The sequence below is a fragment of the Bolinopsis microptera genome, chromosome 1 (genome assembly GCF_026151205.1).
Source record: "Bolinopsis microptera isolate Bmic1 chromosome 1, MBARI_Bmic_1.0, whole genome shotgun sequence".
NCBI lineage: Eukaryota > Metazoa > Ctenophora > Tentaculata > Lobata > Bolinopsidae > Bolinopsis > Bolinopsis microptera.
Genome location: NC_087072.1, coordinates 3,132,894 through 3,340,208, shown reverse-complemented (window position 1 = coordinate 3,340,208; position 207,315 = coordinate 3,132,894). Strand labels below are relative to the sequence as shown.

Below are 207,315 nucleotides of genomic sequence, written 5' to 3'. Positions count from 1 at the left end.
AGCTTGTTCCATGGTAATTCTAAACGGAAATGGGGTTACAATCAGGATGTAAAATCTGGTTCGAGGGACCATTTTGTTTGTTGGCCGGTGTTTGAGACCCAAAGGGAGCTTGTTCTGTGGCTTTTTGTTCGGTGATTTCGTCGGGCATTCCTTTTCTGTTTATGGCTTTGATTTTCCTAATGTAATGATAAATTAGAAGATTTGAATGCTTTACTCAGTCTGCAAGTTTTTGAAGTAAACCATTAAAACTTAATATTTATTTTGACACATCTGCAGCAAAATTAATTTGAGTGAAACCAATTGTTTGATTGAGATTTATTAAAAGGAATGTTTTAATAGGTTTAAAACAACGTATGGGCATGTTTACAGAAATCTGGTTCGAGGGAAAATTTTGTAACGTTAGTAATCTGTCTCTAATTAGTTGAATGGCTAACAGAGCGACTAGAAGACTTATAACATAATAGAGTAAGAGTGGCCTAGATGATCCCCTTAGATCACCTGAGGTTAATACCCAGTTCTATGCTAAGTATACTCTACGCAAAAGACTGTAAAACTAAAAGAGCGATGACCGAGAGTAAGCTCGAAATGATCTCAAAGCAAAGTTCAAGGTTGACAAGTGAAACTCGAAGATAAACTTTAAAAATATTAGAAGGATGATAAGCAACACTACTTTCCAATTAAAATTACCCCTTTCTAGGGAACTAGACTAATTTATCACGAGAGGCTGTCCTTTTAAAATAAAACTATGCTTCTCCCCGGAGGGAGAGTCAACAAATCTTAGAACAAGTAGAGAAGTAGAACTATTAGTTAATACTTTCTATTAGTCAATACTTTCTCAACCCCGACTGGACACTTCTGAACTCAAAATCGCTTCTTTAAATAGCAACTCCTTGACTCGCTTGACTCTCGATCCCAGTAAACCTTGGAGTATAAGCTCCTGGTGTCAGGTTACTGTAGGCGATTAAACATCTGGTACATGGTAGCCATGCTAACATGAAGAGGGGCTGAATCAGAATAGCGTGGTTATTGGTTTATAGTGAGAATTGCTTCTTACAAACTCCCTATGAACTCAAATCACTTATTTATATAACAACGTTGATTCACGATGTCAATCCTTGACAGCTCGGCGAGGCCCAGTGGTGCATCTCGCCGATCTGCGATCTAGCGAGAAGCATTATTGGCTGCGCGGCCCAGTAGTGCATTGCGCTACAAATAACTTTAACAACGATGACTCTCCTAGCTCTGGTTGTAATTCTTTGCGATTCTTGGATGTACGCGCTCCCGATATCAAATTACCATAAGTGTTTAACTCGCAATGCTGAGATGCCTTTCTCCATTTTCGGTTGTCATGGTATTGGTAACTAAAAATGTGGATTTTAATGGAGAATGGTAATAAACACTTTTTACATGCAGGGGACCTTGTATCACGTCGTGACCCCCATTGTTGTTTTATAGTCGTTTAACTAGTATCGTGGCGAAAGCCACGATACAACCGCGTTACTTGTAGCGCGATGCGTTACTGTGACGCGCCGCGCATCCAATAATGCCTCTCGCAATGCTTCGTTAGATCGGCGCGGCGAAATGCGCTCCTGGACCTCGCCAAGCTGCAAAGAATTGACATTGTCAATTAAACTCGTGCGCGGCAGGATTAATTAACGATGTCAATCCTTTTATTAGGGTTGTAATTACTGGGCCGCGCTCAGCCTGTCATTCCGCCGAATCTCTATTTATAATAGCCTGAGGTCCCCAGGTAAGGTTGTAATTGTATCACGTCGTGGCCCCCATTTGCCATTGTCGTTTCATTAAGTGGCTAGTACGTAGTATCGTGGCCACAATACAGCCACGCACTCGCCTCGATCGTGTGTGGCAGGTCTACAACGTATGAACTGCAAGCGAGAGGGCTCAGGGCTCTCGTTAGAGCAAGGTTACGGTTAGGAAATCAAAATAACGGGTGTTATTTGAAGTGGGATAGATCGACATGGGCTCGCTATAATATACAATATAATCTTTAATAGTGGCGCCTTAACTATAACATTGCAATGAAACGCGTACATTGCGATGAAAACTGCGATGAAATGCTGCGCCTATATAAACGTACGCCTGTATAAATGCGCGTGCGCGGCATTTCATCGCAATGCATAGGTTTCATTGCGCGCAATCAGCAATGTTATATGTATGTACTAAGCTACGACTTAACGGGTGATACTCGTAACATATTCAATATTTGTTCCAAATGTTTTCAAGCACCTAGACCATTGACGAGTCCAACTCGGCGCACTTCTTGGTAAGTTAAAAACCTACAAATTAAAAATATTACTTGTAGCGCGCGCAAGGCACTATTTAATTGGACTTGTTAATCGACTAAGGGGTCGTTCACATATTACTTAATCATTTTTGGAACATTTTTACCCCCGGCATCAGTTTTACACATAGCTATTGTGTCAAAATCACATTAGCGTAATTATTTGGAACCCACCTCAGTTGTAGCGCGATGCGTTACTGGGCCGCGCCGCGCACTCAATTATGCTTATCGCAACCATCTTGCATCTGCGAGATGCGCTACTGGGCCTCGCCGAGCTGCGAAGAATTCACATTGTTAATTAACCCCCTGGCCCCTCAGCTGATTACGTAATATGTGAACGACCCCTAACCCGGCGCGCGCTACTTTGTACTTCGAAGAAATTTATACGAGTACAGAGTACCATCCGTAAATAATTTGATTAATCCTAGTCCTGCATCAAGTTCGAAGTTGACGTGCACCGAATCGTTTAAGACCACTTTAGAGACACATAGACAAAACCTAATGACGGTATTGTGCTTTCACGGAGAAATTGGACAATTGTGTTTTTGAGCTTATTATTCTCTTTCAAAATTATTCTTGTCATTGTCATACGTTGTATGACCCGCCGCGCACGAGTGCGCGGCTCCCCTGTATCGTAGAATCTCTAGAAACTTCCACCATAGTGAAACGACGTGATACAATTTTGTCATACGCGTTGTATTATGGAAGCGCATGTGTGTCAAAAAAATAATGATACACATGCGCTTCCTAGGTAGCGTATGTGTGTCAAAAAAATTTTTGATACACATGCGCTAGCAGGTTTATCATGTATATCATTAGGTGGCCCATGTGTGTCATTTTTGTAAAATTGCTGTAAAATCTCTATTTAATATTCTAATCGCTATCTTTATCTATTTATAATTATATATGTATTTTATCCTTATCTCTATTTTATCTTTAAACTCCTCTCCGCTCGCCTCCCGTGTGAAACGAGCGCGCCTGCACGCTGCAGTGGCGCGAAAGCACATGGTTAGGTTAAAGCGCGTGTACTGTTGCTGCACAGGCTATAATATATGTTAATTGACGATGTCAATTCATCGCAGCTCGGCGATGCCAATGCACAGTAGCGCATTTCGCCGATTTAGCGTTGCAAGAAGCATAATCAATAATTGAATGCACGGCGCGGCACAGTAACGCATCGTGCTACATGCAAGCTATAATATTTATAAACATACTCATTGGAGATTACCTGAGGACCCCAGGCTATTATGTTCATTAAATAAAGATTTGGCGGAATGACAGGCTGAGCGCGGCCCAGTAAATTGGAGAATGGAGCTATGGAGGAATGAAGCTGCCTGCTGCGCGTGCGGTAGAACGACAGGCTGAGCGCCGCCAAGTATTGCAGGCGAGCTCCTGTGTCCTGGGATCGTGCGCGAAGATCAAAATGCAATTCGTGTATCAAGCCAACTGCCAAGTGCCAACAATGTGTTTATTGTTATAAATGATAATGGACTAACCAGTTTCGGGATACTTCGTAGCAACTATAAGCAAGCTTGCCGCGCATTGATCCAATAATGCTTCTCGTCGTAAGGCCACCTTGTTTGTCGTTAGATATAGGCAAAATGCACCCGGCACCCGACCCTGCGGACCTCGCTGAGCTGCTATGCAAAGCAAAAAAGCCGTACCGTAATGGGTGCCACATGCCTAGCATGAAATATTTACTTACTTACTTGCACTTAATTTGTATATTATATGTTCATAATCATATAAATTTTGTAGGTTTATAACCTACCAGGACGCGCGCCGAGTTGGACTCGTCAACGGTCCAATATATGGAAAAGATATTTTACGAGTATCACCCGTTAATAGTAATATAAATTCGGCGGAATGACAGGCTTGAGGCTGAGCGCGGCCCAGTAAACTTCGCATCGAAAAATTTAAACGAGTAACATCCGTCAACTAATAGTTATATGTAATAATTAAAAACAAACTTTGCTTGTTTACCTGAAATTAGAATTTTATACAATTAATGTAAGATTGAAGTCGTGTTTTTACCAATTTCCCTGCACCATCCGGTAAATTTATTACCCTCAGCCTTAATATATAACGGGTCGACGAGTCCAACTCGGCGCGCGTCCTGGTAGGTTGTAAACCTACAACCTCAGCCCTTCGTTGTGGACTGCGCGGTCGTATCGTGGCTTTCGCCACGGTATAGCGAAGGCGAAATAAAATACAAATGAGGTTCGCGACGCGTGACTTGTAAGTTTAATATAACCTACCAGGACGCGCGCTGAGTTGGACTCGTCGACGGTCCTGATTAATATTTGAAGCAAATATTTTACGACTACAAGTATCACCTGTTAAAGAAAGGATTGGAAATTGAACTCGCCGGTACGTCGACGGATGATGCTTGTCTAAATTTGTTCGAAGTTCAAGTAACACGCGCAACTTTCTTTTCGAAGCGAAATGTCTGTGTTACTGGGCGGCGCTCAGCCTGTGCCTTTTCAATGTCATTCCGCAACCGTTTATCATTTACGAACGAATAAAAACAACGTCAATATTTTACATGTCACAGTTAGCTGGCAGTACGGCCCAGTTAATAAAATAATTACAGCACATTTACAAAATAAGAATAATGAAAAAGTAAACGTGTTTTCTCGGTTATAATTCATAATTATTTTTAGAATAACGCTTTATTGTTAATGCAATCATAGTGGTCAGCTTGTGACATGGCTATGACGCCTTTTTCTTACATGGTTATGACATGGTTATGACATGGTTATGACATGGTTATGACATGGTTATGACTTGGTTATGACATGGTTATGACATGGTTATGACATGGTTATGACATGGTTATGACATGGTTATGACATGGTTATGATATTGTTATGACATGGTTATGACATGGTTATAACATGGTTATGACATGGTTATGACATGGTTATGACATTGTTATGACATGGTTATGACATGGTTATGACATGGTTATGACATGGTTATGACATGGTTATGACATGGTTACAACCAAAACTCCTTCAGACCAATTTTTAACCATTATGACCACTTTCAGGATACAATTCATTTCCGTTCATTTCCGTTCATTCTATGAACCTGGGTCATTTTGTGCGACTTACGATGACCTCTAGGCCTAGCTTATGACACTATCTATCATAGAAAACCGAATTGGGGGTTCCCAGCCCTTACGTAATAAATCTCAAATTGAAATGACACACATGCGCCACCTATTGATTTACATGATAAACCTGCTAGCGCATGTGTGTCAAAAACAAAAGTGACAGACATGCGCTAGCAGGTTTATCATGTAAATCAATAGGTGGCGCATGTGTGTCATTTAAATTTGAGACTTAATACGTAAGGGCTGGGAACCCCCAATTCGGTTTTCTATGATAGATAGTGTCATAAGCTAGGCCTAGAGGTCATCGAAAGTCGCACAAAATGACCCAGGTTCATAGAATGAACGGAAATGAACAGAAATGAACGGAAATGAATTGTATCCCAAAATTGCTCATAATGGTTCAAAATTGGTTATGACATGGTTATGACATGGTTATGACATGGTTATGACATGGTTATGACATGGTTATGACATGGTTATGACATGGTTATGACATGGTTACAACCAAAACTCCTTCAGACCAATTTTGAACCATTATGAGCACTTTCAGGATACAATTCATTTCCGTTCATTTCCGTTCATTCTATGAACCTGGGTCATTTTGTGCGACTTTCGATGGTCTTTAGGCCTAGCTTATGACACTATCTATCATATAAAACCGAATTGGGGGTTCCCAGCCCTTACGTAATAAGTCTCAAATTGAAATGACACACATGCACCACCTATTGATTTACATGATAAACCTGCTAGCGCATGTGTGTCAAAAACAAAAGTTACAGACATGCGCTAGCAGGTTTATCATGTAAATCAATAGGTGGCGCATGTGTGTCATTTAAATTTGAGACTTAATACGTAAGGGCTGGGAACCCCCAATTCGGTTTTCTATGATAGATAGTGTCATAAGCTAGGCCTAGAGGTCATCGAAAGTCGCACAAAATGACCCAGGTTCATAGAATGAACGGAAATGAACAGAAATGAACGGAAATGAATTGTATCCCAAAATTGCTCATAATGGTTCAAAATTGGTTATGACATGGTTATGACATGGTTATGACATGGTTATGACATGGTTATGACATGGTTATGACATGGTTATGACATGGTTATGACATGGTTACAACCAAAACTCCTTCAGACCAATTTTGAACCATTATGAGCACTTTCAGGATACAATTCATTTCCGTTCATTTCCGTTCATTCTATGAACCTGGGTCATTTTGTGCGACTTTCGATGGTCTTTAGGCCTAGCTTATGACACTATCTATCATATAAAACCGAATTGGGGGTTCCCAGCCCTTACGTAATAAGTCTCAAATTGAAATGACACACATGCGCCACCTATTGATTTACACGATAAACCTGCTAGCGCATGTGTGTCAAAAAAAATAATGATACACATGCGCTTCCTAGGTAGCGCATGTGTGTCAAAAAAAATAATGATACACATGCGCTAGCAGGTTTATCATGTAAATCAATAGGTGGCGCATGTGTGTCATTTCAATTTGAGACTTATTACGTAAGGGCTGGGAACCCCCAATTCGGTTTTCTATGATAGATAGTGTCATAAGCTAGGCCTAAAGACCATCGAAAGTCGCACAAAATGACCCAGGTTCATAGAATGAACGGAAATGAACGGAAATGAATTGTATCCTGAAAGTGCTCATAATGGTTCAAAATTGGTCTGAAGGAGTTTTGGTTGGTCCTACGACCACTCCAGCAAATTTTGGGGACGAAGGGATCCATAATGCTATAATAATAGCCTCATTATACATTATATATGGCCATGGGGACCCAGGACATCGAAGTATAATGTATAAGCTGTATTTGAGCGCTGGGAAGAAAACCGAATTAATGCTTCCCAGCACTCGAATACAGTGAATACTACGATGTCCTCATGTCTTCGAAATGGTACCAAAAATCTAAATAGTAATTCCCAAAATTTGCTAGGGTGGTCCTAGGACCAACCAAACTCTTCAGACCAATTTTGAACCATTATGAGCAATTTTGGGATACAATTCATTTCCGTTCATTTCCGTTCATTCTCTGAACCTGGGTCATTTTGTGCGACTTTCGATGACCTCTAGGCCTAGCTTATGACACTATCTATCATAGAAAACCGAATTGGGGGTTCCCAGCCCTTACGTTATAAGTCTCATATTGAAATGACACACATGCGCCACCTATTGATTTACATGATAAACCTGCTAGCGCATGTGTATCATTATTTTTTTTGACACACATGCGCTACCTAGGAAGCGCATGTGTATCATTATTTTTTTTTGACACACATGCGCTAGCAGGTTTATCGTGTAAATCAATAGGTGGCGCATGTGTGTCATTTCAATTTGAGACTTATTACGTAAGGGCTGGGAACCCCCAATTCGGTTTTATATGATAGATAGTGTCATAAGCTAGGCCTAAAGACCATCGAAAGTCGCACAAAATGACCCAGGTTCATAGAATGAACGGAAATGAACGGAAATGAATTGTATCCTGAAAGTGCTCATAATGGTTCAAAATTGGTCTGAAGGAGTTTTGGTTGTAACCATGTCATAACCATGTCATAACCATGTCATAACCATGTCATAACCATGTCATAACCATGTCATAACCATGTCATAACCATGTCATAACCATGTCATAACCATGTCATAACCATGTCATAACCATGTCATAACCATGTCATAACCATGTCATAACCATGTCATAACCATGTAAGAAAAAGGCGTCATAGCCATGTCACAAGCTGACCACTATGATTGCATTAACAATAAAGCGTTATTCTAAAAATAATTATGAATTATAACCGAGAAAACACGTTTACTTTTTCATTATTCTTATTTTGTAAATATGCTGTAATTATTTTGTAATCCTCACGCAGTACAGGCAATTACGGACAAAAGAAACAATGTTTTATATTATTAGTCTTAGAAGACTGATCAGCGCATCAAATAATGTTTTTTGCTAGATCGGCGCGATGCACAATTTATTAACTGGGCCGTACTGCCAGCTAACTGTGACATGTAAAATATTGACGTTGTTTTTATTCGTTCGTAAATGATAAACGGTTGCGGAATGACATTGAAAAGGCACAGGCTGAGCGCCGCCCAGTAACACAGACATTTCGCTTCGAAAAGAAAGTTGCGCGTGTTACTTCGAACAAATTTAGACAAGCATCATCCGTCGACGTACTATACCGGCGAGTTCAATTTCCAATCCTTTCTTTAACGGGTGATACTTGTAGTCGTAAAATATTTGCTTCAAATATTAATCAGGACCGTCGACGAGTCCAACTCGGCGCGCGTCCTGGTAGGTTATAAACCTACAAGTCACGCGTCGCGATCCTCATTTGTATTTCATTTCGCCCCCGCTATACCGCGCGTGGCGAAAGCCACGATACGACCGCGCAGCCCACAACGAAGGGCTGAGGCGGTAATAAATTTACCGGATGGTGCAGGGAAACTGGTAAAAACACGACTTTAATCTTACATTAATTGTATAAAATTCTAATTTCAGGTAAACAAGCAAAGTTTGTTTTTAATTATTACATATAACTATTACTATTAGTTGACGGATGTTACTCGTTTAAATTTTTCGATTCGAAGTTTACTGGGCCGCGCTCAGCCTCAAGCCTGTCATTCCGCCGAATTTATATGATTATGAACATATAATACACAAATTAAGTGCACAAGTAAGTAAGTAAATAATTCGTGCTAGGCATGTAGCACCCATTACGGTACGGGTAACCACTAACCATCCATTGAGTTTTTGCTTTTTCGCTTTGCATAGCAGCTCAGCGAGGTCCGCAGGGGTGCCGGGTGCATTTTGCCTATATCTAACGACAAACAAGGTGGCCTTACCACTTACGACGAGAAGCATTATTGGATCGATGCGCGGCAAGCTTGCTAGCTTTGCTACGAAGTATCCCGAAACGGGTTAGTCCATTATCATTTATAACAATAAACACATTGTTGTTGGCACTTGGCAGTTGGCTTGATACATGAATTGCATTTCGATCTTCGCGCATGATCCCAGGACACAGAAGCTCGCCTGTCATGCGTCGGCGTACACGCTTCAATATGCAATACTTGGCGGCGCTCAGCCTGTCATTCTACCGCACGCGCAGCAGGCAGCTTCATTCCTCCATAGCTCCATTCTCCAATGAGTATGTTTATAAATATTATAGCTTGTAGCACGATGCGTTACTGTGCCGCGCCGCGCATTCAATTATTGATTATGCTTCTTGCAACGCTAAATCGGTGAAATGCGCTACTGTGCCTCGCCGAGCTGCGATGAATTGACATCGTCAATTAACATTATAGCCTGTGCAGCACCAGTACACGCGCTTTAACCTAACCATGTGCTTTCGCGCCACTGCAGCGTGCAGGCGCGCTCGTTTCACACGGGAGGCGAGCGGAGATGAGTTTAAAGATAAAATAGAGATAAGGATAAAATACATATATAAATAGACAAAGATAGCGATTAGAATATTAAATAGAGATTTTACAGCATGCAATTTTACAAAATGACACACATGGGCCACCTAATGATATACATGATAAACCTGCTAGCGCATGTGTATCAAAAAATTTTTTGACACACATACGCTACCTAGGAAGCGCATGTGTATCATTATTTTTTTTGACACACATGCGCTTCCATAGTTGTATACCTGCTGTTGCTCTAACCAGAGCCCTCTCGCTTGCGGTAGCGCACGACCGCCGAAACATAACGGGTGATACTCGTATAATATCTGTTCCATCTGACCGTCGACGAGTCCAACTCGGCGCGCGTCCTGGTAGGTTGTAAACCTACAAGCCGAAACAAGCGCGACCGCCGAAACAAGCGCGTCACGCAGTACGCGTATACACATGGCTATGTGAATACCTGCTGCGCACGAGTGCGTGGCTGTATTGTTGATTGTGACCGGCACTATAGTATCATTGTAGGTTTATAACCTACCAGAACGCGCGCCGAGTTGGACTCGTCGACGGTCCTGAAACAAATATTTTACGAGTATCACCCGTTAATATCATGGCCACTTAGTGGAACGACAATTGGGGTCACGACTTGATTTGTATAATTAAGTGCATTTATTGATTCTGAATATATTAAAAATTTGATCTCGATTCATGAAGTTTTTGATATACGTTGCATGCCACTTTTCGCGCGCGAAGCCGAAGGATACGCAACATGTATCATTAATTGACGATGTCAATCCTTCGCATCTCGCCGATCTGCTGCTGTGGTTGCGAGAAGCATTATTTGATGCGCGCGCGACCCAGTAGTGCATCGCGCTACAACATGTATCAATGAAGTTTAAAAGAAGTTACTGCAACGCGCGCAATTTGGGGAGTCTGCTTTCTGTTGGGATATAACCTGCTATGACGGATGATACTCGTCTAAATTTCTTCGAAGTAGCGCGCGCCGGTCTAGTCCATTATGAAACTGAATGGTACAAACTAGATTAGCAAGCTAGATAAACAATAAACTTTCTACGCTTAAGCTTAGTCACTCACTTAATTTATTGCTACTTACTGGTCCGCGCTCAGCCTGTCATTCCGCCTAATCTCTATTATTTATGAACATGATAGCCTGAGGTCCCTTGTAGCGCGGTGCGTTACTGTGCCGCGCCGAGCTGGACTCGTCGACGGTCCCAATATATGGAACAGATATTTTACGAGTATCACCCGTTAACGCGCACTCAATGAGGCTTCTCACAGCGCTAGATCGGCGAGATGCGCTACTGTGCCTCGCCGAGCTGCGATGAATTGACAGCGTCAATTAAGAGGTCCCTTGTATCACATCGTGACCCCCACTGCCCACGGTCGTTTCCACTATAGTAAAGTTTCAACGATACAGGGGGAGCCGCGCACTCGTGCGCGGCGGGTCATACAACGTATGACAAGAGGTCCCCAGGTAAATTGCTACACGTTGTATACTGTATAGGGGTCGTTCACATAATTATTACGTAATCACATTTTGAACAATTTCAAAAAGTGATTACGTGGGGGGGGGGGGGGGTAAAAATTGTCTAGATTGTTAATGGACTGACCCGGTCGGCCGGTCGCGATCAAAAGGGGTTGCAGCGTCTGTCAATAAATCTGGCCTCCAGCTCATTTCTACTGTGTTTTCCGTGTAGATAATGATATAAACCTTGTCTATTGTTTATGGGCTGACCCGGTGAGCGCTACTTCGTAGTACTTTATGGTGCTGAATCACTTAAGGGTGATACTCGGAAGATATTTGTTCCAAATATTACCGTCGACGAGTCCAACTCTGTAATTTTCATACCGAAACCGTATTTTAGGGACCGGGGTTTTTTTACGGATTTACTGATAACACTCAACACAAAACGAGTAATACCAGTTTCTGATTTTGAAGACATAACCAAATACTCCAAATTACAACACAAATTTCAAATAAGTCTGTATCTAGTATGGTCTCTAAACTATACTGTTACAGCTAAATCAATTTGGTGTAGCAAGCATGTATTCGTATCAAACATTAGAAAAATAGAACTTAACGAATCTTTGCATAATATCAATGTCTAAATATAGGACACGGAACTGGTGCCTGATTCTCGTTGTTAGGAGTATGTTCAATCTCAAATTAATAATATAATGGCATCAATATACATCGTTAGGTTATCTTCGGCCGGAAAACAATTCAAAGCTGTCGCTACCATTTTATCAATAGCACAGAGATCATAAAGAATTGGTTCAGTACGTTCAGATCAGCATCAGACCCAGAAATGATTTAGAGAATTTGGGGGAAATTTTAAATTGTCCTTTTCAGTAAAGCGGTATTTGCATTTCAAAAATTTTCAAAAGCTGGGACAAATTAGGCATGGGGCAAAGGAGGCTAGCTCATAGAACAAATGAACAGGTAGGAGTGGTCATTATGGCATGCAACCCATTGCAATTGGTAAAAATAGTATCTGACAAACCAACTGCTGATCTAATACTTGAGAACACAATTTATATTTCAACAGAGCAGTGTACAATTACCCAAATTATATTTCGAAATTATCCTCGGTAATTAATTTGACAGCTTTAAGTGATAATCACCCCCTTTTCTTGGTGTCTTCAGCAAACAGAATAGAATTAAAAGTTGGTTTTGTCAGTAAATCTAAATGGAAATTACACTAGATTAAAAGAAAATCCTAAGACCGAAAGGACGGTTAAGATAACTCGATAAGATTAAAAAACTAAACTTTTGAAAATCAATAAATATTTCAAATTCAAGCGAACCCAAATTTAGACCCAAATAATCACATAACATTAGGCAGAACTTACTTTTTGTTTTAGAAAAAAGATAAGACTATCCCTAGATTTCGGCCTTCACTCAGCAGTGAAACGATAACAATCACAGTGTCATGCATCATGTAAAAATATTGAAATGCGAACATTTCTGATCCTGATTTTCCATACTATAAGACCATCAGATTCTGATACAAGAAAAAAAGAAATCAATGTAAATTTTAAGAGCATTTGTGTATTCAAACGTGAGCTTGAACTAAACACGTTGATAACATGATAATTGATTAATTATAAGGGTAATTTTTTGGAAACAACCATAACAAATTTAAACACAAAATTTCATAAGCTTTCCTCCTAAAACGAGTAATGTCATGCAGTGACCTGGCATGCGCTAAGAGCCACGTCTAATTCTAAAAATGGAAACATAATATCCACTGACTGATCATGAAAACATGTCAAAAAATCTCCTGACCCCCTTGTAAACAAAACATAAATATATATATATCGTATCAATTCGGCGGGCACGCTGGGGGGAAAGATCTTCACCCAATGTATCCTACAATCAAAGCATATTTGTTATGTACAAAATATATATCATCACCAGACTCGCTGCAGTGAAAAGAAGATTATCAGAAATTAACTTGTTAGTAATAACTAATTACTCTCCGAGGGCTATTCGGGCTTATCTTTCTCGAGCAAAAATAACATCATCAAAATAGTTAAGGGACCCAATATTCGATGCGAGAAGTCTTGTGGAACATGCCTTCCTATATCGAAAGTCGGGCGTTTGAGTCCCCAGCTTATACACCAATTATATATCCTATGCTGTACAATATTTAAAATTACCAATAGTTTATAGAAGTAACTGCTTCAACATGATGTCCAAAACCAGACAAGTTGCTTAGTAGTAGCGGCAAAAAGAATGATCAATTGAACTTGAAAAGAGCTCCACAATTGCTGCACAGAATATTGGAGCAGGTGGAATGGGAGAGATGGTAGCACTTAGTGCAGAAGAGCATGGGAGCGGTGGAACACACGCACTCCCCTGGGCTGCCCTTCACTACGTAGCAGCAGTGGTTTCCGCTACTCAGATTAGGGTATTGGGAGGGCGGGGATGGCATGTCCGTGTACCGCCGCTGGTTTATCTTGGCTTTCAGCGCACTCCTTATACTCTCACTGCTGTCGGACCGAGAGTAGGGGGGTGGTTGTCGTGATGAACTTGACGGCTTTGCAGATTTCAAACTAGGGTCCTTAACAACAGGTATAGACTTGTGAGCTGGCGTCCTTTGAGAACCACTGTCTAACACTATCATGGGTTGGTGTTCCAAGGGAGCCTTCGTCAGTTTTGGAAGAGCTTGGGTTTGCTGTTTTTCTCTCATGTTTTTTACCAGGTTCTGTGTTTGCTCGACAGGTATGGAGCTTGTTTTGATCCCCTTTTCAGCAAGAAGTTGCTGTTGGAGCGATATTCTCCGTAGATCCGTTTCCTCTTCGCTGTACATTCCGTACAAATCCGGACTGTACCCGCCACCTAAATATGGTGGTATTTGACTGCTGGGACCTCCTTGATCCGCGTAGTAATAATTGTTTTTCGATTTACGCTTCTTAGACTTTTGCTTCTTTGAGAGAAGAACATTTTCTGGAGGTAAAACGATGTCCTTCTTAGGAATTCTCAGGGTAAGTTTTTCTCTTCGCTCCGTGTCGGTTCTAGGGGAGGAGGAGGTTGACGAGCTAGCACTCGGTGAATTGTAAATATTCAGAGGATTGGAAACATCTAAACCGTTTTGTCGGGCAGGTGGTGCTGGTGTTGGTGGTGGATCCACTTTCTTGGCTTTCGGTTCCGGGATTTTCAAATCAACTTTGATCTCGTTCATGATATTAAGAGAGATATCGTCAGAAACAGCAAGTTTTGTCACTGTCTCGAAGGGCATCTCGTCAGATGGTTTGACCGAAAAAACTGGTTCCTCAGGGTGCTTCTCGATCTTGATATCACAGGACTTTTCATTGATAAAGTCGCAATTCAGTTCAGGATCATCTAAATCACCTAGGGAATGGCGCTTCTTTTCGACACCATAATCACTCATAATCGAATGGTCCAGATCTAACTCCAGATCCAAGTCTCCAAGATATTTAGAAGGCGGACTTTTGATAGGTGAAATTGGAGTTTCAGAAACTTCATGCTTCATATAAGAAGCTTTGATTGGTGAAACAGGAGTTTGGGAAACTTCAGGCTTAACATACGTATCATTCCGATTAATGATATGTGGCACAACCACTGCTTCAGTTTCCACAGTTTCTTTCTGGCCGCCCATTGTGATAACCAGTTTTATTTTACCAACGCTTGAACCCTGCTCAGAACTATTTTGATGTTCCATTCGAACTTTCTTGGGTGATTCTGGAGGGGTTATTTCTTCTCGAAAATCAAGATTTAACGATGCCTCCACCAACTCAGAGTTCGTTTCAGATGATATAGGACGATCAAGATGTTCAGGATCAGCTGTAGCAATATCACTTACTGAAGGGACTTCTTTTGAATCTTCTTTTTCGAGTGTTAAAGATTGATTTGATTCCTGAGGTGGGTCAGAAGTCTCTCCACAAAAATTATCATTTGTTTGTGTCCTCGCTTCCTCTTCAAAAAGAATGCCAATCCCGGCTTCTATCATAGAATTTTCAGGACTCTCGGGTTCCTCTAGCACATCTGAATCGAAACCACCAACTGAATGAGTCTGATGGACCTTTTCTTCTAACTCGAGCTTTTCGGGACCCTGATCGATTTCATGATCTGGGGTGAGAATGTGGAGATCCTTATCAGTAATATCGGGGTTTAACGAGTGTGACCGGTCGTGTTCTGAGCCGTCTGATGTTGGAGGAGTTAGAGTTTCTTGTAAGGGGTCTGGAGTCGGAGCGATGAAAAAAGTGGTGGGAACTAGAGCCAGAGCTTCTTTGATGCTGTCCTCAAAAGGTTCGTGCCACTGCCGCAACCTTGACTTGCTGCTCCGTACTTCTTCCGTTCGCCTAAAATAACCATATTATCAATATTTAAACACTATACCAGGATTGTAATACCGGAAACGGAAATCCTAATCCTTACCGCAGACGTTATGAAAAAACGTAATACTTGATTAGTTATTGATTAGTTAACAATACTTACGAGAATCCCCAGACATCCTCGAAGAAGGTTTCCTTCCAAGGGTCTCTAGAAACCTGTTTATCAGCTTCAGCTTTAATCTTGGCAGCGAATTCAACCGACAACTCTCCTAAATGGTATAATCTAATGGAAAACTGAAAGATAGAAAAGCACCTCTTTGGTTCATTATAATTGATTATGTTTGAAAATATTTCGCATCATGACTGAGGCGTGGTCAATGAGAAAATAATCACACCTTAGTCACCAAGTCTAGGAAAGCATTGGCAATTTAATCAATCAATGATTTAATGTAATCTACCGATCATTGACCTTGGTTCATTATAAAATATACAATACAGTTACAATAATATGAACTTCATAGAAATCGGTGAGTGACTGGTGATCAAATAACAAAATGACCGTGTCGAAGGTTTGAATAAAGTTGAAGCTGCACTGCTTACCTTTGCCGAGTTTGTCCTGCCACTCACGGAAGTAGGAAACAAAGAAGGAGTTGGTGAGAGCAGTCGGTGCCAGTCTGGAGAATAGACTTATCAACCATCACAATACAAGAGTGTCAGGGAATACATATTAACGATTCCGAGTTTAGGGCCGTGTATAAGAACAACATGGGCTTCGTCCTGGTCTAGTATACATAAAATGGCTTTATTATTACAAATCATTGTCCGAGATTACGTCAACATGGCCCCAGATCACCGCTAAGGACACGAAAATACACCTACTTCAGATTGTTACGTTCTTTTCTGACGTCCGAGGAGGGCAGTAAAGAGGCGAGGTAACGCTGCTGGCACTTGGACAGGTTCATGAACTCTTCCATGTTCAGACACTTCTGAAAATCACATTTGTAAACTATCTTCGTCACTAAATATAGTCAAACGTTTCGTACAAGGGCGGGAAAAGAAAACGTTTCCTAAGAGTTCTAAAGTGCGACTAACCTTGGCGATGCCGTCATATTTCATGATGTCGCTGTTTCCATTGAGCATTTCCTGCACAACAGCTCTGGTTTCCGAGGAGGGTTGTACTGTGGAGTTAACAGCTTCCTTCAGGAGAATAGATGATTTTACAGAGGACCTCGAAACTGAAACAGCCGGCTTTGTTCGCATCCTTTTGTTCTTGCGGGCATGGTCAAACTGAAAGAGTCAAAACTTAGTAAGACTGCGGGTAAAGAGCCCGAAATTCGGGAAATTTCCGGCACCGGTCTGATTTGCTAGCTTTGAGAGTCAAATTCTTAGCAACCTTTACACAGAAAACGCTGAAGGGCCCAGAAAATAATTGGAAGTGCAAATAATTATCATAAGGAAATGTAACTGACGCTATGTGACGAGTAAGGAGAGTAGCTGACTTTCTCCTCTTTTGCATGGATCAACGAATCTGAGTCCACGAAGTCGTCAGATATTGCTTTTGCTTTCTTTCTTTGAGGTAGCTGCCTTTTGTTCGCACAGATGTTGTCTGCAATCACAATTAAATTTACCCAAATTTAATCGGAGTTCGATAATAATACAATCGATATTTAATTAATTCTGGAGATACAAATCGTGGGTATATTTAAAGCGAATCTGAACAGCTTACCGTGGGTAAATATAGACGCCTTGTGGTTGTCCTGGAAGAATAAAATTATTGGGATAATTTTTAGTGGTGTTTCAGTTGTCTCAATACACTATACTACGTCATGGTTGATGGTAACATCTAAGGAACACTTATTGTAGGTTGCGTAATGATCTAAGAGGATATATAGGGTGCTAATCTTGGGTTGGAGTGAAGTAATAACAGGTAATGTCATTCATGATTCAACCGCTCATAAAATTGAGGAAATTCTGCAAGAGCGACGGGATATCACATCTTGGATCAGCGTCAAGAAAATTTTTATGTCATTATAATTATTTTGAGACACAGAAAATGCTGAAAGCAGTGCAGTTTGTTTACGAGTGACTAGGATCGATGCTGAAATTATTTGGTCTACGCGCACGCGCGCGTACAAGATTTGGACAGGCCTCTGAAGGACCGCTATGGGGATATCGACAAACCACAAAAGGCTGGAGGCTGAGCAAGCAAATTGAATAATATAGTCATTTCCATCAACAACTGATGGCATGGTGTACAACTAATAAAACAAATATTTAATAAAACAAATATTTATTTTTACGGCACAATCAAACAATATCAATAATAAATAAATCAGGGGAGGTTTGAAGAGGTTTCAAGTGCCGAAGGCCACTGCTTATCTTTAGGATTTGAGAGTGACCTGTGCTTGAAACCCCCTCAACCATCCACTACGTCAATATAATACTTATTATACAAATATAGAAAAATATAATTATCTAAGCTAAAATTGCTTATTGGTCTAGTTTGGTGACATAGGAGAGCCCAGTTGAGTTTTAGTTTAGGTTTATGTTTTAAATCATAGTTTGAAAGGTTAGCCATGTTTCATGGCAGAGAGAGATATCATGTGTGCAGAGCCGTACCAGATGTAGAATTTGAGATATAATATAGATTAGTTACCATATATTAGGGTCACCTCGATTTTGGAGGGATAGCAAGTGCTTTTTAAGGTTAGATTTAATAATACCTGACGAGGCTGATAAGTCTGAATTTTTGGAAGAACCCGGGATTATTATCCCATCTACATTAGCATCACATATTTCGAATACATAGGGGATGAGATCATTCCATATTTTCGTAGAGGTGTACAAGAAGTTCTGTTGGGAGATATCTAACCTCAGTAATGGGACAATCAGACGAAGTTTTTCATTTCTAGGACAGAACTTGAAAAGATCTTTAATCGACTGGGGGACATCAAATTTAAGAATTTTGAATAGCTCCATAAATGTATGGTACATGTGCAGATTCTCCAGGTTCATAATTTTCTGCTCAGTAAATAGCGGTTTAGTGTGTTCAAGACAGTAGTTCTTTTTAGCCATATGTTCGTTATAAGTTCTTGAACGTGCACAGGTTAAGTAGTATTCTTTATGATCAAAATTGGGAATGTTACCAAATAGCAGTCGTATACATCGTTTTTGAATAGCAAAGATTTTATTCAGCTTATGCATGTTTAGGGATCCCACCCCAGCAACTTATACAATAGCTAAGATGTGACATAAAAAGAGCATTGTATAGTTTCAAATATTCAGATTTGGGAATGAATTTGCAAATTCTCTTAATCGATACAATACTGGAGTTCAGCTTTAAAGATAAATGATTAAGATGTGGTTCCCAACATAGCTGTTCGTCTATTATCACCCCAAGAAATTTTGTACATTGAACTTTTTCTAGCTTTTTGCCATCTATTGAAATCGTTAGATTCCTGTTAAAGGGCCGTGTTCTAGCACAGGTCTGTGTTGCTCTTGACAAACCTGGCTGAAAATGCATAAAAACAACTTTTCCCTGCATTTATATGTAACTTGTTAGACTCCATATAGTTACTGACCTGTTTCATTACATGATTAGCTTTTCAAAAGCTTCATGTGCTGAACGACCTATCACAAAAATATTTGTATCATCAGCAAACAGGACAAATTCAGCCAAACTTGAGGAGCTCACAATATCATTTATATAAATCAGAAATAGTAGAGGTCCTAACACTGACCCCTGGGGTACACCATACTCAACTGAACACTTGTCCGATTTTTCAGTTTGAAAAGAAGTTACTTGGCTACGGTTTGTTAGATAGCTAGCAAGAGTTTTTAGTGCAATAACCTCTTACTCCATAGTGTTCAAGTTTATGCAGGAGTTTATCGTGCTCAATTGTGTCAAATGCTTTACTTAGATCAATAAATATTCCAATTACATGATTTTTTCTGTTCAATCTCATTAAGTATTTTATTGACAGAATAGTTTACGGCATGAGATGTTGAGTGTTGTTTCTAAAACCAAATTGTCGATCATAAATCACGTTCATAGCACTGAGGTAATTATATAACCTATTATAAATTATTTTTTCAAGTATTTTGCCAAATATCGGTAATGTAGAAACAGGTCGATAGTTATCAAGGCATCGTGAGTCTCCTTTTTTTATAAATTGGTGTAATAGAGCCCGTTTTAAGCTTGTTTGGAAAGACCCCATTGTCCAAGAACCAATTAAGAATCTAGAGATATGACCAGACAGATAATTTACACTCTTTTTCAAGACTTTAACAGAGATATCACTTGCCTTCCCATTTTCAAGGCTACCAATAATTTTACTTATCTCTTCCTCGTCACAGGGGCTGAGAAAAAAAGAGTTCACTATTCTTTCTCTGCCCTTGAGGTATTGTTTAAACTTCGTTTTATTGAAATTGCCATCAGATGGTACAGAAGATTGAACTTTTGAATTAAGATTACGAGCAATAGACGAGAAGTAGATGTTAAATCCGTTGGCAATCTCACGGCGTTCAGTTACAATTCTACCATCAATTAAGAATGATGCTTTTATATCTTTTTTAGATTTACCCCTGAGTTCGTTGATCAATTCCCAGGTTTTTTAAATATTTCCTTTAGCAAGTTCAAATTTTTTCCCATAGTGGGCTTTTTTCGCAGATTATATAAGTCTCTCACTACTGCGAGGTGAGAGACTTACTGCCTTTCAGCATGATCCAGAAGAGAAAAGATTCAATAACATTGACTTCCCTTCATTCACAGGTAAGTTTGACTAATAATCTGATGCCGTTTATCTACATTCTACACAGTATTGAAGATTGTCATACTGAACCAGGCCATCTTCTATTTTGGAGATTCCTTGTAATCTTCTAGAAAAAGCTTGTAGTAAAACGACAATATTCTCCTAACTAATAAGGAAATCCCGGAACATAACCTGCCCAGACGAAAATGGCACCCCAACCAAAGAAGGGTCTTCTAGTATGCTGCTGCTATTTCACGAGTATTCGTTCACAAGAAACATCTAATATAGATTAACATTAACTTCAAGTCTTATCAAACCGAAAAGTGGAAAGTAACTAAAGGGGTTCGAAAGGGCGGCTAAAATTAGGGCATTACAAGAGAAGCAATGAGCTATAATGGTAGTAAAACAATTGTGGAGGGGAAAAAGGGAGCAAGAAGATACTGTGTAATACAGCCACTAGAGAGGGAGCATGTTGTTTCCCCAACATACCCCTCTTAATGGCACTAGTGTAACTTAACGTAAACTGATGTTAAGTTCTCATCTTTCTATTACATTTGATAAGAACACTTTAAACAGGCCTACAGCCTCATGATACCTTGCTTTATAAATAGTTCTTATTATATACTGGGGGGGGGGGGGGGGGGGGGGGGGATCATGAGTAATCCCCCCCCCCCCCCCCCATATACTAGATTTACTTCCATTAAGTGTGGTACAAGGCTGGAGATATTGTTTTGGACCACTTTTTGACGGGAATGGTTGCCCTTCTCTAAGACATCTCTATTAGGGAATGTACAAATAGTTGTGATGTCATGACGTTTTATTCGAAGCAATAACTGCACTGTTACAATAAGTGACGACTTTCACGGCCTCCTATGTGCAAAGATTGCGAAACGCATCGGGTGTGCCTTGCAGGATATCTTTATCCTTATATAAAGGAAATTAGGGAGACCAAACCATCACTAAATGTTAAAGTAGGATTTATGCCTCAAACTTATGATGGTGAAAAAAGGGGAAAAAACCCGATTAAATTTTCATGGTTAAATGCCATGAGAAAAGGGTAGCTTTTAAATCGGTTTGGGGCACAGGGTTTTTAAATTGCGACGAAGTAATAAAAATTGGAAACACTTGTTTTTAATGGTCTTTTAATAATGTATAAGAGATTGAAAATTAATTTTGCTTCTCGCAATTTTAAATGAAACGAAGTATAAAAGGGAAAAGGGAAATCTTGGGGGAAATCTGACAAAACAAAATCTATTGGGCTTTCGCCCCCGGGGGGTTTTTTTCAGTAGCTATAAAAAAAAAATTTTGGAAGAAAGATCAACTTTACTAAAAATTTTTGAAAATTTATTTGAAAAATAATGGGGACTTCTTTATTTCCTAAGATGCGAATAAAATTGAGGATTGTTGCAATATTCCCAAAATTATAAAAAAGATTTAAACTAATTGTTCGCAATTTTTTTAAATTTTTTTTTATCGTTGGGGCCCGGGTTTTTAAAAAAGTCCCCCAAAGTCAAAAACCTTGGAATGGAGAAATTTAAAAACCCCTGGAGGCATCAAAAAGGACATTATTTTTTTTTGGGGTGTTTTTCGGGCTATTTTGGCCCCCAGATGTTTTATGGTTTTACAGGTTTTTTTAACAATTTCTGGTGGTGGGATAAACAATATCCTCAAGTCTTTTTAAAATTTTTATTTTTTCATTGATAAACGTGGTATTTTTAATAAAAAGGGTTTTTAAAACTAAATTTAATAACAAATTTTTTTTGTCCTAAAATTTCTATCACGGGATTTTTACCAGTTGAGTTAGCTAGCAACGCTTCATCACCATCTCTGCTTTTGGGGAACCCCTGCAAAAAATTTCAAATTCTTTAACCATGTTTTTACATTCAATTCTTTTTTTTGACGGGACAATTCTTAGAATTTTTAGGGGTTGATAAATTTAATTTTTGGGTTACAGACATTTTTTTCTGACAGTTTGAAACCTATCTAAAATGTTTAGTTTTGGTTTTTTAAAACCGTCTAACCTTTCGGGAAGGCTTTTTCTGGGAAAATTCTTTAGGGTTTGGGTAAAAAATTTCAGAAAAATTTTTAACATTTTCAAAATTTTGGAAAGTGAAATCAAATTATAATTAAAATTTGAGGGAGAGGGTTTGGGGTTTAATTTGAAAACTTTTTTTTAAATTTACCTTGATCTTTGACCCCGGGGTGGGATATTTTCTGTAGGATTTGATTTCGAAACATGGCCCCCTCAGATTTACTTATTCCTGAAGGGGGGTTTTAATTTTGTTAAACCAATAAACATTTAAGATCCGAAGGGTAAAATTTTTGAAAATTTAAAAAACGACGCGTTGTAAAAATAAATTTTAACTCCGCAAAAATCTCACTTTTGGAATAAATTGATAGGTAAAATTCAAAACGCTGTCAGTTGGGGACGTCTTTCCAAAAAGGCATAAATGGCATCTTTTTAGGGGGAAAATTTAAAAAAAACCTGAATTTTTCATGCCAGGGATTTTGAACACGAATTACAGGGGGACACCTAAATTGGGCGCCCCTAAAATTTTTATTGTTTTTTTTAACCTAATCCAGGCTACTGAGGCTCATACAAGCCACCACTGCTAGAGGCATAAACTGAAAGGACTTGGCATGATACTAATTTAAGGGTTTTAAAAAATTTTTAGTATTTTTGGCTGGTTTTAAATGCGCATTGCACCTGGGGTTTTGCCCCCGCTCTGGGGTCCAACTTTTGCCCAAAGAACCCAACAGTCAAAAAGTCCCCCCCTTCTAGAGCCCCCCCGCTTTACAGTCCTGCTCCCAAATGCCCCTTTATTGAAATTTTTTTTTTGGTAAAGGGAGAAAAATGTGGGGTTTTTTAAAGGGGAAATATTTCCCAAACCGTTTTTAAATTTGGCGGGAGCAAATGACCCCCATTAGGAAAATAAAAAACCACAAACAATGTATTTTGGCCCCTTTTTAAGGGGGGGGGGGGGTGGGGGGGGGGGTTTCACCCTGTTTTTTTTTGTGAAACTTTTTTAATCGAGATACCCATTTTGCCCAACAAACTGGCCCGGGAAACCAAACCCTTTTGAGGGGGCCCCGGACCCCAACCCCCAAAAAGGTGTTTGCGGGGCAGCCACGCCCATATTCTGTCCAAATTTTAGGCCCTTTTTTAAACCCAAATTTCCCCTTTAACTTGCCCAAACCCCAAAATTTTTAGGGGCCGGGGTTTTTACTTGTAGCTGGGGTCCCTAAACCCGTTTTGAATTTTTTTTTAAATTTGGAAAAAAAAGGGCTGGGGTTATGACCCAAAAACCTTTAAACCATATTTGGGCATACGCCCCAAATTTTCGACGATTTTGGCCCAAAAATTTGAAAAAAAAATCAATTTTTTAAATTTAAACTAATTTTAAAGGGAAAAGGAACCCTTAAAACACATTTCTATGAATTTTCAGCTCAATATTTTCCTAATTGTGGAGGTTGGGTTCAAATAATCGCAAAAAATGAAAAAAATTGCCCAAAATCTCAGTTTGGGGATTTTTTTGCAAAACTGATTTCCCCAAAAAACCAATAAAAACCCCAATAGGGTTTCAATATTTTTACAGGGAAATTTTCAATTCCCCCTAGAATTGCATTTCGACCTTAAATTTTTTGGGACAAAATTTTGATTTTGGCCTTTTAAAAAATTTGGGCGGCGAATTCAAAAAAATGCCCGGAAAATTTTGGGGAAAATTTGGCAGCCAAAATTTTTTTTTAAAAGGGCCCAAACCAAAAAATTTTTCCCCCAAAATTTAAAGGTCGAAATGCATTCTAGTTGTTTAAAAAAAATTTCATGTAAAAAAAAGAAACCTATTAAATTTCTATTTTTTGAGGGGGAAGTCGTTTTTCCCAAAATTTCGCGAATGAAAAATTAGGGGGAAATTTTTGTTCTTTTTTTTGGATTTTTACAACAAAAATCCACATTTATGTAGATTTTGGGCTGTTTTCATAAAGAGTGGTTTAGGCTTCCCTTTCCCAAAGTAAATTTTAATTTCATTCAAAAATATTGATTTTTAAATTTTTTTTATGGGCCAAAAACGATCAAATTTTAATTTGGGTGCGTACCCCAAATATGGTCCATAGGGTTTTTTGGGCCCAATAACCCCGCCTTTTTTTTAAAATCTTGAGAAAATTCATTTTTTGGGGCCCAAGGGGTTCAGGGCCCCATTGCTACAAGTAGCCCACCTAAAACGGGGGTTTGGGGCATTTTCAGGGTTTTTGGGTTTAAATTGGGCCAAATTTTGGACAGAAAATGGGCTTTGGCTGAAACCGCGGGCACCGTTTGGTGGTTGGGGCCCGGTCCCCCCTCAACATTTTGGGGCCCCGGTCCTAGTTTGTTGGTCAACTGCTATCTCGAAAACAATTTTCACAAAAAAATCAGGGTGAACCCCCCCCCCCCCCCCCCCCCCCCCCCCCCCCCCCCCCCCCCCCCCCCCCCCCCCCCCCCCCACCACCCACCCCCCCCCCCCCCCCCCCCCCCCCCCCCCCCCCCCCCCCCCCCCCCCCCCCCCCCCCCCCCCCCCCCCCCCCCCCCCCCCCCCCCCCCCCCCCCCCCCCCCCCCCTTAAAGTATTCGCACTTTCGAAAATATTCGAAAAGTACTCGAAAAGCTTTTTTAAATGTTTTTGGTTAAGTCACATCGGTTGCTATATTTAGTCGGTTTTATTTTCAGGTATCGAGCCAATTCGTAAACCCTTCACTTTAATTCCTACGAGAACCTTTTCAAATTAATATTTGATTGAAACAATAGATGACTAAGTTTACAAGCTGAATAAAGCTGAGTGCACAGAAGAATTAACGATTTTTTCCCTTAACACACAGTACTTTAGATATATCGTTCCACAAATTCTTGTGAGTGTACTGAAGAGGGGGGGGGGATCATACACTTAGTACCGTACGTGACGTTAGGGGGGGGGGGGGGGGGAGGGTGGGTCATATTTTTTTCCAAAAAACCCCGTTAGAAATTTTTTGTACAAAAGTGGTGGGTCTGTGCTCTTTTTCCCAGAAAACTTTTTAATACTTTGGTACAAAGGGGGGCACTTTCCAAAAACCCCAAAAAAAAAACCCTTTTTCCCTTTAAATTTTTAAATTTTGGAAGGGTTTTTTTGTTTTTTTTTTCCTTTTTTTTGGGTTTTTTTTTTTTTTTTTTTTTCCCCCTTTTTTTTTTTTTTATCTAATTCGACTAAAATTGAAAACAAAAACCCCTTTCAAATTTTAGCGGGTATAATTTGCCTTTTAAAATTGTTTAAGGGAGTTTTTTAAAGCAAGGGGGGGGGGTGGGGGGGGGGGGGGGGGGGGGGGGGGGGGGGGGGGGGGGGGGGGGGGGGGTCCAACCCGATTTTTCCGATAAATTCCCGACCCCGTTTTTGGGGGCCTCATCAACCCTCATATGGGAAAAAATTGGGAAAAATTTAAATCTTCCCCCTGAGGTTCTAGGCGATATAGGTAGCTATTTCTGTACTTAAATATGACAAGAAATCGATTGGTGGTGGTCCCAGAACCCCAAAATGGTATCTTGTTCCAAACAAGAATCGTTTCGTCCGAAAAAAACAACACACTGTCGTATCAACTCTGTTTGACAGAAACATCCACCCCGGTCCACAATTGAAAGAGGTACGGTTGGTAATAACAATCGTAACAAATAGCGAACGCTTTAGTAACTTTTGATTTAAATTGTCTCCACAATTTGTAACAGGCTATCTGCAGAAATGGGTAGCACGGTTAATGACCATGGTCTCTTTCTCAAACTTCCAATCCTCAGTTAGATACAAAGAATAGTCTACACAATTTTTGATAACATTAAAAGGGATGAAAATCACTTTATTTATCAAATCTTTATTTATCATGTAACAACTTTTCCATAGTACTGGAGAGTAAAACTCTGTTAAACAAAAATATTCTCGAGTCAGTAACAGTAACATGTCAATATGTTACAGACTCAAATGTGTTTAAAAACATTTTAGTAACAATAAATTGTGTTAACTGATGAGGAGGAGTAGGAGGACTGAGGAGAAGGAGGACTGAGGTCTGAGGAGGACAGAGGAGGAAGACTGAGGAGGACCAGGACGAGGACTAGGAGGATGAGGACGAGGACTAAGGACGAGGACTAAGGCCAAGGACGATGAGGATGAGGACGAGGACTAAGGACGAGGAGGAGGACTGAGGAGGAGGAGAAGGAAGAGAAGAAGGAGGAGGAGGATGAGGATGAGAACTGAGGAGGAGGAGGAGAAGGAGGAAGACTGAGGAGAAAGAGGAGGACCGAGGAGGACTGAGGAGGAGGAGGACTGAAGAGGAGAGGGAGAACTGAAGAAGAGGAGCAGGATTGTTGTGGAGGAAGACGAGAAGGAGGAGAGGGAGGAGGACGAGAGCGAGGACGAGGAGGAAGACTGAGGAGGAGGACTGTTAAAAAGGAGAAGAACGAGGACTGAGGAGGAGGACTGAGGATGAGGAAAAGGAGGACTGGGGGAGGACTAAGGACGAGGAGGACTGAGGAGGAGGACTGAGGATGAGGAGGAGGACTGAGGATGAGGAGGACTCCAGAGGAGGAGGACTCAGGAGGAGGAGGAGGAGGAGGAGGAGGAGGACTGAGGACGGGGAGGAGGAGGAGGAGGACTAAGAGGACGCGAGGACTAAGGACGAGGAGGACTGAAGAGGAGGACTGAGGATGAGGAGAAGGAGAAGGAGGACTGGGGGAGGAGGACTGAGGAAGAGGAGGACTTGGGGAGGACTGAGGAAGAGGAGGACTTGGGGAGGACTGAGGAGGAGAGGAGGAGGAGAAGGAGGACTGGGAAGGACTGAGGAAGAGGAGGACTTGGGGAGGACTGAGGAAGAGGAGGACTGGGGTAGGACTGAGGAGGATGATGAGGATCAGGAGGAGGACTGATGATGAGGAGGAGAAGGAGGACTGGGGAGGACTAATGAGGAGGAGGACTGGGGGAGGACTGAGGAGGAGGAGGACTTAGGAGTAGGAGGAGAAGGAGGAAAAGGAGGAGAAGGAGGAGAAGGAGGAGAAGGAGGACTGAGGAGGAGGAGGAGGATGAGGACTAAGGAGGAGGACTGAGGAGGAGGAGGAGGAGAAGGAGGACTGGGAAGGACTGAGGAAGAGGAGGACTTGGGGAGGACTGAGGAAGAGGAGGACTGGGGTAGGACTGAGGAGGATGATGAGGATCAGGAGGAGGACTGATGATGAGGAGGAGAAGGAGGACTGGGGAGGACTAATGAGGAGGAGGACTGGGGGAGGACTGAGGAGGAGGAGGACTTAGGAGTAGGAGGAGAAGGAGGAAAAGGAGGAGAAGGAGGAGAAGGAGGAGAAGGAGGACTGAGGAGGAGGAGGAGGATGAGGACTAAGGAGGAGGATGAGGAGGAGGCTGAGGAGGAGGAGGACTGATGAGAAGAAGAAGGAGGAGGAGGACTGAGGAGGAAGACTGAGGAGGAGAAGGAGGAGGACTTAGGAGTAGGAGAAGGAGGAGGAGGACTGAGGAGGACTGAGGAGGAGGAGGACTGACGATGAGGAGAAGGACTGAGGAGGAGGAGAAGGACTGACGAGGAGACCTGACGAGGAGGATGAGGACTAAGGAGGAGGACGAGGAGGAGGAGGCTGAGGAGGAGGAGGACTGATGAGAAGGAGAAGGAGGCGGAGGACTGAGGAGGAAGACTGAGGAGAAGAAGGAGGAGGAGGAGGACTGTTGAGGAGGATGATGAAGATGAGGACTGATGAGGTCTGAGGAGGAATACTGAGGAGGACGAGGACTAAGGACGAGGAGGAGGAGGACGACTGAGGAGGAGGAATGATTAGGAGGAGAAGAAAGAGGAGAAGGAGGAGGAGGAGGATCAGGAGGAGGAGAAGGAGGAGGATGATGAGGAGGACTGGGGGAGGACTAAGGAGGAGGATAAGGAGGACGAGGACTAAGGACGAGGATGAGGACGAGGACGATCATGAGGAGGACAGAGGATGAGGACTGATGAGGAGGAGAAGGAGGAGGAGGATGAGGGGGAGGAGAAGGAGAAGGAGGACTGGGGGAGGACTGAGGAGGAAGAGGAGGATGACTGAGGAGGAGGATGAGGATCAGGAGGAGGACTCAGGAGGTGGAGGAGGATGAGGAGGAGGACTCAGGAGGAGGAGGACGACTATGAGGAGGACTGAGGAGGACGGATGGGGAGGAGAAGGAGGATCAGGAGGAGGATGAGGAGGAGAAATGAGGATGAGGAGGAGGAGAACTGAGAAGGAGAAGGAGAAGGAGGAGGACTGGGAGTAGGACTGAGGAGGAGAAGGGGATAGAGGAGGAGGGTGAGGAGGACTGAGGAGAAGGAGGAGGACGAGGACGAGGAGTCAGGAAGAGGACTGAAGAGGACTGAGGAGGAGAAGGACTCAGGAGGAGGAAGACTTAAGAGGAGGAGGAGGAGGACATCTAAATGTTTTGTCTGTTTTTGTCCGTTTTTGTCCGCCCTACTTTTTGTCCGTTTTGAAAATACAGGGTACCGAACGGACACAAAACATGATCCCCCAGCCAAGCATGTGTTACGATACAAATGTACTTGACTATACATTTAAGGTGCAGTGTACTAGTGATTTTATGGTTTGTTTAAAGACCGGACCACAAAATATAACCCGGTACCTAGTGTTGTACTAATACATAATAACAAGTAACAGGGATAAAATTAATGAGCAGAAACAATCGATCTCACGTCAAGAGGCCAAAGCACTCGGGTCTGGGAGTACATGACAACTCCAACTAGTAGTGAGCATACTAGCCCCTGCAGTGGAAAAACACATAAAACATACTATTGGAATGTCCAATTGGTTTGTTTTCTCATAACAATATAGCATTATATGTAGGGGTTCTGGTTGAATTATATCACTTCTGAGAGGTTTTAGAATTTAGAGATCGATTCTGTAAATTTCTCAATTTTCCGATTTTTCGATTTTTCCGATTCCGATTTTGGCCTCATCAACCCTCATATCGGACATCGGGTTGGACCCCCCCCCCCCCCCCCCCCCAAGCAATTTATGGGTGGGTATCTTATTTTATATACCAAGACACAGTTAGTACCGTGATTTCTCAACAGTTAGTACCGCAAAAGCCGGCAAAAAGGGTGGGTGTCTTAATTATTATCCTAAAAAACAGTTAGTACCGCAAAGGGGGTGGGTGGGTGACGAAATCACTGATTAAGTGCCGAAATCACGTATCTGCGAGATCTTAAAAGAGTCATAACTCGGTTAAATTGTGAACAACCAACTTGAAATTTTGGGAAAGCACTTCAATTATCAAACCAAATGTGTCTAGAAACTTTGGAGTTCCTAGCTGAATGGGAATGGCGTGCCACACCCTCTCTCATCAATGAAATTTTACGAAACCTTTAGGAAATTTAAGTTTGACCCATATCTATATGCTCTAAAACTTTTGTGCAATTTTGATACGAATTACGTGAGTTATTGAAGGGTTGCGTGTGGGCAGTTACTGTACAATCAGCTTGAATTTATATTATAGAAAACTTATACGTGTTCAAGCTAGAAAATCAAGTTTAAGGTCGAAATCGATTGAAAAGGGCAAAAACTGTCATTTCTCCGTTAAAAATAATTTCTAGATAAATATTGAAATTAATTTACATCGTTCTCTAAGGTTGAAACTTTGTAAAATATTGGTTTTTCTAAAGTACCAATATGGCATTATAAAATGGCATAAATTTATATGGAGAAAATTTGAATTTATGCCAATTTCCTGGCGGGATCAGGGTTACAGACAGCGTTTATTGAAATAACTTACAAATTTGGTCGCATCTAGCCAGGAGAAGTTGTTTCTTCTTTTCATGCCTGACCATTACTGCAGGAGGTAGATGGCATCCTTCACATGGCTCACATCGCTATAGTAGTTTGTTTGTTAGTTATTGAATTGTGTGGTTAAAATGTGTAGTAGTAATGGTAGAATAAAAGGGTTTTTTTCAGAGAATAGGGCATGATCAATTAAAATTCTAGCCATTTCTTTGTCCATGCAGAAATTGGTCCAGCATAATAATTTAACCAAGCTTGTCATGAGATTTGACAGCGATCAAACAATCAACTTAAAATATTGGTACACAACTTTCACTGCTGTAAATTAAATAAATCACATGTCCAATTGTTTTAAAAAAAATTGATCAGTACCCAAAAAGCCCGACCACTAAGGGTAGACAGAAGGATAGACACAAGGGTAAAGTTATTACTAAAGACTGTTCGATATCTACCGTAAGTGCTCAGCCTACTTGGATACTGAATAGGTTTAAATTACCAAACCATGTTTTCGTTAGTATAGTTCTAACAACTTCATACAAACTTAATCCATTAATTTATGTTTGAAATCTGTAAAATACTGCGAGAAAATAGCCACATTATCGGTCTCAGCGCTGCAAATAAAAACCTCAGAGTATGAGCTTGACTATAGGATGGAATGAAAGTAAAACAAACAAATTCTTGTTGCACTTTGATAAGAGCTAAATGAGTTAAAAACCTTTATTAAAAAATCAAATAAATACCCTTGTAAGTTAAGAAGTTAAAAATTTCAAGTCAGGTTTTAGCAATAAACTTCTTCTGAAACCTGACAGCATCTTTATGCCTCTTCTTGTATTCTGCAGTAAGCTGTTGTCTCTGGGATATCCAATCTTGCTCAATTTCTTCCATAGTTTTAGTTCTCTTGAACTGAGAAATGGGACCCTTTCTAAATAAGGGGTTTATGCTGTAAAAGAAATAGTTGTCTTGTTGACGTTTTACAGATTCTTTATTAAAAGTTTTAGTGTCAATTGTTTCTTCTTCATCGGAAGAATCACGTTGAAGTTCTTTAATTGAGAAGTCCTGTGCTTGGGCCTGATTTGTATCACTCTCTTGGACATTAGTTTGTGAACTCTCAATAGCAAAATCAAATTTGAAACTAAAACCGTTGGAATTGCTTGTGTTATCAGCAATAGTCTTATTAAAATCAGTTTTTACTTCAAAGAATGTACTTTCATCAACTATTGGCATGTGATCAATCTTATCTTTTGCTTTTGTTTCATCTTCTTTGTTATTTGAATCATGCCCCAGAATTGTCTCCTCAACAGGACCATCAGCTTCTAGTGGAGCTTTGTGAGAAACTAAAAATTTCTCATGGTTGACATCAGTTGGATCAAACCTTACATACTGATCAACGACGTGCTGGTTTTCTGCCGCTGTTATTGGTTTAGCAGTTATACCAAGGCCACCCAACACAGAATCCATTGTGTTGTACAAAGTTTGTCTTTCATTATTCATTTCTCTTGTTTCATCATCTTCAGAATCAGTGTTACTGTCTGAGCCAGACTCAAACCGAGTATCGAGCTGGAATCTATCATCTGAACCTATTTTACTTTGCATTGTCATAAGTTTTACACCCTTTTTACCCAAGAATTGTGGCTTGACAGCAAAGCAAACATCTTCTTCCTCATCAACATCATGAAGAATGTCAGTCATTTTTTGGTCGTCTTGTGTGTCATCATCGTCAGAATCACTGAACTTGGTAATCTTGCTGACAGCTTTGTCAGACAATGCATTACGAACAAGTTCATTTTGGGAGGACTGAGTCAGCTTTCTATTTTGTAATGCTGCAAGCCGCTTTTCATTGGAGTTCTTTTGGGTCATAATTGCTTTACAATAATACTGTAAATATTGGATTTCAATTGAAAAGTACTTAGTATTCTTGAATGTAAAAGATTTGTCTATTAAATATTTAAATGTAAAATTAAACAGCCAACAGGTCTGGTCCACTTTAACTTACAGAAGTGCCTCACATGATGAGGATCAGATGTTGCCCTTATTGTTAAAAGTCAAACCTTATCTGCCTTTTTAGATGAAGTAATTGGAACAATCTCATATATCAACTTAGCTTCAAGTGTGCATATCAACACTGATGTCAAATTAAGTGTGTAAATATTTTTACCACTGGTTTGCGTAACGTTTAGAATCCAGAGATCCCAGAGTCCTGAATCACTAAGAACATGGAAAAACATAGCTTTATTCTTAGTAAGGGGAAAAGTGGCATTCCGTTGGATTCGAATGTTCACAAGGATTTCTCAACGGAATATGGTAGTTAGGACCCCTACGAACATAATTAGACTTGTTGCCAATTTTGTATCTCAACGGAAACACCACTTTTACCACTTTTTACCACCTTTGTACCACTTTTCTGGTTTGCCAAATATCTTTAGTTGTGAACGTCGTAGAAGGCTGAAAATTAACCTAGAATGTTTATCTTATCAAGGAGTAAAACTTTTGTATCTAAATTTTTACATTGGACAATCAGCTAATTGGATAATTACCAATTAGTTAATCACCAAAAAAAGTGAAAATTTTTTATTGGCTCAAAATGATTGAAATCGTTTGAAACACGGAGAAATGTAGTTTTTAGAAAAACTTCAAAAATTTTTGACTTAAAAATTTTTTTCGAGACTTCAAAAAAAAGTTTGAAAATTTGAAAATATTTTTTCCGCCAAAAGTGATCGAATTGCATGAAACGTGGATAAAAATGCTTTGCAGAAAAACTTCGAAGATTTTTAGATTGGGGAATACTAAAATCATCAATATTTGAAGTTGGAGTTCAGTAAATTTCGACATATTTTAGTAATTAGGAATAGCTTAGCGGAAAGGGCTGGACCTGAAAAAGGTTAACCACACAATATTAGAGTTTCATAACTAATTACAATACAGCTTTATCAAATTCCACATAAAGAAGCAGCACAAAAGGACCATTTAAGATCGAACCGATTTTACCTGCTGTTCTATCATTTTATTGATTTCAATGATCAAAACCTCTGTCAATCTTGCCAATCTATACCGGGTATCTGAATGTACCGGACCTCTTATTTACCTCTATAATTAGACCCAGTTGTGCAAGAAATGCGATTTCTCACAGGGGTTTCTTTAAACTGTGCACTTTTTGTCACTCTCGCAACTCGCAAGAGGCCTGGTATTATAGGGGGTATAGATGTGGATACTGGCGGGGAGGTGATAATTGTTTGTTTACATTAATAGTGAGCACATGTTAAGCAGGCTGAGGAGGTGATAATTGTTTGTTTACATTTTAGGTCGAGCACATGTTAAGCAGGCTGAGGAGGTGATACATATCTTGTATTATAGAAGGTTTGTAACACTTGTAACGCCTTCTTGTTGCCCCCTTTGAGGACCCCGAATTATTTTCTGAACGAAAGCTCAAAAATAACCGAGAAATCGACCTTCTTATTAACTCATTTTGATGACTGTTTCTGACCTAAAATTGCACGAAAAATCGATTTAGCTAGGTTTCAGAACCTATAAACACTTCCTTATCCCTCAAAATTGATGTTTTATAGTTAATACGACCAACAAGCAACACATATTTTGATCCTTCGGTTCTACTCATGACCTAGACAGTTAAGCTGAACCCGACAGATTGAGGCAATCCTCACCTTAACTGATCAAACTGGTACTAACACAATTTTCAGATATATATGTTCTTTGCGATACGTTTATTGCAGCTTTGCAACTTGAGTGAAGACCAGAGTACGAAAACACACAGCAGGTAAGCAACTCACTTTTGGTGACTGTTCCTCACGAACATTCTGATCCTGTAACATATGAACAGGGAGATCGTCTCCTTAACAAATCGAACAGGTACTATCACAATTTCCAGAGCACAGCATGATAACAAAGTCAAAAGAAACACAATGAAGGTAGGTTACCAACATGAACACCACAATATAACAATCATACTGACAACTGAATTAAATGTATTCTGACGACGGGCAGCCCTGATGTGCTCCGTGGTCCTCAACGAGCGACCACTTGTAATAGAGGTGTTATGTCATGTGACACCGATCCGTCCAATCACAAACAGGAAAAGTGAGCAGATCGATATCGTGTGTTTACTTTCCTTATCTTTATTTGACCCTCTGTTCACATTGTTATCTCTACCACATCTTGACTCGGCAAGGTCCGCGTGCAATATCTGCACCGCGGTAAACACGCCATGATTACGTCATGAACTTGAAATAGTGTTATTGTTGTACACTTATATAACCGTGCCCATCGCCCACGTACATTACAAACTGTTGGGGGGGTGGGGGCGGGGATGGGGTTTAAGATAAACAACCGATCTTGATAGTGTGTTGGTCGCTCCTCCAACTGACTGTGATGCTTATCGTCCAGTCAGGAACAGAATAATAACATAATTTTTTAGTATTTTTTAATAACATAATTTTTTAGTTATAGTATGTCTCATATTAGAGTAAATGTTTTTAATAATACTAATCTCCGCAATTGAACAATGAAACCGAAACATGCTATAACTAAAGAATGTTAATGTTCCGTTCATGACTGGACGGTTAGCATCACAGTCAGTTGGAGGAGCGACCAACACACTATCAAGATCGGTTGTTTATCTTAAACCCCATCCCCCGCCCCCACCCCCCCCCCCCCCCAACAGTTTGTAATATACGTGGGCGATGGGCACGGTTATATAAGTGTACAACAATCACACTATTTCAAGTTCATGACGTAATCATGGCGTGTTTACCGCGGTGCAGATATTGCACGCGGACCTTGCCGAGTCAAGATGTGGTAGAGATAACAATGTGAACAGAGGGTCAAATAAAGATAAGGAAAGTAAACACACGATATCGATCTGCTCACTTTTCCTGTTTGTGATTGGACGGATCGGTGTCACATGACATAACACCTCTATTACAAGTGGTCGCTCGTTGAGGACCACGGAGCACATCAGGGCTGCCCGTCGTCAGAATACATTTAATTCAGTTGTCAGTATGATTGTTATATTGTGGTGTTCATGTTGGTAACCTACCTTCATTGTGTTTCTTTTGACTTTGTTATCATGCTGTGCTCTGGAAATTGTGATAGTACCTGTTCGATTTGTTAAGGAGACGATCTCCCTGTTCATATGTTACAGGATCAGAATGTTCGTGAGGAACAGTCACCAAAAGTGAGTTGCTTACCTGCTGTGTGTTTTCGTACTCTGGTCTTCACTCAAGTTGCAAAGCTGCAATAAACGTATCGCAAAGAGCATTTATATCTGAAAATTGTGTTAGTACCAGTTTGATCAGTTAAGGTGAGGATTGCCTCAATCTGTCGGGTTTAGCTTAACTGTCTAGGTCATGAGTAGAACCGAAGGATCAAAATATATGTTGCTTGTTGGTCGTATTAACTATAAAACATCAATTTTGAGGGATAAGGAAGTGTTTATAGGTTCTGAAACCTAGCTAAATCGATTTTTCGTGCAATTTTAGGTCAGAAACAGTCATCAAAATGAGTTAATAAGAAGGTCGATTTCTCGGTTATTTTTGAGCTTTCGTTCAGAAAATAATTCGGGGTCCTCAAAGGGGGGTAACAAGAAGGCGTTACAAGTGTTACAAACCTTCTATAATACAAAATATGTATCACCTCCTCAGCCTGCTTAACATGTGCTCGACCTAAAATGTAAACAAACAATTATCACCTCCTCAGCCTGCTTAACATGTGCTCACTATTAATGTAAACAAAAAATTATCACCTCCCCGCCAGTATCCACATCTATAGGAAGCGAGTGTAAATATACCTTCCATCATCCATTGTGGCTTTTTTGTATTGTGAATGCGCATGCCGCTTCGTTTGCTATGCCATATACCTCGAATAACCCCCATATGTCATTGCCAGGGTCGGGATAGAGCTGGAGATAGCATTGAAAAGTTGCTAGAAAACGCTAGATTTAGAGTAAACTGGTGGTAGCTGGGTGGTGCTAGCATGGATGTAGCAGAACGTAGCTACACGGGGTTTCATTGGAGTTGGTTATTTTAATGGCCAAAGAGTGCCGGAACTAAAGTTACTAAAGATTGCAGTTGAGGGGCAGTGTAAACCACGGTGTAGTCAGGGACACAGAGCTACAGTGCAGGAGTACTGCAAAAGAACAGTGCAAGTGATACAGTCTGCAACAGTAAAACTCCGAAGAAGGAGATAAGATTGTGGATGCAGAGGAGGAGAGTAGCTGGAACCTGATTGTGTTTGTGTTGAAAGAAGAGGAGGAAGAAGAGTTTCCTGCTCTGGTAACTGCATTTTTGGAAGAGGTGGGGTGAGAACTTATTTTCAAGCGACAAGGGTGGGCTGGAAGCAACCAGATACAGCTATCCGACCTATTAAGATCACCGTCCTGAGCTTAACAGCATTTCATCAGAATCTGATGAAAACAGAGAGACTGACCCACCCTTTTTAGATCCAACGAAACCCTTTATATAAATCGACTTTTCCGCATGAATTACGTCATGGTATCTTCTTATCAAGGCTACAGACCTTGCCGTACCGGATTTATTGATCAAAGTGAGTCTCTTTAGCCCTCTTCTTCTTTAGAGCTTTAGGTTGGTGATCAAACTCTTCGCTACTCGCTCTTCACTGGATCTATCAGGACAGATTCACATCTTTTTAGGTCTCAACCAGCCTTAGTTTTCCTGTTTTCATCATGTAGTACGTTCTGCTACCTCCATTTTAGCACCACCCAGCTTCCATCAGTTCACTCTAAGTCTAGCTATTTCTAGCAACTTTTCAATGCTATCTCCAGCTCTATCCCGACCCTGGCAATGACATATGGGGGTTATTCGAGGTATATGGCATAGCAAACGAAGCGGCATGCGCATTCACAATACAAAAAAGCCACAATGGATGATGGAAGGTATATTTACACTCGCTTCCTATACCCCCTATAATACCAGGCCTCTTGCGAGTTGCGAGAGTGACAAAAAGTGCACAGTTTAAAGAAACCCCTGTGAGAAATCGCATTTCTTGCACAACTGGGTCTAATTATAGAGGTAAATAAGAGGTCCGGTACATTCAGATACCCGGTATAGATTGGCAAGATTGACAGAGGTTTTGATCATTGAAATCAATAAAATGATAGAACAGCAGGTAAAATCGGTTCGATCTTAAATGGTCCTTTTGTGCTGCTTCTTTATGTGGAATTTGATAAAGCTGTATTGTAATTAGTTATGAAACTCTAATATTGTGTGGTTAACCTTTTTCAGGTCCAGCCCTTTCCGCTAAGCTATTCCTAATTACTAAAATATGTCGAGATTTACTGAACTCCAGTTTCAAATATTGATGATTTTAGTATTCCTCAATCTAAAAATCTTCGAAGTTTTTCTGCAAGGCATTTTTATCCACGTTTCATGCAATTCGATCACTTTTGGCGGAAAAAATATTTTCAAATTTTCAAACTTTTTTTTGAAGTCTCGAAAAAAATTTTTAAGTCAAAAATTTTTGAAGTTTTTCTAAAAACTACATTTCTCCGTGTTTCAAACGATTTCAATCATTTTGAGCCAATAAAAAATTTTCACTTTTTTTGGTGATTAACTAATTGGTAATTATCCAATTAGCTGATTGTCCAATGTAAAAATTTTGGATACAAAAGTTTTACTCCTTGATAAGATAAACATTCTAGGTTAATTTTCAGCCTTCTACGACGTTCACAACTAAAGATATTTGGCAAACCAGAAAAGTGGTACAAAGGTGGTAAAAAGTGGTAAAAGTGGTGTTTCTGTTGAGATACAAAATTGGCAACAAGTCTAATTATGTTCGTAGGGGTCCTAACTACCATATTCCGTTGAAAAATCCTTGTGAACATTCAAATCCAACGGAACCCTTAAATCGACCACTTTTCCCCTTACTATCTGTTTTAGATACTACTGTTTTAAAAAGGGAACTTGATGATGTAAAGAATTGGACAGTGATCACACTTCAAAGGCACTGGAGGGGGATGTTAAGACACAAATGAAGTTCGTTAGTGATTTTGAAGATAATACGATTTGGAAGACATTTAAGTTTTATCTATTTAATCTTTTAAGGCCAGAGGGGGGGGGGGGGGGGGGTAAGGGGTCAAAAACATCGACCAAAATATTATTTTCTAAATCAATATAATTTTTAATGACAAAAACATTGCTGCTATTCACATATTTGTAGCTGCTCAACTTTTTTTAATAATTGAGGTTGACCGATTTTCACAAAATTGACTATACAACATTGAGGTTAATAAAATTGAGGTTAATATTTTATTACACTCCATAATCTTTTTTAAATTTCGGTCAGCAAATGTTAACTCTAAATTTTAGGTTCATAATTATCAGAAAAAGTAATTTCCAAACGTGATTAAATGAGGTTAACCTCTTTTTTTAGTTATAGCGAGAATAGATCAAATGATAGAGCTATTATTTTCATCGTTAGTTTACGGTATACACATTTCTAAATAGATGACGTGTTGATTGACTTTCTTTTATCTTGGAAAAATGAAAAAATGAGGTTAACCATCACATGTTGGTACTGTAGGGAATATACATACGATTCTTACTTATGTAATGTACCACAATATCGCAGTGAGGTATCTATTGGTATCACAATGCCTACAACTATAATCACGCGACAAAGGTGATTTGAACTGACCACATTTTAGTAGAAGATTTTATCCGTAAATGGCTAAAAAATGAGATTAACCTCTCATTTTTGGAATATCTGACCAGTCAAATACATGTTAACCTCAAAAACTTAATCGTTACACTGTGCAAATGTTTTACTACATATATAATAAGATATTAATAAACTAATCCCAGTGTTATATGGTCTAAAGCGAGGTTAACAACCAATTTTTTCCTACTTTTAAGTAGTAAGTGTTTACAGGAAGTCTTGGTTAACCTCATTTTTTACAATACAAGGACATTAACTACTAAAGGTGGCTAAAATCATTTAGGGGATGGCTAGGTCTGATCAAGGAAACGTTGTTAAGTGTATAGAAAGTCTTACTGACAAGTCTTACTGACAAGTTTATAGCAGCATAAATTGGAAAAATTTTCATGCTCTCACAGCAGTTCTTGCATTAACCCGTGCATTAGTAAAATCACAGTTTCATACCATGCCAAAAAGCTTGCAGTGGGACATTGCAACATGCAGGGAGGACTAACAGGTATGCCAAAATGTCTTGAAATCCAAGATCTAATCTGGAAAGAGAAATTAGATGTTTTATGCCTGAATGAAACAAATCTTAAGTCGGATATTGACTCAGCCAGTCTAAACCTACCCAAGAATTTTACTTTTATCCGCAAAGACCGTCCTAACGACAATGGTCATGGGGGATGTGGCATTCTCATCAGTGAGCACATAAAGTTTAAAATGATTCAACTAAACTTAGTTTTGCAATATGACCAAATCGAGGCTATTTGGATCCATCTTACAGATTGCAATATTTTCATCTGCTATTTCTACAGATCTGAGTTGTTTAGTCCTCTTGACAAATTTTTAGATTATATGACAGACTGCATGATGAGTATAGGAAGTAAGAATGTTATTTGGCTGGGTGATGTAAATGTAGACCAAAACAACATCAGCAGTATGAACTATAAGAAATTAGACATTACAATGAAAATGTTTGGAATGGTACAGGTAGTTCAGGATATTACCCGCATTGCTAAACTAGGAAACAGAATCACAAAGACCACAATCGATGTTGTCATAACAAACACTTACTCCAAGTTTCTTGACTGCAAAGTCCTTGATGATTGTATAGGAGATCATCAGGTCGTAAAGTTCATTGTCGATTTCAATGTGCATAAGGCCTCAAAATTCAAGAAGTTACTAATAAGAGATCACAGCAAAATGAATGTTACTGCTCTTAAAGAATTTTTGGAAACTTGTGATTATAGACCAATAATAGATTCAACTAGTCTGAATGATGCAGTTGATGGTTTAAACGAACATATTGATCACTACTATGATCACTTCTGTCCAATTAAACAAATTAAGTGCCATAGTGATTACATCCATAAGCCATCTCCAGAATTTTTAGAAAGTAAGAAATTGAAAGGGAAACTTTACCGTAAATTTTTAACACACAACAAGAACAGACGTATACATCCAAATGGTCTTATACACTGTAATAAATGTGACTCATTATGGATGGCATATAAACGGCAGAGAAACTATTCAACCTATTTGTCTAGAATTAATAGGAAGACTAACTTAGCAACAGAACTGAAAGCCAAGTGTGCCATGAATGATCTAAAGGGTGTATGGGAAACGATAAAGACAGCATCAAATCTGCCTGTTAAAGCTAACAATATCAATAACAATCTTGATGCTGAAACCACCAATAAATATTTTGCTGAAATAGGTCCAAAGATCCAAGCAGAAGTGCAGCTGGAAAATGAAAATTAATTTCTATCTTATCTACAAAATGAGCAGATTGACAACGAGACCAGCTTGAATAGCTTTACTGAAATAACTGAGTCCAATATCTTAGACTATGTGGCAAGTATCCCTTGTAGCAAATCCACTAATGATCATATACCATTGAGAGTGTTTAGACAAATTTTACCTGCATTTATTGCTCCATTAACACATCTTGTAAATTTGAGTTTATCCAGTGGCATCATGCCAAACAGCTGCAAGGTTGCAAAAGTCACCCCAATCCATAAGGATGGTGATACTGAGAATCCTAGTAATTATCGACCAATCTCAATTTTACCGATTCTTGGAAAGTGCATCGAATTTTGTGTGAACTCCCAACTGACTCAATATCTTGATGAAAAGGGAATACTTTCAGAGCATCAGTATGGTTTCCGTAAAGATCACTCTACAACTTATCTCATGTTAGATCTGTTTGATCGTATATTTACTGCTAAGAACAGCGCCAAGCATCCTGCAATTATCTTCGTCTGGACATCAGAAAGACATTTGATACTGTTAACCATGATATTCTCATTCAAAAGCTGAAGCATTATGGAATAAAAGATACTGCATTGAGCTGGTTTAGGAGCTTCCTCACAGATAGATTACAGCAAACTAGAGTTGGGAGTAGGATAAGCAGTTTACATTCATTGAACTCTGGAGTGCCTCAAGGAAGTATATTAGGACCAATTCTATTCAGCATTTTTATCAATGACCTGCCTAATGCATGCCTATTTTCTAAACCTTATCTATTTGCTGATGACGGTGCATTATATTTTGACAATATATTGCAAGACCATACAGTGAACACATCGCAAAAAGGAGCTTTGCTTTGGAAAACACTAAGCCAATATTCAATACCGAGAAAATCATGTCAATTCACAACCTGTACATCCAACATATATCCACTGAACTGTTTAAAATCTTGAAACTGCATCAACCCATCTCTCTGACAAGTTCCAGAACATGTAGCCAAACTATGCGGGTCCCCCGACACAAACTTGACATTTCTAAACACAATTTTGTCGTCAAAGGTACGACTATATGGAACAGTTTGATTGATAAAATATTCGACAAATGCACTCTTAATGAAAACAATGTCATGGTCCCTGGCTCTAGTAAATTTTCCGACCTTTCCTCCCCCATCTCAATTATCAAGAGCCGTATCAAAAAGCTGTTACTGGAAACCCAGCAATTGACAACACCTGGGCGTGAAATTGAGTGGCTCCCCCTAAATAGCTGGGGCATTGAACCAGCTTAGTTGATCAGCATCCCAATTCCCATCCCTTGCATACAATTAATTACAAAAGCGCTAATTATACCTGTTTCAAAAGCATTCTGTCTGGAAGTTCCCTGACTGCCGTGTGAATCTTTGGATCTATTTTTGGATCTATTTTTATATTGATATGATTTTTATATACCTATATATTCATCGCATAATTTCCATGTCCGCCTGAACAAACCTGGCACCATCAAATCTTACCTCAGCTCTAGAAACCCCAGAACAAATCAAGCCTAGTCTAAATTCAAAACTAGTTGACCAGTACGTACAGTTTCCCGGACAACTGGAACCTTTTCGGGCCATGCACAAGCCAATAGCATGTATGGTCCTGCAGTGGGGTCTCCTTGTCCTTGGATCTGTGTTTTGATCCGTCTTTTCTTAAAATTTTCCATTTGTGTCACTTAGACTCACCTATTAAATGTTAATCGACACCACTGGTCCTAGTTAGATTTAGCCAAGGCACGACTACTCAAACGTAACAGTTAAATAGGTGTGACATACTATTATATTCTTATAATTATATCATATGAATTGATTGCACTGCTAATAAATAAAATACTTTGTTTTACTAAAAAATACTTTGTTTTACTATCTAGAGGAAACTATGGTAACATCAAACAAGAGTTGAAATTAGTTATCAGATGGCTTCAGGCTAATAAACTATCCCTGAATAATGAAAAAACAAAACTAATGATCCTTGACTCTAAGCCTAACCTTGATGCCATCCTTGTTGAAATTTGTGATGACCTTACTTTGGTAATCTGTGAAACTAAATCCCATAAGTACCTTGGACTTATAGTTGACAGCAGATTGACATTTAATGAACATATTGATAACATTAAGAAAAAGATATCCAAAAGAATTGGTGCTATGTATAGATCAAAAAAACTTCTCCCTCTTAAGTTCAGGAAGATGTTTGCTAATGCACTTATGTTGCCACATTTTGACTACTTAGACACCATCTGGTCAAGAACATATAAAAAACGACTAGGAGAGTTAGATATCATGTACAAAAAGGTTGCTAAAATAGCCCTAGATGTAAACATCGGAGAGAGGTCGGTTAATGTATACAAAAATATGGGATGGCTTCCTCTCCATTTGAGACGACAGGTTCATCTTAGCTCATATATGTACCGTATAATCAATGAAACATGTCCAAAGCATTTTATCGGGAAATTCTCGTATATTTCTGGTGGATCACGTGAGGCAGAAAACTGCAATCTTTATACTCCTAAATCAAGATCTCACAAGGAGTTTAACTATCTAGGAACTAAGGCCTGGAACATATTACCAAAGTCCCTTAGAGAGTGTGATGACGTTAAGAAATTTTCTAAGTTATACAAAGAAACTCTTATGAATATGGTGCTAACTGATGAGAATTACCAAGGGGATAACTCTTACGATAAATTCATGATCCCACCCAACACTAGCCAATGTATCTAGGCAGTTATGTTATTTCGGTTAAGTTATCTCAGTGAATAAGTGAATCCAATCTATCCCCTGCAATCAAGGTATTTCCATGCCTATTAAGCTATTACAGGAAATTAGGAACATCAGTGGAAAGGTGCACTGTCAATCATTATTGCTCCATACCTCCAGTCCTCCTGTTATGTGCAATTCTCACTGCTATGTATGCTCCTCATTTGTATCAATTATATTGATGCTACATTGTTATTGAATATGAAATAATTTTCAACCGTATTAATTTATTAACTTATTGTAAATAGCAAGTTTGACAAAGGGATTACGTTTATTTTACCCGGAGTTCGTTTAAGTTTAGTATTGTAAATAGTTAATTTGACGAAGGGAATACGTCTATTTTACCCTGAGTTATGTTTTAGTTCAATCTTGACACAATTTTAAAATTATAATTTAATTATTTTATATATATGTATTGTCCATAACTAGGGTGGCCTGCTAACAGAACCATGATCTGCCTTGATTCATCCTTCAGCACAGAGAAAAGCTCCTTTTTTTATACATTATGATTACAGAGGATCTGATATTTAGATATATATTGCTGTGCTGTAAAAATTGACTTTATTTATTTATTTATTTATTTAACTAACGAACTGTGATACATTCCAGTGAATATTCAAAATTTTGAAAACACTAAATTGCATCTATCTCAAAACACACTTTTGTGGTTTTCAATTCCTTAGTTGAGAAAACCAGCCACCCCCTGATATTGAGATTTGGTACAGTGGTTCCTTGGACAACTATCTAGATATCTGGTGCAGCGATTTTTTTTATTTGACTCAGTTCTCGAATTATGAGGTTAACCAATTAAAGTTTTCGAATTTTTGACCTGGTTAACCTCATAATTTGAGAACAGAGTCAAATAAAAAAAATCGCTGCACCAGATGTGAGGATAATTGTCCAAGGAACCACTGTACCAAACCTCAAGATCAGGGATTGGCCGGTTTTCTCAACTAAGGAATCGAAAGGTCAAAAAAGTTACAGCCGTTTAAAGTTCCAGTTTAACATGTAATTACAGGTAAACCTCAAAATTGAGCGCGCGATATCTCAGAAGCGCAAGGTCAGATTTTGATCCGGTTTTTTTCTTTTTGTTCGTCTCCAGTAGCTATTATCAAATATGCAAAAACTACAAAAGTGCCATTCCCCCCCCCCCCACCTCTGGCCTTAAAAACACCAGTTTAATTTACACCACAACATGGAATCACCTAGCTTAGCGGACCTTATATACTCTTGTAAAGATAGTACATTTAAAAAATCAAGCCTCTTACAAGTATAGGATGGGTGCTATGCCGTTGAGTCTACGAATGATCTACGAATTTAGATCTGTGATCCAGCGTTAACTGTAGATGTACCCCAAGAAGATGCTTGATACATTACACAAATGTGTATTGTGTAACTTCGCATAGATCTACCTACATGTGAAACAAATTTCATTATGGATATCTTCTTGTTAGGTGTATCTGCCTTATTAGTCAGGATTTAATTTGCAGCTATAAACTTCTGTTTTCACTCCCGTCCAAGGCGGGATGCACTATCTCTACTGTCATTTAGGTATCATTTACAGCTGAGCATAAAATTATTTAACCTTTTGAATTTGGTTTTGTATAAAATTAAATTAATTTATTATCATTATTATTATACCCCTTGACTAGGTGACACTGGAATTCGAACCCTGGACCTTCATCGCAGAAGGGAGACACTCTAACCACTAGGCCACCTTGAGGCTTCAGGGTCCCAGTTAATTGTAAACAATAACACCACACTGAGCTCTCATCTGTAACAATAACACATATATTTAATTGTTTTAACTTTGGTTGATCGAATGTTTTATATCAGATGTTGATTTCTTAAAGATAGGTGTATATTTTTGCTATTATTTCTATGAAAGGGGAGGTACGGATAAAGTACCAAACCTTATTGTGTATATTTGGTTGCAACTCCGGTAAATGATGAAACATGTCTCTTGTGAGAGTGATACCGTGAGTTACTTCCTTTTTTTTTTTTTTAAATATTTATATTGCTACATAATTATTAGGGGGCCTTAATAGGGGGCCTTGTTAAAATATCATAGATCTTGTAAGTGCATCATTCAGTACATGTCAGTACAGATTTAAAGGGAGCATTAATCCAATGTTTATTTTAAAAGTTACAGGAAATGTAGTGAAACATCAATTGGATGATGAATTATGAGTTATAATTTGAAACAAGTATGGCCCCTAGTTGTAGGCAAATTATGATGTCAATGGAAATAAATATAAAAAGAAGCTCCTTGTTGAAGTGTACTGGTATGAAACGTATCTAAATGCATCAAAATAATTTAAGAAAATTACGAAGAATAACCTCAAAACTGTAAGACTGTACATCACATTGATGTACGGACTACACATGAACAACAAATTTCACGAAAACAAAGTATTTGCATTAGACAATGACAATCTTAATTTACAAAAATGGACTAAAGACCCTGTCCAATTAGTAATGATAGCATCAGCATTGGGCAAACGTTTCAGGGTTAATCTGCACTATATCGATAGGTAAAATACTCACAATGGAGAGACATTAGCAAGTTGGCACCGATTCCTTTCTGCAGAAACAAACAAGTTGTCAGCTTTGAAACATGTTAGTGACATTGAAAATTGACAACTTAAAAATGAAATTTGTGAAAAAAAAAGTGTATTCCTTTAATATTTTCATGCTTCATCATCAGCCAGAGTCTCAACTTCAAGTTTATAAAGAAAATCTAGCAAAACTAACAAAGGAGAAAGACACCTCCAAACTTTCAGACAGCCAATCTACAAAAGTTCCACCCAGCCTTTCATAATCAATACATTATAGGTGTGCTTGTATTGCGATTCCCACTAGCTTTAAGGAGCATATCCATTGTGAGGAGATCGAGAGGGGACATCATTTATGTCCCCTCTTTGTAGCGTGATGCGTTACTGTGCCGCGCCGCGCACTTTTGGAGCATCGGAGCGACAGTCTTAAAAATAACGAATTTTAAGATTTGAACGACAAAAAATTATAGCGCTATGCACTACTGGGCCGCGCCGCGCATCTTCTCACAACCACATGCACGTATGCAAATCCGCGAGATGCGAAAATTAAGGATTGACATCGTGAATCAAGACAAAAAGGTACAAAAAATGTACAATATCTTGATCAAACGTTCCGACAAAGCAAAAACATATTTGGATTACAAAAAATACCAAAACTGGAAACGTCAAAAAGCTTAGCTGTAAGAGAGCGCCCAAATTCAGTGAGAGCGGCAAATTATAATGTTAAGCTACTAGCTGAGAAAAGACAATATGTAAAAAAGACAAGTTTTAATTTTCTTGACTGCGCGCGCGGTCATGATCAGCAGCTTAGCGATTTAAAAATACATATTCTAAAAAATTAATAAGTGGTTGTTCACATATTACCAATTACATAATCACTTTTTGATAAATTGTTACCCTCTTCGAAATCAGTTTTACACATAGTTGTAGGTTTATAACCTACTAAAACGTTGTCATACGTTGTATGACCCGCCTCGCACGAGTGCGCGGCTCAACTGTATCGTAGAAACTCTACCATAGTGAAACGACCGTGGGGGTCACGACGTGATAAACTAAAATGCGCACCAAGTTGAACTCTTCGACGGTCTTGAAACAATTATTTTACGAGTATCACCCGTTAATACACATAGCTATTGTATTTCACATAATAATACATAATAATAATATAACCATGTGTCTACGCGTACTGCGTGACGCGCTTGTTTCACAAGTAGAATATACATCTTTGCCGCCCTCGGCGGTCACGGCCTACTGCAAGCGAAAGGGCTCTGGTTAGAGCAAATGCGGGCGTATTTTGGCGATTTTACAATTAAATCCAATAATCAGATTTTACAATCTTCTTCAGTGCGTGGCTCTTGTGGCGTATACTTCGTTTTTTCCCGATTGGTAGTTAGCGTGTAAGTTTATAACCTACCAGGACGCGCGCCGAGTTGGACTCGTCGAAATGAAAAATCCAGTTTTTGGTTTTTTTGCAATATGTGAACGAACTGGACCTAAATCTTGCACACACCACCAACGATGAAGACAGGGGTGATGATGTTGATGATGAAGATAATGAAGTTCAGGATGAGGCTGAGAATGTAGAGGAAGAGGTTTCAGAAGAGTGAGCTGAAAAGAAGACAAGTTTCTATTCTAATTTATTGATTATTATATTTATTGAAATAAAAATGTGAACGACCCCAAATTTTGTTTTCCTCAATAGTTTTAACAGTGATGCTCGTAAAATATTTGTTTCAAATAGACCGTCGACGAGTCCAACCCGGCGTGCGTCTTGGTAGGTTATAAACCTACAATTAATGGTACTGTTGTGTTTTTGAAAACACAGTTTTATAGACCACGGTTAATATAAATGACTCAGGGTTCGAGCTAACCTCATCAATACGCTAGGGAGGGAGCCTTATACTTATTATATTAGGATAATTGATACTGGATGCTCATACGTAGTGCGATTAGTAATGCTCAGTCTATATACTTATTGATTAATATTTACTTAGAACTGTAACCTTGAGGTTAGTTAGTATTTGTGACATCATTTTATTACATTACATGATAAGAACGGCCATTCCTAATGCTAAGGGTTACAAAATGATGACAAAAAATTGTTGGTTAAAGTAACCCGTAAGATAAATACGGTAGACACTCTTAGATACAGAGAGAGTGAACTATAATGAATAATATATATCAATCCCTTTCCTAACTTAGGTTATGACAGTCAATCATATGAGAGCTGGCAATTCACATCGTGATTGTGCTGATGAAACTTTGCTGCTAAACTATTCTTGAAATTCAGTCGCTTTAAATAGTCACGTGAGTGATCATGTGACACACGTGCTTGAGTGATCATGTGACAGTGATTTTTTGACAATGTAACTGAAGCAGGTATACAAGGTACTCACTACGCGATGATTTGAAAGTGTTAATATCTTGCATCTCTCCGCATCGAAGAGGCTTTGCCTGTACCGGGGCTGTCACAGTCAATGTCACGTGAGGTGGAAGACCAGCTTCAGGTGTGGATAAAAGTAGACCGTAAAAATTTGGAAAATGATCCTTTCCTAAATAACAGCTGTTACCAGCTGTCATATCATGGGAGACTTATAGGTCTTCCTAAGTGGGGCACAGGGTGAATTTGTAGGGTGCTATTGTCAGCAAGAAGCTATATATGTATCAAGTTCACTTGTCACGCCGTTCCTCAACAATGCGTCCCATCCATGTTGCTTTTAAAGAGCTTGACAGCCCGCCCCATTGGAAGAGACTGATAGGCGAGCCAGAGATAAAGACCCAGATGGTGGATTGATTATCTTGAGGCAGTCCTATTGACTATGAATGAATCCGTGCGGCATGTAATGGTTGATACTGTATACTAATACAGCAGAGAGGTAAACTTGTACTAATAGTAAATAAAGAATATAAATGACAGTCCCTAAGTCGACTCGACTCAGTGAATATCATCTATGACACTACAAATGGTGAATAAAGAATATTTATATTTAAATGAAATTTAATGGAATTGTTTAAGATCATTAAGTCACGAGTACCAATTTCGTTATACTACCTATTCGGCTTATCAAATAGGAAAGATAATTTGTTAATCACGCCCTCTCCAACTAATCAATTTATGTACAAATCTGCATGGCTGTGGAACGAATTTCGTAAAGTTGGGCCGATGAATTTCACCTCCCCTTGCAGCTCTGTCAAGAATTTGCTTAAACAGTCACTTCTAAGAGCTCAAAACAGGTATGGAACTGATTGGTGTGACAAAAATTTCACTGAATTCTGAGTGAGAAGTGATACTTGCCTGTTATTCCTACTTACTGACTGATAATCTTATCTATGGATACCATGCTTGAATTTAGGTAAACAACATAGCACTTCCTCACCAGTCACGTTGAACGCGATCGCCGAATGATAAAACAATATGGGAACGCGCACAGCATTGCGCGCTGATACTCTAAATACTGTGCGCGTTTCATCCGGAACCTGGGGAGGTTCCCGCTCTAATATTTCTGACGACAGTGATCACTCATTATGAGAACTAATCCCGACCACTTTCCCGGTCGAACCGTACCCAAATCAAACTAATTTATGAACCACGCGTATAGCCAACGTCCTTGCGGTGCTGAGCCGATGTAAAACTCTTCTGTCTCTTGTTAATATTTTAGTTGTACTGTGCATAAAAGTGTGTAGTGACAAGTGTGTAGTGGTAATTGGTAATGTATATTATTTATTATGACGACGCGATATTTATAATGCAGAATTAAAAGCTGCTTTCGATATGACTGGTGGTGGGCTCTCTCCGGCGGGACATAGATCTATATAGGGGGTACCCGGGGTACGAGTTAACGAACAGTGTTCGTGTCCTTCCACAACCCCCTATTACCTGTGTTTCTGTCGGGGGAGCCCAATTCATCCGTTAGAATCGCAGAGTTAGCGGAGCTCATCATATCTCGCGACGTATGCTGCATGAACGGTGCAAGACTTGCGCCGTTTGTTTTAGCATCCAGTTGCGAGTGCTTGCCCATCGAAAACATGATTAGTGATTGTGGATTTTATTGATATTACTGATTATCCATCATATTCAGTATTAATATTATCCATTATTTATTTATTTATTGACATCCTTCAGTCTCCAAAACGAGGTGTGAAGGTAAATTAACATTGAGCCTTGTTTTGGCGACTGCTTAATCGATGGGCAAGTAGGTATTTGTTTTTTTAGCAGTGTTGAACATTGAAACAATTATAAAATGTTTATTTTTATCTTATATAACGTACAATATGAATGACATATGTTATAGTGACGTAACATATATAGTGCAAACAATTAGTAACTTGCTAGATGTGATTTAATAATCATCGACGTTAATATTTTGCAGTTTACAGTTGCACGATGTTAACGTCGATTGTTGCTAACATTTATCTGAATTTAATACAAGTACATGTCACATATAAATTGGGTAGCTGAATGAAATTCGTGCCTCAGAATTGTCCGTTATTAGCATTGCAGTGTCCACGCCCTGTACTGCGTTAACGACCGAAATTTTCCCAATATGCAACTATTATTTTGCTGCTAAAATTCTCTGATAATTAATAATATATCGTGACATGTAATTGTAAGATAACAAACCTCGCGCGCGCGGCGCTTACATCTGCACCTGAGAATCTCTCAGAAATGTGTGGCTGTCTGCGCGGCGGGCTGTGTATTGTGTATATAGCTCAATTTAATAGATTTATTTGTAAATGTATAATAATATTAAATATGTATTGATTGTTTTGTGGTAAATAAAAATTTTGTTTTACTAAAAAAAAAAAATTTTGTTTTACTCACAATGTTCGCCTTGACACATTGAAACTCATCCATAACACACAGTGCAGTATTCATTAGTTTGTAATTATTTTGTACATACATAAAAACATACAGCTTAGGTTATTAGCTTGGCACGTCAATCCCTATTTTTTCCAAGGTTCTTCTTTGTGGAAAAGTGAAACAAATTTTTTAGTGAAACAAATTTAAAATTTTATCCTTTATTTTACAATCATAATATAATAATATTTATAAGCCTCCGTTTTGAAAGTTTTAAATTTTAATATATTCACATTTCTATTTAAAATTCAATTTAATGTATAAGTCAATAACTGGCCGCCAAAGCCGCGCATTCTTAAAAACATGATTAAATTGTTTATGATTATACGACAAATAGAAATACATTTAAAATTATCCGTGGTTTTTTTAAAAATAAATTATAATCTTACCTAAATCCAAAGCCAGCTTTGTAAAATTTACTTTTAGATCAAAATATATCGTCAATTCTAAATATTTACAATGCAACATTTCATTAATTTACATACAAGCGTACTCCAGCCCCTGCACGCATCCGTTCTTATGCGGCGCGGCTCAAGCCGCGCACGCACGTATTATTTTATACTTTTTGCTTTCTAATAAATATCGTGTCAATGTGTACGTCTAAATGTTCATGCTTTGTGTAAACCGAATCCAATTGAGATTAGTGACAAGGATAAGGACCCAAGTGCCTGTACGGCTTTTTCGGACCCCTGTGGACCACTACTCTTGAAGTCGCTCTACAACTATTGAACATTTATAACTGTTATATAATATATAACGACATTTGACAATTATTATCATTAATCTATAATCTAGCTGTCTTGCTGAGGGGGAGGAGTAAACGCTTCACAAACTAAAGTGCTTACAACATACAAAATTTAAAACCATCAACACGGTTATAGTTCATATCAAGGGCCAATTTGGTATACCTCTATTTCGTTGTAATATCTAGTATATCTTCACATCTTAATACTATAATGAAATACAATAGGATGCATGTTTCGAGAAAGAAAGGTTAGTCCGATTATTAACAAAAGTAAACAAAAGTCCATCAGGGACTCCACGGAGTCGAAAAAGGTACACGGCTGCTGTCTGGTGCTGCTAGGCATTTATTGATCAAGATGTTTTATTGTATTGGTTTTTGATGATTCTATTGTTCGTGACTAATCAAGTTCTAAGTGGGGGTATAAAGTGCTGCTTAAGATACTTCGTCATCTCATGTCCAGTATAATGAATAAGATAGTAAACAATATAGTTTCAGTAGTTGACCCATACAGTTAAGTCCGTCATAACTCACAATTGTTTAGTCATCTGTCAAATGTCAAAGTCGTTGTGTGTTTAGTCGCTGAGTTAGCAGTAAGATAAGTTGTTACGCGCGCGCGCGTTTAATCCCGTCGACGTGAAATGTGACAATGAAAACGCTACAGAATTATTGTTTTCGCGCGTTACGTAGAATTTACTAGTGTGTAATACTGGTTAACACTGGGTGTACACTGAGTGTAAGTCGCTAAGTTTCATATACGAGCCGAATATTTCTAATTTTGAGTGTATCGTGAGCATGTTTTACAGTGCAATTGTTCGGTACTAGTGTGTTTGTGTGTATATATAAATATATCATCTGTGGAGTATGGTGTGTGGACTGTGGTAAATAATGTGTTTAGTTGGAGTGCAGTGGTTGCATGTATGAGGAAAGATAAGTGGTTATTTTAGTAACTCACATTAATCAAAACTTGAGCTTATTCGTGGCAAAATTAAGCTCACACCAATCAAGTGTATCATGCTTGAATTGCAATTCTTGTAAAGCAATTTTCAATGTATTCTTAAACCCGTTTGTCGGAGTATTAAAACTTATCTTACTTGATGTTTGTCGACAGCTGTTCCACATGTAGGATGATTGGTAGATGAATTGTGAGGATGGTTGTGATGTGATGAAATAATCCTCTCGTCGTGGTGACCTGTTAAATGATGAGTACAGTGATAATGGTTCCTCTAACTTATTAATTTTGAATAGTTCTAAGAGACAAGTGTACTTATACAGGTTGTGAACAGTTAACAATTTCTGATTCTTAAACAAGGGTTTAGAGTGTTCTTTTTTGTAAAAGTCCACACCTAGTCTTTGCTCACCAAATGGTCGTGTCCGGGCACAAGTTCTAAATTTTTCTAAGTAAGCTTCTTTATCCCCAAATAGAATTCTTATACACTTTTTCTGTGTTTTAAAGAGAGGTTCGAGTCGGTTGTTGCTAATACCACCCCATACAGATATTCCAAATCCCAAATGTGATTCGAATAAAGTATGGTATAAATCCTTATAATACTGTTTAGGGACAATGTGTCGTATTCTGCATAACTTACCTACTTCACATTTAAGTTTTGAGTTAAGTGACCGTGTGTGAGTTTTCCAATTAAGTTGATCATCGATAATGACACCTAGAAATTTAGCTTCTTGGACTTTTTTAATGACAACATTGTTCAAAGTTAATATGTTCTCGTCATTTTCTACTTCCTCTTTGGCACGTGACGGTCTAAAGTGGATAAAACAGCATTTCTTAATGTTAATATGTAATAAGTTTAGTTTCATATACTTATAAACAGATGCTAAAACTTCATTTCCCTTTTCGTACAGTCTTCTGACACATGTTTCTTCAATAAATATGTTAGTGTCATCGGCAAATAGTATAAACGTTCCTATAATTGATGAGTTTCGGATGTCATTTATGTAGATGATAAACAGCAGGGGACCTAAACAGGACCCTTGGGGCACTCCGTAGACAACGGGCAGTTTCTCAGAGTCTTCACCTAATACTGAGACATACTGGTATCTATTCGACAGGTAACTTGCTATAAGGTTGTTTGCATTTCCACGGATCCCATAATTTTCTAACTTATGCAGTAACTTTTCATGTGAGATTGTATCAAAAGCTTTGCTAAGATCAATAAATATTCCAAGTACGTGTTGTTTTTTCTTGAGACGTGATTCTATGTGGTTAACTGAGTAATTTAAAGCATAACTAGTCGAATGATTTTTACGGAATCCGTACTGGTTTTCATACAAGGAATTCTGTGAATGAAAGAAGCTATATAATCTGTTGAATATAATTTTTTCAAATATTTTACCAAATACTGCAAGTGTCGACACAGGTCTATAATTTTCAAGGAGTTCCTGGTTATCTTTCTTGTAAATTGGACTAATCCTTCCAATCTTAAGGTCATCAGGGAATATGCCATCTTTCATACATTCATTGTACAGTACAGTAAGTAGAGGAGTGACTATTTTTGAGGACTGTTTTACAACATGAATAGGAATATCACTTGCCTTACCGTTCTTAAGTTCAGATATGATTTTGCTAACCTCGTCTGTTGTGCAGTCATGCATGTAAATGCTGGAGGTGTTTGAGAGCGGTAAATAGTCATAGAAACTAGGTAGATTGTTTATGTTCATTTGACCAAGTTCATTGTAAGCAGTATTTAGGTCAGAGGCCAATGATACGAAATACTTATTGAATTCGTTTGCTATGATCCTCCTGTTCGTTATCTTAACGTTGTCTATGGTGAACAGCGGCTTTATTTCACGCCGCCGTTTTCCTCTTATACTATTAATTAGTTCCCAGGTCTTTTTACTATTCCCGCTATTTTCTGCAAATTTACCAGAGAAGTAATCTGTTTTCACTGTTTGACGTGTTTTCTTTAGGACTTTTCTGTATTCTTTGTAGATAAGGTAGCGACTACGTTTTAGTGAGCATTCAGGGCACTGGCAAATCCCGCCCTTGTTATCAGTTTCCCCGAGTTTACATTTTCTATTTCTTATCTCAACCCAATTTTCGTACAGTTTATGCTGATTATTAATTGAGCAAATGAGACCGGGAGTTATCCAAGGGTTAACCTTAACAGTTCTCTTAGAGGTTTTCGGGGTTTCTAGTTTAAACGATTTTTCGATGCAGTTTTTGTAAGTGTCATGGAATTCAGTAAAGTTATGGATTATTTTAGTTTTAAGCTCATCTTCAAGATCCACTAGGAAGCCGTTAACATTTGATTGACAGAAATCGTAATACTGTTTAATAGAAGTTTTTCCAGAGTTGACTTCAACATTCCAGTTAAATATGTTAAAAATAGGCGAGTGGTGAGTTATTCGTTCTTTTAGGGTGCCTGAAGTAATAACATTCTCAATGTCGTTGGTAATTATGTTGTCTATGCAAGATGCTTTACAGCCTGGTTTTTCGTGAGTAGCAATAGATATTAACGGACAAAATCCTTTACTGAACAATATTTCTTCATATTTTTGTACATTTTTGTTATCTTTATCATGAAGATCGATATTAAAGTCTCCAGCTAGATAACTAAACTTCGGCATGTGATCAAGAAGGTTAGAAAGTTCAACTAGAGCTTGGGAAATACAGCCACTTGGTGGACGATACAAAACACCTACATTAACAGGTTGATCTTCGTTACTTAATGATAAGACAAGTATTTCTAGATTTTCTGTGACTTGTGATATATTTTCAATTACTGTAGCATTTAATCTATCGTCAACATAAAGGGCTACTCCAGTGCCCTTTTGTTTGTTAGGTGCTGTGTCCTGATAGTAACTATTATAACCGTCGAGCTGAAATAGGTTGCTTAATTCTTTCCCAGTGTTGGTTTCAGCTAGGCCTATTACGGAGAATTTTGTTTTGTACCTACAGGTTTCAATGGCAAGGTTGTCAAAATTTGATTTATTTCCATCAATATTTTGAAAGAGAATAGATGATTGTTTCTTTACTTGGTTGCAGAGAATATTGGTAAGGTCAGATGCAGTGTATGAGTTACAATTATTTAAAGTATTCGAGATTTTGGTTGTGTATTCGTCTAGGTTGTTGTCGTCGTTGTCATTGTCAGTGAGTAGTTTAAATGGGTTGTATTTAACCTTGTCTAAATGGATACAACGAGTACAGTAAAACCCATTAGATTGGCTATTTGTATTGGATTTGCGATAGCATTTATGGTGCATTATGCAGTCACAGTGGAAACATTCAACTATTGTTTGGCCGATGACTATGTTCTTAGAACAGACAAGACATACCTCCTTAATGAGGGGAGTCATGTGGTTGGTAGCCATCCACGTGACCCTGACTAGCAGCAGCAGGAACAACAGGACCAGTTTCTCTTCCAGCAGTCACATCCCTGAAGGATCTACTGTCTACCTTTGTGGACCTCCTCTTCCTTTTGTCGATACCACCGTTAATCCTGAGAAGAACAGTGTTACGAATAAATTGACCTAACTTTGCTAGTCCCCTCCAGTTGAGGTGAAGGAAGTCTGGTTTTTGGTGTTTGTTGAGGTCGCGAGAGAGAGAGCGGTCAAGTAAGACCATCTCTATCACAGAACTCATCAAATCCATCCACATAACTGACACCAAAATTGGACGGGAGCAGCCTACGTCGAATCAAACTGTTAAAATATATAAGTTTTCTATTTAGTCAGCACGTTTAGAGGGAATTGCTGGACAAACAAAAACATGTATACACGGATTGACAGATTGTATCTGTGCAATCTTTGAAGCTAATGCGTTATAAATAATTTCAATGTCATGTTGGTTCTTGACGTCTTCGTTTTTGAGGTCGTTGACCCCGCACAATATTACACAGTTTCTATACCCCAACGTGACATAAGGATCTATATTATCAATGACCGGAGCGAAGATGCGTTTGCCAGGTAACCACTTGCCGAATGACTTAGCAGGATCAGTACCAAATTTCAAGCCTCCAGTGTTTGAATCCCCGATGATGCATGTGGCATTTCTGTTCAACGAATTCACGGATCTAAGTGTGATGCTGTAACGTAGCCCTTCTATATCACCTGCATCAATACGATGGTCGAACAGTGCTTGGCTATGACGTGTCATAACATACAAGGACCGTGGGTCACATTGCTGCTTGTGCTTATCAGTGCCTGTGTGAGAGTCAGAGAAAGAAACCTGACATGCAGAACCAAGCGAGACAGTAAATATTTTAGACTCTGGATGGATGGTAGCCTCGTCATCAGAGTGTCTAGGTAGCTTGCTGTCTGTTCCTTCAAACCGATTTACTAAGCAGCTGTTGATCTGAGGTAGATCACCCTGGCAGAACTCATTATTGATTTTGTCAATGAGTTCCTTGAGAACCGATGGTATTGCCTGTGGCTTTTCAGATGACTTGGAACCTGGGTAATCATACCTTTCCCCATATGTTAGGCAGGAGCGGTCGTTCTCAACTTTGAAGTGACTGCTGTCCTTAACAAAAAGTTCTCCTAAATCATTTGCTGTTTGCTGATCAATGTAGTCATCTTTGAACATTTCCACAGGTTTCTGCTCATGATTGGATAGCTGCACAGGGACTGTAGGGACTGGAGAACGAAGGTGCTGAGTAGGAGGTCCTGGATGCAATGGGGTGGGAGGAATGCAGGGGCCAGGATTATGCAATGGCTGTAATGAGTCTAAGGATTGTTTCAATTCACTTATGCCTGCAGCTGCAGTGTGCTCATTGGCACAGAGTACAGTGAGCTGTTCAGAGATGTCCTTCAGAAACTGCTCAGATGAAGCTGAGGGTGAGGATGGTTCTGTAGATGGTCTGGATGACAGAAGTTTCAGGTCCTTCTGAAGTTCGGCAATATTAGTATTGATTGATTCTAATGATTTGTCCCTGAAGCTTTATTTCATTATTTAGCCCATTAAGGGAGTTCTCTTTAAGAAGCAGGTGTTGAAGGTGAACGTCGAACTGGGAGAGAGTGTCAAGGTTCCTAGAGAACTGTTCGAAGTCAAATTTTTCAAGAGCTGAGCCTGCTGAGCTTGCTGATGCCACGAGTGCACTGACAGTTTCGAGATTCTTAACAGCTGTAGATGCTTCAAAATCTGAGTTGGCCTGTTGCAAAGCCCTTGTGTTCCTGCAGCTGTAACAAATTCACCTCTCTGTTTCTTCAGTGTTGATACTGGTGCCACGAAGCAGTATGGGCACAGCCATTCTACCATGGAGTTGATAGCTGACCTCGTTATACCCTTCATAGACAAGCAGTCCACATGCCACTCTTGATGACACTTAGAACAGTCAATGAGGTAAACTTTACCGTTAAAAGAGCGTTGACATGGACATTTCTTCTTGTCCCTATGTTTCCTGTTTTCCTGATCTTCATTGTCCACTGTAGATTCAGCTAAAATGTTGCGAGACAAGCTATTAGATGTTTTAGGAGTACCTGAATTCTTCCTATTTGTCGCCATTCTCAAATCAAATATAAGTAATACTGACCAAATAGATCCGACTTGGGGTCGGCTCCCGTTAAGTGTTTTGTTTTGGAGGGGATTAGGACTTCAGAGTTGATGACCCTAGTAAAGTGTAGATGACCCTAATAGAGTGTAGATGACCCTTAGCTTAGTACGCCCCTTCGGGGGAGTTGTAACATACCATTCCTGAACACTCAAATTATTTGTTATATAGTAGTGTTGAAAGTATTAAAAAAATCGAATATTAATCTAGCAAGCTAGTCAAGGTTTAATATATGTTATAAGATAAGATGTTATAAAATAAAACATGCATGTTACATGTGGATAGAAGGATAGAAGGATACAAGGATACAAGGATACAAAAGTGATAATTATTTTATTGAATTCACAATAGTTATAATTCTGAAATAATTTAAGGTTACACAATTCTAGTTATTTACAAATGTGTAGGGATAAAATAGAAATGTTTTATAATACTATTTTTGAGGTCCTATAGCATTATGCATTGGCCAGTATTTGAGTGGAAATCTGGGCTCTTATAGTAGGCTGTAAAATTTTCGTTCACAGAGAGAATTGAATGGATTGCTCTTGCTGTGGCAGTAAATTTTGTAGGGTCTAGAGTTTTATCTGATAGCAAACCGGCTAGGTCAGTAATATTTTTGGGATGGAAGTTAAATTTTTCTCTAACTGAGGAGTAGAGTAAACAGTCAGTTAGAACATGAATTTTGTCCTCAATAGGCTTAAGCCCCTTGCTGAAAAAGCAAAAAGTGCACCATCGATGTTCTCTTGGTACTAGGGGGGTTTCGTAACGGCCCCTCTCAATGTAAAGATTGTGGCAGCTAATACGAAACCTTGTAAGCTTTTCCGAGCATCGGGGATCTTAACCACTCCTAAGTATGTTTCTGGTTGAAAATCATGTTTAATTTGATTGTAGAATTCTAATTTAGGTGAGGATGCCTTGGCAGATTTCCAGGTATCCACAAATTCTTCCCTCATGTTGTGACTGATTTGGGTAGAGAGCTTGGATTTTGAAGAGGATGAGTGGGGGAAGTTATATTTGGTGAGAAGATTAGAGATGTTGGTGTACCAAGGAAGGCCCAGCATAATCTGCTCGTGAAATGCAGCGGAGAGAAGTTCATTTTCAGTGCTTTCAAGGCGACTATAGAAATCTACTGCAAGTTTGCAGGCTTCAAAGAAGAGGGGGTGGCGCCCACTTTCGCCCCAGCAGCCTATATTTGATGCTTTTGAATGGACAGACAAGGACCACTTGATAAACTTAAGGTGGAATCTTTCATAGTGGTCTTGTGAGATGTACCTGAGAGTATGCTGGGGGTTGGCTTTGCTATCTGTTTTGGAGAGGTATCTCATGGTTTAATTAATTTATGTAATTTGACAGATTGACATAACTTCGACATATAGCCTCGAACAGAAACCATAAGAAAAACTTGTTTAGTTTTGGATACTTTAATTTTTTTGGGTTAAATATTTAAATTTGTTTTCAGAGTTCTTCACGTAGACTTATCAGATCCCTAGAATGTTTTTATATTATATTTGTGTAAAGTTTGATCAATGAAACAAGAAATTTCAATGAAACAAGAAATTTAATTTTAGCACATTTTACAGAGTAAAAAGATGTAAAACAATTCATAAAATATAATGCCCATTTGGTGTATGACTTTTTGTCCTTGACTGCTTGTTTGGTTTTGGAAGGACAGGTAACTAACGGGGCAAGGAATGCGCGTGCCTGGGAGCTTTTGCACACACCAAAACGCTAGTTCAGTTAAGTTTTTAGAGACAAGGCTCACATTAGGACTGTACGAAAAATTGTTAGCAGACATTAGGGGTTCTGTTTAAAGTTTTTACTATCTAGGTTGCAGTCTTGTTGTGACAAAAAGTCTACACTAAAACATGCTTGATTTTATATTGTGTAGTTCAAGGATTAAAAATGCACCTTCAAGGTGGATATTGGAGAGCAGGCGAAAGATTATGGCTTAAATTTATCAATGGTTATAATAAGCTATAAATATTTTAAACTATACAATGCTAATTAAAAATTTCTTTATACTTCATTCTCAAATTAAAATTTTAAAATTCAAAAATATACATTCATTTTATTAAAACTTTCTCACACGTACTTTACGCACAGGACAAGACTTGGAAAACAGTAGCCTAGGGTAATTTAAATTTAGATGTGTGTCGTGTGACCAGCCAGTTATAATGTTTGGAAAATAATATTTGTGCAGTCAAAGTCTTTTACGGTCCAATCAAGCAGGGCGTGGTTATGTTGATTAGCTAGTAGCGCACGTTTTAGCTTTCCTCGCAAGCACATTACACTAGTAGTAAAATCAGTCATTCTGAACTTTGGGGTTAAGATGTTAAAAATTTTGGTTGATCTAGTGTTGTGATTGTCAGGTGGGTCTGCCTGACAGATTAGAAGGCAGGGTTTCCTTGATGAACATGTGTAACCCTCATGTAAGGATATTTTAGCACGGAATTTCATTATCTTGTAGAGCTCGAGGTAACTGTGGTATGTATATAGATTTTGTATAGCTAGAATATTATTATGCTTAAATATCGGTTTGGTGTGCTCTTTTATGAAGAATTTTTGGTCTAGTTTCTGGTGTCCTATAGGCCTAGTACGTGCACAAGTCTTAAAACTTATCAAGGTACGCCAGTCTATCACCAAATAGTACTCTGAGACAGTACTTCTGAGCAGTAAATAATGAGCTTATACGTTGCTTCGCTGCCCCACCCCATACAGATATACAGTAGGAAAGATGTGATTCGAACAGGGTATAATATAATTGTTGGTGTAGAAATTCTGGAAGGGAGCAGCGGAGTCTACATAAAGTGGATGTGGAATGATTTAGATAATAAAAAAAATTTAATTTTGAAGTGTAGAAATTGTTAAAATTTTTAACTTTGTACTCAATTACTGATGTCTTATAACGTTTTAACGGGGTGTAATTTTGTTAGGTAGGTATTTAAAATTATTAGTCTTTTGGAAATTGAAGTTTTGAACTTTACTATTTATTGTTAATAAAATGCTCATTGTAGCCAGTTATTTTAAGATTTTCATCATCAATTGTAATATGGAGATGAGGACTTACAAACTATTTAACTAGCATTCTTGAGTCGTATCGACTAGATCTTGTAAGGTCAATCAATTTTGTAAGGTCAAAGGTATTTGAAGTCTTTTTGTAAAACAAGTATCTATCCCAGTGGCGTAACGAAAGGCCCTGCTGACCCCGCTGTGCAGGGGGGCGCCGTCTTAGGGGGCGCCAAATCGTCGTTTGAATGTGGGACAATTTCGAAACCTTAACTAAAGTACTAGCAAAACTGCGCGTTTTGCTCTAGATACAAACTTTTTTAGAGATTTTACCGGCGTATTCTCTAAAATCACCTAATTTGTTCAATTTTAGGGAGGGGCACCAAAAGGGGAGGAGGCGCCAACAGGGGGGCGCTTTTTTCGGCAGGGGGCGCCAACAGGCAACGTTACGCCACTGATCTATCCCGACCAAAAATATTTACAATTTATAACTGATAGTAATTAGCTGATTCACGATGCAAATGTCAATTCTTCTGTCTTCGCAACTTAGCGCTGCCATGCCCAGTGCAGTGTGCATTGTGATAAATGTAATTCAATAATAACTTTTGGGCATACATCTTTGCTTAATCACAGAGTCCCGATAAACAGAGAGTGGCTAAATTGGTGGTTTTACTTATAATAGCACAGAAAATATAGAAAATTCTTTAGTCTTAAGTAGTGAAGAAACGAGAGATTGATCTTCTGATCCTTACACTTCTAATATCGCTGGACATACATGTCACCAACTTCAAATATCACATGCATGTCAAAACTTCAAATATAACTGGACATACATGTCACAAACTTCAAATATCACATACATGCCAGGTGTTTAAGTGCTGTGTAAGGCATGTAAGCCAATATCTTTCTTTTCTATTACTCTAGATGCCAGTCTAAAGATAAAACCTACTCTGCAGAGCCGTGACTGGTGACAGAGCTTAACTTTTTATGCTCAGTTTCAAACTATTGTTCACTCGATTAAAATGTCTACCCTTCCACTTTGGATTCATTCTTGATTTAATGTGGCTTTGTCTATTAAGATTTTATTTCTAAGATACCATTTTTTGAAGGACACATGGCAAAGGGGAAAGGGAAAGCCATTAAAACACCACACGGTGCTTTAAAGCGCTCAGGAAAGCCGTTAGATGATTATGAACCAGAACCTCTGTTTTACGATAAAGAAGAAAAGATGTTGGCTTCATTGGTGAGTTTTATTAACTTAGGAACAATTTAGAGCTGATTATTTGTTTAAATTGATTATTTGTTTAAATTGAGAGCCAAACTAAGGGTCTTGCCTCACCATCTCGATTAAATATAAACACACTAAGATTGACTACAAATTACTGAATAAGTCTTCACTTCCAGGTGTTTTTGGGGTCAGCATCCCTCTACATCTTCACTATGTATCCAGGCTTACAAGGAGGTGACTCAGGGGAGCTGATGTCCACTGCTAAAGACTTTGGAGTTTCCCATCCACCTGGTTACCCTTTGTTTACCACTATGGCTGCTATCATGATCAATCTCTTTCCCATTGGTAGCTGTGCTTGGAAGCTCAATCTAATGTCGTCTACAATTGCTGGAATAACAAATATGATGATGTTCATCAACGTTAAGAGGTTTAGTGGTTCAGATGCTGCTGGGGTGCTAGCTGCAGGCTGGTGTGGTTTTAGCAGAGTTTTCTGGATGTGGAGCATTCAGGGAGAAGTTTTCAGTTTGGTAAGTCTGCTGTCGTGTTCATTACACTTACAGTTCAAGCCTTTTGCTAGAATTCTTGTCTTAGCCTTTTGCTAGAAATCTTGTTTTCATATTGTCGATGTTAATTTAGGTAATTGTCACTGTTGCACTGAATCATGAAGCTGAATCAAATTTTTTTTCAGAGCAACTTATTTATCATGGTCATAATGTACGCTGCTTGGAGGTTTACAAATGCCGAGGGAAGAAATGGAAAATATTACGAAGCAAAACTTGGTGCTTTTCTATGTGGTTTATCGCTAACTAACCAACATACATCAGTATTATATATTTTTCCTACTGCATTATGGGTAAATTAAAATTTATTTTTTGTAATGCTTTTGGACACTTTTTAATGCTCTTGGACTCTTTTTTTTGATTTCACACTTCTTGAAAGTCGTATTAGTGACTAGAGTTTGAGAGAAACGCCATAATTTTATCTTAATTAGTTGAACTTTGAACTGTGACTTAAACTTTTATTGTTATCTAATGTCTACATGACTTTTTTCACTCAGGTCTTGTATACAATGTTTAAATACGACCTAGCAAAAACACATACACTCTTCCGAGTGGGACTCCGAGGACTAGCTGGACTCTCGCCCTACCTCCAACTTCCCATATCTTCCATCTTCTTTAATGCTAGAGTCACATGGGGCGACCACCGCTCGTTCTCTGACTTCAAGAAACATATCCTGAGAGAAGATTTCGGAACATTCCGATTGGTTAGCAGCACTGAGCAGTCCACACTGATTGATAACTTAATGGTTTACTTCAATGACTCCAGGAATGAGCTCACTATAGCTGCGTAAGTCTTTTTGTAACATTTTTATCGGTGCAAATAACACGATTATGATAGTAGACCATTCCCAACCCTTACCTTTCTATTAATAATCAAATAATTAGATTATTTTCTTTCCCTGTCGTTGTCTATCAGCTCTTTCAACTTATATGTTATATATCCAGATGGATATTGTTTGTAGTTGGAATGACAATAGCTCTGATTTGGGGTTCAAGTAAACAAAAGGAGACGATGTTAGTTTACATGGCTATGTTCGGCACATACCATATTGTTTTCGATTCACTCGCCAATATCAAGAACCCATCAGGTTAGAAAGGAGAATATTTAAAATGTTTAATTTAAAACGATAAAAATAGCCCTTGAAACAATGTTCACTTATCCGGTATCCAATTTATATATGCCTTAATGTCAATTGATTGAAGTTTAAACCAATTTTCCAGTACTATAAGTAAAGACTCATAGTCATACGTGCTAAATGCTGATTATAGACCTTTACCAAATTTATATCAGGAATATCCCACGGTGTATTGGAGAGGTTCTGGTTGCAGCCCAGTCTGGCACTGTGTTGTATTGCTGGATGTGGGGTTGGGATGGTTATTGAGTTCCTAAAGAGTAAAGCTCAGTGTCCTGCCCTGAAGTATCTGTTCCTATCCCTGGCTGTGCTTGCTATTGGTTACCAGGTTAGTTAAGTTATTATTATAGGCTACAATCATTTTTTTAATGTGATTTATGTAATTTATGTAATTTATGTAATTTATGTAATTTATGTAATTTATGTAATTTGTCTAATTTATGTAATTTATGTAATTTATGTAATTTATGTAATTTATGTAATTTATGTAATTTATGTAATTTATGTAATTTATGTAATTTATGTAATTTATTCAATTCATTTAATTTATGTAATTTATGTAATTCATGTAATTTATGTTAATTCAGTTATTATTATTAGGTTAAATTGAGATCATAAAATATCATTAATTTTATGATCTCAAAAATGTTATTACGTAAATGACGAGCTGGATTTTCAGGTGCAACACAATTATGAGGATTGCAACGAAAATGACAATCACTATTTCTGGCACTATTCTCGTCACATCCTGGACGAGTTGCCAAAACAAAGCATTCTCCTGACCTCTGGGGACTTCAGTACCAACACATTCAGATACCACACTATTGGTAACTGCTTTATTAACTATTGTAGACTGTGTACAACTCTCTAAATTATTGCAAATATCGAATAGTGATTTATCAGACTTACGAATTATTGATATGTCTTGCCTACTACCATCCAGTAACCTATGATACGTGTCAATACCAATGTAGTTGTTATTTGATAAGGTAGTTAGATGCTGTGTGTTTTGTCCTGAATAAGTGTTAAATCAATGCTGCTACCAGGTGAAGAGTACCGGACAGATGTGATGGTAATGGACATGCAGTTCATGCAAACCGACTGGTTTTACAAAATGCTCATGCCAGTAACCTTCCCTGATGTTTCATTCCCTGGTCTTTACTTGAAGCCCGGATTAGACTCCACATATCCTTTCTATAACCTCAAAACGTTCCTGGACGAAAACCTAACCAAGTGAGTGGAGAGAGCTCTTAATTTAGTTTAAATCACCTGTTACTTGTCCATCTGTGAGAAAAGCAAGACAACACGTGACTCTATTGTGACAACACGTGTTTAAAACACTCAACACGTGACTCTATTATCCGCACCAGGTATCCTGTCTACATGTGTGTAGCAGTACCAGAGGCAGAGAACAGTATTGCGGGTCACTACGAGGGATGGCCCTTTGGTATGTGTCAGAAGTTCATCAGAGTATCAGACAACGTGGACCCTCTGGAGTATGTCACTACTATTCCTGTGGTGAGCATTAAGGGGGCCGGGGGTCTTCATCAAAATATCTCGAAATCGACTTTATAGTTGTTTCTGATAGAGGGGAATAATATCTATCAGCTGCTTCTAATCCCATGGAAAAATACTGTTCCTAGCCGAAATTATCGCCTGTCAAAGGTCAGCGCTTGTGTGTAATTACGTATTGCGCGAGCGATTCTCAATCGCGTGTTCTGAAAATCGAGTCTAAAAATCTATCTTCTCCTACATTTTTTGAGCAATCACCCTCAAACTTTCAGGATATGTTCTTAGGATCAGTTAGAATAGATCTGTAGATTCAGAATTTTTAGATAGGCCTTTAAAGATTTTTAATTCGATTTTGAAAATCTTGGACCTCGATTTTTTAAAAATGTAGGAGAAAATAGATTTTTAGACTCGATTTTCAGAACACGCGATCGAAAATCGCTCGCGCAATACAATTACACATAAGCGCTGACCTCTGACCGGCGATAATTTCGGCTAGGAACAATATTTTTCCATTGGACCAAAAGCAGCTGATAGATATCACTCCCCACTATCAGAAACAACTATAAAGTCGATTTCGAGAGAATTTTGATGAAGACCCCCCCGGCCCCCTTAAAAATACAATGATATATTGAATGTTGATATACCTTACGCCTTACCTAGGCTATCCACTCCGATAATCGTTACCGATAATTATTTCCGATAATTCGTTAAAAAGGGTTATCTGTTTATCTAGATAAAACATATTTTTATCGGTATAAAAATTCACTAGAAATTACCGAAAAAACTGCCACAATACCGTAAAATTTTAAAGAAATATTAATGTTTTTTTTTAATAGTATGATAGAAGAGGTAGTTTACGTAAATGTGAGCTACACAAATGTTTATTTACATTTGTATACCTATGGAACTGTAGAACTGTAGAACTGTAGAACTGTAGAACTGTAGAAGTCTAGAGAAAGTTATTGACATTGTTATCTTGAGGCTAGGGTGCTGGCGTTCTACCTTATAACCATTCTGGAGACAGGAACGAGCATGTTACTGTTAACAAGAGTCAAAAATACCGGCAGGGCACTCAATTAAATTCCGTAAGTGTTCTAGGCGTGAAACATTGTCTTCAGGAGAAGGAATCTGTTGCTCCAAGTTATCCACAGGATAAGGAAACGGTTCACTGAATCACTTTAAATGTTTTACTGTTTCGAGGAGAATTGGTATTTGTTGCACTACTGTTCTCAGGAGAAGGAAACCGGTGGTCTACTGTTTTGAAGAGAACTGGTGCACTACTGTTCTCAGGAGAAGGAAACCGTTGGTCTACTGTTTTGAAGAGAACCAGTGCGGTACTACTTACTGTTCTCAGGAGAAGGAAACCCTTGGTCTACTGTTTTGTAGAGAACTGGTACACTACTGTTTTTAGGAGAAGGAAACCGGTGATCTACTGTTTTGAAGAGAACTGGTACACTACTGTTCTTAGGAGAAGACAAACCGTTGGTCTACTGTTTTGAAGAGAACTGGTACACTATTGTTCCCCGGAGAAGAAAACTGATGCTCTAATATTTTCAAAAGAAAGGAAGTTGTACTTTAGCAAGATTGCTGGTAAACAGTAATAAAAGTCGACAATCAGTTTTTGTGAAATTTGGAAAACATTTTGGCTTTGGCCTTCAGCAGAAAAATTATCGGTTTTATCGGTTTTATCGGTTTTTATAGATAAAACCTAAATTTTTATCTGTTTATCCAGATAAAAGATTTCATACCGATAATGGATAGCCTAGGCCCTTACCTATACTATCTCAAGCAGGGGTTTTCAGTCACGTGGATCGGAAATTGAAAACACTTTTATTTTCGCTTGAACATGTATCTTCCGCTTTGAAATGATATATCATTTCAAAGTGTATATATATACTTTGAAATTATAATTTGAAGTAATTTTCAATAATTTTCAGATAAATCTGGAACAGTATCCTCTGCCTGATCTGGACAGATACGAGTCTGAAACTTGGGAGTACCTTATGGCTAGGGTTATGTTGGAGACTTACACTAAACCTTCTGTCTGGCTCTGGAAAAAAGCCAACTCTATAAAGTAAGTATATTTGCTGTTCGAAATTCTTGGACTATATTTATTATATTATAATTGTGGGTGGCGTCGTCTGCTTACAGTGCTCAATCGGCAAGCCGAGAGCTAGATACAAAATGAAACGACCGGTTGAGTCAGACAAATGTTTCAATCATGATACAAAACCATGATATCATCAGTGACAACTGAGGTATAGGAACTAAAATCAAAATTACAAAGCTAAAATTTAACATAAACAATCACTCGTGAAACAATACTAGGGGTTAGATGTATGAGTCATTATATTATAAAAGGAATTTCCGTTTATGGCGGCATTTTGTGAGGATTTCCGTCCATGAGTTAAGTAAGTGTGGGTCAGAGGATCGAAGTAAGATTTCTAATTTCTCAGACGTGCACAGATCGCAGCTGTTCTGGCCGGCTCTGTATCCGTGTCCACGTCTGATTATTTTCCATTCGATCCTGAATTCTAACCCACGGTCTTTGAAGGACCAGATCTTCTCCGACAGTTTGGTTCTATTTCGGTACCGCTCCAGGCGAAATGATGACGTGTGCCCGTTGTACCGGTCCTTGAATGTGCCCTCCGTCATTCCGATGTAGTGGTGCTTCTCATTTTCCGTACGGAGGGTCGCCATGTATACCACAGACTTCGATAGGCACTTTCCGTCTAGTGGGCAGGAGTTCCTGGAGCGGCAGTTGCACTGCCGTGTGGTGGGTTCCTGGGTTTCCTGGTGCTGACGAAGCAACTGCTTGTTCCGGGATTTTATGAGGCATTCCATGTTTTTCATACAGCTGTATGAGACTTTTACACTGTTCCGGTTCAAGATCTTGTGTAGTGGATTGTCCTGAGGGAAGTGTTTCTCCAACAGATTGAAGAATTTCCTTCCAACATTGGTCTCCACAGTGACAGAGAAGGGGGGATTGAACCAAAGGACCCTGCGTTTCCTCCTTCTATTACGTGGTGGTTTTGCCTCGCCTGCCTGGGTGTTGTAGGTCATGCACGAGTCCATATAGCCGCTTGACTTCAAAGCATCCTCGTAGTAAGGCTTGGCGTCATCGAACACCTCCTTACAGGAAGATATGCTGTTGATTCGGTCAGCGATCATCTCCGGGATGTTGCGGATGATGGACGGTGGGTGATTTGACTGGCGGTGTACATATTTCGTTACCTTCTCCGCTTTGCGGAATGGCCGGAAGGAGCCATCCGATCGGAAGGTGACGTCGAGGAAGTCAACAGATGTGGATGGTGGGGACACAGTGATCTTCAAGCCCTCTCTCCGGAATGTAGCAAACAAATCCTTCCGAATCCGCTCCATTCTGGGGCCGGGTGTGTCTGTCAGCATCACGAGTCCATCGTCCCTATAAAGGCCGTGGGATTGTTGTGGGAGTATATCTCCGATCTGGGATAGTAGGTACACACCAACCAGCTCGCATACTTCTGCGCCGTCGGGGGCACCCATTGTTACATCGAACAGGGAGTCCTTTCTCTGCCAGGTTTCCCCTCGCGGACAGAACAAGAGGGAGAGTCGGCTGTGTTTGATGGTGTCGATGTCTTCCTCTGAGATGTTGATGTGTTCTTGTGCAAACTGGAGGGCCCTGTCTAGAAGATTCTCACTGATGGAAGGATAGAACGACTCAATGTCGAACTGGAGAAATTGGACATAGCCGGGTGTACAGTTGGTCTCGAACCAAGAAATAACCTCTCCGGTGCTCCGCCACTGGTTGACAGAGGAAGAAGTACGGAGTTGGGCGGTGAATTTCTCGAGGATTTTTTTGCTAACTCGTCCAACATCTGACTTGGCTGGATTTATCAGGCGACAAGGAAGGTTAGTAGCGAAATTTGGCTTATGGTCCTTGAGCAGTACGAATGCCTGGGACGTTTCGAAGCGTTGCATCCGTCCCTTCAGGTCTAAGCGGGCGGCGATGGAGGCTGCCTTATTCTCAATATGCTCTGCGGTGCCTGCGGGGCCTTACGATATTCTGCTGTGATGCTGGACTCAATGAGTCGTTGAGTCATTGAGTCCAGCATCACAGCAGAATATCGTAAGGCCCCCGCAGGCACCGCAGAGCATATTGAGAATAAGGCAGCCTCCATCGCCGCCCGCTTAGACCTGAAGGGACGGATGCAACGCTTCGAAACGTCCCAGGCATTCGTACTGCTCAAGGACCATAAGCCAAATTTCGCTACTAACCTTCCTTGTCGCCTGATAAATCCAGCCAAGTCAGATGTTGGACGAGTTAGCAAAAAAATCCTCGAGAAATTCACCGCCCAACTCCGTACTTCTTCCTCTGTCAACCAGTGGCGGAGCACCGGAGAGGTTATTTCTTGGTTCGAGACCAACTGTACACCCGGGCATGTCCAGTTTCTCCAGTTCGACATTGAGTCGTTCTATCCTTCCATCAGTGAGAATCTTCTAGACAGGGCCCTCCAGTTTGCACAAGAACACATCAACATCTCAGAGGAAGACATCGACACCATCAAACACAGCCGACTCTCCCTCTTGTTCTGTCCGCGAGGGGAAACCTGGCAGAGAAAGGACTCCCTGTTCGATGTAACAATGGGTGCCCCCGACGGCGCAGAAGTATGCGAGCTGGTTGGTGTGTACCTACTATCCCAGATCGGAGATATACTCCCACAACAATCCCACGGCCTTTATAGGGACGATGGACTCGTGATGCTGACAGACACACCCGGCCCCAGAATGGAGCGGATTCGGAAGGATTTGTTTGCTACATTCCGGAGAGAGGGCTTGAAGATCACTGTGTCCCCACCATCCACATCTGTTGACTTCCTCGACGTCACCTTCCGATCGGATGGCTCCTCCGGCCATTCCGCAAAGCGGAGAAGGTAACGAAATATGTACACCGCCAGTCAAATCACCCACCGTCCATCATCCGCAACATCCCGGAGATGATCGCTGACCGAATCAACAGCATATCTTCCTGTAAGGAGGTGTTCGACGACGCCAAGCCTTACTACGAGGATGCTTTGAAGTCAAGCGGCTATATGGACTCGTGCATGACCTACAACACCCAGGCAGGCGAGGCAAAACCACCACGTAATAGAAGGAGGAAACGCAGGGTCCTTTGGTTCAATCCCCCCTTCTCTGTCACTGTGGAGACCAATGTTGGAAGGAAATTCTTCAATCTGTTGGAGAAACACTTCCCTCAGGACAATCCACTACACAAGATCTTGAACCGGAACAGTGTAAAAGTCTCATACAGCTGTATGAAAAACATGGAATGCCTCATAAAATCCCGGAACAAGCAGTTGCTTCGTCAGCACCAGGAAACCCAGGAACCCACCACACGGCAGTGCAACTGCCGCTCCAGGAACTCCTGCCCACTAGACGGAAAGTGCCTATCGAAGTCTGTGGTATACATGGCGACCCTCCGTACGGAAAATGAGAAGCACCACTACATCGGAATGACGGAGGGCACATTCAAGGACCGGTACAACGGGCACACGTCATCATTTCGCCTGGAGCGGTACCGAAATAGAACCAAACTGTCGGAGAAGATCTGGTCCTTCAAAGACCGTGGGTTAGAATTCAGGATCGAATGGAAAATAATCAGACGTGGACACGGATACAGAGCCGGCCAGAACAGCTGCGATCTGTGCACGTCTGAGAAATTAGAAATCTTACTTCGATCCTCTGACCCACACTTACTTAACTCATGGACGGAAATCCTCACAAAATGCCGCCATAAACGGAAATTCCTTTTATAATATAATGACTCATACATCTAACCCCTAGTATTGTTTCACGAGTGATTGTTTATGTTAAATTTTAGCTTTGTAATTTTGATTTTAGTTCCTATACCTCAGTTGTCACTGATGATATCATGGTTTTGTATCATGATTGAAACATTTGTCTGACTCAACCGGTCGTTTCATTTTGTTTTTTATTATATTATATATATTTACAAGCCCGCGGTAACGGCATGATACAGACATACAAAGATAATTTGTTTCCCTACTCTTGCCAAGGGCAAAAAGATCATAGGGAATAAGTAATCGGGTTTGGATGACGACAAAAGTCTGCTCCTTCGCAATATAGACCACTCCCCTATAATTAAGTGTATAGGAAGCGTCTGTTATGCTGCGCGCGACGCTAGCCAGGTGTTAATTAATTGCATCGAAATTCCTCCTTCGCAAAGTTATTTTCCGCAATTTTCTGGATTCATTTATTGTTGATGCGCGGCGCTGCATTGGTCAAATAAATCGTCAATTTATACCATGCACGAACCCACTTATTTATAAAAACATAGTATGTAAATATGGTGCACTTTTTTTTCCAGTCACACTTTTCACTCAAAAGAATTAATGGTACATGGTAGGGAAAATTGATCGTGCGTGGTTTAACCGCGGCGAAATTCTTGTTAGAATTATAAAACAGATTCTATTACCTTAGTTCCCAAAAATTTGTGTGCCATTATATTGAGCACAATTTATTTGAGCCCGAAAAATTTGGGCAGAAAATTTGAACTCATTTGGGCGACCGAAAATTTGGGCACAAATTCTTCGAAAAATGAACGATTTTCCACTAAAATTTCAGTTAGATATTTGCCTTAGTTCATTATTATTCTTTATTATTCCAGTCATTTTGCTTTCAATTTTAAGCATGTAGGTGGTAGTCTGAGTTGTTTCACATTATGAAATTTACGATCTGCCCAGTATTATTAAGAAACTGTTTACACCATTAAAATATTCAAAACCCCTAAAAGAAATCAAGTCATCCTAAAATGGTGATCAGTACAGATCAAGACAGCTAGAGTTAAAATTTGTTTCTCCAAGCAACTCTATCATCGGCTAATATCTTAAGCTTATTAAGATCATTCAAAGAGTTAAGTTTTAAACCTCTACGGGTCAAATCATTCACAATAATCTTGAACAAATTCTTACGATGCGCACCGACGCGCCCTTTACAGTTTGTTGTGACAGCAAACTTTAACTAATGCAGCGGGGGAGTCATCAGCACTACGCAAGATATGACCTAGGAGCTTCCACCTTGCTTTATAAGGGACACGATCTGATAGCTTTACTGAGTTACATCTTAGGTATAAGTTTGCATTGGATATTGTTCCATGAGGCCAATAAATGTTCAGTAATGATCTAAGGTGTTTTCTATGGAAAATGTCTAGTTTTTCTAGTGACTTTGCAGTAGGACACCAACTACTGCAATTGTACATGATGATTGATACAATTTGGGCTTCGTATACTGCCCAGTAACACTAAAAAATACAGTGATGATGGCACAGTACAAAATGATAGATATGCATTAATACACTGGACTTACCAGGGAGAAGAGGAAGACCCCAAAGCAATCTATTCTCGCTGATTGTGCATGATTTATGTAAAAGAAATCTTTATTTAAATAATATCTTTGACCTGCATTATCTCCGTAATTTGAGTTATGACAAGAGATATTGGCGGAAATTACAATGAAGTTTTTAATTTTTAGTTTTTGTTTTAGGGAAAGATTAGACTTGGGCGTTGTTTTTTAAACTATCCCTTGTTTAGAACTTTGATTTAATAATATGCATTATACAATAGTGATATTTAGTCTCTCAATCAGATAGTTTAGTCTACTTACACTCAGCATATCTTATCATACCCCTTTCACATACAATTATCATTATGACGCCTCACCAGATGGTCGAAAGGTTTGGAAGAAAATTAGAAGGTTTACATCATGATCTATCAAACTAAGCGGCACATACGCTTAGCTTTGAGGTATCCGTACCTCTAGCCATTTGTTTTATTAGTAGCTGTTAGCTATTCCAGTTATTTCTATTCATTTAAAATATAAGCCTTTTTACTTGGTCAAGCCATGAATGACGGATTAGAAAACTAAAATTTCAAATATTATTTCACTTGGATATGAAGAAAAAGCCATCTTTCTATAGATTTCAGGGCCACAGGCCAAATGCCAAAAGTTTGGTTAGCAAAAAATTTAGCAGACGGAAAAGATTTATGCAATTAATTTGGTCTGCAAAAAATTTGGGCGAGAGGCCCGCTCAAATTTTTTGTCGCCCAAATTTTTGGGAATTAAGGTATGTTAAATAAGTTTTAATTTTTTTTTCATTCTGTTGTATTATTTTAAAATCATTTTAGTGGAGATGATGGTTAAGAACAGGAAACACGTGTTTGACATGATGGAAAAGGGACTTGTCTCTCAGAACATTGTAAGTATTATATACCACTGCCGTGAATAACTGGCCTATAAATTTGTAATTATCTCGTGATTTAAAGCTTTTAGCGATTAGAAGTCTGTGGTTGCAGCATAAAGAAAATTTGTGAAATAAAGAAAATTTGTGGAATGATAAATGAACTTTAATTTAGATTATTTATAGTCGTAATCCCGTTCTTGTATATTGTAAGAAAACTGTACGGTTACAGAATTGAACTTGTGTATTTTCATATGCACTACACTTACATACATACATACATGTTACATACATACATGTTACATAGTAAGGTCTCCTCCTAGTCGTTGGAGTGGCCTGCATCACACACATCGCGTTGACGGCGTAACATATGTCTCCACTATACTCGGTTGGTAGCCAAAGCTTCTGTTGTGTTGTTGTCGATGTTTTCAACACCTGTAAACTTAGCAGCATTTTCGAGTACGCAGGTCTTCCAGTCCCTTGACCTCTTTCCATAATTTGGCTTCCAGTTCAACAGAAACCTCGGTAGTCTAGAGTCTGGCATTCTAACTACATGTCCATACCAACGTAGCCTGGCAGCACTGATGAAAGTCTCAACTGACTTGATGCCAGCCCTCCTAAGAACTTCTTCGTTGGACACATGAAAGAACTGCACTTACACTGTTACTATTATACAGTATGCGTGTGTACTTGCGATATACGATCTGAATCGTCGAATTCTAAAATTTATAACGTGCTCAATTCACAATGGAACATATTGGCAGATCTTGAATGCTAAATTGACATTGTCATGCAAAATGAAAATATGAATTATATCTGGCTTCAGTTTTATATAATAACGTGCAGCTGTTTCCCTTGTTAATCTGGTATTTGAAAAAAAAACAAAAACACAAAATCAAAATATCTCGTAAAATATGCTTGTGACCATTTTTAACCCTATCTTTTCAGATATACTATATCTCACCCATGGAGAAGAATTTAGGTCACCTAGCTCTGATCCTGTACAGGTTAACGAATGGTGCTGACAAAGAAAAGGGCACATACTGGCAAGAAGAATGCAAGAAGTACTGGAGTAACTACGTGAAATGGCACAGGGACTCTGTAAACGGTAAAGACAGCATGTGGGGCACAATCACCTCCGTTATTGACATGAAAGACTTCTCTTCTCTCTAGCTGATCAAGTAACTGTACATGGGTGGATGATATTGTTAAGTTATTTTAGTTAGTATTATGTTATCTAGGAATATCAAGCCTTTCCTTTATTTCTACTATAGTTGTTTTGATGCGCATGAATTATTTCCCCTACAATAATGTTGATATAATATGACTAATAATGACTTATAACCTGGCGAATGTAATTTGTAACGTTTCCATCTTCATGCATGAGTGATTATTCCTGACGAACAGTAAGTTTGCAAGGGCTTTAATATTTCTAATAAAAGGCTGTATAAAGTGATCAAATGAATATTAATGATACAGAAATACCAAGCTAAGAAATTTTGGATTATTTATATTGATATTATAGATAACTAGAAAAGCCGTGGTCACAGGGAGGAAGCTAGTCAGCTTTTATCGCATTAAAAAACATCCGTCACAACCGAAGATACAGCCGATTAAAATGTAGTTCGCACTGAACACAACGTAATTACATCAAAACGGATCAAAATGTCGCTCGCCAATCTTTGCACGTGCACGTGCGTGTAGCAATCCTTGTTACCATGGTTACTATGCAATTACTTATTTTCATATAATTTGCACGTGGGCGGTTGTACAGACAGACAGACAGCATTAATAATTCTTTGAATTATAATATAGAGACTAGAAAGCCCGTGGTCACAGGGAGGAAGCTAATAGTATTCTTTGATAGTCAGTTTTTATAGCATCAACAAATATCCATCACAACCGAAGATACAGCCAATTAAAGTCCTGGAGTGTGGCTAGCAGGAGTCACACTCTGTGGGCACGGCGAGAAGGCCTCCCTCTTCACTAGGAGGCCAGAAACCGTTGACCAAACCAGAGAGAGAGAGACAGCCAATTAAAATATAGCTCGCACTGAACACCACGTAATAACAAAAAAACGATCAAAATGCCCCTCTCAAATCCTTGCACGTGCAAGTGCACTTTTAACACCGTTACCATAGTTAGTATGCAGCTTCCTATTTCTCGTCTAATTTGCACGTGGGCGGTCGTACAGACAGACAGCAGAAATAATTCTTTGAATTATAATAATGACTAGAAAGCCCGTGGTAACAGGGATGAAGCTAGTAGTTTTCTATTTCTTTGGCAGTCAGATTTTATCGAATCAAAAAATATCCATCACAACCGAAGTTACAACCGATTAAGATGTAGCTCGCGCTGTGTGTGTAATAACCCTCGTTACCATGGTTACTATGCAACTTCTATTTGTTTACAGAATTTGAAACCGATAAAAATGCCGTTTTAACAATCTTTGCAAGTGCACGTGCGTGTAACAACCCCTGTTACCATGGTTACTTTGCAACCTTTTGCTTTTTACCTAATTTGCACGTGGGCGGTCGTACATCATCATCAGCAGGAATAATTCTCTGAATTATAAGTAAGACTAGAAAGCCCGTGGTAACAGGGACGAAGCTAGTAGTATTCTTTAAAAGAAAATTTTAATCGCATCAAAAAATATCCATCTCAACCGAAGGAAGATACAGCCGATTTAAATATAAAACACTTTAAACACAACGTAATTACCACAAAACCGATCAAAATGACGTTAAAACAATCTTTGCACGTGCATGTGTGCATTAAAACACCGTCGCTATGGAACCTTTTGGTTGTTACCTAAATTCCTATTTTTTATCTAATTTGCACGTGGGCGGTCGTACAACATCAGAAATAATTCTCTGAATTATAGTAGAGATATTTTCATTCCTTGTATTTCAGTAATTAGCAATGTTTTGCATACTATTCATGATATATGGAACTACAATTAATGAATTTCAGAAAACTGTTAACCTTGTAACCGTTCAGAAGATAATAATTGAGAATATTTTACTTATTTTAGCGTTGACTGGGTCAGCTTAGATCTTATTTTAGATTTTAAGTACATTATCAAACGTGCGGCAATTCAAATTTGAGATTGCTGAACTGAATCAACAAATGGCCGATTCATAAAAATACCCTGGTATCAAATGTATTTTATTGTGGGAAGATAATTTTTTTTTTTTATCAAGACACTTATTTTACTTCGGTGTATTCCAACAGCCACATTGTTACACAAGTGCAACCAGCCAATTACAGGAAGCCGAAGGATTTGTTTGGCCAGTGACGGTTAAGGTAGTGTGTACCATATTTTCTTCGCCCGAGACTTTGCTGCAATGTGCAGCTCCTCATTTAACCCTCACACCCGATTTCTCGAGTATTCGGCTGAGAAGACCGGGGGACTGCATAGACCACTCAGGATCCTTAGCTGAACGTCAACGACGCTCACCCCACGACCAGGCAAATAATTAAGATAAATGCTGTAAATTCACACAGTCGAATTTAATAATATAGTTAATAATTACATAATTACATTAAACAAATAAAAATGACGTGGTGTCGGCAAAAACAATAAACATAAAAGTGCTTACCAGATGTTTTGGGGCTCAAACCTCGTAGACTTGTCTAAACTGGCTTTTGTGTGGGAGTGAGTGAGTGAGTGTGTGTGTGTGTGTGTGAGTGAGTGTGCATGTTTGTGTGTGTGTGTGAGTGAGTGTGGATGTTTGTGTGGGGGGGGATGCAACGTCAATTAATGTCAGTATTCCATAAAAACCCCAAACTGACATTGACATTAATTGACATTAATTGACATTAATTGACATTAATTGACATTAATTGACATTAATTGACATTAATTTGTCTTGAAATTTGAGATTATCATTATTCGATAAATATTCAAGATATTCACGTCTATGTAAGTTAGACCGGTTCAAAAAAACAAAATGTCCTTGAATAATTATGAGTATGTTCTTATCTGTTGATCCTTAGGTTCAAAGACCACCACAAAAATTTCAGCTTCCAACTCTTCCATCTTCGGTCCCCACCGGCCACGCCCATATTTTATTGGTTTCTTATACAGGTAAAATATCTAGAATCGGCTTTTTTAGTATGAAGGAGTAATGTTAGCTGTTTCAGATTCGTTATTCAAATATAAATGTCATGAAGGCATTTCGTTTAATGTGGGTTTTAAGTTCTGATGATGTTGAGAACCACGCCCTTGGATGGCCACGCCCATTTAAGAAAATTAAATTTCGGAAAACCGTATTATTTTAGTTTTATTGTTTAATGATCTGAATTTTTTCACATTTCACATTTCCATATGTGATAGTAGTGAATAAATTGATGATATAAACGTTCTAAAGTGCTAAAAATATGGTAGAACTACATAATCTCTGGTCGAAAAATATCGTGTCAATTAATGTCAGTATTCCAAAATTTTGCAAAACTGACATTGATATTAATTGACATTAATTGACATTAATTGACATTAATTGACATTAATTGATATTAATTGACGTTGCATCCCCCCCTTTGTGTGTGAGTGAGTGTGTTTGTGTGAGTGTTTGTGTAAGGGTTTATTAGTTTAAAAGACGCCCTAATCGAGTGATGAAATATGGCTGATATCTGATTAGAAATTATATGTTGTTTGTTTGTTGTTTGTTTGTTGTTTGTTTGTAGTACCCGTCCCAATCTCGTATCGGAAACTGACAAAACTCATTTTTGAGTGTGAATACGGGTGGTACCTGCAAGTGTGTTTATTAAGCATTTAGAGTTCTGTAAAACTGCAGTTACAATTGTGCTAGATTATTTTTAGTATATATACGGTCGATATCAGGTCTAAATCCCTACATGCTTCCAAAATCTCCAACTTTCTGCACAATGTACAGGAATGTTTTGGAAAAGAAAAGGAAAATGATATGAAATCAACGATTTAATGTTATGAAGGTAAATTTAATTCCCTGGTTTCTTAAGTCAGCTTTAAAGTCGGAAAATCAAAGTATGTATAAGGGTCGATACCAAACCGATTATTGAGCGATGATAGCTAAATAGTTGGTTCCTGGGATACAGAGTCCTCCTGATTCCTCAGTCTTCGAGTGTGGTTGTTGCTCTTGTTCAGTTCTGTCCATATTTCCTCGTGTTATGTTCAAAGTTTTCGAGTGTCATGTTGTCCTGGCACTGAGTTCTGTCCATATGTTATGATCAAAGTTTTGGGGTTCATGTTGTCCTGTAATGATAATTTCTAAAGCGTGTAATATATGGGCTAGTGTGTTTTAGCGAGTATAGAGTAGCATATCATAAAGAAGGGGAGAACAGGAGGTTGCCCACGTGATTATTCAGATGATACAGGAAGGTGAGAGATTGCAGGAGGGGGGACGATAATAAAATAAATAATTGGAGTTGTTTTGTTAGATAGAAATAGATGAAGGAATAATTAAAGGGCTAAACGGTGGAGCTAAGCTGTGCAAGGGTTGATGTTTAACTGCCGCGATTGTAATAAGTTCTCCTTGGTGAGTAATTAAATGTTTAAATGATTCAGGCCGTAGGAAATCTGTGAGTTAAATTCCCAAGTAGAAATCAATTATTAATATAAACGCTATGATCAGGTTGTGTGGCAGGTAAAAATTTGGGTGATGATGATGGAGGCAGTTAAACAAAATTGTAGGCTCTGGTGCAATGAAACGGTGGGCATGAATATGTGAAACAGGAATATCCGCAGTATAAGTTATATAAATTGGTGCTGGAAGGTGAGCAATACGGCTAATGAAAAACTTATATAGCTTTGTAAAAGATGTAAATGGATCGAAAGAATATATGAAATGAAAGGACGCTGTGAGAATGAATGCAGCTCTTAAGATAGAACAGTGTGAATCTGCACAATAAATTACAAATACGTACCTGTATTCCCAAAAAGAGTCTTGATAGATGTTTTATGGATAATAAGAATGCTGTGTGAAAATATGAATAGACAGGTATGAATAATTCCAAAAAGTTATGCAAAATCATTACTAATTATGATAATGTAATAACATGATGAAGCCGCAATACTGGAACTTAAAATTGTGAGCGAAAGAGTTGTTTTAAAACAATGCTGGAATATTGAACAAATATATGAATGTGTTACAATGTGCCTTTAATATAGCACAGATTGAATCTGCATGAGTAAATCTGCGTGTGTAAGAAGATACATAACTGTATTCCCAGAGCGGGTTCCCAGAAAAGGTGGTTCAGAGATATTTAAAATAAATGTGTTAAAATGTGTAAATAAAGATATGAATTATGATATCTAAGCAGCAGTTTGTGGTGTTGGAGGATAGGTTACCAAAATAATCAGGAGTAACATCATATAGTGATTGATATGAACTGACACATAAGTGAAATGTCTGGATGACTCGTACCTAATATGGTTTTGTAATGTTATGATGAAGCCGCAAGATTGAATTTTAAAGTTGTGAGTGATAGAGTTGTCTTAAAACAACAGATATTTGATTATGTTACCAAATATTCAACGGGGTCTTTGTTGTCTCTGTCGTAGTAGTTCCATCATGATGTCTGGTAGGACTCTTTCTTCGTTTTATTACGTCATGTTACCATCCAAGATACTATCTAAGGTTGCCTCAAAACATAGTGCTAATACTTAGCCAAAATCGCTCTCCAGTAAGGAAGTTACCATTTTTCTCATTTTTTCCTTGTCCAGATGCAATGCATCATAACATCACTACTAAGTAGTGGCGAATATGTAATGACACATAGGTAAATTACAACACGTCAAGGGTAAACACATCAAAGAGAGAACAATCTGACTACACACTGCATGCCACAATCTGACCTAATCACACCTCACCCTATGTAAACCCCTCACTTCCTGCCCCCGGGGTCACAGCCCGTGTGTGTGTAGTGACCACTTTGAGAAATCTCCACACTCAAACATGCACGTTATTTTCATTAGACCTGACATGTATTATATTATAGAGAAACATCAATCCAACTTACATTATATATGTGAAGTTGAGATGGTGGAACAGGGTGGCCAGATAACGTTTACAAAATGGATAAGTGAGCGGTAAGTGGGTGATTTAAGTGGTAAGTGGGTGATTTGAGTGGTAAGTGGGTGATTTACAAGCAAGTGAAGCTGTTACACTGCATGGTAATGTGTTGACTGGCATGATGTTTGATTAATAAAGTAGTCACTAGTGAAGCATCATGATGTTATAACGTTGAGTATTCTCAACCAGCAGATGTGGGAAGGACCGAAACAGATCTAAAGAGACAATTAAAGGGGTCTGTTAATAATTAACTGAATTATTAGCTATTTTGGATTTAATAATAATAATGTACCTATGGTCGTATGAATATACACATTCCAATTCTGTTACTGGTTACTGACAATCAAAAAAGTTATGAATTATTGATTATGTCAATCGGAACCACACCTTCACAGTTTGTGTCTTCGATTCGATTACTTGGCTGGACAGCGTCAGCAGTCAGCCTCTTTCCACCAAATAAGATACCCTACGAGATACATTAATGTTCGAAACAATTGAGGGCATCAAAAATTATTCAAACAATATACACATAATTGTCACAATGACCCTATATAAAAACAACCCTTCAAAAAATCAATATATGCCCTATCTCAAATATTGGGAGAAACATTTGAAAATCAGCCTTGGCCTTGTGGCTCCAAATTCAAATATAAACTGTTTATATCAATTAAGTTATTTCTCGCACCTCTGTCTCCTCGTAGAGAAATCACTGTTGTTCTTAGGATTTCGAAACGAAGGCGCTTCTATATGAAGGGAAAAATAATACTTTACGTAACGCGCGATTTACGTCTTGGTAGCTAAATCACTCAAGCGCTACTATACTAGCCATGCGCGCAGATCGACACATGACACAATTAAATTTAATGCGCGAGCGCTTGCGCGGCTCACTTATCCACCACTTATATATATTTACATCGTATGTCGTATCAGGCAATAGTTCACTTTAATTAGGGGTCGTTCACATATTACGTAATCAGCCGAGGGGGTTTTCAAATGCTTACGGTTGATTACGGGGGGGGGGGGGGTTTGGTCGTTGATTACGTAATCAAAATTTGAATTTTTACCGATTTTCGAAATACCAATTGGACAATTTTCGTTAATTATGTAATCAAAATTTTCGTTTTTAAAACCAATTTTCGTTTAGTAAATGCTTTCCGAGGAGGGGGTTGGGTCTTAATTACGGGGGGGTCAAACCTTGATTACGTAATAGGGGGTGCGGTCTTGATTGTAACTTGACATACGTTGAATGCCACTTTTCGCGCGCGAAGCGCGCGCCGCCGAAGGGATACGAAACATGTATTAAATTGTAGCGCAATGCGTTACTGTGCCGCGCCGCGCACTCAATGAGGCTTCTCACAGCTAGATCGGCGAAATGCGCTACTGTGCCGCGCCGAGCTGCGATAAATTGACATCGTCAATTAAGGTCTTGATTACAGTTTATTACGGAGTAGATAGAGGGGGGGGGGGGGGTAAAAATTGCCAAAATATTAATTACGTAATATGTGAACGAAGCTTTTTTACTTAACGGGTGATACTCGTAAAATATTTGTTCCAAATATTAGAACCGACGTCGACGAGTCCAACTCGGCGCGCGTCCTGGTAGGTTATAAACCTACAAAAATGGAGGACTTCGAAGCGCGCAAACTGGTATTCTTCATTCTTGCTTCGCAGCAACTAGATCGTTGCTTTGCTGTATTATGTCAAATTGCTATTATTCTAGAGGGGAAAAAACGAAAATTTTGATTACGTAATCAATGACCAACCCCCCGTAATCAACCGTAAGCATTTGGAAACCCCCCTCCCCCTCGGCTGATTACGTAATATGTGAACGACCCCAAAGTTGACGGTCTTCGCAGACCATTGACGGATGTTACTCGTCTAAATTTCTTCGAAGATGGCAAGTGCTACGAAGTAGCGCGCGCCGGGCCAGACCATTAACAATGGTCAACGCAGACCATAGTGTTGATTCACGATGTCAATCCTTCGCAGCTCGGCGAGGCCCAGTGGTGCATCTCGCCGATCTACCGAGAAGAATTATTTGATGCGCGGCGCGGCCCAGTAGTGCATTGCTTTTCATGGATAATTAAGACAGTCGCGTTTTTAGTTTTTGATTCTCCTTTAAAAGTATTCCAATTGCTCATAGTTTGTTTGCAACATTTGAGCATATTTCTTTGCTTAATCACAGAGTCCTGGTCAACAGAGGGTGGTTAAATTGGTGGTTTTAATTATCCTTAGTAATTGCACAGTAATATCACAGCAGCAGGTCTATCTGAAATTTATCGCTCCTACTAAATCGCTTGCCCAAATTTTAAGAAAATTCTTGTGAAAAGGCCCTTTGGGGTGTGAAATTGATCTGAATCGGTGTATTTTTTGACGCTGATTCCGAATCACTCCACATGACGTAGTGTAACAATGTTTCCACGGAGAGTTATGGGCAAAAAACCGTACTGCGCCGTGACGTAATAGGACAAAAAGTACCTGCCACCAATGGTCAACACCAAAAGCGCGGCGTACTGCGCGCGACCAACTATTTCGCCCGTACAATATATGGAACAGATATTTTACGAGTATCACCCGTTAAGATTTAGCTTGAGAGCCATTCAACTAAAATGTCTTTAAACTAGATTTACATCGCATTTTTATCTCAAATATAGTACAAAGTTTATCATCCAATAATCATCGCACAATTACCCTTCACAGTCTCACAAATAAATTAATTGAGTTCTACTCCGCAGTTGTACTCCACTTGTGAAACAGAGAGGCGGTGACTTAGGCTTTAGCAGTGTTAGTAGAGAGTGGAGATTGTACAGGGGCCTTCCTCCAAAGGAATTTGGCTGTCGGTTCCTTCTTGTCGTGCTCCTTCAGAATAGCCTGAAATGAAATCAAACATTAGATAGTGATCTTTGAATTCGTTTAGAAATTAACAAATACAACGAAGCACTTCCAACTTCATTGAATTGAAGTGAGTTTCCGCGTTTATCTAAATTCAACCTCCGTTAGCTGTTATCTCCCTGACTACGATATTTCCGCTCATGTCTACACACTATCATGCTTGTCTTTAATTTTAATGTAATTACATGTTGTGATTATTCATATTCGTAATCAATGAAAATAAAAGTGCTGTATAAAATCATTAGAATATTTCTTATGCGATCAACTAAAATTATTGGTTCAAAACTTTACCACGTTTATAATCTCTCTCTTTATCTTATCTATCCAATCCAATTTTAAAAGTTTATTGAAGCATCATTTGCAAATGAGCACCTTCATAACATCCATCTGAATAAAAACAAACATTTATACTTAAACAGATGGTTTCTGATTAGAAACTGTATCTTCTTCTTCAACACTGATTTCAGATTCAGCTCGCTCCACTAATGAATCTGGAGGGTTTTCTAATATAACATTGTCCTCAGTATCTGCTGCAGGATTCTCTACCACGTCAATCTCATTGAAACTATTCTCAGCATTTTCCTGTGTGTCAGTGTCCTTTTGTTTGTCTTTGAGACCACCAGTTTTAAAGAGCCAGCCTAAGTAAAGTATACAACTCCCAATACACGCTACACAAGATATAATGATCAAAATGTCAAACTGATTGGGGTCCGAGAGAAATACAGTCAGTAAGATGTAGGTGAAGTCAAAGAAACTGTTGAAAGATGTCTGAACTCCACCTACAGTGGTTCGCTGGTGCTCTGAAACGGATAGTTGGAAGGACTGGGAGATAGCCAGGTCGAAGACCCACAACCCGAACCTGATGGTGGTGATCCCTACTAAGACCAGGATAGTGGGGAATACTATCGGTCCTGATACTTCAAGCGGATCCTTCGTTTCATCTCCACAACTCCCGTCTATAATATCAGGAACTGGTATAGAATCGAGATGGTCTTTGGGAAAGCCGACACTTGCTAAACAAACTCCATAACTGATGGCCAGAGTAACGGCCCCTAGACCTCCTGCTGCGGAAACTCCAAACTTCTTCGTAAAGGGAGTATAGCACATGGTACCCAGCAAACCAAAACACGCTCCAGCAGCCATGGAGATAGCAATATACAAATCCTTCACGTTATTCAGACGGAGATATCCAACAGTGATGGAACCGAAACCAAGAACAGTTAGATAGACGAGAGACAAGCAGATTCCAATGATAGCGACATCCTGCGAGAAGAATATCTTGACATTTCCAAAGTAGGTTGTTATCGCGTGTTTGATTTTCTGAGAGGTTGTGAGCGCAGTCTCCCGCTCCGCTTTAGGAGTCACCTTGTGAGCTAGGTCCGGGACTCTAGAGTACACAGCACGGAGTAGCGTATACTCGAAGAAGAACGACACAATATTCCAGACAGCTATCAAACCAGCCGCCCACGTGGTGTTGAGTGCGGTCATGAAGGCTCCAGCTACAATGGGGGCCAACAACAAACACACCTGATCAATCCTCCGCATCATGGCGTTGATAGCACTGAGCAGGTTAGTGTCATGTTTGGAGAGGACGACTATCCAATCCCGCTCAATAATCATCTTAGTAGCAGAGCTGGAGAGAGTGCTGACAACGCCTAGTAGGGTTACAAGAGTCATGAACACGAAGAAGAGAGTCTCGTTGCAGTAGAAAGTGATCTGAAGTTGGAACGCAACCATTATCAGTATAGCAGCAGCTGCAACTGAACTGTTCTGAATAATCAGGGCTGTTCTCATGGTGTTGAGGCGGGGGAGATTGTCCACCTTACGGCCGATTGATCCTGCGAGGCAGGCCTCAAAACTCTTTACTACTAGACTGTAGACAGCAGTGAGCATAAAGGATTGTGGGTGAAGGTAGATCAGGAATATTCCGATAGCAAAACTCCACATTCTGTCTCCCCAGCGCGAGAGAGCGTGCGAGGTGTAGAGCAGGACATTTGTTGGGGTTGTTACCATGGCTACCACATCTGCTAAAAAGAGGAATTCTGTGAGAATGGCTCATCATCAAAGGTACCAGTCTTACTTACACAACAAGAAGCACAATGTAGGAACAGTGAATAGTGTGCAGCACCACAAGTGTAATGTGCAGCACAACAAGTGCTGAGGGCATGCCAGCACTGCTTATCTGAACAATAGTCTAAAATTAACAATATATACTCTCTAGGTCGCGGCTTAAATGATGGGTACACGTACTCGACAAGTATCCTAGTTCGACACGTACTGCAGTTCGGCAATCCGTATCCCTCGTGGATGACGTTCAGTGAGCCAGAATGTGATCCGATAGCGTGTAGCAACTGTTATATGAGTTCCATCATTGCCTGCCATAGGATCACGAAACAACACAAAAATCGTGTACGTGTCAAACTAGAGTACGTGAATAAAAACATTCAGCTGTAAGACTGTTAAAAGTTAAAACCCATTACATCTTAAGCAGCTATCAATAATGTAAAAAGTACAATCTAAAGAATGCTACAGACATATCAGCAAATCTGCTACAAATACTAACTGCACACAAAACTTGAGGAAGAGTTGCTGATTGGTAACTAGTATGTGTAATGTGTACTTTTTATATTTACTGTGTGTGGTACACAATACACATCCACAGTAAATACTAACTAAGGAAACAAGCCTCAGGCACAACAGAACCGCAAACACAGCAGAAATATAGGTTCTTAGAGATTTTAATTGTGAAGTGTTAGAACTTCAGCTCATTTAGTTGTTAGGTAGGAAGTACAATTTATAGAGTAATTTTGGGGGAGCTGGAGGAGGATAAGAAAAGACATTTGAAAGTTCTGGAACAACAATGGAACAATGTCAAAAGTTCCAACGAATAATCAATGATATTGAAGTTCTAGATGCATAATAATTAGGACATTTTTCATCCTAGTTTTGATATTATGTTAAATATAAAATCACCGACAATATGGGTCCAATGTCCATAGCCTTCTAAACTTGAAACAGATTTTTATTTTTATTCCTCGGCTTTTTATTACTTCTAATTATGAGACGATTGTAGTCTTACCTAAGTCATTGTAGAAATGTAGAACTATGACTAGCTAATCCCGAGAAGAAGGATCGAAACAGGTCGAGTAAAAACTTATTCGTGCGAATTGAATTAACGATACTAGCGGTTTGCCGTACGGACTATCAGTCTTGCTTTGGAAATAAATTTCCGTTTTGAAACAATAAAAATAATCCAAACCACTCAGCCGAGGCTTGAAAACTTTTTTCACGCCAGCCATGAAGTTGATCGCGGATATAGGAAGCGGATATAGATACAGCGACAACACGGTGCATTATAACGGTGTATTAATATGATAAGGAGTAAGATGTGAAATGAAACCTTTGAAAACACAAAATCTTGGGCTCCGTGAAACTGCGATTCAAGGTTCCTAATTAAATCTAATTTCAGGGACCTAAATTGTGGAATGCGATATATATACCCTACCATATGATTTATATTCAAGATCTCGAGCATTTCGTTTTATCAGCCCCGATTTATATAATTAGTTCATAAAACTCTCAGAAAACTCGCAAGATTTCCTCTAGATGCACTAAATTACACTAAAGATCTTTATACCTCAATGCTCCCAATATTTTTTTAGAGTCGGCATGAAGGCGGCATGAAGCAGTGTCCAAGAAGGCGACCACTAAAGGTGAAGAACGATATGTAGAGCAGTTACAAATTATTCATCGGTTTATAAGGTCAATTATGGGAGGATGGTTTAACCAAATTCATTACTGCCACTAAAACAAGAAATGCTGATTGGAAACAGTTAGACAGGAAGAGTGAGTGGAAAATTAAATTAATAACATATGAGATGAAACATTTATACAATTTAAACTATGCTGTAATTTAAAACCAGTTTTAGACAATTTAAATTGGGTAAGTTCTGGGTTGATTTCAGAGTGATAAAGCTGGTTATCTTTAAACAGCTAAGCGACACGGTCTTCAGGGTTACAGTTCATCTATAATACCAAATTCTCCTACCATATTCTCTTTCACACATTTTTGGAACGAGGGCCTTATAAAAAGACAAATAACATTATCGGTTATTTATAAAACTGTGCAACTAAATTGTCATTGTAATTTATGATTAATAATTTTCAGTAATACTCATTAAATATATATTACCTGAATTTTATCTTTCTTCATTTTGATCTCCTTATCTCGTGTGATCACCTTCATTGGATCCGGCCACTCAAACTTGAGAGAATCTGACGTTTTCTCTCGTTTCGGCAAAGACTCACGTGACCTCACTTCCCCACGTGTATTTCCACGAGTCACAGATACTTTTGAGCCGCGCGACTTCAAACTGAAACATCAGGCGTAAACGTAATTGTAAGTTAGGCCGAAACTTGACTCTTGAATATGCTCGTTTAAAATAAATCAGACTGATATTAATTCTGAGAATTTTTTATTAGAAGGTTACGTACCGTTAAGACTTAAAATCAATATTTGCAATAGATTGCCACATTGACATACCCCAATTCGGCGTTTTCGCAAGAATAGCAGTCGTTATTTGATTGGGAATCTGAGTTTATGATAGATGATAAAATCGCTTCTTTTGATCCTGAAAATATAAAATCAGTTAACGATCTTCATCCCTTGAATTATCTAATTTCAAATGTGTAATATGCTTTCTTAAAGCGGACGTTATAATAGTGGAAGATTTAGTCCAGATGAAATATAACCTTAGTTACTTATTTCATTTGTATCATTTTTTGTTCGGGCCATGGCAAAAGCGCCTAATTTCTTAACGTGCAAGCTAAAAGTCGATGATTAACAAATTGTAATCTCTCAGATGTTGGAAAAATATATAGCAACTTTTTGTTGAATATATCACAGGGTCTATATCTTGGTATTTTACTATTTCAATCCGGTAAGTAACGTATTTCCCCTCTTCGAGTGTATCTAAACTTCTAAACGTGTATCGAAATTTTTCGGAAAATTGACTTGAAATTATCAGCCCTCTTTAATTTTGGCGCCTATATTCAAATTGTTCTGAACAACAAATAGTTCTGGAGTCGCATGTTGATATTAACTGGTTTTTTGGAGTTTGTTTTTGGAAAACATGGTCCACATTTATTTGTGGTTGTGCTATAATAATGGTATTATATATAATGTGTAACAAAAGGGTACCAATTAGCTCTTTAGATAGACACATTAGAGCAAATGTCACCACTGGTAAAAGTTTATTTTATGAACACAGAGGATACATCGGGATGTACAGATAGTTTTCGTCGCTGGATAACCCTTCAATAGTGAGGAACCGACTACTGGAACAACAACAAAACCAGGGATTTCCTGACAGCAGATGGTTTATATAGCATGCCCAATACCTTGTATTGCTTGACTTTTAAATTACGATAAATGTTAATGGCGTGGATATTGACAGGTCATTTACGTGTAATGACGAGCACATTGTTAAAGTAGTCCGGCACCATTCAACAGTTATGCTGTAATTTTAAACTATTTTTCGTACCACAAATTAGCTACTCAGTATACAGATTAGTATCATTTTTCCACCCAAATCGTGTAGGATGCGCTTTTCTTTAACTATATACTATATAGTATATCGCTGGTTCTGATTATGGGATGTAAAAGAGCATAATTATAGAAAACCGAGTTCCTAGGGTTAAGTGTATGCTAATCTAGCTTTAGTCACGTAACACGGCAGGGCGTATCAAATGATAGAAATAAAACGAGGTTATGAAAGAGGAGAACTATCAAATGGAAAAGAAATACAAAGTGAACTCCAACAGATAAAACTTTTTTAGTTTGCGCAAACCGGTTGACGTGAATATAGACACCCGGCGAGTCTACTCACAGAGGATAGTGCTCAGTCAAACTGGCTATTGACAATCGGATCCCTTAAAATGATTAAGGGGCAACTAAAAAGTGGGCTCTTCACTTCCGCTCTCCGTATATATACTCCCAAACACTGTCACGCCATGATGCGTGACGGCACAACGCATCTGCTTGCACCACGTGACTTGCCAATGGGCACTCCACTAGCAGTCACCCTGTGGCCGCGAGGACCAACCACAGGCCTGGCTGTAAGTCAGGTGCAAATGAGCGGACGGCTCATCTCTGACAGTTGGTCTGCCAGCCAACCGACTTACACTCAAAATGTGTAACTCCCGAATACGAACAAATAAAAGCATTGGTTATTATATACCCGGAGATATATACTAAATTCTACGTTCCTTAATAATAAACGTTATGCTAAAACTAAGATATCCTAAAAGATATCTCAAAATACCATATTACAAAATAATTATTACACGGTAGGATTTATAAGGTCAAAGAATCCTGTCTGGCGATTATAGCACACCTTATCTGCCAGTACTCTAGCTTTTGGCTACCGGGTTTCTAGTGTTAGATACTTTACGTAATAATTATAATCTTATACATTGGAAAATCAGAACCAGCGATAATCGATATAGTTGAGGAAAGAGCGCTCACTACACGATTTGGGTGGAAAATATTACCATCTGTATTTGTACACTGAGTAGTGAGCAGCTATGTTGTGGTATGAAATATAACAGTATCGTGTATACATTTGATTTTCAACGAACGGTGGCCCTGATTTCTGATTTCTGATTTGTGTGCAATGTTCCTAACATAAGTGTTTTGTGATGAAATGTTTTCTTGCGTTAGTATTGCTTCTGTCATTCCAAGCTGTTAGAAGTTGTGAAAAGGTATGTAAGTTCCTCTACAACAATCCAGACGAAGACTGGGAAGATCTCGATGACGAATCTCTGACATCTTTCGAAGAACCTGTTGCGCAAGGAACAGTTACAGGTTTCATAACCATAAGATTAGAAACCTCCGCTCCGGCTGAAAAGTATGACTTCCTACGGTTTATTAGTACTGCAGATAGACAAAGTCAACCCCTCATCTTATTACTGGCAAACAACGGACTAAAAGTCGGAATAAATGAAAAATTAAAAATAGATGGAAAGAAGCAACCCAGTGTATGGGTACCTAAGAACCTATCAAATAAGATCAGATATATTCAAATATCTGATCTAGATCCTGGTTTTTACAATGTAACCATTGGAGACCCTGAACGTAGCGCTGAACTGAAATGGAATTACCAACGTCAACTGACTACTCTTAAACTTAAAGACACGGTAGCAATAGCGAATATTGGTCGATGCAGTTGTACTGTTTACAAGTACATATCAGCTTGCTCTGACGCCATTCCAAGACTTTGTGAGGAAGAGAGTAATGTAATAGAGACTGTGAACCTCGGTTCCTCCTCCACTCTCTCCTGCACTGGCTCTGGAGCTCCTTATCTTGATGTGAAGTGGACCAAAGATGGTGAACCTACAGATCTAGTGCCGAACAACATCCGCTCAACCACTGAAGCTGATCACATAATTGAGTCTTCACTCACTCTAGATATCGTCACAACTGAGCACCTCGGAATTTGGACCTGCACAATCTTTAACAAAAACTCCGGATACAGTGTAACTAAAAGATACACATTAAGTTACACTAACCGTGTGTCTCTGCTCAGCTCGCCTTCAGATTACTACACAGGTGAAAACACAGAGTTCCAGTGGGAAGTAGAAGGCTGGCCGTTAGACCAGGTTACACTTGATTGTGGACGTGAGCGTGCCATCACAACAGATAACAGTGGATACAACTCCTTCACTCCTCCGAGGATCGTTTTGACGCTGACCTTACAGAACCAGAACGTGGTGACCTGTTTTCTGAAGAATGGACAGACAGTCCTGGAAACCCGTCAGATCACTAGAGTTGGGTACAACTGTGAAGTAGGAGAACGTGGAGTTGGTAAAGACTGTGAGCCGTGTCCAACAGGACAAACTAGTGTTGCTGGTTCAGAAGTGTGCTTCCCCGATGTGAGTGATTGCTCTGAAGGACAGTACGGTTATGGAACTGACTGCAACCAATGTACAAACGGAAAAACTAGCCGTGCGAAAACAAAGAAAGTGAATGGATGCTTTCCTGATATAAGTGATTGCTCTGAAGGCAAGTACGGTTATGGATCTAACTGCACCCAATGCCCAGATGAAAAGACAAGCTTTGAAAGGACAAAGAAAGTGAATGGATGCTTTCCTGATACAAGTGATTGCTCTGAAGGCAAGTACGGTTATGGATCTAACTGCACCCAATGCCCAGAAGAAAAGACAAGCTTTGAAAGGACAAAGAAAGTGAATAGATGCTTTGCTGATACAAGTGAGTGCTCTGAAGGCAAGTACGGTTATGGATCTAACTGCACCCAATGCCCAGAAGAAAAGACAAGCTTTGAAAGGACAAAGAAAATGGCTGGATGTTTTCCTGATATAAGTGAGTGCTCTGAAGGCAAGTACGGTTATGGATTTAACTGCACCCAATGCCCAGAAGAAAAGACAAGCTTTGAAAGGACAAAGAAAATGGCTGGATGTTTTCCTGATACAAGTGATTGCTCTGAAGGCAAGTACGGTTATGGATCTAACTGCACCCAATGCCCAGAAGAAAAGACAAGCTTTGAAAGGACAAAGAAAGTGAATAGATGCTTTGCTGATACAAGTGAGTGCTCTGAAGGCAAGTACGGTTATGGATTTAACTGCACCCAATGCCCAGAAGAAAAGACAAGCTTTGAAAGGACAAAGAAAGTGAATGGATGCTTTGCGGACGTCAGTTATTGCAAAGAAGGACAGTTTGGTTATGGAAATGACTGCAATAAATGTCCACATAAAAAGACAAGCATTGAAAGGACAAAGAAAATGGCTGGATGCTTTCCTGATGCAAGTGATTGCTTTGAAGGCAAGTACGGTTATGGATCTAACTGCACCCAATGCCCAGATGAAAAGACAAGCTTTGAAAGGACAAAGAAAGTGAATGGATGCTTTGCTGATACAAGTGAGTGCTCTGGAGGCAAGTACGGTTATGGATTTAACTGCACCCAATGCCCAGAAGAAAATACAAGCTTTGAAAGGACAAAGAAAGTGAATGGATGCTTTGCTGACGTCAGTTATTGCAAAGAAGGACAGTACGGTTATGGAAATGACTGCAATGAATGTCCATATAAAAAGACAAGCTTTGCATTGACAAAGAAAGTGAACGGATGTTTCCTTAATATAAGTAGTTGTAAAGAAGGAGAGTTTGGCTACGGAAGTAACTGCGGCCCATGTCCTGAAGGGACAACCAGTTCGGCTTCAACAAAACTAGTCGGCGGTTGTGAAAAAGTCAAACCAAACTTCTACATACCTTTAGGAGCAGGGGTGTCTGTCTTTATCATTCTTATAGCAGTTATACTCACAACTTTCATAATCATCCGAAAAAGAAGGTCAGCAAGGACAAGTTATGAATTGGTATCAAGATTCAAGCCTTCAACAGTTCCTGCAGTTGAGGTTCATCGTAATGCAGACATCTCTAAACAAGGAGAATCAGGCTCACAGCGTGATAACCATGGAACCGGCAGCACTCCTACCATGCTGGACAACTTTATCGTTGATAACAGATACAAGTCTGTGGGAGAGAAAAGTAAGAATCGTGAAATCTTGAGAGGATTAACACTGGATTCGCTGATAAATTCATCCACTGTCCGCCAAGAAAAAGAGGAAGACCATTATGCTAATATCTCAGATAGGTAAGATACATTGAGAAGGAAATTTAAATCTTTAGCAGCATAAATTGAAAAATATCTAAACGTATGCTGGAAAATGTTTCGTTATGATAAGTTGGTTATCCTACAATCTACAGGCAATTACTGCAACAAGGCAACCCCGACGAGGAAGAGGAGGTACTTTACATCAACAATGATAATCTGAGATCTTCTTCAAATACAAGGTCAGTAAACCTTGCAAACCCTGTAAACCTTGATACTCCTAGCTGAAGACGATTTACACAAGTATTTTGAAAGCTCCTGCTAATAAAATCCTTTCGTATCACTTATATGTTTTAAATATCCTCCTCCAAGCTTGATACTCCTAGCTTATCATATTATTCTACTCTTGATATTGAACGAATTTCTATGCTCTATGTATTGTATTGTAGTAGGATCTGTTGGAATTACAATTCCCACCCAAGATAATTTAGTAATGATATTACCCACAGAAGGACTGATGAAAGAGAGGATGACACGTACGCGACTGTGGAACTAGTGCAGGGATCCAGACTGAGAAACAGAAAGACAGTGCCACTGGTGAAGAGACCGGATGTTCAGTATTGTACTATTACTGAGCTAAGAGAAAAAACTACTCCTGACAGTCATTACATTAACATGGACAGCAAATAGACGAGTTTTGTTTCTTAGTGATTCTAATTATTTGTGGTTCTTTTTTTGGTGCTTTAGAGATTTAAATTTTTTGTGACTCTTTTTTTGCGACTCTTTGTTATTTGTGGCATAATGCCGTCTATGTCGTAATGGCATCACTTTTCAGAGTACAGTGTATTCGAGACTACTTTTGTTAGGGGCGATATCTATTATCACCAGTTGCAGTATTGATATTCGAACAGTCGGTTGATCTGGTAAACTTTTAAAATCAAACGAAGATTCCGACATTAAAGTTTCGTGTTTAATTTTTATATCACTCCTATCCGTATTCGAACATTTAAACTGTACAAATATTGTAAATTTATTCTGTATGTTTTGTACTAGAAAGCTCACATCAATTTGTTAGGTTGTTTTCGTAAAATTGTAAATAAAACAAACCTAGTTTTTTTACTGCTTCTTTAATGGCGAGTATAAGGGAAGCGTCCTTTTCAGGCTTCAACCCTAACATCTGTAGAGCCTGTGTTGATGCTCTGAAAATGTTAATTAAAGATTCAAATATTTAAGTGTAAGTATGTGAAAGAGCATGAGCAGTATCGTGTAACATGATACTGCTCTTTCACATACTTACACTAAAATACCAGTAAGCCGGGAACAATTTTATTTGTCAACATGACTATAACCACCAAAGGAATAATTCTGATAACCTAAAATACTGAAAATAGGCCCTACTTCTTGACGGAGTTGTCGGCGTCAGCAGTGAGCCTGTCTCTAAGGACGTTGACCACGTCCTCCCGGTCCACCTTGAGGATGGCGAGGACGAGACACGCCGCGCTGCGCACCAACCCCTCCTGCTGGTACTGCGCAGACCACACCAGTTGAGATATTATCTTGTCGTTCACTACCCCTATATCTGCTAGTGCTGACGGGTGGAGTGATTGTTACAATTCCTTCTCTAGGTTTGATAAAAACGGATTAAAGTTAAACGAAGCTGAGGATATTATATTATTCCTCGTGAGATCCACAAATCCCTCTCAAACCTTCGATAGCAGCAGCTTTGACCTTGTGAGAATGGTCCTCAGAGATCAGAGTTAATAAACCCTCGATTACATCCTCGTCAGAAAACTGTAACTCGCCTGCTCCCTGCAACAGAGAATGTATAAAATAGTTGAATATGAAGTAGTAAGTTTCCCATAATTCGTAACATTCGGTTTTGTAGTCAGATTAAAGTAGCAGCACTCTTATTATCATACCTTAGCTGCATTGTGTCTGACAGAGACGTGGTCGTCAGTGAAACACTTTAGAAACACAGACTTCATCCGGCCTGTCATCATCCGGAGATGAACCACTCTGTTGAGAGCGTCAACTCTCTCTGCTTCGTTCCCTTTCCTGAGCCTACAGCACAGCTCGTCGTGCAGTACCTGGGATAGAGCAGAGTTATTGGTATCTGCTTTGTAGACTTATCCTTATTGCCTTTAATAAGAGCAATTGTTTCTTTTGGACCCGGGTGGATATTATTGTCAATACAATTGTCTGGAGGGGATTATTTAAAACATATAAGTGATACGAAAATAATCACTCACAATACAATTGTGAGTGTGACTGCACTGTCCAGCTGTACCATCTATATCAAACCCAGACGGCCAACAGTATACAGGCATTTGACAATATCACTACAATTGTGCACACTAACACACACACACAGTATTAGGTCTAATTTTCATATCCTGAGATTCCTGGAGAAACACAGCGACTTAATGCACGTGGTATCTAATACTCCAATCTGATCGGTCAGGCCCTGATCACGTGGGCGCTACGATTAATCGTGGTTGGTTTGACTGAGTGTATTTTAATTTTGTGCTATTGTAATCCATAATGAAGGGTGACTACAGTAATGACACGTGGAACTTGTGCCATTGTTCGGTACAATGCAGCAGTGCGAGAGGATCCAGTCTCCACACCTTACTATTGCTAAACTAGTTGCTTGTGTTTACCAGGCCTCCTACTTGTACATACTGCGTGCTTGACTGCTTGTGTCCGGTACACTGTGTGCCTGTGTTCAGCACCTTGCGTGCTTGTGTTCAGCACACTGCTTGCTTGTGTTCAGCACACTGAGTGCTTGTGTTGTATTGTTTTGACTTTTTATTAAAGATTTAAACGTTTTCAATAAAAATGTTCTGCTGAATTGTGTAATCGTAACGATAATACCTCAATACAGCAAGCTTAAATTTGACGACAACTTATTTGACTGATAATTTATTTCGCATGATCAGAGAATTAACAATCACTTCAAGTGGTCTGACGGAGGGTGCCGACTGCCGAACTGAACTTATCTTACTATTGAAAAGTAGGTGACGATACTTTACAACTGAAATTTCAAGAGACTTGACACAATGCATTTTCCAGCAAAAGTTTCAGACTTTAGATAATCAATACATGAGATGCAAGTATAAACATTGCTATCAACTATCAAGATAGTCAATATGATTACTGTTAAGTACAAGATTTAATTGACAGTTCCTTGAACAACCAGTAAAATACACACATTTCAGATGAGAGAGAACGTGACATGCGAGGTACTTGACCACTACCCCACCTTCACTGAAGCCTTCATAGAATGTCCCAGTATCTGCTACATTATCTTCACCTCAATAGATGCTGCTCTGGTTGTCTTCCAAATAGTTGTGTTTATCCATCTTCTTTACGCGGTTCACGTGGAGAGAAAGAGAGAAGTCCCCTATCTCGTGTCCCTGGCTCCAATCTGCTCCATCATCAGTGTTCTAGAACTAATTAACTTATCGACCGTAGAGCTCCTTTCAGCCTTCAGGTATGTCTACCTGGTGTTCTGCATTCTCCAGTTTTACCAGTACATATCCAGTTATTACGGTGACTGGGATGATCTGGTCAGACTCCTCCCTGGATTTGTTTACGAAGCTAAAGTGCTGTGTTTGTGCTGCTCGTACCAGAAGGAGATTGCCATAACCAAAGGAAGGCTCCGAACGAATAAAGTTCTGGTTTATACGGGTGTTATCACCTACATGGTGGTGATAATGGTCACAGTGGCATTTGAAGTGAGTGAGATTTTAGAGGACATTTTACAAGTGCTTGGGGTGACACTGTTTATCATGGGGATCAGGTCAATGAGGCGGTTCCTATCCATCACCCAGCAGTTCTACCCGGAAGTGTCCAGTTCAATAAGGAGAAAGTGGGTGGCAGTGAGGATCTGTTTCCTGGTGGTAGGGTTGCAGGGCTTCATACTCAAACTCTTCTCTGCCATGCATCTCATCCCTCCGATAGACTTGTTCAACAAGCGCGTCATGGTGGATGTTATCCACAACCTACTGGTCCCAGCGCAGCTGTGTTTCGCTGTTGTGCTCGCGCACAGGGCCTTCCACGGCGATGACCCCTGCACGATGGAGACGACCCCTCTGCTCCCCAAACAGCAGCGCGGAAACACCGGCTCCCAGACGGAGGACATGCGGGACCTGATGTCGGACACGTTGGTGCGGGTGGACAGTGGGGTGGACAGTCCCGAGTTTGAGTACGTACCGGGCTACGGCTCACTGAGCGCCGAGATGATGAACCACGTGGAGGAGGCGCTGGAGGACAACTGGAGGAGGTCTCACCCGGACCTACTCCAGGGAGTTGAGCCAGATCTGTACCAGGGCCAGGTACTGGGACATAGAGTCACCTCCCAGGTCAGGGGTGACAGGTTCTCAACAATGGGAGGCATTAATCGCCGGTATCAGGAAATGGACGAGTACTCGGGGTCTACAACTTTGTGAGAATAAACTGATTTTATGAGACTCTTCTGACACTATCTGTTTCTTTCAATTTCGCTGTGGTTTTACTTTCTCCGGATTAGGTATTTTTCACAAGATTTTTACTTGATCTGTGTAAGGGTTTAAATTATAAAATTTAGGACGAAAAACAGTTTTTGTTTTGAAAAAAAAAAAACAAACTAATTTACTATCATTAGCCTAATATAATCAAATAACTTATAAACAATAAGATGGACTCACATGACCATATCCTTTAACCCCAATCGTTTCACCAGCAACTGACTTGATGTTCTCACTGTAGTCCGACCACATCAGTGTCAGTAACTTGTGTAAAATGTCTTTATTCAACGCTGAAATTATAAAATTTTACATTTAAGCGTTTTTAGCCAACAGAAACCTCTGACAGTAACAATCTGGGAGCAAGAAAACTCAAAGACTCAGAATATCTTACTTTTTAAATTTTTTTGTTATTTAAATTTTTTGTCACGCCACAGACTCTTACTATGCACAATTTTGTGGCTGTATAAAAACTATGCGAAATCATACGGGAAATTTCTGATTGTACGAAATTATGCGGTAGGATCAAAATTAATGGAAAGGTGTGGAAAACGTTAAATTATGAGATTCATACAACAAGGAGAATAACAGATGAATTGCTCTCATATTACAGTCTGTTAGCATGGGTAATGCAATGGGTATATTAGTCCTAGTAAATATAATCCGTTTATTATCATTCGCCAGTTGAAGATTTTGGATAACTGCCAACATCCTTGATAGATTTATTTATTATTGGTAGATAAGCATTGACAAGATTTTGATTCATAGGATATGAAGTCAGTAAATATAAATCTTCCTCTTTTAAACCTAGCAGTTTGTAAATAAACAGTGGAGTCACCCGGCTAATGGTACTGGTAATTATCAATAGAAATCTAATTAGTAGAATAAGATAAGGAGATTACCGCGCCCTGGCTGGGTTATAACCCCGTAACTCAACACCTTATACACATAAGTCAACCCTTTTTGTTGATCGGCCCATTTGTAAACGATGTTACTTTGTTTTGCTTTAGCTTTACTCCGCTTTAATGGGGTACAGGCGGACGAACAATTTGCGCACTTCAAGACGATTTTGAGGGCAAAGCATAAGGAGAGAATCAAGCCATGGATAGCACACATCGGTAGGCAAGCAGACCCCTGCAGGATTGCAGCTATATCTGGACGATCTGGTCAGAACAGCGTGCTAAATAGTGCCGAGAAAGTACTAATGAAGATGAAAAACGATGCTGACAATGTTAGAATTAGAAAATTAGCTCCTGAGACGAAAGCTGATGCTTGTAAAGAAGCTCTCAAGCATTGCAAGAACAGAGATATGAACCGTGAGATCTGCGCTGAAGCATTAGCTCACTACATGAAACGCAAGGAGACCACTCAGAGATCAGTAGGACGATCCAGTGCGAGTGCTTGGGACGAGCTTTATGGAGAGCTGACAGAGTCTCTGACTACGGATGAGATCATTGAACAGTTGGATTTGTATAATTCTGCTTCTCTGGGTTTATTAATAGATAACACCGGCTCTATGGCTGACGATATCGACCAGGTACTTTCAATGTGTTTATTATATTAGGTTGGGGGGGGGGGGCCAATGGCATAAAATGGCATAAAATGGCATAAAATGGAGACTTTTTCTATGGAGAAAATGGAAAAACCCATGAGTAATTCTCCATTTTCTCCATTTTATGCCATGAATTTTGTCTTCGAAATTTCATCTTTAACACCATTTAACACCTAAATTGGACATCCTAACATGTTTATTTACGCTTACTAGGGGCGTAACAAGCTTATGAAAGCTCATAGTAGGCTACTAGATGCTTATACTAGGTTAGTAGAGGCACACTTCAGGCAAACTCATAATTACTCAAGCCTAGTGTAAAGTTATTTCTACAGGCTACAGCAGGAGTGAGTAATAGGGGAGAGTAATAGGCACTGAGAAGTGAGACCTACATCCTCGACAGTCGAAACAAGCTCGCACTGCAAAGGGGAGCCCTGCCTTCCGAGATCGCATTACCAGGGGGAAGCCTCGAGTCCAAATTTGTGTATCGAGGGGTAGGTGCAGACTTCGATAAACCGAAAAACCAAAAAAAATATTTTCGGCTTATAATGAAGAGGGTAGCATAGAAAAACTTTGAAAAATTTTGACTTAGAAAATTTTCGGCCCGAGTCATTATCGATACGTACCTCTCGTATCGAGAGCTCCCGATTCCGAGCTCGTGTTGCAAAGGGGAGGCCTGCCTTCCGAGATCGCATTACCAGGGGGAAGCCTCGAGTCCAAAATTGTGTACCGAGCGAGGGGTAATTTTCTAAGTCAAAATTTTTCAAATTTTTTCTGAAAACCGCTTTTCTCCACGTTTCATGCTACTCTGTTCATTATTTGCCGAAAATATTTTTTCGGTTTTTCGAAGTCCACACCTTCCCCTCGATACACAATTTTGGACTCGAAGTAATGCGATCTCGGAAGGCAGGCCTCCCCTTTGCAACACGAGCTCGGAATCGGGAGCTCTCGATACGGGAGGTACGTATCGAAAATGACTCGGACCGAACATTTTCTAAGTCAACATTTTTCAAAGTTTTTCTGAAAACCACTTTTCTCCATGTTTCATGATACTCTGTTCATTATTGGCCGAAAATATTTTTTCGGTTTTTCCAAGTCCACACCTTCCCCTCGATACACAATTTTGGACTCGAGGTAATGCGATCTCGGAAGGCAGGCCTCCCCTTTGCAACACGAGCTCGGAATCGGGAGCTCTCGATACGGGAGGTACGTATCGAAAATGACTCGGACCGAAAATTTTCTAAGTCAACATTTTTCAAAGTTTTTCTGAAAACCACTTTTCTCCATGTTTCATGATACTCTGTTCATTATTGGCCGAAAATATCTTTTTTTAAAATAATTTTTCTCGAAATTCTAAATTTTTCAGGTTTTCCATGGCATAAAATGGCATAAAATGGAGACTATTTCTATGGAGAAAATGGAAAAACCCATGAGTAATTCTCCATTTTCTCCATTTATGCCATTGGCCCCCCCCATTAGGTTTTTTTAAATTCTCAGGCCTAAAATAATCTATTTTATGTTATGCCCAATAATCTCAAGTTTCTTCTCAAGTTATTTGTGTAGCTAGGTAGAAAATTAGCTTGGATTCCTATGTTACACAACTACACTATGTACTAATGTTTTTCCCAGTATCCAAGAGTCTAATTTGAAACATTCCAGGTAACCAGAATCACGGAGAGCTTCCTTGAAACAGAGCTTTATTATGACGATATAATTTACAACTTTGTAATCATGACTTTCGGAGATCCTGACTATGAACAGCCAACCGCCTATTGGGAGCCCACTCAAGCAGTAAATCACGTGAATAGTAAAATAGTGGCGTCCATGGGAGGGGACTGTCCAGAGATGACATGTCAGGCGATCGAACAGATGTTATTGTACAGTGACATGTTCAGCCAATCTCCCATCTTCGTGTTCACGGACGCTTCCAGCAAGGACTGCAGTGAAGATCTTGTGACTAGCGTGGAGGATTGGGCCAAGGATTTCTCACAAACTTTGAATTTTGTCCTGACAGGGATCTGTGGAGACGAGGTTGACGGCAACTTCACCAGACTGGCCGCTTCTACTGGGGGCAGCATCTACAGGCTCGAGGATGAAGAGCTGTACAGAATGACAGATATAGTGGCCGAGGGGACAGAAGGGGGTTCATATCTTGCTTACGACGATTGGGACGAAGACGATTGGGACGAAGACGAGGACTGGAAAAGAAAGAAGAGAGATATGAGCAATGAGCTGAGCGCGCACTTCCTCCTCAGGAGGAGAAGACAAGCAGATTTCTCCACTTTCGTTTTCTACGTGGATGAAACAGTTGGTCGGCTGGCGATGCAGGTGACGTTCAAGAACCGTGCAGACAGACGGCTGCTAGACGGTATCACCATGACACCCCAAGAAAACTGTAACACCCACAACCAGGAAACCGGAAGCAGGTTTGGAAACATTGTCCACTACGCAGTTCACTGTCCTTGTGTCGGTGTTTGGAAGATTAAGGTCCCTAGCTCCTTTGACAACCCCTGGACTTTCTCTGCCAAAACGTTTGGAGATTTCAGTATTGGGTTTGATGTGGGCTTCGAGCAAGCAGCGTCCAATGGGAATGTGGAGCGGACAAAGGAACCCTGTGCAGGCGACACAGCTAAAATGATTATAACACTCACTCAGAGAGACTCTATTGATGCAACAAGCAGGATCCACGTTTTATTGAATGGTGAATCTTACGATGAAATCTTCAGACTAAACACAAGTGACGAAAGCAAGTGGTATGTGGAAATCAGAGTTCCAAAAATTCCGTTCAAGGTAGCAGTTCGAGGTACCACAGTGGCTGGAAACACATTCCTCAGGATCCAAAACACGGAAATAAAACCGACCACAACCTGCCTGAAGACTGAACACATTCAGCCCAGTGCGTGGACCATAAAGGCGGGAAGAGTAACAACCATCATAATGTCCCTGGAGAACAAGTACCAAATGGGCGAGTATAAGCTCTTCTGTTTCAACGACCGTCAAAAGGACGGGTTCGAGACGAAGATAGAACGGCCGAGGAACAGAGTGCACAGGGTTATTGATCCGGACAGATTATACTACATTTTCATCAAGGTTAGAGCTCCACAAGTCATCGAAGTCGGGTTGGTGGTAAATGTATGGTGCGTCGTACGTTCAGATAATGACAGGGCAATCAAATCTTACCGACTTATGACCTCTCTCTACGACTAATCATCTGCACGGACAATCTATTTTCTAATGATCGAGAAGGAATGAGGAACTTCGCCAGTATCGATGAACACAATCCTTAGAAAATGAACTGTAAATAATCGACTACTTGAACTATTTTACTATAACATTAACATAAGTATGCTAGGAATGATATTATACATTTATCCCACGCATATTATATATAGATATATTTCTTACGGGTGTGAATCTTTTGTATGACTTTGCATGCCATGTATCTGTTGATCCACAGCCTATTGTTGAGTTCATCAGCCACCATAAACAAGATAACATCCTGGGAAATTTAACATAAACAAGATAATTTGAGCTAAAAAAGAACACAGGTTATTATGCGAATTTTCAGTGCATAAAACCACTGTGGAAACAAACGAGTACCCTGCCTAATTGTCCGGTATAATACAGGGTCGGTGGTTATTCTCATTATATTTATGTTCACAGTACATTATTACTCTGGGGACTAGGCCACCCTGTATACTTTTAATTCGATCCTGTGGCGAGTTGCTCCCTAAACCAAAAACTTAACGTTCGACATATTAAAAGATGGCTAACCGAATGGTGACTAAGTCGGACTAGAAGTTTGGTAGCCGTAACTCGGATGAGAGTGTCAAGGGACTGAGTCATGGTGATGAGTTTATCAACAACAATCCTCTCTGTCACATTCTCCATCGCCAAACACTGTACAGCCGCCCACGTGTCTGCTACCATAGAGTTCACTCTGTGTAATGCTCGTAATAGCACCTGTTTAGCCTGACAAAACGATAAACTTGATAAGAGGTGTTAAATTTTACCGAAGAAATCTTTTGAAAGCGTTATTGAAGCAACTGGGAGCTAAGCTCAATGTGCAGGTGACAAGTTTCCATATTTTTTCCGGCAAAATTTTAAATAGAGGGTATTATGAAATCGTACTGCGGCGTCGTGACAGGCTCAGTTCAAATGATAGCCAACATAGTTGAATATGCGCCGGTTTTAGAGTTGCATGACAATTATAATAAGGTTTGCGATGTGCAGGAGAGCACTGCATGCAGCTCAGCTGCATGGCTTTGCGTTTCCCAATTTAATTCAGCAGAATTGATAACGCCGCGCATGTCGCTTAGCAACGCGCGCACTTAAAATTAAAAGATATTTATCGCGTGCGCTGTTTTCTTTAGGAAGTAGACCCTTTAGCATTGTTTAGATTGGGTACGTGGGTTGGCGTGCAAAATCATAACTTCATAACATACTGGGTACACCTCGTGGCTCGTTTATAACCACAGTTTGAGGTTTTTCATGTCAGCCAGTTGCTTTTTTATGCTAGTAGTCTATGTTTCTGCTACGTTTTTAGCTACATGAAACTGATTAGAAGTTTAATAGTGTTTAGCTGGCGATGACTGAACGAATAGTTTCTACTAATTGATGTGCAGCTATTTTGAGTTTAACCGGTTGTCAGTATTCAATTGTAGTGGGTGATAATGGCAAAGAAAATAGTAATAGTATCATATTATTATAACACCTACAAACCTGAAAATTTACTCATTTTAATGAGATTTTCCGAAACGAAAATTTATAGTTTTTTAATCTTTTATTTCGGGACGATGTGATAAAATAAAATAACTTAGATATGAGTCTCTAGTAGCAAAGATTTGTATTCTTAACGTTTCAAATATTTTTGTGTTTCGTACTTTGGTATGATAAGTGAATCAGATTTTGAAAATTCGGGTTTCTATTTCCAATTCTAACAAGCAATTTTTTAATTGCACGAATTTGTGGCTTTAAGGGGGCCGGGGGGGTCTTCATCAAAATTCTCTCGAAATCGACTTTATAGTTGTTTCTGATAGAGGGGAGTGATATCTATCAGCTGCTTTTGGTCCCATGGAAAAATATTGTTCCTAGCCGAAATTATCGCTGGTCAAAGGTCAGCGCTTATGTGTAATTGTATTGCGCGAGCGATTTTCAATCGCGCGTTCTGAAAATCGAGTCTAAAAATCTATCTTCTCCTACATTTTTTGAGCAATCCCCCTTAAACTTTCAGGATATGTTCTTTGGATCAGTAAGAAGAGAACTCTAGAGCCAGAATTTTGAGATAGGCCTTTAAAGATTTTTAATCCGATTTTGAAATTCTTGGACCTCTAAAAATTAAGGTCCAAGAATTTCAAAATCGAATTAAAAATCTTTAAAGGCCTATCTCAAAATTCTGGCTCTAGAGTTCTCTTCTTACTGATCCTAAGAACATATCCTGAAAGTTTGAGGGTGATTGCTCAAAAAATGTAGGAGAAGATAGATTTTTAGACTCGATTTTCAGAACGCGCGATTGAAAATCGCTCACGCAATACAATTACACATAAGCGCTGACCTTTGACCAGCTATAATTTCGGCTAGGAACAATATTTTTCCATGGGACCAAAAGCAGCTGAAAGATATCACTCCCCTCTATCAGAAACAACTATAAAGTCGATTTCGAGAGAATTTTGATGAAGACCCCCCCCCCCCCCCCGGCCCCCTTAAGAATACCACAGTATGAAATAAAGTGAGGAACTAACCCGTTCGTTAGAAGCACCGATAGCGAGAAGAGTAACAGCAGAGGAGCACTGCACTCTGTCACTCTTATCAAACAACAACTTCTGCAGATTATCAACAACCACGTGGCCCGTCGACCTAGGATATCATTTGTTATCAGACTGCAACATATTCACGAGTATAGTTGTGGAGAACCAATAGTGGTTTAAATAATACTACATGGGGGCCAAAAGTCAGTACCCATACGTTGGCCTTAATAGCTCAGTCACTGAGTGCCCAATTGAAATAATTCTTTCTGGTATGACTTACTACCACCACTGGTTCGAGGAATTTGTCAAATCGAAAAATATTCGTGTTCATTTTTTTCAAATGAAGGTTCATTTTCGCATTTATTTGATAGTTTGGATAGTCGGATCGAGCCAAATTTTATTGAATTTTTTTTGGTCATTTAAATTACGTTTGTCCTGAAACAATGAGAGTTCTAGCTTCTTAGATGACCGAGATATGAAGCATAACGAGTTTGTTCATTACGTGTGATCAGGTGACTGGGTTAAAGCTAGAATCTAGATCTGCATTATGGGAATCGTGCAGAGAGCCCAATTACGGTGTAGTAATTGGGTAATCATTGATTACCCAAACAATTTTGATAACGAGATAAACAAATTGCTTGATAAACTTCGTCATTTTAAATCCGTTTCGCACCATCTTTTCAGATTATATTCCGGATTAAATGACCTATAATATGTTACAACGGAGTCTCTAACATGTTCACAAACACGAGTTTAAGCAATTCAATGTTAATTGGGTGTGGCCCCCAAAAATAGAATTTTCAAATTTTGGTGACGGAATCCTCGAACAAGTGGATACAGTATTCCATCTGCAAAGCAACAACTCTCAAATATAAAACACTGCGGTGGTATAAGACCCAACGTATGGGTACTGACTTTAGGCTCCCCCGCCCTCCCCCCCCCCCCCTGTAATATCATTTATTTGAAGGTAACCTCTCTGGAGAATCAATAGTAGTTTACAATAATACTATGAAAATTAATTTGAAGGTAACCTCTCAGTGGAGGAAGCAGCAATGGAAGGGCTGTAAGTTCTGTAACCACTTATTGGAACATCATCACCGTCCTCAACATCGCTCTTCAACTCCGGCTCCTCATCTGTAATGTAACAGGTAAATGTAACAGGTAATGTAACAGGTAATGTAACAGGTAATGTAACAGTTAATGTAACAGGTAATGTAACAGGTAATGTAACAGGTAATGTAACAGGTAATGTAACAGGTAATGTAACAGGTAATGTAACAGGTAATGTAACAGGTAATGTAACAGGTAATGTAACAGGTAATGTAACAGATAAAAACAGATCTTAAATCATCTGTCATGTTATATTGTTATGATAGCGGAACCGAGTGAAGTTTATCTTGTGGTAAGATAAACTTTAAACACACAAAGTTCGCGTAGCTAAATGCCAGTTAACAGAGTAGCATGTTTTACAAAGCCACTCACCCAGGTCCCAGTCTGACCGGAATCCCAGAGCAGCTCCACAAGCTATAGCTGCCGTGTAATGCAACAGGTAATGTAACAGGTAATGTAACAGGTAATGTAACATGTAACACTCACCCAGGTCCCAGTCTGACCGGAATCCCAGAGCAGCTCCACAAGCTATAGCTGCCGTGTAATGCAACAGGTAATGTAACAGGTAATGTAACAGGTAATGTAACATGTAACACTCACCCAGGTCCCAGTCTGCCCGGAATTCCAGAGCAGCTCCACAAGCTATAGCTGCTGTGTTATGCAACAGGTAATGTAACAGGTAACGTAACAGGTAATGTAACAGGTAACACTCACCCAGGTCCCAGTCTGATCGGAACCCCAGAGCAGCTCCACAAGCTATAGCTGCGGTGATCCTCACATGTTCACTAATATCTTTCATATCCTGACAGTAGTTTACAAAGTTAAAAACAGTAAGTACTAAAACAGTAAATTGGTAATCTTTCTTCGCTCTTTTGAGTAGGTCGATCATATAGTTTGATAGTTGGTGACGTAGTGTCTATGACAAAGGCGTGTTGCTGAAACGTCGACAACTAATTATTTGAAACAGTGAGTGGAGACTCTCACTTCGTCACCAACTATCAAAGTATAAAAGAGTAAATATTAAGAGAGTAAGTATTAAAAGAGTAAACTTTAAAACATTGAATCTAGATAAGTTGGGTGCACTTTAATTTTTAAAATGATAATATTATTCCAAATAAATTTACCACAATAAGATTCTCCAGACTACTATCTCTCCACTTGTTATCCAGATACCACGTGGTACGCCAGGTAGACAGCGCACCCAGGAGCAAGTCGTGTGTCAGCTCGTCACTGTCCAGCAAGTTGTCGGAGAGGCCGGGTGTAGTGCGCTCGTCTGACTCTGACGTCATGTCGTTCAGAACTTGACATTGATAGGTCGTCTTGCAAATTATTAGGGACAATTAGTATAAGGTATAATCTGGTGATTTCAAATTATTAGGGACAATTAGTATAAGGTATAATCTGGTGATTGCAAATTATTAGGGACAATTAGTATAAGGTATAATCTGGTGATTGTAGGTCGTCTTGCAAATTATTAGGGACAATTAGTATAAGGTATAATCTGGTGATTGAAATCAGTAAACAATATTGTTGCATTATTCACTGTAGGGAGAACTGAACAACACACAAAAAGAGAAGTGCAATAAGACCATACTATGATAAGATGTGGGTAGTTTTTCCAAGGTCTGGCTCCCTTGATGGGGACGTTGAGACGTTTGTGTAGTTGTTTAGGGGGACCCCACGTGGTGGGTTGTTGGGGATACAGCGGGATCAGATCCCGTTTGTATTGGGTCTGTGTGTCGAATATAATCTTGCTTCTGTTGCCGGGATGGTGTATAGATAACTTACCTGGAGCAAAGTGTCATGATTTCATTAAGGACCCGGCTTTCTTTTCTGTTTTCCATGGATATGGAAAGGTAAACAAAAACATACTGATTCAGTAATTTTTGAAGTATAAAGATTAAAGAACTGAGACCTACCTTGAAGTATATCTTCAGTGAACGGCTCTATGTCGTTCAGTATCTTATGCCTGTTATAGTTGCTACTAATATATCTATCATCTGCCGGCTGGTGCTCCCTTTTCCTCTGAGCTTTTGTCATGAACTTCTCCATGTAGTTTCTTTGCAGAGGCTTACCTGAGTCTAAGTTGTCAACTTTAGATTTCGAGGAGTGGAAAACATTGCTTTGCAATCCTTGTTTGTGGTACAATGTATTCCCAATGAATATTCATACAATTGATAACATGATACTTTGTGAATTTGTGGTAACAGTTATTTTCAGATTTATATGACAAACTAGACATTGTACCTAAGTAAGCAGGATAGTGCTCCTCCTCCATTACGCTAGGTTTCTCCTCTTTAGTCTTGGTAACAACTGTTTCCTTGTCTGACTCTGACAATACAAAACTGGAGAGCGACACCTTGCTAGAGTCAGCTTCTATACCGTGCTTCCTGGTACATACTTCAGTTATAAACCATGTGTGGTCTGTGCAGTTGATATGTAAACAATATGTGCAAATATGATTGCATGATATGCTTTTCATCGAGTATATTTTAAATGTGACTACAAATACCTCTCAACAAGTATTGGTTCGACCTCCATGAACTGGGTCTCCTGGAAAATAATGCTATCTACCTCATCTTTAGCATCACTTAGTACCTGTAGAGTGTAGAGGAGCTTGTTAATTAGCAGTATCTTCATACTAAATAAAGAGACTGATGATTTTGATTCATTTTAAGGAAAAAATTTGTTTCTCTGATATCAAAACTATAAAGAAATTCGTGCCCAAAGATTAAGATCTGTTTTAACAATACAGTACATATTAAAAAAAAAACCAAACACGTGTAAAACACGTGTAAAAAAACGAGACCTTCTGCTGAAGCCTCTCCCTCTGAAGACCATGAGAATGTCGATTCACAATGATGTCTGCTGTGTCAAAACTCAGTTTATTGAGGACATACTCGTCCCATTGAGTAGTTGATGCTGCAACGCTTGTCTGCGCTGCTATGCTCTCCTCCTCTTGTACCTGCTCAATTTTAACATAGAACTAGAAGAAAACATATAGCTGAACACCAACAAATGTAACTGATAGTGATGTTCAGAGTATCATAATAGCTATTTTGTTTCTTTTAAATTTGTGATGGCAATTATTCAGTTAAACAAAAATTTGTTTATAAGATATTTACCAATACCTCCCGTTCATCTCTAGGGAACCTCCATTATATAATTTACCTCGAGCCAATTAGGATCTTAAGAACTGCTAACTAATTCCATTGCCTGAATTACATGCTTAACAAATTGAAACACATCAAACTCACAACTTTTTTGAGGTAAGGCTTAACAGGGTATGCTTTGGTTCTTCTCAAGTCGACATTTTCAGCAGGAACTGAAAATATTTAACCCTAAATAAGGTGATGATCTCACTTTACAAAATGTTATTATAACCATTCGAGATTAAAATAGATTATTAAATCTTATGATCAGTTATAATTCGAACATTTTATCTCATTTAAAAAATCATTTATGGTTACATTACCAGTCAATGCACAAGGTAAATGTGGTATTGGGTCTCCAATAGCATTGTGTCTTCCTTGTATTCCTTTGTTGACGACACTTTTCTTTGATGACAGCAAAGTCTTGGGTGCACTGTATATATCTCTAGCCCTAATCTGTTCAAATCTCAAAGCAGAAGGAGCACTTTCAGAAACGACATCTCTTGAAAAGTTCAAACCAATGTTCAGGACGTCGGATGTAATCATCAGAAGCTCTCTGGGGTATTGTCACTGATTCCGAAGACCTTCTGGATGAAGGGGCGAACTTCACCGTATTAGTAGATGTGGCTGGCCTGAATGATTCATATGTTCAGACCTACTGTAAATTGAAGCTAGATTTACATCCAGAGTTGAATAAATTTTAGTCGTTTGATTGATTGCCTTAAAAGTTACCCACGAAAATAAACGTCAGCAACCTAAGTGAGACAAACATGAGATTAAAAGTTCAAAATATGATTTTTCAAGTTAGACTTTAAGTGAACTTTATGGAATGGGAGACTTTGTTAAAACAGTATCCATTCTAACCTGGATTTTTTGAGCTGAGTTTTTCTACTGGCACTGAAGGCAGTTAAAGGGGGAGGAAGACCCACATGCATCATTAGTTTCCCTTCTGGGCTCATCATACCTTCTGCATGCATGATTTACTTCACAGGAACTGAGTGTCGTTCCCATGAAATATTCTTTACATCTTCCTACATTAATAGTCAAACAGTAGATCAAAGTTTGTCACACTGATGGAACAGGGGGTCCCGTGCAAGGTGTGAAAAAAGGTGTGTCATGCACAACTGTGAATGATTTTGAACTTCTTAATCAATAAACGATAATCAAAACTGTAATCGATAATTGACAAATTAAATGTAAAGCATGACATACTATACTATTGGACATTAGAATATGTCCTTCCGGTAGGAAGAGATTCGAATTTCGGATCTCTGCGACCCAAATTTCAATGAAACAATAAGTTTTCAATGAAACAATAAGTTTTATTTTACATTCCTTTCATAAATAAAATAAGAGCTTAAACCACGAATTAGTTAACTAGAAGTAAACTTGAGGAAATATTCTTTAACTTGGTTCTATATAATTATTTAAAAAACTTTATTTGTTAGCAATTTTATTATGGAAAGTGGTTGAATTTAGTGAGACAAGGTCAGTTTCTCTATTGTCTTAGAAAAATTTCTACTTTACAGTAGGCAATGCTGAGTGGCAGGAATGACAGACCAAAACGCTTGGGGCTAACAATGGCCCATTTACAAACCACTTCAGACATGGCAATGATGTCATTTATGCTTAATTCATCTGAAACTGACCCTACTGCACTTCTAACATTCTATACAAATCTCCTCTAGAATAGGTATAAAAATGCATAACACAAAACACACATAAAAATGTTAATAATCCTTATATAATAAATTTCTATAAAACTAATAAACCTATATTATATATTCATTTTGCACCCAGAGAAAGATGTGATCACAGAGGTAGTTTCGATATTATGTTCATGACAAGGTATGGGGCTGCTGCAAGTTATATTTTGCTAAGATATTACCACTTTTTCAAGCTTAAGTAATCTAGGCAAGGTCAATTTTAAAGTTTTTGAATTTTGTAGAACGCTGTTTAAGGCTAAGTTCCAGTCATTTGGTTCTCCTTCCTTTTGAGTGTGAGTGATGGTGATTCTTATAAATGATTTGAGGTGATTGGGCTTATAAGTAAAACAAAAATTTTAAGTAAAACAAAATTTAAATTTTATTGCCATTACACTGAATAATGATATCATAATAAATATAAGTAGACATCCGATAATAAACTTGTTACATCCAGTACAACCCAAGATGTCAGCCGACGCGACTTACAAAAATAAAGAAAGCTAGCATGTTATGTTCATTATTCATAGTTTTTCTAACGAGCATACTTAGCACTTAGGCTGTACGGAAATAGCTTTAATTCTACGTCATATTAAAAACTTTACATCATTTTTGAGATACAAAAATAAATTTTAAAATAAATAACTCTTTTGCTGCTTAGGCGCGGCACCGCGCTTGACCCACATGCTATACAGTGTGTAGCAACACATCGCTGAAAACAGAAGATGAAGGAGCTATAACATATAAGCAGTGCGCCGCGCCTAAACCTAAAACCATAAACTTTAAATATTGTCAAGATATTAAACGAGTTTTGCAAAATAATATAGCATGCTGACTTCGTAGGATATTATCAGCACGCGGCACTAATAATATGAAGTTCATTATCGAATTTTAGATATGCCCTGGATCGTTTAACACGTATATAAAAGGTTATTAAAGAATATTTAATGTTTGGTTGGTATAAATCGATATTAATCAATTATTTAAAATAGTATTTATGTTTGTTATTATTAACTATTGAGTTGCGTTCGATTTAAATATTAAATATTAAAACACTACTACAATACATTTCACAGGTGAATGTATTCAGTCACTTTTTTAAAAATTTTTTAAAGAGAGGCTGGGCCAAGATAGCCCACGAGAGGATAGCATTGAGATGCTCTGCCTACCTCTGGGGTGTGGCAACCCTGGGGAAGGTTGCCGGTGAAATCAGAGTGAATGGTGGAGGATGGTGTAAGAAGTGATATGAGTCAGAATGATACGCTTAAATGCCAGCTGGGTTTGGAAAAGTAAAACGAGACGAGACAGCATATGAGATAATACTTTAAGTCACCCCGGTCTGATCCAGCTCTTCCGGCACAATTAAGCGATTGGTGCGGTTTGCGAAATTGACAATTGTGGTGATGTGTTGGTTGTCGAATATGTCATTGACAGAGAGGTAGTAGTCCTGGAAATATTGACCTCTAATTTGGGCAATAGCCGGACACTGTCCAAGGAAGTGTGAGACAGTTTCCTCTCCGTCGCCGCACATAGGACAAGCACTGGTGTTTGATTTGCAAATGGTGTGAAGGTGTTTGTTTAAGCCGCAGTGACCCGTGATGAGGTGAACTGCAGTTCTGTAATCTTGTCTGTTTTTGCTGAGTGTAGTGTTGAGGTTTTTGATGATTTTGGCGTGCTTGTGGCCGAGTGTCAGTTTGGTGTGTCTGGGACCGTCAGTTAACCAAGTTTCCTGATTCAGTCTGTTGACTTTGTTGTCGATTTTGTTAGAATCTTAATTCTATTTGTAGCTTGTTTTTGTACTTCATATTACTAACCCTGTATCTCACTTTAGCAAAGGTTTAGTTCCAGTGATTGTATATACAGTGTTGGGGTAAAGGGACTCCAGAAGGCAGACAAGGCTCGACTCCAGACTCTAGTTGAAGTAACAGAAGAGAGAGGAGTGTCCAGTGTTTAGTTGACTCCAGACTCTAGCGTAGCAGAAGGGAGAGGAGTGACGTTGTCGACTCCAGACTCTAGCGTAGCAGAAGGGAGAGGAGTGACGTTGTTTTAGTGATCCCACAGATTCCAGTCGACAGATACTATCTGTGTTCTGTGACGTGGAAAGAGTGGTAAGTAGTTTATAGTTATAGTTTAGTAGTTTAGTCTAGGAGTTCCCGCTTCCTCTTTCACTTTCATTTATAGTTTCACGTGGATTACCTTTCACTTTACTCACGGTAGTTTTCCCCCAGGGTTTTTGTTTTATAGTTATCAGTTCCAGTTTTACTTGAAGTCCTCATCATTCAGAAGTCCCTCATATAGTAAGAAGAACATCATCATCAGGAGTAGTAGTTTTAATTTAATAGTAGTTTAATCTAATAGTAAAAAAGACATTGTTTAGTTTAGTATTGAAATGTGTTTTAACTATTAGTCAGAGCAGAGTAGTGTGAGTTACTGAGTCACACCATATCAATCATTCACTATTTAAGAGAGTACTTTGTAGAGTAACAAGGTTACTTTTGACACAAGATTTGTATAACCTCTTTATTCATCTAATTTGTATTTATAATAATTGAGTATTATTTGTTATTTAATTAACCCAAGAACAGGGTTCCAACAGATTTGACGCTTGATGTAGGATTGTGGAATAGGACACTTCAAAGTGGATTCAATGATTGTACCAAGCTTGGCCAGCTCATCTGCTTTTCGTATTCAGTCACTGTTTGACTGAATTTTTTAGAATGACCATTTTACAAGGTCACTGAGGATGGCACAAGACACGATTGAGGCACTCAAAGATCTATTCCCAAAGAAATCTTTGATAAACGGAAAATCATCAGAATATAAAAATGGATTTTGGAAGATTTTTAAAGAGGAGCTTTTCTGCCGTCCACGTCCCCTTGATCGTAATCTCAAGGTTTTTACTGAAATTTTGACCAGTGACCAACCAGTGAGGTCGGTGAGAGTAACACAAGTCGCCATCAAGGTACTGGAACCAATATATTCGGATGAAACTTTGATGCAATGAACATTTTGAATATGTCCTGCCGGTACGACATTTTCAAATTTCAGCTTTTCACAACCCAAATTTAACTGCTTTGACTGAATTTTTCTTCAATGACCATCTTACAAGGTCACTGAGGATGGTACAAGACACAATTGAGGTACTCAAAGTTCTGGTACAAGACACATTTTAGGTATTCAAAGTTCTGGTACAAGACACAATTGAGGTACTCAAGTTGGAGGACTTCGCCGCTTCGACGCGCCGCGCGAACTAGCATTCGACGTCGTCGATCGTTGCTCTGCTTCGCAGAGCAACGATCTCGACGGATTGACATCGTCAATCAAGTACTCAAGCAAAGTTTTATTCCCAAAGAAAGCTTTGATAAACGGAAAATCATCAAAATATAAAAAGATATTTTGGAAGATTTTTGAAGAGGAGATTTTTTGCGGTCCCCTTGACTGTAATCGCGCGGTTTGACTGAAATTTTGATCAGTGACTGGGCCGGGCCGTGCCACGAATCTTTTTCGGTAGATCGGCGAAATGCACGCACCACTGGGCCTCGCTTGACATACGTTGCATGCCACTTTTCGCGCGCGAAGCGCGGAAAAAGGGGCATACCATGAAGGGAATCGGCCTTTTTCGAGGGACGCATATTTTGCGGCCCTATTATCCTATTTGACCAAATATGGAAGTAATTGACTGAGATGGCGCGCGCGCGACACCAAAACAGTTAAATGCATTGTTTTTAACCAAGTTGCAATATTTGGGAAATTTATTTGGTGCCTTCACAGGATAGACCTGCCATTAAAAAATTTAAGGGGTTCTGAGTCCTGAACTGTCGAGAGAACGAATTGGTCCTCTCAGCCACGCAAGGTGGATTATAATGCAGTAGAGTTAGTTATATTATCAATATTTACTTACCGCTTGATTTGAATATGAAGTATAAAAGCTCATTCCGAGTTGTGTTTTATGAGTAAGCTCTAGATGGTAGCATATTTATTTTAAAGGGATTAGATTTATTTATGTTTTGTTTTAGAACCATCTACTTCTGAGCTGCCCTGTCAAAATTAAAAGGGTGTATAGGTTGTCCCGGCAAAAGCCTCCTTAAATTATTAATGGACGATCCTAAAGACCGTAATTTGGTCATGAACACTTCAGAAGAATTGAATGAAATAAAGGATATTGCCCGCTGTAAACAATGTCGGAGGAACCGTTATTGTAGCTTTTGCCCATTTTACGGTGTGAAGATGTTTTTACCATGGTAAATTCGGTACACGTACTCAAGTTCGACACGCACTCTAGTTCGTCACTTACTGTAGTTCGACAAACCCTGAGGTTCGACTCTGTCGAACTAAAGTGCTCTATCTGGACTCAAGTTCGATACGCACTAAAGTTAGACAAGAGAACTTTGACTGTCGGACTACAGTTTTGAAATCTCCAATATCCAGCAACGATCCTTTACGAGCTTGAAATCTATTCGTTTGTTTGTTTTCCACTTGTCTCATGCTGTTCAATTATGTGTTTATATAATTTCTATAATCCATATCTATGGACATTTAATTGACCTCATACTTCATTGTTAGTTATTAGAATTGTAGGCTTAACGGAGAAATAAAAGAGTAACGTGGTAACTCTTACTTCGTATTGTAGATCTAGATTGTAGATTATGCTAGATAAGTACGTAGTTAGCTAATTAGTGATTCACTCCCGGCGCGAGAACAAAGCGCCAGGAAAATAAGACAATTTTTTGCGCGAACTTGTAAATTTACTTACGCCGCGCAGAGGTGTGCCTTTATGGTGTATCCATAATATCTCTGATATTTAGATACGAAACATGTATCAAGGCCTCGCCGACTTGCGAAGGATTGACATCGTGAATCAAGTTGTCCATTATTAATGAACTAGCCCGGTGCGCGCTACTTCGTCATTCGTAGGACTTGCCTCTGGCCATAACATTTCGAGAAGAAATTGTTGTAGGTTTACAACCTACCAGGACGCGCGCCGAGTTGGACTCGTCGACGGTCCAATATATGGAACAGATATTTTACGAGTATCACCCGTTAAAGAAATTGCGGCGCGCTACTTCGAAGAAATTTAGACGATGAACAGCCGTCAAGATAAGAGTCAAGTTGTAGAACTGCCGCGCACGAGCCCATAATAGGAAACCTTACCGGCTGGGGTCTCCAAAAGTAAAATAAATAGAAAATTAACTTCCGGTTTTCAACAAACTGTTTGTCTTGTAAAACTAAAGTTAGCTCCCGGCCCCAGGGGCACAATTTGAGCGATCCTTATAAATCGCTCGCCCAAATTTTAAGAAATTTTTTGCGAAAAGGCCCTTTGGGTGTGAAATTGATTTAAATCGGTGTATTTTTGAACGCTGATTCCGAAACACCCCCATGACTTGATTGACGATGTCAATCCGTCGAGATCGTTTGTCGTTGCTTTGCGAAGCATCGACGATGCGAAGCAAGAATGCTAGTTCGCGCGGCGCGTCGAAGCGGCGAAGTCCTCCAAGGATACTGACTTTTTGCCCCCCTGTAGTTCATAGTTATATTTTATATACAATATATATGCAATACACATGTACATACACAATACACACATTTTAAAAATCGCCTCGGTTTGATTTGTAGCGCGATGCGTTACTGTGCCGCGCCGCGCACTCAATGAGGCTTCTCACAGCGGCTAGATCGGCGAAATGCGCTACTGTGCCGCGCCGAGCTGCCATGAATTGACATCGTCAATTAACGGTTTGATATGATAGTCGGTCGCACAATTTAGCCAGCGTGCTATTTCCTTTGCGTGCATTCGTTTCACTTCCTCTACAACTACAAGAGAGGAGCGCGAGCCAGCTGGGTATAGCTATCCGCCTATATAGCTATCCGCCTATGATAGTATAGTAGTAGTACAGGTTGTAGCGCGATGCGTTACTGTGCCGCGCCGCGCACTCAATGAGGCTTCTCACAGCTAGATCGGCGAGATGCGCTACTGTGCCGCGCCGAGCTGCCATGAATTGACATCGTCAATTAATAGTACAGGTAATCGCACAATGCAATAAAACATTTTCAATTGGGTAACAAAAACAATAAATTCGTGACTGAACCGCATCAACAATCAATTGTTTCAAATGCAATTTCAAAGAAATAATTATAAAGTCGATATCTGATAGCATTAATGATTAAACAATCAATTAATTCAAGAAAACTGGCGTCTTGCCATTGCTCAAACATGAAACACTAATCTCAAAGTCAAACATTAATCTGTTCTAGTCATTCTGAACTAATCGATATTGATAACTCTTTTCAATTCTTCAAGTTATGTAAATGCCAGTTTCATAAGATTTATTCCTAGCTTGTCAACTGCTGACTGATTTCTGTTTTGACTTCCGATTCACGTCTTCTTCGCAGCTCGATTATCGTTCGAAGGAGTTTGTATTCTCAATGATAAGATTTCAGTACTTCATACTTCATGACACGTTACCAGCCAAGGTGGAGTTGTTTATTACTGAGGGCAGGGAGACCTGGTGGGATACTCAGTTACACTTTACACTTTACCCAAATCTGAGTAGTATTACTTACCATTAGTAATTAGGCGTAATAAGTCACATAAAATATTACATTATCACTGAGGGGGAGAGAGAGGGTTTCTAAATTATTACGTTTCTAAATTATAACGCTGGTGTAATTTTAACACGGTAGCTAGGTGCACTGTAAAACTGAGCACGAAGGGGGTGGGGTTAGGGGGGGGGGGGTGGGGTTAAATGCTAGACTCAGTATATAATTCGGCGAGATCAATTCCGACTTTGATATAGAATTAAGTGAGTGACAACTTACCTGAGTTATTGAACTGAGAGGATGCATGTCTTCCAGTGCTCTCATTGTTACATAGTCATTAGCTAATGCGTGACAAACAAACGCTTTGAGTGATCTGGAGAACCCTGAACCTCCCACCTGAATGAGTAGGGATCAGATATTTAGTACATTCTAGAAGTTATCATCATCACACTGTAATATGGTGGTTCATTAATGAGGCAGTAAAATTTTGATGATGAACTAGTAATCACAAAGAAACGACTTCATACCTGTATTCACCATTTATTACAAAACTAGACATAAGATTAAAAAGTGAAGAAGTAATTTGTTACCTGTTGACCCACCTGACTAAAAAGAATTGATCTAGCCGCGTCACTGTCAGTATCGAATATGGGGATGATATCGTGTTTGCTGCGCTTGTGTTTATTCCGACGGTTCTGGAACCACGTCTTTACCTGAGGGAGCCAGATTGAATATTTCTCGTATTGAAAATTTACATGATGAGATATAACATTCGCTGTGTGAAGTCGTTGAAGAGAAGTCGTTGAAGCAACGTTTTTTCGTTTTGCAACTTAAAATTTGATGTCGAAACTTACCTGGATGTCTGTTAGGTTAAGAAGTTGTGCCAGTTTTTTACGCTCGCTGCTAGCCAAGTATTTCTTGTGGTAGAACTTCCTCTCCAACTCAAATAACTGAGGAAATGATGTCAGGTACTATTTTGACTTACACCATCTGGTAGTGGTATAGATATCGCAGGACAATTTTGTAAGAATTATGGAAGGTTTTCGGTTAAATACCTGTAAGTTTGTGAAGCTAGTTCTGGGTTTTCGTTTCTTTTTCATTTTCCCGGAATTCTCTAGAATGTGTCTCTGATGCTGTTCATACAAACTCTCTGCTGCTTCCCTAACACTCCTTCCTTCATCTGAGAATATACAATCGTTACAAATCTGCTTTTAAAAGTTGTGTGGGAACGAAATTTGTATCTGATCTTCTCAGTATCGAATTTCTCGGAGCGACTTATACCATTTACCCCACTTGCAATGAATCTTTGCCCTGAAGCTAAGACCTAAACTCTAAATTCAAATCTATAGTGGGTGTCGACTGTTGATTCGTTAGTTTCAAAATGAATTCCGAGTAAAATAAATTTCATTTCGTAAACGGGGCAATTTCCCTTATATTAGTGAGAGATGGATTATGAAATAGGTCTCGGCAGAATTATCCAGAGTTTTCCATTCTTTAAGTTGAACAGGTGAATTTTGTGATTTCATCTAGAACTGCTGGCGCTGGCCATTAAATCATCAATCAAAGTGTCTTGTTTAGCGTGGTTAATGGCGCCAACTCTCCTCGGAGCCTTTACATAAATTTATAGAAAAGCAGGGTTCACAGTTAGAGTATGTTGGTAGGATGAATACTCCGAGGTTAAAGTCCTAATGTTAAATGAGTTACAGGGGCAGACCTTTTGTTCCTGCTAATCCCAGATCGCTGAGTCTCCATTAGGGAGCACCAATCAGATTTTAGATGGTGAGTATTTTTATTTAATTAAGACGGGCTCATATGGTGCGCTCTATTTTTCCAGTTAGCCTGAAAATCTTACAAACGTTACATCTCTGGTATTTACAAGTGACTTCTCCGGAAATATTGTTCGGTATACCGGGTATACTGAAGCCTGGTTTTCATCAGTAAATTTCACCTTGATTTAAATGAGGTAAGGGCCCTTACCTCATTTAAATCAAAGTAAGTAAATCAAAGAAGTAACTTCGAGTGGTATTTCACTGAAATCTAAAACTTGCATTTCACCCGGGTGAAATGCAAGTTTTAGATTTCAGTGAAATACCACTCGAAGTTACTTCCCATTATTTTGACATTTCATGTAACTCTCTAACCTTCAATACGTGACAATCAATTAAAATACTTAATAGATTATGCCATATTGAAATATACCAGTCAGGCAAATACCATTGGCTTTTTTAAAAAAATCTTCCCTGTCAATGATTTCCCAAATATTTTCAAAAACCAATTAAATTCAAGGGCTAGAAATAACCCGGTGTCGACTGATTTCAAGATTTGAAAATTGTTGTGTGATAAATTATCCGACAATTTACAAATTTCAACGGAGCGAAATATCACAAGACTTGACTACACTTACAGTGCACCGATTTAGAATTGGTGGTCTTTATTAGAGATTCTCAGAAACTGAAAGGTCAGTTTATCAAAATACACATAAAAATCAATCCAATTATTACCTGACTAATTTTAATCGTCTGCACGATTTAAAAAGGTTTAGTTGAGAACGTTCAGAGTTCCTAACGTATCGAGTAAAATACTATGTGGCTTTCTAAAATATTTATCGGAGATCTCAACCATACTTGTCAGAGAACTCATCTCAGATCGAACTTTTCACTCCATGACAAGGTACTCTGACTTTCTACTACCAGCCAAACAACCTTTTCTCAGATACCTATCAATTTGCACTGTAGATTAGAAGAACTCTGACTCAGCGCTACTAGGTATCACTCCGCACCTAACTTTGTACTGCTTATTCTCCTCCCAGCTCAGATCTAAATGAGGATTTGTCGTGAGGAGGAGTGGAGCCGAGGAGGCTGGACAATAGCGATCTCATAATCAGGAGTAGATCACGTGACCCAGGGTAAGAATTAGTGGGGTGACCGCAAGGGACACCGCGCTCCCCCAGTCAATTCATTAGGAGAAAGTGCACTATTGCTCGCTCTGCCACTTATACATTCAGACAATCTTTCAAATGAGCTTAACTTGGTTAGAAGATTTACCAGCATATATAGTATCCGCAGGGAAAGACAATTACTGCCACTAAGTAACGACAAATTAGTAATGCCTCGAAGAGTTCCCAAAGTCACAGTGACTACATATCTAATACTGCTTTCCTGTGTTGAACTGAGTGAAGCGTTCAATTTAAATTGAGGCGGCCCTTCAAATTAGTAATGCAATTTGTGATGTGGTATAAAAATTTACCCTCAAAATCACGCAATTAATGTAGGTAAAGTGAACGGTATGAATTGATCATGAAGATTCAGCATTCCCTCACATTTGAGATGCATTTGAAATGCTATTTTCTATTTCATGTTATGTGGCCAACAATCAAAATGATGTTATCAATACAACAATTATTGTTGTTTTCATGTGAATGTGGTCAGCGAAATTATAGATATGACTCAACATTAAAGATACTACATCTGTTTTTAATCCTTTATTCTCCATCTAATTAGACGTGTTAATTGAATAACGCCACGCTTTCTCACGCTAGAAAAAAGAACGAAAATACGTAACAGTCCCTGAGCAAGTAGTGCGGGAAAAAGAAGAGGAGACAAAGAAGAGGAGACAACCTAAAAATCATGTAAAATCATGTAAAATCATGTAAAATCATGTAAAATCATGTAAAATCATGTAAAATCAGGCGCAGACGATTCCAGATCATGTAAAAATATTTGCATCGGAGAGAAAAATCGGCTGTCCTGAGGACACGGGAATGTTTAGAGTGTGCTATTTTGCTGTCAGGATGAGACAAGAGTTCGAATTCAAGCAAAGAGCACTGATAGTCTAATAGGTGGACTTGAAAGTAAACGTTATATTATCAGAGGAAAACACCAAATTACCTTTATTCTTTGAAATACCGCTTATAGAGAAAACCCCGCTGTCAAGCAAGCTTCTTACTTCCCCTACCCTATCTACCTCTTAATTGATTGCTTGCTAGCCATAACCTAAACCACCGATTAAGAACCAGTACTGTGCGAATCACTAATTTACTAATTAATTTAATTATTTCTACTTTTAAAGTTGTTTTCTGAATCTTCATTCCACTGGGAAGTATGAACAGGGTTTTTAAATATAAAATTGTAATTGAGTATCATTAATGTTTGATGTTGGTGGGGAAATATTCATATATATTTTCGTAAATCTTATAGTGTGATGATGTTTAGAGTTCAAACTTTATAATTCTGTATGTGCTTTGTTTCACTGAAACAAAACTTTCAGGCTAAGGAAAATTTTTAATGTTTCAATGTAACTACATCATATTTATGTTCTCAAATTATTTGTTATATTGTAGTGTTGAGCTCTAAACATCAAAACAATGCTACTGATAAACAATGTTCCTATCTGTATATTACATGTGATGGTGTGATGTGATAAATTTGACTTTTACTTTCACTTTTGAAATATTGATGGGATGACGAAAATAATTAAACATGTGCGGTGACAAAATTAAACATTATCATTGTCAGAGTTGCAGTATAAACTTGTTGCAGTATAAACTTGTTGCACCCCCTCCCCCCAGTGATTATGACTGTGATCGGGTACCTGAGGATATGAGAGATCGTGTCCCGGAGTCCAGAATATCCTCTATCATGAAGGAACGACTTTTAACAGGAGTAACACTTTGGATCATGCTGATTTTGAGATTGTCCACCATATTTATTCTGAGAGTACCTTCCTGAATAATTATTAAGTTAATATACCGTGTGAATAAGCATATCAGTAAGCTAGCTTGAATTTATTATATCAATCATTGACAATACAAAAGCTCAAAAACTATACAATTCTCAGATCAACAAAGAGAAGAGTTTGATAGACTCAAACGATATGTTCAGAATTAGAACTAACTGAAGCTGGTATTGATCAATCAACTGAAAGTTGAGTCAAATTCGTAAAATGTTGCGTGAAAAGTATATTAAACAAGGTAAGTCTGTCTTAATAACATTAACAAAGGCCCACTAAAGTTCGAACCAGAAACTTTTAAAGAATAATTTCATGGAGTGAAGTGGAAAGTGAAATTTTTCGAGGGCAGAAGATAATAGATAATTACAAATCATTAGTACGATCCACGTGATAACCAGTTACTTAATACTTAAATATCCCCGCAAGAGACAGGAAATTACCATTTAGAAAGTACTATAACTAAGTCCTGATTAAATGATTCCGAAATTGTAAAACTTCTATCACATTCTGATGTGGTTTGTCAGGAGGCGATGGTAAGTAAAATGAGATGATAATAGTTTCTGATGAGCAGGTATTGACAATGGATCTCACAAAATGTCCGTCTTTAACGTAACCGATCAGTTTCGAGAACAAAACACCCTCACACTTACATAACATGTCTGAGAGTTAAATTATTTGTGAACAATAGTTTTTGTCATATAGAGATAATTTAGAGTTGGGTTATTATTCGGAACTCTACCAGTGTGTACGTGTAATGGTTAAAATCACAGTTTTTGTACTGATGAATATTCAAAATGGACACAATTAGGATGATCTCCATGTCTTTTTGAGGCTCATTGGAACTAACATCATAAAATAAACGATTTGCAAATAAAATGAAAGATCCAACCTTAGAATTTAAGTCGGAAACTATAATCAAAACATGATTCTGTTCACTAACTTTACCCAGAGACCAGCTTGAGCCACTCCTCAAAACTGAGATTTTGAAGAAAAACAAATTAAAAATTAAAAATTTGGCTTTAGCTGGGAGTGGGTCGGATAAACAGAAGTCAGTTTTGAATGCAAATCAAGAGCCCTCAAAGTAGGTTAAGTTTCAGCTTATCGAAAGCGAAGATTTATGCTTTAAGTTTAGCTAAATTATTGAAACGGAGATCGAAACCCAATCCATTAAAATATAAGAAACGAGTTCAAAAAAAATTTAACGATATCAAATTTGCGAATCGACCAACAACCATTATTTGAGAGTTATTGCATCAACAGTTCAGCAGTCTCACCCCAGAGCTCGCGCTGTGACGCGAAACCAAGTTACCATCAGCGCTATAGTTAAATGGAAAATATCCCCAATTAAATTAGTAATCGCTGCGAGTACTGGTAGAGGAGATGTCAAAGGGGTCAACAGTTAGGGGAACAGGAATCACGGAGACTCATGTTAATCTGCTACAAATGGACTCTATGCGAGTAATGAAGTTTGTTGCGAGTTACAGGTGCTCTAAAGTTAACTAAATATTTTATTGATCTATTAAGGTTTTAACGGTTGAGCCGGAACGAGGAATGGAATATGCCCACCTCAGCAACTTATTGTAACTTCACATTCTTTCACAGTACTATCACAGCCGGCCAATTTCCATTACCAAACTCTCCTGTTTGAAATTTCAAACTTCCACTAAAACAGATGAATCAGTAAAATTTGCGAACAAAACTTGGGGGAAATAATGCAATTAGTTTTGAACGATGGTTTCAAACGCAATGAGGACTCAGAACGTTTTGCCAACAAAGTAATGGAAACAAAAGAATTAAATTTGTACACAGCAGGACTCGAATAATTGGAATATGTACGTAGATATTAACTTATGATTTGAAAGTGTATTCAATTCCAATGAGGCTACAATGCAAAGTGATGTTAGATTAAACGATTAAATAAATCACGAATAAAACTGTTGTGCGAATACCATACTCTTGTCTGTGTGCTACATAAAAAAGCAGGGATAGGAAAGTGAAGTACTTGGAAATGTGTGGGATAAAAGATAGAGTGAGTCGTGATGACCACCTGTGTGGCTGCCATCTGGATACGACTTATTTACCGTGATCCTTCAGTTCCACCAATCAGAAATGTGAACAGCAAACTTTGGTTCAATATCATGATGGTTGGTATTTGGAAATAAATGGTCAAAGACGCGAAACATACCCTTGATATCCGCATAATAATAATAATTATAAGTGGGATGTGAACTAATAAGATTATATTTATAAATTATAAAGCTTGCCGAGTGCTTGACTCAAACTAACGGCCTCAAATAGGACATAATATCGGGACGAAACATCTGATGAAGTAAAACTCTAGAGTACCAATGACAACTGACTTATATAGTGTCGAGAAGATTGAGTGATCCACGCCCTTCTCCTAAAACAATATACGTTTAGGTAACGCAACAGTCGCGTCGCTAAATTAACCAATTTAGTGCGTTTTTATTCTTATTTTCAATTTTCATTATGCACGGTTGAGGGCTGAACCATAAGTGAGGAGGACCCAATGGGAAGCAACTGCTAAATCACGTGAGCAACAACTTGCTAAGCACTTGTTTATCAGGCAACACACGTGGCCTTGATACCTGCTTCTTATTGGCAGATCCACTGATTTCTGGCATGTCATTGGTAGCCACATTAAACGCTAGGAGATAAACTGAGAACAATTTTAAACGGACAAGACTGTCAAATTATAGAAATTGAAATCGGATTAAGTATGTCTGAAAGATGATTGAGTTTTGGCATTCAAAATATTACGTGGTGATCACAATCAACGAAGGGATATGCAAAATTAACCGCAGTTATTGTTTTCAAAGATTAAATACCTGAGAAAAGTATATCCCATGGCTGCATATTTTCGTCTAATGCCACGGTTGAGAACGAAATTTAATTCATTTTCTTGATCACATTTACGATAAGCAATCTGTAGAGCCAATCATCAAAAAGCATCGTGAGATCGAGACATAGCATTTCATGAATCAGCAATGCTTCCTAAGGCCTAATACAACGACCTAACTTAGGACTTACTCTCATAGTTAGACTCTCTTAGACTCACTCGGATCAAGAAATAGTAGGACTGGACATAAATGCCTACTAAGGTTCAAAACGTGGTATTTGCTTTGCCGAAAATGGGCCGCCTTCATTGAAAATAGCTGTTTTATGAAAAAGTACTATAAATGAAACTAAAATAGAAATCACTTCACAGTAGGGTAAGTCACAGCAAGAATTTTTTAAACGCCAATAATCTTATTTTTAACAAAATCCTGTGTGAGGAGACTTAAGAAGTGTTAAGAAAAATATAAATTTTAATCGTTTAAGTTCCCAAATGATTGCACGCACGAAACTTAAAATTGGTGAATAACCTTCACTTTCGATAGTTTCCTCGTTAGATAATGCTGCTAAAGTCCTCATTATACTTTAATTGTCTTATTAAACACCTATGTAAAATGGAATTGTTAGCGACCATATAAGGAAATTAAGAACAGAACATGTCAGGCTAGAACCTGATCATCGCTGAAAGTTTTTGTTCTCACAAAACATGGCGTCCAATAAACTCAGTCAAACTGAAACTGACAGATCAGTATGAGCAATCAGCAAAACCATAACGTGTTCAAATGATCTGCTCGTAAGCTCTGACAGTGCTCTATTAATTTGTTTACAAACAAACGCACGTGGCCGCGCACACCTTGCGCGCGTCCATGCAATAAAGACACGTGCCGCCTGCCTAGCAACCAATGGACCATTTTACCACACCTTAGCTTGACAAGCTGAAACGAGAGGCGAGGTTTGACATGTGACAGAGCGTGCAGCACGTACTCTACAAGAAAATGCTATCTACTATTCTACTTAACTTGTTGATTAAATGGCAAAACTCCTCACGCTCTAAACACATAATGAGATAGCTCTCTGAGTTTACAACTAACAAGGACCTGGAGTAGTAAATTATCGGACAGTAAGTTATAACCTGTGGTGATTGTTCAATGTTCAGCTAGAAACTGAGAAGAATTCATTGCACTCCTCCAGACCTATCCACCGGACCGAAATCCTGAGGTTCTGTTATCGTCTCTGCTTCCCACAAGAGCCTGCGGTAGAGCAGTAGATTGACGTATCACAGAATCTTAACGAGCTGGTTATCTGGTTCCAGCTATGAGTAAAACCCTTGGTGCGCATCCTCGAAATCTAATCTGAAAGTATGGAAGTGAGTTGCGTTGTGTGAATGAGTTAATAAACCGGAATTTGGGTTAAATAAAAGGAGTGGAGAGCTGTTTCAATATACTTCCAGTAAAACGAGCTATTAAAATACCCATTAAGGTCGATTAAATCGGATCGTGTTGATCTTCGTACGCTGAAATACAGCTTGCTCCTTCGTTCTACTTCTAGTTCTAGTCTTAACCACTTCTCCCCATGTGTAGAGGTGTAGGAGGGTTGCCATGTCGTGTGATGTGGAACAAGTTTTAGTCATTTCCCTTAGAATTAGATTGTCTGTGTTCGTAGTGGCTCAGATCTCAGTTAACGACAAAAAGTTCAATGAACTTGCTGAACGAGAAGGCATCATAAGCTGAGGTGCATTTTTTGTATTTTAACAGCTTTTGGTCAAAAGAAGTGGTTGTAAGTCGGTGCTATCTATATATAATTATAAACTGTCAGCCAGAACTGCGTGTACTGTATACTACAGTATTAGTAATGTAGTACAAGCAGTGCTGTCTAACAACCAAGTTACCCGTGGTCCAAGCTGGTACAATACTTTATATTGGAACTGATGTCCTTATTGGTATCACTATCCCATTTTATCTTGTTAAAATTAAAAACTCCTGTTAAAATGTTTATCATCTTAAAGAACTACACGAGAAGTTCCTCGAAGATCAAATTATGCAAGAGATCATCGACCAAAAATATGAGAACACATTGTACGTATCCCTCACTGGCATTGATACAATTATTTAAATGTTTGACGTTTATTCTGATTTTTCGAGAAAACAGTGATGTTATCCAAACGTCCTGATATCAAATGCACACAGTAACACTATTACCCTCACTCTTGACTCTTTGATGAAATATTGATGTTATCGTTGTGCCTGAATAAAATGTTCACTCCACTTTGAGGGTGACTGGCGGCTACTTTGTGCTTAAAAGATCGTTTAAAGAAATGTGGCTAGGAGATTTCCTTCAAAGGTGGCGCATAAATCCAAGGGACCATTAAAAAAAAGCTATAAACAAATTTTCTTAAAACTAAATTTAATCGAAAATTGCAATAATGCGGCAGTCAATATAGGTTTTATTAATTACCTTATCGGATACAATTACAATCCACTTGATTCGACATTTGCATGCAGTTGACATTATTCAATCATCATAAGCGTTACGCACGCTTCTCGTCTACCAGAAATGCAGTCTTTGTCAATTTGAATATGTACTCCCCAGTTCCTTTTTAGCAAAGAGCCGCGATAAATCGTATATCTGAACCACTTTGATGACTTGTTGAGGATTTACTCGGTATTTTGTACTATTATAGTACAATATCTTAATTTATTATTATACTCCAAAACTCTTTTAACATCTGAAACAATCGAAAATGTAAAATGTAAAAATACTCATTGAATGCTACTACTACTACTAGATCAAAATTGAGACGGTTGAATTTTTGCATGTTTCGTTAGTTTCCGTTCACATTATCACCGTGTGAAATGTATTGCATGATCAAAGTACGCCGTTGTCCCAAATTAACACAACTAATGGCGGTACCCTACATTCTAGTGCTCCCCTAGAACCAACATGTGCACTGTTTACCCAACTGTACCCTGATTTTAACCTGTTTGCTGCCACTTTCTACACTCTTTGTATCGTGCGACACCATTAAAGGGACACTACTGTAACACAAGGTGTGTCGTTATACAACAATGAACGGGTCAATTTTCAATATACTTTGAAATCCGAGTCTATGGCAATCGTTTTTCTCGGGACGATGATCTCAAAGACTGTTATGTACACTGACTGTTTTGTGTATTATTTATCTTACTTTGGATACTTTGGAGAGATTCATAGATTCCTCTACTGGGTCATCGAATAGTTCGACCGCCCTTGCAGCATCGCTGCTGCTTTATTCATACTCCAGTCCAGCAAAGAATTTCCATTAGGACAGCTGTAATTGCTCACAGGTGGGTTATCTGGAAACGGTTTAAGATATGCTGATAGTTTTGCTTTGAACAGCAGTGGGTCTTCAATGAGGTGAAGATATGATGGAATGGTGTTCCATAAACGTGGCCCCATTACTGCAAATGAACCATCATACAATGACTGTTGACGTTGAGTACTGCTCTTGCTGAGACTTGGAATGGTGGCCTTAATTCCGTGTCTTGATGGAGTAGAAAAAATAATCCCAAGGTCATTTGGGCATCGTTGATGTAAGATTTTCCACATGTGGATGATAATATAACGCTCTCTCCTCCTTTGCATCGACATTAGATTTATTGCTTGGAGCCGCTGCCAATAGTCAAGATGTTGAACACCCCAAATCCTTGAGGTGAAAGTACGCTGTACTCCTTCAATCTGTTCAATCGTTCCTTCTTACTGCTTACAGTGCTGGTTTCTTTTATTCTATGAATTTGCAGTTCTTTTAAGTTGCTGTTTCGTGGAGCTTAACAAACATATGGTTGCGGCTGATCGGCCTCTTTTTAAGGATCAAAATTTATAGTTATATCCGATCATTGAAATTCAGTATAAAACTCGGCTCTTCTCTGCTTAAAACTATAGGACCGTCCATAATTTTGTAAGCTCACAGGTTAATCTGTCAAAATGGTCCGATCTTAATTCTTAACACACCAGTTTTCTCGCAGCCATCATCGTCGAGCACTGATAATAATATAAAAGTAGTACACTGTTTCAACGACCTGGAACAGTTCTGTTTACTTTGTAAGATGGTGTACCACAAGTCTTGAGCTGCTATCTTAATTCTTAAACTAAATTATTCCTGGAAAGTTGAGAGTTATTTGGAGGCAGATAGGTATAACAATGCCGACCGGCTATTAAGGGGACATACACCAAAACCTTTTTTGTCGGGATTCGGGATTTGACTTCATATTATGAAAACATAGATAAAAACAATAAGATTTGATACATTGAAAATGTCTGTTGTTTTGGCTAATAGCCACAACAAAACACAAGTGAAAGTTGGTTATTAACTGGCAGTCAGAGTACGCACGAATACCTAACAGTCAGTTAATAACCGGTTAATAGCCATTTTAATGGCCTTTCTAGCAGCCATTGAACTTGTTTTGATAATGATAAAGTGACGTCAGACGTGGAATTCGATAAGGATTTATCAGTTTATTTGATAACCCGGGTCATCCCGCTAATTCTAACACAAAAACCCGGACGAATATATAAACTTGTAACTTTATCATCAATACATGCGTCATATATGTCAGAATTAAAACGCCACCATTTTAAATTCATCTAGTAAGGACAATATCGCGAACATTTTTTAGATTTTTGACAGACATCCAACTGAGATGGAGCTCTCTTAAATCGTCTTGTATTACATTGACTGTGTTGTCAGTTGTGTTTCCCTGAAATAATTAGATAATTTATTTAAACCAGTTTCTTGTCTATAATTCAGCAGTCACTTTAAGTTTACTCCTGTCACTTTGATTACGGCTAACCCTGAAGTTTACGACTTCTTGAACTTTAACTCGGAAGCTGTGAGTCACGTGCTACCATGGTAACATAGTATAATGATGGTGTCACGTGTTATCATGGTAACGTTGAATGGTCACGTGTTATTGTGGTAACGGAGAAGGGTGTAACAATGGGGTTTAGTGTGAAATTGGACTGATTAAATTAAGGTGTTTGTCTCTTAAATAGTCTTTGTTTTGTAGCGCATTGCCATTTAATTTACTGATCTGTTACGTTCGATCAGTTATCACTCTTTGTTCTTTTCGTGTTCTATTTCGATGAAATTGAAAGTATTTTGCATACCAGATAATACATACTCTAATAATGTATTAGAGTAAATTGTCATCAGGTTTTAAAAAAGACAGAATACCATCATCTCTGAAGCCCGATAAAAAATAAGACTTATTTTTGGTTATGCTGTATAATTTGTGATTTCTTTCTGCAGTCTCATTTCGAATCAGGAATCATATTCACTGAGTTATTCAATTATTAAGGTTTTTGTTTGACTCAGAGAATACCAATCTAACGTAACAGTAACACTGTTTAATTAAACAGTGTTTAAACAGTGCGTGTTTAGTTTATAAAGCTGTGAAACGTTTTCGTTCGTTTGCTCCGTACTGCGATATCAACTTGGAAAATGCCACGATATTTGTATTCTTGTTTAGACATTTTGCAGTGATTGTGGGTTTTGATCGGTCAATGTTGGAAGCTGGTTTGTTATTCGCTATCACGCCACAAGACGTTTCTACGAAATCACTCGCCAAGAATTCAAAAGTCTTGTGAAAGAGGCTGTTTCGATTGTGGTTTGGCTGCAAAATTGTGAAAAACCCATGTTATGTGATAGGGCACTGGCGAGTGAATTAGTAAGAGCCGAAAGAATATGGTTCACCTCCCCGCCAGTTTCCAGATAAATGAACAATGGATTGATCACTAATTTAGTGACGATATATCAGACATATTACAGATTATCATACAGGTTCTGGGTCACAAATAAAACAATCAAAATTAATTTGCAAACGATTCGTGCCATGATATAATTATAAATAAAATAATACCAATCATCATGCTAGTCAGTTGAGCACTCTCAGGTAATTGAAAGAAACAAATATTAAGATGGCACTGGATCATAACAATGTTTGAGTTGGTAATAATAAATTACTGAGATTTTGTGCTCCACGGCCTCCATACCAGGTACTGAGCACTAAATTTACCGATCTTCTGTTCAGGTGGGGGGGGGTCCCGTGGCATTTCATCAAAGTACCATTAATCTCACATTCTTACTTGTAGGGTAAAACGATTTCCGTTAGTTTGAATGTTTGATCTTCAAGCTGACTTTTTGCACTACTTGAACAGCAAGGTATTTGTATTACATTATTTCATATTTATAATCATTTAATAGACTTTTCATTACAGACTTATTACTAAAATGAAGTAATAAAACCTTTTACGGATAGCATGACTTGGCAGTAAGTGCCGACAGACACCACCTGCAATATCATATATATTACATATCATTAATTATAATGAACATGATATACGATATCTCCAAATTTATGATGAGTAAGATAGCTTGAGGTGCTGCTTCTGCCCAATTAATTACAACAGGCTTAACCCGACGGTCGGGTGGGTCCCGATCTATTGTGCTCCCTGCTCATTGATAGCTCCGCTAGTTGTCACCTCACTTTAATATATGCAATCACCGCCTCTACCATCTCAAATTATTCTCAATCATGCAGTATAATGACTGGACATAGCTTTACGGAGATTGCTCCGTAAAATGCCGTTGAGATCTTATGATTTTGATCGGCGAATATTTGCTGGCAATCGTTGCAAGTTGGCAATCAATCAGCATCGATTTCGTTTTGACGAAAGTTTAAATTCTCACCCAAATAAATGCGGGAATTTAAACTGCTGTCAACAAATTTAAGTAGTTTTTATCAGCCAGGCGATTAATTTAAACCGAAGGTTTATTTAATATCTCGATACGGCAAAGGGAGCATTTTATGTGTTTCTGTTCGCATCGGTCGAAATGAAGCGGTCGAAAGATTGGTAGAACATTAGGTCGAATCGACTAGAGACCAGAAAAAATACCATTTACATTTCCTTTTTCTCCTGCAATTTTGTGCATACACTTGTACTTCATACACTGATACACTTGGACTTATAATTATATGAAGCCACAGCTAGACAAAAGAAGGCTGTAAACGTGTATCATTAGTCACAAAATCTAATCTATTTTTGTAAAATGTTCTCGATTACACTGAGTTTTTTACTCACATTGTAGGCCTTTGTTTTTGCAATATTAAAAAGTTAGTTTCCTGCTTGAATTAATTTTAAAACTTGACCAATATTACGATTGCCATGACAGAATATTGTCTACTTAGAGTCTACATTTCCAGGAAGTTTGTGCTACACCGCAAGTAACATGCCCTTTTAACTATAAATTAAACAAATTGTCCAGGAGAGACATTATAAAGGAGCTAGCTAGCAGACAGCTTGTCAGACCAGGTCCACTGGTCCAGCTCAAATGTTAAACTCTCCGGACAGCTTGACATTGCGATACTGCTTTTCTGTTACCTCTTCGTCTTCTCTTCTGCGGGCGTTAATATGAGCGTCTACAGCTACAATCTACATGCTATCAGTTCTCGCGTATTATTATTGGTAATGGTATTGTCACGCTCTCGCCCAAATTGAAGCCAATGTTGTAGGTGTTCATGAATTATTTTGCAGGATTTGACAAGTACCGTGTCCGATACCGACTCTTCTACTCCTTCGAATACTTTTGTTGCTACACCAAAGTTTTGTTCAAACGCCTTTCAGCCAAGTGACTCCGGCGGATTTTAATTAAAAATATTTGCGAATGTATCTGAGCAACGAAGCGATTGTTTAATATTAAGTAATTCAGTTTGAACAGGGTAATCCTGCACCAGAAAAATAGGCCCAATTATAAATAAGTCACAATCTAGTGTTTCAGATTACAGCAGATCATGCTTAGACCCTAATGGCACCAGTTTAGGCCCGGACCTAAGTGCTTAAGTATCCACAAAATACCACATTCCGCTCAAAATATTGCAACAAATCTAGACGAAGGCAAGTGTTAAAACTGGCAAGTCTGTCTTATTACGAGTGTTCTTCCTATATATGTACCAGGCTGGTAAATCATGTTAACATTGCAGCAGATCATGTATCGCGTATAGGTGCAATAGCATTTTGTTTGTTTATTATCTATCATTATATTCAACTTGCTCGTCGACTGATTTCAACATTTTATATCATATCTCTAGCATCATTTGCTTTATCTGAGTTGGTTGTCTCTGGTCATTTCGCGGTTGGGTAACGTGGAAAACCGCGAAAACTATGGCCATTTCTTTCAGCTCTACCAAGGCATAATTAAATAAGGCCTTTAGGAAGATGGGTACACGTACTCTAGTTCAAGTTCTACACGTACTGTGTCTGTAGTTCGACAGGGGTGATTTCTAGCGAACTAGAGTACGTTTCGAACTAGAGTATGTTAATCAGGATGATGAGCATTACAAGATAAGCGTTTTAAATGTGGTCATACTCATAGATGTATTCATAAACTTATGATAAAGCAACGAAGTTTATTAGATTATGAATATATCTGAGAAAAAAGCGAGTAAGAATAGGCTCAGTTGAGATTTATTCGTACGACTGTTGCAACAACTATAAGTATAACCATTGCATTTTCGTTTCTTAAAGGACCACAGAGTTAGGAAAGAAACGACAAGATTCGATTATTCGGTTTATTCAATAATTAATCGTAGCTTTACACTGAGTTTGATTAGGGTGGGAGCCTCTCCCACACTTTTTCTGCTGTTGCATTAGGAAATTTGATAGGTTCATCCACTCGTACTTAACATATAATGTAAGAGCGTTCAGATTGTAAGATAACAATCCACAGTACCACATTACAGGCAATGTGACGAGATGTCACTGATGGAGAAGCTAAAGCGGATACCCCGCAAAGTATGGCTGATACTCCTTCTTATTTCTACAGTGATAGTGATAGTGGCGGTGACGAGTATAGCTGCCAAGATGATGGCCGGAAAGGGACCACCGGTCGTCTCAACCCACTGCGGGAAGGTTAAAGGGAGGAGAGTTGAATCAGCTGACGGGCTGGAGATCAGTGAGTTTCTGTACATTCCTTATTCAGTTGCTCCTGTTGGGGAGAGACGATGGAAACACAGCTCCCTGATGGGGGATGGGGACTGTTGGGAGGGGGTTCATCCTGCTGATAAGGACAAAGAGATAAAGTGTGTGCAGGCATCCTACCTTGCCTCCTAAAGGACAGGAGGATTGCTTGTATTTGTCAGTCAGGACTCCCGACATTACTTCTAGCCGGCCTGTTATAGTCTGGATACATGGTGGCTCTTTAGCGTACGGTTATGGAGAGGATGTTGGCTACTCTGCAGACTCCGACTTCACAGCAAGTGTAGACAGTGTGACTGTCAACATCAACTACAGGCTAGATCTGCTGGGGTTCATCTCCCATCCAGCCCTATGGGAGGATGGCCAGAGTTACGGTAACTTCGGGATAAACGACGCGCTTATCGCATTGCAGTGGGTGCAGAGAAACATAGCAGCTTTCGGGGGAGATCCTGAAAGAGTGACTATCATGGGAGAAAGTTCGGGTGGAACTATCGTATTAGCTCTGGTTACTGCTCCTAAAGCGGAGGGTCTGTTTAATAGAGCTATATCCATGTCCTCAGCCCCTCTCTGGAAGACTACGTACCAGGACGCACACAAGAGACGTCCTGACTTTTTAGAACACGTTAATTGTGATGGGTTACCTTATAATACTGAGGTTGTGTCTTGTTTGAAATCTACCTGAGTTGGAGCTCTTGATAAATGCTAGTACGACTGCCAACAGAGGATGGGGGTTTTACGATTTTCCCATGTCATTGGGAGAGTTGGGAGAAAGTATGGATTACAATGTGAAAGAGCCGTTTTTATTACCCCAATTCCCTCAAGACATTCCTGATCAGGCAAACAGAAGTGGACGGGTGGAGCTGATTCTCTCAAATACTGCGCAAGAAAACGCCTTCTGGTGGATATTTTACGAGTCCAATATAGTCGAGTCATGGACGTCAGTGGAGGAACTGTTGAGGGGACGTCTTAAAACCTTTTTAGGCGAAGATAACGAAACTTTACTCTCAGATATAAAGGAGAAGTATAGGTTTGGACTGCACAGCGAGGAGTGGGGGCCCCAGAAATTCTGGGACACTCTCACCACAGACATCAGAGCAACCTGTCCCATGAACAAGCTAGCAGAGAGGTTGAACACAAGCCCCCACTTGGATGTGTACAGACTCTATATAGAACACAGCTCCAGCTCTGTTTTAGACAACGGGGCGAGGTGGGGAGCCTGGCATGGTTGGGACACTGAGGCTATGTTCGGGTTCAAATACTACCGGGGCACATACTACAATGTGACTTCTAAACATGACTGGGAATTAGCTGATCAGTTGAGAGCTTTAACTAAACAGTTTGCTAAAGGTGAAACAGAGACTTGGTCTGGGACAGACAGTATATATCTCAATAATGAAATGCCATGGAGGGAAAGTAGGCCCGATAGGCCTCAGCATGATTTCTGTGATTTCTGGAGCACAAACGGCTTTGACGGGTGGGGCTGGCAAAATTAATAGATAAATATTTAATCATGTAATTAATTAATTATGTTTAGATATACAAACAAATGACTTGATAATTTAAAAGGAAATCATGCTCTGAACTAATGGATGGATTTATTGTTTCTGCTTTTGCTAATTGCAGTTCAAACTAAGTTGAGTAAGTTTTATTTCTAATTTTTGTGATTTTAATTTTGTCCATTGTGTACACTGTACAAGTCTGTACTTCTAGTGTTCTTGATATTTGTGTTTCTTTTTCCAACTATGTGCTTTACTAACTTATGAGAAAATACAAATGGCTATGAATACAAACGAAAAACAGAAAATACCAGAATCAAAAGTAAAGCAGTCAATACAATGTGCAAAACAATATCATTTTCATGTGGTGATGAACAATAGCCATGCGTGTGTATAAATTTGGAATTTGTTTCGTCAGAAGTAATGGGGGACCATTACAATTAAAATATCAATAAAGATCTTCGTTACCGATTATTTGAACTTCTTGGACGAACAAAATTAGAAGAAGTTGTCGTCATTTGGCAAAGATCCGAAATTTGCAAATGGTCCCCAAGTAATTAAGCATGCTACAAATCAGTTCATCTTTACAGTCCAAAAATGTTGTTTAATAAGTTACGGTAATAATGCCAGCGGAAACAAACAGTTTTTGGTTTAACAAGTTAAACCCGTTCACTGAAAACTTTCTTATCAGACTAAAAAAAATCTCCATAATCATACTTCAAAGTCAAAAAATGTCCTTACTTTAGCGACGGACAGTTCAATTGAATCTAATCGGATTTCAAAAGCTTGCATCGACACAATTTTTTTGGGTTCTTTCTGATATACACATAATGGGAAATCTAAAAAATCGACATGTTCCCATGAACATAATATTTACAATTGGCGAGTCAACCAGCAACGTATTACTCCTTGATAATGATAAATCGGTTATCTTGTTTTTTATATTTTTGCTACTAACAGTAGTCCCAGAGAGACGATGATCTTTGCCACACACAGAAGTCTTAGAGACGATTGTTGCCGAAACAGCCCGTTAAGTATTCTGAAAACTGGTTACCTTGCGATTATAAGCACGAGTCTAAGTCCACTGTCTAGCTTTAAGAGCACTGAGCGAATCTTTAGTGACAGTACCGTGTTGGTGTGTTGAAGTACCGTAACGAGGGGGTATGGTACTGTTACAACCAATGGGACGTCTTCCGTTCACCCGGGCTGGGGATCCTCTACTGTTGGGGACCTAAACAAGAGCAGATTAAACAAATTGTTTTAGGTCATGATCAATGGTCACGTGGTGGTCACGTGTATTGTTTCACAACTGTAACTGTTCATGAGACAAGTAATTATCTGATAGAAGGGGGTGTGACTGAAGAGCAGAAGGAACTATTGGAGGTTGAATATTTGGGGAGGGGAGCTAAACAGGGGGTCTACTAACCACTCTGGAGCTGGAGACAGTGAGATCAGGAGTGCCAGGGTTAGATTTGGAAGCAACTCTGTTGGCAGGTTTCCCGGCACTATGAGATCGGAGGTTGTTGTTGCTAGCTAAGGTTGTCCTTGTTTTGTTGTGTGGTCGACCATCCTTTCCTCCTTCAACTCCAACACTTCCTGCCGACTGAGAGGGAACACTTTTTAGTCGATGAATTTAAGATACAGTCATAAGTTGTGAGTTTTTGTGGCCTATTTTGTCAACTGTGAATTCTATGTTTTTCTTTGTTGGGTGAAATATCAAAACTTATATTATTGTGTGTACTTAGTTTTCCCTCTGACGTCGGCACACTTTTCGTGCTTCGTTGACAGAAAATTCACAAAAGTGGGTAAAAAAAAACTTGTCTCAAAGTTAATAAGGGTCTCACCCGAGAGCGTCTGAATGTCTCCTTGAGAGGTGAGGTTGCGTAGGGTGCACTGATTCCGGAGTAAGAGTTGTCGTGTTTACCGGGGTCTGTACTGTTCAGCGATTCACTTGAGTCTGGATAGTTGTCGATCTTCGCCTGACTTTGACCAGCTAATTGGGGCTGAACGACTTCTGAAGCTGCCTGGAGAATTTCGGAGTTAGTCACCTGAACATTCCTTACCTATCTATTTGAACGTACCATAAATCAATAACTTGTTTAAAATGAACTGCGGTTATTTAAGATAACAGGATATGCTAGATCATGACCTGATCAGTTGGAGCGTGCTTAGAGTCAGTAGAATGTTTGTAGTTGTACTGGAAGGAGTATCTGCGGGGTGCGTTAGACTTAGAGTGAATGTGGGTGTCCTGAAGGTTGTTTGATAGTTGTCCCGTTGATCCCTCGCTCTGTCTCTCCGAAGACAGGTTGCTTGATCCATCCCCCGACGAGTCTTCTAAAACTGCCGCCGAGGCTGCAGCCCGAGCTTTTAATGCTTCTTTCCTGTTGACAATGTCCTGAAAACGAAACTGAATTGCCATATGTTTATTAAAACAGTTTTAACACTGATGTCTAATTGACCAGACAACAATATTGGTCCGATGGAAATACTGCGTTTTAATGATCCACTCTAAACTTTGTACTGATTATAGAGAACGAGTATTTAAGGTGAAAAGGCCTGCAACATGACATACCTCATACAATTTGACTCTATACTCAGAAGCGGAGAGCTGAATATTATCACTGAGCGGGGGCATCACATCGTGTATTAGGGTTATTTCAGAAGCTTGGTTAGCGAATCTGGCACAGTATTTGCTTTTACAGCCATGATCAGCGGTAGATCTCTTGTCAGGGTTAAAGTGTAGCAGGGATCTCATTAGTTGTTTGGCATCGGGAGGGCAGTTCGGTACCAAGATGTCTAATGTGCTTGACATGGTACTGAAATTTTCAAATTATAAGTCGTGTGAAAATCGTGTGAGAATGTACATTGAGTAGACATAACATGCATGCTAACAGAAAATTAGATCTCTTCTTTCACTGCGTTAGAAGTTAACTCCTATTCATTATTCAACTGCCAATAAAACATTATCGGAACATGCTTTGAAGCCCACAATCCAAAGAGTAAACTCATTACTTCTTTAAGTTTCGATATCTCTCTAGAACTCCAGAAGCGTAGGGAGCGTTAATCGCCAGGACATCTGCTTCAGAGGGAGTCTCCGAGGCGCTCAGGATGATGTCCAGTTGATTGAGAGTGGAGGTACCGGCAAACAGGGGCTTACCAGATAACAGCTCTCCGATTATACAACCAATTGACCACATGTCAATACCAGTAGTATATCTGAAATATTGTGTCATTATAATCTAGTTCCAATCTTATGTCCAGCAGCCATCAGGTAGCTGGAGAGTGTGTAGTGGGGTGATTACAATAAACACTTAACTTTTGGATCACCCTGTAACTGTGGCGTTTGACGTCACAACTGACAATCTTCAGTGAGTGCACCGTCTAGCTGAGCTCAATTTTAAACGGTGTTATGAGAAATTGTGGGAGCTATATCAGCTGCGGACTGCAGATCATGGATTGCATCAACATCTATAAAATTAGTTCTACTAGTGTCCGGTACCATCGCATTGCGAAGACAGAATAGACAATAGTTTAAGAGTTTTGTGCTTTTTAAAACAAATCGCAACGCCAGGATGGCGGGTACGGCCCTTGGTAAGATTAACAGGGCCGTGGAGCGACAAGAGTGGCTAGTGTCCAGGTGGCAGCGGATATTTAGTGGTTACTAATATCGAAAATTCGGTTCTAATATTCGAAGAAGCGTGGGGAAGAAATGCAAATTAATGTCACAGAAAATGCGTAACTGTTGTGTTTTAATCATAAAAGTTATATCGGAGCTTCGCGCGCGACGTGAAATCAGCATGGCTCTAAATCAAAATGATTCCTCGGTTATGGAGACGCATTTTTGAAAACTTCCAGATTGCAATAGGGTGTGAACTGTGAATGTGATTTGTGCTAGAAGGGTGACAGTAAGATACAAATTTAAACAAACTTGTGATCCATCGCAAAAAAAAACAAGCGAAGTGACTTGGAAACATTTGGACATCAGATTTGATATATTTTGAGAGTGTAAATTGCACTAACTTGAACGATCCAAGTAATATCTCGGGAGCTCTGTACCACCGAGTAGCTACATAATCTGTCATTTGGGGGTTTGTTGCGTCGTCTGCTTCAACTAGGGTCAGTGATCTGGCAAGTCCGAAATCGCAAATCTGCAGGAGGATCAGATAGTGAGTTATGCTAGATTGCTAGACGCTGACGACATTATTTAATCATCCATAGCAAACACAAAGTTTTAAATAAGCAAGAATATATCCACAACAAGCAAGATAATCCTACGTAAGAAGTATTTTCTGTATACAAATAAATTGCCTCAACTTTCAAATTCTATGAGGCGGACGTGGCCGAGTGGTTAAGGCGATTGACTAGAAATCAATTGGGCTCTGCCCGCGTAGGTTCGAATCCTACCGTTCGCGACCTTTTGCATTTTGGCATGGATGGATTTCATTTACAGCAAGTGTACTATAATACTATAGTGTATTGTATTATAGTGTATAATAGTGTATAATAACTAGTAGAGTTATATTACTTCAGCTGTCACTTCAGCTGTCAGTTTAAATATAGACCGTTTAGCATCATATCCTACATATTTCAGTGACATTGTATGATACAATTTCTATTTCTAGTTTTTTTTTAGTTAGGTCTTTCAAATGAAAATTCTGTCAATTAAGTCACTCCCTGGATTTCCTTCACAGTCGATATTCGATAATGTAAAGTTTGACTGTTTTAATTTCTTAGAAAAAAAAATAAAGGATATGGACACGTTCAGAATCGTTTGAGTTTGAGGATATTGAATAATAGCGTTTTCGACGATAGTGGCTTACTTTTGGCATCTATCAACCTAGCATGTTCAGATTTCAGAAGTTCTGAACATTAGCCATGTGACCCATACTCCCATATGCACTTGTTGTTATGAAATGAAAACGAGGTATTTATATATTGTTGTGTTGTTGTCAGTTGATGATAACATTGTCACAAAAATGATGTGACGAAGTTAACATTTCTTGTCCTTATTTTCAAGAACTATACCTCTATAAGAATTCAACATTCTTTCATTTACTGCAATTAATATGAGCGATGTTCCTTGTATAATTGGGCACTTACTCCCTTCCCCGATTCTCCCTTCTGTTAGTTTTAACGAACTAATATACTTACATAAGTAGCGTTGTTTAATTAGTATTATATTAGTTGTGCATTTACCGCAATTAATATGAGCGATGTTCCTTGTATAATTGGGTCATAGCTCCATAGGGAAATAGCATCAGTGATGGTTCACACTTCCCGAGCTCTAAGACGAGCTAGAGCTCGTCTTATATGCCATATTCTGTGACATGATTTCAAGGTACTCCGTACAACGTAGCATTCACATGACACACCTCACGTCAAGTTAATACCGGCGTCATACCAATCCAGAACTTAGAACAACTGAACATTGCACGTGGGACTTGTTATTGCTATGTGATACCTAACTCTAAGTGTATCCTGCAGCAATTTTATCGCAACGCCCATAAGCTGATAGCATGTGACACGTCACCAGATCAGGATTGTAAATCACAAGGATTCGACAAGAATAGTGAAAAGGGTAATGCTTTTAAGACACGCCCGTGGTTATTATATTGTGAAAAGATAATAATGAAGGTATAAAGATTGTCTTAGGAGTAAGGCTTTTGAACAAACATGATTGAAAGTTGGAACTATGCCGCCTGAGTGCCGCCATAGGGCATAGTGCCACGACAGTGCCTCGAGAGCCGAGACAGTGCCATCAGGATCCGGATGTATGACCTATTATTGGGCACTTTAAGAGAGTTTAAGGAAATCGTGATGGTATTACACAAACGCTGACCGTCACAGGGGATCCGGCAGTATCAATGAAGCCCGAACATGTACGCAAACAGATCGCATGGTTGTATACAATTATTAACGACGTTCAACTAATTGGGCTGCTTTTATTTTTAGTATGAGATTAGTTATTTTTGAATTAAATCGACCACACATGCCAGTTTTTAGATCCCACAACTAAATCAAATCAAATAATAATGACAAAAACATCTAAAAAATATAAAAAATATAAAATGCTCGGTACAAAGACCCAGTAAAAATGCAATTTATTATGTTACATTTGAAGATCTAATCCACATATTGCATGTATTGCATAAATATTAATATAATGCACACATTGCACAGTCTGTGACACAAACTCTTAAACATGAGATGATGAGATCAAACAAACTGTTCGTAAACTTTACAAAGAATACAAGTTACTGGCCGGTACTTAAACTACTAGATATTCATCTATAGTAGTGGTATGAGTATTCAGTTGATTGGTCAGTTCACTTCCAATCTATTTAATGACCATTCCAATACTAAACAACAGAAGCAGCCCAACTAGCTCGTACTTCGTAGCTTATAATAATATCCAACTAAATGCTTGCGGACTGGACATAAGTAGTCCACACATCAGTTCACGGAGTGGGTCGTGCTTATTGGATACTTGCCAGAGCCCCCACTTCCTGTCCATGTGTGCCTGTCTTTCTTCTAAAGTTCAAAGGAAGGAGATCCGTCCTCTGGTCCTCTCTTGGTAACCACAATATAAATAATTAGCATCTTACTCTGCTGACAACTTTTAACCCTTTTTTCTGACAAACTTTATTAATAGAACCATATTTTTAATTCAAGGTAATTACTGTATTCACAACATTGTGAATACTGCATATTTTAACTCCACTAGTAAATATCCAGGCCACCATTATGATATTTTAACTCCTGAAAGCCAGCAACTGGATTAAATTATATTGTTAAAAACTTCCATAACGATTCATCTCGCTGATTCCTTGCTCATTATTTCAGTCAACCTGAACAATGGTAACTCAAGAAACAAGAGCATTACACATTACACAGTGGCATAATATACCGCGTGATGTGAGGGACCGTATTGTTGCTTTGTTGATACAGTTCCTTAGAATAACAAGTTGCAGTTACGGCACTAACTGAGCTCGTATTACCATTTGCAGGCCGTGAATGAATGGGATTTCTCGGTATCATTTTGCGTTTGGGTACAGTAATAGTATTTTAAATTGATATGAGATCCTTTTGTTTGGAGACTATATCCACTCTACCCAATTTTGGGTTTAGTTAAAAATAATAATAATTTAAAATAGCATCCTCATTCTATGCAGAAATTCGCCTTACATGTATGGACGGATCTTGCAATATTTTGCCGCAACATGGAAATTTCACTTTGAAAGCAACAAGCATTTAAATTTTAAGCGGACAGCTTACTAAAAATGTACCGCATTTTGGCATTTTGCATCCTCGAAGAGGTTTATACAAACCTCGCCCACTTAGTGAATCTACCCGAGGTCACGCCTATATCCCAACATATTCAACCTTCGCTCAAAAGTTGGAAACAACTGCTGTTCCCGATTGTTGGTTCATTATAAATTCTTTAGCTTCGACGTTAATATTTTGTCAAATATCATTAGAAAATGCCGCATTAAAATATCATTGCTACCTTTCAAGTTAATTGAGTGCTGGTCGCTATGTATGAAAGTCTCACTACATAAAGCATTATATTATCTCGGATTAATAGTTTTGTCCGGAGTGGTATTGATTGTTTGCAATGCCTTCTTTAGATCAGCCTACTTTAAGGTCACCCCTTGCAAGGTGAGAAAAGAATAAGTAACGTTAAGTTTACAACGATCTTTACAACTGGACTTAAATTTGTTACCGGATCATGTTAGTACTTCCACAAATATATACTAAGTTTTGAAAATTCTAGTAATACTGAGCTTGTCCCAGAGCCTTGGAATCGTCAGCGGTGATACCGGTGCGACGAAACAGATAAACTTAGATGGTGAACAAATCTCCAGATCCACAATCTACCGAGACAACATTCGGCACCCTTTGAAAGAGAGGGAACTAGCGGTGAAGGATTATTGTAACAGTACAGAGTAAGAATTGCACATTTAACTAACCAACTTTTTCATAAACCAATTGGAGTTAACCTCATCAAATTTGTAGTCAGTACAATTTCCCAAGCCAACTAACATCCCATTTGCATTAACCATCACTTACATTATTTTATAACTTAGATTGTTCGTCAAAGAGAATGAAAGAAGATTAGCGTGGATTGATCGGCATTGCAAGAACAATTATTTGAGACTCTCTGTCATTAAAGAAGTCTTCTACTTCAGGTTAAATCTAAAATTATCTAGATAACGGCTTTCAGATTTAAACATTCCACTTTCTGTAAAATTCAGCTGTGGAGCGTGGCTTACGATTATTGATCATCTCATGAGAATCAGAATGTTCTGGATAAATTTCTCAGATATTAGAGGGCATGCTTTATGACAGGCGTCAGTCCATGGGAAATCAATCTAAATGGTAATCTTTGCTGTTTAACTAAGACACTAAACCATTATGCAATATGCATCTCTATTTCCCACTTTATAGTTTAAGTGCAAAACTCCGTTGATGTTTCAGAGAATCCAGCTTGGGATATTGTCCAGTGTATAAGGCTGCATCTTCAAACGTATTGGCACATTTCTGCAGAGACTATTTTCCCGACCGAATTTGCCGAAACAAGAGTAGGAATGGTGCGACACTTTACAGAACATTGATGATTTTCAAAGAGCCAGTAAGTTGTAAAAATCTCAGGTCTCATATAATACGAAATATAATATTGAAAAGTAAGCGTAAAATTGTAGCATCGTAAGACCTTGCGACATCAACCAGAATGATCGAACATATTCGAGGCCGTCCACTACGCTGCAAATAGTTAAACAGTTCTCCTCACTAGGCAACCCCGACCGGAGAAGAAAAACGGTTCGTAGTAGTTAGAGATCCACTGAGAAGGCTCCTGTCAGCTTACCGAGACAAGTTTGAACAGTTGAAAACAACATCCTTTAAAACCCCGGCTAGGGATATGATGCTTCACCACCGCCCTATCATGTGGACCATACACTTCGACAGAGAGAAGAGCGCTCAGCAGGCTGTTGACTACGCGGTGGAAATGTCGGAAAATAATACGCAAAACTTTACGCCCCTTGCGGAGGATAATCCGTATCTTAAACCACCATATCCGACTTTTAAGGAGTTTGTAGCTGAGGTCGTGGCAGGCTGGAGGAATAATCACGTAGTACCAGCAAGTCAGTATTGTGGGCCTTGCCATTTGACAAAACGGTAATTTCTTATTTGGCAAGTATATAGACCAAGTAATCTTGGCACGTGTCTTCATGAAAAATCGTCATGAAAAATGTATTGTCATGGATGATCTAAGATTTAACGTGAAGCTTAAACTTTATGTAACAACGTGAAGGTGCAGGCCGCTGATTATGATTCCAAGCCTCTCGATTTAAAGTGGTTTGTAGTAACAGCTAAAACATTTCAGATTTGATTTCATTTTAAAGGTAGAGACATTTGATTGTGATATTGGACACATGCTGAACATAACTGGCAACTTAAAATCAGCTGTGGTATACTCTCCGGTAAGATCTAGTACTTTATCTGGTACTATCTGTTACTTTATCTGGCACTATCTGGTACTATCTGGCACTATCTGGTACTATCTGGTACTATCTGGTACTATCTGGTACTATCTGGTACTTTATCTGGTACTATCTGTTCCTTTATCTGGTACTATCTGGTACTATCTGGTACTATCTGTTACTTTATCTGGTACTATCTGGTACTATCTGGTACTATCTGGTACTATCTGGTACTTATCTGGTAGTATCTGTTACTTTATCTGGTACTATCTGGTACTATCTGGTACTATCTGGCACTATCTGGTACTATCTGGTACTATCTGGTACTATCTGGTACTATCTGGTACTATCTGGTACTATCTGGCACTATCTGGTACTATCTGGTACTATCTGGTACTATCTGGTACTATCTGGTACTATCTGGTACTATCTGGTACTATCTGGTACTATCTGGTACTATCTGGTACTTATCCCAGGATGCAGTTGAAGAGAGATGGGCGACAAACACAGGACCACCAGGAAACATGTCTCTACTCTTCAGCTACTACTCCACCCTTACTTCAGATCAACTGGATATGTTGCTAGAGTATTACCAGGACGATTGTCTGCTGTATCAGTATCTTTGTCACGAGCTTATCAATAAGATTAGGAGATTTAATTCTTTAAATCTAAATCATCACCATGAGTACAAGAATACTTGGAGTGGAAGAGCAGTTTCTTGAGAAACCTCCACTAAACTTTATAACAAGAATACTTGGAGTGGAAGAGCAGTTTCTTGAGAAACCTCCACTATACTTTATAACATGAAATTTAAACATCACTTATATAGTCCGACAGTAAATTTGGGTTCACTTTATTTATGCGATTTTGTCTGGAAGAAAGTACTATTCGAGGTCTATTTTTTCATGTAGAATTTGGGTCAATATGTGGTTTAGTGAATAGCAGTACTAGAACGCATTCGATTCAATCGAAATATTGGAGGATTTGAAAGGATTGCTCGAAGGAAAAACACAGAAAGTGTTGATGACCCGGAGTTCAGTTAAATGTGTCATGCAGATAAGAGGAAACTAGAATGAAACATTTATGGGAATACTTAACAATTCTAATTTCTACTTTACTTTGTTACGTTTCTGTACAAAAATAAGTTATCAAATCGTGAAAAAGTCGTAAATCGTGATATGTTTAAAAAATTTTAAAGACATACTTATTTAATTTGTCACACTATGATTTGGAGAAGCTCTATTCTAAGGATATACTGACCAAACTAGAGTATGTTCAGTTTAAAAAACTGGTAGTTTGTCTTTCTTGATCTTAGATTTTATTTGAATCTTATCATTTTTTATCATTCATTTAATTGGGTTCTTTATATATAATATATTTCTTTTAAAACTTTTACATACATCATATTATTATATATCGTATGATGCAAAATATACGGCGCGGCGGTAAAGTCTGCGAGCTTTATTAGTACGCACTACGCACAAGTCGCACATTAACTCAGTTAGCTGTGAAGACTAGTACAAAGTGAAATATTCAGCCAATGTTACATCTAATGAATTTGTTGACACTGAAACTACTTTCGTGAAACGGTAGTATCTCTTATCACTAGTCGCTACATATCGAGGAAAAATAACATTTTTGTTGGATACAGAATATTCAAAGTGTCGTCGAACTTGGGAGAAGTAAGGCACCTGACGTTGGCATGTATTTTTTGATAAAACTAACCTTTACAAAGCAGTGTTCGTTCAGAAGGATGTTGCTGGGCTGAAATGTAACAGAAATAATTGAACTGTTATATCAATATTAAAAACGTTAAAAAAGTCTGTATTTACAAACGGAATGTCTCTAATACTTAACTTCAAATTTATATCAAACTTACTAGAGTATAGAAATAGAAAATTTACAAAAAAGGACTGACCTTTAAATCGCGGTGTATAACATTTCCACTGTGTAGATATTTGATTCCTTTGAATATCTGCAATATGGTGCTTGGTTTAATATCATCTTCAAACCAAATTAATTTATAATGTTAGGACTTTTTAATCTAGGAGAATTGAGAACAATGTTTAGAGTTTTCTGGAGCACACATTTTGAGGTGAACTAGATAGGACTCGGCTTGTCCCAAAGGAACATGCACTTTTATTCATATTAATAACAAGGCATCCCCGGGTGCCGAAGAGCGCCTCTTATATTATTAATGAGATCTTTAAATTAGCTATACAAAATAAATACTAAAGGCATGTTCTCTTTTCGGCGTCCTTTGTTCCCTTGATAGGGCTCCTCTCTCAAAATAGTGTAAAGCAATCTCTGAGTTGCGCAAATCAAAAAACATGGTGGTGTCCAGGTGTCTAATAAGTTACGCAATCAAAAATTGCAGAGAACGAGATTTTGTAACATCAAATATCATCGTAACATAGACGTATTATTTCACTCTAATGTGCTGTAGTCCCATAAGTTAGCTTAATGCACGCTAAAGACAGGATTCTTAGAATTCGATCATGTTGCTTAGTATTATAGTGGTATATTGGTATAGTACGTAACATGTTCGAATTCTAAGAATCTGGTCTTTTGCGTACCCTATTAGGCTGTCCATCGAATCAAACCAATTTACTGCAACCATTTATTGCACTTGATATACGCTTTACTGCAATTCAATGGTTCAGCCATTAAAGCACTTAAAAGATCAGACTTTAGCGACCAAATGATCAATTCCTTCTTCGACCATTCATTTCTGAGATAAAAATGAAATGAATATCTAGAGTAGTTCATGCTGAAGAGAGTTTCTTCGAACACTTTAAATTGTTTTAGCCTTGTACGGTATAATGTGAAGTTTATCCCTGATGGTTTAGACTCTAGTACAGCTTTACTGATTGTAAAAAGATAAATGGGGCACCATATTTGGTATCCGAAGAGAAGATCGTCGTTTTATTACTTAAACTTTGTTGTGTAAAGTCAAGTCTGCTGAGCGGTGAATACATTTAAATAACAGTGCAAGTGGTTCTTCATTTAAAATGTGACAACTATAGAACATGTTTACACTTGCCTGGTAAGTGATGTATTTTTTGTGGATGTCTTGTAAAATTCCTCCTTTATTAGCTGCATATAAATCTGTATCTGAAAAATTGAGGGAGGTTACTAAGGTGGGGGATAAAAGAAACTGAGCGTAAAAAACAAAACAAAATGTATAACTTTATCAATTCAAAAAACTGTGCTGCCCCAACAAGAAGGCACTCAATTTTCAAAACATGTTGTTTGCTTGTCAGAAAGTAACACGGGCACAGTATCTTAATTAATATAAGGTTACACTTACCCATGTATTCGAAAACTAAATAAATGTCCTTATCATTGTCGGCTCGTATAACATTCAGCAATTTTATAATGTTGTCGTGGTTACCAAACTCCTGCAACGATCAATAATCAGATGGCGTGTACACTGTACCTAATTATCGATTGTAAATAAGCAATTATTTTTCAGACATTAGAAACTTGAGCGTCACGTAGTACTAACATATTGGATAACTTAAACTACTATTTTGCAGTTGGTGTTATTGGTTGCTAACTACAGTTACTTCAATAATTGTACAGTTAAACCCAGTGGGGTAAAATTGTTAAGCTGATTTTTTTGATGTCCAGAAAAATAACCTTACTACCGATATATAAACTCCTAAATTCTCGGAACTATTCTAAAAAAGGCTGGATGAGACGAGACAGTATTCACCGCGGGAAATAATCACTTGTATCTCAGATTATTGATTACACAATACTTGTGAGTTCTCAATCCTCGAATAAGTAGTTTCAATAAGCCATTTGCAAAGTTACACATATCAAACATGAAAAATGGCTATATTTAAGTCCAAACGTTTGCAAACTGACTTATGGGCCTCTGTATAATAATACAATTCTTAACTATACAAAATTCATGGATATCGCATCATTATGATGCATGTATAGGTAACAACTTGTAAATGTGTTAGTCAAAACGTTGTACCTGTAAGAAGACAATTTCTCTGAAGGTTCTCTGAGCATCCGTGGCATTTTGAAAAGCATCGAAAATCTTTTTAAGAGCTACCACATGGTTTTTCCTTCTATCAACAGCTCTCCATACAATTCCATAGGCCTGAAAATCAGGTAATGATAAATTAATCAACTTGTGAAGTCAGAAGACAGTACCAACGGTCCACCATTAATATCGTTATTATTAAGGCCAGCAACTTATTATGTTCACAAATCTTTAAGGGGCCAAGGGTCTTACTTACTCCTTTGCCAAGCCGCTTCTGTATTTCGTATCTGCGAATAATGTGTGTCTCTATGCCATCAGCACTATTCTTGGACCCTGTCATTCTGTAAAAATACAGTATTTAACTTGTTAAAAATTTGATAGTACACTAGACAATAGTAACAATAGCAGGGACTTGTGAGCTTTTAAAGCTTAGAGCAGTAATATCTTGAATGCAATCCTTTTCTACATCCAGCTGTTGAAGACTTATCAGATCCTTAAGATGGTTGTGCTTTAGCTGCACAATTTTTTGATAATTGGAGCTGATGTAGTAGCTTCACACCAATACTAAACTCCAAAACATAGCCATTACATTAATTTAGACAGTAGGCATGCCACAACTAGACTTAACAACGACCATGATTCTTGGTCCGCATCTCAAGCAGAACCTCTGGGTTCAAATACCAGTGTCAACTAGTCTAGGGAAAAATCTCAGTTGACTTAACCGAATCACTGTGATTGAGTGTTCAAGAGGGGCCCTATCAAAACATCAAGGATCTTCTTAGGTTACATCTACAATATTGTAGTGTACTGAAAACATATCACTTTACTATAGTATATTGGTATACTTGATCTGTTTGGTCTGATCTCAGTCATAATTTGATTTTCCATCAAAAGACTGAACGCGAGCAAGCACAGATTAGCAATGCGCGTTGCCCTGCTATACGTCATGACTTGCTCACATTTTTGCTCACACTATGACTTTGGTTGTGATTGATATTTTTTGATGTGGTAACAAGTATCGCTTAGGGAATCCGAATGCTTACAATGCTGTTGTCATCGTCAAATAAAATCAATAATTTTTACAGTACAGAGCTAGAAGATGAAGAGAGATTAAAACATGACGGACTTTAAAATTTCCTCAAACAAAGCTTTCGACTAGCGCGAGCGGGTTTTTAGTATTATAATGTATTATATTTGTATATATATACTTAAGTTCTAAACAACAGATAGCTAAACAACGTTGTTGCCCAATCTTTCTCACTAACTGAAAATAAAACTTTATTAAATCGAAATCTTTTCCAAAAAACTTTGTTTAACGCTAAATTTCTTAAATATGAAAGATCACATAAATTGTTTAAGAAAATATTATGGTTACTGCAGAGTGTTAAAAGCAAATACAAGCAAGCTATAGGTCCACGCAAAACATGACCCAACATTCTCCATCGATTTCTGTCCACTCTTGCTGATAATGGTTCCACATTACAGCGTTTATACAAGTTATTGTTAGAAATAATGTTAGGGTACTGGGTAGCAATAATTCAAAATATTTCAACATCAAGTTTCTCTAACACTGACTTAGGAGCAGTCCAGCAGCTAGAGTTATACATCATAACAGAAACAACCAGTGCAGTGCCTCATATAGCATAATAATAAGTCTCTTGTCCAAGGGGATCTTGTTGCTTTAGACTTTAGGCAGTATCGAGATAGCCCGACCACTGTCCACGGACAACTGTCCGCGGACACCTGTCTACCAGATCATATTACTGTATAATAACAGTATCCCAACAATATGTTGTATATAAGTCGTTCGTTTTTGGTGAAGTATTATCAGTTGCCATCATCAACAATAACAACTATTCCAATTCCTGACATGGTACTCTTCTGCCTAATAGACGAAATTAATGGACCCACCGCCTCCCTAGAGAATGCTTGAGACTTCCTATTCCATAAAAACCTCCTAAAGAGCTCCATGTCCTGTCCTGGGTGTAATGCATATATGTCCCTGGTTCCCTGCTCGTCCTCGAAGTTCAAGAAGGAGTTGATGATAGAAATGATTGATGCAGTCTGATAATAGTTATTCTTTATATATTGCATGATGTGAACTGATCTCGTAAGGTTGCTTCGTTTAATAAGCCTTGACACCACCACTGATTGAAATTCGCGTGCGATGATGTGAACCCTGCTTGATTCAGGGGATGATGTGAACCCTGCTTGATTCAGGGGATACTGTTATTATGCAGTAATATGATCTGGTAGACAGGTGTTCGTGGACAGTTGTCCGCAGACAGTTGTCCGCGGGCAGTGGTCAGGCTATCTCGATACTGCCAGACTTTGTTACACTTGTTGAAAGCAGTATAACCTAGACTAATCCGCCGAGTGATGTATTCCTTGCTACATAACATGGAACCCAGTGTGATGCTCTTTCTCTTTAATTCATTGCTTGACGGATGTTACTCGTCTAAATTTCTTCGAAGTAGCGCGCGCCGCTTTCTTCTCAAGAGCACCGGGCCAGATCATTAACAATGGTCAAATTCATTGCCAGCAATTAATTCACCTTGCTCATCCTTCTCACCTGACTTTGCTAAGTAAACATGCGTGAAGTCTGTTTTTATCTTCGTTGACAAAGAGGTTCCAATCATTGAGAATCTCATTTGCCATTGGTAAAAGGGTTCATATTAATCATCCACTGTCAATGATAAAGATCAAATTTTGCTCCTGCAGCAAATTCCTCCATTTCTAATAATTTTCATAATTTAATCATTTTGGTAAACTCCAATGTAGCTTCAATGTAGCTCCAAATGCGGCTAACGTTCCATCTAATATGTACTGAACTTGAAGGATGCCCCGTAAAAGTAAAGCTTTTCTAGCGGGTAAACGAATAATGCAAATCAGCATGATATGGATAATGGTTAACTTCAATGTTAAAGAAAATACATTATATGGACACGTTCATTGAAGTTTGAGGATATTGGTAAATATTAGTGACCCTACTAAATGGCACGATGATGTAAAATTTGTCACACTATAAAACTATATAAACCCTCAATGGTTAGGATAATCGTTTCATCCTCTAGATAAACTTTGTCGCATAACGATATCTTTATCAGACGATAAGATATCGCTTAAATGCGGCCGGCAGTGAGTTGTAAACTTTGTCACACTATAAAAATGTGACAAAGTTTATATGGACCCCTTGTTGCCGTGTTTGACCAAATTTTCGAATTTCAAATTTATAGGATAGTTGCATATGACTATTATCTACATATTTAGCGACTTTTTTCGTTAAATGGTAGCACCATGTAAACTCCGTCACACATTTAAGAAATTTATATGAGGGATGTTTATGACATCCTGACAAGAAATGCCGAATAGTCTAGCATTGTTTTGTGAGCTGAATGTGTTTGGAATTGTTCACATATTTCATTGTTATAGGCAAATACAAATACAGAAGGCAGAAATAAGTAAATTTAGTCACATAAATTTGTATGATATCTCAACATATTGTGTGAAATTGAGTAAATATTAGTATACCAACTTAAACACCCTATATTACGTACTATGGATCAATTAACAATATTTCAACCATACGCGGGTCATATAAATTATTATATGGCAGTGATATGTTAACATTGGCAAAATTTCAACACCTGAACAGGGTAAAAATTTGTAAATTTCGTCACAAAAAAAATATTATAACTTTATTTGCTCCGTGTTGGCAAAATAACTAATTTATCGACATAGTGATGGTGATTGGTGATAAAGTAACATTATATACTAATTGAGGTATGATTCTTCAAAATAGGGGCAAGAAATGTAAATTTCGTCACATCAGCCATAGCATTAGTTAGATAGATTTTCTTTCATATCAACTGCCCTTATTATAGCAAGAATGGATTTATACAGGAAATATAGAAACCCATGCCCATTTTTCATCACATTGAAATTATACTGTTGGGGCAGGAAAAGTAAATTTCGTCACATTTCGGTAAATTAGTGATACCAAACTCAGCATTGTTAAACTTGGGTTCTGATTTGCTGAAAAATAACCAACCAATAATTCCTGGAAGAAAATTGAATTTTAACTGAGGTATGGTTCTTTAAAATAGGGGCAAGAAATGTAAATTTCGTCACATATACGTAATTTTAAAATTTAGATAGATTTTATTTCCTACCAATAGTCCTTATTATAGTCGGAATGGATTTATACAAGAAATGTAGAAACCCATGCCAATTTTTCATCACATTGAAACTATACTGTTGGGGCAGGAAAAGTGAATTTCGTCACATTTCAGTAACTTAGTAAAATTAAACTCAGCATTGCTAAACTTGAGTTCTAATTTGCTGAACAATAACCAACCAATAATTCCTGGAAGAAAATTGAATTTTAACCGAGGTATGGTTCTTCAAAATAGGGGCAAGAAATGTAAATTTCGTCACATACGTCATTTTAAAATTTAGATAGATTTTCTTTCATATCAATAGTCCTTATTATAGTTAGAATAGATTTATACAGGAAATATAGAAACCCATGCCAATTTTTCATCACATTGAAATTATACTGTTGGGGCAGGAAAAGTAAATTTCGTCACATTTCAGTAACTTGGTAAAAATAAACTCAGCATTGTTAAACTTGAGTTCTATTTTGCTAAACAATAACCAACCAATAATTTCTGGAAGAACATTTTATAATGTATGTAATATGTTAATCACAGACTATTTCATTCTATAATCATTGCATTGTTTCCAAATTTAACCTATTTATGATGTCTTATCATTTTGTGACGATGTTTACATCAACTGCCCTATACTTGAATCAACTGTATCCGTGTATCGTCCTTATATAGAGTTTTCCCACAAAATTTAACTTATTTACGATGTCGTATCATTTTGTGACGATGTTCACATCAACTGCCCTATAATACTTGAATCAACTGTATCCGTGTATCGTCCTTTGTCATACGTTGTATGACCCGCCGCGCACGAAGTGCGCGGCTCCCCCTGTAGCGTCGAAGACGCTACACTATAGTGAAGCTACACTATAGTGAAGCGACAGTGGGGGTCACCGCGTGATACAAATCGTCCTTATATAGAGTTTTCCCGCCTTCCAAACCAAAATCAGATATAAATGATTCCGGAAATTCACCCAGAATTTCAAATTCCATATAATGTGACAGAATTTACATCATTTCCGAATAACCAAGTGCATGTATTAGCTAACTTTTCAAAACAACATATTTTAGGGCTATGATTGGCAGAAGAACCATCAAATAATGAGTTGAAAGGGTTTTGAGGACACCTCACAGTAGAAAAGAGGTCTCGTATTCTGAGTGTGACAAAGTTTACGAAATATTGCCTTAAAGCCGTTCGATCCGTGCCCTTTAACCAATGTTGTATCATAATTGTTAGATTGACCTAATCTACTATATTTCAGACCAAGGAATGATAATTAGGCAGCTATGGTAAACAGTGTCACAAAAATGTGACATTTTTTACATTATAGTGCCTAAAAGCAATACATTTTATTTCTGAGCAGTGCATATGGGGGTATGGGTCACGTGGCTAATGTTCAGAACTTATGAACACGCTAGATTAATAGATGCTAAAATTAAGCCACTATCGTCAAAAACGCTATTTTAGAAACTTACCAATATCCTCAAACTTCAATGAACGTGTCCATATAGTATATTTTATATTATTACATAAAATGGATAAGGTCGAGCGAGTTCAAGTAAAATTTCACCTATGACATAAAATATCGCGTTATGCCTTGACGCTGAGAAACAGTGAACAGGACCTTATGGCTAATCTTGAAAATACTGATAATATGTGGACTTGATTGTAACTGAACCTTATCATTTACCAACTACAAACTACAAACAATGTTTGAGAGTGTCCACTCTAACAAGAACAAAGAAATTATATGTTTATAACTTAATAATGATTAAGACGCGCGCCGAGTTGATTCGCAACTCATCGCCGTTATTGATGTATTTGAATATAATACATGTAATACTTGTCTTACGTTGTATGATCCGCCGCGCACGAGTGCGCGGCTCCCCCTGTATCGTTCAAACTCTACAGGGGTACTATAGTGAAACGACCGTGGGGGTCACGATGTAATACAATGTAATACTCGTTATATTTGCTTTTATACACAATTACCTGGCACGCGCCAATTCACAATCACAATACAATGCCAAATGCGCGGCACTCATTTCGAGCTTCTTGCATTACATGCGTGATGCGTGAGAGTAGCGAGCTAGCAATAATATAGATTAACATTAATCTAGGGCAGGGCCGGGTAACGCGAAGTAGCATGCGTCGGGTCAGTCTAACTGCTAACAGTCTTGACGGATGTTACTCGTCTAAATTTCCTCGAAGGAGCGCGCGCCGCTTTTTTCTCGAAATGTTAGCCTGGTGCTTACTAAGCGCGCTCAGCCTGTCATTCCGCCAAATCTCTATTCGGCGGATTATGAACATAAATATAATAGCCTGGGGTCCCCAGGTAACCCGAGGCAAGTGCTACGAACTAGCGCGCGCCGGGCTAGTCCATTAACAATGGACAAGGTCTTACCTGGGGACCCCAGGCTATTATGTTCATTAACATAGAGATTAGGCGGAATGACAGGCTGAGCGCGGCCCAGTAAACAAGGTCATGGTCAATTAATAACAATGGTCAGTAATATAAATAGGGGGCGCACGATAAAAATAAATTTGCTCGGATTTAAAAAATTGTTGTACCACTGTTTTCTAGAGACTGTGAGAATTTTCACAGTACAAAATTTGTTATACCTTTTTGGAAAGATCAGTGAGTTTCGCTTAGGTGCCATATTTGATGGCGCGCGGCTTTTGGAGCAAAAGTAGCTGTAGAAGTCGCGTAATTTGACCAAATTCGTTGATTTTTGTCGTATTATTCGGATAAATCTTCGGTTCCTTGAATGAGATCATTCTGAAAATTGGCGACAACCTTCCAATAGGGCTTTCACAACTGTCCGAAAAATTTGGTGGATATCGGAGCTTTGATATAATGATATATAGTGATCAAAATGGGGCAAAATACTGAATACGCTGCTTTTAGCTTTGACCATTGTTATTGTAGGTTTACTACCTACCAGGACGCGCGCCGAGTTGGACTCGTCAACGGTCCTGTGGAACAATATATGGAACAGATATTTTACGAGTATCACCCGTTAACCATTGTTAATGATTTGGCCCGGCGCGCGCTACTTCGTAGCACTTGCCATCGGGCCATAACATTTCGAGAAGAAAGCGCGGCGCGCGCTAATTCGAAGAAATTTAGACGAGCAACATCCGTCAACTTTTAGCTGTAACATAATGTTTGATGGTTGGATATGCTTTAAATTTGTCGGACACTTTCCTTGGCCTTGTAAGTCTATGAGTAACCTTACCAATTTTTATTGCAATTGGAGGTCGGGAAGGATACTCAATATCTATTTGTTTGAAGAAAATTGTGCTGGCCGAAATTAGCGCTAAAAAAACATCCTACAGTCGGCACGCGCGGCTCACTGTCGATGGCACGCGCGCACTACCTAATATAAATACTCTTTATGACTTGTAGGTTTATAACATTCTTTACGAAACATTTAAATGGTTCGAAAGTTGGTGGTTTTTTTAACGGGTGATACTCGTAAAATATTTGTTCCATATATCAGGACCGTCGTTGATTGACGATGTCAATCCGTCGAGATCGTTGCTCTGCGAAGCAGAGCAACGATCGTCGATGCGAAGCAAGAATGCTAGTTTGCGCGGCGCGTCGAAGCGGCGAAGTCCTCCAAGACCGTCGACGAGTCCAACTCGGCGCGCGTCCTGGTAGGTTATAAACCTACAATGTTTTTTCAAAAATAAAAATACACAATTTTTGGTGATTAATGTATATTTGGAGGACTTCGCCGCTTCGACGCGCCGCGCAAACTAGCATTCTTGCTTCGCATCGACGATCTGGAAGGGTTGAAATTGTCAATCAAATGTAGATTTATAACCTTTCAAAATGCAGACGCCCGCCGAGCTGGACTCGTCGACGGTCTTGTTTTGGAACAAATATGTTATACGAGTATCAAACGTTAAGGTGATTACCAAAATAAATAAGATAAAATACAAAAATTAGGTCACCGTATTTTACGTATTTCCTTTTCACTTTTATTATGACTTTATCGATTCACTATCAATATTATATAATTATATAGTAGCAAGTTATAAATATGCTTGATCAAACATGAAACAATACATACAATTAATGAACATTTATAGTAATAGTATTCGATTATGAATGTGTGCTAGTATTTCGAGAAGAAATGAAAAAGCGGGCGCGCTGCTTCGAAGAAATTTAGACGAGTAACATATTCCGTCAATTAAAAGTAAGCAAGCTCAGATCGTTGCGAATTAACAAAGCAGCGATCTTGAGTTAAGTTAAGGCTAACTTTCAAAGGATCGGCCGGAAAAACTGTTTACAAGATGAAGATGAAACAGCTAATCAGGGAAAATCTTTGTATATAATTTTCTCAAATATTGGGGTTATTTTTTGTAAAATAAGAAAATGAAAAAAATCCTCAAATGCCATGATTTAATTTTGGGTACGAAATTTGGCGTTTTTGGAAAAAAAATCCTCATATTTTCGTTCCCAAATCTTTTAATTAGGTCACCGGAATTATGCCGAACATAAATATGTCTCGTACGGTATACCAAAACGCGTGCCAAGTTTAACTCGTCAACGGTCAATAGTTGGAACAAATATTTTACGAGTATAACCCTGAACCCGTTAACGGTATGCGGTAGGGTTTCCTGGGTAGGCTAGAATGTAGAAAACGTGTTAATTTAAGTTTTGTGATCCGGATCGTCCAGATCCAGTGTAGAGTGATTTATCATCATCTCTTGGGTATAGTATTACTATTAGTAGGGAATGACTAAGGGTCCTGGTTAAACTTAAAGTTGGATACTATATACATGTTCTTTAGTTTGAAGCGTACCCTTATAAATATATTAGTTCGACACTTAATGTACTGTTGTATCACGTCGTGACCCCCATTGTCGTTTCACTAAGTGGCAGGTCGGCAACGTGTGAAAAATGTCAAATGTACTGTCTGTAGTTCGACAAACCCTAAAGTGCGACTCTGTTGAATTAGAGTATACTACCTGAACTCTAGTGATCGACACGTACCGTATTTCGACAGGGCCGGGCGATATCTGGCGTACTTTAGTAATAGTTGTCGAACTAGGTACGTGACATGAACGTCTAGAGTACGTGGGTCGGGGTCAGAGTAAAGAGCCTTAGGATTTCGGATTGTCTGAAAGTGAACGTAAGAGCCGCATAGAGAACATATTTACTATTGTTTAGTTAGTCACATGATCAGTAGATTAATCAGTAGCCAAATGACGTAACACGTAACAGCATATAATCATGCTAACATGATTATTTCAATTTTAATGAAGCAAAGGAAGTATGAATATGGAAAAAACAAGCAAGTAGCGACTCATTTCATTTATTTGCAGACACAATTATATAACTATAAGTTGCATTTCTCTTTTCGTGGCCAGACATGCAACAAGTGGCAAAAACGGAAACATTAAGTTTAACCTCGGTCCACTACATCGTTCATAACTAATAATATTTACAAACGACATGATTTGGGAGAAAACCATGATATGATGGAAAATTTATAAATTTGGTTGTTCAAAATGAAATGATATGTTATAGTTATGAGTGAGACTAAAACCTAGTTAAATACCCAATAATAAAAATCTTACCTCGTGGCATAAAACCGGACATATCATAACTTTATAGTTATAAATGTTCTATGATCTAACTATCAATCTGAACGAAGTGATTGCATCTGAACCTTTATCTCTAAACAATTCTTAAACTTCAGAATTGTGTATCAGTGACAGTCATGGCAGTTCCAAATTCTTCATGATCCAGTTAGTCATACTTGAAGATGGCGCAGTGCAAGATCTCTCATTCTTCCCGTAAATGCTGCTTTACTATGCGCTAGTTTAGTTTGTTCAATTATTTCCAATGATTTCTGTTTGTAAAATTCATGGTTTGGCACCATGCCGTCAAGAGGTCTTAGTTTGAGGCCAGACATTTTGATATCGCGGAGAATCTCGTACAGATCAAGATAAGCCATTGGCAGCTCGTGACGGAGATCGTTGCAATTTTCCAATGCCAGTATTTGGCACTTTTCAAGAGCAGCTCTAGCAGTGTTGTTTAGGTTTTCAGAAGCCCGGATATGATGAGAAAGTTTCTGCAATCTCACTCTCAATATGTCATTTAGAAAGTGATCCGACGAACAGAGAGAACACATGCAAGCGAAACCGAACTTTATCTGAAGTAGTGCCTTTCTTTTCCTGGTCACCGCAAATTTACCGGACTCTGCGATATAGTCTGCTAAAATTTCCTCGTCTTTCTGGATTTTTCTTAGAGCCCTAATTTCCTTCGCTTGAGAATTGTTCTCTACGTAGCTCCACTCTACGTTCGGTGAACAACTGTGATTTATTCTACTTATTGTGTAGAATAACGCTGCGTCTTGATATCTGTTAGCTACTATACAATTATTAGTAAATATTCTGTGTGCAGTTTCCCTGAAATAAAATGGCCATGGTTAACAAATTATTTATAGCCCATTCTTGTAAATTCTCAGCTGTACTGAGTACCGTTATAATGTTCACCAAGTAATTTTACAAATCCTTTAGGCTTTAATCATAAGCCAGTTTTATCAGTAAATATCATAAATATTTTAATTATGTTCCAAAAATGGAATAAAATTTACCATTCTCCTCCGTTCGACAGCGGCACTCCAAAAATCTTAACGAGATTATTCGAATGAGCCCCACTAAGTGCCAGAATTCGTTCCTTATCGGATTTGTCCAACTTTTCAAAGGCAGCTTTAAATACATCAGGATTCTGTAAAATTTGATCTGTACCCCCTTCAATATACAAAATGGGATCCTCCCTGATAATCAGGTCCCCAATTGCCAGATCACGGGTCGCGAACAGTCCCAATCCTTTTCCTGGACATTCTTTCACTTCAAAAGGCCCACAATAATTTTTGTGACCCTTCCAATCCTCCTTCTGACAATTTCTGCTACAATACCAAACTTTTTTGCAGTTACCACACTTTTGGGCAGTTTGGCTACCACATGATTCACAACAAGCCATCGTCAGATTCCTGCAAACCTTGAAACGAACCAGTTTAGTAATGCTTCGTAGAAACGTGGTTATGAATATCTTAGAAGTGGAAATGTGGTGTCGAAGATAAAGAATAGTCAAACAATATAAACAGATAATTTCAGCAATGGTCTGCATTGTCCAGCTATAAGGTTTTAGGTTAGACACCCTAAACAATATAGTTATTATATATAGTTTTAAACTATTTTCACAACTACAATTAAATACATTTATTGAGTGGAACTATGTAAAAGGGGATCGTTGCTAGCGTTAAAACTGTTTTAACCCTGCCATAGTCAGTTGAAAGTCTGATAGCATATGTTCCGTTTGATTTGACCAAACTAATGCCTTTCATTGCTTTATAACTATATTGTTAAATAAATATTGTTAAATAAATATAATTGAAGTGGTTATTATCTATTTTGTTCTTATCAACGGGCGTTCATTAAATATACTACTTGTTGTTCATAATATGACTCAAAAGGCAACTGGCGAAGAACAAACGAACTTACATCAAGCGAAGTAAATGGATCATAAAAGAGTTTAGTTGAGAGTCAGAGAGTGGTGCTTTCACGAACGTAATACTAGTCAAATAAAACACTGAAACTGAAAATTAATGATAGTAACCACGTACAAATAATTTATGAATGATCTGTGTAGTTTCAAAACACCACATTAGATTTAAGATAAAGTCACGATCATTTCTCCTCTAGCGATGTCAAATGTGTAGCCCACGAGAATTAATTAATGACTTGCTTTAACATGATTGTCATGTAGTCATGAGGCACAGGACTATCATAATATAGAGTTCTAGCTTGAACTAATAAAATCATACCAAATTGCGGTTTTAGAGGTGCACCAAGTTGAATTGCCCTTCGATATTATATCTCACGTCGTATGAACCCTAAAATACAATCCCAAATCCCGAGGTCAAACCATAACGTTATAATCTGATCCTGACTAGAATCCTATTAGCAGTACTAATCTGGTCCCGATGCAAACCCAAACCGGATGCAGGACTAAAAGGTTGATTGAATTACACCGCGGAACTTAATCGGAAATAGTGAAGTAATTTTTTTCTTCCCTTCATTCTATAAGCGATTTTGTAGAAACATCAATAGACTGAGCTCAACAATGAAAAGAAGAAGAAGATCCCAAAGCAATTTACTTTCACTGATTGTGATTTAATTTTATGTAAACTAAATTTATTCGTTGATGGTTCAATAAGCACTTTTGTCATTTAAGCTGCTTATGAAAAGAGATATTGGTAGATTTACATTAATTTTTTAGAGGAAGATAAGACTTGGGCGTTGTTTTTACTATATTTAGAAGTTTTATTTGATAACGATGAAACGAAACAAGTGCTCTTTCGGGTTTGGTAAATGCTACAAATAGCAAATGGGTACTGGCGAGCAACAAATAGTAAAAGTCGATGGAACAAATCAGACTGTATAAATAATATTATTGTGTCATTAAATCGGGGAAATACTGGCACTCGTAAGGGTCAGGGTGATGTATCAGAAATAACCATTACTCGTGTATTCGGTAATCTTGGAAGTTGGAGTAATTATTAATAACTCACTTTCATTTGAATTTTGAGTAATAATCGCACATCATTCATTTGTTTTGGAAATTAAAATCGATCAATGGCGGTCAAATCATGTTTTAGTTTAGTCGCTAAATGACAAAAGGATTGAACAGTTTTTTGATATAGAGATCGATGCAAAATTGGAAGCAGGCAGAACGATTAAGTAGCGCCACAATATGATTCTTCGATCATGGATCACAGTAAACATTAACAATGGCTCTATACATTAGCTTTAGTTTCCATGTGGTTGTACTTGTAGCGTATAGGGCTTGAATGACGAAAGTGCTTGTAATATTTATATAGTTCAATTACAAATACATTACACAGGCAAAATTATTGTTCGTGTTAACCTGGGACCCAGGCTTAGAGTTAGTGTTTATAAACACAATGAAGAGATGGCGGAGTGACAGGCTGAGCGCTGCCCACCGGCTCACTGCCCAGTAATGTTATTGTTAAATCAGCGAATAGAAACTGAAAGATCAAAGAAGTACTAACTTTGTACATTATTAACGTACACGAATTAGTTTGCACTCACTACGTTATATTTTTCATTGTCAACGATTGATTAGTTTTTAATTCTTATCCATCAGATTTGGGATTCAATTTTGCATATTTCATTTTAATTTTGTTACGTGAGATACTTTATATAATAATTTACTCGCAATAATTTCATAAAGGAAAATTCAAACAAAACGTTTTAGTCAACTTCAAGGTGTTTAACTTTAAAATATCAATGAACTTATCAAGAACAAGCGGACTAAATAGGAAACTTGGAGCAAAGTCCGATTGAAACCACTCCCTCTGTTTGGCGAGACTTCATGTGGGGCTCCTACAATTCTACAGTCCCAGATATCAATATCATCAGTCTGCAGAACCAGGGATCTTTAGGACCAAAGGGTTTCCAGTGAATCCTCTTTACTTCATCCCAAAGTAGCTCCCGTCTTCTCGGTCCATCATTACTATCTCGTCCTTTAGTTCCTCTTCTGAATCTGAAATATTCCGTACTGTTAATTCTGGAGTCAACTAACTAAGTACATGTTAAACAGATAACTGATATCCTCAGGGCGGGAAGAAAGTGTATCATTAAATTAAAATATAACAGACAGCAAAACTGCACCATTTAGAATAAAAATACAGGTGGTTGAATAAGTTAATGTGGATCCACTGAAACCATTAATTGGTAACAAATGGAGCCAATAGTGGTTCCATATCACCACTGAAGGGCGCTAATAGTTCCTATACTTATAGTGCTATCTCTATCCATTATAGGGCATAGGCAGTTTAATGAACAGTTGGTCGATGAACCCCAAATCCATATCTATAATGAGAAAAGCGAATATGGATCCTATGGTAACATAACCGTTTTATTGATAATCGACACCCCTCAGTTTCAATTGCTCCATGAAATCAACTGGCGTTTTATCAATGAAAATGGCCTTAATGAAAATGGTCTCAATACTAAATTGGCGGCATGACTATGTCTTAGTCTAACGACCCTTTCACTCGTAGTGTATCAGAACAGCTAAGGCTACCTACCCCGAAGACCAAAGAAGGAACCCTCAGTATCAGCAGTCTCTCCGTTAAGAATTGAGTTCTCCACCACCGCGGCAGACTGAGTTGACCACGCCAAGACGGCCATCACCGTAACAGCTAACAGGAACATATCGAATACAGTTGTTTCTTTCGACTAAAGTGAGCTAAATGAGCAGTTAAAATCTGACTCTACCTCGGTTAGCGCAGTGGTTTTATACCCCCAACAGGTTCGCTCGAAGATTAATTGCTGTTCGCGAGGATCTCTCCTACAATAACCTGTTACCACACTTCATTAATCAAACAACAACCACCACCCGAAACATTTTGTTTTTCTCTTTCAACCTCACCATTATTAATCCTATTAAGCTCAGTCCACCCAATCATATGAATAGATATCTGCATGAGCTGGAGACAATCAAATATCTTCTCATGTGCGCGTGTTTTTTATTACAGAAAACATCTGCTCAGTGCTCTCCGACTTTATTAAGTAAAAGAGAGGTGACCATTTAAAACAAAAACCACTCACTTTGAGTTGGAGGCGGAGCTTAACCTTCACTCAATACCTGACACTATATTACTCGAGTTAAACCACCCTGAAGTAACTCACCAACTTACCCTAGTAAGAAAAATATAGTCAATAAAAATACGTTTGCAATTGATCAGGCCTCGCCCGTAAAAAGTAAATCAACTGGAGAGAAAATTGTGAAATAAGGCAAACCAGACATTTGGGGTTTAAATATGAAATAGAGTGAAAATTAAATGGTGATTTTCAAAGTTTGTTGTTTATTCATGCAACTCAGCTTACATAATTTATACTCTATGTTATCTAGTTAGATTATTTGATGTAAATACTCGTAGTTTGATCATTCTGATAAGACCCTTTTCCTTGTCGCAATAAACGAGAACACTACGAATTTTGCCCCAGAATCATTACAACATACTTATAACTCTATTTTTTCGAATATAATGAACCTTAGCAGGCTCTGATATAAATATAATGAACCTTAGCAGGCTCTGATATAATGAACCTTAGCAGGCTCTGATATAATGAACCTTAGCAGGCTCTGATATAATGAACCTTAGCAGGCTCTGATATAATGAACCTTAGCAGGCTCTGATATAATGAACCTTAGCAGGCTCTGATATAATGAACCTTAGCAGGCTCTGATATAATGAACCTTTGCAGGCTCTGATATAATGAACCTTAGCAGGCTCTGATATAATGAACCTTAGCAGGCTCTGATATAATGAACCTTAGCAGGCTCTGATATAATGAACCTTAGCAGGCTCTGATATAATGAACCTTAGCAGGCTCTGATATAATGAACCTTAGCAGGCTCTGATATAATGAACCTTAGCAGGCTCTGATATAATGAACCTTAGCAGGCTCTGATATAATGAACCTTAGCAGGCTCTGACATAATGAACCTTAGCTGGCTCTGATATAATGAACCTTAGCAGGCTCTGATATAATGAACCTTAGCAGGCTCTGATATAATGAACCTTAGCAGGCTCTGATATAATGAACCTTAGCAGGCTCTGATATAATGAACCTTAGCAGGCTCTGATATAATGAACCTTTGCAGGCTCTGATATAATGAACCTTAGCAGGCTCTGATATAATGAACCTTAGCAGGCTCTGATATAATGAACCTTAGCAGGCTCTGATATAATGAACCTTTGCAGGCTCTGATATAATGAACCTTAGCAGGCTCTGACATAATGAACCTTAGCTGGCTCTGATATAATGAACCTTAGCAGGCTCTGATATAATGAACCTTAGCAGGCTCTGATATAATGAACCTTAGCAGGCTCTGATATAATGAACCTTAGCAGGCTCTGATATAATGAACCTTAGCAGGCTCTGATATAATGAACCTTAGCAGGCTCTGATATAATGAACCTTAGCAGGCTCTGATATAACGAACCTTAGCAGGCTCTGATATAACGAACCTTAGCAGGCTCTGATATAATGAACCTTAGCAGGCTCTGATATAATGAACCTTAGCAGGCTCTGATATAATGAACCTTAGCAGGCTCTGATATTTGTGTCCTTTAAAACATTTTTTGTAAGTTTTCCTCACCTTATGGTTTTCAGGCAAACATAAATAGTCCTTTTTACAATTTACATTTTAGCAGTCTATTTCTCTTCAACACTAGTGACGACGTGGTCTAATGTATATTGTCCGCTTTGATTCCAGTAGTCTGTATAACAAGGTAACAGCTGGCTTCTCGTCGATCTTGTCGAGAATGTCACCCATTTTATTAGACAACAATTCAGACATCTAGAGATCCTTTCTGTCAGTGACAGACTTGACAGCAGCTTTAGTCTCTTTTGGAGCAAGAACAGCTGAGAATGTTACCGTCAGAGCTGAGGATCAGCTCTTATTCTTGCTATGAACTGTCCTCTGAACTGATTTAATTTCATTTTGTAGTTTTACAGCATCCTTTAATGAAACGCTCCTTGTCGTGGTTTTATATAGTTATAACAACTTGATCCGAAGATTAATTATAATCTGCTGATCCTTTAATATAAGTGAAGCTCCCATCTCATCTAGTAGATGATATATTTATTTCAAGGCCATCTGCAGATGTGGTGAACTGGCGGAGTGAAGCCTGAAGCCGTTCAAAGAGTAACAAGCAGTTTCTAGCCAATCCCAAAGTTTCTCATTAAGTACTGATGTAGCCAATCAAATTACTTGATAATCCTCTTGATCAAGTTGATCAACGCATTGGTGCCTTTGAAACGAAATGAAATGAAAATGAAATGAAATAATGTGCTTGTATACTGCCCATATGATTAGCAACTGACACAAGTGTCAGGTACTAACCATGTCAGAGCGGTTCTAAAGGGTGAGGTGAAAATATCCAGCAACAAACAACTAAATCATCTCAAACACAAATCTATTCAGAAAAAATTTATTTTCCATTAACCCCATATGTCATTTAAACGTATTGTCCATGTCACATGAGTTTTACCCTCAATCTATAGTGACTGTTAAGTGTTAATCACGGCTATGTTTAGAGTTTAACCCCCAGAGACGTATTAACATAAGTAAATGTGTGGTATTTGACGAATGTAACTGTAATGGCTACAAAGAAGGAGATATACACGTTGACGTACGTGACCCAGAGGTTTCAGATTCTTGCTCGATTCAGATTATATTTGATTTTTTATGAGTTGCTTTAAAAATAGACTTATATTATCAATTTTCAACCTTTTCGTTGCATGTAAAAAATGCAATCTTAAATAAAAACTAAATATTTGTAACAAAATAATGAGCCAAATGAGTAGCTTACAACTAAGGTATAATCTTCGACCCTACCAAACCATGTTTTTAAATGTTTAAAATGAGTTGAAGTCTAGTGGGTCCTGCACAGAGGGACAAGAAATAATAATATTGGGCTCTAAATACACAGGTTTGCGTGATCAAGCGTCCGATGGAGTTGAAAGTTTGGTAATGGTATTTCATCACTATTCACTATCTTGCTGTCACTGTCCCGGCAATGTAGTGCCACTGCGGTGACAGAGCGATGCCACATCGAAATTCGGAATGGTGATGAAAGACTGGGTATTTCCTAATGTGAACTTCAATATTTTTAGCTTCAAATATATGTGAAACTTGATTTCGAGATAGAAGTTGACTAGAACTCGTGACTGTTATTTTGACGGGGTCACCTGCCAGTGCCAGGCCCTTTTTGTTGGCCACCTATATTCCAAATATACATGCCTAAAAATGTCATTGACCAAAAACTGTGGGAGCTTTACAAAAATAAAACTAGATAATTTTGAACAGGAGTAAAATTTTGAAAATCATTGCAATAAATCCTGTACACAAAATACAACTTGATTCAATTCAGTGCATCTAGGCAACCCAGACCTGCTCAGATGAACTTCCAATTTAGTTATTTATTGTGAATATAGTGAAGTTAAAGAATCATCGTTTACAGCATGTCTGAGTCGCCGGAGTGGTCTATTTCTAATTTTGATTTGTTCATCGCAGAGTGGATGGTGCTTTCACCAAAACATTTACAACGTTCCGGCAGAATACAAAGTAACAAGGTTTTCAAACAGAGCCATCCGATTTAAACATCTCTCAAACTACCTCATCGTACCTCAGTACATTATCGAATATCTTTTAAACCTTTCCTCCTATTGAAACTTGGGGTTCACTTCAAGAGATGAAAGCAGATGGCACTATTCTTTAGCTGATACCAGCTTACAATTTTTTCTACAAGAGCGTAACACGGTGATATAACAATATCCCTTTTCAGCAGCGTTTTTAAACCTAGAATATAAATTCAGGCTATAAAAAGCTAAGTGGTCAAAGCCTAATTTGTGGTTATGATGTACCATCATATTCATACAGATTGAGGAGTTGAAATGTTATCGAATCCATCAAATCTGGGTGTTTCACTGTGCCACTAATATACAAATATTTCATTGTCCTCTCAAGTTAGACAAAACTAAGATTATGACCTTACAAAAGTCTATAAAAAGTCTATACAAATCTGGAGTTTTCAGGCGTTTAGGGGAGGGACGTCTCGACCTATTGATTCAAATATTTTATCTTATAGTCCCTAATGACTTAAACACTTCCACAAATACAAAAAACAGCAAAATCAGCTCCTAATTCAGTCTGTTAGAAGACAGCTCTTTATAAATGAAGTCTTTATATTTTCATTCAGCTGTTGATAATCATATGGGGTGCTGCCTGATTCTAATTCCATTGTTCATGATTCTGTGACAATGTAACACCGTGACAATGTAACACCGTGACAATGTAACACTGTAACACCGTAACACTGTTACACTGAGATGTTACACTATGATACGTCAGAGACTACAAACTACTTTTCTTTCTTCAGTCCTCCTAACACCACATATTCTCAAAACACAAACATTCAGAAAATGTTAGCTTATTTAACACTTAAATATCAAATTATCAAACAATCGAAACGGTTTTATGTACAGTCGGGCTCAAGTAGGCTGTTCCAAAGATATCAAGAAGCGGCCAGGCCATTTAAGAGGCACTACATTGTTCTAGGCTTTAAAAGGTTGTTCTAGAGCAGGGTTGTTTTAAGGCTAGATTGTTCTAGACCCGCGAGCTGATATGTTGTTCTAATCTCGAGCAGGTTCTGCTAGAGGGTTCTTCTGCAACTTTTAGTCGAGCAGTGTATGATCTGAATTGCTGTGTCTCCCGTGGTCTGCTCACCTTGTCGTCGGGGCAAAGTCGTCTAACTGCTCGAACAGAGTCCTGAAACACAAATCTTATTAAATTTTATTGTATATTTTAGTAACTTTTAACAAATATCTCTTATTAACGTTTAAGTTACTGCAAATATCATAATAACTCTTTCTAGTCAGTATAAATATACTATTTGTTACTATAAGTGGAGTCCACTATTAGTGGACGAATCATATTAGTAGCTCTTAAACTTGAGATAAGAACTTGATGTGCTTAACCCAACGGAGTTATGATCCCTTGAAGCACAAGGCTGACCACAGCCCCTTACGAAGAAGAAGATCCCATGAAATGACGTTATCCAGTCAGGACCGCTTGGATGAGTAATGAGATCATAATCGCACCAGATCTTATAATGGTCATAGCTTGCTCGGATTAAGCACAATTCCTCAATTCAATCGGAATTTTGGCTCAGGTTCAACATACCTTAATTGAAGACAACCAGACAATATTTAGTATCGAGCCCGAAGCACCTTCGTCCTTCATTTTTTACGACAATAGCGAAAGAAAGTCACGAGTATGATTGGTCACGCCCGATGTGATCAAAAATATTTTACAAAACTTTTAGTAAATCTGAATTTGACCCATATCTCTCACCCCTGAAAATTTCGTGTAATTCTGACGAGAATAACGTGAGTTATTCAAGGATTGCATGTGGTAGTGAACTCTAGCCCACCATGTATCCTCTATTATCTTTTGGTAACCGTCTGGTAACTAACAAATGTATTTTTAGTAACTTAAAGTTACATTATGTAAAACATTAGAGTCATAACGTAATGAGAGTTTTGCAGATGTAAGTGTATTAATTTAGCCGGATGCCTGATATATAAAGATCTAACGACTAGCCAGTACCCAGTGTAAAGTGCGTGACAGTACGGCATGAGTTGCATTGACAGTCGGATTACGGGCACTTAAATCAGTCATATCTCGACTCAGTAGTCTACTAAACAAATATGTAGGCTACAATAACCCGCTATATCTTCTCATTTACTAAAAATATATTCCATCAATTGAACGTGTCCTATCACTTGATAAAACTACTGCAATTTCTAAAAATGTGAAAAATCTTGTCCTATTTTACAACCACCCCGGCCCCCCTCCTATCCATTTGGTATTCTGACCGGATTATATTAGACGATTTTGCTGGTCATAGTCAGAATGTTGAGAAAATTCCACAATGTCTCCCTTAGAATGTGGGACGTTTATAAACGTCCCACAATTTAAGGAAAACATCGGTATAAAATCAGCTTTTGTTAACTACCGTAATAGCCGGGTCACCAACCGGTGACCACAACCTCCGGTAAAAATGGAGGCCCACGCAGCGGTTATGTTCTCATGTTATTATGGGTAGGAAGGTGTTTAGAAGGAGCAGGGAAGGATCTATGACGGAGACACAGCTGGTATGGAGTGAGGCGGGCACTAGATGAGATAAGGCTGAGTAGAGCTGATGCTCTGCGGGTACTACAAGTAGGAAGCTGACTGGAAGTGTTACCTGCGGATCGACACGATCTGTACACATTCCTCGCTATTGTCTTGGTAATACAATTTTAAACATGAAACCCTTATTGAATTTGCGAACCAAAAAGAGCCAATTATGTGTCGGCCAGCGGGCAGAGGAAGCTCGGGCGGTATAACCGTTTGATCCTAGGAAAGTTTCCGATAAACCAGACTTAAAACGGTTCACTCGACCAGCGGGGCCCTGGCAAGGCACGCTTTATCCGACCCAGAGTGTAATTTTAAACTTTTGAACAGTTTAAAATTTGATAATTCTATACGGAGCCTGCGAGGAGCAGGTAATTGAATTGGTCTGAATAAGGTAGACGGCAGTGCAGTGCACATTTCTGTAGCGGCTGGTATCCGTGTGCGGGTAGCTATATCCCCTCCAGCACACGTGCAATGCCCGGGTCAGGCGAGGGGTTGAGTAGCAACTGAGCGTGTCAGCTGCTGCCCTCACTACATGCGGTTCAAGACCTCCCTCCACCCGGCTCACGATCCGCATCCAGGTCACGGCGCTTCTCTCGAGCAGGGATGTGTGACCACAGCGGAGCGTGAACCCGTGAAAATCTGATAAACCCCTGACATTATCGTTGTTTTACCTCCTGATCGAATAACAGCAGAGTATACGAAATTAGGGGTTATGATATTTCTGGGTTCTCGCTAAAAAACATACCTAGGTTTTCGTCGACTGGTCATCTTCATGTAGACTTTGTATTTGGGCCGGGATGAGAGGGTGGTAGTCACCTCATAGTTCTGGTCAGGATGACATTCTAAGTTGTAGTGGTAAAGGAGGCTTGCAACCATGATCTTACATTCTAGTCTAGCCAGGTGCTTGCCTGTGCAACCGCGCTGTCCGCTAGAGAACGGGAGGAAAGTGAACGGCATCGGTCTGAAATTAATTTGGAGTGACTGAACAGTTAGCCAGTAGGCATGTCTAAATATTTGGAGATATCGTAGTATATTCCTTGATATTGCCTACAGTCTGATTGTTTAATGTCAACATTTTGCCAAGAGGATTAGTAGAAATTGAAGGAGACTTACGCTGGCTGCCCTTTAGCCCATCTGTCCGGATCGAAGGTGTTTGGTCTGTCGAAGTGGCTGGGATGTCTGTGTAGAACGTGAAAGCACACCTGAGGATAGGTTCACATGTTTTAGGAAACGTGACTAAAGTAGCCAATCACGTGGCAGCAACCTTGTGCCACGTGGAAATAGCCAGCTGCCACGTGGGACAACAAGCTTTGGCTCGGAAGTGTGTTACCGCAAGAAGTAACTTGGCACAGGTCAATACAGTTTCCATGGATTCTCGTTAGCTTATATACAGCTACACACATTTAAAACATTTTGTTTAAAAGGTTGCATAGGTCAAGTTGCGCCATACTATGATTAAAATAGCTGGTGTTCAGTGATCAATATTAATATATTAACCGTCCGCGGGGCAGAGTAGCTCAGTGATTCCCTCTTTTAAGCGAAATATTATGGGTTCAAATCTCTGTTCTATCCAGCCACGAGGTGGTTTCCATTGCAAAAAGGACATAGTTGGGTCCCTAGGTTCGCTAAGCCCAATGTACGAGAAACCGTTAACGTTAAATAAAGTTCAGCTGATCCAGCCGATATTCACACTTTAACTCACCATGATAGTTGATCCAGCAGGTATGAGAGTCTTGCCGAGCATGGTATCTACGTGATTAGTTCGGGTGGTCGCCGCAGCAACAGGGTACATTCTGAGACTTTCCTGCATGATCTGCTCCAGATATGTCATTTCGCTGAGATCTGTGTAGAAGGTTTCAGCTGTTGTCCTGGACATGACACTATCGATCTCCTCTTGCAACCTGCGATGCCGTGGTAACTCGATTAAAAAACATAGCATTAAGTAATCACCGGGGTAACTCAATTAACGAAAATGGTATTAAGTAATTACTTCTTCTACTGTGATAATGCGAGGTCAGCAATTCATTACGAGAAACCATAAATCTCGGTCTAATTGAGCAGCGTGGCTGGGGCAGGTACTACTTAAGGTTTCTGGAGGTCTAAACCCGATACATGGTGTGTTGAAACTTTTGATTCAATTTGGCTACATTCATTAGCGGCACCAAATATAAAGTTGTATTTGATTGACCAGTTATCAAGTACATAATCATTTGAAATTATATAACAAAAGTCAATAACAACTCGATCTCACCTCTCGTAAATATGAGGATTCTTTGTCACTTCCATTAACAGAAACTTCATTAAATTGGAGGTAGTTTCCGAGCCTGAAACAAAATTCATCAGATCAGACTTCGTCAGATTGGATGTATTTGCAGAGCCTGACACGGCACTCTTTTAGGGTTGAACTCTCTGGCTCGCAGACGATTGATATTGAGTTCAAAGATGAGCTTTATTATCTATCTTTATTAATTAGAAAGACAGGCACAAACTACCTCAGCTCACTCATTTTATACAAAGAAGGCCTTTGATGTGAGTTCAAAGTAATACAGACACTAACTAGTAAAAACTTTGATGTTTAACTGAAATGAAAAAGTAACAAGCTGTTTCTAATGAAGGTTAAAAGAAAATTGTCTTGGGAATTTACCTGCTATGAATTGGACGACGAATTCGTCAATTATCTCCTCCAGCGAAAAGGAGCCGCCTGAAAAACAGTTTCATTGTGAACTATATGTTCTGTAATTCCTAAAAGCCGAATGAATACAAATCTAGCGGTTACAGGTGAAAATATGAAGTTTTTAAGACTAGGAATTCTTTTAACCTGACGTTTACTTTATTAAAGTGCTCTTTTTAAAACCCGGATAATCATATATGATTTAATTGATAAATGTTTAAAACCCTTTTAAACCATATTACGTAAAAGAAGAATGTTTATAATTCAGTTCTAAAGAAATTCAGTTCGGCGAGCCTCTGGAAAAATTGAATAATCCGCAAAGAATGAAACGTAATTCTCACGAAATACTCTTTTAAAAAAGCAAATTTACCGGCTTCGTGAATTTCCTGGAGAACGTAGCTGAACATGGCATCAGGCAATTTGTCTCCGTTCCGGATCTTATCGTAAGTTCCTCTGATAAAGTTTTCTCCGACTTCTCTCAAAGCTTTGGCAGCTTTTCTAACTCTCTCTACTTTCTTAAAGTGCAGCTGAAATAAGTTAATATAATCACCCACGAACATTATTAATCTTATCAATTAACCCATAGTTAGAATAGACCCGAACGCGGGTGTCTGTTCAAATTGTTTCAATCTGGTAGCCCTACCAGATGTTACTCCCACGTGCCTATATTTACAAGGGCGTGCCTCCTCCCAATGTCGAGCCTAACAGAATAACAAGGTTACAAACCCTAACAGAATTTCAAAGTAACCAACCGTGCAGCCTAAAGGGTTGAAGAGTTTGTCTTTTATCCCATCAAAACAAGTATTGACCATCTGGTAAACTGCTGCCTCGTCACCATTGTAGTCAAAAGGAACGTCCATGTCAAAAGCAATCTTACAGAGAGCGGTGGTAGAGAGACTGTCGAGTTTATCACAGATTGGGAACCACTCGGATTCGTCTTCTAATGCTGTCATCCATCTTCCTGCTACCTGTACAGTTCCTCGTTAATACTGGCCCTACATTTTAGTCGTATAATATAACACCAAGTCACCGTAAATACTGTTATTCTTAGCTAGTACGACGGGGTAGAAATAGGCTGGTGTCGCAGAATCAGGTACCGTTTATCAGATTAAGTTATTTATTAATACGTTAGATTAATAAAGTGATATCAGATCAGATGTATCCGCGGTAAAGGTCAGGCCATGTTTCCGGCAGAAAATGTAGTAGCTTACCGATAAGGTAGCCCGACAGTGCTTGGGAAGATATTTCTTGTGATAAGCCATGTTGGTTATCTTCTTCTGTTGATCATACTTTACCGGGTTGGTTTGTATTGCACTGCCACCACCAGCAAACCTGAACAAAGGAAAACATCAATCAGCCGACAACGTGGTAAGGGGACGCACAGTCATGCGACCAGTGCACCATGGGAACCCACCCTTTAAAACTAGACAATATTTATCAGGATATCGCCCTTTTCCGATGCGATTTGAAGCCCGGGATCAGGCATACGTCTGCCTTTTAAACACTGTCTACGGGGAATTTTATCAGAATAATCTTCGAATAATTACCTCTGACCATAGAGTGTCCCAATAGGGCTGTAGTAAGTAGGATCTTTAGGGAAGTTTTTGCCGCACAGTATCTCCTTCACGTACTCCGGCTCGGATACCAGTATCCAGGGTTTGTTGCCGATCCAAAGCTTATACAGCGACCCAAACTGAATCGACCTGGACGGGCAAATATTTCAAATACTATCAACGATACATATTGCAGTGAAATACTTTTACAGGTTATTAAGTCGGTGCCTTTGAACAGAGGTGAAGTAAAGTAGAACAGTTTTTAAAAGTGGACAACGTGCCAGTCTACTTGAAGGACCAGTCGCCCTGATATTTGGGTAAACTGGAGGTTGCTAGTTGGAATCAGGTCAGTAGAGTGGAAGGTGGAAAGTGGGAGAAAGTTGTTGGAAAGGAAGGTGTATGTTGGGTTGCCGCCACCTGCACCGGACCCGCGACGAGGGTAAGGTTACACTGCTCCCAGCTACAGTACATTAGCTCCCGGACTCGCCTCCCACAACTAAATATTGGTTTCTTTCCAATCTTGCTCCCTACCGACAATCTTAATTCTAGTTAACTTAATCATAACGGTACTCACCATTTTAAAAAGCAATCCTGTACTGTCAGAGCTCCAGTTAGGTAGGGCTTTATATCTAAAAAGTTTCCAATGATGGGCCTGAAAATACAGATTTGTTCAGAGCAAAGTCCATCGGGGCGGAAGACTAAGTACAGACAGGAAAGTTAAATATGAGATATGAGGTAAAAGAGATGAGAAGAGTGACACAGACAATACACCCTGGCCAACTCGTGACTAAATATTGTTGCAAAACGAGAGAGCAGGTAAAAGGAAATGAGAAGAGTGACAATATACCCTGGCCAACTCGTGACTAAATATTGTTGCAATACGAGAGAGCAGGTAATTGTAAAAGGAAATCTGCTGTTTAACGGTAATTACTCACCATGGCTGTGGTCCTGGTATGTGATGGTATTTCTTCTGATTGATTCTGAATGACAGCAAGCCGTAAGCAATAACCAGGGCTATGAGGAAAAAGGGGGATACAGGAAGCGTGCTTAACAATTTCTCTATAACCATATCTTATCCTAAACTGAGGAAAGTAAGACGTTAGTGCTGGACAGTAATACTGGGCTGTAAAAAAGCAGCAGCAAAAATAGATGGCGGTAGCCAAAGGGGAAGTGACGCATATTTTCTTTAAAATATCGATGTAGGAGGACTGGAGACGGGGGTGCAAAATGTTTGCAGTGGCCAGATTTATATAAGTCTTATGAAGCAACATATGCTGTACAAAGCTTATTTTAAGCGTTATTTCAGTTCTTCCAACACAAATATTCGCCACCCTCTCACAACACTAGCGTCACTTAAACACTGTATAAATAGTAGCAGGGAGGAGTTAGAAGGTATAACCGATATCGCAAAAGTCAAACTAAACAATTTCACTCTCACCATCACCTAATATCTGGTCTCAAATTCCTCAAATCCCATTACTAAGATTTGAGAGACAGACACGAGAGCCGACATTTCAAGTAAAACCGACATTTCAAGTATAAAACAGCGGATGACTGAAGAGTGCCGGGTTTGGACAGAGAGGGCAGGCAATGCGGCGACAATGTTAACAGTGTCTATACAGCTAAAATACATTAAATAAAATGATTAACGGGTTGCCCTGATATATCCTTAGCCATAACATATGCACTGCAGCAGGAGCGTTAAATCAATAAGCTAATATCAGCAAGTGCGGGGGGCTGAGTGCGCTATATCACAGACCGGTACCCCCGTATCAGGAACCATGCAACGAACACTGAGTCTAGGGCTAGTGGAGGTTACCTTTATACTAGTAGTAGTTTTAATGACACATTGGCTCAGGTGGAGAGCGCAGCCTTCCTCCCCGCTTGACACATGATGGCAATTTTTAAAGAGGGTTCATTTGGGGTCGGCAGATGGATTGGAATGAACTGTAATTAGTGGTTCAGTTCTTTTGACATGTTTCAAGTTCTTCAACGGCCACGTGCCTCACGTGCCTATCTTCTAAAAACAATTATTTAACGTCGTTAGGAAAATAAATACCTTTACAACTACTTGAGTAATCCTATTACCTTAATAAATTATATTTCACATGTGAGTAGGAGAGCTGCGATTTCCGAACCTCGCCCACGTGTCTGTGACTCACGGAGCATAAACACTATTACAACTACACGTGTTATCAATTCAAACCCGTCCTGCCTCGTTAGGTTTAAGTTAAACATTATCTTTACTATTAAGTTTACTAGTAAAGACTGTCTACACGTGTTCTCCAGCCCGCGAGTTAAACACTATCTTTACTAAGTCAGCCTTTCTTACTACACGTGTTACTGACCTGTGCCTCCCCGAAATAACCGTACAGATTGTACTGACAGTTGGCAAATAATGAGAAGTGTTAGTTTCGCAATTCAAGTCACGAACAGGTTAAAGGGACAGTTACCAATGAACAGTTACCAAGGAAACAGTTACCAAGGAACAGTTACCAATGACCATCCGTTCTTCAGAGATAATGATTAAAATGGTATCAGTTAAAGAAAGTTCATTAGTCAAAATTGCAACAGGAAAAGCGAAGTAGGTTCTAGAAAGGAACGGGCACTGCACATTTCGAAAATAATGCGGCAGTAGTTCTTGGGAACAATCTCGCACTGACCCTCATAATTACAAAACATGAAATGAAATTTAATGGACGTCATGAGGAGGGGTTTCAAGGAATTTCCCATACTTTAAACTCCATTAGCACGGGGTAATTTCAAAAAAGCAACCCAAAGAAACATGACACATAAAGTGGGGAGTGGAGGCCGGAGGCTTGTATCACACCAGCTCAAGAGCTAGTCTGTGCTCGACAGCAAAAGGACGATTAGCGATCACTAGATATTAGATTGGGTAAAAATGTGACAAATGTGGACAAACATTGTGACATGTGGATTTGACATGTGGATCCGAGGATTGACAAATGAGAGCGGATATTAGCTCTAGCTAGGCAGGCTCCGACATCTAGAACACAAAATAACAACTCATCTGGCAATGTCCTTGTAGTGTCACGTTTTCTAACACAATTACCAAAAAGTCAAAAGTGGATTTCATGGCAGCGATGATCAGATTTATAACTCGGACTGGTTCAGGACAACTTTACAACGAACAGGGAAATTCTAATGTGAGGTCAGACATTGTTTAGATGTGAATAACAAGTCTAAGTAAATGTAGGAACACCCACAAAAACAGGGTGGATCACCATTACTAAACAACCTAAGTTGATTAAACCTGCGCTGTAAAAAATTGGATATTTGCTAGTTACAAACCTCATGTACCTCTAAACTAGGTCTCTCGGAGTTCTAACGCTACATAGCAACAAGGTTGAATCATGAATGTTTATAACTCAACACAAGTTTCAAATCCCTTGGGAACTCCAACTCCTCTCACCCCAAATGTTTGCCCAATTCCCTCGGAACAATTTCAGACAAAGGGGTTACCACCACTGACGTAAACAGAGCTCAGTTGGACGACTTGAAATAGCGACTGTAGCGAAATAAGGGGGCCCGAGACGGGCTTGCTTTTATACGCCCGGAGAGAAAATAGTAAAAGTAGGAGGCTGGAACGGACAGGATCTCGTTATGCATACAATCTCCCTTTGACGGCTCACTACACGTGTCCAGCCATGTAAGTAAAATAACATAAAAGTCGGAGCACTGCCGTGGCGGCACATGGCTAACAAGTCCGACTCACTCAGCAAAACATGTAAGAAAAACAGGGCATTTAAAAAGGAAGCTAGGCTGTATTGTGTTTAAACGTAAACATGGATTTGTAACAGGTCTGCACAGGCAACATCTGCCGTCTGAAAGGTTAAGAAGGACGAAACTCGATATCAAATCTCTGAAAAGTTAATTGGGTAATGAGAGATTCAAAAGAGATATAACATGGCACAATGCTGAGCCAGTATCTCCTTTGAGGGCACTGTACTCAGTCTCGTGTATCTCCTGCGGTTTTTAAGGGTGGACCCTAACGCTCAGAGGACCTTAACGAACGTAACACTTTTACGTACTTTTGTTTTAGCAACATTCATTGTATCAGTATGGAGTTATTAAACAAAGTCGATATTCGATATGCATATCGATTGTGCAGGAGTACATCAATGAGGAAAAGCTTGAAACAAACAATTCAATAAAACAACGCCGTACTGTTTTATCTGCAACAATTTGAGTCTCAAGCCGTTTCGGGCAGTACTGCACAAGTGACCAAGTGACCGCTGACCCTCAATGTTCCGAGCTGAGAGAGAGAAAGAAGTACCTAGATATCGTGCCAAAAGAACTATGTACTAAATATACATTTGAGTGTTGAAAAATGCCAACAAAACCACGGTGGTCCAATCAGACGAGAGGCTGTCTTGTGCTGTTTCCGGGCCAGTACAATTAACTATAAAGGTAAAGGATACACCTCACATATCAAGATAGACCGGGGCTAGATGTTAATGCACGGTGCAATTGTAGACAAGAAGCGGCTCTCTAACACAAGCGGCACCATCCCAAGTGGCACCATCCCAAGTGGCACCATATTTGTATCTTTGACTTATGTTTGAGCACTATATAGTAGCTCATTCATCCATCTATTAGTTCCCGCAGCTGTCTTAGAATACAAGTTCTAAGTAGAGAAAGAGGTTTGTTATCAAGAGTTGGTCCCTTTGAGGTCCGGCTTATGGTAGCACATGATCAGGTGTGAGGACTAGAAATAGAGCAAGACCAGGTCACAGGATCACACCTCCGGGAGCGAACAGAAAAGTAAGGCAGACAGTGACCAGGTGATTGGTGAAGAGGGTTACGTGACTTGATCACAGCACACCACGTGAGTTAGGATTTGAAGTACAACCCTTGCCACAGCACACACCTAAACACCGGCTCCAACAGAAGTCAGCACTGAGCCCAACAGTAGTCACCGGACTTTAAAGAAAGGGGGTTTGACCTCAAACTGACTCTCCCACGCCTGTAAAAACAGGTGCGACTTTTAAAAAGCATGAGTTAGGGACGATTAGTAACTGAGAGAAGCGCACACTAACTACCTCACTATTTTAAAAGATCAGAGCTCTGAGCTCTCTCCTTGACTTAGTACCACCTCCGCCAATAGGAACTCTTAAGGCCAATCAAATAAGGCATCCGCAGGGTATATTATTCCTAACAATAAAAATTACGGGTCCTATTTGAATCCTTGTTATATTTAGTGAGCCAGGGTAGCTGGGTGTTTGAAACGAAACAAACTTGAGAAATTCAATGTTGCACTGAGAGATCTAAGAAGATTCCGCGACTTTATAACTTTCCAGTGGGTCCTTTAACGAGAAATAAGCGATGAAAATTTAGGGAAAGGAAAACTAATGAATGCCAGAAGTAGATGGAATATTAGAGTGTTCAGCGGGTTTACAAGCACAGTTCACGTGTCATTGTATTAGGCAGCTGCACGAGATAGGCTTGATAGGGACCCGCTAGTACAAGACACCTTGCGGCAGGCTATTCTCCCAATCTCAGTAATGGTAGATAATGAACAGCCGTAATTCCACCCGCCACTAAGAGGGACCTTCCACAGCCACATCTCTCTCTCTTCAACCGTTATTAACATCAGCTCAGCTCACTGCCACGTGAAAATCATTTTCTCGTTAATTATAAACTTGTATCAGAACAGCGGCAAGCTCAAAGAGCGAACACAAATCGGCACGTTGGTTCTCTTTTCACTTCGGGCCGGTGTAATGTGAATTCTACTGAAGTAAGCACTTCAGCTCTGTAGTGAGAGTCGTTGCGGCAAGTACGTGGCTCTTAGTCTTTTAAATGCGGGATATTTTAAAGCAAAGCGCTACCAACTGACAAGGCTGCGGAGCTTTGTACAGACAACAGAATGCACACGGCTCATCTCCCTCGTCACGTGGTTCACACATCAACACTGTTCTCGGCGGCTAAATCTCCCGTTAACCCCACTGCTAAATATACCACTAGCACCTTCTCACTTTCAACACTTCCACCAGCGGAATTTAAACTTCCCCACTGGAATTCAAACTTCCCAATTATAAATATATAAATATAAGTCCGATACTTATCAAGTTAAAAACCTACTACTACGCAATATGATCTACCAAAAGTAGATTCTATATTTGGGATTGAAGTTAACCCTAAATTTAGAAGTAGGACCTAAAAAGCTAAAAATAGAGCAAATATTCATGATCAGCATGCAGAGCTGATTCTATGACTAAAACATTTAAAATTACAGCGATCACCATCTCTATTCAACATCACGCACAAATTCCTCGAATAAGTGCTCTCGGTGAACACGGAACATGGCAGTATAACATGATACGAGGATAATTGGTGTTTACCGTGTTGGTAAACACAAGATAACACTAATCTGATAAAAGCGAGGGGGGTCTGAGCCGAGTGTGAGAAAACGAGGAGAGAGAGAGAGAGAGAGATTTGTGATCACAAATAACATTGTTTGCAGGCGGCATCACGGCTGATCTCGACAGACAAAGTGAAACAAGGCAAATAACCGATGAAAACCAAATGAAAATAATCGACGTTTCGGCAGAAATTGGCCTTTTACTAAGATTGCGACGAATGCCGAAACGTCGATTATTTTCATTTGGTTGTCACCAGTTATTTGCCTTGTTTCACTTTGTCTGTCGAGATCAGCCTTGATGCTCCCTACTAAACACTGCAATGGTAAAAATTAAAACTCACACTCGGCCATTCAAGATCTATGATCACAAATAAAACCACTCAAAGGTGAACGAGACAAGTTTATCGTCACCGAATTTAAATCTGCGGTTTTTGTAGGAAGGGCTTGTCAATTACAGCTCGTTAAAAAAGATGTACGATTTAACCGTAGGGCGTGTGCTGTTAGGGCTTGTTAAATGGCAAATTGGAGCCTAACGACCCAGCCTAACTGTTTACGTACTAGACTTGTACCCAATTATCAAAATGACGCAAACAAATCTCTTAAGCGTGACCAGCACGCAGCAATATTTGCCACAAAGTAATTCAATAACTGCACCCGTATCGCTCTGATAAGCTTTGGTGCGCTTCAAAACGAAAGCAAGACATATGCACCATAATGAAACAAAAATGCATTTATATCCACTGAGGTGTAACGGCCGCGATGCCACGACGATGGCACTTCCTATCCTTCGTCACAAATTGACAAAGTTATCAGATAAGGAGAAAGGGAAAAGATTGAAATGGCGGCCGAGGTAAGTACTGGGGAGTGTGAGTGCAGTGCGAGTGAAGCGACAACACAAATTAGATAAGAGTAGGGCAGCGGCCACGTGTATCAAGTTGCACGTGTTGTGCAACACATGACAATACAGGATACGACCTCATCACGTGACAGATACACACTGGCTTGCAACACAAGATACCCAATACTCTGCTCTTTAACTCACACGAGATACACCGTACATCGCGTGTCTGCCTGTCTGCCGCACCGCCTGCTCGCCTGTCTGTCAGTTTGTCTGTCAGTTTGTCAGCTTGTTTTAGTAAAAACCCACAAATGGCATGTTATACAGGGGAAATTAGTTTTAAAATGTTTCAAATTGTCTCTAATTAGATTGCAAGATATCGGGTAACGACCCTAAATTGTATCAAGACATGACACAAATGTGTTTAGGTACCAGGCTGATTACGTGCCCAGGAATGCGGTAAGCGATTAATTAAAACCAATTTGAACGAAACATCGTCGTAACGATAAAGAAACATTGCGAATGTACGTCAGAGAAAGAGAGAGAGACTCCGGATAGCAAGTACAAAAATCGTGTAGAAAGAAGAAAGTTGCGTGAAAGTAAATAAGAGGCAGTATATTGACCACTATAGCACCAGATCCATAGATCCGGAATTTTAGGGTCCCAGCCAAGTTATGCGGAGGAGACAGTTAGCTGTGTTGTGCAGGGGACAGGTGAGGGTTGAAAATGACATCATCAGTATAGTTTGTAGTAGTACAAAGAAAGAGTAGAGTGCAGGTGGCCGGGCTATACTGCAGCTCCAAGACACTGCCCAGTTGGAAGTAACACCTGGCCTTTTTCCAACTCATTGGCAGATACTTGTAACTTATCAACATTCTATTAGGAGACCTCCCAAATATTCTAATCATGAAATTTCTGGCATTATAATTATGTGGGCATCAAAAATCCTGGCGAAAGCTGCTACCGGATGACATAGTAGTAGGAGGCCAAAGACCTTGATGACAGGGATTTGTGTTTCGAACTCTCCACCTCAGGTACAGCGGTACCTCCAATTATCTTGTTTTACAGGTGAAATGAAAGAGAACAGTTTATATCTTATATCCCGTTCACATTGACAAAAGAAATCAAGGGAAATACTAATTTGCCGATGTCAGAGCGGCTTTCCTATCAAATTTTATAACAGTAGAAAAATTTAACAAATAATCTGAAATAAGATATTCTGCTAATTAACAAGAAGGCTACGACTGGAGGGCTATGACTGGTCATCAAACCTAACCAAAACTTGAATGCAGCTAGAATAGACTAGTAGATCCGAGATATTGGTCATTGGCACGTTTATATTTAGCTTTTGCATGTGTGAAGACACTAACGACACAATAAAATAACACATTAGAGACTTGAAAATGAATGGGAATGAACACCTCCAGCGCGGACAAACGACTTTAGCAAAAGTTTACACTTGAAAAAATGCCGGGGGAGAGAAAGAGAGAGAAAGAGAGAGAGAGATCAATAAAGTAAACAAGTGGTCACGGCTGGCTGAGTCGCAAATAATAACACATGTTTCATGCAGGCTTGCTGTATCTTGGTGGGGATGTGTGCAATGTTGTTGTAAATAACTTGCTCGACTTTTACTCTAAGATCAACATGCGCTTTATCAAAGAGAAACCTTTAAAATGAAGATGTCCAATGTCCTATCGTACGACCTAACAAACACGCCACTCCTGAAAAACACTCCACGAAGTTTGTGAGACTAGCCACTCCTGAAACTTGTTTATATTTGGAAGAAGGTTGCCAATTTTATTATCGTGTTCAATCAGATGATGGAACCCCCGATAATTAGCTCCAATTTCAGTGGATGCTCTCATCCCCAAATATCTCAGCCACTCACTTCGAGCCGGAAGAGTTTCCAATTAATGAATTAAAAAGAGGAAAGACTTGTTGTTCACCGCCGAATCTAAAGAATGCTAGGTATTTTGAGATGTGTTTTATTGAATGCTTTTAGCAGTATGGCCGCCAGCAAGGATAATGAACCTGAGATATGTGCGAAGCCAGTCAAGTTTGGAGATGACTGGCACCCTGACTCAGCAACCAGTCCCATCTTACTGGGATACTTGGCACCATTAATTAGCACTCACACCCATTCCAGGACTGGCTCTGTCAGATTTCAAGACTGGCTCTGTACTTTACGGTGAACTCTCTCCGCACAATATTAAAACAGGTTTAAACGCCGTCTAGTTTGAATGACGGGTGAGGTTGGGAATACTGACGAGTTGGCTTGAAATGCTGATGACGGTATTGGAGTTGATCCGGGATTAAAGATTATGTAGCCACATTTATTGAAAATCTATCAAGATTATAAAGATAGACAAGTTGGCAGCAGGTACCGCCAACAAAATAATATCAAAGCAGCCAGAAATCTGATAAACATATCTTATCTGTGGAATCGGCAAAATCGACAAAAGGATTGCAAATTTTTAATGTCACATACATGATTTGGTTAGGGCCATAATCTAGAACTTGAAATATAACCATATTTAACGGTGGTTATGAGTTATGATATTAAACAAAAGGATATTAAGTTTTTCTTTGATTTTTGCCGAAAAAGCATTTTGTCCCCCAGGAAGTGGTACCTTCTCTTAGAAATAATAATTCGAAATTTCTCGAACACGTGCATTTTAAAATTCTTATTTTATGATTCGCCCAAAGAGCCGAAGGTAAATGTCTGAACCTTTCCCAGCCCTCGAGTTGACGATGTTTCTTTCAATAAAAATGACCAATAAATCGAAATGTTAGATGTCCGATGATACAATCTCTGATATCTCTCATTAATTTCAAACCCGTACAAAAAAGAACTGTCCCTATATTATCAGGCCCCTTTATTAAATTCATTAACCTGAGATTTGGCAATAAAAATGTGACCATTTTCTTTCCGGTTTGTGATATGATCAAGAAAGCAACCTGCCATTTGGCAATAAAATATATTGGCATTTCATATCTGTACTAATTTTCCGATTTGTTATTATATGATCAAGAAAGCAAAGGCTATACTTTACTATCCCTTCTCAAAAGTGTGTGTCACAAAGAGGAATTCGAAGTTTAATGGTCAGCTTTTCGTCTGTAACTACTCGATATTCGATTTCCAAGGTAATTAATTAAACAACACAATAGAATGGGTTACAAAAAGCTATCCAATTAGCTTTAAACAAGCGTCAGCTCAGCAGATTGCCACTAGAAGATAAAACGTGAGTCGCGTTGAAATGCACGTGTCGCTGTGGAAAGCAGGCAGAATTTAATTAAATTTGCCAGGAGGCGAGTGTGGCTGGGTGGGCGGGAGAGGGGTGCCATTGGTTACACATCGCTCATAAGAAGCATAGCTTATATTGCTCTCTGTGTGATCCGTCCTCATTTCACTGCTTATTTCTAGACGTCCCGTTCTATCGCGGAGCTAATCTCCACCACTATCTCCACACATACCACCCTCACATACCACCTCACCACACATACCACCCTCACATACCACCTCACCACTCTCTGCGGGCTATCACACTGCACACTGATATTGGTTTACTAACTTTAACAGGCCGGTGGGAGGGGGAGGAGGCTTAATGTTAGTTATTACTGGACACTGTGGCCAGTGTTACCGGTGGTTACTGGTTACTGGTGTAGGAGAGTGCTGTTGGTGTGCTGGGAGCTGTGGATAACGAGACTGTGAGGTGAGTGCTGGTGAGTGCTGGTGAGCATGCAGCAGTATTGCGGACACCATTTATCGAGCTGTTCAAGCAATCAGCTGCTGCTCTTAACTGATTGCTTGATGAGAAGAAGCTCTGTTAATCGTTGTAAGCAATGATGTAATTCTCGCATGCTATGACACAAACAGACACAATTTCGTTTATATTAAGTGAAAAACGTTGGATTGTACCGTTAAGTAGTCTGCATTCTACTGGGTAGTTTGGATAATAACACCATTCAATGCGAGGTTAGGTCATCCCTCGCTATTGATGATGACGCAAAGTATTGTCGGAATTTCTGGCAGCATCACCATGTTTACCAAAAAACTGGCATCAAGTCTGTCCTGTGTCATGATACTGATATGTGAAGGGAGGAAGCGAAGGAGAATGAGAGATTAGTGTACTGCATGCACTGCACAGGTGCACAAGTAAAATTATTAATTAACCCCAAAAAAAGGTTAAGAGTGCTTAACTAGACTGTGTCATGTAGACTATCATGCCCCTAGCAGTAGTCGGTAGACTATGTGCAGACTTGAGCAGCATTAATTCTCCTAGATTCGAGGCCAGTCTTTACCATGAATGAGTTGACATACTAATATTACTATTTTCCGGCTAATCTGCAAGAATTAGAATCGAGATTCCTCACTGGCCCGTCATTTTTATTGAATCAATTCATTATTTTGGAAATATTTGGTAACATACCCTGTTAAATAGTCTCCATAATAAACACCATGATCTAAGAACGTCTCCTAAAAACTTTCAAATTTGAGAACATAATTAAGAAAATTATGTAATCCGGGAAACAGTCCCGGCAGACTTTAAAAAGTTTGCAGGATAAAATGACAAAGCCTGTTGCTAGGGCAACAGTCCCGCTCAACTTACTGAGTGGTCTGTAGACTGTATCATGTTAATGAAGATACAAAGACATTTGCTATAAAGTGTAGACCAGTAGTAGCCTCCAAATTGAGATATCACCCCAGATGGACTCATTATTAGTGTTCATTAGAACTAAATGCTAGCTTTTATAGTTTAGCGGTAGAGATAATGGTGAGGAGCTTAGTATTTGGAGAATTTGGGGCGAAAATTCCACTCAAGAACCCATTAGCGGGACCAGGCATGAGAAGAGCTCGTACAACCTGGTAAAGGTTGTTTTAAAGGGGGCACGTACCCAAAAGTGCATATTATACATTTTACCAGGCTAGGGAGTTGCTGTATTTTTTTGGTAAATTAATATTTTAGATGGTATGTGAGCACTGAGCAGGAAAAGTCAGTCCAATGTCGGGACAACATTTCTAGTGCCAGTCCAATATCGGGACAACATTTCCAACCTCACGAATTATGTAGAAATTATTTTAGTCTACATTATGAGGGAATCTTTTTAACAAAACTATATTTGTTTTCCCTGACAGTTCAATTCTGGGCTGAATTTACGGGGAGATTTTAACTGCCGCCAAGCTGTCAGCAGGCCAGTGAACCATTTAGTAGGAACAGAAGTTATACGTGTTATACATAATAACTAATATATGCAGTTCCAAATACCGTCCTTGTCAACACGTTCTACAACTTAGAGACCGAATCAGTCGGCCTAATTGAAGTCGATGGACCGTGACATAGATAAGCGCGACAAATTAGAAGTTCCCCATTGGACGGAAGGTTGCCTTTGTGAAGTTAAGCTACATAGCCGCTCCACCCCGAACGAAGGTCGGTGTCCTCTAGTACAGTATTCCCGCCTACATCCCAGCTGAAATGCTGAAATGCTGTACTAATTCCCAGTTCGAGTCTCAAGTTGACAAGAACTCGGGAGAGAGTCTCCGCACTTGCGAAACCAGCCAATTTCCGGTATCTGAAGTATTTATTGTATCACGCGTTCTTCGAATTTTTGCCCAACTATGCATCCTCGATATATCCGAACATATTTATATATACTGTATGCAAAACATTCTTCGACTGCTGTTCCCTGATCACTTGGGAGCGGATTAAGTACTATTCAAATTATGGTCAGAGTACCCAAAAAGCATAAATGTTAACGGGGTGTAGTGGGGTCTGGGGAATAAGTCAGTGAAAACTGGCGGGATAGTGTGTGTGATGACAAACTGGGTCTGTCCAACAGAAGAAACCCGACAAGATGTTTTTATGTGTCAGAATAGGAAGCTGCAAACTGTCTAAAAATGGCCCAACTTCCTTAAAAAAGGCCGCCACTCGATAACTAAAAGACTAACATTTCATGACACAACTCTAAATAAAGCATTAGGAGTGAAAAAATAATCTGTAAAATAAAGTGATATGACGAAGTGAGGCGTTTAATGCGGGCGGTTGCGGCAGGCAAGACATGTTAATAGTAGAAGAAGGTAAATAAAGTCAAGACAGACAGTCCAAGTCGTACAACTGCCTAGCAAGATGACTGGAGCGGTACTTGTTGGGCGCTTTTAAAGCCTTCTTTTATGAGCAGGCAGTGTCTGTAGAGCGTGTTTTTGACAGCTCCTATTGAAGAGTCAGGTGTCCACTCCGTGTCTTCATCCCATCGCACCTACCACAGTGCTGTGTTAGGAGCACGTGCTGCCAACAACCTGCCTCCTGACCCTCCCATCCTACCTGCCCAGCCTTCAATCCTACCTCCTGAGTCCTAACCCTCCCATCCTACCTGCCCAGCCTTCAATCCTACCTCCTGAATCCTAACCCTCCCATCCTACCTGCCCAGCCTTCAATCCTACCTCCTGAATCCTAACCCTCCCATCCTACCTGCCCAGCCTTCAATCCTACCTCCTGAATCCTAACCCTCCCATCCTACCTGCCCAGCCTGCAATCCTACCTCCTGAATCCTAACCCTCCCATCCTACCTGCCCAGCCTTCAATCCTACCTCCTGAGTCCTAACCCTCCCATCCTACCTGCCCAGCCTTCAATCCTACCTCCTGAGTCCTAACCCTCCCATCCTACCTGCCCAGCCTTCAATTCTACCTCCTGAGTCCTAACCCTCCCATCCTACCTGCCCAGCCTTCAATCCTACCTCCTGAGTCCTAACCCTCCCATCCTACCTGCCCAGCCTTCAATCCTACCTCCTGAGTCCTAACCCTCCCATCCTACCTGCCCATCCTAGGATTGAAGGGTCAGGAGTTAGGGTCAGAGTATCAGGACTCAGAAGGGAGGAGTTAGGAGGCACGATCTTAGTAGGTCACTCAAACCCAACAATCCTACTTTATGTTCCTGAACAGTTCACCTCGATTGTTGACCCCACTTTCTCAGCCGGGTCAATGATATATCTAACACTTGTAGTGCATTCCGTCCAATATGTTTTGTTTCACAATGAATTATTAATCTCGAAATGAATTATCTCTATCTTCTGCAATCTGCTCACTTTGATCAATTAAATAATTAAGCCGTTTTAAAACGTGACTGCAGCATAAAGTTTGTCGGGTCCTCTTTTGAATTATTGAGATTTAAACATTAATTACCGAAGTTTTGTTAGAAACTCTCACAACCTCGTGATATTACGATGAATAATTACAATAGAAAATTGTATCACTTTCAACACTATCATTAACAAATAATTTGGGAGTGACTAAAGTATTGTAGATTGTAATTAATTTAACAAGTCACTTGTATGTTTAACAAGTCTCGTAAAACGGAGGAATACATATGTTTCCAAAAAGTAATCTGCAGATTTCATTAAAAACGTAATTTTAAAACTGTCAACAGATAAAAGAACATATTACAGAAACGGATTTAATAACAAAACAGAACAGATTGAAAAAGAGGTAACAGAACGGATTTCAAGACGGATTACAAAACAGATAACACGGATTTCAAAACGCGTTGCAAGACAGATCCCATGTGAGGGATAAGCTAAAGGATAAGGTGAGGGATAAGGTGAGGGATAAGGTGAGGGATAAGGTGAAGGATAAGGTGAGGGATAAGGTGAGGGATAAGGTGAGGGATAAGGTGAGGGATAAAGTGAGGGATAAGGTGAGGGATAAAGTGAGGGATAAGGTGAGGGATAAGGTGAGGGATAAGGTGAGGGATAAGGTGAGGGATAAGGTGAGGGATAAAGTGAGGGATAAAGTGAGGGATAAGGTGAGGGAATAAAGTGAGGGATAAAGTGAGGGATAAGGTGAGGGATAAAGTGAGGGATAAGGTGAGGGATAAAGTGAGGGATAAAGTGAGGGATAAAGTGAGGGATAAGGTGAGGGATAAAGTGAGGGATAAAGTGAGGGATAAGGTGAGGGATAAAGTGAGGGATAAAGTGAGGGATAAGGTGAGGGATAAAGTGAGGGATAAAGTGAGGGATAAGGTGAGGGATAAGGTGAGGGATAAGGTGAGGGATAAGGTAAGGGATAAGGTGAAGGATAAGGTGAGGGATAAGGTGAGGGATAAGGTGAGGGATAAGGTGAGGGATAAGGTGAGGGATAAGGTGAGGGATAAGGTGAGGGATAAGGTGAGGGATAAAGTGAGGGATAAGGTAAGGGATAAGGTGAAGGATAAGGTGAGTGATAAGGTGAGGGATAAGGTGAGGGATAAGGTGAGGGATAAGGTGAGGGATAATATCACGTGAAGTGTTGAGATTTAGAAGCGGAGTTCAGCACGCTCCTGAGGCCTGGGCTCCATGTGACCCTGTATTTCATTAAATTGGCCAGTTCACTACTGCATACAGGCTACACAACTCGAGTACTTAACAGATTGTGAGAGGTGCAGACAGCTGTTAGTTACTGTCCAGGTGAATGCGATCTGCCAGGAGGATGAGAAATATGTACATAGCAAGTTTGAATAGAGTTCTTGGTAAGATGTAGAGCCTTCGTCTGCAGACAGCAGATTATAGTCACTGTAACTATTCTCAGTTTAAGTAGCGCCCCTGAAATGGGGGCCGAGTACGGAGGAACACAAATATGATTTAAAATAGATCTTAAAACCGGGGAGAAGGTGACATTTTGTTTGATCCATGATCCATTTTCAACAGATAGAATTTCGGTGGAACTCTTAATCCAGAAACTAGTAGTAATCTTAAATCTTTAAATCTACTGCAGACAGAGAAAAATAAAGCAGGTCATTAGTTTTATAATTGTAACGGATACCAGACTCACTAAAGATCTAACATATCAGTAATATGTGCGTCCTCCGCAGTTCTGGTTGAAATTGGGTCACAGTTGGTGTCTTTTAATCACCACTCGGATTAAATGACGCCCCACCCCGTGCCATTTTGGTCCCCAATATTATTGTACAAATAAGTCACCTAATTAAGCGAAAGTTTGGCCCGACTCCAACTAACTTCATAATCTAAAGCTGTTAAAACATGAATACCAAGCAAGAGGAAATAGTAATTGGTAAGTGATAGTGTCCGGAAGTAGACCATTAACCAGATTTGGTAACAATTTATGAGAGTATAAAACTGTAAGATACACTATCAAAGGACTAAGAAATATTACAGGACTTAGGATGAGTATACGGGGACGTATCCAACGTAAAATACAAGAAATAATTCAACAGGTCGACACACAGACATCCTACTAGAGACAACTTACTAGAGGCAACCTGCTTCCAGAGACATCCTACCAGAGACTCGGAAAGCAATTGGAATGGAGAGTTGCAACTTTAGATTGTAGATAATGTTAAATTCAGAGGAGTTTCGATATTTCATGGTAACGGGCAAGCCTTAACTAGACGGGAAACAAGACACACACACGAGAGAAAAGTAATGGGGGAGGGGACAGTAGAGGCAGGATTCAGATGGTCAGGAGTAAAGGAGTCACGTGCAGCCTCACTAGCCGTCGTCACGTGACGCCCGCTCACGTGACAGCCGTGTTACCACGTTACTTCAGGTGTCCAGCATCGTATCTTCCGCACGGCCGTCTTGCCATTGTTTTCATTACTCCAGTAGAGTGGTAATACCGTGTTAATCCTATTATCCGGATCAGGCTTCCACACGTGATGATGGGGTATCCCCTTCCCACAACACTGCTGTAGTGGGATACAACTGTGTACACTCAGCTGTGCTGTCTCAGTGTCTCTAACCACATGTACATAAACTCACGGACACACGGACATACGGACACACATGGACACACAGGCAAAAGCACTCCCCCACACAGTACACACACACACCCACACACACACACACACCATCTCTATATCACACTATGACAGAGCTGCCCATTACAAGCGGTAATCCTATCATCACCTAGCAAACCTTTACACTTGTTCTTTATAATGTTGTAACGTTACTACTCTGCAGCCATCTCCTCTTTTACCTTTGCTCTCCGTTTTTAGCTCATTCGCCTGCTAGTTGCTACCTTCACCCCTGTTGCAAGTGTCATCCAATCTTCCTCGGAAAATGGAACTTGAGCGCTAGCTGCCAGACTTAATTTGCGATCGTTAGTATTCATTTTAGATTCGGAGTGTTCGTTTTTGTTTGGGCTTCAGGTTGACAATGGAGAAAACACGAATGGTTGACTGTTGATTTTGTTCAGTGTGCTCGGTCCGTGTTCTGAGTTCTCACACAGTGCTCTAAGGTCCAAGTGGTCCCGAGGTGATGAATTGTAGTCTTGACTTCCAATACTAATTGGCACAGTAAGGATCATGGAGTACCCACTAAGTTACAGTTTTATACCGGACCAAATTTGGCGGATTTTAAGAAAATCCGGGTACAATCTTGTTAGTAAAGTACAGCTTAGTCTACCCCGTACATAGAGGCTGTAAGTTGATATTCATACTGTGAACTAGAATTAAAGCTGGAGATTGCTACAATTTATTTACACTTGTCTACAGAGTAGCAGCTATAGTACTTAATTCGGTGGACCAAATCCGGCAGATATTAAGGTTTTTACCATTTCTCGGTTCAACCAAAAATAAGTCTATTGAAAATATGTCGTCATAATATTGTAACTTAAGGTAGATGAATAGACAATAGAATTCTCCGAGTGCCAGGCTTAAGCTCTGTATGCTGGCGTGTGAGAAGACAGTTCATTCCTCAGTGAAGGGAGTATCAACTTCAAGTACGATTTGTTTCAGCTCATTTCGCGTCAAAACGGCTTTGACTTTGAGAGCGTTTTTGGTGAAAATTGGGAATTTATGAGTACTATAATCGAGCAATATATGATCTCCATCGCAAGCGATTACATTTTAAGTGCATAGTGGATGTAATGCAATCAAGATATATTGGCTTAAAATAAGTGCATAATATTAATATACAGAGAGCGTATATCAAAACGGTTTAGACAAACGTCCTTGCAAAACTTTTTATCTTAATCTTTGTTTATCAATTCCTGATATAAAGACGTGTATCTCCTCCCTTCTCATCGAAGGAGGAGGAGGAGGTGGCGGAGAAGGAGAAGAGGAGGAGGAGGAGGAAGAGGATGAGATGAGGAGGATGAGGAGCATGAGGAGGAGAAGAGGAGAAACGGAGGAGGAGGATGATATGGGGAGGAGAATGAGGAGGAGAATGAGCATGAGGAGGACTGAGGAGGAGCAGGAGGAGGAGGAGGGGGGTTTAAATAATGAGCAATCCTTAGTGACTGTTACGGATAATAGCAAGAATTGATTGAAGACCTAGAGACCTGTTAAAACCTGCACACCGGACTAAAGATGATGTCTACTTTGTGAGAGGTGGCTTCAAACTTCAAACCAAAAGAGACCGACCAGTCCAGCCTGCCTCACTCTCTTACTACCCCAGAGCCGGTGACTAACCTTGCAGGGCTTGGCACTGTGTACGGGAACAGAGCACGTTTTTAAACCGGTCAGCCGGCTCCCTCGACCGCCTGTTCACTCCTGTCCACCTCGGTCCTGTCCCCTGAAGGAAGTCCAACTCTGTCAACCCCCTCTCACCTGGCACCCTACCTATGTAACCCCTGGCAACCCTACCTATGTAACCCCGGCAACCCTGCAATTCTACCTAACTACTCCTGACATGTTACCAAGCTACCCTCCGACTCTATCTAGCTACTTGACATTACTAGCACGTGCTGACATAAGTTTCTAACTGCTAATACTATTCTGGGAATTTATGGACTTCACAGTTAATTTGGGAAATAGCGAGGTCTGTCTCTGCCATTTGGGGATTCCTTTTTGTAAAGGAACAATTTAAAACAGTAACAGTGGATAAAGCACGTACGGAATCACCTGGAAAGTTATCTAAACTCAATCTTGGTCCTGCTCATGCTGTATCTCGTATATCAAAGGGAAAATACTGGTTTTAAAATAAGCGAATAAGATGAGATAAAAAGTTAAAAAGAGTAAAAATGTTGATTTAAAGCAAGGTACTTATAAAAAGTGAAGTCAGCAGATATTGAGCTGATAAGAAATGTGTGAAAACCAGATAATAGGTGCTAACGCTTTCAGAGACGGAAGTTGGGGTGATCACTCATTGTGCAGAACCCATTACCTGGCTTCTTTAATTAGAGTATCTCAGAATATTACCCAACTCTTCAGTCTCACTTAACACGCCTTTTTCCACCGCTGTTTTCCAACAGACACAGTTTGTCGATTGTGCAGAGCTGAGCAATTTTCCGGAAATAAGAATTTACTAAAGCCAAAAATTGACCGAAGGGCCGTTGTAAGATTTGGCTGTCTTGAAAAATGTCAGCCATTATGACAGCTCGGATAATGGCTTCGAAAAGAAGCGGGTAGCGGGTTACATGAGATGGAATGTACAATTACAACGTAAGCTAACTACGGGGCCAGCTTAGAGAGAAAATGGGCTCTGTCTGTGTCTAAAGAAGGGCCATGTCATTGGTTTAAATGTCCTGATCTTACGGAGTGTCGACAGAATAAGGCGTAACAGACACAATAAATTAGATCGCAACCAACTCTGTACAACGAACACTGCACAGTAAAGCCACCAAACGTGATCCATTATACGATCCACATGGTATAGGCTCTTCAAATAAAATCCACTGGTTATAGGGCATTTCTGATAGAAGGTGAAAATTCGAAGTAATTCGGCCGCATGAACTTCAAACATCCCGAAAGGAGTGAGTCTAGGAAAATGAATGTCATTTCATCATACAAACACGTTTCAAACGCCCGCGTAATTTGGTGGAAAACTTTTAGGTGGCTGGGATTGATATTTGATAAAGGTAATATATCAAAGGTAAAAAGCATTCCTTTTAGGCTCAGAGTCTGCGCTTTTAAGCTGTCCCGATCTGCGAAAGGCGCACTGAAAGCAAGTCCTTGATACAAAACAATTAACGATACCGTATGTCAGCAGAGTTCAAGTTGTTACAACTAATGAGTGTAACATGTGTATGAGACGGATGCGCGGCTCAGGCTCACGTGCAGTTGACAGTCCGAGGTCACGTGCATTTGGTCACCTGACCAAAAACATCACGCGGATAGCGCGCGTGAGTCGCTTAAGCTGCTGAATATAAGATTTAGATTTAACTTAGGTAACTGTGCAGTGTGCATAGACGGACTCAGGGTAGAGAATCTTCAAAATTAAACCTACCTTAAATAAAACGTTCATTATTATGATAACATTATATCCCCTATATGCATGGTGATCTTATTTTTGGTTGGACCGAGAAATAGTGGAAAAGTGGGAAATCTAACGAATTTTGTCCCAAAATTTATTAAACTTTTAAGCCCAGCCATGAATGATCCAGCTAGTCGTCTGTCGTTTAAATATAAGTTACTACGTGCCGAAATTTGATGAAAAACAAGTAAATTGGGCATTATATTTAGAATTTGTGAGAAACTTGTTTCTAGAAACATGTTTTAATAAATCAAGCCGTCTATGGCTTTAATTCTGCAGCAGGACAGCATAGTGATCGCAGCCTCCATGCACTGGGTATACCAAGTCTTTCACTAACCGGAGATTCCTAGACCCTATAAATCGGACAAAATTATTTTCGGAAAATACAATGAGGCTGATTTTTGGCTAGACCTTGAAACAGCGGAATTTTTCAAAATTCGAGAACTTCGGTCAGGTATTATAATAGTGCAACTTAAAGTGTTTCAAAAGAGCATTTAAAAGATTCATTTTGGAATACGCTATTGCACTTGGTTTTGTAAGCCGATATAATTTGGATTGTCAAAAATTTGCAAGGTTACCAATAACATGGGCAATATTTGACAAAACAAAAGGGCATTCTAGAATGTCATTATATTGACGGGACAGAAATTGATCAAATTCAACTTCAGTTATAGGTCATTATTGTTAACGAGGAATAGGAGGTTGAAGAGATTCAGACATTATTTTGTACATACTGTACCCTGTCTTGAGAATTAGTTTATCGACTCTTCTTAATGTCTACCCTCAGTGGTCGGACTGCTCCATAAAGTACTAGTAACGATACAAGTGAAAACGATTTAAAAATTTTCATACTATAATCAATCACTAAATTTCTGAACTCTTTACAATTTCTCTGCGATCTGTACAAATGCCTTACATTTAAATAGACCTTTAATTGTTTTAATGTTTCCTCTGTTCTTTCTCTACCACTTCTTATCTCTGCTCTATTTTAAAAACTTCCCTCCTCCTTAGTCCTTCCTGATTATCAACATGTTATCGACAGTCTACTTTTTAATCTTTTCAGTAATCAGCAACTTCGTTTTCTTTTTAGAGAAACATTTGAGATTCTCAGCTTATTTTATACCTACCTTGTTACCTTCTGATCCATCCTCCGCTCATCTGCTATCATTAAAATTTGTGATGCTCGAAATTCGTGATGTTTTACGACAAATCTCTCTTTTCTGAACGTGCTTGTACCACCCTACACGTGTATGTACCAATGCACCGTGCGGGGTAAGCACGATTCACGTGTTTCACGTGTTTTCTTTTCCTCAGGTCAGCTGGAATGGGCACGCGTTTCCTATGTTTGTTTACACTTATCAATGATTCAGTTCAATTTTGGATTAATGATTTGCTTAAATTATTAATTAATAAATGGAAAGGTAGGGGTACGTGTTAATACGATGAGTCAATACTCAATAAGTTGGCAATCCTCACAAGTCTTGAGATATATTGGCACAGTCTGGTATGATTTATATTACACGATTGTAAAACTTAACGACCTATCGAACTGGCTGCCTTCCTTTTTTAGATGTTTAAATTAAACGAATATTATAAAGTAGTGTATACTATTTATACTAGTATAAATGTTATAAACATGCGAAAAGAAGGCTATAAAGGAGAGTTATAAGGAGACTTCGTCCAAAAGAAAATTAAAAACAAAAAGACAAACCAAGGATCTTGAGATATTGATAACATTATCATGACGGAAACACAGTGGTACGTACGGTTGCAATGAACGAACTAGAAAAAGGATTGATATCTCCAGTTTGAAACTGTGTTTGTTAAAAAGAAGTTTCGTGAGACTGCATGAGAAGTAGACTGTGCTTTATATGTCGTGCTGAATTTAACACTTGAAATAAAACAGATGTGGAAGTTGGAACCGGACGAGATTGGAGAAAGCTACTTTCGGCAAGCTTCAAACAAACTAGATTTGTTGATAATTACCACATGGCACATTGAGACCGCCTTTGCCACAATGTGCTCTATAAGTTTAGAAATTAAATAAAATGTTTTAGTTGTCGTTAATCGTCGTCTCACAACTTCAGGAGCTAGTGATCAGTGGTTGGAAATGTAAAGACCTGCCCACAGCCCTGCAATAATTTAGATTGTGGGCTGTTAGCTCCACCCTCCTCCTGTCGCCATTCGAGCTTTTAAGGGAGGGAATCATCATTCGATTATTATCATATCATTGATTAATAATTGATAGCAATAAAATGAAGCTGAAGACGATTGGCACATGTTAATTAAAAGCTTTTTTACCGAACAACCTGTCAGACCACTTATTCTCTCTAGTACATAATGAAATGATCGAATTGCTCATATTTTATCATCGATACAATTTTATTTCACAGCTATAGCTCAAGTAACGTGTTACCTAGGTTCTGGGAGGCCATAGGTGCTCCTAATTCCCTGTTCACAACAACATTTACCCTGTCTAAATCAGTTAAACCTTAATCATAGGAGATAAGGTAACCATTATTTAGGTCTTAACAGAGGCATTGATTTGCTTTATGCACCCTACCACACCATATCCATAATTTGCTAAAAATTAAACTAATTAAGACAGAATGAGTAATGAATTTATACAAAATATTGTTTCAATTCTTCTGGCAAAGTAGAAAGGAAAAGACGATAAATTGTCCCCAATATATAGAGTTATGCAATTCTCAAAAATAAGCGCATTTTTAGTTCCTTGAACTTGAAGAAATCATTCGCACAAGAAAGCCATGACAATCAGGTATTTGAGCCAAACATAAGATAACAAGCAGTTAGCAAGCACAATTTAAATAAGACTACATTTCCCAATGGGGAAGGTAAAGTTAAACTTAACAAATTTCATTGATCAGCGAACAAAATCTCAAGAAGGAATTCCGTAAGAGAATCGTAAAGAACACGATTTACTTTTGATACTGGAAGATTCTGGGAGTCGAAATCCATACGTTAGTACGTTGAATTTCTTCCCAAGATCTGTCCAGTTTATCCTTAGTGATTGGTACAGGGTCCCAGACCTTATTTCCTTATTTGGACTGATGCACGCAAACATGATGTAAGCACTAAGCATCTACGGCCTACGTCCAAAGAAAATAGGAGTGAACGGCTCAATTCAAATCAGTAACAGGTGATGTGACGTAATAATCGTACGTGTTATAAGTTATAACTGTCAAGATGACAATCTCAAATAAGTTGGGCAAAAACTCAAGCTCAAAATACACGTGCAATGACCTGGTACAAGAATGTTATTTTTTCTCCAAAGAAAATGCCGGTCATGATCGAGACATAGTTATAGTTAGTTGATGAATGGTGATGGTGATGTGGTGGTCACTAATTTTTGGAACTAGAATAAGACACTTCAGGGATTTAACGTGTCATCTATTAAACTATTTTCGCAACAAACAAAAAAATACAACGTATTACAATTACATTTACTGACGTTAGTACGTTAAAGAGGTAAAGTTATTTATGTAAGACGTGTTTAATCTGCCAACGCTGGTTTGAAGCCCGTTTCCTAATCCCCAACCGTTTATTTGTAAATTTAGCTAGAGATAATTTGATAAGTACGTAAAAATTTCTTACGGAACGATTTTTTCACTAGAGTACTCCATTCCTTCTATTGGGTCTCTCTGTGGGGAGACGTCTTGATAGGTGTAAAATGTCCGCAACTGGCACATTCGTATATGAGTTAGGACAATTATGGCCTAAAAAGCTTGTTTGCATTGTTGTCGGCGAAGAAGTAAGCGTTTGAGGGCACTGAATGGAGTCTGGATAACCAAAACTCTTGTACGAAGCGGTTTTTCAGCATAATAATGATAATTTTCTTCATCCAAAGAAACCGCGTTACACGTGGGACTTCTGTAGGAAAGGTCTTTTTAAAAGAGAAATGATTTATAAGTGATCTGGAATCTGGATGATGTTAGGGATTAAGTTGGATCAGCTAAAGGTTATAGTGTTAGGGTTAGTGTATTAATAAAACGATTAGGGTATTCTGTATGACGATTAGAACTTAGTCAGATGACACGCGAATCGCGATGTAGAGCAATAAATCCAGAGACGCAATCTCCAACGGATAAAACTACCCTTAAAGTGCCTTGCAATTTTCTGTCTAGATTATGAGTACTAATTCACCTCTACTTGGCAACGAAAGCAACTTCTCCAGGAAGCTTTATCGAGAGTGGAAATATTAATAAATGTTCGTGAACTTAGGAACGTGATTTTTATAAAAATGAAGCACGGGAATTTTTAATACTTATCATACGATATGGTGATTGTGCCAAATCGGGGTTGTTCTAAAAATGCAATTAGTCCTCACGTTAAAGAATTTCAATTTTAACTTACTCTAGCAGATAATGCAGCTTATATTCTATTAGCGATGGTTGATGTTTTACTTTCGCACGTACGTGACAAGTACGTGATGATGAGCATTAATTTATTGTAAAAAGAACCTTTGATTTCGCCTGAGAAAATTCAAACGAAAAGGCGATCAATAGAATATAGATAAAGAATGGAGATCAAATCATATCGATTCACAGATCAGCTCTCGACAAGAAAAAAGGAAGAATATAAGGACAACTTCAAAGTCTAATAATCTCCGAAAAGTTACTTTTGATGCTGGCAGATTGCCATACCTCCTTCTACTTCTGAAGGATTAATGAAGCCGACTTGACCAACTATTACTGAATTATAAAAATCTTTTTCATCGACATAACCGGTTAGTGGGTGGTATAATGGTCTTAATCTAAGGAATTACTGCCTTACGCTCCAAATATCCATGCCCCGAGCGACTCTCGGAGGACGTTCCATACCTTAGTACGACGGATTTCTCCCCAACATCTGACCATAATACCAGGCTGCGATTGGCACAGGGTCCCATACTTTAAAGAACGTGCAAGAAGCGTAACCGTAACGGGACACGGGTGTCCAAATATCTTGCATAACTGTGAGAGCATTGAGTACCTAAGTTGAATTTGCTCCACTTCTAAATTCTAAATTTTGCAAAGTAGACACTTAACTAGACACTATAAACAATTTATAAAATTTATTTTTTACTGAGAAATTCCTTGGACAGAACTCAGCTCAGGGCATTTTCGATATTTTGTTTCTCCCCAAGATCTGACCACTTTCCATGACATTTGAGCTGCATGGTAAAAAAGTACGTACTAAGAGATTTCCAATTCCTTTAACATCAGAAATTGTCATTTCATTATTAACTGTTTTATTTTATCCAGTATAAATTGCTTGAATAACTTTGACCATTAGTAGTTCAGACGGCGTACTCATTGGTAGATAAAGATTGGTCGAAAGTTAGGTAAAATCTTTAAAATCAGATTTAATAAAAATCTCCACAAATCGTGTAATTAGGTAAGACGTGCTTTTAGCTTGAATTGTATAGCGACGAAAAATTGTGGTGTCATGACTTTGTTGGGAGACTGAACCTGAGCTAGGTGCAGGAAGTTGAGCGGTGATTGCCTGCACTCCGGGGCGGCTCACAAGAGGTGGTAGTATGATGCTCCGTGGCAATCTAATGACCGGCTTGATGACTAGGTTAAGCAGTCTTGTGGTTGTCTGGGGATTTGTAAATCTTATCAAAAATTCTTTAAATTTCTCTATAAGTATAACTATCAGGAAATAGGGGTTAAATGAAATCAAACTATTTTCACTACTACAATTAAATACATTTATTGAGGAAACGATGTAACAGAGTCAATATATTTTAATGTTGCCATGGGCAGGGTGGCACCATGGTATCGTAGTCCGATAGTTTCACAGCGTCATAATTTACTGATTACAAACCTAGGTACACGTACTAGTTCGACACGCACGGTAGTTCTGTTGTCGCAGTTGGGATCATCAAATCCTCGTACTGCACTAAGTATTTAATCTAGGGTACGTGAATCACAAATATAATCAAACCTCTCAGTCTAGAGACTAGAGAGGTTTGACTGTATATTAAAAATGTTATCGTGCATGACGGACCAAACTGTTTTAATTTTCTTCCAATTATTAATTGCGTCCGTTTAAAACGTAGTTGGTACAATTTTAGATCTAGCTTTCTAATGAAAGAGGCAAAAATATAATATTTCTGAAGACGATTAAATCTTAACCAATTAATGAAATGTTAACGAATTGTGTTCAAAAGCTTCTACTCAAGTTTTCTCGAACAATTAATTGACGTATATTATCTTGTGACCATATTTGGTGACTGTTTGAGACAATTTCCAAATATGGTCATATAAGCTTCGACCCAGTTTTTCTCGAACCAATTATATACTTCTCGAATCCCCCATGATATTCCAGGTATTGGACGTGTTATCTTATGCAACCATATTTGGTTGTAGGTTTACAACCTACCAGGACGCGCGCCGAGTTGGACTCGTCGACGGTCCTAATAATAATTGGAACAACTATTTTACGAGTATCACCCGTTAAATATTTGGCTACTGTTTCAGAACACCCAAAAGTTCTTCGTTAAGTAGTTTCGGCCCAGCCTGTCATTATTTTTATATAATAAATATCTTAATTTATTCATATTATTTGTAGTCATAACAATCATAATAATCACCCTAGTAGTAGTAATCATTAGTGCAATGTTTATTCGAAGAAGATAAAAGGTAAACTCGGTTCCCGCGGTTACTCGCAGACTATGGTAACTATGTCAACTACTGTATAAGCGGGCACAAGAACATGGGATTGATACGATAAAGATTTTCCACAGAAACCTTTTGAAAATAATGTGATTACCATCGTTAGCTGATGTTAGTGGAGTGATACATATTGCTACAATATAGATCGCGGGTAACACGTCCATCATTCAACAAACTGAAACGTGACGATGCCAATTTCCAAGTTTTTATGATTTTACGTTTTAGGTTTAAACCCGGTGGGGAGGAGGATACAGTAATAAAAAAGAAAAACTGTATCTTTCACGTTTTCAATCACAATGGACTGCATGATTTTCATACCTGACCCCCTTAGACTGAAGAGCTAAAGCTCAACGACTTGATATGGGTGGGATAAAAGATTGCCGCCCTTCCACTTGATATAATTATATCAGCTTAGGCCTTAGACACAATTAAATTTCATTAAAGATATCCATACCCTGAGTTACTACCGTGATCGAATAGTTTCTGAAATTATATTGGGAGCGTATGATCTCAAGAGTGAGATTAATTACATATTCATTAAGAATGCGAGGTAGACTATTTCAACCGCAGACAGGATCTGATCCTATAACTTTGTAATTTTATACGTACTGATTACTGAACAGTCGTATGGAAAAACCCCGTACTCAAAATTTATTCGATTCACATAGTTAAATAAATTACTTAAATTTAAACGTTCGATCATAATTTTAAAACGAAAATTTGAAAAACAATTGTGCGCCCGTTTCCTACGAAGGAAGAAATCGCTACAAAATATGAATTAGCGAACTCATGTCTTAGAACTGTGCTGGGAAAAAAGCAGCCAAAAAAGTGAAAACTTCCCCAGCTGATAGTCTCGAGGTTGTCGGCTAGGTTGTCGGCTAAGAAAAGGACAAAGAAAGATACAAATTAACAGTGAATAAATAAGTCGAATAAAGAACATAGAGCTGTAACAACCTTTAATTGCTCCCTAGACCTCTTCCATTGTGTTATTGAAATATCTGTTTGTAGCAATAAAAAACACGTTCTAACTACGTGAATTGACGGCAACTTCCCGGAAAACAGAAGTCAACACTGTTAACAGAAGGGCGGTTAATAGAGTCAGAAGGGCCATATGAAGAGGGAATATTAACTAGCTCTACTTAGTCTGCTGAGTGTTAATGGTTATCAGCTTGACACATCCTCCGACACAATTGGAAACATTTACTAAGTTCTTTCAACATAAAATTACAATTTAATGGGTTTGCCCAAAAATTCGAAAGCACGGATTACGGCTGAAATGTAATAAACGAAGACTGGACTTTTCGATGAAAATCAGTGATCAAAATTCACATTAGTGATTAAAAATGATAGTCGAAATGAGACTAAAAATGAATGTCCACCACTAGGATCGTTGCCACTCATAGTCATACTCTTCAGTCTTCAACATTACATTTTATCTAATCTTCATGGGGTGCCCTATATTTGGTCGCAGAGGTCAACCCACAAATAGATTAGACCCTGTGTCCAGTACTCGCTCACGCTGTGTGTCCAGTACTCGCTGTGTGTCCAGTACTCGCTGAGTGTCCAGTACTCGCTGTGTGTCCAGTACTCGCTGTGTGTCCAGTACTCGCTGTGTGTCCAGTACTCGCTGTGTGTCCAGTACTCGCTGTGTGTCCAGTACTCGCTGAGTGTCCAGTACTCGCTGTGTGTCCAGTACTCACTGTGTTTCCAGTACTCGCTGTGTGTCTAGTACTCGCTGTGTGTCCAGTACTCGCTGTGTGTCCAGTACTCGCTGTGTGTCCAGTACTCGCTGTGTTTCCAGTACTCGCTGTGAGTCCAGTGCTCACTGTGTTTCCAGTACTCGCTGTGTGTCCAGTACTCGCTGTGTGTCCAGTACTCACTGTGTCCAGTACTCGCTGTGTGTCCAGTACTCGCTGTGTGTCCAGTACTCACTGTGTGTCCAGTACTCGCTGTGTGTCCAGTACTCGCTGTGTGTCCAGTACTCGCTGTGTGTCCAGTACTCGCTGTGTGTCCAGTACTCGCTGTGTGTCCAGTACTCGCTGTGTGTCCAGTACTCGCTGTGTGTCCAGTACTCGCTGTGTGTCCAGTACTGAAGTACTCGCTGTGTGTCCAGTACTCGCTGTGTGTCCAGTACTCGCTGTGTGTCCAGTACTCGCTGTGTGTCCAGTACTCGCTGAGTGTCCAGTACTCACTGTGTGTCCAGTACTCGCTGTGTGTCCAGTACTCACTGTGTGTCCAGTACTCGCTGTGTGTCCAGTACTCACTGTGTGTCCAGTAATCACTGTGTGTCCAGTACTCGCTGTGTGTCCAGTACTCGCTGTGTGTCCAGTACTCGCTGTGTGTCCAGTACTCGCTGTGTGTCCAGTACTCACTGTGTGTCCAGTACTCGCTGTGTGTCCAGTACTCGCTGTGTGTCCAGTACTAACTGTGTGTCCAGTACTCACTGTGTGTCCAGTAATCACTGTGTGTCCAGTACTCGCTGTGTGTCCAGTACTCGCTGTGTGTCCAGTACTCGCTGTGTGTCCAGTACTCGCTGTGTGTCCAGTACTCACTGTTGATGGTCCTATATTTTATCTCATGAGACCTTGGAAGTATGGCTTGTTTCTTATGGAAAGGGTGGATTCAGGTTTTGTCATTTGTGACAAAGTTGAACGTTGTGGGAGGGATTTTTCGATCAATTGTAATGTCTGAATTGCATTTTTAAGATAGCTGATGCGATCAACAATAGTATGTGGACAAATTTTACTGTTCATTGCAATTGGTAAGTCTGTAAAGTAAGCGGTTGAAAAATCAGCTATTTATTACATCACTGACAACCGTCTAATATTTATGAACTTATACTTAGGTGACCGACTAAACATAAACGGTAAATATAAAAGTAATGGTCGATGAAAAACATCAGTTTGGCTGCAGTGTGGAATTATAACATGGACAATGTCGAGTTTACCCATATATATATAACATGGACAATTTTGTAGTTCAGATTTTTTTGTTTAAAAAAGGTAATCCGAAATCTTCAGTCTAGTCTACTTTCGAAACGGGAAAAATTTAACTTAACAATAAAAAATGTGAGCATGCAGATGATGATTTGCAAAATCTGAAATATTTTGCCCTATAAATTAAATATTGAGTTTTATTTGTAACACGATGTGCCTGACAATTTGATTGCTTAATGTCCTTTTCATCGTCCGACAAAATAACAAATAAGGGCAACATCGAGAAAAAAAATCTTCGATAAGCAAGAGGAAGCGTCACTTGGCGTCAGAGTGGGGTCTCGAATAAGTTGCCGAAAAATTGCCCCTCTTTTTGCCGCCCCCTGCACGTGTCTGCACTTTGCTTTTCTTGCGTGAGACCTTGCTTGCACGTCAGCAAATTGTGTCGGAAGCAAATCTTCAATAGGAAGACTAAATGTGGTATATCTTTGATGAATGTTTTAACGATTATTTTTTGTTCATTTTACAGTAAGATTAAAGTATGATGCGCTCAGATCAATTGGGCCGAGGAGGTGAATATATGTTAACTGTAAGACGTAGAAACATTGTCGAATATTTTTTCACATAATTAGAAACTTACAAGCAATTCTCGTTTATTCTGGATCACTTTAAAAACTCCGCTAAGGCTTTTAGTTTTAAAGTGACTGGGCGGAGTCATTAACAAATGACGATTCCGCCAAATTTTACATGTTTAACTGATGTATTCCTGCCTTGATGATTAGCTTCAGTTAAAGATACACTTTTCAATTGAATGGTTCCTGATTGTTTCTGACAGTGTACGAACGAAACACGTCTAGCCATTCTAGGATTATGAACCAACAATTAATTCATCTTTCATCACGGCACATAAATTGAGTTTAGTCCTGATTTCTAATTTTTATTCGCAATAATATATAAAATCGTATTTGTTATTGACAGTGTGACAGGTGAAAAGATTAAAAGACGTGATTCGACCGTAAGAAAATTCAAAAGATTTACAAGTAATCAAGAATCCGATTAATCTGCATTATTCGATCATTTTGCTTAGAATCTGTTATATTAAGCGTTCACTAGAAGGGTCAGCCCAGATAAACGATATTATAGAATGAAGTCAATAAAAAGTACTTATTCGTAAGAGATGAGCTAATTTTTAGTCTACTACAATCGGAAATAATCAAAAGCGACATCCATAAGGCTGATTTAATGGCCCGAGACCCTTTGCTTTAGGAAAATCGAAACTGTTGAAGGGAGAAATTTACTTTAAGGAATGCAAATTTCGATAGAACAAGAACTGAACAGTGGTAGATATTGAACATCTGCAACAAATTTACTTGATGACTTCAGGCTAATTGTTGTTAAAAGATTTGGTGGAGAGAGCGGCTGGCGCCATTCAGTAACAACTACAAAAATTACACATATTTAGTTTTTCAGCAATCAAATTGCAGCTACAATAATATGTTTCTCCAGAATTTGAACAACTGAGAAAAATATAATGTAATGACAAGAGGAAAAGATGATATTTGAACACCTGAGGGAAGATAATAAGCGGAGCAACAACACTCCAGAGGGAGTAAAACGATTTTAATTTGTTCAGAAGTGGGAGCGGTGGGGTAAAGGCGGCGAGTCCTCAGCCCTCTTATTCACTCTCGGCAGCTTTGTACACCAACACAAACACAATCTGTGATCACCTTGGGTATTTAACCCTGTCTCAGCCTGAAAATGCGCCAGACTGCCACACCATAATTGTAGATTCAGTTGCATATCAATTTGTTTAAGTAGAAACAATTCATTTCTTAAGCTAAGACTGTCCTGACAAATAGCAGCTAGGAAGTCTGGGCTGTTAGAAAGATTGTCCTAAACCTCGGTTTTACAATTTTCAATAATTCAAAAATTTGTCGCTGTTGTCGGAAAAAATCCTCATCCTCATCAGGCATTTGGTTCGAAGATGACTCTTACCATTGGTTCTGATAAACATCATCCTGTTTGCAGGTACAATCATAGGTTAACAAACTTCTTTAAGTCGATGAAAGGATGATAGTATAATTTCGTATTAACAAATCGGATATGTACCTGAAGAAGATCGACTAAACTAATCTTCTACCTAATAATCTACTTTAAAATACTCGCCTGTAATGTTTTTACATAAAATCGCCTAATCTAGACTTCTTGCTTAATCCTGACTGGGATCGTAGTATTGTGTGATCTAAAATCAATGGATTTGAAAAAATTTCCAAGGGTAAGACAAATTTTACTTTTTTGGAATAATAAAATTTGTCGCATACTTTGTATGCGGGACTTAGTATCATATTTTAATTTTTGTTCTTAATTCTTTCCGTTCTCGCAAAACCGCTCTTTAGCTAAATAAGTTTAACAAAGCTAAATAAGTTTAACAAAGCTGTCATATATGGTATTGGTGTGCAGGATTTTGCAGGATTTCTATCAAGCGGACTTAAGAAACTGAATACAAATTCAGGGTTGCCATAGTTTAATTGGACTGCATTTTGTGGAAATAAAATCAAATTTCATGTCACTTGTCTATCAAGTAAATGGTGTTAAAATCGTGTAAGTAAGTACATTCACGATAAAAAGGAAATCTCCAAGTCGCGTGCATTATAAAAACTTCTTTCAGTTTCAGACTTCATATAATCTTGTTTAAGTTTCGAATAACTATAAGCGGATATGTAAAGCAATTGGATTACTTTTCGAAATGAATAGCAAAATCAAAAATCATTATTGCCTTTCGTTTCGAAAAGGATTTTCAAAGATTCCCCGTTCAACTTTAAGGTACGCTGACTTTGTGTAGAATCTAGCGACTAGCATGTTCGTCTTTCAGGTAACAATTTCGTACTCTTACAATTGAATGCAATT

At 39.0% G+C, this 207,315-nt stretch overlaps 15 protein-coding genes and 1 non-coding gene across 19 annotated transcripts; 8 read left to right on the top strand and 8 right to left on the bottom strand.

The window, feature by feature from the left end:
- Positions 1 to 11,789: 11,789 nt before the first annotated feature.
- Positions 11,790 to 20,703, bottom strand: LOC134820935 (putative Polycomb group protein ASXL3). Its single transcript, XM_063831606.1, has 8 exons — positions 20,611 to 20,703; positions 17,394 to 17,424; positions 17,137 to 17,273; positions 16,760 to 16,954; positions 16,547 to 16,653; positions 16,268 to 16,341; positions 15,831 to 15,936; positions 11,790 to 15,694 (listed from the first exon to the last, which is right to left on the bottom strand). Exons 4-8 carry the CDS (start codon positions 16,925 to 16,927, stop codon positions 13,609 to 13,611), a joined length of 2,541 nt encoding a protein of 846 aa, XP_063687676.1. The 5' UTR covers positions 16,928 to 16,954; positions 17,137 to 17,273; positions 17,394 to 17,424; positions 20,611 to 20,703; the 3' UTR covers positions 11,790 to 13,608.
- A 10,188-nt stretch (positions 20,704 to 30,891) lies between these two features.
- Positions 30,892 to 92,456, bottom strand: LOC134817501 (nucleolar protein 8-like). Its single transcript, XM_063826646.1, has 2 exons — positions 92,452 to 92,456; positions 30,892 to 32,091 (listed from the first exon to the last, which is right to left on the bottom strand). Exon 2 carries the CDS (start codon positions 32,071 to 32,073, stop codon positions 30,988 to 30,990), a length of 1,086 nt encoding a protein of 361 aa, XP_063682716.1. The 5' UTR covers positions 32,074 to 32,091; positions 92,452 to 92,456; the 3' UTR covers positions 30,892 to 30,987.
- LOC134813424 (protein O-mannosyl-transferase TMEM260-like) lies at positions 61,791 to 75,244 on the top strand. 2 transcript variants are annotated; one of them, XM_063821208.1, is made up of 12 exons: positions 61,791 to 62,327; positions 62,489 to 62,839; positions 63,001 to 63,165; positions 63,370 to 63,659; positions 63,818 to 63,960; positions 64,164 to 64,333; positions 64,685 to 64,832; positions 65,052 to 65,238; positions 65,376 to 65,523; positions 67,455 to 67,591; positions 73,701 to 73,771; positions 74,702 to 75,135. In XM_063821208.1, the coding sequence occupies exons 1-11, from the start codon at positions 62,199 to 62,201 to the stop codon at positions 73,714 to 73,716; spliced, it is 1,884 nt and encodes a 627-aa protein (XP_063677278.1). In that variant the 5' UTR covers positions 61,791 to 62,198; the 3' UTR covers positions 73,717 to 73,771; positions 74,702 to 75,135. The 2 variants fall into 2 exon arrangements, with proteins under 2 accessions (XP_063677278.1, XP_063677270.1); XM_063821200.1 differs by lacking the exon at positions 73,701 to 73,771 and having other exon boundaries at positions 62,188 to 62,327; positions 74,702 to 75,244.
- Positions 83,408 to 110,532, bottom strand: LOC134817238 (HEAT repeat-containing protein 4-like). Of its 2 annotated transcripts, none has more exons than XM_063826382.1 (22): positions 110,251 to 110,532; positions 109,710 to 110,018; positions 109,492 to 109,559; positions 109,044 to 109,199; positions 108,747 to 108,832; positions 108,482 to 108,624; positions 108,154 to 108,315; positions 107,829 to 108,022; positions 107,359 to 107,553; positions 106,949 to 107,036; positions 106,156 to 106,258; positions 105,119 to 105,233; positions 103,152 to 103,349; positions 102,783 to 102,876; positions 98,012 to 98,121; positions 95,243 to 95,410; positions 95,030 to 95,132; positions 94,722 to 94,911; positions 94,431 to 94,522; positions 88,244 to 88,331; positions 87,893 to 88,073; positions 83,408 to 83,679 (listed from the first exon to the last, which is right to left on the bottom strand). In XM_063826382.1, the coding sequence occupies exons 2-22, from the start codon at positions 109,930 to 109,932 to the stop codon at positions 83,578 to 83,580; spliced, it is 2,859 nt and encodes a 952-aa protein (XP_063682452.1). In that variant the 5' UTR covers positions 109,933 to 110,018; positions 110,251 to 110,532; the 3' UTR covers positions 83,408 to 83,577. The 2 variants fall into 2 exon arrangements, with proteins under 2 accessions (XP_063682452.1, XP_063682459.1); XM_063826389.1 differs by having other exon boundaries at positions 108,154 to 108,309; positions 110,251 to 110,508.
- LOC134817387 (solute carrier family 40 member 1-like) lies at positions 83,881 to 86,152 on the bottom strand. The gene has a single exon (XM_063826530.1). It carries the CDS (start codon positions 85,711 to 85,713, stop codon positions 84,112 to 84,114), a length of 1,602 nt encoding a protein of 533 aa, XP_063682600.1. The 5' UTR covers positions 85,714 to 86,152; the 3' UTR covers positions 83,881 to 84,111.
- Positions 90,271 to 94,421, top strand: LOC134817205 (uncharacterized). 2 transcript variants are annotated; one of them, XM_063826346.1, is made up of 3 exons: positions 90,271 to 93,365; positions 93,479 to 93,565; positions 93,833 to 94,421. In XM_063826346.1, the coding sequence occupies exons 1-3, from the start codon at positions 90,400 to 90,402 to the stop codon at positions 94,011 to 94,013; spliced, it is 3,234 nt and encodes a 1,077-aa protein (XP_063682416.1). In that variant the 5' UTR covers positions 90,271 to 90,399; the 3' UTR covers positions 94,014 to 94,421. The 2 variants fall into 2 exon arrangements, with proteins under 2 accessions (XP_063682416.1, XP_063682423.1); XM_063826353.1 differs by having other exon boundaries at positions 90,386 to 93,365; positions 93,836 to 94,413.
- LOC134822647 (uncharacterized) lies at positions 96,206 to 97,934 on the top strand. The gene is made up of 2 exons (XM_063833820.1): positions 96,206 to 96,336; positions 96,542 to 97,934. Exon 2 carries the CDS (start codon positions 96,542 to 96,544, stop codon positions 97,772 to 97,774), a length of 1,233 nt encoding a protein of 410 aa, XP_063689890.1. The 5' UTR covers positions 96,206 to 96,336; the 3' UTR covers positions 97,775 to 97,934.
- On the top strand, positions 98,771 to 103,350 carry LOC134817334 (uncharacterized). Its single transcript, XM_063826472.1, has 2 exons — positions 98,771 to 99,365; positions 101,037 to 103,350. Exons 1-2 carry the CDS (start codon positions 98,817 to 98,819, stop codon positions 102,582 to 102,584), a joined length of 2,097 nt encoding a protein of 698 aa, XP_063682542.1. The 5' UTR covers positions 98,771 to 98,816; the 3' UTR covers positions 102,585 to 103,350.
- Positions 110,533 to 117,140: 6,608 nt separating the features above from the next.
- Positions 117,141 to 122,353, bottom strand: LOC134826117 (homeobox protein ceh-9-like). Its single transcript, XM_063838393.1, has 6 exons — positions 122,214 to 122,353; positions 118,679 to 118,803; positions 118,478 to 118,573; positions 118,226 to 118,336; positions 117,903 to 118,019; positions 117,141 to 117,589 (listed from the first exon to the last, which is right to left on the bottom strand). The coding sequence occupies exons 1-6, from the start codon at positions 122,323 to 122,325 to the stop codon at positions 117,536 to 117,538; spliced, it is 615 nt and encodes a 204-aa protein (XP_063694463.1). The 5' UTR covers positions 122,326 to 122,353; the 3' UTR covers positions 117,141 to 117,535.
- Positions 122,354 to 133,994: 11,641 nt separating this feature from the next.
- LOC134826012 (carboxylesterase 3A-like) lies at positions 133,995 to 135,170 on the top strand. Its single transcript, XM_063838256.1, is given in 2 exon segments — positions 133,995 to 134,348; positions 134,350 to 135,170. Coding segments are annotated over 2 exon segments (903 nt in total). The 3' UTR covers positions 134,899 to 135,170.
- Positions 134,990 to 135,709, top strand: LOC134826011 (uncharacterized). Its single transcript, XM_063838255.1, has one exon. The coding sequence runs from the start codon at positions 134,990 to 134,992 to the stop codon at positions 135,707 to 135,709; it is 720 nt and encodes a 239-aa protein (XP_063694325.1).
- Positions 135,710 to 135,993: 284 nt separating this feature from the next.
- On the bottom strand, positions 135,994 to 149,561 carry LOC134812539 (extracellular signal-regulated kinase 2-like). The gene is made up of 13 exons (XM_063820026.1): positions 149,451 to 149,561; positions 149,183 to 149,311; positions 148,505 to 148,595; positions 148,238 to 148,308; positions 147,113 to 147,169; positions 146,920 to 146,958; positions 139,733 to 139,860; positions 138,725 to 138,928; positions 138,285 to 138,528; positions 137,862 to 138,107; positions 137,557 to 137,736; positions 137,139 to 137,315; positions 135,994 to 136,943 (listed from the first exon to the last, which is right to left on the bottom strand). The coding sequence occupies exons 1-13, from the start codon at positions 149,532 to 149,534 to the stop codon at positions 136,788 to 136,790; spliced, it is 1,806 nt and encodes a 601-aa protein (XP_063676096.1). The 5' UTR covers positions 149,535 to 149,561; the 3' UTR covers positions 135,994 to 136,787.
- On the top strand, positions 140,043 to 140,124 carry Trnas-aga (transfer RNA serine (anticodon AGA)). Its single transcript has one exon. It is a non-coding gene; the product is annotated as a tRNA-Ser (tRNA).
- On the top strand, positions 143,199 to 145,916 carry LOC134812550 (uncharacterized). Its single transcript, XM_063820036.1, has 7 exons — positions 143,199 to 143,371; positions 143,507 to 143,658; positions 143,800 to 143,901; positions 144,191 to 144,344; positions 144,507 to 144,889; positions 145,098 to 145,194; positions 145,671 to 145,916. The coding sequence occupies exons 1-7, from the start codon at positions 143,252 to 143,254 to the stop codon at positions 145,914 to 145,916; spliced, it is 1,254 nt and encodes a 417-aa protein (XP_063676106.1). The 5' UTR covers positions 143,199 to 143,251.
- Positions 149,562 to 158,656: 9,095 nt separating the features above from the next.
- Positions 158,657 to 160,367, bottom strand: LOC134826010 (N-lysine methyltransferase SMYD2-like). The gene is made up of 2 exons (XM_063838253.1): positions 159,979 to 160,367; positions 158,657 to 159,790 (listed from the first exon to the last, which is right to left on the bottom strand). The coding sequence occupies exons 1-2, from the start codon at positions 160,365 to 160,367 to the stop codon at positions 159,133 to 159,135; spliced, it is 1,047 nt and encodes a 348-aa protein (XP_063694323.1). The 3' UTR covers positions 158,657 to 159,132.
- Positions 160,368 to 167,288: 6,921 nt separating this feature from the next.
- LOC134821470 (cholesterol 24-hydroxylase-like) lies at positions 167,289 to 175,517 on the bottom strand. Its single transcript, XM_063832226.1, has 12 exons — positions 175,328 to 175,517; positions 174,967 to 175,044; positions 174,387 to 174,542; positions 174,051 to 174,171; positions 173,592 to 173,807; positions 173,210 to 173,366; positions 172,813 to 172,869; positions 172,420 to 172,492; positions 171,871 to 172,069; positions 171,282 to 171,370; positions 170,914 to 171,129; positions 167,289 to 168,755 (listed from the first exon to the last, which is right to left on the bottom strand). The coding sequence occupies exons 1-12, from the start codon at positions 175,459 to 175,461 to the stop codon at positions 168,710 to 168,712; spliced, it is 1,542 nt and encodes a 513-aa protein (XP_063688296.1). The 5' UTR covers positions 175,462 to 175,517; the 3' UTR covers positions 167,289 to 168,709.
- Between the last annotated feature and the right edge of the window lie 31,798 nt (positions 175,518 to 207,315).

Coding starts and splice junctions, on each gene's coding strand:
- LOC134821470 (XM_063832226.1), bottom strand. CDS start 175,461: ATGGTTATAGAGAAATTGTTAAGCACGCTTCCTGTATCCCCCTTTTTC. Junction 172,870..173,209: donor CCAGGAAATTCACGAAGCCG/GTAAATTTGCTT, acceptor ACTGTTTTTCAG/GCGGCTCCTTTTCGCTGGAG. Junction 172,493..172,812: donor CGTCGTCCAATTCATAGCAG/GTAAATTCCCAA, acceptor ATTTTGTTTCAG/GCTCGGAAACTACCTCCAAT.
- LOC134826117 (XM_063838393.1), bottom strand. CDS start 122,325: ATGGTGGACAATCTCAAAATCAGCATGATCCAAAGTGTTACTCCTGTT. Junction 118,804..122,213: donor ACGATCTCTCATATCCTCAG/GTACCCGATCAC, acceptor GTATATTCTCAG/ATGAAGGAAGGAGTGTTAGG. Junction 118,574..118,678: donor CTAGCTTCACAAACTTACAG/GTATTTAACCGA, acceptor TCATTTCCTCAG/TTATTTGAGTTGGAGAGGAA.
- LOC134817334 (XM_063826472.1), top strand. CDS start 98,817: ATGTTACTTTGTTTTGCTTTAGCTTTACTCCGCTTTAATGGGGTACAG. Junction 99,366..101,036: donor TGGCTGACGATATCGACCAG/GTACTTTCAATG, acceptor GAAACATTCCAG/GTAACCAGAATCACGGAGAG.
- LOC134812550 (XM_063820036.1), top strand. CDS start 143,252: ATGAAAGTCTCACTACATAAAGCATTATATTATCTCGGATTAATAGTT. Junction 143,372..143,506: donor TTAAGGTCACCCCTTGCAAG/GTGAGAAAAGAA, acceptor AGCTTGTCCCAG/AGCCTTGGAATCGTCAGCGG. Junction 144,345..144,506: donor TGATGATTTTCAAAGAGCCA/GTAAGTTGTAAA, acceptor TCTCCTCACTAG/GCAACCCCGACCGGAGAAGA.
- LOC134826010 (XM_063838253.1), bottom strand. CDS start 160,367: ATGGCTTGTTGTGAATCATGTGGTAGCCAAACTGCCCAAAAGTGTGGT. Junction 159,791..159,978: donor CTGTCGAACGGAGGAGAATG/GTAAATTTTATT, acceptor ATTTTATTTCAG/GGAAACTGCACACAGAATAT.
- LOC134822647 (XM_063833820.1), top strand. CDS start 96,542: ATGAGAGAGAACGTGACATGCGAGGTACTTGACCACTACCCCACCTTC.
- LOC134817501 (XM_063826646.1), bottom strand. CDS start 32,073: ATGACCCAAAAGAACTCCAATGAAAAGCGGCTTGCAGCATTACAAAAT.
- LOC134817387 (XM_063826530.1), bottom strand. CDS start 85,713: ATGGTAACAACCCCAACAAATGTCCTGCTCTACACCTCGCACGCTCTC.
- LOC134813424 (XM_063821200.1), top strand. CDS start 62,199: ATGGCAAAGGGGAAAGGGAAAGCCATTAAAACACCACACGGTGCTTTA. Junction 64,334..64,684: donor TGCTTGCTATTGGTTACCAG/GTTAGTTAAGTT, acceptor CTGGATTTTCAG/GTGCAACACAATTATGAGGA. Junction 64,833..65,051: donor ATTCAGATACCACACTATTG/GTAACTGCTTTA, acceptor TGCTGCTACCAG/GTGAAGAGTACCGGACAGAT.
- LOC134826011 (XM_063838255.1), top strand. CDS start 134,990: ATGGATTACAATGTGAAAGAGCCGTTTTTATTACCCCAATTCCCTCAA.
- LOC134812539 (XM_063820026.1), bottom strand. CDS start 149,534: ATGACAGGGTCCAAGAATAGTGCTGATGGCATAGAGACACACATTATT. Junction 146,959..147,112: donor TTATACACCGCGATTTAAAG/GTCAGTCCTTTT, acceptor GTTACATTTCAG/CCCAGCAACATCCTTCTGAA. Junction 136,944..137,138: donor CTGTCTCCAGCTCCAGAGTG/GTTAGTAGACCC, acceptor GCTCTTGTTTAG/GTCCCCAACAGTAGAGGATC.
- LOC134820935 (XM_063831606.1), bottom strand. CDS start 16,927: ATGCGAACAAAGCCGGCTGTTTCAGTTTCGAGGTCCTCTGTAAAATCA. Junction 16,342..16,546: donor AAAGAACGTAACAATCTGAA/GTAGGTGTATTT, acceptor TCTATTCTCCAG/ACTGGCACCGACTGCTCTCA. Junction 15,695..15,830: donor GAGGATGTCTGGGGATTCTC/GTAAGTATTGTT, acceptor TGGTTATTTTAG/GCGAACGGAAGAAGTACGGA.
- LOC134817205 (XM_063826346.1), top strand. CDS start 90,400: ATGAAATGTTTTCTTGCGTTAGTATTGCTTCTGTCATTCCAAGCTGTT. Junction 93,366..93,478: donor TATGCTAATATCTCAGATAG/GTAAGATACATT, acceptor TACAATCTACAG/GCAATTACTGCAACAAGGCA. Junction 93,566..93,832: donor AGATCTTCTTCAAATACAAG/GTCAGTAAACCT, acceptor TATTACCCACAG/AAGGACTGATGAAAGAGAGG.
- LOC134817238 (XM_063826382.1), bottom strand. CDS start 109,932: ATGATTACATCCGACGTCCTGAACATTGGTTTGAACTTTTCAAGAGAT. Junction 106,259..106,948: donor CCGATCAGACTGGGACCTGG/GTGAGTGTTACC, acceptor GTTACATTACAG/ATGAGGAGCCGGAGTTGAAG. Junction 102,877..103,151: donor TCCGACTTAGTCACCATTCG/GTTAGCCATCTT, acceptor TAAATTTCCCAG/GATGTTATCTTGTTTATGGT.